Genomic DNA, 288,358 nt, shown 5'->3' with positions numbered 1-288,358 from the left:
TTCTTTTATGATGTACATTTTGAACTATTTCTAATCAATGTAAGCAATCAGAATGCCACACTCTTTTCTCACTGTGGTGACTAGTCTTTGCAAGTAATTGAATAGTAGCCTTAAAGGTGAGGTCATGAAGCTTATTTATCTGACACCGTGAATTCTATGCCTGTGTAAGAGGGAAAAAGGATGTTTTTTTGCCCTCAGGGTATTAGTCATGGTCCATAGGTTCGTGGGAAAAATGTAGGAAGTCTCAAAAGTTTGTTCCTATTATTTCAATTTTTCTTAGACTTCATTTGAATCCCAAAGTGAATTTTCTATTATTCCTTTGAAGGGTGCATAGGAGGGTACCAACAGGCTTTGAGGAGCAACACCTGCAGTTGCATTCAAAGGCATGACTTTTCCAAGCAGTTTCTGAGCTGCCTGGTATTGTCCCAAGAAGGATAAAGGCCTAGGTTTTTTACCTGACTGGCAGAACATTCCACCACCAATAGAACTCTAAACATTGTTTTAGAAGTAATGAGTCCTGCTGGTTTCATCCTGCAAGACCTTGAAATCCCACAGGGCAATGTGGTTAGAAATAAAACAGAAGGCTGAGGCTTTTAATGAGTTTCCTATCCACAGATGCCATCAAGCTTTTATACTATTCATTTTATTTCTACAGCTTCAACAAAGGAACCCAGAGTTGTGGGCAATACTCTGACAAGGGCAGTTCACAAACTTGGCAGAAATCTAGACTTTAGACAATAAAAGATCATTGAAAGAAGTAAAAGGAAAAGCAAAATAATAAAAAATGAACTTAAATATGGGATACTTTACTTACAAAAAGTGAACATAGTGCAATTCAGACAAGCTAAACTGCTTGGAGCATAGAATGAGAATATGACTGCAGGTTTCCATGATGTTACAGAGGTTATGACGACAAAGAAAAGTGAACTGAATAGGGCCAGAGAGAGGTTAGTGTGCATTTTGGGAATGTCCTTCAAGCAATACTAAAATGACCATTCTCAAACTCTTCACTGTGTGTGGATCTTAACTATTTGAAGTCTACTATAGAGTCAGAGAAAATGAAGAATGTTAATGAAGAAGCAGTTTCTCTCTTATGAGCAGATGAAGGTGAAAACACATGTGCCTACATACAGGGATGTAGAAAATGCATATGTGGGTTTGGGAGACACTTCATTTTATATTACTTTTTCCCCATTTCACCTCTTTCTCTTTCACCTCTTTCACCCCTTTCTGGGATTTCCTTGAAGGAAGATCCTGGAATAAATGTGGCCTAAAGAAATCCATGGTTGGTGGAGCTCCAGTCCGGATTGGATAATGTTGTGCTGATTGTCCTTGATTCATCTTATCTTCTCACCCCCTGTTCAAATACAAATGAAAATTCTCATTGAGAAGCACATAAATGTTTTCTTCTCAGTAGTTTCTTCCTGCAGTTGTGATGAACAAGTCCATGCTGAATGCTCTTGTGAGGATGGTCCAAATCAGTTCAAATGCCAGAAATTACTTTCACTGTAACTGCACTCCATTGTATGAAAAGAACTGTTTTTCTAAGATTTCCAGTACCGTTTTGCAGTCTTGGGATCTTTCACCAAAAGATATAGATCCACTGTAAACCCAATATCCATCAAGAACAGTTTTCCAGCTATTTTGAGTTGTGCACTTCACTGATTTTCAGATGGCAAAACTACTGATTACATATGAAAAATAAACATTTCTTAAACCAGTAACAGCATGGACTCCTCAGGTGCATGCAACACACAGTTGTTGTACTCTAAATTTTAAGATTTGTCTTTGTTTAGTTTTCATTGGTACAAGAGAATATGCAATCTGCAAAAAACCTTTACAGGCTGTGGAGAGCTAGCAGAACAGATTATAAGTAGTCAGAATCTTTTTCTGTTCAGCTTTAAATTCTGAAAATCGTATTTACTTCATATTTAGATTTATATGTCTGTAATTTTAGCTATGGACTGTAAACATTGAGTCAGTCTCAGCCTATTGACTTAGTCATGACCAAGCAGGTTGAAACGGAGAAGAGACGAGGTCAAATGCCTTAAACTTCTGTGTACTTTCATTCTAAGAATTTTCCAGGGCCCTCAGAAGCACTTACACAATCAGTATTTCCAACTCCACATTTTGGCACTTCTCAAATCAGAACATCTCTCATTCTGTCCTCTGTTAGTATCTTACACTAATTAGCTGTACAATGTTTAAGTTCTACTATTTAATATTGAAAGGAGACTGTCATTCCATCCTCATGCTGGCTTTGAAATTTCTCTCTCTTATTTTTTAAATATGTCTTGTATTATTTGTGATGCTGTCATAAAGACAGCATTTAGCAGTGGAAGAATTGGCTTTTAAATAGTATATGTGTACATATATGCTACATAATCATATATGCATGCATATACATACATACATAATCATATACATGATTACTATTATGAGACCTCATTTGTACAGAACAAAATAAGACAGGATTGTAATGTTTTACCTTTTAAATGAAAACTTTAAGCTGATTGTAAATTAAGTTAAGCAGTATCTAACGTATAATGCCGCCAGTAATGATTAACTAGACATCCACTGATAATTCCCAATATCTGTTACGTATTACAGTTTTTTAAGTATAATTAAAATTACTTAATAATCAAGTGACATGTTAAATGTATAGCCTGCAACTACACATTCTTACCACTTCTACCTAAATGCTTACTCGCATATTCCCCTTTGCAGAGCCCAATTCAACTTTTGCGATTAATTGGCAATTCTGCAATGAAATTTTGGCATTTCTCAAATTTGAACATCTCTCCTCTGTTAGCATTTTACTAACAATGAGCAAATCATGCTTATTGATCGTAGCATCTAGTTTTGTACCAAAGTCTAAAACTAGATTCCAGCTCTGTAACTGAGTCTATAGCAGCGTATGTGTCTACTCAGCACTCCAGTGACTTCAGCTAGGCTCTGGTTTGGTATGGGAAACTTGAGCACAACATTTGGTTTTGGCAGTTTGGTATTTGGGGCATGGACTAATTTTCTAAATGTGTCTATAGTACCTCCTATAATTTGGTAATATCCTGAAAAATCTACTTAATATTTATTTTAGAAGGAAAATGAATGTTAAAGGAATAACGGTGAATCAATGTTTTGCTCGGTTTAAGCTTATATAGCTGTTTATGGTAAAGCCACTAAAATTCTTTTTTTGTCTTTCAGTACAGTTTGCACTGAAAAAAAGAAAATAATTAAAATATTAAAGAAGGTAGAATGGATGATTTTTAAAAAATATGTTGCAAATTATGTTTTTTTCTAGTTGAGTGCAAGTTTAAGTGCTAACTAGTATTTTGAATACTTACCATGAGATATTAAACAACATGTGCTTTCTATTTATATTGGTTACCAATCTCAATATTCAGAGGAACAGCGTATAAAGTTAACAAGCAATTATTTGGCAAATTAGTACTCAACAACCCTGAGTAAATAGGAAGTTTGAAACCTATCTGTTATACAGCTACTTTAATTTGCATAGCACACTGGTGTGTTTGCTTTGCAAATACTTTGCAATGAATCATCATTTGTACTATACAGTCCAAAGAAAAGCAATCAAAATTCACAGCAAGACAATGAAATTAATTATAACTGTTGAATTCTGTGGTGGTAATTCCTCCTCATGCAGGAAGATTAATTGCATTGCACTTTCCTTGCACTCCACTAAATGATCTGATGAATGTATAATCATTTACAGATTTCTCAAATGCTGAAAATTGATTACCTTTGATTAGCTCTGATCTGCACAAAGAGCTCTGACAGAGTATCAGTGAAACATTACAACATTACAGACAAAGTAACAAATGATTTAATTACCAGTGTGCTTATTAATGTTAGATTCCCTGCAGTGATCCTGGCAAATCAGGGGCCTGTAATAGACCTGTGGGTTTCACTGAATTCCATTAGGGTTTAAATAATATTTCTCACTATTTCTCAAATCCTTCTTTTCATGGCTTCTTAATAACTCTAATTAATTCTAATTTGCACAAAAATCCATTGCATCTCCATAAACTTTTAATTAGATGTAAAGTAAGATAAGTCACTGCTTTCAGAGACTGGGGAAAATGCAAACTGCGGCTTTATATGCTTCCAAATAAGTTTTTCATTAACAAAAGATATTTCTCTATAAAGCTATTTAATGAAAGTTTAGAACTAATTTTGAATTAGGCATGTGGTCCAGCTATACACTTTTAGTTGCAAACATAATAATAGTTGCTTATACATGAAGAGAGTAAAAAGACAGGATGGTAAAATGTTTAGCTAACTAAATGGTAAACATAATTTTAATACTTTTTTATGTATTGCCAATATATACATTCACTCATTTTGTTAATTGTGGTAGATAAAACACTCTGATTAAGCAGCTACACTGTACACTGAAAGACTATTTGAAAATGAAATAGCAAGTGAACACTAGCCCAGTTACAGACCATGCTGAATGTTGTTGGCACAAACAAATCAGGCTTTTCTAAGCTTGTACTCGTGAACACTTAGATCAGTTCAGATTGGCAGCTTCTTTGGTTTTCCCTGGTTTTATGTCATTATATATGACATTAAATTATTATGAAGCAATGACAATGAAAACCCAGATGATCAGAGAAGTCAAACAGAGCTCAAATTAAGCTCTGTTTCTGCAAGTGTTTCTTAGAGAAAAAAATAAATGTAGGTAATTAAAAGCTTATTTAGCACTGAAGTAGTAATACATAGACAACTTATAATAATATTTTTGTATTTCAGTTGTGTAGGAAAGGAGTGACTGTAATACTGCAGGTGTTTGTCATTCGTAATGCACAAGACAGAAAACTTAAAAAATAGAAATATTCAGCCCCCAGTGTGGATGATTACATTTATTACATTCACTGCTGTCAGCAGCTGAAAAGCTATCCATCACACTGAAACAGCAATGAGAGTCAGAAGTCTCTTTTTGTGGAGAAATATTGAAGTCAGATTGTTGATGTCAAAAGTCAAACTCTAGTTCAACTATCTGTTTTATGAATCTGACTGAGACACATTGTGCCTGTGTCCAAACTGATATCTAGCAGAGCTCATTTTAGCAAATGTGTGATTTAAAAGTCAGAAAAACATTCGTACCAGCAAAATATTAAGAGAAAACTGGTAGGGCACTCAACTGCTTTTATATTTAAATATCGCATCATTCAATAATAATGTATCATTTATTTTTCACTCATGGTTAAAAACTTACTGTATATGATACAATGACATTATCATACTTGCATACAGCAGTCACAAAAATATTTTGTTAATGCACAAAAGCATTTGAAATATGACCGCTTTTACCACACTAACGTAGACTTTTCTGTTAGCATTGGAATATTTATTTTTCACTTTATTTTGGACACACATACACACACACACACACACACACACATATATATATGACGAATGATACATTCAGCTAGTTTCAAAAGGCAAGTAGAAGGTTTACATGGAGGTATACTGACATAAGGATGAAGCAGTGCACATACAATAGTTGAGTGAGAAAATCCAGTGTAGACATGATAAGAAAAAAAGAATGTTTTAAGCCCTGAAAGACTGATTACACATTCACCATTGGAATTATCTACCTTTACCGACTGCAGCTACCATTTGCTGTACTTCGACAGCGTAAGTAGGATTCTTAGAAAAGCAGTACCGAATAAAAATGTCTAACATAGTGTATTTTCAACTCCGCCTAATTCTTCAGGTCTGACTTCTGAAAAAGTAAAATAAATCAACTGCCTTTTTTCATTTCATTAGAATTTTTAAAACAGAATTTTACAAATAATTGGGAGGAAAACAGGTTCCAGATAATAAGTTGTACTTCACTGAAAAACGTTAAAAATAAATCAAGAAATCTACTCACAGCTTGGGGAGTACTACTTAATATGAGTATCTTCAATAGTTTACATTGAGTATTTTAAAAGCATTTCTTAAGGAAGGTGCTCTGTGGCTGAGAGAAAAACGTATGCACTACACGTTATTGAACTTGCTACCGTCACTGCAGATTTTGTTCTGTTTAACAAAAACAAGCACAGTTTGTGAATTCAAGTCAGGGAGTTCCTTTTATTTTTGCTAATTTCACCATCCTTTCTCTTTTTAAGCACAGCCCTCAGGGTACATGATGTAATGGTCACCATTATAGTACAGAACAGGAAAAAAGGGTATCATGAAATGCAGAATTGAATGGTATTCTTAGAAAAGAAAAATGTATGCCAGATTTTTTCCAAGGGAGCTCTACTCAAAAACAAACAAATATGCAGATAGTGTACAAAGATTCTTGAATCATCATTAGTGGTTAGAAAAAAAAAAATTGGCAGAAAGAAAGTGGACGGTTAAAAAAAAACAAAACAGCCAAAATGGAAGGACTAATTCAATGATACCAGATGTAACACATGACTGTGGGGATTGAAGGGTCATGAGTTTGAGTCAAAACTCAACTTCGAGTTAATTGGCTGGCAGTGAGGCTGCACAAATTGCAGAGATAGAGTACTTGTTTCCTAGTGCAGGAGGTCAGCCTTCTTATGCATTTGTACTCTTTGCATGGCATCCAAGAACTAACACTTGTATTTGCTAGAAAAGAGTTTGCTTGCTTGTCATCTTTTTAAGTAGAAGAGAAAGAACTGGCCGAGCATAAAACAGAATGACACATTTAAAATGATTCAAAAGCTGCTCTGTCTTGAACTACATGTATTGCCTTCCTCGATTTTTTGTCTCTACAAATAACCCAGAAAACAAATGGCATACAATAGTTTCAGGGAATATTTTAGCCCAGCGCTATGAATTCATTGATATGGAAACCATATATAAAATACATAATCTTAATATATTTTCCCTTTGAAAAGCCCAATATAGTTCTTTCCGCCTTATCCAAGTTGAAATGTTATTATGTTTAAAAGAGGAAAATAATTGTGGTTACCAATTTTGCTGGGGAAAAAAATATATAAATGTTCCTTAAAACATTTAAACGGGCAAGTGGGAAGAATTTTTTTTTAAAAAGCTTCTAGCTGTGTGCGTGGAAGCTCTGGCTATGTGCCCGAGACGTACAGCAAAAAACAACATATGGAACTCACCAGTTCCTAAAATCCCTTTCCACAAAATTCATGCCACTCCTCACCACAATAAAATGACTCACAGAGGGGTGTGTTCTATGCCTCCCAGGCAGAACTCCATAGTCCACAATTAGTCTATCTATTGAAAGGCCAAAATACCTTATTGTTTTACGTGCTGTATAATTATCTGTTATGATGAACTGTGATTCTAAGGACTATTGTCCCTGGGCTTGGATCTGTGTGTGGAGCAGTTCCCTGGCTAAGACCCAGGAGTGGACCTTCCATTTAGAATCCATGCCTGAGTGATTTCTCCAGTCTTTCCCCGCTGGCTGAAACAGGGACTGTTTCTGCATGATTTCTTGGGTTGATGAGAAGTAATTATGCCTTAAATGAAGTCATTCATGTCTGCCATTTTGTTTGCATATTTTTCAGCATTCACCTGTTATTAGACCTGTTTTTCAACTGTAAACTAGTTTCAAGTAGACTTTTGTGTCTAATGTGGATTGGTAATCAGAAAAAAATATATATCTAATGTTTTCTTCACAAATCATTCAAGCAGGAAATCTAATAGAGTGATTTAGAAGTAAAATAGCATTTAAGAATGTCCCAGGCATTTCATTTCTGAAGTCACAATGTATAAAGATAATAATCTTGAGATATTAACTAAGATTTTTAATGTGTATTCTTTAAATAGCCTCATCTGGAGGAAAAGATTGCCAAAACAGTTACTTTACACCATTTAAAGCCAGAATCCAGTAATACTGGTAGTGTAAACAAAATATTATTTTAATACTTAAGAATGTATTTGCATGTAAGACAAGGTATTGTGTGCCATTTTTCATAATTTCTTTTAGAATGTATAAACACTTTAAACAGCCAGATTTTGTCCAAAGGATTTACTTCTGATGGGTCTTAAATTATTACAAAAATTCCTTCACTATGTATAGAATCTTCTAAGTATTTATCAAATAATTTTCTACTTCTGTTCTCAGTGTCTAGTTGAGCTTTTCCACAAAGCAGTTTCCAAGGTGATGTTAGGTACAATGCTGATAAAAGGTAGCCATGTCACGAAAACAAATACTGTAGCAAGAGCTTTGTCAATTTGTATTAAGCTGGATATATGTTATGCTAATTTACCAAATCTTTTGTTGATTTGTCAGGCTTCTGAATGCTTTTTTTTTAATGAAGATGAGTGAATTTTGATAGGTGCAATTTATGTCTGAGAATCTCCTCCCAAGAAACAAATTACTTTGTCACATTTTCCCTCATGGTAAATACAAAAGACAAAAAAATATGTAGGCCTGACAGATCTTTATATAATTGTAAAGCTTAAAACACAAACCAATTTTCAGATATTTGAATGAATTATATGTGTAGATCACTGATTAAAACTGTAGATTTACTTTGAAAAAAAGCCTCTTTGCATACTGAATAATCACTATAGCTAAATATAATGAAATTAAACTGACAATATATTTCAGTTTTTAAAAAAATTATATAAAACATTGGAAGGAAGTTGTGAGTACTTTTGAAGTACATAATTTATCTGGGTAGAAAAGGGTTTTTATTGTTGTTGTGGGCTGTTTGTTTAGAAGAGACTTGTACTAAGGTGACCTCTACTGTTTAAAAAAAAGGCTTGCAAAAGCAGCCCTCTCTTAAATCATCCAACAATCCTAAATTGCCAAGACAGACATGGATACTGCTGTGCTTAAAACTATTTGCTTAATTCACTGCTGTTTGGATTACTACGAATGATTTTAAGGTTTCTTTCTCATGCATTGGAAAGTTCCCCTGCCATTTACTTCCTAGCCATTTGCGTGCAAATTCTGCCTGTACTGGGATCTCTGCCATTAAATTTTCTTCACACTGAAGGGTTTTCTCTGCTCCTGGCGGGGCAAAGTCATGACCCAGAAAAAAATTGATTCATGAATTCTCAGGGTGCAACTAAAGAAGAGAGGAAATATGCCTTGGCTGAGCTCCTACTAGTGACAATTTAAAACCTGTAATTAGTTTGGATTCAAGCTGCAAAAGGAATCTTAATTTAAAATGCATTAATTCGAACTGATATATTAACTTTAACAAAGTAGATCTCTTATTATGTAGAATCATCATTACAGTCTGTTTTGCTAACTGTTGGATTCCAGACTTTATTAACTTAAATTTTATTAGAAAATGCAAGTAATTGCTGGTGATCACTTTATCTATGTGCTGGTGCTCCTGGCGAAACAGAACTTTTTGTTGGGGTTAGTTAGCTTTAACACCTCAGTTATGGATTCTATTTTTGTAAATTCCCATCATCCACATGCTGCACAATGGCTGAGGCCACTTACCTCCCGCTGATATCAGGACCCCACATCCCCTTTAGCTAACTCCCTGACATTTCTATGAACTACACAGCTGAAATGTTATACAGTAATTAATGTTGATCCTAGCACACACACAGCCTCCAGTACAAATTAGGATAGAAAAGGTTATCATAATATTTTGCTAGTCTGTTTGGTAGACTTGAATTGCTCCCTGTGGGGGACAAACAAAAAAGGTATTTTTAAGATTTGCATGATGAAGGAGCATGCAGGTATTTTTATTCAAATAAAGTAAAAACTATTTTGAACTTTTTGTCTAGGAATAATTAGCCTTGCTATTTGCATGTTTTGATACCTGCAAGGTCATGGGTCCATTAGGGGTAGTTTGTTTGTGGTGTGTGTTTTTGCAGATGAAGCAATGTATGGTGACTGAAACTCTTAACTGAAGCTCTGTTATCTTGTGGAGTTCAAATCCAGGTACAACTAGCAGCTGGATCCTCTCGGACTGTCAGTGGTGTCTGAAAAACACCCAGAGACTAAATAATTTAGATTACACCATTCTGACCTGTATAATTGTTTAAATGAGTAATGCAGCCACTGAAAGAGGTCAACCATCTGTAGAGGAAACATAGAATTTGGTTTCATTTCCAAACAAACTTTTGAAGCGCAATAGTGTGGGAGGTAGGAAAAAGTCTGCTGACAGATCAACGACTTATCTGCTACACCAGGGTTAAAACTTCTATCACTTGCAGAAAGCAATGTTAATAGAAAATGCTCCTGAGAGAGGTTTATCACAAATAAGTTTGATCCACTCAATATGCCATTAATTGTCTTTTTTATTTTCTGTGGTTTGCCATGAATGTGCCTTAAACAGTTATGATTAGTATTGATGGTTTCTCATTTAGGAAGACCATAATCTTATTTAAATATTTTTTAAGAAATTAGATTCATCATGGAATTGCTGAAAATTGTATGGCTTGCAGTTTTCTTTTTAGGAAATAAAAAACCCTACAAAAATTGCTGCTCAGTTAAGAATTATAGTCCTACATCCCTTCTGAAATTGAGAAGAGAACAGGTTCCTCATCCTGAAGCAGGCATTTGTGCGTATGTGTCCTGAACTTTTTTTATTTAGCACATGTAAATACATAGTATTTGCTTTCCCACTTACATGTTAATATGCCCATTTTCGTAAGTAATGAAGGATTTTACATGAGTAAGTGTACTATTTTTTTCAATTTTAATCCCAAGGAATAATTCTTCTCACCAGTTTGTGCACAGTGAACCCAATGTGAAACAATATTCCCAACAATTAATGTCCTCTCAGTAATTTTGATAGCATATATAGCTATATCAAAGTTTTTCCTTGTCGTTTTCTGTCTTACTTTTTTTTTTAATTAGAGAATATATTTTATATGCAGACTGAACCTTGCTTAACACTGTGCTTAACACTGCACAAGATTGCAACTTGACAAACATATATTATTGAATGATGCCATTCATCACATTCAGAAACAGAAGTGAAGGCCAATTCTATTTAACAGACTGTGAGGACTGCTGCTGAATGCACAAATGGTGCTCTGTAAATGTTGCTCTACTCATTTATTAAGGTCCTCTTAAAAGAGAACTGTTCTTTGGAGATGGTAGACAAGAATCTAAGATTTTGTATTAAAATTTAAAAGAAACATTCTTTTCCCTGACAATGCGCTCGAACTCATATAAACTCATAGAAATCAATACAAACCAATGAGTAGGGGAACCATTGTGCTTTCTCACCCAGTGATGAAATTCAACTTCATGCTTGTACAGATACACTCCTTTGACTTAGGGAGCAGAATAAATTTGGGGATTATCCCAAAGCAGTGTTTACCAGTCTTCCTCCAAAATTCTTACATAGTAGGATGCTAGGATAATGTTCATACAAACCAATATAATAATGGCAGGAAAGAACAACGTCTGTGCATGAGAAAATATTCAGCCTTTTGAAATGAGGATTGAGTTCCCCAGACCCAGACTATTCTAGTAGAAAATCTTCATCACAGGTCTGTGAATTAATGCATCCCTTTGCTTATTTTATCTCTGAACTCTTTGCTGTTCAGGGTCCTAACCCGAAGAGGTAAGGAATAAATTATGTCCCACCTTTGTCACCAGATGCAGGTTTAAATACAGGTTTGGGAGAGCCCAGAACCTGTATTCTCTGGCTTCTGGTTAAATACACTAGCTGTTATAATGTAATGTATCAGAAACCTTTTGGCCTCCAGAGATATAGTGAGACAAACCAGAAAAGGATGATTTGAGAGTCAGTCAGGAATAAGAACATGAACTGTGAATCTCAGTCTTTCATAGGCAATTAAGTCAAGACTTTAGAGACTCTTGACAGGTGTATCACAAGGAGAGTTTATCACAAGGAGGTCATATGAGGGATTGACTGGGAATAGGTATATTCCAGAGATGGACATACACTCCATGTTTTTATAAAGGAATGATGTCTTGTTAATCACGACAATTTCAACTCAGAATTTTCCTAACAAAATTCAGTTCAAGCATTACAATATAATGTTGAGTCACTGATCCATAAATATTACCCTATCAATAACCCATATCTGATGTTTCAGAGAAAGGTGAAATTCCAGTCACATGCCATCAATTCATTTGTATGTCCTCCAGTACCACCCAGGACAGACACTAACATAATATTATCTTAGAAATATTCAATTTTTTTTTTAATAAAGCAGTTTTCTGAAAGGGTTTTATTAGGGTAGAAATGGATTATGGGATTTCAAAGACAGTTTCTATGAGAAAATTTGAAATAAATATTCTTTTTTGCCCTTACATAGACCAGATTTTTTTAGAATTATACTTTTGAATAAAAAAGTCTAAAATATTGATTTATTAGCAAAAACATGAAATTATTTTTACTACCATAAATATTCTGTATTACAACACAGATATTTAAAATTATGTCAATAATCAGATTCTGCTATTTACTTTGTCTTAAATTAGAGTCAGTTGAGATAGCTGGATTTTAAGTAGTGTGACTGAAAGAAGAATGTCTTCTGGAATAGAAAGCTTTTATAGGTAAGCAGGAATAGTCATCTGTTTAAAAGCCTAAGTGGGGGCTGAGCGCTTCAGGGAATTTGAAAAATTGCTGTCACAGAGTCTGAGCACCTGACAGCTTGAACCACCCAAGCAAATGAGGTCTAGGGAATGGATATCCAGCAAGTATAGAAAGGCAGCATGATCTTCAAAACAGGCCATGTCAGGGAAGCAAGGAGTGACAGATTATGACATTGAAGCAACAGATCTTCACTGCCAGTTCCTCAGCCTCTGTTAAATTACAATGTTTCAACAGAGTAGAAAGTTAGATTCATAGAGGTGCAAATTAGGATTGAAATTTACAGTCCTTATAACGACTTGTGTGACTATGAAGTCCTTAAAAGGAAAGAATTCCGAAAAAGGAATTTGGGTTTGGTGATTTGGTGTTCGCCAATTGCAGATAGATAAATGGTAGACTTTATGGTAATGGGGCTTTTTGTGTTTGTTTTTTGTTTGCTTGCTTGTTTTTCTTGGTAATGATGAATATAATAATGATACTAGTACCTAATCTAACTAGTAGCCACAAATCTGATGCACCAGAGTTCACTCTTAGAAAATGTATACGCTTTCTGGTGTAGGTATGGGTAATTCTTCTGTAAGCTCCAAACAGAAAGCAGACTATCTTAAAAAATACATGCATGTTTTAGTTTTAGTAGCAGAAGAACATGAGCAGATAAACAAAGTTTGTTCTTTTTCATGGTACATTAATCTCTGCTAGTTTACACACTCTCTGCCAGTTCTTGAATATCTGCATTCTTAAACTAAGGTTTATGAACATCATGAGGAACACATGCACTGCAGTTGATGTTTGTCATCTGATTTGTACATCATCAAAATCATGATGTAGGAGTGTCATGTTATGGTACTGTACTGTCACATTTAAAAGATGGATATTTTAAAAGATGTGTATTTTAGAATATTTTTAAAGATTTTATTAGAGTTCCTATCTCTTAAGTGATGAGTCCATTTTCCACATCCTGTTCAGAAGGAAAATTTCAGGCTATTGGTGTAACAGGAAAAACTCAGTTTCGCATCCCACCTAGTAGAACTCCTTCTTATTCTTATATTCTTACCTGTCAGGTAGCATTAGATGAAGAAACAGGAGATGCAGACTGGTTAGTTAGGGCATTTGCCACCTATTTTGTATCTTGAAAAGATAACTTTCTTTTAAAATGAGTTGCAGAAATGCAAATTAAAAAATACTCATATAGTTGTGATGACACTTTTTCCATTTTGTTACAGTCTTCGCAATATTTTGTATTTTTCTTTAAGCATAATTTTGGAGACATTTGAATATGAGAGACGCTAAACTGTCATTTTAAAAAAGTGTTTTGGTGAAGCGCTGGAAAGCCTAAGAGACTCAAGCGAGAGGAGGCAAATGAAGGGAACCAAAACTTTCTAGTTTCACACAATTTTTTTTTTATAATTTTAATTGAATGTAATTATAGTACTGGATTACTGACAGTGGTATGGGGGGTATGAAGTCCTGGAAAATGAAGATTGTACAATCTGCTGCATAGGTCACATTGGTAAGACACAATTTATTTTTACATAAGTTTATGCTGTAAAGATAAAAATGGGTAATGATCCAGAGATTCTATAAGAGAATACAATTTCTTTAAAATCAATACAACATAAAAATAGAAATAATATTTTATTTCTAATAGGAAGAAATGCTGTTTTATAATTGCAGTATACAGTTTCATTTATTACAGACAACATGCCTTCTCCTTTAAAGTGTTTTAAGAACTGTATAAGCCACTTTTAAGTTACCAAACCTGGGACCTCTTGTACAAAACTGTGCCATCACATCAGCATGTAAGTGCACTCTGCATAAAAAAGGATGGGGATTGATTTAGGCCGCACTACGGAGCCAACCCCAGGCTGAGAGTAGCTTTATTCTCTGCTTGTTTTCTCAGCTTTTTATTCATTTGCAATGAGGGAGTGTGGTGCTTTTTTGAAAATGACTCTCTTGATGAGGCCTCTGATTGTAAAGTACTTTCAAACTGGGAACTTCACCACCTTTGTTGCTGAGTGGATAACTTTTCCATTAAAAAATGTGAACCTGCTTTCCACCAGCCCCTTTCCTCCTCCTCGTTATTGTTCACGTGCACCGAAAGCGACTTTCCATACCAGACGGCTCACAGGAAGCTAGCAAAAAGGTACCCATGTTCCAGTGCAATTGCATGATAGCAACCAATATTTTCATTGCCAGATGGTACTAATAGCAGTTCTCTAAATGCAGCGTGAGTATTTATCTAATCCACTTTATCTCTGCAGATTTCCTGTAGGCATCCCATCCCCAATTTCCTCTTCTTACAGTACCAGTACACCAAGCATGTAGACACAAAACCATGCAATGAATTTTAGTCACAAAAGTGACTGACTTAATGACAGACTTTTAGTGAGAATTTATCCCTGGAAATACTTTCATTTCTGAGCTTTTTTCTTTTTCTAAAAATATGCATGAATACACTGTATCAGTACAGACTACTACTCACTACCCATGGTACTTCCACTTTTCTGATGCTTCTGCCCAGACTTAGCCCACATTGACTTACTCCCTTGCTCTCTCTCAGAAATAGAGCAGTTTCCTTCCTCATAAAAACTCAATATTTTTTTCTCATCATGATTTGGAATTTACCTCTTCTATACACTAACTGTTCTTCCTACTATACTATGGCTGTAGCTGTCAGATTTTCAAATCAATGGTAATTTACTAGTGAAAAAAAAGATAGATACTTAACATTTTAGCAAAAGTTTGGGCAATATTTAGCACTTGAGTGTTAAAGGAAGTGAGAATTCAAATTGTCAGCACTTAGCACTTTCATTCATATTCACTAATCTCAGGAAATTATGTCCTGAGAAACCAGTACATACTTAAAATTGAAACAGGCAGTTTAAAAAAGAGTCTGCACGGCATCATATTTGTCAGTATTCAAAGTAGAGATTTATTATTTTTCTTTTTCTTATTAGATTGGTGGCTATATCTCTTGATAATTTATTGCTGCTTTGTTCGCAGCATCCCAGGACAGAATCTCTCACAACCTATTATTGGAAGACATTACCAAACTCTGTCAAATTTGGATGTGAGATTATGTTATACATTATAAATTACAGCAGCAGATGTTCTTTAAAAAAGTTGTGCTTTCTTTAAATGATCTAGCTGATGCAACTCTTTGAGTTACTGTGGTGAGAGACAAAATTGATGACAGGCTGATTTAGTGGTGCACTTTTTAACCAACAGTTTGAAGAGATTAGGAAGTTGTCAGAAAGATATCAAGAGAGGTAAAGGGATTAATTTCAAAAGTCGTTTTAAATTAAAAACTAATGGGTAGCTTGCTTTGAAAACTCTTCTATAGTTGGGAGCAACTGAATAGAAAATCAGCCATAAAGAAATCTTTTCATTTAGTATTATTTTGCTTTTTTTTTCTTTGGCAGATGATTTCTGAATGCCCAGTAGCCTGCTAATTTGTCTCAGAAAAATGTAACGTGAACATTTCTTAGTGAACACATTAATCAGTTAAGTTTCTTAAATATTTCTTCATCCCTGAAAGGTTTAAACCTTAACAACAATAAAAGATGTCTATCAAGTCAATAGACAGGAATGTGTTTGGCTTGACAGATAAATATTTTAAATAAAATGTGTAATCGGCATTGAAGAAATAGCAATGAAGATTGAAAACTACAATTAAAACATTTTTTAAAAATCTATAACAAAGTAAGTTAATGTGCAGGAAATGTTAATTAAAATATGTTTATAATTACAAAAGTAAAAATTTTCTTATCAGAAAATGTTGGCATGGAAGATGGGATATAGATAGATCAAGAACATGTGATGCAAGACGGTGAAGTTTCCAATGTTGTAAACAAGCCATGCCTTGATAATAATATTGCAATTGTTAACCTGCAGGTCAAGTATTATTTTCTGCAAGGAGAAGCTCTACTCAAGCATAAAAAAAGAGGACTGGGAACTGCCTGAGGATTTTACTTCTGGGTGATTCCATGTAGTGGCTTAAACTGCATGACTCATTGTCCCAGGTAGCACCCCCAGAACTAAAGCTGTTCAATTCTTTCCAAGAACTGTTTTTTCAGCATGTTCTAGCTTTGCCAAAATTTAACAACCTTACCTGAACTCTACCCAAATTTCTGCCTGAAATTTGACATTTCAGTGTTTTGCTTCAAGCTAATTTTGCTTAATTATTTGTGTGTGCATACATGAATGTGTATATTTAAAAAAAAAGAAAAATGATGTAAAATAGAACTGCTGTTTCTAAAATCAGTAGAAGGAAGAAAAAAACCCCCTAACCTGTTCAGTTTATGTCCAAAAAATTGCTGTAGTTCATTTGTTCAGATGCTCTAGTGCAGAGCAGCTCATGGTCGTGTCAAGAGTAACAGGTAACGAACATTTGATGTACATGCTGAAATTTGCCTAAGATTAACATAGTTACAAGACTAGGAAAAAATCTGAGTTCATGAGCAATCACAGTTCTTGACTCTGTGCAGTCCACCTCCGATAAGGAAAGCAACCTTTGCAAACAGTCTTTGCTGCAACAGTGAAGGGAACTGAGGAGAGAACCTGGCTTTCCAGATCTCTGAGCATTGTCCCCTTTTGCCTCCCAGGCAATGTGGATGGAGGTGTGTATGACCTGACTCAGGTAAGCATTTGCACAGAATATACAGAAATATAGCCAAGAAGCAGAGGAAAGTAGCAGAAGCTTGAGCAACACATTTACAGAGGGGAAAACGATCAGTATGAAGATACTAGATAATTGTAAAGGTAGGGCTGAAGGGAGAAGTGGGATTTGGGGGGTGACCAGGAAAAAGCAAGGAGAAAGAGAGGAATGAGACACAAAAGCAGAGTGGTCTCATCATTATGTTCTAGAATTAGGGTTGAAAACAGGAGTCCAATGAGTCTCACTCTTCTGCAGTTAAAAAGCAGGTATGAAGTTATTAATTTCATATGTGGGCCAGGGTTGGTCCACATAAAAAGTCATTACTGTGTTGACTTCTGATACCAGAAACTCCATAGTTCTAGAAGTCATCTTCTAGACATGAAAGTCCTTCTTTTTTAAATTAGAAACTGTTCTAAACGTGAGGTGCTTGTTGTCACAGTTAATGAATCAAAATAACTAAAGATATTGTATTTCCTAAAACACTGCAATTAATACTTTGGATGCATTATGATACAGTCCTTCACTAGATGATCCTATTCTATTTCTTCCAGAGTAGGCACATCTTTTTCAGTTAAACCAATAATTTCTATATGCCCCAGGTTCTCACCCGCAGAGCGGGGAACACCATCTATCTTCACAGAACTTTGTGAAGATAAATTCACTAACTTTTTATAGCATTCAGATACTGTAGTAAGCATACCAAAATATTGAAGACGACATCTGTAATACTGTGGTGAATACTAAAAAAAAAGAGATTACACTTTGAATAACTAGTCAAATATTCAATAACTAATCATTCATTAAAGGAGGCAGAGACTGTACAAAAAAAGATAGGCTCAAGTAAAGAAACAGCATCATGATATGCATAAAGGGGCTGAATTAACATTGCTCAAACTATATTAGCTTTAGCATTAGGAAAGTTTGATTTCATATGTATAGTCTCTTTTTATAACCTCCAAGGTATTATTCTATAGCTCCGTCTCTGTATGAAGAATGTATATGACCCACTACAGTGGAGTAAATGTTTTGAAACCTTCCTTTTACTTAAATTCACGACATATTCCCTTGAGTTGGGAAAGGACTGTTTTTCTGATTTTACTTGTTGTAAGTTGCATATGAGTATTCTATAAAGCACAAAAATTAGTCTGGCCTCCGATTTCCAGCTTTTATTTTATCCATCAGATCACACTTCATTCTCTGTTTGTCCCTATTTTTAAGGAGTGAAATGAAGTAATGTGTAAAAGAAAATAAAGGGTTGAAAGGTAAAGTACTAATACTAAGTAAGGAACAGCCACATGGGAATTGTAAAGTATTCCCTGCACATTACATAGGAAGTGATGCAATGCATTGTCTTCTAGTCCATGTTCATGCCTGCATGTAGTGTATATAACAGCAAAGAAAAAGGGACAGTGAGCAGTAGGCTTATTTATCTGTATGCCTGTGCCCTGTGCTTAAACACAAAAGATGGTAAAGTGTACCATTAAAGTATGTTTGAAGTGATGCAGCTGGAAGCAGAGTAGTGCTCTTTCTAATAACATATCTGTATTCCTACGATTGCCATCTTCAGTCTACCCCTAATGCCATGCAGCAGCTACAGCAGCTCTTTGAAGTTTTCATTAATGCAGGATTTAGCAAACTTACTTGCTATAAATTCTACTGTCTTTTACTTTATTCTTCTATAATGCAACCTTTTTTGCATCCTGCCACAATCCACCACAAAGGGAATGTAAATGATTGCAGTGTGAAAGCAAGCATCATCTTTTAGTTTGCTAACCAATAGATTATTTAAATCTCAATATTCCTTAATCACATTCAGATTACAGTAGAGTAGAGTAATAAATAGGACTTTCAAATATTTTGGCAGGACACATGCTCTCCCATCTATTATACCTCCCAGAGTGCTCCCGTGTGGCTGTCCCCTGTGCTGTTAACCACACCAAAGCAGAGGTTGCACTACCTCCAGAAACATACTCAGAATCATGAGTTGACACAGGGCCCCCCAGCCTGTGCTGTGCCATCACCCCACCACCAATGACACTACTATCATTACCACTCACTGTTCTTGATACTTCCATATCACCTGACTTCCCATACTGCACAGTATATTTCAGCACTCATCATCCAAGTGCTGTAAAACCCACCATCCAAGTGCTTCAAATTATATATATAATATGCGTATATATATACTCCCACACTACCCACAAAGGAGTAGCAGAGCTGTAGGCAAGCAAAACTGAGACAGCTGAGACAGAGTGGCTGAGTGGAAGGCTGGGATGCAGGCTAAGAGTTCAGAACAGTTTTCTCAAAAGCAGAGATCAGACATAGCCATGGGCCAGAACCAGTCTGTGGTCAAAATATTCTTATTCCTGTACTTGCCAGAAATCTGTCCGGTATTGTTTAACAGGACTGAAACCTTCATTCCACGCCTGCCAATAAGACTTAGAAATAGCTCCCCTATTATCTTTGCTACTGATCGAATAACTTTAAAATTTCGAGGACTGTAGGTAGTCGTAAAACATGCATCAGGACTGTTACAAACTCCAGATTCTTGAAATACTGTCAGCAGTGACTCTGAAGACTGAGCTATAATGCAGTCATATTGGTCTCTTGGATATTTTGTGTAGAAATTTAATGTATTGTGTCCACTAATACACTAATACAGGTTGTTTAGTCTAAACCCTAATGGACATAAAATATAATTTGATAAATTTGTCCAGAATAGCTGGTATACAACCACCTTTTGGGGTGTAGAGGCACAAGGCGGTCAAGTGTGTACATGTATATAAGACCTAACACCCTAACACTTTAGACCTACCACAAAGGCCTACACATTAAAAGGCAGGACCTGCAAATCACAGAATCTACATTTAAATTAAGAGTGCTTCCTCAGGTATTCAGCTATAAGATCTATGGCAACTGGCATTTTCTAGGAACATTACATCACTCTGTTTCATAGGTGACATGCATGTATTTGATTAGGACCTTAGCAGACATACCCCACAAAAAAAGAGAAGAGAATAAAAAAATTAGTCTTTGCCTTCTTAATGTTACAGTGCTGGTTAAAGGATAACATGAACTGTTTTTTAAAATGGTATATGAGAGAAACAGATCCAAATGGAGTTTATTGTGGAATGTAGTGTTCCTTAAGGGTTCCCACAATTCAGGTATAGAGACCTTTTCCATTCTTTTAAAAATTAGTTGTGGGTAGGGGGGTTGTGGGTTTTTAATTTGTTTGTTATGCTCAGAATAGGTGCAAGAGAGAGAGCAACGAAAATTCTTGTATATTTGAGCATGTTCAGTGTAAACTTTTCCACAGAATTTTCAGTACTCTCAGATTAAGCTAAATCCTTATGTAATTAAGAAAATCTGACACGGTTTAACTTCTGAGTGGTCAGTAAGAATCATGGGTTCAACTCTGAAATCTTGGTAGCTACTTTTCTGTTGTCCCTACTACATCTTCTCTGCTGGCAATGTTATCCCATAATCAATATGTAAAGCACCAAGAGTAGGTGATGGCATTTGGGGATCTGTTTCTCTAATCGTAGACCCACTTGTGAAAAAATGTTTGTGGGAAAACCAAAGATATCGAGTCCAAGAGGACAAGAAATGAGGATCTGATCAGATTCTGCATCCAAAGGAAGGACTGTACCTTGAGCATCTTCTTAGCCTAGTTTTAGCAATCAGTTTCAAGTAATCAGCAACAGCAGTTCAGTAAGTCTACAGTAAAAAAGGATGCTATAGCATGTTTTCAGTTCAGAAACAGTAACTCTGCTTCAGTTGGGCTTTAAATGTCTTCCTAGTCCTGACATAATCCTAGCTGCAGGCTTTGTTGAACCAACTGGTGTTTATTTTGAAACTGACATCTTAATTCCAGTAATCTGACTGCTCCTTGTAGGTCATTATCTCACCAGCAACATACTGACCACTATACAAAGAGGTGGAAAGGGTAAAGAACCTTTAACTGATATGTTAAAAGTCATGCAGTTGTATCTGAATTACTGTGAAAGTTGTATTCATGTTTCTGTTTTCCACCCCACTCATCAGTTGTTTGTAACTATGCTAGAAAAGATTCTCTCCTGGCTGGAGCCCAGCAGATTGGTGCTCAGCTTGAGAGGAACAGTATTATTTAACTTTGAAAATATTTATTGATTCATGTTTTAATTAGCAGTAAAAAGCATTTTGTTTATTTTCAGAACATTTTCCCCCTCACATTTAAGGGCAAATTCTACTCGTTTTGTGTTTCACTTGCATAAAGGTGACATTTTCATAGATGCTTGCTTGGCACAAGGCGGAATCATGTACTTGGTATCCTGCCCTTGCTTTTTGGAAGATCTAGAATTGGCAGCTATGGTTACGCGTAGGGGGTTTTTGCTCTCTCTGTAATTTGCTACCCAGATCAAATATGGAAATTTTTAACCCATATTTTGTGGGTTTATTGCATTTTTGCATTTGTAGGTGTTTTTCCTGTAATACGCTTTGTTCTGACATTTAAACACAGAACAGATATGCTTTAAATGCTTATGCTTAAAATACCATTCATCATGTTTCTAAGTTTGTACAGTGCATTCCAATGAATAGTTAACATTTTGGGTCCCAAAATAGTCTCTACAAAGCACCATTTGATGGAGAAGCCAGGAAAAATGGTGGCAAGTAAATCCAGGTTTAAATGATACTGCATTCTGATCCAAACCCATGCATCTTGTCTGCCTCAGCAGCATTCAGATTAGGAACTTTTAACAATGTCACTAATGTTACTGGTACTTGCAATGAATATCAAGTACTAGTAGAAAGTATTAATTATTATCATTGCAGCCTTGAAAGTTGAAGTGATGTTATTTTATAACACAAATGTTTCAAGCATCCAACACTGCTTCTAAAACAGTAGAATTGGGCAAAATATTAATGAGGAAGGCATAATTTATTTGTTTTCAACAGCAACAAAAAATCTATTTTCTAATCTGCAATTGATTTAGAAGATAATGACATTTTCAAAGTAGTGAAATTTCATTATTCATGATGCAGTTATTTACAAAGACTTGAGCAACATGTCCTTTCATACCCATATTTTCACTTGTGAATTTAAAAAAAAAATTAATGAACTATATGAACAGTGGGAGCTAGGAAGTTTTTGCACATCAGAGTCGTTCTTATCAGTTAAATATTTTTAACCATTCTTTATGTATTGGGAGAACGATGCTCAGACAAGTGAAGGCATGTGCTCTGTATATCACAAGTCTGAGTGAGCACTTCCAAACAAGCTCTGATGTTTTGTGTTGTGTTGTTGCAGTCCACAGCTGACTATCTCATTTCTTTGCCGATTGTTTCCAATGCAGAAGAGAAAAAAGAAAAGTTAATAGGTATGCTCACTCCTCACTTTGCGCTCTCCAAACCACAACATACTGCATTAATTCATTGATGGTTATTTAAGAACATTTATTAGGATGTGACATGCAAGGCTCCATTTTGCTGACCAACCCCCCTGATGGGGTGTCAATCTCCAGCAGAGAAACAGAGCAGATAACTAGCGGTAATAATTTCTTACGTTGTCTTGCCATGAATTAGCAGAGCTTTTCTGGCAGAGCCGTGGGATCCCTCTCAGCTAACTTTAGTCACATGAAAATTAAACATCTGGTTTAAGGTAACTGTTTAGGCTCCCTCTGTTGTCATGGCAGACACCTTCACAAAGGGACTGATCCCTTTCACCTTGGAATAGGATGAAATAGCCCTTAGTGGTTTCTTCCTTTCTCCATTGCTATAAAAAGGAATACAGATGACAACACAAGGCTCACCTGGACAACTGTTTACAGAGCAAATGTTAGGCGAGTTGAACACCACACTCAAGGCATCTGCCAAGAAGTTCCAGCAACCCTGGGTGCCTGTTTAAGAAATTACTGTCCTCAAGCGTCCATTTACATGAGAGGATTACCTCAGTAGCAACCATGCTAGAATGGCCGGCATGTCTTCGGCACCATCACTGCAACTTGCTGCGAGTGAATCCAGAGCAAAAACCAGGGTGCTTGATGCCAGTCTTCAGAGCTCCTGCACTCATGAGGAGTGGTCTAATTGTCCAGTAGTACCTTTTAACTCATGCAATTAGTTGCAGTTTTTTAGCACTTTGGTGAAAAAGTTTGTGAGTTCGAGTTAATTCATGATTATACTAGTCTCATTTTGACCCACTGGGTGAGAATCCCTGTAAAACAAATCAGCCCACTCAAATTTCTTTAAATTCAATTTATATTTCTTTTTTATAGACAGTTTTTACACTTCAGAGAAAAAAGAAAAAAGAGTGTTGTTAGTTTCCTCACCAGCAGGACAATAACTCCTCTCAAGTTATCCTCATCTCCCCACTTCAACCTCAGATATTTCTAACATTCTGTCACTACCTTTGTCTAGCAGAGAGGTTCCAAAACTGCCATTCAAAGTGTTTCTCTCCCCACAGATGGGAGCAGATCTATTATCCATAGCATCACCAATCTTTGTCAGCCAATCTGTCAGCTATGAAGTCATAAATTATAGCATCCAAAATTCTTTCTGTTCATACTTTTTCACTATTATTTTAAAAAATATTTTAAAAATATTTATTTCAATCAATATAAATAAAAAACTGAATTTAGCACTTCTTCCAGTGAAATTCCTCTTATGCCACCATAAATCTCTAATGGTGGTGACGGAATGGCATAATCGTGGGGATTAGAGCACATCTTGCTAGAAACAAATACCATGACTTACAGTTTATAGTTTCCTCTAAGTGAAGAGTTTAGATGAGAGAAAGGGTTATTTTTTATCTTTGAAAGTGTTTTAGTCATGCTATGTAATGCCATGCAGTTGCACATCTAATAAACACAAAAAGGACAAGCGTTGTTAACCTGCAGGCCTATACAGGCACTGTTTCCGTTAGTGCCAGTTTACATTCTGTTACTGCTGTCTTTCCTGGTAAGGATCTTCAAGATCACTGAGCCCAGGATGCTGCCACCACACAGACAAGCATTATATGTGTGTACATTTATCAAGCTCTTAAAACCAGCTAAGCAGCTTGCCTGCACTGCAGGCAGGGTGTTCTTAATGTTCACACACGCTCCTGAATTGGATGGGACATCTATCTGAACTTCATCTTCATCTGTCTACACTAATCAAGGCAATCTCTATTAATCCTTCCCTGTAAGATCCACCCCAATCATCCCAGTAGTTGTCTTCACTGGTTTCAGTATGAGTTTATCTTCAGTGACTATGGATGATCAGAACTACATACAGTGGCAAAATAATCCTATCAGTTTCTTGTGCAATGGCATTAGCAGGCACATGGCTCTTCTGAAAATACCTTGATTAATCCAAAGTTAGTAAAGTAGAGGATCACATTTGCTTTTTTCTCTATCCCTTGGCAAAGAACAAGAATCAATTAAATCTAGCAAGTCCTTCTCTTCCTTTAATTTTTCCAGGTAATGATTTCTCACATACATTTCATCACATTTCTCTAATTTCACTCCTTAGTATCTTCATGTCTTTCTGTGGAACATTTTGATTATGACTCTCTTTTTTGTGTCATTGGCAAATTTCAAAACCAATTTTTTTTTTTGTGAGTGTTATTAATGAAAATGCTAAGTAACATCAGATCCCACACCATTCCCAGGGAAAACTGGTAATGTTAGTTTAACTATTTGTTTTCAGTTAAGCTCATTCTTTTCTCTCTTTTAGCAATCCTACATCTCTTACTCATTTTCCTGTTATCATGTCTCTCCAGTTAAGTTAATCACTAGTTAAGATAACCTCAGATGGTTTATATAACCTGCTACATTTCTACATGAAAATTAGTGTGATGATTGCTTTGTAGAAATGCAGTGGCTTGAAGAAAGCTTGCACTTGTGTCCTGTTGACCTTAATTGTTTCATAGAATCCTAGAAGCCCTTGATCCTTCATTTTTCTTCCTCTACATTCTCTTTTTCCATCCTCTTCTGTATCATTCTCACTTGACATCTTTCACTGTTCCAGAGTGCTAAATTCTGTCTTCTCAATCCCATTTTCCCAATCCTATCCACATTTCTCTTCCAAGCCGAACTCTAGTCTCTGCCTTTTCCTTCTGAAGTGCATAGACTGCCTTTCTTTGAACAAGTCCCTTGGTGTCGTTCTGTTCTTTCCATAGCTTCTCATCACTGACAGTTGTGAGGAGAAAGGAAGGAAGGAAGATAACAGAGCAAAAATAATGAATGTAAACAGACAGGTAGGAAAAATGTTGAAGTGCAAAAAAAAAAGCTTATTTATGTCACAGACTTTTATGTCACAGAGAAATAAATTTTTCACCAAGTTTCTTTTCTGACATTGGTGATACCTGAATTTTGTTTATGGGGTGATATATGTGAAGACTGCATGTATTCAAGGTCCTTTAAGAGTGTGACTAGCTCCTTGTGGCACAAGTATTCTAGGACTATGATAACTTTATCAATTTTAGGTCATTTGTAAAGAATCATAAATGTTATAAAAATTCTGAAAAAAAAATTTTCTGGCTATTTCTTAAGTCTGTGAATCTTTGGCCTCTTAGATTTACACAGTGAAGAAGGAAAAAATCCCAATTGCCAATTGTCTGCATATATATATATAGAGGCAATGCTTACATGTATAGACATGTATATATGCACATAAATATACATACATAGATATGTATATAAATCTATGATATTCCTAAACTAGTTACTCTGAAACAGTTAGTATGTATAATGCACATTCCCATGAGGTGTCACACAGCATTCAGAGCACTAGATAAGAGACTACTATATAATTCACAGCTCTGGAAGATTATGTGGCCAAAGAAAGAAAAGACCAACTCTATAGTGTCTTTTTAAATTTAATTTATTTATATATTGAATGTAGTTGCAGTATTAAAACCCCAGCCTCTGTAAGGATATTTTGAATAAGAGTACATTAAATATAGTTCAAGTAAAATCTCTATCAGTGAAATGTACGGTTATCAAGAAGACACTTCAGAAACTGTGTCTCTTTTCTGCTACCAGTAATGCACTTGTAACAGTCGGTGAACTAGGTTGGTTTATGCAATGCAGGAGGTATCATTTTACTGTGTAATTCAGGATTCTAGTTTAAATACAACACTGTAGATGATCTGGTCTGTAGTTATCTTGGAGGAAACCTCCAAGGTAGCCACTCCCCTCTCCTTTTGTTACTGAAACAACAGCTGGAATCACCTGAACCTTCAGGGTTAAATAGAAAAGCAGGGCATGGTCAGTGGTAACCCCTTATTCTGAAACATATTTCATGCAATGCTCTAACAAGAGGATTCTCCTGAACTTCAAGGCGTTAAATGTGTTAAGTCTAAACTTCTCAGAGACATACAGATGAAGACTGCTGCTGTAATTAGGAGAAGATTTCATGTATGTGATTTTGGTAATTTTGTATTTCTATTACACAGTCAATATATTTATTGAATATATATATATATTGAATTGGAAACATGTGATTAATACTATATAAGTCAAAATAATTTTAGCTAATGTAGAACATTTGGTGGAATATCTGTATTCACTCACAAGGGATGAAAGAGGGGATTAAAAACATCACGTGATGGCATGGGACTACTGTAGTGTGATTGTACCACAGAAGTGTGAAACAAATGGAAGGTATGGAAACGTTTTGAACTTCCACTGAACTACAATCTGAAAGCCTTGGCTTACAAATACATATGAAAATTCTGCTTTGCAATGAACAAAATATAACCTTTTCCAAAGGGAAAAAAATGTGGAAAAGAAAGAGCATGCAATATACCCATGTTACCAAAAAAGCATGGTTTGTTTGTTACTAAATAGAAGGTAATTCTTTCAACAAGGTTTCAGCCTTAAATTTATTATTACCAATGCCTGTGATCTCTGTGGAATAAAAGTTGGATGTTAAAGCTGGAACACCAATATGAAATTTAAAACTCACTTTTTCTAAAATGATATTCACTGAGTCCTACTTACTTTGGACTCAGGAGAGTGCAGATATCCACCCAAGGAGAATATTTGTATTTTAACTAATCTTCAGGTCTTTCCTCTTAATTTTGTTAATATTTTTCACCCTGCATTTTCTTTCCATTTAATTCCTCTACTAAAAACTAAAACTTATAATTGTCTAGTTTATAATCAAGCTACCACAGTATTTGGTTATTACAATCAAAGCCAGAATTTACTTTATAAGGTTTCCTGTCTAATGCATGGCTTTTCAGGATTTCTGTTGTATTTCATGCAGTTCATGCTGACAAGATCTCTGTTTTGGGGAGAACTGGGCCAAAAAGACATTCTTCTTGATAAAGAAGGCACTTCTAAAGATGTTATTTCATTCTGAAATATAGCCATACATGAAATACAGAATTTTGGATATTCACAGAAGTTGATGATCAAAATTGTTTAATTTTGATTTTGTAAGTATTTAAGTAAATTTATATTCTGGACCTACCCCTACGTTTGGAATTTCACATCAGCTTTTACTACCTGATCCCTAACCATTTCTTCAAAGTCTTTATTGTTTTATTAGAATATTTATTATTATGTTCATTGAAAGGCAGCTATTTAATAATATCAATTAGCATGTCTTCCAGCACAAAAGATGAAACCATCTTTAAAAAAAAACCCACCCTACTTTTATTCAGTTGCAGTAGTCTTAAAAAGAACTAGCTTCTTCCTCCAATATATTAAATATACATTTGTAAAACGCTGGAACAAAGAAAACAGTGTTTACTCTCTTCTTTTGTTTCTTTTTTCATGATTTTTTTTCCGAGGTGGTGTGAAAATTTATGCTATCTGACACACATAATACAGTCAATTAATTCTAGAGAAGCCAAAAATTATATTGGTCATCACTATTTCTTCCTTCTTTGTAAATAAAATCTCGTTTTAAATCAAAACTTCCAATTTTTTAAAAATAGTGATTCAGTTTTTATGTCAATATAGCATAATTCAGAATACATCCCAATGTTCCCACAGTGAATGCAGAAATATGTCTTGAGTTAGTCCATAAATGCCCTCTGGTGACTATCTGCAAAAATGCAAGCAATTTTTCCTTTGGTATTACTTTTTTCAATACCCTGTACAGTAGTTCAGCCAACTAATGTTAAAATCATAACAGAAAACAAGAAAACAGCAATTTCAGATATCAAACTCCTATGCTTAGTAGGCTTTCTTTAAGTTCTGTTTTGTTTCTCAAGCCTGAGGTTTTAAGGAAGCAATAGGAATACTAACCTGATCCAACTCTTAGTTCCCATGGTCTAAAAGTTCTGTTATAAGACATAGATAACTTTAATTTATTTAAAGAAAACCTAGAAAAATAGAGATGAGGCCAGCAGATCAAAGGGAAAGCAATGTTGAGAATTTAGAAATCAGAAAAATTGTCCCTAAAATAAACATAAGAACATTTTGGAACTATAAAAAGTTTTATATAAAGGTCAGACTGGTAAATTGAACTGTAACTAATTTCCTTAAAATTTTAGGTCAACTACAAAATTATTTGCACAGATTAGAGCCTATTCGTCCTTTCTCTAACTAATAAATTTCAGTATATATTATAAAACATTGTTCTTTAGGTTGTGACAAAATTACTGAATTTGCTGCCATTTCATCACCTGTGCACAGTGAACAGTTAAGTTATAGTTTGTTCATACGGCAGCGTTCAGACTTCACCTCCTGGATTTTATCAATCTAATATAAAGAATTGAAAATTTCATTTGAAAAGCCTGCAGAATCGATAGAAAACTCTCCAGCTTATAAATTTGCACTGCATGCTGTTTGATTTGCTCACATAATTGGAAATTTTCCTCAGAATGGTTCCTCTAGTTGACATCTTGTTCAAGTCTGTTCTAGAAACATTTCTGAGAAAAGGTCTGAAGATGCACAGAGTGAAGGCAATGGCTCAGAACTGTCAGTAGTTAAGAAAACAAAGAAGTTTAGAACTTGGAAAGGTAAGGGTAGAAAAATATGTCATTACCCACTGAAATGAACCTGATGGCCTAGTAACAAAAAATGTAATTTACTGTATCAGTTCCCACAAGTCAATGGAACCTTCAGTAGAATGTGTCAGGCCGGTAAATATATACATGTTTCATGCTCACATGAGAAACGTTCTAACCAAACACTGCATGCCCTAATGCAAAATTAAAAAATTCAGGTTACTTTATCGTCATTGAATATTTTTCCCTGGGAAACATAAAAGACTTTAAATTTACTGAGACTAAAATAAGATAGCCTGAGTGCATCCAGAAACATTCCAGCAATAAGTTCAGGGAATGATTTTGTAGCAGTTGGTTTGATCCAAAATTTCTGCATTGAAAGATAATCTCTAATTTATGTTAGTCTTAAACCCACTACAATAACACAAGCTACTGTGATAGAATAAATATATAAACAAAGAAAAATTCACAACTTGCATTTCAATTCTATTTGGGGAATCTGTCCAAGAGCAAAAAAGTATTGTTTTTCTGTGAGTTAAGAAAGAAACGCTCATCTTTTACAGTGCTCTGATAATAAACCTAGAGAGTAACACCATGCAACATTCACACTGAGTACTGATTTGATATGCTACATTATCTCAAATGCATCATTAGACAGTGAAAATCATGTCTTAATAAAGACATCCTAGCTGTGTCAACAACTTAATCTTATGAAAAAAGAGTTTGATTTGTGCTGTGCATGACAATATGCAAAATCATGAGGTTACATTACAAGCAGATTTATTATACTCAAAATGTTCATAAAACCAAATATGTCCAGGCAACTAATTTACTTCACCAGATGTAAACACTGTCATGAGAGAGCGCAAAAATGAGCCATTGGTTCCTACAACAAGACTCAAAAATAAATAATAATACTGTGCCTATACTACTCTAAGTACAAGTGGTAACATAGATGGTTTATGTTAACTTTCACTAGTGTAGAAGTTGGCTAAATTACCAGAAAGGTTCAACAAGCCTTAGTATTGATTGGAAAAAATAAAAAAACGGTGGTTTAAGTGCCCCATGACTGTTCCTTGGACTAAGAAATAAGATTTATTTGCTTTAGGAGTTTCTATGTTATCTAGTGTCAGGGGCTTGGGATGTTGGAATAGGTTCAGTGTTTGTGGGGGAGACAATTGTAATAGGCAAGTAGGTAGGTAGGTAGGTAGAGAGATGTCTAAATCTTCCAAATGCACATAAAAGTAGCTTCTGCAGCCATGAGTTTTACCACTGTCATCGTCTTCATCTTCCCCTAGTTTCTCACTTTTTAGCTAAATTCACAAGTTTTATCAATTTCTTTTCAAGAGGTTTGCAGTTTTTATCATTTCCTATGTTTTTATCACATATCTACCTTAGTGTGATGCTGATAAATAATACTGCTTATTAGATATTGCAGGTGGAATGAAAAAGTTCCATGTAGACTGTAGCCCCTGGAAATGGTCAATAGCTTTATTTTTACATTCAATGTATTTTTGGTGTTGCTGGTGGCATTGTTATAGACAAAGGAACCCTGCCCAGTATGAATACCATACTTTTATCAAGATGAATCTGGAATGCTTCCTAGGTTATACATCTGCTTGCTCCATCTAATTTACATATCAGAAGATATGCTGACCAGGGGATATGGAGAGTAATTATATGTATTACAAGTTGTTAGGCTACTATTTCTACAACTGCCAAAGACTCATCACCACCACCCCCTAAATCTAAATAAGCTTCTGGTTAGCTGGCTGTCAGAAGCAAGTTAGAATGCTTGTGTGCCAGATACAACTAGCTGTACTGTGTTTACGTGGTATCATGGACATATTGCAAGACTTGTCACAGGCTAAACATTTTGCCACTGACTAGAGGACAATAGCCTTTAAACATTCTAACATTACATGTTGCACTTAAGATTCTTTATTCTTTTTTAACAATTTCCTGTTTCTTCATTAATTGTTTTTCATAAGCTGTGTTCATCTGGTAAATGAGCTCTGGACAAAAGCAGTGGTAGACACAGATAGAAAATAAATGGGTTGCCTTTAAGGGACAGAGTCTCTTCGTACAGTAGCCTCTATAGTTGGTGCTCCTGTCTGGCCCAAACGTGCAGGGTCAGTGTCAAGACAGCAAAACATCACTGTGTTTGTTTGTATTGTGCTTCATAAGTGAAGTGGCATATTATAGTAAGGCCAACACTGGAGCAAGCCACCTAAGTTTTGCTACTGTGAAGGTGGCTTGATACACATCCAACAATGAAGAGTATAATAGGCTGTACCGTAGTTTTCAAGAATTTTGAATCATTTGTCTGAATTTCAGCTATCAATTGGTATCCACCAGTACTCAGGCCAATTACTAGAGAATGAGGTTTCAAATGTTTCCCCGGAGAATCCGATACAAAGTTTGGTTCTTTGTTCATCCTCCCCCATTAAGAATGATGAAACATTAGCCCAGGTCTTTTATACACACATGAAGTAAGTGTAGAATATGGTGTCAGATCCAGAATGTTTAAAAAAAGATTAGCAAGGAACATGTATTCTTAAGTAAGTGGATATATTGCTCAGCAGTGAATGCATTTAAGAGGCAGCCTGTCGTTGTGGAGAGAACACTACCACCTTGGTGCATCCAGTTAAATGTGCACCTGTGTATAAACCTTATGGTATCAATCTGAATTTGCACTGTACTCCATACTTGGTCAAAATTTTGCTTGCTGCTGACTAAATGAGGAATATAAAATTAAAATTATCTGACACAGATTTTCAGAAGTGTCCAGAGAGGGCTAGTCCAGTATTTTTTAATGGGGATGCACTGGATAATTTTAGCATCAGCAGCTCCGGGGAAGGCATTGCTCCATCCACTCACCCAGTCAGGTGCTGCATGCTGCCTTCAGAGCACTAGGACACTAAAATTGTCCATAACTGCCCTTTAAAGGACTGGCAAGAAATGTGGGATGTCCAGCAGAAATGCAGAGGACATTTTATGTCCGTGCTCTTGAAGAGATCAGGGCAAAGTTTACCCCACGTCTGGGTTCAGATAAGACTGTACCATCTGATTTGATGCAGCTATACTGAGATTTCTTTGCTTGTTAAAAGTGCATGCTCGAAAAAGCACGTTTCTGGAGAAAGGTTTCTTCAACGATGTGTTAATATAGGTACCTAAGCTCATGTTCTAAACTTCAGTAACCACTTTTGAAAAATAGTCTTTATCTTCAGAAACATTTGTGTAAATCTTTTAAGTTGGTAGCTTTGGTTTGTACAAAGTTAATTACATTAATAACAGTGACAAAACCCCATAACTATGATTTTGTATAAAACAGTAGCTAATATTCAAAACTTTGTTAGTAGTGATAAATTTTCATTCACGTGATTTAGACTATTGTCTGCCTCTACCTGAACATAATGACTTTTGCACAAAAAGCTTATGTTACTTGTTTAGTATTATATAATTTGTTTCAAATCATGCCTAATCATCTAGCTTCTCCATAACAGTTGTGAAACACGCACAGACACCTAAAGAGAAGACACAGCATTATGTCTGATAGTGAAAAATATTTTTGAAATGTAGGTCAAAAGAAAAGCAGGATAAATTAAAAAGTGAATTCATTTTATCAATTTTTTACTAACTTTAGCAGTCTCTCAGAAATCAATACAGAACTGTCAGACCCCAAGTTTTCCAAAAGGTCAGAGTCCTGATAACATTAGAAGGTAATTGAGATTGCACTATATGGTAGGTAAAGAACCCCTTGTTTATTCTGTAAGTCACCACTTTTTTCTTTTTCTTTTTTCTTATTTCATCCTTTCTGTATATACATGAAGAGATTATGGATCTGATCCTCCCGTCACTTATACTGGTGATGTGATATGACTGATTATGATGGGAAATAAAATTTCAGGACTCTACACAGTCTCTGGATCAAATGTAGCTATATAGCTCCCATAAAAATTCTGTAAACCTCAGATTCACAGGCTTCTCTTCTTGTTTTTCCCTATTAAATATGGTCTTTAAAAATAACAAGTGTTCAGTGTTCCCATGTGATCTTATATCAGTATGGCATCCAGCTTCCAGCATGGAATTTCATTTTAGAAGCTAAGAAAATATAAACTTTAATTTCCTCAGACAAAATATCTTTGAATTTGAGTTAACCGAATGTTGGATGTTAGCAGACATCTATAAATGTAAAAAGCTACCAGTAATGCAGAACTGTGCTTGTAGTATTGCATCTGACAAGAGGTTTTAGGTATTCTATTAGCTATTCCTGCTTATAGATGCTTTATTGGCTATAACGAGAGATTATTAAATGTAGCACCTACATTACTTGAGAACCATCCAATACAAGTAATTGTATTCATTAATCTTTGAATTGCACAATATTAAGCTAAAAAATTTTAACGTCTCAGTGTAGAAATGGAATTTGGTTTTACAGGTGACAAATATATTTTAATGGCTAAAGTGCCTACAGTTAAAAGAGGTCTTTTTTCAGACTTTACAAATTTGTTTTTATTCTTCAATAAATAAAATGAAATAAAATTCAAAAATTAAGTAGCTACAAGAATTACATAAAATATTTCAGTGTTATTTTCTGTGACCCTTTCTGTTCTGTGACTGTATTCCAGAGGCAGCTTACTATGAGCTGTCTTACCATAGTTTTTTCTCTTAATTTTTCTTAACAGCAGTCATTTTCAAGACTTAATAAGATTTAATGGAAATGATTCCTGAGTTTCATTAGAAAGTTCCATAAATCCTCTTTAAAAAAACCCCACAGCATTACAGATTTGTTAAGTATGGTCTTGGTACACTTTTAGAAAGATTTCTTCTTTATTTTTGATGGAGTAAATTGGCCCACTATCCATACTGTGATAAGAAATTGAATTGTACTGAACTTTTACAGGGTATGTGCATTAGTCCAAATAACTAAAGAGCTGTAAACTCTGCTGACGACTTATTAAGTGCTTGTTTGGCATGTGTGCAAAAGAGAGTTGTACTAGAAAATTTCTTTTTTCATGACAATGATATTTAGAATGTAATATTGTTTAGTTTAGTATAAAGTGATCCGCAAGCATTATAGATTTAAAATGTTTGTTGTTAAAAGCATGCATTTACAGGTGTACAATATCCTAAGAAGAGGAAGGGCTGAGACCATTCTGCAGGTGCAGACCGGGATAAGAGGAATTACCTTTCCTCCTTCTCCACTTCTTTTCCGTATCAAAACATTGCAGTATCTCAATTCTCTCAATTCATATTAGGTATCATTTCTGTCTAAAGCATATCATGCACTTTTATATATATAGATAGATAGATAGATAGATATGTACCTACTTCTTCAATGAATAAAACATAAGATATGATCACTTAAGAGAAAGGAATACTTTAATTCCAGTATTTTAGTGGTGTTAAAATACTAAGAAACATCTGGAAGAACAGATAAAAAGAGATAAATGTTTAGCTTTGCTATGAGTGACACGCTAACATATGATTAGGTTGTAATGGTTGTAACTTAACAAAACTGTTGCATGAAATATTTTGTTTAGCATTCATTAAAAACTGCTAATGTACTTGTGGTTTTTCATGGACTATATTTTTATGCATATTATTAGTGGAATACAAATATGCAAAAAAGCGAACAGTTTGGTGTTATAATGTGAAAAGAAATTTTACACCAATCTTATTTTTAATTTGTATGGAAACATTTTTACCACAAATTCCATATTTTAATAATACTATCCCAACTCTATTTTTTAAACTCTTTTTGTCACTGTTTTGTAACAGAAACACTGTAAATATTATAGATGTGGTAAACTATTATACTTGTTTTCTTATAAATGAAATGATCTGTGCCAACACTGACAAAATGAATTAATGTGTTACTAAGGCAACAGTCACATTATATGCTTTCTCTTTCACAGTATGCGGTAGAGCATATGGTTTACTCTTAATGGAACACTAGCTTCTCATTAACATACCAGTAGCAATGTCAGAACTTACAAACCAGCATAACAGGGAAATGGAAAAACTTATAAATTAGCCCCTTTCGGTATTATTGAGTAGGAAATGAATGACGTTGCAAGGTACAATATTTAGCTAATACAGTGCCCTTTTCTGCATCTTTCCGCTCTAAAAAGAAAAAACTTTTTCTTGTTATAAATACAAATATTGAGGTGCACTTCTTTTTCTACTTTAAAATGATTGACATTCTTAGCATTTTTAAAACCATGTTTCAGTATTTTTCTTTCTCATGCTGTGTTTTACATAAGCTTCCTTTTCTCTAGAACATATTACCACCAACAACATTATGTGGAAAATAAAAAGTGCTCACTTCTATAAATGGATTATCCCTTCAGTAAGTGCAGTGAAACAAATAGGAATTGTAAAATGAACCACATAGCTTCCTTGGCCATTCAGGATCACGCAAAAGAAATGGATACACCAGACCGCTGGGCCATCCCGTGGGGACAAAATAATGTATCAGACCTTCATGGGAGTTCTTTGGTGCTGTCTGCCATGTTAAAGCCAGTTTCCCTAACTGTAAAAGTTACAACTGGTTTATGCCCACTGAAGTATTTTATCTTTTTTACCTAATGTCTCCCAGTTTAGAGGCGTCTGTGGCAGGACAGCAGTATGTCATAAGTGTGTGCTGTAAGAAGGGATTATCTAAAAGTTTCTTATTTTCTGCTTTTACAAAGAAACTGAGTGTGAATTCTGAGTGTAAGTGAATATGGCAACAGCAGAATAAAAGCTATATGTGTGAGATTAGTATGTCCAGTTTAAAAATTCATAACAACTGTTCTTTCCCCCTGAAAGTAAAAACAATACTGTGATAATGAAAAAAATATGCAACTATGCTGCATTTCCTTCACTTCAGTACTCTTATCTTTACATCTCAACACAGCCCATATACAGTTGGATGACCTAGTTGTACGTGATTGTCTGCTCTCCAAGTCACTGCAGGGGTAAAACTCGAACTGTCTAAGACTGGGTCAGTCCAGAGTTTTGTGGGAACTGAAATCTGGAACTGAAATTCCAAACATTTGATGCCACAAACAGTTGAATGTTGCAAAACATACCAAGGAAAAGAAAGTGCCACATCTGAATGGATTCAGCATGACTGCAGTACTTTTACTGACAGTGAAAGTCTCATTTCAGAAGTAGCTCTATGTGATAGAGTGAAATTATATTAACACTACAGGGCTTAAGGAAGATCACCACAATCTTGTCCTTTATGTTATTTTACTTTAAAACACATATCTATAGGTGGTTTTAGAAATTTAAGATTGTTATACAGTACTCAGGGCATGAGAAAATCTTTATTAAAAATATCAATGTGTCATTGAACATTTACGGTAATAACAAGACAGAAAGTTTGCTCAGCTTAGTCTGCTGAAGATTTTCTTCTTATTAATTTTCAATTAATTTTTTATCCCCCCTTCCATTCTTATTCCTTCAATTTTTAATTTTTTTTTTTAATTCTACAACATGTTTTTCTGCTGTTTTCATCACAGTTAGTAAGGTTTCTACAACTACCAGTTAAGGACTCTGTATTAATAACTAATCTCCACCTCTGCTCCTTAGGGTTTTTAGCGAACAGTAATGATATCCAACACAGGCTGAGGGCAGTGAGCTAGCAGTGCTTACAGCAAAGGCTCCAAAGTCAAAAAGCAGGAACTGTTTACACCCAGGTGGCGGGGGGTGTGTGTCTGTGTGTGTAAATAAACACAGTAAGGCATACTTCATTTGCAGAATCCTATTCTTTCATTGAGGGGAAGTCATCAACAAAAAAGTGTAATTATCAGACTAGCTTAGCTTCTCTTTTTTCCAACTGTATTGTGTATCTGCACCTGAGTGAACCCTTATCTCACCTCATCAAGGATACCTAAGCCGAGTATCAGTTTAACTTCAGTAACACAAACTGTTACTGCAATTAGTTCTATACTAATTCAGCAGTGATGTTTGTCCTGTATATATTTTTACTAACTAGAGGTAGTACATCTATATCATCCATAGAACATAAACAGGGTAGGGAGGAGGAAGCTTCACAAACTCCTTTAACTTTATGAAACACAAAGATAATTGCCCTAAGCACAAATTGCTTGTTAACTCTCTATTCTTTCACAATCAACCTCTGCTACAGAAGCACTCATTTTTACCATTCACCTTTGCACCTCAGCGTTATAGGGTGCATATTGCCATTGAACAGCAGCACTGCTAACTCCTGCCACCTCAATAAAAATAAAAAGCAATGGGTTGTTTATAATTTCGATGCAGACTGTGTCATTACTTGATCAGGTTACTCCCTCATTGGACTATACGGCTTCTACAGGGAGAAATCAGTGTTTGTGAAGAAGTTCTACAGTCATCTGCAATTACTTTACAATACAGTAGATGGTAACAAATGTCTCTGAATGAAATTCCTGATTCAAAGAGATAATTAAAATGTATGTCTATCTGACCCCAGTTCCTGCCAGCTTTGTGTAGGCACTATGCTGCCAGTATCTTTGTTTTGTTTGGACAAAGAAACTCTATGTTGTATTGACAGTAACTTTTAAAACAATTGCTGAAATAAACATTTGGTCCAAACTGGAGAGTTACAACACTCTTCTAATTCTGGTGAGGCTCATGTACAACAATGGTTTCTTTTTTCCAGGAAAAGCATTATTTCATTGAATTTCCATTGGTGTTAAGGCTTTAAGACTTAGCCCAGGCATCATGCAATTCTAGATACCCTCTTCAAGAAAGAAAATTAATTAGAGAGCAAAGGAAGCCAGTATGCTTATCATTTGATCAGGTCATTGACATAAGTGCTTCACACTTTTTTAAAGCCAAAAGCTGTCTTGTACACCTGCTCAGAGATCTCATCAATTTTACCTGAGCAAAGCCAGTTCTTTTAAGCTTGTCCAGGGAAAAAGGTGGCAATTGTGACGGGGAGGGAAAAAGAGAGAAAGATGTGTTGCAAGCTCTTTATCTTGATCTGACTGTTTGTTTTTGCACTGATGTATGTAATGAAACAAAGAGGATTTAATCGTGGCAAATAGAAGCCTACCAGCACCCAGAGGGATCTCATTTTCTCTCTTACAAGTCTTTCGTTTCAGGTTGCAACATCTTCTTTTCAGCCTATCTACAAGGCTGAGTTTCTTACCTGGGGCTTAAACTTGTGAGGCGTGAAGCTCTTTTGTTTTGACAGGTGCTCTTTGCTACACATCAGCCTAGCATTGGTGTGGCTAATACACAGGACAAACTTCAGATATGTTAATGACTGTAGTTACCAAATTCTGTCTGTAATGAGTTTTATTAGCTTACTTCACTTTTAGTTCTTAGGATAAAGTGGTAAAAACACATTGTGCCAATAGAAGAGTGAGAAAGTTGGTTGCATGTTATGCATTACATGAATTTCTCCAGTTTCTGTAAAACCTCTGGTGTAATGGGAATATCATAAACTAGTATGTAAGAATCAGATTATAACCTCTTGCATAGTATAGCTGCATGTAAGATGTTTCAAACATAAAGAAAATGTACAGAGGAAACTTAAAATAGTCCTTTAATTAATAGCTTCCCAGCTCTTCCAGAAAGGGACTTCTTTTTCTTGTTGATCAGCTGCCCTGAGCCTAACATATTATTTGCATGTTTTGATCCTTAACTGGTAGCCTAGAAGGACATTATAATATCAGCAATAAATAATAACACATTTTTAAAGATGAAAAAGTGGACATTCAGGCCTTGAAGTTGTGAAGCAAGTTGTGAAGGCAATTGCCTTGCCTTGCCTTGCCTTCCCTTCTCTTCCCATCCCAGGACCCTCCATCACTGAGGTACCTCATAGGTACATCATAGGTACCATTTGGTGACTAAATTCTAAATGTCTGTTTTGTCAATTAAATAATGTGGAGGTGATGTACATGTTCTCTTCCAGTTTAGAAGGAACTTTAAGGGCTCCAACTGTGGTTTAAAAGCCTGAAGGAGCAAGGAATATTGGGTATGGACAAAAGGTAGGGAAAAAGAAAGAGAACTCACCAATATTCTGTAGTTAGCAGACAGAAATTAAATGCATGGTACAATGTAGCAAAATCATTACTAAACAATAATTCAATTACAATTTATTTCACTGTTCTAGTGATTTCAATCCAGTTTTAGAAGAACAGTTTTCCCAGTGGCTTGGATTTGTTTTCTATGCTTGTCTTCGTACTTTGAAAAAAGAGAAATCACAGCTGTGGAACCTTGTAAAAGCAAGAATATATCACTTCTCTGGAAGCTATTCAGATCTCACTGTATCTGAACCGTCTATGAGAGGTCAACAATTCTAGTAACTTGGACTTGATGGCATCAAAGGTTTTTATTTTTCTCACCTCTAATTTTACCCTATGGGTAGACTTCGGGAAAAGTAGACATTTCATTGTCCCACTAAGACACTGGATAGAAAGGTACATCCTGTCAACCCCATTTCAAATAGCTATAAAAGATACGCCTTAATCTCGTCGCTTTGAATAAACTGGCTTGCCTACTATGATTAAAGCAATCATACAAATTCTATGCCAACCAAAAACCAGAGTGCAGTACCGCTTGTCAGAAATTGTAGGTTTTTAAGCCTCAACTTTTTTTCTTGTAAAAGCAAACTGATTTGTTTATCTGTCTGAGAAAGCTAAGTGCATTAACCTCTGGGTTTTTTTTCTGGAAGGGACATGATACTTGAAAATGTAACTCTGCATACAAAACTTTTTGAATGGAAAATATTTGATCAGTTTTATTTACTGCTTCTAAGAGCTACATTCAAATGGAGACTCCTACAGGGAGAAGGAGTCTTTATTAAGACTGTGGAATTTGGAAGGAAAATTTTGCCCAGGACCACCAGCACAGTACTTACCTATGGCTGAAATTTTAGGTGATATTTTAATTTAGTGCTGGCAGGTGCTCATCTTTCAAGATTTCCTCCTGATGTCTCATGCTTACTTCCCTTAGGTACCAAGGAAGGCTGAAGACTTGAGCGAATCTTGCTGAGATTTGACCGGTGATTCCAGAGTCTAGATATTGCTGATCTAGTGCTTTTTAGTGTACTCATCAGCTTCTCTCGGTGAACTAGACAGGAAGGAGAGACGAAAGCCTTCCAACTTTACCCTAGTTTTGTTATTTTCAGGTGGCTCTATTTAAAGCCATAGGTTTTTGTAACCTTGTATGGGCAGACGGACCTGAAGCCTTGCAAATCCAGATGAAAATTTACATGAAAACATACACAAGGAGGAGCATTGATACGTGTGACAACTTCCTAAAAGTCAGTGGAGACAGACTGAGCTTACTAGGTTTGTTGGTAAATGTCTGGAGTACAGTGAAATGTGCCTCAAAGTGTGTCTCCATTAAGCTTGGGGTCACTGAAGTACCTTGACGACTTTCAGCTCCAACTTGTGCCACTGTTGGTGAACCTTTCCTGGATGTTAGGTTGGTGACTAAATCAGATTTTGGCCAGGACTACAAAGACTAGGAACTAACTGAAAAATAGTCCAATAAACAATTATTTAACCAATAAACAATTATTTATTAGTTAGCTAACCAATAAATATTTTGTTTGTTTGTTGGTTGGTGGGTTTTTTTTACAGCACTTAAGCTCTTGGATGCAAGTGCTGTCAGGTTGGGGGATATTTGGGGGCATAGCTGCATTTATTTGTAGGAACTAAGGATCAGGGTCAGCAGAACTGGAGCTTTATTCCACCATGTGGAAGGTTTCCTTTTTTTATTTCCTCCTCTAATCAACTCTGAAACAGGAACATAAGGACAGAAAAAGTATATCAGAAGGAAGTTAATACCTGAAGTTTGTGGAACAGAGTTGTTCTATAGGTCTTATACAAAATAGCTTCCCACCCCCCTGGCTGGCTTAGTAGGAAAAACTACTGTGACTGCTGACTTGACCCTGTGCTCTGCACAGTCTCCAAGAGTACGAGTTTTCTGACAGCAGGTCGTTCTTTAGCAAGACTTCCTGGCTGGAAACTGAAGCATCTTTTACTAGAAATAAGGTGCACATTTCAAATATTGAGATCTCTCAATTATTAAGGAAAATTTGCTAAAAAGTGACAAGGTGGACCCTTTACTATTCAGAATACTTAATGAAAGTTTTGAGTTCTTTCTACAATATTCTATCGAAAGTTCTAGGTCTTGATAGGGAAGATAACTAGGATGAGATTCTTCAGTCTATCCTGTGGAAGAAATTAGAGTGGCAATACATATGATTTCTCCTGCATTAAAAAACGAATTGTCTCTATAAGTATCATTCCTGTCCTTTGGTCTTGTTATTTTCTGGATTTGTAGCAATTGCATCAAAGAGAATCTACCACCCTGTCTTTGCGCTTCCTGCATACTACTTGCTTTCTGTTCCATCTTAACGCAGGCTAACACAGTGCTTTCCTTGAAGTCTCTCTGAAGTTTGTCCTAGCTGTTTCATAATCCTTCCAGCTTTTTTTAGTGTGCTACAAAATATTTAATTTGATTTGTCTAGTTATAATTATTTGCTACTTTGGGGGAGTGTTGGATTCAGCCCATATTCTCCTTGGAAAAACACAATCAACATGTGAATCTATCACATATTTTCTGGAGTGTGAACATTATAGTTACTCACATCAGATTGCAAAATCCACCTTGATTTCAAGTCTAGCCTATGTTTTCCTACTTTCACCCTTCAGCTTTTATTTCTAGGGACTGCTAGCATAAGACCTATAACTCTAAGTTATAATTGCTGTAAGCAGCGGAGAGCCACCTTGGTAGCAAAGTTTGCCTGCAAATTGTAGGAGCTGAAATGAGAGGCTTGCAGCTGATGAGGCATCATGCTGAAGGAAGGCATCTTCTTTCCTCATCTTCCTGAAGACAGATGAACTTTCAAAAATTTCACAAAAAGGGAAAGATACAGAGAAGGCATTACATTTAGGATATTTTTTCTTTTTCCTGACATTTGTAATCTCCTCCGTTTTATTAACTAAAAACCAACCCTAGCGTAAAAAAGAGAGGGCAAAACTTTTGCTACAAGGAAGATTGATCACATCACGGATTTGGCTCTTGAAGGGTTAAATTGTAAACCAGAGAGCTCACTTTTCAGGGTGATTCTAGGAGTTTAAGTGACAATGGGAGTTTGGACTTACTGCTGGGATAGGAAGTTGGACGGCAAGGTTCAGCTCTTATGGGGGAATCTAAGAGTAAGCCAAGAGGCCAGAAGGTTAAAGGGCAGTGCTCAGGCTTCCCATCAGCTCCAGAGACTCCAAACATTCAAGCATTCGGTGGCTGGATTCCCTCATGACAATCAGATGAATGGCCAGTAGGTACGGGGAACTAAAACTGATCCTGCTTTCACCTCAGTGTAACTTGTCACCCACCCTCATTCATTTAAATGGAGGTAATAATTGAAAAATAATTCTACTAAAAGTCATAGGCAAGAAGAATTAAAGGGAAAAACATAGTTTCTCAAATGTCTTTAAGCCTAATTCACTGTATTTTGAACTGCAAGCAGAAATGTAGTTAAAATCAGTGCATGGTCAGAGAGCTCCGACTCTATTGTATCTTTTGCCATGTACGTGTGCAGTAAGGTATGTTTTGCACTAAACATAGCTTTTTAGAGGACATAGCTTACTAGAGCTTCTTAGAGGACATAACTTAGAGGGCTTACTGAAGCTCAGAGCACAAGCTTTAGTAAGTTACAACAGTAAGACTGGAAGTTAGGAAAGATGAGGAGAGCTGTTGCAGCAATCATTCCGCAGTAGAAAGACTGATTAATACTATAACATTTATTAAAGAACCCAAGTAGCTAGGCAATATGTACAGTCCTGCGTGCTGCTTTTGGTCAGGATAAGAAAAGTATTCTGAGTTCTGGTTTGTTAGAAAGACCATGCACAATTTTTGATTTCCCTTCCCATTGTAGATAACAAGAAGGTGAGAACATCTTTGTTCACAATTCCATGTGTTTTTGCAGTTGTTGATTTTTTCCCCAGTTCTTTCCTTTTTGACAGCATTACGTTACTTTTACTTCATTCAGGTTGTTTCTATGATAAATAAAATACCACTGTATTGCAATTTTGCCTCCTGGTCTCCTGATGATCTCTACACTAGTTTGCTTTCAGTCCCTTGTGTTTGTTTTCAATCACTGGGCCCATGTATTTTACCTTCTGACTGGTTTTGCATGTTTCGAGCAATGGCTTCTATAATTTCTGTTTTCTGTTTTAATAGAGGAATGAAGGCTTCGTATCTAGATCCTACATGGACACTTGCATGCTTCAAGAAAATTGTACGCAGTCTTTCTTACAACAGCATTTTCATCACAGTTTTTAGTGCAGACTAATTGACTATCCCTTGCATGTTTTCATGTCCTGGCTTGTTCCAATAATACACATATACAGCTCCTGTCTTAACCCCACCAGAAAGTCAAAATCTGAGCTCTAGTTTTCTCTTCTTTATTTAGTCCTCTAAAGGACCACATTGAAACCAATGAACAAATGAAAAAATCTTAATCTAGATGTTTTAAACCATGCCTAGAGGGGTTTCTATGTTTTGCAAACAGCGTACTGCAATGCTTGTAAAAAATCTATTTTCGACTGTTTCTGGTTGCATTTGCAGAAGACAAAAGATTTATTCATAATCTCATATGCTGTGGCATATGAGAAATGCAAGTTTGACAACAGATATTGGTAACAAGGGATTTTTTTGTTCAATTGGTTTTTTGGCAGAAAGTGTCGGGGGAGACATTGAAAAAAACAGAAAAAAGCTATAAACACCAGATCTATATAATGAATCTTTTAAACCAAAATACAAGAAATTTCACTCCCTGGGTGCTGGAGCAATATATATGAGACTAGTTACTATGATTCGCAAAAAGCCATCTTGCCGTTTAAGTACACTTTCAGCTACAGCAGCTGTTTTGATTCATAATCTGTGCTATAGCAAGGTTTATTTTAAAATACCAAGCAGGGGACAGGGCATTCAAACATCAATTACTTAACCGAGAGGATTCAAAACCTGAAGTGCTTGAAACTGAAATGAAACACATGGCAAATATTTTGCTTCCTGTCACACAAGGGATCCGATCCTGCAAATGCTTGAGTGCAAAGCTCCAGCCCATCTGCAGCCAACAGGTGAAATTCTGACATTATTGTCATCAACCGAAACCTTTCCTTCACCCCTTCCATGGGACTGATTTGACCACAGGGATGTTCTCTGAGTAGGGTAGGGTAAGATCTCCGAGTCTTTAAGTTCTTGTCATTTTAAGTTGGATTCCCTGCAGGCTTATAAATATAAAATCGTTTAATGCTATTCTTCGGAGGTGTTGGAATAATGACAAAGAATGTCATACCTTCCATCTCCAGGCAGGAGTGTTTGAATATTTGTATTTAGGTCTTGCAACTGTAACTGGAGCCAGTCCACTTCACATCAGCACTTCTCCGAGAAGTTGCATTCAGTTCTTCATGCAACTTAGTTGCAGTTTATATATGGCAGAGTAAGATTAAAAAAAAAAAAATAAAATAATAGATTTATGGACCTATATATATCCCTGTATCTCCTCAATTCCTTTTCCAAAACAATATATACTTATCAGGGAGGAAAATACTGGCCAGTAACTATTACTCTCTTCCTGTATTTGGTAAGTCAGCACAAGTCCTGATCTACCAACCTGAGCAAATAAGTCACCAGTCATGCAGTGTGCAGGATCCTTTCGCCATGCCTTGAATCACTCACATGTCAGGACTGCTTGGATAAAAGATTTGCAGGATCGGGCTCAGTCAAGACCTGGAATTGTCAAAGCGTTCAGACATGCGGATGGTTGAGAGGAACTTGTATGTGGCACTCAAATTATTTTGTTAATGGTGCCATCTCCTGGTAGCAGTTTGCTAAGCTAATCTTTGCCCCCACAAACTTGTTAAATACTTACACTTTCTGTTTTAGAACTGTAACACTGAGGAGGTAAACAAAATAATTTAGATGGCTTTGTCTGCTAATTTTGTTTTTATCCTTTAATGAGGCATATTCAAATAGGAAACAAGCTCTTATTAAACAGTGGTGCATTTTAGAAGATAACTTGCAGGATATAGACTCAGTGCTTTTTGAAAAGATTGTATTTTTTTCCCATTCAAACTGCTTTTACCTATTTCTTTCATAAGTATCAAACAATATAAAACTGAGTTAAAGTAGGTGATACTCACAGAGGGTGATGGGTCTGCATACCAGTGCAAATCCTAAACCACCACATTTTGGGGAAGCAATAGTGCAGTTCAGAGTGGGTTCAAAAATGTTTGATAAACGAACAAAGGAACTGTACACTGGAAGAGACTGACGGTATGCCTGTCAGTAAGAAATATGTCTTCAAATTTTGAATGGGACTAGTAATGTCTGAATGCCATGTTCAGAGCCTTGCAAGGGTTCACTTTTCAGGAGATCTAAGAAATAAAGTGCTGTTCAATTTGGAAATACTAAGACATCACAGTGGAAGAAGTAAAATATCTAAGTAATGGATCTAGTTACCTGATATTACACTGAGGAAAAATATTTTCCTGAGCTTATCCAATAATTTCCTTCACTGATACAAAAGGATTAGTACCTTTGTATTGTGGCAAAGATTGTAAACTCATTTTCTGGAGCTCTATTTCTGCCTCTGTTCTGGTTCTGCCACAGACTTTGTTGTTACTGTGAAAAAACTGCTTCACTGAGATACGTCTCAATGCTTTTTATCAACAGAAAGAATTTGGGATAGGTGTGATGGTAGTCTGTCCTTCACAAGGCTTCTGTAAAGACCAATAATATAAAGTTTGCAAAGTGCTTGTATACTAGAAAGTTCAGAACCACACAGTAGCTAATCTAACTTGTAATATAATTCCTGTAAATAGGTGACTTCTTAGTGACGCTGAATTTGGCTTTTACTGTACTTAGATTTGATACATAAATTTCTGTAGGGTAACAGGGCAGCTACCTTTGCAAAAACATACAGAGTCTCCTGAATGTATGCATAAGCTTCACTTTCAAGCAGGAATGGACTTGCATTCTATGTAAGGACTTCGCTGATGCAGATTCCATTTTGATGCAATATTTGTTCTTCTTCACATTGTTATGCTTGGAAACCAGCACCAAATTTACTCTACTCTGCAGCTGAACATTGTTATCATACCCCAAAGTTTAATCAGCCAACACCTCTGTCTTTTCCCAAGTGTGCCTCTTTGACTAGAGGAAAGCAGTCTTGTATTTTCATTTGCCACCTATTTGCCCATATTTTTTCATGCTCATTCTGTTGCCATGTAGCATTTTCTCAATCTTCCCAGCTAAAGAGAAAAAGGAGATGCAAAATAATCCAGTACCAAACTGGCCACTTCAGAACTGCAGCTGGTTTGCCCTGACAAAAGTAGAGACCCTCTAGCAGAAAAGCTTGGTTGGAAATAAGTCTTATTCAATGAATGTATACAGGAGCCCAACCACTGCCAGTTTTGGGAGAGCTCACGCAAGAATCACACGGGAAAATATTCCAGGGGAAGGGCATTTCTACTCATATGTGATGCCTGATGTGCAGACAAGCTGAAATGGTAGGAAGGAAAATAGGGAAAATGTTACCACAAGTAGTGTGTGGGCTACAACACAACAATTTGCAAGGGAATGAAGGACTGAACTACACATCTACTGGGAAAGGTCAAATTATGTAAATGGCAGAATATTTACTTGGGGAACTCTCATGGTGGATAGATGTGAGCTACACACTAAATTGCTCAATAGAGTTGGGTATGTAGTTGTTTGTGAAAAAAACTTAGCTGAAGATAGACTGTAAAAACACAGAATTAGGAGGAGATTACAATCAAAACGGTGAATAACAAAGCAAACTGTCAAAGTTTTCAATATATGCTAGAGGCCAGATACTGAACAGTTTGAAAGCAAGAGAGTGGTGAGACCAAATGGGAGGAATACCAAGAAATATAAAGTAAGCAGGAAAAAGAAGTCTAAGAGCAACAATCAGCTCACATCAATTTTTAGGTGGTTTTATATCTTACCTTTCTTTTTGTATCCCCAAGTGTATCTCATTACAGTTTAGCTGTGGTTTTTAACGTGTTTTTCCATTGTGCTGCTGTATTTCAGTGAAAAATCACTAGATCTAGAGATAAAAACATTCCATCTGGCTTCTGCGGATGTAAGTAAACCAGATTAATTTTTATTCTTATGAGTACATATTTTCTTTGACCAACTGTTCTAAAGAACTTTCAGGATCTTATTTATATTCAAATCATTTGAAGATTTTTCATGCAAGCTAACCTTTTTACTTCATGGACACTCTTTGCACAGTATGTTAATTATCAGTTAAAGGGCTAATAATTTCAATGAATGTATTTGAGTTATATATTTTACTCTTGTCTTATTGACTAATGCTTTTGAAGTGAAAGCAGGGCATTCAGCCCTCTTTCTGCGCAGCATTATTTCAAAATTTAGCTGGAACTGGCTGCCTGTGAGCAGCTTGGCAGCACCGCGCTGTGAACTCTGCTGACTAGAGGCTGCCAGAAGTACTATATCGATTCCTGGCTGTTGGGCATCTGCTTCTGCATTTAAAAAGAAGTTATTGCTTTGTTATGGAAATTGAAGGCAGAGGGGGACCTTATTGTTCTAAAACACAGAGTAATTAGCAGTAGCTGTGGAAACTCTGAAACATGCTGGCATCAGAGAGGAGGAGACCTAGTACATGTCTTATAATGAAATATTGTATTTTCACGTTAAAAATGTTAGAGTAGGCCGGCGTATTACATACTTGGTATATGCCTAAGGGTTTGTAGAAACAGAGCGGTCGGTGATCCCTTTTGACGGTTACGCGTCCCAGTGAAGGAAGTCCCTTACGCACGCGGCGGGGGTGGCCGGAAGGTGGCGGGGTACGCAAACACACAACGCGCTTCTACGGCTGAAAGACTGCAAGTTGTATGAGCTGCTCAGCAGTAAGCCTGAAAGGACTCCAACAGCAAGAGTCCTATAGAATTTCAGCATTTTCAGTTTTCCATAAGGATGATTCCTTATGGAATATTACAGCTTAATAATAAAGTCTGCCCTGAGTTGAAAATAAGAAGTTGTTAACAAGTTATCTGCTACCAAAAAACCAAAAGTATGAAAAGATGTTGGGAATGGAGTGAAATCACACAGTCCCTTATTTCACCGTTGTCATGCAGATCAGACAACACAAGGTCTGCTTACTTGATGGCTCAGAAAATTGGTATTTTTGTCTTTGATCACTGGTTTGAGTTCAATCTAGGATGGTAATAGTTACCCACTTGGCTCAAAAGAGATATCTTGAGTGGTTTCAGGCAAATGCACGATTGTCCACATCATAAAATGAAGACAGCTACTTGGCAAAGCGATTTGGAAAGGGAGGCTAAGACTTGGTCTGAACGGTGAAGTTGTGCTGCTTATGTGTATTTAGTGAAAGTGATATTATTGTCTGGATCTAGGCATACTTGTATAACTATTTCTGTATAAGTAGGGATTTAACCTCTATAGCTATAAAAGACTTTTGTGCTCATATAAACATGTCTACTCTGGAGGCTGTGCCAATATAATTTTACTGGTAAAAAGCCCCAGCTTAGCCAACAAAAGAGTACAAATATTGAGAGGGGATTAGAGTAATAATTTAATAATTTCATCACCCTTAAGGCTATGAATACATGAATAATTCTGCGCAAAACAAATTAGACATAGAGTATGTGGACCATGATTCTAAATATCTGTGACAGCCGAGTTATTCAGCATGAAAAATACTGCAGTATTTACGATACTAGTCCTGCATCCTCTGCACTACCTAGCCTTCCCACTCTGTTGTCTCCTTCCCCAGAGCCAAGGAGGTATTATCTTCACAGGCTGTCTGCTATAACAGTGGAAGAACTGGTAGGCAGTCTTCTTCCTTCTGTCCAAAAGCTGCCTGAGCCTCCTTTCAAGCAAAAGCATCTAGCAGATCTACAGTAAATCTGGAAACAGTGGAGGTCTGTGAGATGCAAAAGGAACTGGGTGGAGGCAAGGACTTGTGCAAGGGCAAAGGGCCCCAAGGCTTTTAAAGGAAGGGCAGGGAGTGTCCCCTGCCCCAGGCACTGGAGCTTCTGCCACAAGATGCTTCTAGGGACAGGCAAGGCCAGCTTTGGCTGGAAGGCAGGGAAACAAGAAGAAGAAATGATAGTCCTAGTACACTCACTGACACCTCTATCCTCTTCATCAAGAACATAAATTATGTTATGCAACCACGCTTTTTTTTCATATAGCACTGTGAAGGATTTAAGTGCTATCACCCATCGGTGACACACTAGTCTATTTGTGTGTGCAATCTTTATTACACTGAGCTGCAAGATCGGTTTCTCAATATTAATCGACAGGTGCTCCACATTTTGCATAGGGATAGGAGATGCACAGGTGCCATTTAATCTAATGTACTATGAAACTATATCCTACTTTGTCATCTTACTTTGTCAGCAACGTGCTAAGAGATTTGTGCTGAACCATGTCGGAAACCCATGGATCTGCCATGGCTAGCTAGTGCCTGCTATGAGGACTTCAGGGGTTGTGCCTTTACTCAGCAGCTAGCGTGTGGACACTGTGAGCTCGGAGGCAACTGTGGCTGTAGTTGCAGGAAGTCTGTGTATTTACAAGTTCTTTAAATGTCTGACAAAAGATATTTCTTTGTAAACGGATTGCAATTCCCGCTTCATGCATACAGTATAGCCTTTGCCTCCCGCAGAACATCTCATCTAAGACTGCATATTCTTTGGGTGCATCCAAGTTGACCTAGAAAGGTGAGAAAACATCACCTGGTATGCCTGCCTTTTCTTGGCTTTGAGTTCCAGATTACTGCTCTCTGCTCCCAAGTCATTCATTTACTTTCTTTGTCAGTTTGCCATCTACAAATGGAGTTAAATATAGAAACGTAATGAGGGGCTGACTGAGAATATTGTACATTCCTGCATATTTTGAATGTTGTGTTTTCCAAGTGTCATTAATTCCATAAAAAAACTAAGATATAAGTCGGGATAATGTCTGGCTGTGAAGGTATTCTTGTTTTGAGACTGCTTTTGAGGCTGACTTTTTTTTAATGTGAGCTTGTTTTGAGCAAGCCAGTTCATGTATTTAAGCCTATGTTACCCCAGCTGTGAAGCATGAACAGTGGCATTTGCCTACTTTCTCACAGACAAGTGGCTAACAGTCATAAAGTTTTAGAAAATGTAAAAGTATTGCGCACCTCAATAGTTGCGAAAAGGGGAGCAGAATTCTGGATATCTAACAGTTCTGCTTTGTGCTCTTTCCAATTTCTAAGTATGGATTCATCATCCTAATCCTGCAACTTTCTCTGAATTTCCTGAAATGTTATGACCTTGAAAACCAATGGTCTGTGAAATTTTTCCTTCATGTTTTACTGAGTTCTGAGAATGAGAAGGGGTATTTCAATTTTAAATATATAATACTTTATGATGATGCTTTTCTTGTTTAATAGGAACTCTTCCAACTTTCCATTAATGTATATGCATATATATATACATACGCATTTTTTTTAGGCAGTTTTCAGGCTGGAGGCTGTTTTCAGGCCACAATGAATATGAAAAGGGCATTATCAGACGCAAAGCGGTTAATCTTGAACTGGCCCATTTTCTGGGTGGAACTTTGATGTACAAAACTTCCCATTAGAATTAAAGTAAAGTTGAGTTCAGCCCAGGAACATAAAAAGTGCTCCTTTTTAAGAGCTCCTTATTTCCCTATGAAAGACTACAGTCATTATGTTTCTACTAGTAGGTGTCATTTTGCCTATTAGAGGTTTTCCAGTCTGGGGCTGTAGGCCAAATACCTACTCTAACTTCTCACCGTTTTGCACCATGAATATTCTTGACTGTACATGCTTTTGAACATACTTCCTTCTGACAGATTAAAGAATAAGGCCTGCGGGTATATACATTTTACATGAGCATGGGTTTTTAACATCACCTTACCTATTGTTTTGATTAAGATTCCTATTCCTAACACCTGTAGTCATCATCTGTGGTGAGCAAATGTGGAGATACAATGCCATGAGCGAAAGTGGCAGGGTTGGAAACCTCAGCAGTCCTTAATTACTCACTGAGGACCTTAAATCCTATTTCAGAAGAAATCAGGAAGCCTGAGACACCTAGAAGTCCTCAGGGATTCAGGCTTGCAAGCTCATAATTCACTTTTGAGAAATGCAATTAAGGACTCTGACACATGACTTCTGGCAAACCTGGCTACAGTAGTGCAATACCCTCACTCTCCCTCCTGCCCCTTTTCCAAATGTCTCCCTGTGGCAGAGCTGGCAGAATGGAGCATCGCAGCTCTAATCCACAATCGGGCAAATTAACTTAAACATTAAGACAAAAATTGTGCTTAGATGCTTTTGACTGTCAACTAGAAAAGTTGAAATGTTCTATTTTCGCCCTGTTATAAGGCCAGTAATAAACAGCTGGGGGCTGAGACAATAACATCTTAAACTGCTGCAGCTTTTTACTTGGTAAATGTGAGCCAGGTCCCTCAAGTAAATTTTAATTTTTTCTTAGGAATATGTCAGTACACTTTCCACTGACTAAATTTAGTGACCTAACTGCTCAAAATTAACTTGTGGTTTTGTATGCCTAAGTCAACAGAGGAACCAGAATGAACTACTTGCTTTTCAAAGGGTAGTTATTAGGCTTGCTGAAAAATCAGTCTCCATTAAAAGTATAAGAGGTTGTCACCAATAAGTCACTATTCATTTTGGAAGTTATATTGGAAACTATTTAAGTTATAGTTGGCAAATGTATCACAAATTCATATTGGAAAATAGTTTGTCTGGCTAGTAATACTTCAACAGAATCTGCCAATTTTTGTCAAACTTTGGCAGCACACACGTGCTTCCAGATTTTGGCATTTGCCTTAAAGGCACATTTTCATTGTGCCTGTTTTCCTTGTAGCTCCCCTGGTTGGCACCCTGCCTCGGGCCCTCCAGGCTCACAGCAGACCTAGATGCCCCAGGGCGTACGACCTTAGCGCTTGGATGCCCAGGCAAAACCTTTCATTGCATGGGACCTTTCAAAACAGCAGCTTTTCAGTCTGAAACTTAAGTAGACTTTTCTTAAATTCTTATTTGTGAACAGCTGATGTTCAGGTTTGTAGACGTACTTAGTAAGGCAGCAAAATAGTTTACACTTCTTATAATGTGTGCTCCCTGTTCTTCCCCGAAGCAAAGCAAAGATTCACTAAGAAGCACAGACAATTATTAGCTCACCAGTACACCCTGATTTCAGCATTCATTTGCTCCAATTGCTAGGAGCGAGTTAAGCAAAAAGAAAGGCGAAACTCTGCATCCCATTCAGGTGTCAAATTTGTCATGACTGAAAAGTACCTGCTCTCCCACCGCTGGTGAGGTGAGATTCTGGAAAGGCTTTTCAGTGGTGAGCTGTAGAGGGGAAAGAGGGGGGAGGAGGAAGAAAAGGTGAAGGCAGAATATTCAACTAGTTTTGAAGAGATCCTACTAAGCTGAGAACAAGGAGGTCTGATGTAGTATCTGAGACAATGGGAGACAAGGCCCATTGGCAGGAATTCCCCTCCATCCTACGATGTGAAGGTGTGGATGAGCAGCTGCATGACAGTTGAGCTGTAGAAGTTGCACAAGTGCATGCTTTTTACTGCTCACCTTGTTTGCTGAGTTAGTTAAAACTGCCTGGACAAGGCACTGGGTAAAGAAAGTGTATCTGAATGAATGAAGAAGATGGTAAAAATGAAAATGGCAACATAACATAAATCAGAAGTTCTAGCTTCCGAGTACGTGTTGGCTACTTCTCTGCACTTCACAACTAAGCTTTGACACAATAAACATGTCTACAGCTGTATGATAATGTGTACACATGTGCTTGATATGCATATGATATGCAGTAGTGCAGCAGACAAGAAAATGCCATCAATAGATCCTCAGGGTGATATTTATGTGCAGCATAACCTTTGTTGCTTTTGCTTTTGTGATGCATGCGCAGGAACTGTTGGCCTAATGGAAAATGTGAAGGCCATGGAAACATTGCTACAGAGCAGCCTACCATTACTTTTTCCTGAGTAAAACGTGGAAAGGAAAATCGTGTAGGACAACACAATCCCAGATTTGCTTCAGTACACTTTGATGCTGATGTATTTGGAAGAGCAAGTTTCCATTTAGGCTTTGAGTTAGGAATCACTGAATTCATCTGTCTGGCTGAGCTGCAAACAGTTCAAATTTCACAGTGCAACATTTTTGAACGAAAGCAGGGAAAATTTTAATTTATTATATTGGCTAATGGCAGATTCTTTTTTGAAAAGCAATGAATATTTGCACAACAAGTTCCTTAAAGTGATGAAGCAAGCTTCAGCACTCAGGCATGGGAAGGAAAAAAAGTATGATACGCCCCTAGTAATTAAACAAGAGTTCCTTTGAAATCATGTTTAGTAGCTAGTCAGAAAGTTTCCCAGAGTAGTAATTTATTTATACTTTTGTCTCCGCTCTGTTGGCAAACAGTTTATCAAAAGTGCTCCATGAGAGTAAATATGTTTATCAACATAGATCTGTGTTTAGCAAACCCTTGTGTATGCTAAGCATTGTTATGGCAGAAATCAGCAGATGATGGAGTTTAGTATAAGTACTCAATGTCCTTCCTTATTAAACGTTGCACTGTTTTTAGCTTTGCCACCCAGCTTCTTTGAGATGCTGTTACAAGCTGCAAAGCAGTTTGCTTTCTCTTTTAATCTCCTGACTACTGTCCATGCTTGAGAACAAAATTCCAGTATGCTATTTGGTATTTTTGAGAATTTAACTGTTGTTGAAAATTACCTTTGCTCAAGAGTCGGTACACTAATTGTAAATAAAACCAAGCCACTAATAAAATCCTGACTCACCTATATTGATCAATATGAAAGCAGAGCTCTAAATCTCTGTTACTGGTTAACACAGAGGAATAAGACAACAAAATTAAGGCACTTCTGTGAGGTCATGGCTCCTTATAAACAGTCATGATATCAGCACCTGAACAAAGTCTGTATGATTCTGGTAATTCTCCTCAATTTCGTTTTAGAAAAGTTAGTTAATTTGGCTTTACTCCTGGAGCTGTTAAAGAACAGAACATAATCTTTATGTGAGTCCACCACTGCACCTTTTAGTGGACTTGCTTTTAAATATACACCCATGTATATGCTTTTACTGACAGAAATCTGATAACCAGCCTGAGTCTATGTTTATTTTACAGCTAATTTAAGATTAAGAATGAGGCTGAATGAAGAAGAAACAATGGCCAATGATTAGCCAAATTTAGCCTTGTAGGAAAGTCCTGACTGAAAATACAGACATTACAGATGGCAGAAAAGTCAACACATTCAAACTCTGCCCAACCAGAGTTGTTTCAGAACATGTTAGAAGGCCAGTGTTATCAGGGAGCTTCCTTCAGGGTCCAGCTGAAGTGGAAAAAGATTTATTTTTTGGCAGTGGGAGTTGAGGAAAAGAGGCGGGGAGGAGGAAGAAGAAATTTAGAAGTAATTTTTCACAATACTTATAAATTTTCTATAATTTTTTTTTTCTGTTTCAATAAAGGTGCATTTTCTTAATTTCTTCTACAGTACAAATGATCTGTCCAGTAGAGGTGCAAAATAATTAAAATTCCACTGGCTTTGGTCATGTTATGTACCTGGCATAAACTTCCTCTGGACAAAGCTCTTCTTCAAGGCAAGAATGGATTTATCTGATGAAAAGCTCATGATTATAACATAGAGCCAAGATTTGATTAGTAGAGGTTTATTGTATGTGGCTCTTATCATTGCACACCTCTGCCTCTCATCCTGTGTATCGTTTTTTTTAACCTCTTTCTTCAGTACCTGTATATCAACTGGTTTTTTTTCAGAGACAGCCTGTGACATAGAATGATTTTCAGCTTGTCACTGAATTCCTCTGGCATATGTTTTACAGTGCAGCCTAAACTTCTCCCACAGTTAAAGCTCAATGAGTTAGTGCTGGAACACTAAGTAATTGTTAGAAATGAAAATTAATATCTTTAAAGTTTTCATGAGAAGGAGGGCGGGAGGGATCCGTATTACCTTGTCAGTTCAGTGGAACTCAGTGGAAATGCAGAAGCAGCACATTTCTCTAAAAACTAAATTCCCATTAATTTCACTGGTACAAAATCAGTGTACTCAACTTCCCCACTCCCCCAGTCTGATTCAAAAGTGAACTTACGATATAAAATCAGTCCAAGTAGGTTCTTAGAAAGTGTGTTTTATAGGCATGCAGGTTAGCTGGCAGCGTTTTCCTACCTACCTCCACATGGGCTTCTTAATGATGAACTAATTTACACCACCTACTTCTGATGCCATTCCAGGGATATTTTAAACAGAAAGATTAATCAAATGAACCTATTTTAACAAGATTTTTATTGAAAACATACACAAAGTCAACAAGTTATTTCGCTTCTGAATGTACATATTAGAGAAGAATATTTTAAGAAAAGGGGAAACGCAACCGACATGCTGCAGTTTACATTACTAAGGCATTTAGGCTTAAGAGCAAGTTATAGTGTGTGTGTGTATCTATATACACAAACACATACACACAGGTTATCTGATTTGAGACTGTACAGTGCTATGCAATTCATTGTTTTTTGCTTTGTCTATTTCTTCAACACTAAATAAAGCTTTTATCCAAATGGTAGAAGTTGTTCACAGAACAGCAGTTATAATCTACTCTTCAAGAGTTTGCTTACAATTACAATACTAACGATGCACAAAAAACCCCCCAGATCTTCATGGGCAAGTTGTCTCTTACCAAAATGAGGCTCAAGTAAGAAAAACACTAGTTTGCAAAGGCACCGTGGAGACAGGTTTTAATGCATTAAATACAACATGAATCATTCACAATAACAAGTTTAGTGTTTCTGGGAACTTTTGTAAATACAACACAGTTGGTCACACAAAAATGTTTCTGTTGATTTGTCTTGGCAACTCAGATACATCAACAGTGTAACAGCATAACAGCTTTGTTCCCATCTGACAGAAAATAATGGCAGTTCTGCAAGGCAAACGTTAAACCTGACCCTATGTATTTATTAATTCCACAGTGTTTTGACAGATTATAGGGGATGCAACTTAAAGGATGCTGACACGCTCACTGAGGGCTTTCATTTCTGTTTCTTCTAGCTTGGTGTTTTCATTATGGTTAGCACTTGGACTAATAAGGTGTGCTGGATACTGCAATCCGTGTTCTCCTGAATATTGTTCCCATCGGGAGTCATCACTTTCATGGGTGATGTAACGTTCCCCCATTTTACATTCAAGTTCCCTTAAATCTAACCAGGTTTGATAGTCCTGAAATAAAATAACAGTATTAGTTTTAACATTCCTAAAACAAATTACATTCCCTTCTACTACCAATAATATGAAAAGTGCTGCTAACTCTGCAATCTAAAGGTCATGCATCCCTACTGTTCCAGAATGGAAAAATCTTATAATTAATAAATATGAAACCTGCCTATAAAGATAGTTTTCATTTCTAGAGGATTATTTGGTAAATTAATTTTATTAAACTCTGTCATAAGTACAGTATGGACATGTTACACGTTGTTTTGCAGAATGTCTACAGATTTCCATGACATCTAAATGAGGCATGGATGGTAAAACAATTCCTTGTACTAATCATAAGATGAATAAGGAAGAAGAAATATCTTTAAATTATATATGTACATCCTGGTGATCCGTATCAGCTAGTCCAGACAGTTGCTCCATCTCTCTGGGCTAGAAAAAATCTGCTTTTCCAAACTTAGGCAATTACTGGTGTGCTCAAAAAGATGTATACATCTAAATGTCAAGGTACTTTGGAACTCCAGGTTGACAGTCAACAGTAAGGCTAGAAACTAGTTCGGTTCTCACGCTATTTAGACCATCATGCTCTGCAGCCCCTGGTCTGCCTAAAGTATATCTCAAGTTTAATAATTTTTCTTATTCTCACCCAAAGCATATATGCAGCTGCAGTAATAAAGCCAGTCCTAGCCACATGCAAAGTAACCTCTGCTCATGATCCTGTACCCAGTTTTCTTTTTTCTCCTTCACCTTGTCTCAGCCTAAGACACAACCCTGGTCACCTAGCCAAAGCACCAGAAAGACCACACACTGTAAATGCATGAAAGCATTCATCCTTAGCATCTCACATCCTTTGACCCACTTCTTACACAGACATCCCCTCAGAAATCACCTCTAAGTCTCACTGCCCCACACCACTGTTATCTTTCCTTAACCCACAAGGTTGGGCTCTTCTGGAAAGAGGACTCATCTTGTCCATGGTGCTAGAGCTGCTGCTGTACTGCCTCATCTTAGTTCACTTCCACTCACTATTGCACAAGCAATAAAAGTGGATGTAGAGAGGTGAAGGACTCTGTTCCACCATGTGAGACAGCCAGCATCCTTGCTGCAGGCCTTAGCTCAGATCACCTCTCTGGTCCCCAAAGGCTCAGACAAATGCATTCTGCAACAGTTGCCAGGGAGAAGAGCAGTCTTGGAGGAAAAGACTGGAGAGTGACAGGAAATCTGGGAGGAAGAAAGCAAGCCCAGGAGAATTGCCCCTGGGGAAGGCGGGGTGCAGGGTGGGAGGTTGCAGCCCTTTTCCTCCTATACCAGCAAGTCACCCTCTACTTTGAGAAAACAGTTGCAAATATAAGGTCCTGGGTAGGAGCCAGTTCTCTGTTTGGACAAAGATTCCTTTGGGATTGTGGACTACACATCAGATCTGTGCCATACCTGTGCCATGGTTACTTTCCTACATGCAAATGTGGATCCCTTGGGAGATCCCACGAGAAATAACATATCAGGAACAGAAGACAGCAGCTGCTAGCATCTCAAAAATTCATAACATTTCAGTTTTCAGCTGAAGATTTCAATTGAAGGTGGCTAATGGAAAGCATACAACTTCACTAGTTCTTCTGATGACTATGAAGCAGCAGCCCATTGATTAGTTTTAATAAGAAGTGATTCAAGGTAGACTCCAGGCAATGAAAAAACCTAAGTCAAATGACTATAAAGGGTTTTTTTATATATATCTTGTTCTCAGTGGACAAACAAGATAAAATATTTTTGTAGTGTATTTTGAAAACACTTCAAAAATTAATTTGAATATATATGTAAATTGGTGAAGGAGTGTGAAGTTCTCAGGATCTGAAAACATCTTCAGGTGTGTAGACTTGCTCAGATTCTATTGGGCTTAAAGATGAAAACTTTTTATATACTTAGAGCCTAAATAGGTAGGAAAAAACATGGAATTCATAGCAGTACCTGTAACCACGGGTGGCTTAACGTTTTGTCCACACTGTAGCGCTTTCTCATTTTCACTTGCAACAAATTATTTATGAGATCAATAGCTGGAAAGTAATAATATTGGAAAACATCAGTTTAAATGTATTTATTTCAACAAGGACATACAAACAGATAGACAGACAGACAGGGTAGTTGTGAAAAGAGGACAGTTATCCCTCCTTACTCAGCTTTTTACAAACTGCAGTCAATGTTGATGTCCCTGAAGGTACCCATGCAACCCTTCCTAACTGGATTACAACTGTTCTACTAAACAGTTGCCTGCTACCTAGTATATTGTCTACCTCTGTGTGTTCATTTGCAGGCATGCAGCAAAATCTGAAGATAATTCTCACTCAGTTCCTGCTCAAGTGAAAAAAATCTCATGTGAGGACTACAGTATTCTGCAGGTACTACAGTAAACACACACACAAACACATATATATACATTTGTCTGAGACTCTCAGTATCGCTTTTAGATGATTGACAGCAGTACCCTCCCAGGCACTGTGTGGAAGAATCAGGTTTTGTAAGTCACTAAGGCTTGCAATACTACTCTTTTGAACTGAGCATTGCTTCTACCTGCTAGTCAGCACTCTGGTGTTTCATAAAGGCGAGAGGGCTTCTTTACAAATGCCTTAACTTCTGTGTTTTTGAAGGAGTTGATGATTCACTGAAGTTATAGGTATGTGTGCTGTGGTGCCTGAAGGGAAGAAGCTCATGAGTCAATGACCAGTGCATGGAACTGCACTGAGTGATCCCCATCTCTGGGATGAGATTGCTGAGCTTTGAATGCATCCAATAAAGCCATTAAAAACAAACAAAGAAACAAAAAAAGAGGGTACTGTGAAAGGTTAAATTCTGTTCTGAGTGGTGCTAAATGTTCAGCTTGTGTTCTGGGGCAAGCTGCTTCTTATAGAACAACTGACAGACCACAAGGAATTATAGTATCACTGCCACTTTCCTATTTCAACCCAGTATCCCTTGGCTTGTGCAAAATATGCCGGTTTACATCTTTCTTTCTTTGTTTATCTCTTGGTGACAGGGAAAGATGGTCTTGAAAGTAACACAGAAACATGGCATCACTGAGGCGAATTGTGTCTGAAACATGTCAGATGGACGTTGTTGCTAGCTAGATATTGAAAAAGCTGAATAACCATCTTGTCTGTTTTAAGAGCAGGAGATGGGACAGAATTCTTTAAACTAGTACATCTCTGAGGTTATATTTTGTGCAGTGATATGGACAAGCTTTTCTTTTTTAACAGAGGCTTCCTCTCAGGTGTATATGATCTTCAGAGATAATTTTTCATCATTCACTATGAATCGTAGTTTGGCAAACAGGTCAAGAACTTGATGAAAGAGTTGATTGTCCAGGGAACTAATTTCATTCAGCCAGCTGTTGAGACATAACTGCATGTTTCCCCAGATGTGGCTCTATAACTAAGAATATTCTTCTGCCCTGGAGTATTGATAATGTCTCTATTATGCATCTTTTGTCCAACTCACTGGAAGCAGGTATGACTGTAAGCCTTACAAGTGATGAAATGATACATAGTTATTCAGCCTCGCCCAAGTTACAACAGGATGAAGAACACTGCCCCCCCCCCCCTTTTTTTTTCCCCTTCAGGACAATGACATACAACATGTAATTACATTTTTCTTTGTATTCTTGGGGGAAATTGTCAATGGGTTGTTGAACAGATCAGAAAGGCATTGGTCTAGAAACAATCACAAGAGAAGGTACACGAAGATGAAAGTGAAAAGGCAACTTTACAGGATGGTTAGGATTATCAGTATTGAGCAATCACTTGTTCTTGAGAACAGTTTACACAGATAGCCTGCTTGTTTCACAGCTGGAATATTGCTGTCTCTCTGTAACAAGTTTTGGTGTTTGTTTTCAGTTCTTTATCTAGGATTCTTTTCATCAGGAAAGTTTTGAATACCACTTGCCTCTTAGCAACAAATAAGCACAAATGCAAATGTGACTGTTATGAGGAATTAGGGCCCAAACTATCTGATACAATTCCCTTTGCTTTAATACTCAAAGTTTTCAAATGTAGGTGAAGAATGAGATCAAACATGAGTTTCAACAGCAAAAAGAATTTGCTGTTTTTTACCAGGAAATCATGCCATCTAAGAAAAGCCACTTTTCAAATGTAGGAGTTCGGAGTATCACAAGTCAAGTTGCAGGCAATATATACTGGCAACAAAAGGACAGTGCTGTGTAAAGGAAAGCAGAAGCTAGTGAGTTCAATACGGACAGGCTGAGTGCTGCAACTGAAGGATTAAAGGATTTCTTTCGGGATCTGGAACAGTCTGTTAGTAAGAAAATTCTGAATTTAACTGGCGTTAAATAAATTGTAAAGGTTCAGACACTGATAAGTTCTGTGGGACTATTCAAAGGAAATGAGGAAAGATCGTGGTTATTCTCTCTCTTTCAGCTTACAAAAAAACATCCTGTCCTGACAGTGTCCTGACAGCCACTATCTAACATTATTTGGTCTGGCTACAGTTCATATAAGATGTACAAACAGTAAGACTCATGTTGACTCAATTAAAAAAGAAAGTGTATAATTAATAGTTTGATGATTACTTTTTGAGTTGTACTGCTTAAAAACACTGGACATAAAAATTTAGAAGGCACTAACATTTAGTTTAGACATATAACTCAAGTGTGATCCATGGGACCAAACTGGGGCACCAAATGTTAGGAAATTAAATTTTCTGTCTAGGAAGATAAAGCAATTTTGAGGAAAGGGGAGCAACTACCCTGTATTTTAAATTAAATTTTATGTATTTTCACTAGAGACTGATTATTTTTTTAAAAATCAGGTTTTAAAGTAATCCTTGTCAGACATTTTAGGAGCTTTATAAAATTTGACAATACTCCTCTGTAAAATCAATAATTCAATAAATGCAGAGAGTTAAGAAAGACCACCTATGGTCTGCACATCATCTACAGGAATCCAATAGGTTATCACCAAGGAAGCAACCTGTATGCAAGCTCTGAGATGATTATGGTACTGCTTTTCCTAACTCTTTTATGGGCCTCTGTTTACTTTCCGTGATTTAAGCTTAACGTAAGTAGCCAGCTGAGGGCTTATCAAGTTCCAGGAGCTGGAGACTTTGCTAAAGGACATAAACTAGCCAGCTGCTCCAGTAGCATGACTACTCGTCATTTAGATAGGTGATCATTCAGCAGAATCCCCAACGGGAAGGTTCAAATACAGCTTTAAAAAGCTGCATGTCCCCCTGGTTTTAGGAAAGATTGCTCTGTAGTTGCATTTTACTGGGAAGAATCTCCAGAGTCAGGAGGTTCATGTTTCTAAACTGCTTATGGCAGTTTATTAGTATGGCAGATAATTAATTGTAGTAAAGACACAGTAACAATTTTCACCCTAAGTATCAAATTAACACGTGATAATGACAGTTTTCATAAGAATGACTGCTTTAACTCAATTAGGATGTAGCCCACACATTAACACAGAAGTTTACGAAATGTCTGAAAACCCTATTATGAATGTACCATTCATTTAGTCCTACCATACAGATTTTAGTTTTTCACATAAGTTATGAAAAAGAAATCACCTTAAGAATATAAAGAAAAGCAGTGCCAAATCAACAATAAATTCATACTTGGTCCAGAATTTTTAAAGTATACCCATAATATTAGCTACCCTTACAGCCATCACTTGTAAAAATTTAAGCTGCTGCCATCAATGTAAAACTTAGGAATTCCTAGGCCCTGGATTCTTCTGAGTATACCTCTGTTGATTAGTGGTATAATTTTTTCATACACATAAACCCCTTCCCTATTGCTGGTCAATACACCTTTGTTGACAAATGCGCTAGTATACATGCAGTTATTTTGGCAAAAAATAATCTTCAGCTGGCAGAGCTTATTATTTTCAGGGACATGGATTCAAGAAACCCTTGGCAATTATAAGCTGCACCTCTACAAGAGAGGTTTTCTAATACTAATCTACCCTAGCAAACACGTGTTAAGTAGAGCCAAGACCTTAGTTTAAACAGCTAGTTAAAAAATTACTGAGGTAGAGAGCATCTTTGAGCTATAACATGCATTTGACCTCCTCGCACTTAATGCTCATTCATTTGACCTTCTCATTAACGTGTGAAACAGAGTTTCTATTCACATTATGCTGAAACAAGTCTATATAAATACTGGCTTGAAAGCAGCTGTGGTATTTACTTCTGACTCAAAAGCAGTGTAACAGGCACACCATGATCAAATTTAATGCACGGAAGAAATTGCATTGTTTCTTCCCAAATTATGAAGTAATGTGAAGCACCTAATCAACAGTGTGCACATCACATAGCTCATCAGGCTAGTAGTGATAGCTGTGTTCGTAGCCGATGAAAAAAAATTACGACCACAATGATTTATGAAAATCCCACAACAGACCGAAACACACGATGAATAAACCAAAGCTTGACACAGTACATTTTAGGACCATGCAGTTCAAAAGAACAGCCATCACAGTGAAGACACACTAGGTAAAATACACTAAAAGGCAGAAGGACAAAATCCTTCAGGGAGTAACCTGTAGCTAAGTCAAAATAAACCTTTTGAGATGATGCAAATTTGGTGGACTGGAAGATCAAAGTTGGAAATGGTCAGTAATACTGTTGAAATCAGCTCCATGTTTGACAGATGTGAAATTTAAAGCTATAAAATAGGATAGGATTCTGCAAGTAGATTCCCCTGTATTCATATCTAGCAAAATTCTACAATGAAGTCTGAATTAAGGTCAAATTATCATACAGCAATTTGGTGAATCTGGGAATGTAAGTTGGTTTGACAATCATTGAAGACAGAACAGAAATAGCAGATTGGGCAATGGAATGTTGAATGGCTGTGACAAAACCTGGGTTTATACAAGATACTCAAAGTTAACCGCAGAAACTATGTCTCTACAGTAACGTCTTACAATTCTATTCAGACATACAAACACAAACTCAGTTTTTGGGGAGTATTCTTTCAAAAGAGAGAAGCTATTGGAAAAAGGTGGGAAAATGTAGCTGCTTAGTGGGGATGGAATTCAGAATTCCCCATGGAGGAATCTGTGAGATTGTTGTGTATATATACACACATACAACCTCTGAAAAACCTTAAAATGTAAAGCAATTGGGTTTGGTGAAGTTGGAGAAGGGATTTTGTGCATGAGGGCTAAGCTTTGGGAAAAGATGCCTGCAGAAATGTTCTGAATGGATAATCAGTTGGGAAAAAAATACATTTCTGAGAGCTACAAAAATGGAAAGGTCTTAGTTTTTATAGGTTAAGTTTTACTGGGGGAAGAGGACAGACAAAGCATTACACAAAAAAGCTAGAATTTCTCAGCAGGAAGAGTTGATGAAATTAATCCAGATGTTATGACATCAGACAGACACATTATGGAGAGAAAAGAGTCATAGTCAATGACTAGACCACACTCCTGAGTGGCAGAGAAGACAGAACTGTTGATAGCAACTGAAAGACATTAGACACAAAAATATTATCCCTAAATGTATTCTGCCTTCTTTCTTGGCTGTGACTATAGATTCTTATTTTAAAAATTGCTAAAAACTCTATAGAAAAACTAATTCTCAAGAAAATAAACTAACACAGACCACACTATTGCATTCATGACACACTTTTCCTCCAAAATACAATTTCTTCCCATATGTTTTTACTCTGAACCTGCCAGACTTTATTTTCAGTGTATTTTTTATGTAATCATGCAGTTTAAACTGTTATGGGTCATGTGTTTTTACAAATCTATTGCCTCATTATTAGTGCAGTTTAGAATTTTAAAAGCCAATTGAATTTTACCTCGAGACCAATAATTAAATAAGGAACACAGAATGGGAACATTGAGATTACTTTACCACTGTTGTCACTTTTCCAGACACAATGTTTAGGTATGACCCATCTCTCTTTTTTTTTTTTTCCATTTTAAAGTTTTGCTACCCTCTGCATTCCAGCTCCCAAATTAACATGTTGTTGCTTGGCAATATCAGAAAAAGCATCTACTGAGCATTAAAATCAAAGTGGTGATAAACAGAGCACCATTCACTGTAATTTGTGCACGATCCATTAAATGCAAAGAATATGTGATTTCACTAAAAAGTAGAATATCTGCGCTTTTAATTCCTCTCTGATTACAATAAAAATAGAATTAAACATGGCGATAATGAAGTTTAGCTATTCTTAAACTTTTTACATAAGTAATGGTCTGAAAAGAGTGCTGAAATAACTACAGTTGCAAGAAGTTTTACATCCAGTTTGGCTCTCTGAGCCAAAGTAATAGTCTTAAGCAAGAAACAAAAGGTTTGAGTGCCATTCTGCTTTCCTCAGTGTCGATTTTTGCAATAGGCATGCAAAAATTCCTAACACTGCTTTCATTAGCCATTCTGCGACAAATTATATGCCCTTTAATAAAATTGTTGTTTCACAGACACTGTCAGTACACTTGGTTGATGATCACTTCCCTTAAACTAAACTGAAAATTGCATAACAAGGTAAAACACCCACAACTTTTGAAACATTTATGGTTCCACTAAAAGTACATACACAGAATTTCAAGCAAATGAGTTACTGTGGTTTAAGGAGCAGCCAGCTCAGGTCTATCAGCTGTGTATGTTTGTGATCCAAACCTGGTAACTCCCCCTCCCCCCCATCTATTGTTTTAGCGTGTCTGTCCTATCTGCCATCACTTGCTTTGGGCATCAAGCAGGATTGTTGATCTAGACAGCAATAGGTTTGAATAAACATTTATTTCTTTTTCTTTTCTTTTTTTTTTTTTTAGCTCAGCTTAGATCTAATTCCTTCTACTACTCTCACTGTTCTACAACAGTGTTTCTAGGATAATCATATTATAAACATTCATAGCAACCAGTACTGACATATTTCAGTAGTAAAAAAAGAAGAAAGTCACGCATGTTGCATTTAAACAATAAGAGAACCTGAGCATTTTTATTGGCATGCATAAATCAGAGTTAATATTAATTCTTTTATACGGTAGCCAAGCTCTTCTAAGTTCACTGAATTCTCAGTTTCTGACTGCTGTTACTGAGACATGTAATATAGTCTCTGGATGAAGTTATCACTTTTAAAATCTAGCTATAATGTACAATTCATAGAGTCCGCTGTTAAAGACTGCTTGGACCCAGCACTGTCTTTTGGACATATGAAAAGAATGCAGTAAGTAATAGAGAAAAAGAAGAATATTTAAATTAACTTTACTTATGGTAACCTTTGGACAAATGGCTCCTGTTTTTCAAATTTGCAGAGCATAACACTTTAAAAGGATCTTTCTTACCTCCATTAAAGATAATATTTATCTGCTACAATGATACTTGTCTAATCAATATTGGTTTCAACTATTTAATGCTATAGCAGTGCAGCACAATTTTGGTTGAAGGCTTCTGTGAAGACTGTGGTTGTTTATTATGTGTTAAAGTTCTCTTAAATATTTGCACAAGTTTTCAAATGTCTAAATAATTGGACTGGATCTTCAAAATTTTTTCTTTCTTACAAGTAAAAATATAACTTAAATAATTTTGTTTTAATTTTAAAACAAAGAATAATGCTTCTTGCAAGAAAATATCTGTGTAGATCCTTCAAGACAAACAGCAATTTCAATCATACCAGCTCGAAAGAGATAGGTTGATCAATTTTTATTTATAAAGAGTTTGCCGATTCTGTGGCAGCATCACATTCTATACTGCGATATAACTCCCTTACAAGCTTGAATGGAAGAACTAGGTGATGATTAATGTCCTCTTGGGAGAATTATTGCTATGATACAAATTCCAGGAAATAGTTAAACAAGAAATCTACTGTGACTTTAAAAGAAATCTATTATGGATCTTTTTATATGAAAATTTAAAAAATTAAAAAGTAATCATAGTTATGTATGTTAAAACTTTTGTTGAGAAATATTCAATGATTAAGAATAATTGGCAAAAAGAATAATGGAAAAGATATGTCAGGCAAATACCCAATTCATTAGCTGAATCTGTTTGGGAAGCTGGAAGAGCCCATGGCAAGCTAAAGGAAGATTTTCAAGCGCACAAATGTAACCTGTTGGGATTGAAACTAATTTTCTGTCTGAATTTTTTAGATTTATAGCACTTAGTGCAGAGAAATTCACGAGCCCAAGTGTATTTTAGCTTGAAATGAGCTTCATGTTATCATAGTTCACATTTAAATACACGTATCTTTTCAAATCATTTTTATTTGCAATGTAAGCAACTTTATAAAAATCTTTAAAATAATCTGTGTTTCCCCCCCAAATGCTTCAATGATTTATAGCATCAGTTATGATGGCACCGTTCAGAATTGTAATCCAGATTAGATGTGTTAGGACTCCGGGTACAGATCCGCATTTCAACCATGCTATATGGTCATAGGTGACAGAAACTGGATGGGGTCAGCAGGTGTACAGAGCCCATGCACTTGCCCTCCCTCTTGTGACCTGCGCAGGAGTGTGGGCCAGAGCAGCGGACATGTGAAAACTGTTCCTTTATGTCCCCTACCTAATCTGGAGTTTGAGTTCAATTTTGAGCTCTAAAAAAGTCAGCATTATCAACTAATACTCAGACAGAGATCTGGACTCCAACTCCCTGTATTAAACATAATGGATCGGTTCAGACATTTTTCAGGTTTTCGTTTAGCACAACAGAGTGGCTCATCAGCTAGGAATTCAAAATATGTAATAAAGTCACAATGTATAAGCAGATTTTAAGTTAGTCATTTGTTAAAGTGTGTTCTTTCCCAACCCTTCTGCATGCTTGCAGCCTGATATCCATTAACTGTTAATGAAGGCTGTGATTCTATGAAAGGAGAGATAACACCCCAGTAGGTGAGTTTTCTGTAGGTGTTCTACTGAATCTTCACCTCTGAATCTAGAAACTGATCTTCTGTCTACCACAGCAGAAACTTGTGGGAGACAATTTCTTGCAGCCTCTTCTGTGTTGATTGCTTTTTGCTTATCTCTAGCGCCAGATAAAGCATTGCTGCCAACAGATTCTGTCAGCTTACATCTCAGAAGTGTGTGGAGGTTCAGGAGGACTTCAGTGTGTAATTGTGCAGATTTATAGCTTTTTTTTTTTTTTTCCCCCAACAGACCTCATCAAACTTCATCTGCCACAGAGATAAAACAACAGACAATGCTCTCAAAGCATTCTGCAACTGAGAATCTCACATGGCTATAATATATATTATAGTAAGCAGTAGGCACACTTCTCTAAACTGCTATTAACATCTAAGTTAAACATGTCACCTGAAACTCAGAAAAACTGTTCTGTAAATAAGGGAAATTGTAAATTCTAATACTTTAGTTCAATTTGGTATGTATTATAATACAGAAAAAATATAATCTGATGTTTATAAAGTTTCCTTCGCTTTAAGACTTATGAAGCAACCTTGCAAAAAGTTAAGGATATAAAGACCATGATAAAATAAAATAAAAAAACCCCAACAAACCCCACAGCAAATCAAGTTGCCTGAAATTGTTTGTTTTGTACAAGAAATGTCGGTGAAACGTGAACTGATATTTTTTTCAAATACCCTACTTAGTTGTGTTTAGACACATCTTTAATAGAATTAATTTACCTTCCTTAAAGATGTTCATACTGAATTATTCACATAGTTCTTTTACTACCAAAAGTCTTTGATGCCATTGACCAGAACTCTAGTTTCAAAAGTGTCGTTGGCTATCTCCAAGCCTTCCCCCCCCACTGCAGAAAGTGTCTTCTACAACACTTTGTCACATTGTTCTTGAAACCTCATCTGCTTGGAATTGTTCAGTATCTTTTTTATCTTCTCCACAGAAAGACTATCAGGCTACAGCATCCTACTGAATGGAAACTAAATTACTGCCACAAGTAGAATGAGAAAAAGACTGCAGAGGCACTAGAGCTGAAAGAAGAGGTACAGAAGTAAATATAAGCAACACCAGTTCCAGCAGCTGAGGTTCCCCACAAGATTCTATAGCAACCCAATCTGTAGGCAGCTATATGCCTCCTTCAACACCTTGTGGAGAGATCCCACACTAGAGGATTATGCCATATGCAGTCTATACATGCTCTGCAGGAAATGTCTAAAGCAGCTGATAGCACAAAACAGAGACTTTACATTACGGTACATTATGGTAGCTCGAAATTTCAAGTCTTTTTTTTTTCACAGGTATGTACAAGGAAAAAAATATAAAAGCAAAATACAGCTATTCTTTTTTAGCATTTTATATAAAAAGAGCCACCAGCAGGTATTACCTTCATGAGAAATTTCCTTCCATGGATTAGGTGGATACATGAAAGCGGCATTCTGGATTTGGTCATGTATGTCTTCATCTTCATTGAATGGAAAGGTACCACTAAGGCTTACATAAATGATGACACCCACAGACCACATATCCAGAGATCTGTTATAGCCTTTGTTTCTCAGCACTTCTGGAGCAAGGTAGGCTGGTGTTCCTACAACTGAACGCCTGAATGATTTCTCTCCAATGATTCGGGCAAAGCCAAAATCACAAAGTTTTACCTGCTTAAAGAAAAACGCTATAGTAAGACAGACATTATTTTTATTATCAAATACATAGTTGAGGAAGTTTTATCATGGTTTAGTTGCAAGATGCATCTCTACTGTTCCTTCAGAGATACTTTTTTTAAACTCCTCTTTAAGAGGAACACCCTTATTCCACATTAGACCAGATTACCAGTTCATTGCATCTCCTCTATTCTTTCACTCCATGAATAAACCACAGTAAAAGCAGTAACACAGGACAACTTAGAATGAAAGAAATACAGCTTTGGATGGGCCCAACAGCTCAGGCTCCTGATGAAAGCAGTAATATAAAGTAATACTTATTGATTCATAACATAAAAACACGGCGAACAGAAGAATTGTTTTACCTATGGCTTTTTCCTAAAACAAGCAAGTTGACAAAGTTTAGTTCTTGAATTTCCACTTTTATTTTATCGTGGACCTAGTTACACCCTGCCTCTCTGCAAAATTCCCTGTCTGATTTCTTCAGAGGGACAGATTTAGCTGCTTAAAAATTCTCACTTAATGCTTCAGTATAGATCCTTCTTTTACAATTATTTATATTGGTATTATTTACAAATTATCAATACTGCTCCTTTTGAACGTGGGCAGTTGGAGGAGATTATAGATGAACTCTGCAGATCAAAGGTAACAGGAACTGATACAAATACCTTTTAATGAGAAATACAACAATGAGCCAGAAAATATATTTAAATATCCTGCAATCTACCTGGCATTTAAATTCATAAAATTAAAGAAGCAGCTCTTGTTCTTCATGAGGTCCACCCTAACTTTCAGAAAAATAACCGTCTTTCCAGTCACTGCTTGCAAATTGTCACTTATCTGGACCAAATCAACCAGGTAAGTAATTTGTGCTGTAATGGTGAGCAAATTAGAAACAACCGCATAAGTAGTTACGTCACACCTGAAGATCTAGTTGACTATTTTAGGCAAATGACAAAAGGCAAAGATTTTCAAACATGTCTTCTTTGGAAAGTTTTTTGAATAAGTCATCAGTTTTTCATATCTAAAAATTCTGTGTAGTTAGTAATAATCACTGCTAACACTTACTAATTTGAACAATTTATCTTAAGAAAGGGCATTTTCTACTTGCCTGTGGGAAAGGATCAGCTGATGCCAGTAACACATTTTCTGGTTTGAGGTCACAATGAACAATATTTTTGAAATGAAGATGTCTTAAAGCAACAAGGATCTGTGAAGAAACAAATCAGAAAGAAATTCAGTTTTAAATGTCATACTTTTTTTGTTTGTTTTATATAGTTCAGACAATATCAATGATCAGAGAAGCAAGGACTGGTGTAGAGAGAAACAATCCAATAAGAATGTACCTTTTACAAGAATGTCTACAATGGAAAAAAAAGGAAAAGCAAAAATGTCAGTTATTATTTGCTGTGCCTCAAGTTTTCTTGATGTTTCACTGCACGGAATAAGATTTTTCCCTCTTCAACGACTTTATATTCTAAACATTTTTTTAAAAACTGGGTTCTAACTACTTGTTTTCTTTTTTTTTGTGTGAAATCTTTTGATGCAGAAACATTTGCAAAATGACCTTCCAGATGTAAATTCACACAAAAAAATTTCACAGAAATATTATGTGATCCAATTTAAGCATTTTCTTGAGGAAAGAAAGCATAAGGAGCCTTGCATGTATTTTTATTCCACATAAGAACACGGCAACAGAGCGTTAAAGGTATCCATCCTATTCCTATGGTTTTAACTCCATTCCTTGTGTCTGGTCAGTGGCTGGCCGAATTTCCCACTATATTAGAGCAGGGAATGGTGAGGAGGCTGAATGAACCTGGGAACGCAAGAAATCAAATTGGGAAGCTGGTGGCAGTTTTGCCCATGAAAGCCTGAAAACCAGGGAACCTGCTACATTCTACCCCAAATAATAAACTTCCACTGTAACACTGTTGCTCCTGCTCCCTTCTTTTTCCTGACTGCTGAAACACAGGCTGCTCTGACTCTTGAGGTGGCTCATCATTCAACTGTGTACCATATTTAAACCAGTATTACGGGCAGCCAAAGAAGCAATATGATAATGTGACAACAGGAAGAACAAAGAAGAAGAACCCCAGATCACATTGTTAACAGAAGTCATACAGGAAACCAGATTCATTTAATCAGATGTACTGCTGAGATCCAATCTCAGCACAGAAAAGAGGCACAAAAGTGCATAGCACGAACTGCAATGGTTAGGCATGAGGAAGTTCAAGAGGCTCCATTTTCTTTATGCACGTCTTCAGTGGTTTGCTGTTAGTCCTTTGCATCCCCTTCTTGTGCTTAATGCTTCAACCATATGAGAAGATGTAGCTTAATGGCCCTTCCATCCAGCAGCCAGACAGCTGCACATGTATCTAGTTCTAGGTCCTCTTAATGCTTTACTACCTATCAGATAATGTACACAAAGCTGTCCTACCATCTCTGATATTACAATTCAGGCTTTCATAAATCAAAGCAGTGAATTATGCCAAAAGCAAAACATAAGAAACAGTGATAATAATTGACCTCAAATCTCTTTCTAGGTATATAATTAGTTTCTTACCTGAGTAATTAAAAACTTTGTTATTCCCTCTGGCAATCTGCCCTTTTCACTTGATAAGATCATCTCCAGCATGTCTCCATGGAGTTTTTCCATAACAACAAACACTCTTTCCGGCGTCTCAAACATACACTCCAGATTTACAACCCCAGGATGATGAAGATTCTATTAAAGATAAATACAGCACTAGATTTCCCAACATGATCAGTAGCTTTCATCGTAACACAGCCAGTCTTCAGACCCCCCCTAAACAAGACAACATTTCAGTATTTTATAATTTAAACTGTGTGCCTAATCTGCAGGGAAGCAGCATGAAATTGCTCGGGACAGTACAGGAGAATGGATGAACTTCAAATTAGTTTAACAAACATATTTTCCTTATTGTGCCTGGTGCTTAAAACTGCAGAAACTAATTCGTAACGTGACATTGCCAATACATTTGGTCTTGGCTGTTTATTCAGAGCAAGCAGCAAAAATACTAGTACTTTATAATACTAGTGATTATCAACTAAAATAATTATCGTATTATCTGGTATTTATAGAAATGTATAAATGGAGTTAATAGAGTAAAAAAGAATAGAAAAATACCTGTAAAATTGCAACTTCATTACGAAGTTGACTTTCCTGTTTAGTTGGAAACCTTAGTTTGTCAATTATTTTAATGGCAACATCTCTTCCTGTTTTGCGATGTTTTCCTGCATTAATAAAACAAAAGGCCTCTATCAATTAACATGATTAATTCTGAAAAATGTTCCACTTTCACTGGATTGTAAAATGACCACAACTAAGTAATTCTCAGAGCAGGTTTGCAGCAAATTAATCATGTAAGTCGTTAAAAGTTTTCTGTCATTTCCCTTCTTTCTACCCTTTAACAAGAGAACTTTTCTCATTATCGTCTGACAAAGCTGTTTAAACATGTAAGAAACATACACACATGAGAAAATCAGCTCTGCATTTCAAGAATATAGATGCAAAGTTAACTTTCTGATACATATATATGCTTGTTCATATACTTAAGCTGCAGTCTCTGCAATTGTCAGGCTGTAGGCTTAGTCCTTTGATAGTAGTTCCAGGCTAGCAAATAATGAAATAGGTGATCGCCTTTAGGCATGTGCGTGCATGTTGCAGGTTATCAGAGACCCACAGATACTCTTCAGTGAGAAATTTGTTGTTAGTTCTCACTTCACACTGTCTCAACCAACAGCTGTACCTAAACACCCCCCCCAAAAAACTGCTGAAAAAAAGGAGAAAAAGAGAGGAAAAATGGATAAGAAAATGAGAAAAAGAAACAACTCAAACAAACCACTGTAAAACAAAGGAAAAAAGCTCACAAAAGCATGCCAAGAAAAACAATAGGAAGAAATTACAATTTTTTTTTTTTCTTCTTCCATTATAGTTCTCAAAAAGAACAGTTTTCTGCACTGCAGGGTTTTCTTTACAGGAGCTTATAGAGAAAATAAAACTATTAATATACAGTGACCCATTACTGGGTAGAAAATTTCAAATTACAAAAAAGACTTTGTCAACCAAAACCAGTTTCATTGTTTAATGAATACTGCTTATATAAACCAATGGGCAGCTAATTTCTGCAACAAAATGTTTCAGAGTCCAAATACTTTCACCATTCAAGAAATTTTCTATCTTAAGCATAACTGTACAGCACACCAAAACCTTACCTCCATAAACAATTCCAAATTGTCCTGATCCCAACACCTCATCTGGGAAGATTTGGTATACTGTGCTAATATCCTGTTTATATAAACACAACAAATATTAAACCCTGAGATATGGAAACAGAATTTATATTTCATTTGCTTTTTCTAATGGGAAGTAGTACACATTTACTACAGTACATTTCAAAATATATTATCTGCCAGAAACACTCATGCGAGTTTTCTTAAAAGCCACATTAACTGCAATTGCTGTAAAAGCTGCTGCATCTTCAACAGGTTTCAGCCACTGCTACCTTCCAGGCAAGTAGTCCCCAGCACACAACATTAGACTTTTATCTTTGTGAAATTTGAATTCACAATGAATGTGAATTGAATTTGTGAATTCCATACATACGTATGGAAAGAAAGAGGGTCTTGTTAACAAAGTTCTACCCTGAAGTCCCAGGATCCCAGATCTAGGAATTACTGCTGGTTTTTATGAAAAGGGAGACATTACAAATTTAAAATTTTCTTGAAAAAGTTCCTATGTCATCTCATGTCAGCCATGGAAATGCAAGTGGTTTCTTAGCTTATAGAAAGCTTTGTGAGTATCAGCAGTTCTGGGCTTTGACAGTTTGTGTTTGTCCTCCGAGATGGTTAAAATATTCCATCCATGCCAGAGAGGGAGCCTCATGTCTCACTATTTCTTAGGGCCTAAACACAGGCTAAAGCACAAGCTGTTAGCAGATTCATTTGGGAGTCTCAAACAAACCTCAAATCTTGGAGCTCAGTTTCATTTTCCTGGTATTTAATCAGCAGCACATATGAAGAAGAGTAAAAGAACACTAAAGAGTTGATAATAAAGGCTGTCTCTTTTCCTTAGGAAACGAATGGACACATCCTTCCCTAGCAGGCAATTTTTTTCTGGCAAATACCAGAGCTGCCCCAAAGCTGTACTCAGCTGCAGGCAGTCCTGTTTATTTCCTCTGCCCATGAAACAGAAAACCAGCAGTGTGACTGTTTACCTTGACTGCATGCCCTGTGTCTAGCAGTCCTAGTGTAAAAGAAACCCAGAATTCTTTACGTATGTGTAACAACATACATAATTCTTCCTTCGCATAGAGCTTCATCTTCATACAACAGAGAATATCTGACCTCTCAGTGATGACAGGAAATGGTATATCTATCCAGCCTTGTGATTAGCTTTATGAAGTTCAGCCAACAAATTCCATGAACTAATAACTTCTACAGATCACTTTTCCTTTTGGTAATTAACATCCTGCAAGGTTCCATAGTTAATTCTGTGTTAAGTGAAATTACCCATAAGTAATTCTTGCGTCTCAAGAAAAGGTGCCATGGAGATGATTTTTCTCAGAAGTTAGGAAAGCTAATTGCTTGTTAATTTCTACAAAGTAAGCAAAAAAATGGCTGATGGGACCTCCTCTAACATTCCTCTTTGCAAAACAGATCAATGACTTTGGCAAGCTTAATCATAGCATGTCTAGCACCAGCATCCAGAGAACACTCACCACATTTTCTTGAACTTGGCAGTTTGACACAGAAATACTGATGGATATATCCCCTGGGGAAGAAAGTAAAATATACTTTAGATTGCTGTGCTTTTAGTTCAAACATGTAGTAATAGGAAATGACATTTACATTACATCAATATCTACTGACAGCTCTAGAAATTGGACCAATTAGATCAGCTTGTTCATCTACCAGCCAATATAAAATTACACCAGCCACAAATATGTGACTTGAACAACAGTTTTGCACTGTATGGAAAAGAACTGAATTATAAATTTCATTATTAATTTTTTAACAGTGGAATCTCATAATTCCCATTTATAAGCTTATTATTGCTTTTTTCGACTCTATGTTGGGGTTTTATGCCTCATGCAAGTTACCTAACTGCAACTAGGGTAAACTGTTTTTATTTAGTAGATTTAATCATCATTTTCAGCTTAGTGTCACCTACAATGTATTTGATGCTATTCAGATGAAGCCCAATATGAATTCAAATAGGTCTGCATACTGTTAAAAGTAATATACATTTCAACTGGCTTAAGAGACGTTATTGAAACACATAATGGGAACAAAAACTTGCACTTGTGCTTTAATACAACAAATATCAGATCCAACCTCTACAAATTCAGACCTTGGGATGTTGCCATAAGCATTTTGAGAACTGCAAACTTACTGAGGGGTTTAATAAAACTTCAGAATATGCCTATCACTAACTGTATTACACAAAGACATCATTCTGGGGAGGAAAGAATGGTTCTTTGGAGCATTGCCACCTCTGTCTCCTACCTCTGCCTAGAATGCTGTTCATGCTGACTTTTCATTTTCTTAGTAAGTATTTTAGCCTTACCGAAACTAGTGTGCTCTACTATAAAGCCAGTATTATACACTGAAGACACTCACTACTATCCATCAGCACCTCTCCTAGTTGCAGTAAGTAGCACGAGTAACTTCTGCCCCGTGTAACTTATTTCGTTGTACTTTCCTTAGTAACAGACTGTTTTTGGAATGGAATGTTTCAGTTACATACAGCCTTCTTTATCGTTGCCAATGTGTTTTCAAAACAAATTGTGCTGCTTTGTGTTTACATGAAAAAAAGCATGGACAAAAACATGCATCTTAAACTTTGAGTAGAAGACAGAAGGTTGCTATCATTCTTGCTCCCCACAAGAATTTGTTCTAAAGGTCTCAGATGACCTTAATTGTCGCACAAAAGCCCCAAAGATAACTACTAACTTGTAAAGAAAATCTTCAAACTTCCCAAGAGAGAGAGAGAGAAGATAGCTGTCATTTCCAGTCCAGTATTTTAGGTGATTTGTTTAGCTATGCTGGGCTCAAACCAGGGGCACTAGGCAACTAGCCTGATTGAAATGACATCCAGAATTTGACACTATTTTATGCAGGAACCCAGTCGAGAAAGCAAAGGACGGAGCTGATCTAATCTGATATGTGAGCTGTTATGCCTGAAGATGTAATGCCACAGCCTGTTGTTTTACTTGGTTTCTGAGGGCTTGTGGTCTCATTAGCATTTTGCACTGCATTAATAGCATCCAGATGTCAAGTGCTAAAGCGGGTGTATATTGCAACAAAACGTCTAATCCAAATTGTGTAGACATATCCAAATTTGCTTTACACTGACTAGGCTGAGTACAAGTAACAGAGCAACCCCAGCAGCACATGCCTAGTAGTGAGGAATTGTTTGCTCTGTGCTACTTTGCTATCAGTACCTGAGCTAGACTTAAACAAGTTTCATGTTTAGTTTACATAAGCTGTCACCTTTCCTAGAGGATTACCCAAAGGTATGTAAATTGGAGGCAAAGATACATTGAGTCCTTGTAGTCCTGAGGAACATCCATGCCTTGTTGTGCTTAGAACAGCTGTTCTTCACACTTGAGCTCATTTCATCTCAGCATGGGACAATGGTTGTGGCAGTTGCACAGCCAAATGTGATGAAAGGGAGTATATCATCTGTGATGCAGTGACCTAAAGAGTGAAGAGCTGCTTCTGCAGATAGCTAGAAACATAAATTACAATCACGATGGGAAAAATCTATCAATTCCCAACTGGAGTTCAGAAAACTTCTTGCGTCTGCACAAGGAGGCTATTACTCATGTGAGCAACACAAATGTGAATGAGGTGCGTTACTAACGTAATGACTACTTGCTCGCTGACAAATCTGCATCTTGTATATTAATACAGATGTCCTAGTATAAACTGGAAACACATGGATGAGAAACTGTGGTGTTTAAAATAATATCCAGACAGGTGATAAGCCATGACAGAATAGCCTTTACTAGCTGTGCAATGCTTCCTTTCAACATGTGCAGAAGATGGAGCAATGTAATTTGTGAAATGACTCTACTTATCTGAAATGGAGGAAATGAATAAACTTACTGTGCAGGCTGGGTCCTGACCCAGTTGATGCCCCTTTAGGGATGACGGGCATCAGGGCATGCTGTATTGCCATCTCCCACATTCGTGCCACATCAATGCCAATACCACTGGTGATAACACTGTTATTCAGTGGAACGCTTGAGAGGTTTTCTATGTTTTCTCCAACATAATAGACTATATTTGCTGTGCTTATTTCAAAACAATGAGGATTGGCTCCTTGAGGCAGTAAAGTGAAAGTTTTTGCAGGTTCCAGAGACAAAATTTCAGACAATGGGATTTCCTAAAATGAAAAAATGTTTTACTTTCTGTGTAAAGATTATCAACACATAAAAGTAATGCATGAACTTTATTTAACTAACTTATGATAATAGCTGTTGCTTTTAACTGCATGCTTCTTGTACAAACAAAAATGCTCTTGTAACCTGAAACTCCGTGACACAGAGGACTGTTGATGGTAAAACACTAAATGTTTCTTTCCAAGACCAAGTAGAACTTTAATTATTTAATTAAACTTATAAAAGAGAGCAGTGAGGTGCCATCAGAAAAGAGCAGGACCATCCATATATCAACAGAATTCCACTGGAAAATTAAACCCTATTGACTCCTTATTTAATAAAATTTATTTGCAATAAATTATTTGCAGAATAAAGCTATTCAACATTAAGATTCCAAATCCCCCTTTCACACAGGGGTAGACTTGATTGTTTCATCTTGAATAACATTTAAGGCACATTTCACTGACATATTTCCCTGAGAGGAAGCCATATGAAAAAAATACTTTCCATTATTAAAACTTATTGCAGTAATGCCTAAGGAGTTTAACTGCCTCAGGTAAAAGGATATGAGCATTAAAACAATCTTTTACAATCAAAATCACAACATAATGTCCAAAGGACAGAATTAAAATAATATATACTATACCTAATTGTTTGGAAAGAATTTGTGTTATGAATGACAGAACGTCAGATGAATTTCTTGGCAGAATTTATAGCTAGTTCTGAATTGCCTCTGTATAAAAACCTTCTATTTCTACATTTATTTTACAGGTCCTTGTTAGCTGACACCTTTCTGATCCGAGACTTGTTTGTGAAAGGCAAAACACACATATGCAGCTTATATAATAAAAACAAGCATTGATCAAAGTTATACTACTAGTGTACTCTTGCTAAGTATCTATTAATTCAGCAATTTAGTCATTATATTCTGCTGGTACAAAAAGAGATTGAAAAATATTCCTTACTTTGTAATATTTGCTTCCAGTATCATTTTGAAAAAGTGTAATGCATTTGCTGTCCAGTCTCCAGTAGTGTCGTTTCCTCTGCAATGAAAAACAAGGGAAAAATCTTTCTAGCATTTTCCAAGTAAATTAATGAAATGTTCATTTCTCAAAAGCATCACTTCCAAAATGTTTCGCTTAAGTTTGAAGAGATGAATTGTGAATGATAAAGATTCATTTGCTATTACAAGATTTTTATGAGGACTATTTAAGTTTAGGATTTATAGGGCCACCCTCTATTGTTTCGGTAACAACCTAGCTCTGTACAAATTGTCCAAGTTTTAAAAATTTAAAATGTCACTTCGATGTCTGCATTACATTCAGCACAATTTGCTACAGGTATGCTGCTAAACTAATTAAACTTTCTTTTTGTATCAGTTGTAACACCCCAGCTCACTTTAGAAGGCCACATACTGAAGTCTTTATCCCTGTTTTAGCAGGTTGGAATGAAAGTAACTTTTTACTATGCTAAACCTATTTTACAAAAGCCTCAATTCACCTAGCAGTAAGACAGGAGACTGCAGCTGGAAGGTAAAGCCACTTTCCAGAACCCGTAAGGTGTTAACATTCTCTTTTACTTCCTTCAGAATGTCTTCACATTTGGCTGCCTATGATAATGCAACTGACATATTCAGATTCTTTGTGGTGTTTTAGCTGTCTCCTGTTTCTTACAAGCAGTGCCAGTCCTCAGTTATGACAAGAGTCAGGACTTTAGGAATCACAAATACTGCAAAAAATGCCTTACATGAGTGACTGTAAATTATCAAAGTATTGTTAGGATTTCATTCTGTACTATCATACAGTATGTACAGTAAGACAGGTCTTCCTTAACATTTCTTACCAGCGTGTCCTTGCTTGTATAGTGAACCATCCAACCCTCCTTCATTACTGTGCTACTTCTCCTTTTTGTGTGCTTCACAGATTGTACCACTCTCATTAATGGAATATTGTTGCTGGTTGAAGGGCTTAAGAAGAAATCAATAAAAGCTTTTAAAAAGAAGGTAACTTTGGACAAAAAGAAAAAAATTCTTTTAAATCAGAATACGTATATACATATACATATATATGTATGTATGTATGTCTGACATCCACATTTATATTTATCATCATTATCAGACCTGGACTGGACACAATTTTGTTTTGTCATTCCAAGTATCTTGAGATTACAAAGAAAAAAAATTGTAATGCTACACCAGGAGAATGTCAGAGACCTTCTGAAGGCTTACACACTCACACTCTCTCTCTCCCGCTCCTCCCTGCCCGCGCCCGCCCCCCGCCCCCAAATATTCCTGAAGGTGAACTAAGATGATGGGCAAATGAGTAGGGCCTCAGCTGGGGTGTGGGAGTCATAGCTCAAGCCTGTGCTATGCATGATTCAGACCAGTACTTGATCTTGAATCTCTCATAACCTAAGTAAACATTGTCCATCAGATTACTGTCCTGTGATCTTTCTTGGGTTCAAACACACAATGAAGTGATGAGGCTTTAGAGAGTAGAAAACGTCTCAGCTGCCTAGCTGCGCATACCCGGGCAGGTCACAGCAGAGGATCTGCTGGAACCTCTCAGAGAGGTTTAAGCTAATACATTTTCTCCTCAAAGACCTAAAGTGAAGTTCCACTGCCTTGCACTCTGGGGTATGCATGCTGAAACTTTCCACGACTCAGCTAACACACAGTAAGTTGGGAAGGCATGGGAACTTGACAGTATGCCTGATAGCACCATCAGATAAAATCTGGAATATCTAGTTGGTGATGTGCAAGAAGTAACCAAGCCCATCTTCCCACTTTCCTCGCTGTTAGAGTTAACCCTTCCTAAAGCAGTTTCTGCATAATGGAATATGGACTCAAAATCTGCTTCAATCCTAAACATAAATGCTTAGTTATTTCTGGCAGAACTTTAAATGGAGATGCTGCATTGTATGTGAAAACACAGCACAGAGAGCTCATGTGTTCTGCCCTGCTGGCAAAGCTATTGGTGCAACAACTCCAACAAAAAAGGGCAGAAACCGCTCAGGAAAACAATAATATCTTAAGTTTCCACAGTTGTTGTGACTGTGGATGTCTGCAGATGGCCCTGCTTCACTGTAGTGCATCCCGGAAATAAGAAACATTTTATGAATTGGCAGTTTCCAATCAAAATGCAAAAAGTGTGCTGTCCTAAAGTTTCATTAAGGCTGTAACATACAGTTAACATCTCTTTTTTGCCTAAAAATTATCAAATGAGCTGCCAATCCTATTTAACTATTCTTGTCTGTACTGACAAGAGGTTTACTTTTTTATTTGCCTTTTATAGACCACTTAAAAATAATCCATGGATAGGGAGACTACCCTTAGAAATAGCTGAGGGAAGGTATTACTGGAAATACAGTGATGCCCCTCAACTAAGTAAAACATGTACCTTGGTTATCAATGTTTTTATTACTTATAATTGGGTATTTATATTTTGAAAACCTGCAATACTGTTCATTTAATACAACTTGGACATTAAAAATGTTATACGACACTGATTTTGTGATATAAGCACAGGCTTATATTCCAATGATACTAGGTGTCTATATATAGTGTCTATGCAGATGAATATGACAGTAGGAAAAACAGTTCACTGCTGCGGGAGGAAAACCTGCATATTGTTGAAATGGATTGCTTTCTATCAATGCAAGAGGTATATGTTAGTAACAGAGAGCTAAGGGGAACGTGTTACTGAAACACTCTTAGTAAGCAAAATAAAAGAGGAAACTGCAGGTCAAACTGGGACCTGTGAAAGAAAAATATTCTATAATTCTTCAACGTACAGATCCCTTGCATCAAGGAAATTATAGCTGAAAGGATCTTAATTCATTTCAGGTTCCCGGACAATGAATAATCCCTACTTTTTTTCCCTACTATTCTGTACAGTTCCAATAAGTGAATAATGTTTTCTTCTCTTCAGACATTTCTGAGGTAAGTTGCACAACTCAATTCCTATTTTCCTTCCTGATTAGTCATTTCAAACCACTAATCTATTTTGTAACTTGCTTCAAACTATTACTTCAAGTTTGTCAAACTTTCCTTCTTTCTAAAAATATGTTTGCATTTAAAAATGCAAACAGGTCATCTAGAGCTGATTATACCCCAGCCACTTACACCATTTTTTTTATTTTTATTTTTGTTCATTTAAATGACCAGGCATTGCACTATTAGTCAGGGAGAAAATGCTTGGGAAAATAAATAAGTAAAAAAAAAAAAAAAAAAAAAAAATTGTTCTCTATTGCTCATGAACAAATAGTTCCACAATCTAATTTTCATAAGAGAACAGACCTCTATACTTAAATTACTTGTGCATCAGTTTTCAGTTGCAACTTCAACTTGACAATAATTTTTAAGCTTCTCTTAAATTCCTAATGTATATATTCAATTGAGCAACCTCACTGCAATTTCAGAACCACCACATATCACTAGCTCTCTCCATTCTCAGTGAGTGAGAATAGGACCCATGCAGATTCCCCCTTGAGCCCTAGACATGATACTTACAAAGAAATACAAAAGAAGATGGAAGATAGACTCACTCCCCAGCTCACCTGATCATCCTGTTAGACTCATCGTGATCTGGATCAGCATCCTGCATTTCCCCGTTGTCACTATGGCATCCTGTCATTGACATGTCAGAATCGTGAGCTATAGATTCTTCCATGTCATCTATAAACCCACTGTTTCTTTCACTGTCATTATCGTCACTCCCTTCTTCCATGACCACATCAGACTCAGTCCCAGGACTAAGAAGATCTGGAATATAATTTCTGAAGTTATTATCTGAAAACATACAATACTCCAATCACAACATCCTAACACATCTTGAGCTTCAGAAAAACTCAGGTTCTCTTTGGAACTCTATTGTCTGGGTCTATCTCTACTCAGTACTATATGTGTACTGGTGAAGTATATTTTTTAACCAGTCATTTAGAAAATCACTACAGAAAACTAGAAATGCATCAAACCGAAATATTTTCAGAAATACAACTTTCTATTAAAAAATGCCAAAGTCAAAGCAGAATTTCTTATCCATGGACTTCTATCAAACGTTTTATACTCGTGAGCTTTATTTCTGAGATCTTCTGGCAGATTTTCTATACAGCTTGAATGTTGTGTATTGGCTTGATGGCTGTTGGCAGGCTACAGCTGCAAACTGATGCCAGAAGAGCAGTAATTTCAAAACTAGGAATTTTGTAATATGATGACATGACGATGAACTATTGAAATAACTCCCAAGACAATTACTTATAAGGTGAACTATATTTTTGGGGCAAAAAGGTATTTACTTTGCACCAGTGCTCTCTGTGAAGGCTGCACAATATGGCACAGTAATACATACTGTTGAAATAACACTCCCTGCCTTTAGAAAAGAAATATTAAACAAATATCAAAAAGTCCAATGTAAGATAGCATAGAAAAAAAATATGAAAACTTAGGATTTAACTTATTTGACTATGACATAGTAATAATAGTATCTTCCAGCCTATATTTAAATGATGTTAAACTTTTCAGTTTCAAGATTAGATAAGCCTAAGCAAGATCAAAGTAAGAAATAACTTTTTATTGCATTGCTGCTTGTGAATGGATTTATCTAGAAGACAGAAAGGAAGAGAAAACTTTGAACTTATTTACCTAAGGACTTACATTACAAAAACAAACAAACCAACCCAAAAAAAAAACCCACCAAAAAAAAGGCACTTTGTTGAAACTCAACCTGCTGCTATACAGGCTGTGATCTAACATGTCAAAATCATCAGTCCTGTCAGATAGTAAAGACAGCATTAGTTTTTCTGGGATGTCTGCAGTATTTCAGAAATTTGAAGTAAGGTTAAAATCACATGGAAGACACCAAAAATTCTCACCGAGAAACTTGCCTAATTGTGTGAAGGAAGGTTCTTGACAGTCAATGTAGATGATGCCCCAAAAGAAAAAAGCACACTGAACTAGCTGAGAGCAAAATGTTTTGAATTGATGGCATTTCACTCAAATTGGAAGTGCACAGCTGCAATGTTTCTTTCCATGTACAGTAGTCTTAAGATATTTGGATATAAGTTACTGATGTGTGATTAAAAGACACATTATATACTTAATCTCTAGCAGAAACAGTCATCCAGTCATGAATGACACTTTACAGTGCAAGGCTCTCTCTTTGCTATTCCTACAACACTTTTTTAATCTCTATTTTTAATAAACCCACAATCAGTTAAAAATAACCTCCCACATTTAGTATATAATGTGTTTATTAATGAGACCATACTTGGAATTTTATTGCTTCAGCTCTTCTTTCACTTACTATTTTGGGGAAGACATATCACACAGCAGATGGACAGAGTGACAGATACTGTATTTTATTTATTAAGTTTGAAAATAATGTGAACCAAATTACTGTAAAAATAGAAGTGAGATACCAGGATGAAATCACCTTTGGTAATCCTAAGGACGCTGTATCAGTCATTTAGGACACACAATTAAGAGTTCTACTTTGACACTACGGATACCATACTATGGATGTTATTTGGTGGAGAAAAGCCAAATTCTATAAATTTTAAGATGGAGAGCTTCAAGGAGTACACTTGGAGTAAGCTTGCAGTATGTGTTCTCACCCCAAATGGCTTTGCACAAGTTTTCCTCACTCAGCTCTTCCTCAGACAAACCATCACTTCCCATCAGCCTGGCATCAGTCATGTGTAGGAGGCAAGTCAACAAAAGTAGCATGTTGCTTGTGGGGCAAAGGCAGGGAGGGGACACAGAGAGTGTATTGGAAGGATGAAATACAGCTGCCTCAGATGGAAAGAAGGAACTTCAAGGAGTAATTCAGAAACAAATATAAATTTTGTTCATTTAGTCCAGCTGTCCGGAAACAAGGTTTGCCTTCCTGTCTTGTCTTAGCACTTTTAATCAATCCTGTTTTGCACTCCTGTCTAAAAACTGCACCTATGCAGGAAAATTTTATCATTTATAAGCAGATTTAGTTACTTTTTTTGACTGCAAATCTCAGGAAAAACTCTATACTGTTATCAGTGGAATTAACATATCATGGTGTATGTTTAGCTCTTGGATTTGAAAATCTAGCCATAAACTTGGTTAATGGTTAAGTGAGGTACAAATGGTGTAAAGATTAAAAAAAAATAAATAAAATAATAGTGACTCCAAGAGTGCAGTTTGAGCTGCATCAGAGAGGACATGCAGTAGGAGCCCAACATCAACCTTCCAGAAAATCATGCACCTTATCCCATTTCAAGTTGTATACTCAGCATCTGAAATATTTTTGCCTACACTAATTGCCATTAAACAGAAAAACTTTGTAGTAATACAGTCACACTACTATGAGAAATACTATGAAAAATATTCATTAACATTCCTAATTTTGGAAATTCTCGATATCTCTTCAATAAAGTAGATCATCGATTTAAAGTTTGAAAAAGGATGCCTCAGAAGCAGTTTAGGCTGACAACTTAACATGGTAATATGAATTAGAAACTGAACACTTCACCACATTTTTCATTCCCTTATCACATAGAAAAGTGACATTTTCAAGGCAATCAACAACTCATCTACAACCACCCTTTTTTTTCCAGTACCGTCTGTCAAGCCTACCCATACATTCCTATACTTGACACAAACCCGACAGCACATGTAGGGAAAATCAGCAGATATTCAAGCCTTTATTTCTGGCAATTGATACAATTAGTTTTATGCCAACAGTAAGCGGTGGAATTTTTTCCTGGAGGGCCTTCCCAGTTCTTCCAGGTATACTTTTCTTTCTCAGGAAAACAAACGCTTTTTTTTTCCCCCAGATTAAAAAGCATTTTGTGCTTGTATCTGACAGGTGAATGCCAACTTCTTATGCGTGTGGCTTTTTGCTGTACTTTGGCATTCTGCATTCAAAAGGCCATGATCACCCAGATGTTTTGCTGCTGACACCACCACTGCAGCACAGCTGAGCCTGTCTGTCAGTGCCACCTGTTTGGAAGACACACGCTCCGAGCTGATGGCGTACAAGCCACTCGCAGGGTTCCTCCCACACCCCAACTTCGACGTACAACAGAAATATTGCAGGGGAAAGGCCACTCCCAAGCAATGGAAAAACGTGTCTTTGTACACATCACAGTTTTACATTTCTCTATTATTTAACTGATGGTTTAAATAACGACAGAAACAATTGTTAAGGCAACTTACCTCCATTAATGGCAACTTCCCCCAGGCAGTTATTTGGCACTTTAGAAGCGCAGCGTTTGTGACAGTTGAACCTACAGTCTGTTAAGAAAAAAAGGGATACAGAAAAATTATTTCTCTTTTTCTATGACACAATTATATTTTTTCCTGCTATCCAGCCTATCAATGTCAGGCCTGACCATTTCACTAATACAAAGTTAACACGTCCAGAGAGCGTTTGTTAGCCTGGCTGCATGCCACCTGCCAGGGGAAGAGACAGGATGAAGATGCCAGAAGCGTGTTTACTCGAGCGGAAAGGAAAGCATTACCGAAGGCATTTGGGTGGAGGCACTAGCTGCAGCCGAAGCACTTGCTCAACTCATCTGGGGAGGCGATGGGGAGACTGGAGTGCTTGGCTGCAGCGCCAGAGCTGCTTTTCCAGTGAAAGAAGCAGATCAGGCTGCAGTATATCCACTGCAGCTTAAGAGATTGTCTACATATCAAATACTGATGACTGAAAATTGAAACAGCAGAACTGTAGCCAACAATTATAAGTGAGAAAATATTTGTTCTTTACATCTCAAAGCAACTTCTAGACAGCTTTCAGTGGAGGGTTCCTTCAATACCTTCCTTATTTTCCAGATATTTTTATTTCACTCTACCTTCACTTTTTTCACATGTGTAAGCAGCACTTTATTAGATGTCATCTTAACTGTTTTCTTTTGGCTTATGAACACATTTTACTTAAACTAAGAGCTGTAACTTATTAACACACCTGGAAAAGCAAAGAGTCAGGAAGGAAGAAATATGCTAAGGTTGTCTATATCCTCGCAATTATTTAACTTCAGATTGATCCAAAAACCAACTGAGGTACAGCAGTGCCAAACTGCAGTTAAATATTTTTTTAAAAAAATCAGGTTAATATTTGCTTATGTCACTGGGATTCAAAATGAACTGAAACAGGTGATGCCTTCACAGAGCTTTTACTTTAGTTAAATCACATCAGAATAACATCTTAAGTTAAATGAATGCAACTTTGAATTTTTGGAGGGTGTTAGTTCAAAGAAGCAACACAAATTATACTGAGATATAATTCTACCTTTGTATCTATAATATAATATATTCTAAGATACTTATTGTCTATTTTAATAGAAGGAAGGTGATTTTAAGTATCTGTTAGCCAACGTTATCTAACATCACAGCATGCACGATGCTTTGTGTTTATTGTATTTAACCCAGACTACAATCCAAGGAGCTTGATTCACTTTGGCACCTGCTAAGGTATAACACCATGAGACTTGAGGGCACATTACTCACATTGAAAAAATGTGGTTTTAAATTCTCATATAAGCTCATCTTATTTTATTTCCATTACAACTCCCCCAAAACCCTGAACTGCTGGAACTCAGGCACATGCTTCAATTCAAGCATAAGACTTTGTAGATTGAAAACAATGAAGATAAGAATACAGTCCTTTGTGTTAACTATTCTGCTGGAACTGCCTGTGACTGCACACACTCACCTAGTGCCAAATACAAGATAATTTACACCTGAACGAAAAAGATGTGAGCTACTGCAGATATACCGCAGGGTAAGAACGAACAGCCATGCAGCCAGCTCCTGCAGAACAGCAATTACTGTAATTTTGGCTCCAGCTTAATCTAATGTAATTGTACATGTGCCTACACCTAGGCAGTTTAGTGAGGAAATAATGAGTAAGACTACATAGTAACTACTCAAATGCTAATTTACTAATTTTATTATGCTTAGGTTTTATATTCCTAAAGGGCGTTTACTTACCTTTGCACTGCAAACCCTGTCTAAAAAGCCCTTTGAGAAGCTTCTTACAGTACTGGCAAACTGTTGGCCGTGTGTAAGAGTGGATCACAAAAGTATGAGGCACTTTAACCTTGGACAGTAAGATCTTGTCTAGCTGAATAGGTCGTCCAATGTAGGACTGTGAATTTGATCTCTTCTCTCGCCCACTGAATGATTCTGACGGTGTCTTTTGCTGTGAAATACATAAAAAGAACATTTGAAATAATCATGATGTATTCATTTTTGAAAGAATATCATATTCACATATTCACTCACCGCACGAACAGTAAGTCATATGTCAAAAAAAGTAATGTAAGTGCTTTTAAACACTAATAGAACATGCAACATACCCCTCTTGGACTGCTTTTGAAAAATTTGAATGGTATCAAACAATCTTTGCCAACACTACTATCATACATTTCACATTGTGACTGAAACAGTTTTTTATTTTAAAAAAATATTTTTAATCAAAATGAAAATATTCACTAAAAATCTATCAGAAAAGCATTTTGTGTTCTGATAAAAACACAAGCCATTTTTACCTTTCTTATTTTCTGTGCTATATCAAAGGTAACTTTGAAAGGCTGTATTTTCTGTATAAGCATTAAGAAAATTATTACCTCATTCCATGTAATGCAGGTTTTTGATAGAAAACAGATTAGTATTTTCCAAACCCTTTCTTTATAATTTTTGCTATTGCTAAACTTACCACATTTAGATTATGCACAATAGGTATTTAAATGCATATATAAAAATATGTATGAAGTGAGACACACAGTCTAAGGTATGGAATCAAAAAAATTCCTGAAAGAAACGAGTTACCTTATTTTCTCTACTAAATTAATTTAGATGTTTTCTGGGGTAATTACTGTATTTATGACTGACCCAGAAAACTGCCTTCTCCTAAGAATTGTTCTTGAGAAACAACCAAACTACACCCACAGTTAACATGGAAAGGAGAAAAAAAAAGTGACAAGATGCAGCTTGATCATTTAAAACTCAGCATCTTACCATCATCTGCAAATAATCTGATAACTGAAGGCTAGAAAACGAGTCATTCCCAGTGAGCCTGCACTGTTCAAAAAGTTGTAATAGCTGAAACTTGGGATTGGCCTAACTTGAAAAACTGTTTTGTTTCAAACTAATAATGTTATAGGAAATTCTTCATCTGAGAAGGCTGATTGATTATTATTTCCCGGTCACCAAAATATGAAAATACATTTCTGTATGCTTCTGACTGAGAATCTTGGAGTAAAGAGGAATTTGAAAGTCATTTTGATGGCAGAAGAACCTAAGGAGTTCCAGGCTTTCCCTTCACAGTGTATTTGCCATGGGGAAAAAATTTTCTTCCTTCCAAAGTTCAGCTAGGTTTCGTACTGTGAAGATCAATTCTTTTGGTTATACTGTAGAATTATCTGTCTTTCCACAGAAGGATATGCAATAGATTTGCTGAACATTAGAGCTACCATGCTGCTAATTGACAACAATGCCAACATCACATGCTTATCCACTGTATAAGTGCAGTCCTGTCAAGTGAAGAAAAATATGCAAAATACATTGTATGAGCCAGGTACAAACTAGATTGAAACAAGTATAAGAAAGCATCTGTCTTTTTTAATCACAAATAACAGTGGAACATGTACTTTGATATTATGTGTTTACTTCCTGAGTTTTAAATCTTCATGCTCTGTAAAGCACTTATGCATATGAAAAAAACCCCCAAACTAGTCTTAGTTTATGATTAAATTTATTTAATATTTGTTTGTTAGCAATATGGTTTGCCTAATATTTCCAAGGCAGATTGCATTAAGTCTTAGGAAGTCAACATGAACAGGGCTTTGAGAGGGAGGGCAGAAGCCCAGCAGGAAGGAAGAATGAGCCCACATATACAGCACAAACTGCATTGCTCAGCTTGTGCAAAGTACCTGTGCAAATGACAGCCCTCAGTACTTGTGGATAGGACAAAGCTCACAAGAGGAGCCAGAAACAGCGATGTGGTCCTCTCAGTCTTGTGTATAGAATAGGGACAGTTTTGGCCCAGACTGATGCTACTTCAGTCTTAGTGCAGTGCCGTACAAGTTACATCCTCAACCCTATGCTATGGTCAGATATCTAGCTCTGAATTTGCTCTTCAGTGCTCACAACAAGAACAGTTATACACGTGACATACTACATTTTAATGTAAGTATCTTCTTTTTGAATAAAGTAATTCTTTAATGGTTTGCCTTAATTCTAATCATTACCTGCAAGACACTTCGCTGTCTTTGTCTTGAATATGGACATTTGATGGACTTTTCACATGTAGGGACACTATTCTCTTAAAATGTACTTTAACTGAAAAGGAGTAAGAATTTCTCAGAAGAAAGAGTTCTATTGTTTGCTTTCATTATGTCACTGCAACAAACTAATATTTCAGTTTACTGTTCTTACCACTAGAGCTATTTCTTGACAACCTTACTTTTGTCTGAAGTATAAGTGATCCAAGTACCTCCTAACGTTATGATCTCTCTTACAACCCTGTCTAATATAATCTAAACTAAACCTTTCCATTATAATTCTTTGCCTTAATTTTCCAAATTATTGGCAAATCAAAAATTATTTTGGCAACTGAATACTGCTAAAAACGTTTTTAAAGTCCAAATTACTTCTACTTAGTTAACCTCATGCTCAAAGGGTTTTAGAAAGCTGGTTTGGCCCAATTTTTCTCACCAAATGCTTGCACGTTTTAGAAACTTCAGTAGTGTTGCTGAAATGTACTGAGACTAATCTTAGGCACTTACATGATTAACAGAGAGAGACAGGCTTCCCTAGAGCTTTGGCTCTGATGACTGAGATGTGCTGCCTAGATGATGTCTGATCAAGTCTCAGGTGTGGTACAGTATGAGTGTGGGACAAATTATTTGCTGTACTTTTTGCTTTTTCAGTTTGATGGCAAGTTTTTCAGTTTTAATGTCCTAGTATATGCTTCTGAATGGTTCTGAGAAAATGTCAGGTTGGACAAAATGTGAATTCTAGATGCTCTACATTGAGTCAATCCTTTCTGAAAGATAACTCTGCAACAGTCACTCATCACACCATTAGCTTTGATCAAATACCGAGTTACCATTGATAAAGCTTTTGTCCTGTTGTTTATTAAACTTGTTTCTCGAAATTTATATCAATCAATGCACAGTTATAATTTTTGAAGGATTTACTTCAAGTCTCATGTCACATGGCTGCCAAGTAATGTTAGAGAATAGGCGGTTAACTACATTTCTGCTAGTAATTTAGAAGTGTTCTCTGCAGTTCAAGCGGTAATGGATACTAAACAGAAGATAAAACATTGGAATAGCTACTTCAGGATGTCAGTCTTCAAGACTGGTCCCTACTTTTATTTTTTTATTTTGAATTATTGAATTTTAATAGTCAAACGGCTGCTTATATTTCTGTTAAAAATAATATACTGAGAATGCATAAAAAGCTCAAAAACAAACAAATATAACAATTTCACCACCTTCACCTCAAAACAAGTAAAACTAAATAGATAGGCCCAAACTCACTCTAACAAATTTTTTGTAGGCAATATCTGTCAACTTTTTCTATTTACAGTCCAATTTACAGAAAAAGTATTTCAGCTTTTCTTTGCCATTCCGCAAGCACTGGGCTGCTACGCAATAGCAGCGTAGCGCACTGCGTAACACACCAGCAAGTCTTAATTTAGTGTCTTCAGGTCAAGTAAGAGGTAAAGCTGAGTTTCACCTTCTCCCATACTAGAAGACATCAGTCATCCTGGATCTGGTCTCTCTCCTGCATGTCCAGGCCTAATATGATGGACTCACACTTCTTCCCTCTTCCAGCCTGAGGCAATGCGACCCTTGGCTCCTGCTCAGAAGTAGCAAGGGAAGGGAAGCTGGTGACACAGAACTCATGGCAGCAGCAGCCAGCGCATCACTCCGTACCCCTCTGATGACTGACTGATTAGGAGGAGTACCTCCTCCCTCTTGTCAGTGATGAGGTTCTCCTCCCAATATCTTCCAAAACTCCTGCCAATATCCCTCAACTTTAACTTCCAGCACTCCCAGCATCAGAGAGATGCCACAATTTAAAGCCCCTGAAAGAAAAGGAAACCAGGAACTACCCTATTTTTCACTGCAAAAGCAAGAATCTCTTCCACAAAGCACCTTCTTCAGCTGGTGTGCCTGGTTTGTTAGAAAGATTATTTTTTCCTGGTAGTCAGCCAGACTACTGACTCAGCAAATCTGGAAACTTCCCAGGAAATGGTTGCTTAACTGGATTACACCATGGAAACTATCAGCCTGTGCAGCTCCAAACACTAAACAGTCCTTTAGAACAATCATCCCAGCAAGGTAATCTGTACTTTAACAGCTCAGAATATGATATGCCAAGTGACAACAAACACGAAGAAACACGTGCAGATATTTAACTGTACGGATGTCCAACCAAGCCAGTGACACTGCTCACATCCAGAGACTTCAATTCAATTATGCCTTAAACGATGAGAATATCTAGTAGAATTCAGTGTTTGCTTAGTCTTTTATTTTGAAAAAAGGGTTTTTTTAATTCCAAGAAGGGAGAGGTGCCAAGCTTTTCCCCAACGTGGGGCATTCTGCATGACACTTATTAGCTGATGCCTTGCCCCTCCTTTTGTCAATTTCTTCAAATTTTTGGAACATACTGAAGCTACTCATGGTTCATCTGGTGAGCTTTGTTAAAAGCTATTCAAGGACACAAGTTTGTCTACAGTAGCCAGAAGCACAAAGTCATTGTGCAGAACCCTGTCATTGCAGGAAGGAGATTATCCTCCACAGAACTGCTACCCCATAGGTAAAAATCCCTCAGCAGGAGATCTCTCTGTCTGTGTTTTTACCTTGTCCAAATCCATTGCAAAATACAATTAAGAAACTGAAATAAATACTCATTCCCTGCCAATGGATTCAGCTGTTCTCATCTCCTGGGTGAGTTTGACTGTCTTCTAGCACCACTTCTATCCCTCCCAGGCACAGAAATCAAAGAAACTTTATGGAGATGCTGAAGACACTAATGGGAAGCAATAAAAGCTGACTGCCTGGATGCAGAGTTGGCCTCTTGGGAACAAAGACAAGGAACAGCCCTGCAATCCAGCTGCACAGGCTAGCCTAAAACATAAACCAGACTGCTGTTTGCCTGACTTCTTTTAAAAGGTTTCAACAGTCCCACTAAAAATGACTCAGGCATTCTGACAAAACTTTACTGAAGAGCTTCATGTTCTAGACGAGTCAGAAAAGAAATACTTCATTTTTGACATTTGATCATCTTATTTTAAATCATGCTTGCAGAAACACATTCAAGTCAGTAAACTTCACTCAGAAGAGAACAGGCTACACATCCTATACTCTCCTAAATATACAATTTTTCAACACTGTTCACAAAGAAGTGCTAACCTTTTGCAGGCTCAATATCTAAAAAGTATTGTGACATTATTCCTGTAGTTTACACTGAGATATTAAATCAAAAACAACACAGGCATTCCTACCTACATTGACTTTTTTTAAAATGTTTACCTTAACAAAAGAAGCAAACTATCATGAGCTACGTTTTTTTAATTACTTGGACAGCTGAAAAAAGTGATGTATATTTAAAAAACCAAACACCAATAACTGTCTGCATGAAGTTTCATTTTCAGTGTTGAAGCATACTTGTTGAAACATGCATTTCCTTCCTACACTGAAGGCAGAGGATAAAGCCTTAATATGTTCATATACAATTTCTTCACAGGAAGCTGCTGTCAAATGAGGTGCTAGATATCTATGTAACCACAGGAACTACTATGTTTTTAATGCAATGCAAATGTTGACTTTCTTTTAAAAATTAAACTATGTGACTGTAATTAAGTGAATTCAAGGAAACAAATCTTCAGTTAAATATACTGAAATACCACACTTGGAATGCAATCAACTGTGTTGTCTTTCAAGGCTTCTTGCACTCTTCTCTTTAAGTCAAGTGTATGATTTAATCCTACAAGCACCACAGTTAGATAGCTATGGTCTGAAAAACACTTGAGTGTAACATGTGTAAACACATCGAAGAACTGACTTCACTACAAGCTGTTAATATTAAACTATCCACAGATGGAAATTATTATGTACCCTGTTCCTCCACTCAGACATCAATACCAGCAAACAGTGGTTTGAATGCTCTGTCTGTAACCTGCATTATTTTGTAAAATAACAAGAGAAGATTACTGGGTTTCAGCAGTTGTTGTGTGACTACACTAACTTCTTAGAGTCAGGGATTTCCCAAAACAAAAGCCCTTTTCTGACAAAGGATTTGCTAGTGACAGCAGGCATAGTAGGGCTTATATAGCACAAAGGTTTTTTCCTGCATCTTACAGATGCAAGTTCCTTCAAAAATATTAGGTTTAGTTTGATCTTCTATTATGTGCTTCATAATTTTAAGTATAATAATTTTAAGTAATAAATTATTTTCACGTAAGTCTCTTGCACTACTAAAGTGCCCACATCACAAGCCAGACTCAGCAGCTCAGGCATGCCTACTGCATAGACCTACTAAGAAAAGGAAAGAAAAAAAAAAAAAAAAGCACATACCATGATACAAAGGTGGCATAGCCAAGTTATAGCTCAAGACTAAACCCTTCAGGGAATCTTTGTACAATTCTGGTTCACACTATCACATATGAATATTGCCTTCCTCCCCCCCGCCCCCCAATGCCTGTGTAAAAATGCATCGCATCTGACACTGCCTCCATATCATCCTTACCAAATCAGGGATAACCAGCAGGCCTTTGGGTTCAACCATAGCCACTGGTTTGGAAAAAGTTTTGGCATTGGACAGAGGAGGTCTAGAGAAACCAGCTTGGCAAGGCTTGTTTAAAGAGAGGAAGTTTGGGGGCAGTAGGAGGTTACCAATGCAGAAAAACAAGCTTATATATTAGAAGGGAAAGCACCTTTGAACATGGGCCAGGTAAGTGGAGATAAAAGGTTGCGCTGATTGCCTCTATTCCTCAAAATACAAATCGCACTTTGGGATCTTGTACCAGTTCAGAAGACCCAGCACTAACATGAATAGTGGTCAGCCGTGAATTGGTCAGGCAGTTGGACTAGATGATTGTTGTAGGTCCCTTCCAACTGAAATAGTCTATTCTATTCTAGTCTATTCTACTTACCTGTGCCCTGTAAGACAGAGCATTCCTATTTTAAATGGAAAGCTCAGCTAGGCTTTTTCTGAGAAATCAATGCCAATGTATCTAAAAAGTTACCTTAACACACCAACATTCATTGTTTCTAGAAGAATGAATAAAACTTACCAAAATAATGGAAAGGCATATAAAAATAAATAGAAATAAAATGTTGTTGTGTCACGTAAATATATTTTAAATTAAAAACATAGATGGTTAACATACTTTTTCTTTTTACAAAAGAAACACCTTTATCTTTTTTCATTACTAATTTTAATGACTATTAATATGTTTGTTATTATTTATCTTATTATAATTTATTTTATGTATTATGTATTATTATTTATATTATACTATAATATTATATTTTAGTTATATTAATATATTTTATTATAATAATAATTTAGGGTAATCCATCACCATCTGGATTGCTGGATTTACCATTTTTCAGATAGCACACACTTAGAATAAAATTACCTTGGATATTACAAAAATCTTATTCTATATACGCTTATTAGTATTGTTTTATGGATATTCTGTGGAGTTGTACTTCTGGGGCACACTATGATACTTAGGCACACTACAATAAGAATATATGTGTTCTAGGAAGAAATGAAGTTATTTCTTTCAAAGAGCTAGATGTTTGGCCATGATAATCTTCACTTCAGCATAACAAAACACTCCTCAGATTAACTATGTAGTATTTCTGAAAAGGAAAACATTTGCAAAGCCTGCTCTTCTCTGGCAGCATCTCAAATACATGCTGCAAGGGAAAGATGCCAAGATTTCATAGTTTCAAAACCTTTTGAAACTTTAAACATGAAACAAACTTCTTTGGAAAATCTGTATTAAAAGCCACAGAGGACAACCTTTGACATGAAGTACCCATTTAAAAAAAAAAAAAGTTTTCTCATTAAGATAGACTTGATACTCTTTTTATATATAGCTGTAACTTATTTGTACACTGTTCATCTTTATTTCCACAGAAATACTGAATTCTGACTGTTTTTTTTTAATGGAACCATATTCTGAAAAAAAGCTACTACACTGCATTATGGTATTAGAAGTTTATTGCTGGTGAGCACTTAAAGGTCAGGTTTGTTCAGCTTAAAATAAAATGTTTATTTTATACATTACTCCATCAAATTCCCAATGTTCTGAAAGTGAAGTTAAAATTTTGCTCCCATGTGTTACTACCAGTCAAAATAGGCTACAGTCCAACCAATGACCTCTGTTATACCTAAGAAATGAAAACGCCACTTTTGTATGAAAGTATTTTAATGTTAGCTAATTTTACTGTTTAATATAAGAATTATGACCTTCACTTTGGAATCCGAACTTCAGAGTTTTGCACCGGATATACTTTTTCTAAAACAAAAAGAAGTGCTCTTGAGTTCTAAAGATCATAAAATACTAATCTGATTAAATTCCTGCATTTCTGCACATTGACACCGATAATCTTAAGAGGATGTTCCTGATAGTATGATAGGAAGTAGAGCAAATTCAGTACATACCTCATAGCCAGGGCTGACAGGAGACTGAGACAGGAGGTTGGAAAGAATTAAAAACAGAACAAAGAAATAAGGGGGGGAAAAAGACAGAAAATAATGTTACTTTAGAAGCAAGCATGACTGCATGATTATTTTATACTTTCATTCTATGTTATAGAGTAGAATGCAAAAGAATTGCATTTGAGCTATGGCAGGTAAAAATCTGGGTTACATTGTATCCTCCTAGTTCTACGTGTTTTTAGCATTTCTGTTCGATGAATTTTACCCTACTAAGTTAAGAACCAAAAAAAAGGATATTGCCCACATTTTATTCTTTGGAGGTAGACTTTTAAAGCCCCCAGTCAATTTTCAGCTCAAATTAAATACTTTATTGGCAAATGAAAACATTTATACCCAAACAGAAACTGTGTCTGCATGTGGTGGTTACCTATGAAAGGATAATTAAAGTACCCTTTTCAGGATTTCACATTATCCTCCCTCAAAGATTTTTCAAATGCCACAATTTTGTAAGTTAGGGCATAACTTCTTCACAAGTGGCATTGTTTCAGAAGCCAGACTTACAAGCTAAATTTAACACTGCTGTGAGCTAAAGTTGGCTTCTTTCTGGTTCACACAACGTCGACAAAAAGGTTCTGAAATCATAACTTAGCTAATAATTCCATCTATGAAAGGTCTCCAGGAACTCCTCCTCTCTCAACTGCTCTGACTCTACATAGTAAATAGGGGTAAAAATAACATTTATTTTAGTCCTATTTAAAGAATTGACAGATATCTGATTGAATTCAGTGGTCCCAAACAAAAGTTATATTTTGTTACCAGTGATTCAAGTGCCACACAAATACTAATAACAAATGATATGATTTTGTGAACGAGGATGATATTTCTTAGTATAGTCACACAGCCTGTAGGAAAATGAAACACGTTCCAAAGTGCATGCTTTGATTTGTACCACAGTATAAACTGCCATAAAACTTATCTCACAAGTATTGCAGAAGAATGGAGTCCAAAGGACAGAACTGACACAGGAGTACTGACAAAGCTTATGTACACTTAAAAAAAAGGGAAAAAAAAATTGAAACACATTCAATGCAAAAAAACCCAAAACAAAACAAAAGACATATAGAAGCCATACGTGAGAGCACTTCTGAAAATCTGGTAAATGATACCATGATTTCCTGAAATAAAGGTGAAATCGGAAAGCTATTTCATTTCTCTAGGGTAATGCCCATCCCTGTACCTACTGTAAACATATTTCCTTTGTGCATGCATGTGTGTGCATGTATGATGTTCTGAATCATCAGTGTGGGTACAATGATGATTACAAGTTCTTAGAGAAGTACAGCCTGCAGTATATGTGAAACTTACTGTATTTCTTCACCGGCAATTTTAATATTTTCAACAGTTTAAAAATACGTAGCTTTGCAAAACAGGTATTTCATACCAGAATGTAATGGCAAACAACTAAAAGTGCTTTCAAAGTGAATTTTTTTTGCTATCTTGTAACTGTACAGTGCAGTAAATATTTATAGGGAGTATACCAGGATGCTCACTCATACAATTTTTTTAACCAAAATTCCAGAAACATTTCAGAATTAGGGCCAGCACTCCTCAAAAGGTTCTGTCTTGGTCTGAGTAAGTCAGCATTTCTGACACAACCTACTGAGAATTATGAATAATCTATAAAGATTTCTTGCTGCAGTTTTTGCAGAACTTAAGCACCTTACTTATTTATGCAGCTTTTCAATTAAAAATACAGACTCATAATGTTAACCTTAATTTCCAAGTAGCTTTAGGCTAATGATAATCAGTAGCATAAGTACATAATTATGGTACATAGATGGTACTGCATATAACACCAGGTCTACATCATTTGCAATAGTGTCCTTTTAGTATGTCAAGTTTAATAAGTTTAATATTCTAATTGAGAGGAAAACATGATAATTGTTGTGTGTACTTATAAATTCTTTCCTCTCTTTTAAACCTTAAGGTTTTCAAAACTTTCACCTAGGAGTGGATTCATTTACACACAGTGTAAATTCTTAACTATTCAAGTATATTATGACTATGAGTGTTAAAAAGAACAAATATGCCAAAGATAAAAAAATACATATAATTCTAATTTACTCCTGTCATTACATTTTGTTCTCAGAAGAGTTTTTTCATGATGGAAAACTACTGTATTAATGCATATACAAGTATATCTTATATTCATGTGTGCCTGTGTATATACTGTACATCTACACACATATATACAGATATATACATACATTCACCACAAAGATCTGTTTAAGAAAATCAAATGGAGATTTCTCCTACTTTCGTCTGAACACTGAGAAATACGCCACATACACAGGCTCCAACTAATTAACTATAGCTTTGACTGTTACAGATACTCAGTTTGATACAGAGGTGCTTGAGTCACAGTGTTCTCCTGAGGCAAATCTTTCCTATATCATAAACCAATGGATATAATGGTCTGATGCAGAACTTCTCGTTCCAGAGAAGACATCCTCCAAGAAGCAGCTAATCATATTAGTATGGGTGGCAGTTTTAGACCTTCAAAATAACCTAACTCTTGTCAAAGGGAGGAGACTACTGGGAGTATCAGAAGTGCCACATACCTTAAACCCACATAGCTTAAGCTGGTGACCTCCCTTTTACATCAAGATGCCTTTTCTCACCGCAATGCTCTATGACTTACATACCACCCTCCACTGTAGTCTGTAACAGGCAAAACCAGATCCTATAGCACTAAATGTCATTGTTTCTTAGCAGCAACACCCATGGCATCTATAGCTAGGGAATCCCATACCAGAAGGGCTTCATCCGGCACGCTGGGTGAGGGTTCTGCAGAAACTGTCCGAACGGTGCTGAGTCCTGTTAGGGAAACATTTGACAGGCGCCTTTTCCGCACACCACTACAGTTGTTAGGGATTTTAAATGCACATCTCTTATGGTAATTTAGACCACATCCTGAAAAAAGAAATTTAAAACCATCTGATTATGGTTTATTACTGGAAAAAGCAAAGACTTTTTTTTAAAAAAAAACAACAAGGGTTCAAAAACACCACCCTTATTTTCGATTAAACTTTTTTCCTCTACTCTGCTGGTTTAGTTCCCATATTCTACAAATTTTTAGAGAGACTATATTATGAGCTCTGAATAGTTATATCTATAACCAGTGTTTTTTCTTGGATTTTTCAAAAATCTATGGTCTCAAAGCGCAAGAAATTTCTGTGATCCGCATTTGGGAGGTAAGGAAGTCTTTCACTGGAAATGGTATATTCCATCGGATACAGTCTGCCAGGAGTCAAATAGTTGTGGCAAAATGAGAAAAGATAGCTATTACAACCTCATATGGACCGTCAGTAATTTCAGTTAAATGATCTGAATTAATGTGATACAGAATTAGATACAGGCTCAGGCTCATAAGGGAAGTGTAAGACACAGAAAACCTTTTCTTAAAAATACAGATGGACCAATTTTTTTGCACGTCAGGTTACAGAGCCTTATCTAGGAGGCCTCAGAGCAGTCAAAAGGATTAGATCCTTAATCAGTTAATTATTTTGATAGTTCTTACTGTCTCTACCTACTGTAATTTTTTTCCTGATGCTTAACCAATTTAAAAGCAGCATCAGAGACAACATACATAAGTGGAATGGATGGGTCTCTTCCTGAGACTGAAAATCACATCTCACTGCAGCTTACCTTCACATTTGAGTCCCTGACGCACCAGACCCCACAGCATTTCTCCACAATGGTCACAGAAGGCTGGTGCTCGATATGAATGAACAAAAAGAGCATGGGGCCGGATTTGAAAGTCTTCAAATGTAGCAGAAGCTGTAACAAGATGATCATTCCGAAAATGAGTAAAATTAGTAACATAACTACTATGCTTCATTAATGTGGTACTTCAGCACAGAATAAAGTAAAACACCTTTTGGTTACTATGATGATGAACTTTGAATTTTGTATTGGTTGTTATATTTTGAAGATAAAAAGACTGATGATATACCATCAACCAATAGTATATCATATATCATATCCAATGACCACTGGAAAAAGAATAAAGCTGCTTTTACAAACTTGTAGCAATAATTTCTCTGGTAATATTTTTCCAACATTCAGGATAATAGCATATCAAAATCAAACATTTATCAGAAATTGGCAGAGTTCAATCAAATGTTGGAAATTTTTCAACATACTCTTTTACAGACTGTAAAGGTCTACATACATAAGATAAACTGAATACATCCAATAAAGAAACATTTTCTTCTTTTTAGACAAGTAAAGGAAAATGTATCAAAAATGGGCCATTTCAGCTGACCAAATCAGAATGATTTGGTATATTTTATTCAGCAGCCTGTGTTGATATCAATAAACTGATCAATCAAGTTGAAAATATACATTACAGTTTAAAAAGAAAACATGTAATTATACACCCAATCATCAACAAAGACAAAAACCTTGCAGAGCAGTCTGGAAGACTGCTGTACATTTCCTGAAGTACCAATCCTTTCAAAACTGATGTGAGCTTGCAACTAATGTAACAGTTGCAAAAGTTACAGGGACTAAAGGCGCTAGTGTAAACTATAAAAATAAACAATGACAGTGTTTTAAGAGCTATTTAGTATACAGAGGCAACCAGTACCAAAATACTTTTAGAATATATACTTTAATGAAATATTTTCTTTTTCTTAATAATATGTTATACATAGATAGTCTAATGAAAAAAAAAATCTGTCAGATGTTGTTAAACGTTAAGCATGTATGCAAACATTTGATCTTATTCAGACTGTCCTTTAAACAGGTGATTTAAGTGTGTGCTTTTCACAGATATCAGTATGAATGAACCAGCTATGTAGCCACTTAATAAAAATACTCTGTCTCTCAACAGAAATACATTCCTGATTTGCAACTGTGAGGAAAAAAACTAACTTTTTTTTAATGATTCAGTTCAAATGAATTCCTGAAAGATCCAAATACCCTTAGTCCCTGGCTTGTACGTTGTGCAATAACAAAAAGAGGACTAAAAATCTGCATACCAGTCAAGAAAAGGTTTTTAACTAATTAGAGTGGAGTACCAATAAAGACTTATGCCCTGGACTCAGTGCCTTCTGTGCACAAATCTTCTACTCTTAGGAAAAACTTTTCCAAAAACGTCCACAGAAAAACATGTTTCTCATCTCAACCAATTTCTGTTCTAGGGATCTTTTAACAGAGGTATTTGGAATACCTATGTTGCAAAAGTAGGATCCAGTGACTCCAATTATATCAAACCTTTTTTTTATTTTTATTAAAACATTCCAAATCACCTAACAGTTTGTTTAATTCAGGATTTCATTTTCTTTTCCCAGAATTATTCTGTTCCTAGTTTTCATAATAAGCCATGTTAAAAAGCTTACTTAATTCAAATAATTAGGACCTAGTAAAACAGTCTGACGTGTTACAACATCTCGATTCTGAAATAAAATAGTTTTATATTTATTTAACAATGTTAGGCCAGCCATTTTTTTCAGCCTCAAGGGCTTCCAAACACATACGGATACTTTTTCAAGTATGTATTTTTCTATTTTTTTCCAAGCAACAGCAGTCAAGTTCACTACTGTTAAGGCAATGCTCACTCTGTAATGGTAATGCTGTCCTTGGTACACTACAAAACACAATTCATCAGAACGCATTTTAGGTGTTGAACAGAATTCTTCTGATTTTACTTTGTCTAGGACTTAAAGACAACCATCTTTTCTGGGCATATAGCCAGATGTTTTTCTGCAATTCCAACCAAATCCAAGAATACGTTGGAAGGCTGAAGCACTCAAACTTTAAAATATATTTTGATGTTATTTAAAATATAAAAATATGTATTTATTCTTCACTTGTACAAACAGAACAAAATACAGGCATATTAAGTTCCCTATTTAATTTCATATTGAAGATATATCATGGGAACTAGGACAACACCTCCCCAGTAGATAGTTAATTTGTGGAGTTTGAGAAGGATTCATTTTTCTGAGCCTCTATATCACCAGCACACAGCCACCAGGAGAAAAAGGTGCCACTGTCAGGCAACACACACCTCTATGGTCCTACCACATACGGATACCAATTGAGCTACTATAGCCCAGCAGCGGGATGAGATCAAATTATAGATGCAAATCATTATGAATCTACAGAAAAGTTGAACTGGAGAAGGAAGAGCAAGGAAAACACTTCAGGAGTTCACAGCCATGCTGTAACCTCTCTGCATATAAGATACACGCTAGCATCTGTGCTGGTCAGCCTACAAGTTAGGAGGTTGGATTCTCCACTGTTGTCTCATATAGAAGCAGCTGTCAGAGATATTTTCTGTCATCTGTTCTCCCAGAGTCTACCAAGGAGTAATTCACACCTTCCTCTCTTCTCCTCTTGTCTGGTCTACAAAATGGTGATATACATGTGAAGACACGGTCTTCAGCATTTTGGAAACTTCAGCCATACAGCATGCTACAAGATACCTCTTCAGCAATACAGACTACCATAAACACATCACTAACCCTTCAAATCTCTCTACTTGTTTCCCCTCAGAGTTTCAGTCTAAGTTCAGAGCCTCAGCCCTTCTGTTCAGGACTTTTGATTCTGGATTTTGCACAGCTTTATGAAGAATATTGCGATTAACATCTCCACTTCTTCACATACCAAAATAATCACAGAAAAGCTATACACGTATTTAGTTGCACATGTATTTAAATTCTACTTTGAGTAAATGATGTTTGCTAAATTGGAAAATTGGAGAGGAGTTTTACATGGATCTATGGGGTGGTTTTTCAAATAGTACGAACAGTGCAGTAAAATCACAACTAAGCTTAGAAGAAGCAGTAACTTCAATTTAGCTTAATAATTTAGATAATTGATTAAAAATATTTTAATATACCTTTATATTGAAATGTTAGTTATATTAAAATACTAGGTTTTGTGAAAAGTAAGTATCAGAGTCACTGTAGAAACAAATCAGAAATTAAAACCTCCCACAAGCAGTTTTGCCTTAGGCATGTGATAATTTGGCTGTCTTCCTGTGTCCTGAATTCAGTTCCATCTGAAGCTGTTAAGTCGATGGAAAGTATTTGGTTGTTGAGTGTCATTCTCTCAACTCCATTTTTGTTGTACTGGTCTCTTCCTGTCCACCCCCCCACCCCCCCACCCCCTTTCACAAGTGGTGAAGAAATAATTGATATCCTTTCCATTAAAGCTGTAACTGAACCTTCTGGCTTCCCTGCAAAATAATTAATGGGTTATCATGGCTCATGCTCTTGTAATAAAAAATGTTTCTATTCACAAGGCAAAAAAATTAATTTAGAAATTACTTTGTCCTATCTTTTGTTTAGTTCATGTTACAAGTATCATAGAATCATAGAATGTTTTGGGTTGGAAGGGACCTTGAAGATTGTCTGGTTTCAACCCCCCTGCCATAGGCAGGGACGCCTTCCACTAGACCAGCTTGCTCAAAGCCCCCTCCAACCTGGCCTTGAACACTTCCAGGGTTGGGGCATCCACAGCTTCTCTGGGCAACCTGTTCCAGTGCCTCACCACCCTCACGGTGAAGAATTTCTTCCTAATAGCTAATCTAAATCTACCCTCTTTCAGCTTAAAGCCATTACCCCTTGTCCTGTCACTACCTGCCCTTGTAAAAAGTCCCTCTCCAGGTTCCTTGCAGGCCTCCTTCAGGTACTGGAAGGCTGCTATAAGGTGTCCCCAGAGCCTTCTCTTCTCCAGGCTGAACAAACCCAACTCTCCCAGCCTGTCTTCGTAGGAGAGGTGCTCCAGCCTCCTATATATGTGATATTAAATAAGTACCACACGTAGCAGTAATAATGTTAATGAAATTTTAGGGAGGCAAAAATCAAATGTAAAGAAACCTCCCAAAGCACTGAACTTGAAGTTGTTGTACCAGTTACTATAAACACACATGCAGTATTACATATTTAGGTTTTTTTCATTTATATGTCCTTCAATTTGGATGTCCTTAAAATTTCTTGCACAGTACATGTTGCAAAAGAGAGCTTTTCAATTTTCAAAGAAATTGCCTTTCATTGGAAGCTTAAATTTTGCCTACGTGTTTAACTGATTACTGAATTAACGTTGGGATTTTTTTCCTTGACAGAAAAGTAAATTGCCTGTGCTGAATTACGGCTGATTTAAATAACTCTGCAGCATAACTCAACCTCTTGTATTTGCTACCACACTAAGTACGTATTGGAGTTAAAACTCAGCAGGGATGAGTTGACTGGCAAAACTGTTCACCTACCATGAACTGTGAGAACACCTGAACTGTATTTCTGTGTCAATAAGGGAGCAGGAGCTAGTAAGTAAGGGTCCACCTGAACTGAGGGGTCCTGAAAGTTTTGCTTAGAAACTCTAGAAAACAAAGACAAAGCACAGAAAGGCACGAAACAGTTTCAGGGAACAGTGAAGGATTGTTAGATCCTATCTTTGTACTGAGTTTTGGGGCAGGAATAGAAGAGAGCGTAGACCAGCATTCCAACAAATCACTACTAGAGGACCTTCTCCACAGCTTAAAGATACTCTTAGGCACCACCCAGAGAGAAGGTCAGCAAGAAATAGAACTTAGCAACAAACTACTAGATGAGGAACACCAATCTGTTTGTTGAAAAGGTAACACGTTCTGGGATGCTTCCAGCATTATCAAAAAAAAGATACCAATGGTAAAGATAAGCAGTGATAAATACCATTCTTATTCTACATTTCAACCCTCCTGGCTGAATAATTGGAACTTATAATATAATTTTATATAATGATATATTTAAAAAGCCATATAATTTTACACTGACATTATAAATATTCAAAAATAAAAGGCAGGGAGGAAAAATGCATTTTATTTTAAGAAAGCTTCAAATTTGGCAAACACTGCAGAACACAGTGATAAGAAGAATACAAAACATTGTTCTTTCTCCTTCTTCTGAAACTGTTTTGGCAATATTCCACTCTGTTGAAAGGCATGGAAGTGTTTTAGGTTTTAATTTTTAAGGTAAAAATAGTGTTTTTCTAGGCTTCAGATTTAGGTGTTCTCATTAGGCTCTGCAGACAGCCTTCTGTTTTCTTGTATCATGAAATGATGTTCTTTCAGAGCACTATTCACTGAAACTAGTGTGTCTTTATAACTTGATCTGGAAGAACTATGTTAACCAGGAAGTTACACAAATCTTTAATCTGTATAAACATAGATAATTCATAGTTCTTGTTCTGCCACCTGTATGGCATAGTTGACTTTCTATGGCTACACCTAGCACAGCTTAAGTTTTCAGACAGCATGCAATTCTAGAAGCAGTCATATATGACTTAGGTTTTTCTTTTAAACTTCTTCCCTAATCTTGTAACTCATTACTTTAAAATTACACCTCTAGAAAGGCTTTCACATAGACACTAACAATCACAGTTTTAACTTTCAGAATACCGTGTTATTGACTGAAAAAATAAAAGTCCTGGTTATGAAGAGCCAGATATGTATATTTTTTTCAAATTAAAAGGAGACCTTTCTTATTAACAAAAACCTTCTGTAATGTCAAGCTATTCTTTTGCTTTGACAGAGCACTGATGCTGTGAAGGCAACTTTACTGCACAATTTTATGTACACTCAGAAAAAAAGAAGAGGTTCCAAATATGTCTACAACCATATCCTGAAAAACTAAATACTCTGCAGAAAAGTTTGCAATATTATGTTCTTAATATGATACCGTTACACTGTTAAGTCTCAGGCTAACTTGTCATCAACTATTTAAGCATTCCTAGTATCACCAAAACATAGACATTGAAACTACAACAGTTTTGACAAGACTGTTTCATCAAGTCTGTTAATGACTTGGCTGTTAATGGCTAGTAGTCCTTTTTCTGGGCTCAGGAGCAGATCTATCATTCATCACTGCTGGAAATGAGAACAAGAAGCCATTGCAACTCACAGAGGCAAGGTCCTTCTTTCACAGAGAGGCAAATGATTTACTGATCATTTTGAGTTTCAAGTCCAAAAGGGCTTTGAACTATTATTAGCAGAGGTGAGATCCTGCTATTATGAGCAACAGAGCTTCATGTAATGGGTGCTGTCATCTTGCATCCCTGCCTCTCATAGCATAAGAAACCATCAACCACATCATCAGCAGTATCTGGCAGCTATGAAAAGCAGACATTCTCCTGCTACGCTCTCCCATTTGGAATGCCTTTAAGAGTAATGTATCCCCTTGACTTCACGCAGGCACTTGTAACTGAGTCCTTCCCTACAAGAACTGCTGGCATTCACCACTTAAAAAATAAATGTAAGATAACATTATACACTATTCCACGTGAAGCACTGATTAAACCATAACAATTAATGACTGTATATACAATTTCACTGGGCTAAGAGAAAGGAAAGCATTTTATTCTTTTAGCTATTCCATCCTGGCAATCAAAGACAGTCTGAGTTTTCAGAGTCCCATAAAAGTCAGCAGAGCTAGCGCAGTTCATACAAGACAAAGATTTGATCTCTGATCTCCATCTTGATATCCGATTTAAAAATTAAACTAAGATTACTGGGACCCTAATACACAATAGAAATTACAACTTACTAAAATCTAGACATGTACAGATTTCACTCTGTTTCTTTATTTGTTCTGCTCTGAAATAAGGAAACTTGGATATGGAAAATTTGGATTCAGCACTCTAAATTTCACATGCAGGCAAATCTTTCTAATCCAGTAAGTTTTGTTTTGTTTTACCTATTATTGCCTTATCCCAATGTTTTAGGTGAAAAATAGCTTAAATTATGAATGCTAACAGTTGGCAGGTAATTGGCTGTAGGAGGCAGGGATGGAGGGGCAGATAAATTTTCAGAATTGAATTTTGAACTCTCAAGCAGAAGCCTGCTACTTGCTAACTGCAACTGGTACAAGGCTAGTTGCAATTTTTTATAACACCAGACTAAATAAAAGTGGCATGCCCTCAATCCTCCAGTGACAGAGAGACAGGAAACTTAACAACCAACTACAAAGCTGATCACACGATGTGCTTCTGCACATGGACTATTTACATTGGAAACACCATGAGCCTGAGGGTCTAGAGAGAAGAGGAGGTGGAAAAGAAAGGTCCCCAAGAAGCAGCAGTCACCTCAGAAAGAAGGGGGGTTGCAAAGACGAAGGTGAAGATCCTGCTTGGAGGTAACATGCTGGAAGTGGGGGAAGATCCCAGAGATCAGGGAGATGGAGTCCAGGGGACGTCCATGCGTTTTGGTCGATGACGCCCAAGACTGATAGCTGCAAGCAGTGGCACAGCAAGAATGAACACGACTTTGTGCCCGGCCTTCCCTGGCCAGCAGCTACCTCCTTACTGGGAGGGGCTGTGGGGAGCTAGTGAATGTAAGGCTGGGAAGGTAACAAATGAGCCAGCGTGGGAGGCATTAAAGCAAGGTAAAAGCTCTGATCTCCTTGGTTCTTAAATAAACCCCAGTATCCAGATTCACTATGGGTTGTTGTTTACATTGTCTCACCCATGACACGAGATTTAAGCAATAAACCGTAGGAGATAATAAACCATTTGCAGTCATCTGTCCAGTGCTAGCTCAGACTTCTATGGAGAATTTTAATAAAAGATTAACATTTATGAGTCAAAATGCTTGATTCATCTGTACATTCTGAATATTTAAAGTTCAATTTTAATGTACTTCTATTCATTTGAGAATGATTCCACAGTTTCAAACCTACAAACTATATAGCACAGTAGGTTTTATATTCATTTGAAATCCCAGCACAGAATTCTTTCTTCATGAGTTTACCCATTTTTCACCCAAGTGGAAAAAACAGCAATACCTTAGTTCACAGATTCAGGCCCTGTTAATCATAAAATTACACTGCAGAGGTATTAATTTAGCATAGGAAAACAAAATTAAATACTCTGCAAGTTTACTAAAGCTATTGATGCAGTGTTCAAAATTAACTCTGACTACTGGCAATAAGGAGCAGCTCCAAATTAAAAATAAAGCCTCTTACTCCTTTTCTGTGCTCATACTGATCAAAATTAATATCATAAAGTAAACACCATGAGTCTTTTACATCTTTATTTCCTCTGACTTTTTTTTGTAAGTTCTTTGGAGTTCTTTTCCAAGGCTTCTGAAAAAAATCAAGTGATGGATTACATGGTCACTGTCAGAATTATGTATCTTGAAAAGAAGAGATGCTGAAAAAGAATTAGTAGCACTTGTAAAACTTACCTAATTCCTTCAAGTTTCTTTCATAAAAGTTTAAGAAAATGGTTTGTTAGATGGTAAATAAATGCTAATGGCTAAAAGTATAATGGAATTAAAATACAATCTTATGCTGAACTCACTAAGGAACCTTTGTATTCATTAAACTATTTTTAACACTCTTTAATGTGAATTATCTGCAAAAGTTTAGATATCTCTTAAAATCACCCTAAGAATTCATAAATATATATTATATACAGAATATACACATGTGGGGGTCTTCTTATATGGTATCATTGGATGTCCATGGACCCTAATGGGATGCACCCAGAAGTGCTGAGGGATCTGGCTGATGTCATTGCGAGGCCACTCTCAACAATCTTTGAACAATCATGGCAATTGAGAGAAATGCCCAAAGACTAGAGGAAGGCAAATGTCACTTCTACTTTCAACAAGGGTAAGAAGGAGGACCCAGGGAACTACAGGCCAGTCAGCTTCACCTCAGGCCCTGGGAAGTTGATGAAACAACTAATCCTGGAAATATACAACTGATTCTGGGACATGCTTTAGTGTCTGCCTGACTAATAATGCTTTCTTCAGGTCTCAGATCTTTCATATGGGACCATTAGAGACAAGGAACAGAAGCATGACTGTATATAACCATTGTGTTTTCTCATCCCCACTTTAATCTTTCTAGGAGAAGACTAGAAAAGGGAGAAGGGAACCTAACAATGCTTAGTAAATGGACAATTTGCACATGAAATGCCCAAGATGACATAACCTGGAAGACATAAATGAACTGTGGTTAGTTTTTTTAAATGGATTACAACAATTCAAGAATGACTCATCATGGAAACATCTCCAGTGCCTGGCCAGGTAGATCTGAAGGTCAAAAAGATAAGCAAAATGTTTAGAGAATATATTGTTGCTCCACTGAAGATAACAAAAGTGTTCTACTGACTTAAAAGGTTTACTCAGGATTTCACCCATGCACATAGATAAATGGGATTGAAATTAACATTGGGAAATGGTGATACTAATATTCCTCATTTGACCCTGTGTTCAGTTTCTGTGAGATCAAACCAAAAAGAAGCCTGGTAAGAGGGAAGAACTGACAGATGAGAAAAACCACTGGAGGCATGGAAGAGACTTCCACATAAGGAGAGATTAAAAGACTGGAATTGTTTCATTTGGAGAGGAAATGAGTAAGAGTTTACCAGATTCAAAAAGAGGAGGAAGCCAAAAAAAAAAAAAAAAAAAAAAAAAAAAAAATCAAACCAGGAAACAAACATAACCCCTGTAGTATAACCTTCTGCAGCAACAAATTAGAGGGATAGGAGTCGTCTTCTTTTTGGCAACAAGTTACACCTTAACTAGGTTAACAGAAACACTCTTGGGGCCTCTTTAATAGCCGGAGTGAGCCAGATTTCAGTCAGAATGACAATGTCTCCAGGCTTCAGTCACACTACCTTCCAGCTATAAAAACCAGCAGATTGCAACCTGTGGCAATTCTTGAGTGTCTTCCTCCTTAGTTTCCATTTCAAATTGTTATATTCCCCAAGGGAAGGAGGTTTGCTTGTTTGTGCTCAGATCTGCTTTAGCTACAAACCTCAAGCACTTCCTAAAAGAAGATGTGTATCTTACCACAAAAGGTTGCAAACATCAGTTACTGGAAATAATCATGAGACTATGTATTGCTATTTGCTCTTTCAAAATACCAAAGCTGGCAGTCAGCCAATGAAAGTGAATTTGATGAGTTTAATAATGATATTGAAAGATATATATTTTTACATAGGTCATATTTAATTTGAAACCTACTGGAGCATTGAGTTATTGAGACCATGAATTTAGAGAGACTGAAAAAACAGAGATTCTCCAAACAGATTTTTTTCCTGACATATATCCAAGCAGTGTAGAACACACTGTTGACAGGTTAACAACACAACTCATCTGATGGGGAAGTTATTCCAAGTGGGTTACCTTTTATTTTTCATTATGCTCCTCTCTGAATCATTTACAGCTACTCTCCATTCAAGACTCACTACTATCAGTTAACAAATACACTGATAAAAATGTTTGGTCAAGCATGTATTGGTCAAATAAACTGTCAAACAAATATATTAAATAAAAAATTATATGACAAATCAGAGTTTTCTGCTTAGGCTAGGCAAGGCTTGTTCCCCATTACATGTTGTAGCTAGTGAAAAAGAAGTGGGAGAGGTAGTTATTTGATGGAAGGGAATGGAGTCTGGTGAGGAAAAGAGAAATTTTCAAGTTTTGGCAGTTTTATGATTAGCATCTGTGTTAGTAGCAACAACAGCTGAAAGAATATGAACTGAGGAGTAGGAAAATGTATTTGAAGTTTTCTTACATACTCAGAAAAGACGATTTAAATTTTTTAGAGGTGAAGAACTTTTTTTCTAATATACAACCTCAAGTGAACCTACAGAAGTTGTCTCCAAAGCGGTGTGCACCCACCCAGGGGTGTGCACAAGACAATCCATTAGGGTGCAGGAAGAAAAATACTAGAACTTCAGCAACACATGTAAGTTATAAATAAATAAATATACATATATTGGGGGTGTATGCTCAAAAGTTTTTAGTGGTGGGATGCACAATAAAAAAATTTGGAGACCGCTGATCTACAGGACTTTTTGCCACTCTACCTTTAAGAAAAGCTCAAGTGCTATCAAAGACACAGCCTGTGAAATAATTTATAGCCATCTCCAAGTTTCACATACCATAGAGTAAGGAAAGACTAAATGGCTTAAATAAATTTGTAGAACAGTAAACAGAGTTGATTCATCCTTTGATGGAAATATGTTTTGTATTAACATGCACTTTTGTTTTATCCATCAATGCCTTTTTAATTATAAGCATTTCATATTGATTCAGAATGCTAATCAGCTGATACCATCACATTAAAAGTTCAAATGAGCATAGAAATATCCATTAAAATATAGGACAATGTACCACAGACTCCAGGTTTCATCCATCACCTCAAGCCTTTTGAGAAAGGATCAGCTGAAGTGGGGGCTGCTGAAGTATAATACTTGAATAATCTATTGAGCTACTGTTACTAAATGGGTTGTGTTAGACTCAGTCAAAATGATAATATCTAAAATCTTTTAAAGAAGGGTAAATGTGATGTGTATCATATTAAGAAAACTGAGTAAAAATTAATAAGAAAAGAAAAAAATTGACTCAGCCAAGTGAGAACATATTCTCCTATTTTAAGGAGAATATGTTTTTCAAGTTCAGAGATTTTAACATATATACCTACTATATAACATAACATTAACATCAAGAATTAATTAGATCTACTTTAGAAGTCGACAGGCATTTTTTTAACATGCATTAATTGCAGTGAATGTAACTAATGAACTGTAAACAACTTAAATCCCACCTTTCTTGGAAAGCTGGCTATACAACTTATTGATGCATAATAATTAAAAATCATGTAATTACTTATTCTACCTTAATAATAACAACACAGAAAATTTGCAGGCATTGAGGCTCCCCCTGTTAAACTGATCTAAATTGAAAAATATTTCTTTTCAGTGAAATCTTGTGATAAAACTACAAAAGCATAAGACAGACTGCATCAACCAAAATCTACTAAGCCTGGAATCCTGCCTTTCAGTCAGGAGTTCCCAAAGCAGCATCAGCATCTGGTGGTATTTCCCCAGACCACCACCTCAGATGCCAATGCTCTGCAACAAAAGCATTCTCTGAAGCAGAGATGAGGTCACAAAGACAGATGACACAAGGACAGTGACATTATAAGCATTTTCTGGTTTGTCTCTATTCCTTTCCTAAGAATTCCAAGACTTGTATTTGCTTTTCTTGACTGGTACTGAGCACTAAGGTGACATTTTCATATTATAACTTGAACTTCTCAGTTTTTAGTAGTATCAGCTAACTCCAAGCTCCCTGTTACATAGACAAAACCCAAGAAATTCCCGTGACACTTTATATTGATCTATACTAAATTTCAATGGGGTGACACTGACACTTTACTAGTCATGCTTTCCAGATCATGTATGAATGTATTTAACAGCACAGACCTAAGAACCTCTGCTAGTGACCTGCTTCCACTGTGAAAACGGTATATATTTCTACCCTTTGTTTCCCAAGTCATAAATAGCTATTTATCCATTTGAGCATCTATCCTCTTCTTTCATGAAAGCAGTTTCTTTATGAGCCTTTGGAAAAGAAAGTGTTTGACTTCTGGAAAACCAAGTATGCTATCTCAACTAAACAGAAAACTTGATATTTTCATTAAACAGCACACAAATAAAATGAAAATTTATTATCTCCAAAAATTGGACAATTAAAGGTGTACAATGTAGGATGTCTGATCTATTAGCTTGCAGTGGAACACTGACCTCTCCTAAAAACGTCTTGTCCTCACAGAAGGGTTTGTGTAACTTCTCTCAAGGAAAATTCATCTGCCCTACGAATAGTATTTTTTCCAACATTTAGTTTAATTTTTTATAAATACAAAACAACATCGTTTATGATTACCAACCAATCAAGCTTTAAAAATTTCAACTAAAATATTGACATGAGTGAGAAATTATTAGAATTCAAAAAGCTTACTTAAAAACATAAAGGTAATTTTTTTCCTATTAAGAAATACACTGCTTACTTTCTTGTAATCCATGTTCACAAAATCTTGCAATTATTTCAGATTTTCTGCTGCTGAAATAATCATTAAATACTAATAACGTATAGAAAGACCCAAGGAAGCATAAATAGCACGGCCTGTATTTCTGTAAGAGCACTAGAAGCAAAGCTGACACATTAACTGCTTCCCTACTAACATTTGTCTGTCCCACATCATTTTACTCAAGTGCGTACTGTTGATGATGCAGCCAGAGAGTATAAGGAAATGATGTTGATAGGGTATCTATTTTTTCATCCTATTTTTACCTACTCCCTCCTGCAGCAGAAAGAAAAGAATAGTAAGGCAAGACAGGAGGGGACAGAATCTTCAGAAAGATTCTGCTGATGCAGAAAAAACACGAATCTTGAAGTCTGTATCCAGAAGGTAACAATTATAACACTTATGAGCTGAAGAAAAGACAATGAGACAAAACATAAACAAAGAAGGAAAGAATCTTTTAGTCCTAAGAACTTCAAACACAAAGTCATCTCTCTGAAATTCCTATCCAAGAACGATGTAGGCTAATGAACAGTGAGGGATACAAAATCAATCCACTTTAACCTAATCGATAATGAGCCTTACCTCTACACAAGTAAGAAAAAAGATGACAGCTAGAGACAATTAAAAAGACATAGAGGAAGAATAATTGTAAAAGATACCATCTTAGACAGGATAGAGAAAATATAGTTGTATTTCTCAAAGACACCAGAAAAAGAGCGAGTTAACATAGCCATGAAGACACCAAGAGAAGGATGCTTTTCAATCACAATGAAGCAAAATCACAAACTGTGACCAACTATATAAGTACTATAAAATGATGTTCAAAGATATAACATTGTGATGTTTATCTCAAGGAGCTGGCAGTCAAACTAACATTACAATCCAGTTATATGTTGATATATGGCATTTACTATAATGGTATAGTTATCCACAGCTTTTATTCAGTTCAATTTATTTTATCATATAGAAGGCAGTATAAACTGTATTGAATCCAAATAAAATGTCCACATCTAATGATCAGGTGGTGTACCATCTATGTGATATTAAACCAGAAACAACTTCTTAACAAAAGCAGTGGATCAATTCCTGCCTTCAGCTCAGCAAGGGAACGTAAAATAGCTGCTATTTGACTTTCTTGCTTCAGGAATCCTGCCAAGTTGAGCACAACTGCTCAAAGCAAGCAGATGAAGTATATTGCACTAATTCACACAAGATGCTAATATTTCATCGTCTGCCTTCCAGCAGCGGGCAGAAATCTCTTACATCCCAATGTAATTTTGCCCCAGTAAAAACAGATAGAATTTTTATAAGCAAACTCCTATTAATACTGTAAATATATAGAGCAAAAAACAAATTTATAACATTAAAAGACATGGCAAATTTACACAGCAGTTTTCAATAAACATTCATGAACAAGGTATAGTGTAGGACATAAACTTTGCTGGCAAAAACATAAGCCTGAAGGCATCTAAAGTAATTGTTTCCTTGAAGTCCTTGAAAAACAGAACTCAAAAAGAGTCAGAGTATAGGAGTACAGAGCCATAGCAACTCTCATTTGTCAGCTTGTTCTATAGAGTCTGTGCTTCCATTTAAGGGAAGAACGGCAAATATAGTTCATCCAAAAAGGGTCACAAATACACAGATGAAGTTTTGGTGGTTGCATCTACAGACAGTTTGAAATAACAACTTCAACACATCCTTCGTTTTAGAAAGAGGCTAACTCATCTACAATCCAGATCTCACATTATAACTTAATGTAAAAACTTCTTAACTATTTAACTTCTCCAGAAAGAAAGGGTATGAAGGACTGTACCTCTCGAACATTGGTATCACAAATGGCAGTTGAAATAAATAATTTTTATAGACTAGTCAAAAGAATAACAAACAGCTTCAAAAACTAGGAGTTAAGCTTAAAGAAGCGAGTTTATCATCAGAGCAAGCATATTCCATTCTGTTCAAATCTACTGTGAATTTTACATTATGTTATTTTGGTGATTCGCATTTGCATCCTTTATTTCATGAGTGGAACATGAAAGTTACCTTTTCATAGGTCCAGCTGAAGCTTGTCGCAAATACTACTTAATCACATCAAGACTGAAGAACACTTTTCAACTTAAGTTCACCTCACATAAATTTACTTCCTTTTTTTAGCAAACAGCAAGACTGCATTTTAGAGAGAGAGAGACCTACAAAGATGCAACTTTTGGTTTCTCTTCCTTCCAGTGTTTATGAATGACTGACTACTCATTTACAGACATCTTTGATTAAAACTGACTGCAACTTCTGTACCTTGCTTCCCGGTTTGGGCTGCCTCCTAATTTTTGCAGGTATTGTAAACAAAAGGAAACCTTCCTACAAATATAACTTAATAAAATCCTTTCTCCAAAGATTCAGATCCTTTTTCAGTCTGAAATGCCATTTAACAAAGTAAATGTCGGATTCAATGAACACAGTAGGGGAGAGTTCCACAGCACTAGTAAAGGACTTTCCTCTTTTGTGCATCAGGAGAACAGATGAGCTTTTGTAACATTTTGAAAAAGAAATTAAATAGAAAATGCACAGCTAAGAAAACAGCAACATGGCAAGCAATACGTTACTGACAGAATGGTATTAGTGATACTGTTCAATGAATGCCCAGGAGTGTAGCCTAATGAACCAGCTGGGTTCAACATACAAATTTGTGGGTTTAATACATTTCTAAAGTGTCCCTACATCTCCTATACAAACACTATCAGAATCCCATGTAGTCAACTGAAACAAAAGTATTAAAACAGATTAATATTTTAAAAATACATAAAATAAAAAGAAGAAAATTATGTAAGAGGTAAAAACCCCTGTATTTATGAGGGCTACTAATGTTCGTAATGGAAGTTCCCTTTTCCTCTTTCAATGTGCAGTTGACTGAATCTGTAACTCAACATACCCTTTTGCTTCCACTCTCATAATAATCCTCGACCTTTCACTTCCAAAATGCCAGAATCTATATTGACACTGAATGACAATTCATCTGGCTGACTGCAACAGCCGGTGCTTATCTCCTCTGGACCAGTCAGCAGACAGACACACATTTGTTCAGTGAGTTAACGCGATTCTTACACTCCATTAAAATCCTACTGCATAACGCACCAATGCAAAACAGAAGTAATAATGTTCATTATGAATATAAAAGCACAGCAGGTGCTGCATTCTGAGCTGATTAATTTCTTGTGTTTCACCAGAAACCGCTAGCTCTACCACAAACTGTTTCAGTTATATTGTATGACATCTGCAGGTACAATTTTTTTCCCTAAAATGTACTAAAGTGCTTCAGCTACAATGAGCAACTCCTCTCAACTATATATTTTTCTAGATAAATTTTCATATCTTTCAAGAACCTGTAATATAAACTCTAAAGCAGAAGATCATCATATTTATTATTCCTTAAACTGCTAAGAACGTAAGTACATTAAGAAAAAAAAAAAGAATAAATCACAGGTTGTTCAGCCTTTATAAAAAACCTTGTAATTAAGTAAACAATGAAAATCAGAAAATGCATAGTATCAGGATATGAACTGATTGTATAACCCCACAGTACTAGGACTGACAGTTCAGCTTTCTCTACCCTGACCAGTATCGACATGTGCAATAAAAAAATGAATGCAGTAGATCAGTATAGCTTTTGACATCAGATATCAGTGCCTCAGGGGATGTTTACCCACAGCACACTATGTTCTACTGACTCTTTCAGACATGCCATTCAAAAATAATTGCCATAATATACCTTGAATTTACTGAACTTTAGAATGTATATTCTGTTTAGATATTTGTAATGTAGGCTAGAAATAGAACACTTCAACCAGTTCAACATAAGCATCTGAACATATATTGCATTTCTTTTGTCCATCCCACTGCTGAAGTGCTCAATATCATCCACTGTAATGCTCAGGGACAATCTCTCCTGTTTTCAGAGGGGTTTTTCCTCCCTTCAAAATAAATTTTCAAGGCACATCCAAATTATCAAGTATCACGAAAAAAATTCTTATGGCCCTGTATTTAGGTAGACTTTTTTTTTTTTAAATTAAAAAAGGAGAAATAACCCATCTTCAGCTAATTTGTGATGCACTATTGCCAAAATCTATAATAATTTGAATGTCTGAATATATTTCAACAAAAAACTGCCCGCATTAGTTTGAATACTTCCCCAAACATTACAGACTGTTTATATAGTTCTTTATTCCCAGTTCTGCAAGACCAGAGAAGAGAGTTTCCTCCCCTCCATGACACAGGAATTTTAACATTGAAAAAATGAATTGCTGCATTTAGTTAAGGCTCATCTGTGGGAGGAAACTGATGCTCTTGAGTGTTTATGGAGGCAGTGTATTTAATTTCTTGTATAGCTTGAGATATCTGACTGAAGGCTTTCATTTGTAATAATGTAATTATCAGTCAGGCCATGACATATTACAAGTTTCATTTGCTGTCCTTTGCATTTAGAGAGAAAGAAAGTCTTCTGAGCACTGTGTTGTCTAGTAAAAAACATTGAACTGTTAGCAGATGAGTCTAAATCCAGCGATTTCTGCAATGTTAAAGTTCATGTGCAACTGGGGGAGGAAATCATTCCCAGTTCTACAGTATTAGAACAGTTACTGCCTGGCTGATCTTTTACTTACTCTTGCTGTAGCGTTTAGGAGCTGGTGTTACAGCATGTCAATATAGAAAACATGTCTTAGCAATTACTCTTCACAGGAAACTCCTGCAGTAGGACAGGAGGAAGATTGAAAGCAGACCCAAGTTGATGAAAGCTGGGATTCCAGCTTCAGGAAATCACACTGAGGAATCTGGCATGACAATGCAACTGGAAAGGTGCAAACAATTAAACCACCCCTTTTCTTGGGTTTCAGCTGTTAAACTCCTTGAAGTATCACCAACTGATGACTCAGTGGTCTCCACTCCTCCTCTGGCAAACGCCATGTCGTTGTCAAGGTTTCATAATAAGATCTCTTTACATAGCTAGGTGGGTAACAACTGTTTTTGTTTGTTGGTTGTTTTTTTTAAAGCCAATTTCAGTGTTTTATTAAAAAATCACAACCGTTGTTCTAAGAAGCAGCTTGCATCGATTAACTACATCACTTTAAAACCTCATACTGTACTAGCAGAAAGGCATTTATGTGTGTGTAATGTACAAAGACAAGTTTCATGAAGAGGTATGAGAAATGAAATGGTATTTCTTGCTGAACTCATACCACTGTAATTGGGGAGGGAAAAAAAGTCCTCAACTCCAGAACTACATGAACTAGATACTTAACCAGTTCTCCATGAAGCCCCATATAATCTTTGGATTATCAAAGTAGTACCAGATGAAAACACTTGTCATTTTTGGAGAAAAAGAGGGAAGAAGATTTCTAAATAAAGTATATTAGTCTATTAGAGGAGTTCTGACATCTCACATTTTCTTTTCCAGTACCTTAGTAAAGTAATAAGCAATAGAACTGTTTGCCTTCAAAGCTCAAATTTGGATAATCTTTTAACATATTCATCGCTTGAAATAACAAAATCATAAAACTCCTACAATTTTCTTTGGGGTTTTGTTGGTATTATATAAAAACCTTACAATCTTACATGACAGAAAAGACAGTGTATCTGAAACTAAACAACTATCTAGATTTACAGAATAGCGTTCAAAAATGCATTATGCTTTTCTTGAGGATCTAAAGGTCAGAAAGTAAGAGAAAAACTTTTCTGATTGCACGTACTATTCCAATAATTTCTTACACCCATTATCAGTATTTAAGGTGCATATATTTTAAATGAAAACATTTCCTCTTAGATTGATAGAACTGCTATTAAATACTTATTTAATCTGAGACTAAAATATTAAAATAGTTTTGGGGCAAGAAAATGAAATAATTTAAATATTGTTTCCTGACTGCTTTAGTCCATTCTATTTGAACAGTCTTTCTAATGTTTATAAATTGCTACCTGCTGTAAAATCCTTGGCATCTGTTTAGGTCATGTGCAAGAAATGTCATTTTTATGCAAAGTTCTAATAACTTGTAGAAGATTTTACATAGCTATGTTCTGAAATTCCTGAAGGATCACTGGCATAAGTGGCAGGCATTAAGTTAAAGAATCTAAAAAGTGGTACAAAAAAAACTTCAAGAAAACCCCACAGCTCTTCTTTGTCAAGAAGTGTTTTTATTTGTAACAAAAAGACTGGAACATTAAGTCACTTGTAGCCAGAGGACCTAGAGGTATATTTTGGTGATCTGTGGTGATACGATGGCTTGATAAAGATTAACTGAAATCATCCTTACAAAAACAATTTTTGGAATGAAAATGCTGAAGAACTGTTGTTAAAGGATATTAATTCTCTTTCTCAGTTTTGTTTCTTAAAACATAAGAGGAGCAGAAGACGTAACTAATACCTTACATAAATCAGCTTTCTTAGTCATGTGGGCATGCCTACCACAGCAGAATAGTTCAAGAGCAGAGCACTGACTCATACAAGAACTCAGGCAACAGGAGAGAAAAGAGAAGGTGAAGAACAATGAAAAAGGAGAACTAATATTTATACGTGTTATAACACAGACCTACTTAAAGCATCTGAAGTGCATGCTTGTAATCTCTTTTCAGTCCTATTTCACCATGTTGTGCTACGATGATTTCCACAAGATTAAGAGAGAATACCATTTGATTAAATATGAAGGAACAGTAACCTTCACCTTCTTAACTAAAGCAGCAAAAGGAAGATGAGGGAAAATGTGGTCCTGTTGCTGAATGGGACAGGCAACCTGGTGACAAAGGTTAGGGAAAAGGCAAAGGTACTCAGTGCTTTCTTTCCCTCAGTCTTTACTGACCAGCTTTCAGGAATCCCTGAAAGGGGGAAGGCAGGGGACAGGACACAAAAACCAAAAACCAAACAAAACAAAGAGACAGAAACTAATTCTATTACTAACTGCTAATAGGATGATAAAACTCAAACAAGAACTATTCTTAGGGATTAGAACTACTAATTGCTTTCAGTGAAAACAAGTTAACGAAATCAAGAATTAAAGACTCGGAAACACTCTGACTATGCAGGTACATTCACACCCTATTTCCTGTAAAACTATGAAACAGTAGGCAAAAAATAATAACGTACTTAGTTATACATCATAATCTTATACGTGTTTTTTGCAGTGTAAATTTATTCAAGATACAACAATTTTCTTAGTCTATGAATTTTCTCCATTACAATGACCTTCTATAAGATTTGGATCCCCTAAATTCTCTATTTTCTTTTTCTTTTTTCTTTTTTTAACCCATCATGACACACTGCTACAGTTGCACAACTGTTGATACAGTTGATATAGCCCGTGAATTGCAAAAGGGAAATAGTTCATTACAGAAGTTACATAAATCAATAACAAGATGGTAATAAAAAAAGATAAATTTCTTTCATGAGTTCATCATAAATAAAACCAGATAAAACGATACAGGTGATCAACACTGTCAACAACTGTGTAACAGAATTACTAGGAAATGTATAATAGTGCTCTTTTGGGGATTTACCTTTAGCTAAAATTTGGTTATTAGAACACAGTACAACAGTACTTCGTTTGATATTAAAAATTCCAGGCCTTCAGTCAGCAATGCATACTCTAAACTGGAGGGTGAGAGGAAAAAATATACAGATCCTGGGCAACTGTAGGTACCACCCACACTTTCACACAGTGCTGGTTTAATAGCCTTCCTCTAAATATTGCAGAGTTGCTTATGCTTGACCACTTTTGTGGAAAGACGCTTCACCTAAAAAATAAAGCCATAAATCCCCTAATGCTCTTAAACAGCGTAGTTCTCCTTTATCACTTGCAAGTACTGCGTAAAGTGCTGCTCTTGAAGATTTAAACAGCTATTTGCCTAGTTTTGTCGAACTGGAAGATATATGGTCTCCATTTCAAAAGCATATAAACAATCCATCAAATAAAGCACTAAAATCCTTGCTGATTTTTTTCCACTGCATCTGATTTACTGATCTGGAGTGATTATCTTCTGTGGGAAATATGAAATAGAGATTACTGGTATCTTTTCAAAAGGGAAAAATTTGTTTCCTGATAGGGAAAGGATGAATGATGACTTAGAGGAATGACTTGCATTATTTCTTCTTCCTACTCTAATCAAAGAGTAGGGAATAGGGTCCTATACAAGAAAACTATATGTAAAAGCTCAGTTGGATTAGATTATGTGACCTAACTCTTACCTCCATTCTTTTCAGCATCCATTAGGACTTTGGCTTTCTCTTCACTAATCCTACACTCTTCTATAGATTCAATTTCTACTTTTATATGACATACATGTCTATTTTTAAGTGTCTTTCCAGATGCTCCAACTGCATGTTCCAACTGACAAAATAAAATGCTTCAGCCATCTTCTAAGTTTTATTTATCAAATACCACCTTTACATCTTTACAATTCCAGCATTCACTCTGCTGCATACCCTTGTAAACTGTGCACCATTCTTAGTCACATACCTCATCCCTTCTTACATCTAAGCTTTTGACAAGTCCTATTGACAGTCCCCAGACTTCCTCTACACTCCAGTCACATAATTTGTGCTTATTTCCTACTTCACTTAGAGTAATCCACCCTTTACTACCACTCTGCTGGCCAAACATGCTCCTTAAATCCATTTGTCATTTCATTACTTCCAAAATTTGGCCTTTCACCTCATGATTCACTTATACTACATCTCTTACATCTCTTCACCTGCTAGTCACCTTCAGACTGTAACTTTCATTCTCTGGCTTTGCATGGACTTACATTATCAACTTGTCTCCTCTAACTTTTGTATTTCCTCGTCCCTAAATAGTTATTTTCTTTGTTCCAACTTTTCACCTTCCATACCATTACTTATACCTGTCACACAATCGATAGTCCTGTACAAGAAGCATTCAGCAGTCCTCTTGGACAGCCATCCATAAATAATACATATTTCTATAATTTTATTTGCTGCCCCACCTAGAATTTAAATATTCCTCTTCCCTTCCTTTCATAATTTAAAAAATTGCAAATGTAAGGAGTCAGAGCAGCCCTGGCAGGCATTGTTATGTAGGGCTTTGAAAAAGCAGTTACTCTATTTCCAGTGGACATTTTCATGGCACTTCATACAAGGTAAAAGCTAAAAATCCTTACTTTCAAAGAAGTCAGGTCACTGTTAGCAAGAACAGCCTTAACAATTCTTCCGCGGGTAATTATGAACTGATTGCATCAACTAATAGAAAAAATGCATACTCTATCCAATTAAATATTAAACTGTTGATACTTCATGCAAGATATGCGAAGACCAATTCCAATTTTCAAGCTACTCTGTTAATTAAGTAAATGCTAAAATATCTATTGTATTTTGTTGTTACTTGTTAATTTTTGTTTCTACTGTGCTTCTTTGAAAAGGGTTGTGCTGCCACACAGGATGATTTTTACCTCTAACAATGTAGAATATGAGTATTTCAAATTGCTTATTAAAATTAACCTGTTGCCTAACTAGCAATATGGACAAAATAAAGCTGTTAAAAAGTATACAGTGCAACAGGAAAAAAGAAAGAATTAATGGACATAATATGTCTATATACCACTGAGAAAGATTTTGGCACAGCGTAGGTCAAAGTCCATACAAACAATATTTCCTTTTTCTTGAATCCTAACTGGGACAAAAATACTGTAGATGTTCTTGGTTGCAAAAGCATGACAGTAATTTTCATTGTTTTTTAGTTACCTGACAAGACAACTTCAACTAGGTCTCCTTCTTGGATATCTGCAGCTGATTTGACCAACTGGAGAATGTTTTCAGAGGTAGGGTCATGGCGGAAAAGCAGAATTTTGTCGTACATTCCGTAGAAACCACATTCGGGAAACTGCAAATACAAACCCACGAGAATTTACTACATTGTAAAATACAAGTAATATAATTAAATTTTGAGGGCAGACTAGATCATTCCTCAGACTAGGTCCAAACAGAATACATATTTTTTTCATAGATGACAATATTTATCACTATGTTCTGAAAATGGCTTTTCCCCCAAGCAACTAAGCTCATTTGCCTTTCTCTTCCTCTGTGAGCAACGTGGTATCCACTAGGAAATGAAAGAGAAGTAAGTGCATCCCTTAGCCACTTCTGACAGCTTTTTCAAGGACAAGTTCCTGAGCAAGTTGATCTAATTAGACTCTCCTGGAGCAGGTGTTTGGACCAGATGACCTATGGAGCTCCCTTCCAGCCTATATTCTTGGTTGGGCAGATTACCTGCCTGAAAAATAAAAGTTGCTGTATATAGTTATTCATATGGGTTTTATGCTGAACAAAAACAATTTCCAGATTCTGAAACATAAAATATTCTCACAGAATATCTGCAAAATTCTGCTGTAATGCATGTGTTTAAAGATGCAGAATTTTTGTTCATGTGCACTGTGCACCACATTAAAAATCCTAGATAGATCACTTACCTATATCGTATGAGATACTATTTCAAGGCCATTTCCTTGAGCACATTTATCCTCTACTAATTATGAACTGAAAGAGTTGGCAATCTATTGCCAAACTTTGAGAAGGCTGGCATCAACATCAAACACATGTACATCTAAACAGGCATTACAATTACATATACGAGAGATACGTATTTGTAGAACTTTCCTTGTAATCAGTTAACCATTCATATTCATAATCTCAGTTGAATTAATAGTTTCAGTAACAGCAAGGTGTACTTTACCATGTTCGTAACGCTGAAAATGGCTTACTATGTCATGTTCAATTCACATATTTCTCACTGATGATTACCATCTCGATGTGGACCAAAAACTTGCTGTCTACAAGTTTGGTCTGTTGCCTTCTAAAAACATTATGCATGGTTTTATTCTTGTTAAGAGGAGCAAAAATGGTATTTTCTATTTTCATATTCCTCTGTAAAATAATGAACACTGAATAATCTAGTTCTGTAAAAAGATATGCATTACCACATTTAAATCTTACAAAAGCAAAGCGAGGTGGAATAAAATTAGTAAAGATGGATACTGAATTTTTGTTTATTTAAAATAAAGTTGTCATATAGGCCACACTTCTAATGGAGTTGTTAGCCAGCCAAAAGTCATATTTTTTCATGAAATAACCAGTAAAGTAATGAAATGCTGCCATATTTGGATGATTCCACTGTGTAGGCACCTTCTACTTGCTTCATACTCTCCTTAGAAAAGTGCCTTTTCCTGGGAAGCCAGGAACCATTCTTGACTGTACACAGGCATTATTATTGGTGTCTATACATCAAAAACATTCAATTTTTATTCAATTACCAAAAGAGATGTAAAATTAAGGAACCATATTAACTTCAATTTTAAAAGTTTACCAAGAAGGTAAAACAGCAGTGTTTTGGAAAGAGAATGTAGACAAAATCAATTTTCATTACACAAGAATGTGAATCTGTGCATCTTTGTGTCTTCGTGTTACTCTATAGCTATATTTTAATTCTAAAGTAATACCCTCTATCATCTTAACTAAAGAAGGGACAGAAGAGACTTAAGTTCCAGTATAATTGAAATAAACTCCTAAATATAGTAACAACAGTAATTTTCACCTAAGGGAGGAATTTCTGAGAAAATTCTGAGAAAAAGTTCTCTTACATGAAATATTCTTAATCCTGCATAAAGACAGCATAACCTAGATGACATTTTCTCCCACAGTCCCAAATGTGAAGATGAAATATTTCAAGTATCACATACTTAAGATGCAGTAAATATTAAGGATTAAAACTGTAAGAATAAGCCAAATAATGCTGAAGGACCTTAATTCTCAAAGTATCATTTCCAAATCTCATTAAAATAATAAATTATTCAACCTAGTTCCAAAAGCATTTTTCTATTTCAAGAACAAACTAAATTAATGGCTTAGATGTTAAATAGTTACTCTAGCTTTTAAAGAAATTTGCTTTACATTAAGCGTAAGTGGGAGTGAATCAAAGCTTTCGAAAGGAGATGTAATCTGAACTGCAATTACTCTCTTCATGCATACAGGTGCTAGTGTAGCCTAGGTAATAGAAAAGTAGATTACGCAGGCACTAAGAGACACCTGAGTGTTTTATAGAGCCATTCAACATCTGACGTAGCAGTGCTGAGCTGAACCTAAAAGCCTGCTGAAGCCACTCAGATGCTTGTGTCATGGTGCTCCATGGCTGGAGAAGCTCTTCTTCCCTCACTCCAGCACTTGAGCTGGCAGCGGGCAAATTCACTCCTCCCCTTAAACATTTTAAATTTACAACATGCATGAGAAAGTCATTCCAGGATTATAATTTTAATTAAACAGTTTCCTACCTTGCTACAGTATACAAGCCTGATGGCATGTCATAAGAGTGAGAATTTTCTTTTACAGATGCAGTGAAAAATTAAAAAAAAAATTCTTTCAAAATGGGCATGGCTGATCTTTTTCAAACACTGAAAGAATTTTCTCATTTCACTCAGAGACAGTACAGTCATTTCTCTCTAAACTTATTATGACTTAAATTGTTTGTTCTCTCTTTATATTCCCATTCCATTTGCTCTTTTCAAATTAGCTCTATTTTTTCTACCTATAAAAGTATTTGCTATATTACATCTATTATATATGAATATGTATAAATACGTGTACTTTGAGGTATCATTTATTATATTCTGTAGAGAAAAATAAATTCAATCACAACATTTTTTGTAAATTATATACAAGAATTATCTTCTGGGTTCGAGTTAGTTTTCCTCAGATAAACTACTCTCATGCCAAGAAAGCCATTTTGATGGTACGAGTCTCCAAATAAAACATTGTGTAAGGACCAACTGTTGCAACAGTGACAAAAATGTTCCCTCAGCTAAGCTTATTCCTGCCAACAATAATGTTGATATGCACAAACAAAAGTAAACAAAAAGCAGCCACATTGCTTGGTACTACAACACTGTAAATAGCATTTATTTTTGCCAAATACAGGGCAAAATAGGAAATGCATATATGTCAAGCTACCTAAAAGCTAACTAAAGCTAAGCTAACTAAAAACTAACTAAAACCGATAGTACTGAGTCTAAATTCCCAACACTAATAGAAGCCCTTGTTTCAGTGTAATAGCTGCTTAAAATGGAATTACCAGGAGTAAGATGGTCATTGTAATTTCTATAACGAGGAAATATGATATTTCTGTAAGAATCAGGAGAGTGGAAAATTGCTTACATGGGGTTCAGGAAAAGGATCTATTTCTGGATACTTCACAAGTCATCAGTAGTCATTAAGACATCATAACTGTCCATGTACATGTTGATTGCCTACTCCAAGTGTGAAATAAAATGCATCTTCTTAAACTGCTTTCAGTGTGGCTTAATCTAAGGTGCATTAGTTTACAACTGAAACAGGATAAATGACCTTTACAGCATAATAACCTGTTGAACTGCCACAGTCTAGTTGTGTATTTCAAGTGCCCGCCCCTTTCTTAATAGAAAGAAAGATCAGCTCCCTAACATGATTTCACAGAATCACTAAGGTTGGAAAAGACCTGTAAGATCATCAAGTCCAACCAAAAAAAAAAAAAAAACCACCAAAAAAACCAAAAAAACCCCCACCTACCCACAAACTACAAAACACACCACAACCCACACCAAAACAACCCACCCACACCACACAGCACCATGCCCATCAAGCCACATCCCACAATGCCACATCCACACGCTCCTTGAATACCTCCAGTGATGGTGACTCCACCACCTCCCTGGGCAGCCTGTTCCAGTGTTTCACCACTCTCTCAGTAAAGAACTTTTTCCTAATATCCAGCCTGAACCTCCCCTGGTGCAACTTGAGGCCATTTCCTCTTGTCCTGTCACTAGTCACTTGGGAGAAGAGACCAACACCCACCTCTCTGCAACCTCCTTTCAGGTACTTGTAGAGAGCGATAAGGTCTCCCCTCAGCCTCCTCTTCTGCAGACTGAACAACCCCAGCTCCCTCAGCCGCTCCGCATAAGACTTGTGCTCCAGACCCCTCACCAGCTTCATTGCCCTTCTCTGGACACGCTCCAGCACCTCAATGTCCTCCTTGTAGTGAGGGGCCCAAAACTGAACACAGGATTCGAGGTGCGGCCTCACCATCGCCGAGTACAGGGGCACAATCACCTCCCTACTGCTGCTGGCCACACTATTTCTGATACAGGCCAGGATGCCGTTGGCCTTCTTGGCCACCTGGGCACACTGCTGCCTCATATTCAGCCGGCTGTCAACAATCACCTCCAGGTCCTTTTCCACCAGGCAGCTTTCCAGCCACTCGTCCCCAAGCCTGTAGCGTTGCCTGGGGTTGTTGTGGCCAAAGTGCAGGACCCGGCACTTGGCCTTATTGAACTTCATCCAATTGGCCTGGGCCCATCGATCCAGCCTGTCCAGATCCCTCTGCAGAGCCTTCCTACCCTCAAGCAGATCAACACTCCCACCCAACTTGGTGTCGTCTGCAAACTTGATGAGGGAGCACTCAATCCCCTCATCCAGATCATCGATAAAGATATTAAACAAGACCGGCGTCTTCTTTACTTACAAACAAATTGGGTTCCAGATTTGCAATTTACCAAAATTTCTGTATTAATATAAGTCTATCCCCAGCAATGATGTTGTTATTTATTACATATTTTCCAGTGTGAGTAGAAGAAATACTGGACAACATGCTTCTAAGACACTTAAAACTACAAAACGTATTCAGTCTAAGAATGAAAGGTTCAGCGCACCTGAAGATAAGTTGAAAAATTGGTTTGCCATAGACACTGAAGTTCTGGAAAAGCTGAGAGTATTTTTTAATTAAAGCACTTTAAAAAACCAAAACAAAATACAAATAAGAAGGATTGCAATTACTATTGAAGAGACTATCCAATGTGCAATGTGAATCCTTTAAAAAGCCTTATTTCTATTTTCCAAACTTGTACTTTCAACTTTGCTTTAAAGGCCAATTTATGAGAGATGTGTAAGACCATTAGGAAGCTACAACGTATTAGATATATCCTCCATAAAAAGGAAGGTTCTTTAGCCTAGCCACATGCAGTCCCTGTCTGGGATCGAGGCATAAGTGATTACGGTCTTCAAATACATAAAAGACTGGTGCTAACAGGAAGGGAATAATCTGTTTCTCCTCTTCATGGAACATTAAGGATTAACAAATCTAAAACACAGGGAGAGATATAATACAGGGAATTAGAATGGAGACAAGGAAAGCTTTGCAAGGATAAGAATTTTTTAAAAATTAATCTTATTGTTTGCCTAAGAAAGAGAATCTCTATTACTGCAGGGTTTTTTAACAGAACAAATCAAACAAATGTCAGGAATCTGACTGCTGATCTTTCTATGTTGGGATAGAAGGATAAAGTAGATAACCTCCTATGACCTAACAATCATGATGATGAAAAATTTAGTATCTAGAATGGGGACAAAATAAATGTGTATTATTAATTTTTATATTATTTATTTACTTATTTATTTATTAAGTACAACTCTCCCTGCCCACAAGCAATGTTAAATCTTGCTTATGCCTATCCACAGTGATATTAGGTAAAAAAAATGCTAACCTTAGCATGACCGTTCTGAATAAAACTGTCATTATCATACGGAGGAAACTCTGTATTGTACATCCACAGGTTTTGTTCATTAATTTACTAAATCAAAGGTAACTTACTGCTAGAAAAACTTTTGAAAAATTAAAATATAAACTATCCTAAGAAGATGCACAAGTATTAGCTTTGCTATAAGAGCAGTTAATGTTGTCCAGCCTTGCGATGTAGATGCTGTTCATTATTATGTTTATATCAGCGCAATAGACTTAGAGTGGAAGCACTGTATCGTTCCCTCATTCTGTATTACTGGGTAAGCAACCTGTAAGGTACCAGAGGGATATCCTAGTACACTAGAGGAAAACTACTGTAAATGTTATATCACATATAAACAACTACTACTCTCAAAGCAAACTAATCTATAACATACTCTTCTGCAAGAAAGGAAATACAATATACTTTTTTTTTATCATACTGACAATGACATTTTAAAAAAAATTAATCACTCCCATGAAGAAACAAAATTCTGGCAGTAAATAAACTGACTGTTTACCAGGCTTAAAACTTCAAGGAAGATCTGGATTCTGTGCCCTTTACAGGGTTGCACTGAATTGACTTACAATTTGACTATTACTGATCAGTGTAACTATTTATAAAGCACACACATGTAAGTTTGCAGGACAAAAGGTTTCAGTCATTAGTGTAAAACAGCATTAAATAGACCAACAATTATGTCACAGTAAAGTCAAATTGATTTCAGACAGCTTGATGAGAAAAACTTGCAATTTAGAGATCATCTCTGTTTAAAAATCAGCTTTCATGGATGGCAGAGAGGGACTGTTTGAAGTTTTAGTATGACAATGTTTCTGGATCAAGCTGCAAGTTATTTCTTACTTGTCCCCTTTAAAAAGGAAAATGAAATATTCTATTAACAAGATAATGCTCATTACTGTTGCTTGTAGTGATTACAAATGTATTACAATTCCGAATACAATGCATTTATTGTTGGATAATAGTGATTTAAATTTGTTAGTTTATTAGCTTTTAAACTATTAATATTTACTGAATGTAGAGATGCAGTGATCATTCACAGACTGTGAATACTACTTTAGTACTACTTTAATCAATTACATCTCCACAAGAAATAAAATGCATATACATACCTCTTAAGGTGTGATTACCCTAAGGTTTACTTCCAAAAATTTCAACAAGAAAGACTTCAATTTCAGTTTTCAGCATTCCCACTCTTGCCTTTTCAACAATGTTTGTCTCATATTATGCCAACAGTTTCTCCTTACATGTACTGTAATGTTACCACAATGAAAGTATATTACCTGGGAAAAGCATAACAGACTTCTATTTGAAACATTGAGCCTTAAAAACCTGCTGTCTAAACATTCATATAAAACATGTTTTATATGATATTGTAGCAGCTTTTATGGTAAAAAACAGGAAACACTGCTAGCATTTGAAGTCACCCGTAAGCAGACTGAAGTTATGTGCTTCTTTCATTTCCTGAAAATATCACATAACTGTTATCTGCCCATAAGATTGAAAAAGTGATTTTTTAAAATTTTTTTTTTTTTAAGGTGAAAAAACCTGCTGGTCAGGATCTCAAGTAATAATTTGGTATTGCCCAGCTTGTGGGTACAATGGCAGCAGATTATCCATAAAACACAAGGCAAAAGGAGGCTCAGCACTAACCGTTCCTCAGCAGATACCAAAGCGGAAGCAATCATTGAAGTGTTTTCACCCGTAGCAACTGTAAACATCTCAAGAAAATCCACCAAAATATTTCACCAATAACTGTGTAGAAGCCAAATGATTATGCAAATTCTGGCTTTTCATTTAAAAAGACTTCAGGTGATACTACAAAAAAACCTGCAGATTCATATTACATTTCAATAACTAGAAACTAAGTATTCAGTAATTCATTTAATCCATTATCCATTGTATCAGTCAACAATTTCAATGGCTTATGTCCATCCACACGCAGACACAAACTGAACTACGTACATCCATAACTGTGCTGTCTTATTAACGGTTGTTCTCAATACAAGGATCAAAGACAAACTGCTGAAAAAAACCTGGTGATATTTAAAAGTCTATGAAATTACTGTGACAATCAAATGGTTTTATTATTACCGAAACAGAACTTTAGAAGACCTAATATATTTAAATGTTAATGTATTTCCAATATGAATTGGAAAACTTTCAATAATTAATAATAATTAAACATATACATGGTTATTTGAATGCAGAATGTATTCAGCCTTCCTCTTTCTGTAGTAAAGCACAATTTCTAACAGAAATTAACTACAAGGAAAGGTGAGACTAAGGTGATCTAAGGCGAGACAACTCTCTCACCAGTTTGGTTTAATAATTATGTATTTGGAACATAAGCACAGTAGATACCTCAAATGAAAAACTGATAAGAAATAAATTTCTTTCACATAAAGAACTTTATCTGACTGAGCTGGAAAACTCATACTCTAAACATTGATGCTGGTTTCAGTGTAATTACTAATCTAATCCAATGGTCGGAAAAGGGTGTTGCAGTAATCATTATACTTCTTTCAACATACTAAAATTGTCATGTTTATGTAACAGAACAGGTAGTGCTAAAGGTGCAAAAGAAAAAAAAAAGTCCTCTTCTTGTTTTTGTCTTTTTTGTATGTTACTACAATTTTGCACATTTCCTGTAAGGGACAGCTTCAGTTGCTTTATTCTAGGAAGTATGAGAGTTGTCATTTTAGTTCTTTCAGTCCTCATTGACCTTTTTCTCTAAGTTGAACTGTGTCCTTTTTAGTGATAACTATTTTTTCCTTCTAAAAATTAGCTATTTTTTCCTTCTAAATTAGTTAGATTTTTGCAAACCTTCCTCTTAGAGAAGTCCTTAGTGATTACGGTAACAGCAACAAGAACCTTGATAAAACCTGGAAGTCTTTCACAGCACAAAGATAATAACCCAGCACACATAAGGACTGTGGGCTAAACAATCTCTTCATAGCATGTGGAGAAGTTGAGTCACGCTGAGTGTTTGTTGACCTAACCTAATTTGCTAAAACACAAGTTAGGTTGACAAACCTAAACAAGGTTGTTGAACTAACCCTAACTTGTTTAAAAATAATTAAATAGTCTTACATTGATACAACTGTTTAAAGATATAAATGTACAGAATTTTTGAAACGACCATATGAACCAAACTGAAATGTTCTTCTTTTACATTCTTAAAATAAGAATGCATTTTATTTTTAGAAGTCAGGATTTCCTTTCTTTACAGAGGTTACAACACAGCAAATTCACAATACTGAAAAGCAGAGAATTTTTGGCCAATTGGACTGCCTAAATTCTCATTTAATTGTGGCAGTCACTATTAACTCACTTGCAAAACTCAAGAGATTTTTGAAAGGCTCTATTTACCAAGCGCAAACCTATCATGAAAATAGTATTCTTTCCTTCATGCAGAAAGAAAATGCCACGAGACTTCATGGTTTTGTTGTAAAACATACCACTTAGCATTCAGACTTTCTTCATACAACACTACAGTTACTACAAACTAACACAAACTCTGGAGTTTAAATAGAAGTTCACACTATGGCTATACAGAATACATGTAGCAACACCTGAGTAAGAAAGGAGCTGGTGCTTGCTCCAGCAGCAGTGGCATCTTCACCTCATTCCAGCATGTTTCATGATGTGCTTAAGACATCTCAGAAACGGTGACTCTCTCTAGACCTTCCAGTGATTGCCTTTGTACTTGCCAGGCAGCCAAACAGCAAGGCTAGGCAAAACTGCCTATTTCCTTTCCTTTTTTCCCTTCTTTCTTGTTTCTTTTCCCCGGCAATCAGCTTTCAGTTGTACAGGAAAGAAAAGTAAGTATCAGAAATATAAGTAGTACTAACCAACTTGCATTGCAGTACTACCCAAGACAGGCTTAGGTCAAGCCCGTTTGTCACAGGTACAGAAAGGAAGACAAATGATCAATGAACAAAGACCTTGCACTGGAAAGGTAAAGAAGCAACAGAAGAAAAGGACAGCTCCTGAGGTCTTGTGAGCCTTGAGGATAGCAGCAAGGAGCCAGGTTTACAAGGGTTAAAGCAGTGATTTGCTGCACAACTCAGATCCCTTCATCTCTCTCAGATCAGGAACAGAGTACTTTGCCTACACACCCTGACTTGGACTGGCACCAAACTACAACTTTTTCTGCAGCTGCTGTCTATGGAAAAATTGTGACCACAGAGGAAAAATACAGCTGAGCTCCCTCACAGAAATATCCGTGAAACAGATTAAACACGGCCATGGTGAAACATAGGAGCATGGCTATTTTGGAGAGAGCCTGACCTCTGAGCAACCTTTTTGTCAGCCTCTTTCAGTACAGGTTGTTCCCTGTGGCCATTGTTGCTTCCTTTGCAACATATCTTTAAACAAACATGTTCTCTTGCTACCTATGCCTCCTGTCACCACATGTCGGCTTGCCTTCTGCCACTCAAATTGCTCACTGCCAAAAATATTGAGTATACACCATATTACTCAAGCTACTTGTATGCAGACTTTAAAAACTCACAGTTTAGGGAAAGCAGCAAGAGATATAGGCAGAGAATCAAAATAAAAGCATCTTAACAATGCTACACGGCATTTTTTTAAAATCTAGAATATTTTTCCCAACAGCAAACAGAAAGCAAAGTTGACACATCAGAAACATGGCTCAAAAAGGTTGTTAAATTTGAAGACTGGGGGGCAGGGGCGGGAGGGGAGTTTTCTCTCATTGGTCCTGAACTGAGTCTGACAAGTGGCTGCTAGCTGGGGTCAACCCACCACAGCTCAATGCAATTAAACAGGAAAAATCTTAAATAAGAACACTTCTCTCAAACAAAGAGAGCTTTAGCATAACTACTGCAACTCTATTTGTGCTATCACAAGACACTAATATAACTTTCTCCATTTCCATGAAAAAGATTGGATTTATTTTTCATCGAGGCTTCTGCGGAAGTACTTCATTCTGAATTATTGCATGTAATGGGTTACCAAAAATATATGTTGATTATGTCCTGGAAATTGATTTTGACTAATACCATGTAAAGACTACATTAATTTTAAATAACCTCTGACTCTTAAATATAATTTATATTCTACAAGAGTTAGCTTTTTTAGTGTTACTTCCTCAGCATTTTGTGAATATTCTATTACAGCTTCTAGTGCAATGAAGATGACGCAGAGGCAAGCAGATGTAAAGAAAGAATAAAGTCCAATAACGCAGACATTGAGAACACACTCAAATAATTTTGTCACATAAAAATTCTAAAAGTTCATGTACCACGCAAATCAAATCACACCTGTGTAGCTGACTTCTCTATCATGTAGATTAAGAAGTTAATTCAATAGAAGTATTTAGAAAAGTAATAATGATAAACACAACAATGAGACTCAAAAGAGAAACTGGTCTTCACATCCTGTTGAAGCCGAAAGTATTATCTGCATACGCTGCATAATTTCCCTGAAAACTTTCACCAGCAGTAGCACTGAGGGACAGCACTAACAGTTTGTATCTTCTCTGTTATTTCATACTGAGAGTTTGGGAGCACTGTTCCACTAACACCGATGCATTAAGGCCACATTTCTCTAAGGCAATACGGGGACCTCAGCAGAAAGGCTCCCACAGTTCCTGTATACTTTCTCTGTGCAGCCCAACACTGTCCACCACAGCACAGAATTATGGAGCTTCCTGCAAAACGTTTAGGAGAAGAATGTGACAACAGCAGTGTCAGATTGTTGACAGGCATCATCCATTTATGTAGATGCTTCACCAACAGATTGCAGTTCTCACCAAGGAGGTTGAGAACTGGAGCAGAAACTTTCATGCCCTTCAGAGAACAGGGAGAAAAATGATGATGAATCACTAACAAAATCAAGTATTTTTTCTAGTTTCTTTAATAAAAAAAACATTTAAGACAGTGACTAGAGTCCCTTGCTCATAAGCATTCACTGTTTCTGAAGCTGCAGTGTTACTAATTCTATGCCATATACTACACCTGGGAAAACAAACTCCTAACTTAAGAAAGATGAAGAGAAACCAATTGAAGAGCCAATTCTACACATTTTTTTAAAAACAAACAGACAACACCCCCCCCCCCAAAAAAAAACACCCCACAAACCCAACATATCTGTGAGAGTCTACCGCAGTGTTTTAGCTACCTCTGAGCAAATACTGCATCAATTCAGGAGACTCAGTCACGTACATAACTTAATAGACTACACAGACATAGAACAAGTGTCTTTGATCTTTTTACAGATTGCAGAACATGTAAACTACTTACATGCAGTCAAAGTTTCTGCGTATGAGGTAAGAGATCTAGACAGATCTAATAAAGGTAAGAGATCTAGAGATCATTCTCACTTGTTTATACCTCTACTCTGCTTCCAAAATACACTTAATTTCCTTCAAGATAGATGTCAGTTTAGGTAGTTGTTTAAAGATAAATTTAAAACTTTTTTTTGCAAAGAAACAGAAAACAAAACAGCTCTGATTGAGACTACTGTTTTAATTAAAGCATTCCCAAATATGTGGTTTCCTCCTGAAAAAGCAAAACTCCCTTACATTTTGAGTAAAGTGTTAAGAGAGATTTTAAAAACTACTTACTCTTTCATCCACTCGCAACATTAATTCTATATTCCAGGAAATACAGTAAGAGCCATTTGAAAGATACCTGTAAAGGGCTCTCTTCTACTGAATCTGATAGATATGTGACTGGCTTAAGTATAAGCATCATCTTGGTTCAACTTTTAGTACTAATAACTAGTTTGCTCCTTGGTCAGTTGTCTATTTTACTTCCATTTATTAATAACTAGGATCCTTATTAACAAAGGATAAAGAGACAACACCAAATAACAGGATTATTGGGCTCCCTAATCCTATAATGAATATAATCAGGAGGAAATTATAGCAGGAGAAAAGGCTGAACGTGCTTATGTTGGACACCAGTTCAGCATGAGCACACATACCTAGAACCAGGTCTGCACAGGGAGTCAGATTACTAACTTATAAATAAGAACTCATAATACCATGTTATGCACGTTAATTCCCCATTCAAAATGTGTCTAAGAAAAGCCAAAATACTAAGAGGAAACTGTTCAAAACAGCCAGTAAAGAACATTAGGACAGAAATGTCTGTAAACTGTTGTTTTATGCAAATTTAATATCTCTTCGCAGATCTAAGGCATGTCATGGGAGGTTTGGGATTCATTGTCCACAACACGCAAAAGGATCTTTCTTGCCAAACAGCTGTTTGGGGATAGGAAAACAGCATGATGTTTGTTTTTTTTTTTTTTTTTAAACATGACAAAAAAAATGGCAGCTTTTATATAATAATACTAGAGATATATAGAGACTTCTAGATAGTGAGTCACTCAGAAAGAGGCCATTTGGGTTTTTAGGCCTTCCTACCTGTAAGTTTCAAAGCTGGACTGTACAACTTCTCAAACACAGTGCTAATCAGTAGGCTAGGACAAGCACTAAAGCAACAGAAACCACTGAAATATGCAAAGGATCACAAACAGATCACAACAAATCTGTCTCCGTAACAGGCACTCAACAGAAACTGGACAGTTAAGAGATTAAAAATAAAAAATCCTCCTGAGAGCAAAGACCTAACTAAGATTACCCTCCCCAAACATCTTGTCAGCAATATTGTTTCTTAACAAAAGTGCTTGCAGCTACTGTGTTTCCATTTGCATCTAGTATGTCCTTTAATAACACATATGCACTGAAGGAAAATCTCTCAGCACACTCAGGCATAAAGATTAAACATATGTTTAAGTCTCCTGTGAATCTAGGAACACTTTGACAGAACTAGGAAAATCATTTGAAGAGAAGCCCATGAATAAACCTTAAGGTGAATTTTTCTTAATTGATTTGAAAAAAATAAATGCACTAAACACAGAACTTGCCAGGTTGCAAAAGGAGCTTTAAAGTGTATGTCTCATACATAGAGAAATATAATGTTCAAAACAGAAAGCTGATAGCAACAGATATAAATAGAAACTTAAGAGTTGTAGAAAACCCCGAAGGAAATCCAGAAATATGCATGAAGCATTACTCAGCATACTTAGGGCATGTTAAAAGTTTTGCTAATACTTTAGGAACAAAAAGAACAATAACAATTCTACTATCCATAAATATTTATCAATCACATTCCTCCCCCCTCCCCCCCCCCCCCCCCCCCCCTTTTGAGAAAAGGCAGTATTGGGTATTAATGATGAAACACTTTCTATTCTAACACCAGTTGATACAGATGTTGCAGAGGACTCACTGAAGCTGCACACTTACATTGGCAAGTCCAAAAAACTTGCAAAATTGAAAAATTCAGCAAAATTGAAAGAGCTGTAAAGTCAATGGTTGGGTTCTGGAGCAATCGACAGGAGGAAAACTAATGTGCTGCTTTTTAAAAAGGGTAACAGAGCTACCTGCATAAATGTAGACTTCTTAAAATAATGGAACAAAAGATACACAGTTCAACAAATGAAAACATGAAGGACAGCACTACTATTTAACTACCACCTTGGCTTATGGAAAAACTAGATAACTTAGTAGTGTAATGAGGAGACTGCACAAGCATAACCTAACAGTGACACAAAGTCATACTTTGCAGATATTATGTCAAGCCCCTGCAAACAAGGAATGCAAGCTGCCCTGATGTAAAAGGGAGTCTATTCTGAAAAGCAGTGATGAGATTTAGCTAATGTAGTGGGTAATTAGATAAACATGCACGCAGTGAATTGCTTTTGCAATTTTGGGGAATATCAAAGAAGCATATGGATTTATTACCTCTGCTTTTGGCACTGATGCAACTGCAACTGGAAGTCTGTACTCATACCTAGCATTTAAAATTCAAAAAACTAGGACACCAGAGAAAGGACTCAGGGAAGAATGATAGCATAATTAAGGAACTGAAAGACATGCTCTCCTGTACATGGCAGCAGGGGATTAAACTCTTTAATTTCTGAAGGAAGGTCAGGATGTGATTTGATCATTTTTGATAAGCAGCAGTACGAGAAAGTGAAATCTGATTATCTATTGATTCATCTGCCTTGCAGACAAAGAAACAGCAAGTTCCAATTTCTGACAGCTGAGGCTATGTACAATTAGACTACACAACAATTATTTTGCTGGTCCAATTTTTTTTTTTTTTTCCGTATTTTAAGTAGCTAAAACAAGTGCTCACTGAAAAACAAATATGGTAGTGCTATTTCCACATTACTGGATTTTCATTTCTAAAAGAGATGCTCTGTTTGAAAGGGAATTAATTCAGACAACTCCTATGGCCTTTCTTATACAAAAAAATATATTCGAACAAATTACCATAATGTCATACTCTCTTAATCAGTGACAACACTCACAGTCAGGAACAGCTTTCTTGGGACTCTTCTCAGAGCATTTTTTCTTTTTGTCTTAGGATGACAAAACAGGTATCTAATACATCAGGAATCTGACATTATCCTGCCACTCAATTTTGGCATTGATAAGATCTCTAATGTAACACTCTGTCTAGTTCTGGGTGCCCAGAGACAGTCCAAGGACAGCACCAAAATAAAAAGGAGTTCTGTGAAATGTGATAGAAAAGGAAGGATTTAAAGAGCTAAGCAATGATTAGGGGAAAGAAGATTGATCAAAGTCTTTGACAGTCTTTAGTTCTGTTAGTTAGGCAGTAAGGAGTTTATACAAAGGGGATTTAAGTTAAATATTAATTACGGACAGTTTAAAAACTGGCAATGACTTTTTGGGGAGGCTGTGGCAACTCTGGGGAGGCTGTGGCAACTCTGTCACTGGAGGTTCTCAGAACAGGTTAGACAGACAAGAAGGGTACGGACAGAGCTGATCTGGACTTGGAGAGGAGGAAGGCCTTTTGGGTCTTTCTATCCCTGTATTTATGATTTGTGTCTTCTGAAAGACACAAGAAAAAATTACTTGCGGTTTAGAGTAAGAAAAATAAACGATATATGGCACATTCCTACAGTTTAATGTTCCTTTCTGTAAGTCACATTCCTGTGACTTCCCTGATTATCTAAAATTCCCATTGTAAGTTCAACTGGAGAAATACTTCCCCATTTTTTACCCTGAACTGTTGTGTAGAGCTCCTCTGCAACATTACATAGCTGCCACGTTTCACAAGGGAATTTTTTGCATCTCAGTGTGGGTGAATACATGTCCACCCCCATGCAACTAGTACTGACAGATTATTTGACAGTTTAATTTCAGTCAGACCTATCTGCCTCAAGAATATTTTTAAACATCAAGAAAAAAGTTGCCTTAGAGTTTAATATGTCTGGGATGTGCATCTTGGAAATCATATTTCTAACAGATGAAATAAACACACTGTCAACCCTAAATTCCTGCATGGGTTTGCCTGTCTGCAGCTATCCACTCTCATCTTCCAATACTTAAGAGTTTAATTTTTCCAGTACAGAATTTCACACTCACTAAATCTCATTTCTTCTCATACAATGGGATCGATATTCAACAGTATTGTTCTCAGGGTGAACAAGTGACTGAAACTTTTCCCATGGCTCTGCCCCTCTGGCGTTGGACTTTACATAAAACCCCTATTGTTTTTGATGGGATTGAAGCTCTCCTGGTGCTAAAAAAATCGTAAATGCTTTCGTGAATACATACTGACTTAATCATGTCTCTGAGTATTTAATTTCAAGTGTTGGCTCCTGCCTTCTTGCAAAAACAGTATCGCTCATTTTTTTAAAAAAATCTTTTTTAATGTACTTTTTATTCATTGCGCAGTGCTACAATTTTCAGTTGCAGAACTGTGTTCCGCAACTGATGCTGCAATTTTAAGACAACATGGTTTTTTTCAGAGTCAACTTCTGAACAATGACTTAAACAAGACCATAAAATAAAGGTATAAGATTATGATGGTTTTTTCCATTTAAAGTCAGAACTGTTAAATTATAAATGCTGCAGAAAAGAAATTTGCACTGAGAACAAAAAGGTAAATCAGCTCCTTGAAGCTACTGGTTCACAGGGTAATTTCATATAGAATACCATATTAAAACTATATTGCTTACAGCAAAGAAATTATGGCTTCCTGTCTTTTACAGAGAAACTTAGGTCTTTGGCACGAACCACAATAATTTGAAGAGCACTACAAGTAAAGTCAAAATTCTGTTCCTGCCAGGGGAAAGGCAGCTGTCACATTAAAGTAAGAAAACTTTTCAGACCTTCATCTAACATGTAAAGAAACCCTTATAAGTTTAATAACAAACGAGTCACTGTAAAATAATCTCATTTGCTTGAAGTCTCAGCCATTTGGCACCCAGTCAGCTGGAGATGAAGAGCCAGACACTTAATACATGAAGTTCCTAGCAACTAGAAGTCTGCAGGGAGCAGGAGATTGTATTACCAGCAGCTGAGTGAACAAGATCTCAGATATTACAGAGGAATACACAGAACTCAGTTTTTGTGGGCCTGCTTAAGTCTTTTGCAATAGATGAGAAGCAGGAAGATGGACAGTAAGGTTCATAACCAAAGGGAGCAGAAACCTGTATGTCATGCAAACTGCATGACCCTACAAATGGGGAGTAGGAATGTTAGCTGATAAAAAAGAAAACAGAGCAAATAACATGGACAGCCTCATTCATCACCATTTCAAAACCCAATAACTCAGTTAAGCTGTTTGAATTTCCCACTCCTAGCTAAGACAGTCATCTTTTCTAGCAAGACAAAAAAAACTTTTGAGTTTTGCTGGCTGAACTTTCAAAGCCTCTTTCCCCACCCCTCATCTCTTCTTACGCAGCAAAAGAAAGAGGCAAGTGACATGTAATTAAAAAGAGTAATTCCATTTTTTCATTCAGAAATGGTGGTGGTTAATCCACTTAGCTCTGATCGCATTCATTTTTCTTGAGTGCTGCAGCAAGCCATGAATTCTCAGTGGGCACCACAAGGAACAGACTCCTGGCCAGTGCAGGATTCAGAGAATATGCCAGAGTCCAAACCAAGGCAGACCAGCTGCAGCTGGGTGCTTCTGCTCTACATCCTTTATGTGTGATACTTACCCAGCATTTCCCATGCCCAGTATTGAACACGCAAAGTGCTCCACATAGAAACATCTACTGCCACATGCTCACTACCCACATGCAACATAACACCCTTTGCTCCACCCAGCTCCCAACATTTTTACCTGCTCCTCAAGCACTGAAGGGGTCACTGTGATCATAAAAACATTTAATGATCATTTAGAAACATAAATCTAAGTATTTTCCCATGATATGTTCAACTGTTTTGATTCTCTACAAGTGGCAGCGTTCTTACTATGCATCACTAAGTCATGAAATAATGGATGGATGTGTTACTAAGATTATGATGAACACATCCCTTCCATTGTATCAGATCCTCTGTAACTGCAAAGAGGAAATTTGGGGTTTTTTTCCTTGCAATGTTTATGAAAGTACTTTAGAGATAATATTTGCTTCTTGAACGGCTTCTCTTTTTTCCTCACAGCAATGAATACTTTTACTCAACAAATTATGTATTATCAGCAGGTAATTCCACCTCAATTATTTCTTGCCTGTAAAACCGGTGAGTGCACAACTGTGTGAGAACAAAGCTATAAACATTTCAAATAAGCACCCATCTGAGTACAGTGATGCAGCATGCTATCTTGAACTCCCAACAGGTATGGCTTCAACAACATCAAATGACATTTCAGAAGCCTAAAGCAATCACTGAAGAATGCTTCATGGGTTATGACACCTTTGATTCACTTTACGCAATGTACCATTAGAAGCATACGTTGATTATTAATTGCTATGCTCCAACAAGGTAAATAGGCACTTGAAACTGGATACGATGCACTGACAGATCAATCTGACTTTTTGGAATTTTCAACAGGGTAAAATGACCAAGGCCATGATTTAAAAGCATCTGGTAATTGCTCTTATGCATGGTAAGTTAAAATTGACTTTTAAGAACTAGATTCTCTTGGTTCACTTTCATTTCTTATTGTTGTGCTGGCCATTTGTAACCTGTACCAGAGTAAAACGTACAACGTAATAAGAAAGCTAAAAAAAGTCAAATGGAAAGAATGAAATATAGAACTGTCTGTTAAGAGGATGCACGCAAGCAGAAGTTCTGTTCTGTACAATCAATTACATTTCCCTCACCAAATGATTCACCAGCAACATCATTTCCACTATTGTGTCACCTATGCACATTATTCAGAAATAAACCTGAAATCCAGTAAAATGAGAACCAAAAAAAGAAAAATCAACAAGTAGCAAATAGAAACCTTAATGAAGTATAAGCAAAATGTCTGTATTATTATGGAGAGTCAAATCTGAATATGGATCAAATTACTGGGGCCAGAAACAATTCGACATGCACAGATGTGGATTTCATATCCACAGACAGGTGCACATTCAAATTATGTGCAAGTTTACATTCTGCTTATTGGTTTCTGACCATTCCCTCCTTTCTACCCACTGGTCCTTCTTTGGACCTATCTGATTAGAGACTGCAGATCATCTTCGCCCACAACCACAAGCCTGGTTGTAGCAAGAATCTCTGTTTACAACCTACAGAAGTCTGTGAAAATAATCTCCTTCAGAAAGCCAAAAAATTCACTACTCAGAAAATGTTACATTCCAGAAAAGCCATAACAACTGCTCATTTCTCACAATACAGCACAAAATACAGATATGGAAGGTCAGGCTTCTAACTTCAATGACTTAAAAGATAATTAACTAAGGAGTAGTCTAGAAATCTTCTTTACAGCCGTTGATTTTTATTTTCTTGTAAAGGAAAGATGACAAAATGTTTAATGCTCTTTAGTGCAATGATAATACATCTATCATTCCTCAACATCACTCAGAATCATTCCAACTTTCAAACTTGCCTATATTTTGTTAAATCTAATCTTAAATACAGGCCAGTTGCTTTTTTGCTCTAAAGTTTTTACAACCACAAAAGTGGAGGCAAATGACCACTCTGCAGTTGTTGCCTCAGAAAAAAATATCTGGGCGAGGACAAATCACCAGTAGCCTGGTCTGTCTCCTGGGTACAAGAACCAAAGAGCCCATGCCAACTTCCCCACATCACAGCAGCCTCTTTCTCCCTTTCCCCTGAACTACAGCTGTCTTTGAGAGAAAAGCACTTGATTTCACCCAAAAGCCCACACAACCAAAACAATGGAATCATCTGATCCTGAATGAAACCGGTTGTATTTATGAAGAAGCTGAAAGGAAAAAAGAAAAAGAGAAAGAAAAAGAACAAACTATGCCGTTAAGAGGAATTTTAAACAGAAAGAGAAGCCTTCACACTGGTATTTAAAAAAGTAAAAAATAATTCTGCCAATGATTACTTCTGCCAAACTGAAAGAAGATCCTTCTGGTTAAAATGAAATACGCATAAATATACAGGAGTGACAAAAGACTATTTTTTTGCTTTCAGAGCACTATAATTTTACTTAAATGGTAGGTGTTCTTTCTAAACAGAATGGCATTTCAAAGAGACATCCAATCCTGTATTTCAAATGCAGCAGTCATCTCTGAAACGGGGTCTTTTAAGAAAATTTCAAAATAGCAAGAAGCAAATTAGTGAAAAAAACCCAACCCATCTTATCAACTGCATTTTGAATAAAAAAATAATCATCAGGAAACAAATGCACCTCTACCTACCCCGCTTCTCATTCCTCCAAAGCCTGTGCCTGCACAAAGATATAAGAAGCCACTAAACCACAGAGTCCCACGCCTGCCAACCGCAATGGCTAAATAACTCACCATGTATCAGTGTCATTTTAAATGAATGTCTTCCCTTGAGATTTGGAAATAAATAAAAATGTATATATCAAAGTGATCACTGAAATTAAATGAGAACATTTTAAAATCTAGATCTTTTAACAAGGAATTATTCTTTACTGAAATAGGTGAGTTTATGTCTTCATACTAGCATACAATGCATCTCTTTACAGTGGCTTAAGTAGATCATAAGGTCAGAAGGCTTTTTTCCCCTAATGACAAAAACAGCAAACTTGCTACATAGATTATTTTTACCATTTGATTCTAATTGTTTACCCTTCACAACTATGATTACAGGGAGAAGAATAAGGAGAGAATATGGAAGATTAATTTAAATAACAAGAACAGTAAGTTTGGCCAATACCAGTGAATGAGTGTCATGAGAGGGAGAACAGGGCACAAAATTCCTCGAACATTGATTCCAGAATTACAATGAAAGAGGATCTGGGTCTCATACCCAACAACTACTTCAATCTCTCCTACCCCTAAAGAAGAGCAGGAAGGAGCTTTTTATACTCTGTCTCCCAACCAGGGTTCTTTGTGAGGCCTGAGATTGAAAAAGGGCATATACTTCACATTTATTTCCACAATTACACTATATCAAAGGCCGCTGACAGCAGTTCAAATTCAAACGCTGCTTAGGTTGTTACTTTTATTTACTTGTTTCATACATGTCATGCTTACTTTTTTAAAATATCAGTGACTTCCTTTATGCATTGCTACCTAGTATAACAGATAATATATGCCTTCAGCACTAAAAGACAAAAAAAATCTTTTTTTTTTTAATATACTGATAAAATCCTAGCACACCAGACCTGGATAGGTAATATCTTTTATATTAATTTTAGCAACTACAAGGTGCTGCATACATCCTAGGAATGGACGAGACAGAAAAGTGGAAGACAATCTAGTAGTGTTACAGACTGCTCAAAGGTAAAGAAAATGATAGGCTAGAAAAGAGGACAGACACACATATGGACTAAATCCAAAGACTTCCAGCACCTGCACCTCGATGTCTGATACAAGCCATCTACAACTTTTCTTTCTACCACTAAGATTTTTTAATTTTTATATTTTTTTTTTCTTATGAAATGCAGTGGAAAACTAGCTTTCACTAGATTCTTGCTGTCATCTCCTATACTTCACATGAGTTACCAGTAGAATCCAGAGACACTCCTGCCCCCTCTGTAAGGTCAAACAACTGATTTTTCTCAGTTGTCAGTTTAAGAGGAGCATTTCATGTCAAGCAACCTCTTTCACCCTCTTTTGAACTCACCATAAACTCCTTCAGAAACAACTCTTGTGTTCACAATTACTTACTAAATTAGACATCAACACTCTGCCTCATCATACCCGGTGGAAACATACTGTTACATTGTTAAACAATGGCTGGCTGACCTCACATTCAACAGAAACTGGATCATAAAAGAATGTTTTGACCTAGATTTTAGAAGTTAATTAACAAAGTCAATTAACAAAGATGATTTCTACTGAAATCAAAAGATTTGTGCTAATTTATGGCAAAGCAGAGCCCAGACAGAAATGCCTTTTTAAAGACATGTTATATGAGGAAAAAAGGTCTGATGTTAACTTTGATATTATAACTTTACAGACTTTTACCAAGAAGTACAGTGTTGTATTTAATCTTAATCACTTATAAAACATAAGTACGAAAATGGAGGTGTGCCTGAAAAAAAAAAAAATCTGTACCTTAGGTTCTTCTAGGCATATTCAATAGGGAATTCACTATGTTCCTGCCATAGTGAAAAGCTCTGGTAAGGCTTCAGTGTGGGTATGATGCATAATCTCTACACTCCACTGTCAATAAATAAATAAATAAATAATCAATCAAATTGATTATTTGGAAAGAAGATAAAACCAATATGATGAAGGAAACGGGTAGTGTATCTTATGGGATGAGAGTAAGTTTTATTTGGTTAATCTGTCTCAATGAACCTGAAAGAAAAAAAAAGTAGTAGGTTGCACATATATCAAGATCTAGAACAGAAGGAAAAGAACAAGGAAAACCAAGATACAGCCTAACAGAAGTGAATATCAGGTGACTAGGAAGACCATTAGGCTGCATATTTAAAGAAAAGTTCCTTAGATTCAAAGAAATTTATCTTTTGGATAGATTTTCCAACTAAAGCACCAGGGGCAGAAAGCCAAATCTTCTTGAAAGTTGACAATTTCATGACACAAGTTAAGTGATATGATTGTCTGCAAGAGCAGATGATAACACAGGAGATCCTTCTCAGTACTAAAAATCCTATTTTAATGTAAAAGAAAAAACATGTCCATGTTGCTACTGATCTTACCAAAATACTAAGTTATTACTAATCTGTTAATCAGTTTTATCCTCTTAGAAGTGGGCATAATGAATAAGCGGCTGAGGCAACACAAAATCTTTTGAACCACGTCGATATTAAAGCTTAAATCTGCTGAAATCTCCCAGAGATAAATTTTCACAGTGTTTTATACTATCTTGTGGTAAAGAAATAGTGAAGAAAGCATTAACTTTTACTAATGTGCAAATATCTTAATACATATGATAAGTAAGATAATTCAAATAATGCAAGTTTACCTCCAGAAAGTTCTTAAAGATTAACAGAAATATGAAACCAAACTCATTAATTCTATTTTCATCAGCCCAGAAATTTTTTCCTATTGACCTGAGAAATTTTTGTAACCTTTTCCTATATAATGTACCTATCTGTGTTACTATAATGTCTCTCTATTGTTCTAATATCTACAAACACTATGAAAATTCCATTTAGGTATTTTTATTACAAGCTACTTCTGTTAATGGTAAATGTCCAAGCGAGTTTTTCGTACACAGAAGATTTATTTCTGAGGTGCTGTCTCACAGGTACACTGGAATTACAATCTAGACTGACCTATCAGTGCTGGCAAATGAGCTCCTGGCAAAAAGAAGGAAAAAAAAATAAAGTACTGCTGCAGCTGTGATGATGGAATTCAAACAAACCTCAGCACTGCACAAGCAATAATCACCTGTCTTTCTCACGGAGGCTACCAAACATATCACCACTCCCTTTGCTAGTATCTCTCTCCGTTCACAAGTTCCAACCTCCTTTTCAATGAAACTGTAACACAGATTAACATAACTAAGAAAAGTTCAGAATAACTGTTCTCAGCTGTACTTAGTTGTAGAGCCACTGCTTCTGTTTTAGCCCTAATTGAAGGGCTGGCATGATTTTTCCAAACATATCACTTAACACGAAAAAATGTTACCTCTTCCTACCACAGAAGTCAAAGACCACAGTTTGAAATGTCTTCCACAGTTTTAAATGTTTTCTGTCTTGTTTTTGAATTTTATAATGAAACAATATAAATCTTTCTTCGTGCTTTGGAAAGACTTCAGCCACCCCTACAACAGAGGCTACCTTCATCAGGCTTAAGTGTTTCTTTCCAGTAAAGCTTCATTGCTACCACTGGCATCCATACCTTCTGTGGTGTTTCAAATATCATTCCAATTGTCATTATCTCCTGCTTTAAGCTTCATACTCTTCTAGTTTGACAGTACTTTAGTCTTACGGCTTTTTTAATGGGCTGGATATTGCAATTTCTCATTCCTATATAGGCAATCGCTACAACACTTTTTCTGATTAATGCTCTCTTCATTCTTCTGCATTCTTCATATGTGAGTGATTTAATCTGTTTATACCATTTTAATTATTTTAATGTTTTTATTTCTGATTTTAATAATTTGTTATTTTATAATTTACATTTATTTATTCTTTTAAAAATAATTTAATCCTATGTAATTATTTTCATAACCATGTATCTTGCATCTCCAGCAAGTCTTCGGACAACTCCCCCCACATGCTTACCAACTTTAATCTAAAAAGGTTAAGACCTGATTCTGCAAATACATATGACCAAATGTGGTGATGCAGCTCCCTCAACCCTCAGTACCAATGAAATTGCTTTATATTAATTTACTTTGAGTCTTTTTAGGTGCTCCATCCCTCTGATCATTTCTGTGGCCCTCCTCTGGTCCCACTCCAACATGTCCACGTCTTTCCTGTACTGAGGACTCCAGAGCTGGATGCAGTACTCCAGGTGGGGTCTCACCAGAGTAGAGTAGAGGGGCAGAATCACCTCCCTCGACCTGATGGCCATGCTTCTTTTGATGCAGCCCAAAATACGGTTGGCCTTCTGGGCTGCGAGCACAAATTGCCAGCTCATGTCCAGCTTTTCATCCATCAGTACTCCCAAGTCCTTCTCCACAGGACTGCTCCCAGTCCCTTCATCCCCCAGCCTCTATTGATACCAGGGGTTGCCCCAACCCAGGTGCAGGACCTTACATTTGTCCTTGTTGAACCTCATGAGGTTCACACGGGCCCACTTCTCAAGCTTGTCCAGGTCCCTCTGGCATCCTGTCCCTGAGGCGTGTCAACTGCAACACTCAGCTTGGTGTCGTCTGCAAACTTGCTGAGGGTGTACTTGATCCCACTGTCTATGTCATTGATGAAGATATTAAACAGTACTGGTCCCAATACAGACCCCTGAGAGACAGCACTTGCCACTAATCTCCATCTGGATGTTGAGCCATTGACCACTACCCTCTGGATGCAACCATCCAACCAATTCCTCATCCACCGAACAGTCCATCCATCAAATCCATATCTCTCCAATTTAGAGAGAAGGGTGTTGTGGGGGACCATGTCAAAGGCCTTACAGAAGTCCAGATAGATGACATCCATAGCTCTTCCCTTGTCCACTGATGTAGTCACTCCATCATAGAAGGCCACGAGGTTGGTCAGGCAGGACTTGCCTTTGGTGAAGCCATGCTGGCTGTCCCAAACGACCTCCCTGTCCTCCATGTGCCTTAGCACAGTTTCTAGGAGGATCTGTTCCATGATCTTCCCAGGCAAAGAGGTGAGGCTGACAGGTCCATAGTTCCCAGGGTCCTCCTTTCTACCTTTTTTAAAAATGGGTGCAATGTTTCCCTTTTCCCAGTCATCAGGGACTTCACCTGACTGCCGTGACTTTTCAAATGTTATGGACAGGGGCTTAGCAACTACATCAGCCAATACCCTCAGGATTCTGGGATGCACCTTGTCAGGTCCCATAGACTTATGTATGCTCAGGTTCCTCAGGTGGTCATGAACCTGATCTTCTCTTACAGTGGGAGGGACTTTGCTCCCCCAGTCCCTATCTTGCGGTCCATCCACTCGAGAGGTATGGGAAGAGAGGTTGCCGGTGAAGACTGAGGCAAAAATGTTTTTGAGTACCTCAGCCTTCTCCTCATCCATTGTTACCAGTATGCCAGTCTTGCTCATCAGAGGGGGTACACTTTCTTTGACCTTCCTTTTCTGACTGACATACCTGTAGATGCCCTTCTTATTGTTCTTTGCATCCCTTGCCAAGTTCAGCTCCAGCCACACCTTCGCCTTCCTGACCCCATCCCTACACAACCAGGCAGCATCCCTATACTCTTCCCAGGATACCTGTCCCTGCTTCTGCGGCCTGTGCATTTCCTTCTTGGCCTTTAGTTTGACCAGCAAGTCTCGACTCAGCCATGCCAATCTCTTGCCTTCCTTGCCTGACTTCTTACACCTTGAGGGGATTGAGAGCTCTTGCACTCTATGGAAAGTGTCCTTAAAGATCTGTCAGCTCTGTTCTGCTCCCTTGTCCCCTGAGGGCAGTTTCCCCAGGGGGGTCCTGTTGACTAATTCCTTGAACAGCTGGAATTTTGCTTTCCTAAAATTCAGGGTCCTGACTTTACTCTTCGCCTGATCCATGTACCTCAGGACTGCAAACCCCACCAGTGCATGATCACTGCAGCCCAGGCTGCCTCCAAGCTTAACATCACTGATTAGCTCATTTGCATTGGTGACCATCAGGTCAAGTATTGCATCCCCTCTGGTAGGGGTATTACCTGGCTTAAGAAGTTATCCTCACTGCTTTCCAGGAATCTCCTGGATTGCCTACAGCTCACCATGCTACTTTTCCAGCAGACATCGGGGCGGCTGAAGTCCCCCAGCAGGACAAGATCCTGAGAGTGCGATGCCTCCTGTAGCTGGAGTAAGAAGGCTTTGTCAATAGGCTCCCCTCTGTCAGGCGGCCTGTGGCAGACACTATCCACAAGGTTCCCTTTGTGGCCTCGGTCTCTAATTCTTACCCATAAGCTTTCAACCTGCTCATAGCTATTCTTCAGGTACAGCTCTTCATACTCTATCCATTTCTTGATGTAGACTGCAACCCCTCCACCCCTCCTTCCTTGCCTGTCCCTTCTGAACGGCTTATAGCCATCGATAGCCGCACTCCAGTCATGGGATTTGTCCCACCAAGTTTCACTAATGGCAACTAGGTCATAACTTTCTAGCAGCACAGTAGCTTCCAACTCCTCCTGTTTGTTGGCCATGCTGTGTGCATTGGTGTAGAGGCATTTCAGCTGGGCAATTGGCCATGTCACCTTCTTAAAGGAACACCCCTTAATTCCTTTGAGGTATTTCACTGGTGTTTCCCTGTTGGCTCCTATTACCTCAGGAGACCCTGGCTCATCTCTGTAAGACTTCAAGTGTGCTCCACTGTAGCCAGCAACAGGCTGAGGACCCTCACTAGCACCCTGTCCCTCTAACCTTGACATGTCATCCCACCGTTTGTCACAGGCAAGCCTGATATTATCCCCTTAACATTCGCCTAGTCACTATCTTCGAAAACAGTCAAACCAAACTTATAGAAAGAGGTTACAATAGCACTAACATCCTGCATTTACACCACAATGAATGCAAATGTAAGTGTTTAGCAATACCAATGCATAGAAGAAAGCAGCATTTTGTCACAACCTGAGAAGCAACAATAAGGGGTATCAATCTTTGGGGTTTTTAAGTCTCTTTTTGTAAATTCAGTTAATACTTTGTTTTTTAAGCACCTCAAGAGGTTACAGTAACATTACATACCTTTTGATCACCTTCTGATTGAACAGTGTATTTGCCTGCTAAATCTACCTGACACAATACCTAATCACTTGTTGCCAGAAATTTCTCCCCATGGGAACATCAGTCTTTAAGCAAGCAAAAGGCAAAAGTAGTGTTGCATTTAAGTCTAAGAAATTGAAAACCAAAATCGAGAGCTTGAATTTCCAGAAAGTTAAATTTCCCATTTCTATTTTAAATTAATGTGATGTCTAGGACATCAGTGGTGCAGTTTAAGGAATGTTCATTTTGTGATGGCATTGGTACCTAGTCAGCATCACCAGGAAACTGGAAACCACTGCTATGCAAAGTCCTCCCTGTTGTCTCCTGTTCCTCAGAACCGGGTTACCACAGCAACAAGTGAACGTCTACACAGCAGTTAATGCGATCAATGCATGCCATTGCAGAATGGAGTCCACTGACACTATATCTAGTAATTTAAATATCAGCAGACACGAAGAGTTTTAGGAAAAGTTAAAACAATTTAATCAGAACTTTAGCTCAGTGATTGCATGCTTTTGCTTCACAGAGCTAAATACCCAGTGGCTGTACTGCCCACAGTCAGTCTTGACTTTATTCCGCAGCAAATATACCCAGCAGAATATCTGCAGTAAATTTCAACATCACTCTCTTCAGACCTCTCTTGTGGCTGAAAAAAGGTAAACGTGTGGGTTTTTTTATATGTATACACACAATATATTTATGTATGCATGTATGCACACAATAAAAATAAACTAATGCTTAATATTTGTAAGCAGAGTGAGGGATGAGTTACAGTATCACAGGACTAATATTTTCCTTTGGTAAACCATGTCTTATGAAAAATGTTAATACATTACTGCACCTGAAATGTGCAGTAATGTGAAGAAGAAATTACATCTGCTATCCCAATGAGGACAACTGCAAGTGATATACAAACATTTTTCCACATTAAAAAATGTATTGACAAACTGTCTTTATTAATAATCCATTCCAGCTGTGGTTGGAACCACTATGCTGACAGGAAAATGGTCTATTTAGAAGCTTTGAAGACCCTAGTAAACATGAAATTATTTCAATATATGCACCTGATTGACCAGTAGTACTAAAATACTGCCTGAAAATACTTTTCTTTGTTTCACAGACAGCTGCAGCAATACAGGAGGCTAAATAATGACTGCATGCATCAGTTTGCTGGGTAGTTATGTTACAATCTGTAACCAAATAGATATTCAACTTTTTATCTTTAAATTAACAAAAATAGCAATGTAAAGTGTAAATATTCACCATATATTCCCAGTTTCATCCATTTACTTCCCCTGAGCCCCATATTAACTATACCTTCTATCAAATATATGTATTTCCATCATTTCTCTGCCTAATTACATCAGAGAACACTTCTAAACTTTATTCACATGACAAACATACTTAGTTTATAAAGATTTATATAAAAGTACAAGAAGACAAGAATGAGCAGAAACAGAGTTCAGTTAGTCAGTACTCTGGCAAACAAAATTTTTACTGAATTTTACATCAAACTTTAATACTGAAATTGAATTAATATTCTTAGCTTGTAATTAATGGAATTTTCTCTTTCTGTAGATTTGAAAAATTCAAATAAGAAAAACAAGTATTGTCATCTTCTTACCAGGCAGCTCAAAAAACCCCTGTCCATCAGGTTAACCTGATCACAAATGCATGAATAACATGCTCCAATGAACACTAATATCCTGAGTTTAGAGACAGCATTACCTCTACTAGACTGTGTCAAAAGCCTTCCCAAAGTCCACACAACAGCAAGCAGTTTCCATTTTGCAGTCCTGGGATGCAGAGGCCAGTCTTTGAGCAGGCAGCACGGAGTCTTCTAACCAGAACTATCGTTGGAGAACACGTGTGTCACCTGGAATTAGTGTCACAAAACCTAGAATACGATGTACCGTGTCAAGTGGGCCGGCCCAGTCCAACCTCCCTGAGACACCTGCATCTTCAGCCCCAATTTTGCAATCTGGTATGACAATGCTTAGGTCTGTTACTTCACACAACAACATAAAAACTTACATTGAATAGGAATATAAATGTCAAGAAGTTTGAGCCAGAAGTTGCCATAAGAGCAGAAGGAGGGAGTAGTAGCAGGGTCCTGCCTAGGAGACCTGGGCAGCTCTACTGCAACCTGCAGCTTAAGACTTGAGAAGAAGAAAAAGAGGATAAGGGACCTTCAGCCCCAGGAAACTGGAGAAAAGGACCAACTCCTGTCGGTCTGTCTCTGCTGTGTAAAAGCACCATGCTAATGGCATTTCTTGTTGACTCACCACATATTTAACCAAGCCAGATGCGATATCCCCTCCATTGTACAGCCCACAGCTCTCACACCATATCAATAATCAGGGGAAAGAAGAAAGGTAAAGTTTGTGAGAAAGCATTTGGGTCATCAGTAAAATACTGTGCCCAGATAACACATCTACCAGCTGCCTGAGACTCCACAATATCAGTCAATATACATCCTGGAAGTCCAGTCCTCTCTCACCCGTCCCACCCACAAAAGCAAGTGCCCATATAAAGACACTCATTGAAGCTATGCTTCCACACAATACTAAATACTTGCAGAGCTAGATCACCATTATTTCATACTATTACATCAAAGAAATTCTTTCAAATCTAAAGCCATACAAGAGTACATGGTCCAAGCCTATAGTGTGCACAGACCTACAACATATGCTTCTACAATATACCTAAATTTCCACAGGGATTTATGCTGCTTGGCAGTTATCAGCCATTTAACAGCATGACTGAGATATCACAAGAGAACACGAAGCTGTGAGGCTTGCTGGGACCCCTTTGGAAGGCTGGACTATTCCAAGTGCATCTGATATAGGCAGGATCATGTCCATGCTGTATCTAGAGGTAAAATCCTACCTATTGAACTCTATTCTCCATTGGCCTTCCCAAGGGAACTACTTACAACACATAGATTAACAATCAGTGAGAGGATGATGGCATGAAGCGTGGAACACACCAACACAGAATCATTCAGGTTGGAAGAGACCTTTGGAGCTCATCTAGTTCAACCTCCTGCTCCAAGCATGATGGTATTGACGTACCCTCAGAATTACCTTGTTGGAGCATCTAGTCCAAAACCAATGGAGTAAAACCACATATTACCTTACATTCAGAGAAATTTTAAATAAAAATCTAACACCTTTTAAACATACATTTTGTTAAGACAAGACAATGACTTATTTGCAAAATATTAGATTTCACTCTAAGTCACTGTTCCTTTATAACATTTCTGTTTGCATTGGTAGCTAGGGAATGCATTTCTTATACCCTTTTTTGTGTCAGTGATATAGATTATACACCTCAGCAGCAAAAAAGATTTTGAGTCTCGTAACAGTATGAAATAGCTTGGAAGAATAAAGTCGGTTCTATTAGCCAAGAGCAGAAAAACATGGACTTTCAAAACTCAAGCTTTTAAAGCTGAACCCACGGGCAAAACCATGTAAATACTTTGTACTCTGGACAGAAAAAAAATATATAAATTCTGATTTCCTTCACTTACCAAAGTCCCCTCTCAATGGTCTGACAAATGATAAAAGTGTTTTTTGTTTTTAAAAGCGCAGCCCACGACAAATTATGCATTACATTGACTAACTCCCCTGTAATCTTTCCCACTGTATTCTTTACTTACAGATTTTAACCTAGTATTCTAACAAAATCAAATCATTGAAAAATATCAGAAAGATCTTTATTCCAAAGTGATGGACACAGATTAAAATATATCTTTTCTCTGTAGCAGTCTTGAAAAAAACCTGCACTATCTTTATAAGTATATTACACTACCAAATCTAGAACTTGCCCAAATTTTCAGGAGGTTTATTAAATTTAAGGTGGCCATGTACTAAACAGGAATGTTTCACCATCAGTCACCCCACTCCTTAGATACCTGTTACGGAAAAATCAGAATCAATTTCTGAGTATTTTCACGCAAAGACAGAGTACACCTGAAGAATGTACACTCATAATCCCCATGAGCAATGCAGATGTCATTAAATGTCTCTTGTAATGAAAAGTATGTCAAATTGAGAGGTTAAATACTGCTAACTTGGAAGTGTGAATAAATGACATATTATCTAGCCATATATCAAAAAACACAGATGTTTTCAAGGTCCATGGTCTGACATTAGAGGCTTCTGAGAAAAAAAAAAAAAACAACCAAAAAACCACCAACCAAGAATCTACTCCAAAAACTTACATATGTAATCTATAAATCTTAAAAAACCCCAAAAACACCCCAAACCACCCACACTGTTTTCTCTGGGGCCCACAGTTTAAAGTTCTTGCGCAAACAATCTTAGTATCATAACAAGAATCTTATCTTGCATTTCTACTCTAAAACTGATAAGAGAAAAACAAATTGCTAAAAGACATTAATAAAGAAGCACTGTGTAAAACGTTAAGTAACTTGAAAAGTTTTAATAAATATTCATGTTGGACTATCCCCTGCCACAACAAAACCCAAAAAAGACATAAATATGTTTTCAGCATAAAACAATCATTAATTTCAAGTGGTACTTAATTAGTGAGTCTGGAACAAATTTACATAAATGTGCTTTATATTGTAATGAGAATTTATTTCAACCTTTAAGTAAAGCTAACTGTGGGTAAATTAAGGGTTTGACCATCCTGTGTCAGCATAGTGGTTAATGCTTTATCTCCTGTTTTCCAAAGTTGCAGTTTCCTGACACTGTACCTTCTGCAAAGACTCACAATCCTATCTAGCAAAAGCAGCTATAATTAAACACCTTCTAACAGAAACAGTAATTTTAGCACCTAATTATGATTTTGTTAGGTGCAGTTTTCACAAAGTTTGCATTTAAAAAGCTGACGTGATGCTATGTAGTTCTCACCTGTTACTCCCTCATCCAGGATAACTTACCACAATGGATTTAGATTTATGGCCCCACAGTGCAACATCCAGTTTACACTTGCTAATGTTACCAGATGGAGGATTCACAGACGTGCTCTGTATTCTAATATTTGAAGCATTTTATTGCACAGAATTCACAATAATTTTAAGTATGTGAGAGGAAACCTGTCTCTCATCTTCCATTTTCTGGCCTGCAACATCAGACCACTACTTCCACCTTCCCCAATGTCTTCCTTCTTATTAGTCCCTTACCAATTCATTAACAAGTCAAAGCTTGGAAGAAAAACAGGGTCCACCATGAAAAAATATACCAAGCCTCTGAAAGAGAATGACAATTTAGCAAATTGTTATAGGCAGTCATTAATAACAATTCACTGTAAGCTTTCAACGTGTGAGTGCCTAGCTTACTGCCTGTACTTTGTCCTATAATAAACTGACACAAAATTTTGTCATTTGTTTCCTCAAAGTTTTCCATTTCTCATCTGGCACCAAGGACAGCCCAAAATTTGATAGACTGTTTTGCCAGATTTTGTACACAAAAACCCATCTTCACTGACATAGGTTTATATCGACTTATTTTCACCTCCTGTACAGCTATGCAGATTCTGCTATAAATGTAAATGTATCTTGTGACAGTTTTACACTTTGGCAGATTGCAAATGCTGACAGATTAGACTTGGTGTCTTTAATAAAGTAAATAAGTTACATGGAATCACTGCAGGAAAGGGCAGTGAGGATGAATGCCCACATTAGTACTTGATGCTGAAGCTCTCAGCAGCTAAACATTCATGCCTGAAGGATAGGTGTTGCTGCTTACCATATTAAAACTCTGGTTTACATAAAGCAGTGACATATTTGACTTTTGCTTTTATCACTTTTTTAATCCCTGTACAAAGGCTCCAGTAGTTCCCCGTCAGGTATATAAAATAGAGAAGAAAAAAACGCAACCCACAGTATAAAAACATCCACGCACGCAAGGGCAGGAAGTGGTACTAGGATCATAAGCAAGCTATTCTGGCTGTCGTCCTTCTTTCTTTTAATAGCAAACTCATTGTTAGCCCATAGCTGAAGCTGAGAATACTCTTGCAAACTGGCAAATCTTGTATTACTTCAGATTGTCATTATGATTATGACAGAAATATTTGTAGCAACAGAGAGAAAATAATGCAACCTCCTGTGACAGCCCTAAGTATTAACTCTTCAGTGCGTTAAAGGCAATAAAAATACAACGAGAACAAATATATATGTGTGCGTATATATAAAAACACTAAACATCTTTGGTGACAGTTTTCTGTTTAATTTCAGGCGAAGTTGTATTTAACAACTTCAAGTTGGTGCTTAAAGGTGGGTGCTATGAACATGTTCCATGCACTTACCACCGATACACTCTTAACATTTACCTTCAGCAAATGCTGAGGAAATCCCCTAAAACCCACCGGGAGTAAGCAAATCTCCAGACTTAAAATATAGACAGATGGATGAATCTATTCAGAAATTAGTTTCCTACACTTTCTAATTCCAGAAATGGTTGTACTGGCACACAGCAGTGCCTGAAGGGAGATCTACATATAAACAACTTTGGACTAGCAATTATCCAAGGCGGCCAAATTAGGAAAAAAAAGAGTTGTGAGTATGTGGAGTATGGAAGGAAAGGGGGGACAAGTCAGTATTTCCAAATGGTTTGCCTTCATGCCTCTTATCCCCCTCTACTTCTGTTTCTCCCACCCCAATACCTAATATGGCTTGTTTCCCAGACAAAAATAAAACATTTATTTTCAAAGTTCTTCACTTGTTTGTACTTCGTGTATTTGTACACTAGCTTAATATTTCTTACCATCTTGTTCTCATCTTACACAACTCTCTTCCTTTCTGCTTCTACTTCTCTCAGATTTCTTTCAAATGGTTGCCCTCCCTGACCCGGTTCCTATCATTTTACCTCACTGAGTGTCTCTTGAGATCAATTTTCTTCTGTTCTCCACGAAAAGACTATGACATGTGGAACCGCCAAGCTCCAGATGCAGGTAGGTCCTCATACTATCACTAGGCTCTTTAAGCCTATCACCATTTCACCAAAGAGAGCTGCAGCACCACCACAGCTTCCACAGCCAACATAGCTTCCTACATTTCCACTAACCAATCTTTAGAAGGAAGCCTTGCTCATAGTTAGATAGAAGATGCTACAAGTCAGCCAAGCAAATTCTTCTCCTAAGAGGATCCTGTTGTAACTAACACAAGAAAAGCATCTAAAGAAATATTATGGTATTGCAGAAACATTGTTCTACTGCTTATGTTATCCTCTTATCCAGCAACAGTTAAGGCACGAGTCAGAAGGTCTATTAGTCTATCCAAGGAGCACAACAGAAGTCACAAAACTTAACATAATATAATTGCAAATGGTGCAGGTTTTATACAGTTCCCCAAATAACAACATACTCCACTGAAACACAACAATTTTAATAACAGGGCCAGACTACTTTAACATACACCTTCCTGTTAACTGCAGATCCTTTCTATATCACAAACATCTAGCTACTGCTGTTCTCAAGCAAGGAACTGTAACCTGTTGATTTTCAATCATGAAAATCTAATTTAGTTTAAAAATATACGGTTTAATGTTCTGAGAAACATCAGGTGGAAATTATATCAAATTAGAGAGAAATCTATGCCTGGACCAAACACTAGTCTTGAAGTTGCACACCTAAGGAAAACCAGACATGACCTGTATGAAAACAAGAACTTTCTAAGAACACATTAATTTTAATGCCACTGTTCAGGCAGAGCTATAATTACCATCAACATTAATTCACTCCAAGCAAACGACTGGACAGGAGGGAAGAACTGGGTGAAGTCACTTTAACAGCAGACTTTGTCACTGCTCTAGCCAAATGAGTTCTCCAATGAAGCTAGAAAGAAATCAGTTTTCACTCTATCCAGCTTTATGACTTTTCAAATATTCTCTCTCTCTGCAGCAGAATAAACCTCAGATCCTACAGAGTTTTACAGAAAGAAAAATACATTTCACACCAAAACAGCCAACAGCTACTCCTCAGTACACTTTCAGGGGGTTTGAGAGCCCATGTTTTGGCCCCAGTGCTCCCCAACTCAAATAAAAAAATTTCAATTTGTTACCATATTCCCACAGTTTTTCTACAGTGCAATTCCTCCTTGTTAAGCACCATTAATTCCTGGCTGTTTTCACTTAAAAAAAAAAAAACAAAAAACAACCACCACCAAAAAACCCCCACAACCCACAACACAACTCTGTATAAATCAGTGTAAAAATATCCTTAAAAACAGATATTAGAGTGAAAAACCATCTGTCAATTATGGCACAATAACAGTTTGTATTGATAACTGCAAATAACAGTTCTGCTTTTGGGTCATTTTTCACACATTTTGATGGCTTCTATCACACACACTGTCAGGCTCAAAAGTTGAAAGGTATGATAGCGAAGCTTTCGTGAAATCAGACCCATCTTTCATTCTGCAGTTTTAGGCCTACTAGAAACAATAGTAAGTGCCGATCTCCTCCAGTAAGTTCATCTACTAATCAGGAAACTGCAAGCAATTTTACTGAAGACCTACTAGTCTCAAACTAATTTTTAGGTACAGGATTTTTCAGCCATTGTGAAGATGATAGGAGAGGTTTGGAGTTTTCTTCCCATTAGTAACTTCATTTGCAATCTAATTTCCTTAAGAGCTAATACAGTTGAACTATACTGCCAGCCATTTGCTAGCAGGAAGGTTGGCAAAACAGTTCTTGAATTGAATATAAACACTAATTTTATTTATCTTCAATGTTAAATACATGTATAAGTAAAAATGGTCATGGAATAGTTACCAGATTTTAGATTGTAAGTTTACTATTCATTCAGTAATAACATTGAGAACTTTATTTAAATGAAAAAAAAGGAAAAAAAAAAAAAAATCAAACCCAGCGTTGGTGAGAAATCTTTCACATTTTAAAATGTGTACTTTAGCCAACAGCTAGATTTTCTTAAAGAAAAAAGCCTATTCAGCTCACATAGAATTTCTCTTTGCAGTGTAAAATTTGAAATATGTATGTACTATAAAAAGTAAGAAGCCAGAAAATTCTGAACGGGAAGCAAACCACATCTATAAACATAAAGGAACATACTGTAGAATAAAGAACTACTCTTAGTTTTCTCCACCCACAACTCACACCAATTTAGTGTCATAATCCATATTTGTACAAAATGTCCACATCTATAATCAGTAACTGTGAACCAGTGCTGAAAAACAACTCCATGAATCCGATTCTTTGTACATTTAAGGACTGATAATTCCCTGACTCTACAACTACCAGCATCTAGCTCACGGATTATACTCACGGTCACTTTTCTCCCATCAGCACAGAAAGCGATGTAGTTTTCTGGATGAAAGATTTGAATAAATAATGCAGGGTTGTTTAACGCAAAGTATTCATTACACTCAAGATGAAGAGCTCAGTCAGCAGCAGATCAAATTTAGCTACTTCGACAACTAACACAGTGGCTTTATTAATACCGTCTTTTTAGCCCTGTAAGCTTAAGAATGTGATCTGGTATCATTGATTGACAGTCATCCATCCAACTTAAATACCAGCCACATAGTTTACACCTTGAAGGAAAATATGATAATCTACAACAGGATTCCTTCTGTAATTTCCAATTTCATTGTAATAATTAATTTTTAAAATAACTAATGTTCCTCCTTTAGAAACTGCTGTCATGTTGATAATCCTTCAGTAAACAAATGAGTGCAAATAAAATCATTCCCGTTAAAAAAACAAAGATACAAAAATCTTACAAAAAATTACCCTCAGTAGGCAGAACCAAGAAATATTTAGCCACGACAATAGGATTCAGTAAACTGTCTAGTTTGTGTTAGTTATATAGCTAGTGTTTAGACAGAAAGTATACGGAAATTGAACATCTGTACTATTACCTACGCAGTAATGCCAGGTTTTTCCTTTTTCTTCAAAAGCCCATTCGCACCTGAGAACATTAAGCACATTTTTTTCCATTACAATTTTTGTTACACAATTAGTATTGAGCGGTGCAATACCAAATGTCTGCCTGTTCTCCACGAGTGAGCTTCCCAGCGTACACTGCAAGCAGCAATCAGAACATGCACAGTTGGAAGTCAGCGCTCAAGGCACTTCCGTAGTTTAATCAATCCATGTGCATTTTAAATGACTTATCTGCAACAAGAATGGTGGTATATTCCCAGCAGTGGTTACAGTGTTATTCTAAGCAAACAATAGAGAACAAAAAAATGTTTTCATATTAGGGAAATGTGAGGTATGGAAAAAAATAGCACAATCAATTTTTATTTTTTTTTTTAAATATTCTTCAGGTGGATATCAGTGGTCCACTGACACTTAATTGCCTCCAATTCCTCTATGCATTTAACTCATGGTATGTGCTGGATGTGAAGTTTTAGCTACCAGAAGCCTGTAACTACTACAGGTTATTAAGACACTTGGTTTATAGGTTGACAATACAAATCTGATACATCTGTATCATCGGTTCCAATAACTGCAGCCATGAAAATGATGGACTGCTCAAAGATCAGTGAAGCTTAGTTTTCAGGATGCTAATATTACATAATCTTAAATTGGAAGCAGTGTGAAAAATGTCTTGGTCACTTTTTTTTGTTTGGAGATTTTAATTATTTTTTTTTAAATATTTTGCAGTGTTCCAGATACTTAGTTGAAAACTCTCCAAACTAATACAGGCAAAAATGTTAACAGTACTAACAAATTCATGCTCATATACAAGTACTCGCCAGTACTTAAAGGGTGCTCCAGTATTTAAAGGGTAGCTACAAAGAGGAGAGAGGCTCCCTCTTCACAGTGAGCCATGTGGAGAAGACAAGGGGCAACAGGTACAACTTGTATGGGGAGAGGTTCCACCTCAATATAAGTTCTGTCTACAACAAGAGCAATCAATCACTGGAACAAACTCTGCAGGGATGTGGTAGAGTCCCCATCACCAGAGGGTTTCGAGATGCAATTGGACAGGGTGCTAGATAATCTCATCTAGGCTCTTATTCCCCCAGATGATCTTTCAAGGTCTCTTCCAACCTGGGCTGTTCTATGATTCCATGACAAAAATCTGGCCACCAGAAAAAGAAAACAAAAGAACACACACAAAATATTGTCAGTACTGCTAACAAACAACCAGTAATGATTTTGAAATCGCATGATCAGTTAAATCAACTGAACAAATAAAGCAATTTTTCATGTTTTGTCACTAGAGAAGGATAAAATTTTAATATAACAACGTTACTTGACTCTTTTGGGTGTACACTGGTTCTTTTCTGCCTGCAAGTTGGCTCTGTAGCTGTCCTCCACCAATATGAAATGTATTGGAACCACCATGTTCTGCAGGAACCCACTCAGTCTACTTGTATTCAGCAAGGCTGTAATAATGTAATAACATATGCAGACTCTTTTGACCATGTATGATGGAGGAGAGGTTCGCTGAGATACGATTTTCATTAAGCCAAACTAAGTTGGAAAATTAAACCATTACTGAATGACCTGCCATTCTTCATTTTAAAAAATATTTTGTAACATACTCAACTGCAGTACAGATAGCTCCTACAATGAAAGTAAGGTCTATATCACTTTGGACTGTTAGCAACGTGTACATCAGCCATTAAAAAGCTGGTTTGGGTTAGCTTTAACCTGTGTATAGAATTTATTAGAACTCCTTATTGATTTCTCATTACAGTATCTGTGCAACTTGCTTTCCTGGTTGGAGGCAAATGCCTTTCATTAGAAAAGCCATTTAATAAACTTAAGTATTTCTTCAACCTAAACATTTGAAGAAAAGCACACAGCTTTGAACTTGGCTTGCTTTAAGTTAGCTAAATCAGGTAACGCAACAAGACATAGATCCAATAAGTACTATTTGTTAATAAGATAAACATTTAAAGGCAATTATTTGAAATTAAAACAAACATATTTTATCCTTATTTTTAAAGACTAACAATTACATGTTACAAATTATTCAATAAAAAAGATATTTTTGTAAGAGTTACAATTACTAAATCAAAGCAAATTAAAAATACTGTTCCAACTGGCAGTGAAGCAACCTATCTGCCAAAACTGTAAAATTTTGAGTATCTAAACAAACAGAAAGAAGTTCTACTTAAAATCTAACTACGTTCATTACTGTCCAAAATTTGCTAATCAGTCCTTGGTGATAACAACTTGTACTGCCCTCCTAGTGAAATAAACAAACAAAAAAGACCTCTGATTTAGATACTCTTTGTTGTTGACAGAATTCACATAAAGCTTTTATTTATAGACACACACATATGTATATAAAATATTAATGAAGTAACAGTGTTACATACAGACATTGCCTACTTTGTCTCTTTCACTTGTAAATACATTTTAAATGAGCTAATTGATACAACACATTTGCAACTGCTGTTGCTTCTTCTCCAGCTTTTATTCACTATTCAAATCTTAAAATAGCTAATCTACAGCATTCTGGGGATAATCTATGGATACTGTACTTAAAGTGCATTGTTTGAGCATCTGGAAAGCTAAAAATCTACTAAATAGCCAATCCCCTAAACATATGATTAGAGAATAAAAATCTGTCTTAGATCTGTTCATAGAAATAGCTTGAAACAGTATATATCGCAAACTGTACTTATTTCTGCTGAATATGTTTTTTTAAAAAGTATTGATTTTATTTAGTCTTAATTGAAATCTGGCCTGGAAAAGGACATTCACCTCATCAAATTAACTTACTGAAAATTTAAACTATTCCTGTTAAGAAACTATTTAGGAAATGCGATTTTTAAATATTAATTTAGCTCAAAGAGATCCTATGATGTCACTCTGTCTTGGTAATGTCTTTGTGCAACATTTGAATTCGATGCCATTTGAGGTGTACGAAAATATTAATTTCCAGACATTAGCCTATAGTCAAGGTTCAACTAGTTTTAAGCACTTTTACTATTGTAATAATAACAACACGTTATGGGTAGATTGTTTTAAGGTTGTTGGGCTTTTTCAAGAAAAAAATATAAAATTTAATGTTTTATTCATTATAAGCAACAATGTTATTGAAATGACTATGAAGAATTGGGTTAACACTGAAATACAGCTGAAGAGAAAAATATCTTCATGGAGTTCATAATGACAAGATGACATGCATTTTATTTAAATTTTGCTCACTAGGACAGCCTCATGAGATGCATATCTCATTTAAATGAGGACATTTGGATGACAATTGTAAAATTTGACTATGAAATGTAATGACTAAGGTCTAAACTGCATGAACTTACAGACATAATTATTCAGCATGTACCATACAGTATAAGAAAATGAAGTGAGAAGACATATTAATCAAGTTTAAATACAGTGATAGAGTGGTACAAATGACATCCAGCAAGTGCTATAAATAATATTCTGCAAGCAGTACAAACTAAACTCCTCTATGATCTAATATTTATTGAAAAATTTCTCAAGATCTTTAAAAGAGTTCCTAGTCATTAGATACGACTCAGCCCCACCACTACCACCAGCCCAGGAAGGTGACTACTTTAGAGTTCATACAGGCCATTACAGCAAATCCTAACTTAGGTACTCTAAATTGCATTGTTCTTAAACTTACTTCCCCCCATCACTATGCAGAAGAGCCTAGATTATTTTAGCTATCTCTCCTGGGTATCCCCCCAACCTTACAGCTGACCCGCTTACAGTGCTACATTTCTACTCCAGTGGGATAGAAAACCTGTTAATTGTACTAGCATTTGTATGTATTTTAGCTTATTGCAACTTGACATTACAATATGAACTCTGCAGACATGGAAGGAATTAACTTCACACTAAGAAAAAAATCAAAGTAGCCCCAGAAGAGCAGCTATAGTTTTGAAAGTCTCAGGAACACCTTTTTAGTTTTTCCTATGTATTTTGATTCTAAAACAGTGGTTCTTGGCTTTCGTCACACTAACTCCATGTTACAAGAGACGAAAGCATTGAAGTCCTTATCCATCTATTCATAACAGAAGATAAAGAGGCTACCTATATATAATATGTGTACACATTTTTAAATAACATCTACAAAAAGATTGGAAGACCTGCTGACTGACTTGCTGGTTGAATGTTTGCTTGACTGTTTACCTAAACCAGGGTTAAAAGGCAGAGAGATCAACCAATCCAAAACACCAGTCTCTTAATTTATGGGTTAACCAACTTCAATGGCAGCTGGTTATATTCCCTCTGGAGATGAGGCCCCTGAAACAGACATGATTTTCAGGATGACCTGTAGTATAATTTTATGAACCAATACTGCAGTTTACCTCATTTATTTTTAAACATACAAATATCCTCATGATTAAGGTATCTGCTAAGAAGCTGTGAAATTAGCATATTTAGTTGCCATTGAAAACATTAATATGCAAATTGATGAATATCAAACAAGGAAAATAATGGAGTTCACCTTTGTGTAATCAAACATTCTGGGAAAGACATTTTTTTCTCCTCAAAAATGGAAAAAAGGAAAGGCAACATAGGAATAAGGCTACCATCAGTCTGCCAATTTAAATAGAAAAAGAAAATGAAATAGATTTACTACTGATTACCTTTAGCTATATGTTATTTGCAAATGATATCAAACATATACAAAATTTGAGTTCTGCAAAATGCCTTTAATTTTCATGCTAAAATCTGAGAAAACAGTTCAGATTTTGAATAACAGATTTAAAATGCAGTATTTTTACAAGGCAACCTATCAGTAAACAGTATACTCAATTGCTCCTAGTCCAAATCCAGCAGGACAAGCAATGATGGCTCATATCCTGAATTTCTCAAACTATTCCTTCTAGAAAAGTAGAAAAGACAAGACAAAGTATCCACAACACACCACCACACAAAAACCTGGCAAAACGTAAGCAGGATTTCAGAAGTCCCCACATCATAAAACAAAAAAAACCCAGTGAAACATTTTGAGAAATCTTTTCGTAGAGAGGAAAGTTTGCACTGTACAAGTAAAACTACTATTGAAAAACAGAGCCTACTGTCGGAAAAATAAAACTGAAATTGATAAAATATCTTTGAATATAGATACACACCTCCTTCCTGAGTTTTGGCATTAGTGGTAGTTCAGACAAGAAAATGTGCCTTTTACTTCCATGTTTCCACACAAACTCAGTTGACTATTGCGGTTCTCTTCAAGGTTTGGTGTGCCCATTAATGTATGTCCCCAAAATAGACCTGTTATTCCTATACCTTCACTGAACTAAGAAAATCCATGTGGACCAAACATAAAAATGACCTTGCATATTTATTTCAGGTATTTAAGATTAACGAAGTCAACAGACAAGTTCCTGTATTGACACAGTAATTCCTTTCCTTAAATTCATTAAGGGACTAGGACTCCAGGACTCTAAGGAACTTGGTCCCTTATCCTATTCATATTTCTCCCCAGAATTTACACCAGAATTTGGCTTGCTGTTTATGAATGTAAAAAAGTCAGACACTCTATGAACTCCAGTTGTAGGAAAACCTGTCTCTGTCTTTCTGTCTCTCTCTCTGTATATACATTTGTATAATGTTCTATCACTGTACTTTTACACTTCAGGAATGTAGATAGCACAATGACAGGTCTTCAGCAATATCTGAAATGGATACTCAGATCTATAATTTACCCATACCTTGTATAGGTACAATATAATAGGTGTGTACAGGAGAAAAACAGTATTCCAGAACTATTTTCCAAGGTGAATATGGCCCTGGAGGTGTAAAAAAAACCAAAAAACTTATGAATCACTGCTTCCAAAAGGAAAAAAAAAAAAAAACCACGTTTGCAAGAAAAAAGAAATTGCTGTGAATGTCATCAATATTTAAGTAATGAAACTGAAGAACATCCAAAATCCTCACTACTTGCTGCATCTTCCATCGTTCATAGGCTATGAACTAAAAATACTGTTTTGCCTGACAAGCTAATACTCACCTTTCAAACTTGTGTCACTTTTTAGGGAAGAGGGGGGCTGGAGGGGGACAGGAAAGAGATAAAATGAAAGCAAACACTGTCGTTCGTACATGTTGCTTAGCAATACACCGTATGAAACTAGCAGAAACGGTGACATTGGCCCCCAGTTGAATTTACATAAATACTAAACGTGCGTCACTGAAAGAGGTGTGAATGCAAAGTGTCAGGTATATAACCTATAATGACAATAGAGACACAGTAGCACACAGATATGTGTTAGCATTCTAAAATCTAAACAGAAATGTCACTTCTTTATAGTATAGAAATGTTTAAAGCAGCAGTCTTTTATGATTCGGGAACTGATATGAACTAAAACTCAAAATTTTTTTTTACTGATAAGCACCGTAATAAAAGAAACTAATTGTATTCCTATAACAATGATTAAATACATCTTTAAAACACGCATTTCCCACAAACAAGCTTTGCCCTCATGGCACTAGTATTAAACACCTATTTTTATTCTGAATAGAAATCAAGTTTTAAAATAGTTATATACTACTACTACTACTAGTAACAATTCTCTAAGCATTACCCACTGATCTCAAAGCACACAACTGCAGAAAGACTGAAATATACTTGTCCTTTTTAATGGTGAAAATAATAAGGAATGGAGTGATGTAATGACTCAATCACTTTCATGTAAGTGTCAAAAAGTAAAACTTTCACAACTGAGACAAAATATTGAAAGTAATAGTAAATTAATGTCAGCACTTTCATACCTCATTTTACACCGCAGTCCATATATAAGGTCAGTTCTATCTACAGCAATATGTCAAAACACAGATCAAAGACCTAGGGGAGAATGGCTTATGTTTTAAAGCTTTTTTTACAGACACACTTTTAAACACATTATCCACACGCATAGAACAGGTGTGTGTATATTCCCTTCTTCATTAAAATGAAATCTTTAGAGAACAGCTGAGGAAATTTCCTAAGCAGTTTCCTACAGCATAGTATATAAAAAAACCATTTTTTTCCAAAGCAGAGAAAAAATATCAGGAACCAAAACATTTTTAAATAGTCAATATAAAATAGTATATATTTTTATCCCAATAATCTGCAACAGTCGAAAGAGATAACAAAGGATACAATAACATATTATAATGCCTTATTGCTACATAGCTAAACTTATTCTAAAAGCAATTATTTTTCAAGCAAACAGTGATTCAAAAGTTGAAAGGTCATCATATGACACTAATTCTACATTAAATATATTAAATAAGAATGTAATCTACACAATGAAAAAACAAATACCACTATCTGTAGATAAAGCCATTCTTTTTTTTTTTTTTAAAGCAGGGTTTGAGTAGGGGTTTGTATTTCATGGTAATGAAAATTTGTATGATCTATTTCTATTTCCACTTACTGGTTTTCACATACAGAGCAATTAGTTAAACAGCTGAAAACCAAAAAAACCTGCCAGATTGTCTTTTTCAGCTGTAGATCCATATTTGTAAAGCATATGTCACTGCATATTCAGTCTGACAAGACAGATGCAATGATTATCCGTGGTCTTTTTGGGGGCGGGGACAAAGAAATGCAGAAAAATCCTCTTCCTAACAGCCTGTCCAGGCTTGAGTGAAGTACTCCACAGGGACAGTCATCCTACCACCTTGTGAGCAGACAGCATCCTCACTGGCCTTCAGAAGGCAAATCCCTACCTTACTGCAGAGTAGACATTCCCTTTATTTCCTCATCTGAAACAGCTGCAATTCTCCACGTCACTGTCTTTTTTTTGATAGCTGACCAACTGAGTTGGAAAAATGATGCAAACTTGAAATATAGTAAGATACAAAAAATGCTGCAAATTGTTGTTGCATACTGAAACTTTTCTTCCTGAACAATTTAGTCTCTATTCTTTATATATACTAATAAACATAACTTTAAAGCAAGAATGTTTGGTAGCGTTTATGTTCAGGTGTACCTATTTCTTCCTTTTCTTCTGAATTAGGATGGCTCAAGAGACACATAATAAAACTCCAAAACTTAGAGAAACACTTCATTTTCTATTAATCAGCCAGACGAAATACAAAGTGAAAGTAAGAACATATTACTGAGTTCAATATATTAAAATAATCCCAGAAAAAAGTCTTTACACATAGTGAATTGGAAACTGTTGTTTTCCTGTATGACAGATACTCCCAGTTAGCCAAAAATGTAAGGAGGCCTTTCATATTCTGTTCAGAAGCAACAATTACAGTAAATATACAGGAGGCTTTTATGTACATTAACACAGTGAGACATTCCAAGTATTGTGTTTTTCAAGCTTCCCGAAAAAACCTCTGAAAAATATATTATTCTTGCAATAGTCAATTTGGGCCCAAAGAACCCAAGTCATGATGAATTTTCATTGATGGATAACAAAATGATCAGTGTTTACATTATGGCTTAAACAACAGGTTTTACTTTGCAATTGGGATGGACTAAAAATACACCAAAGGATCAGTTACAGCATCAAATGTGACTGAGATGATTTAACCATGCTTCATTATCTGTCCACGCTCCAGCTAGCTCATACTAAATCAACCTCAGCAGACTTAAAGTAAGCAGTATCTAATACTCAGATACATATGACTGTCATCTTACCCTACTGGTAGCGTCCATCATGAGGCAAAGGATGATTGCGTTTTTCCCCACATGAAAACTGTACATGTGGCTGTTCAATAGCTGCAACCATCTCATGAAAGAGGGTGCAAGGCAGAGTTACAATGTACCGGAACAAATTATTTGGCTGCATTCACCACTCACTTTATTCAGGCCCATAGTTCCAAAACCTTTTGGGGTATTCCCAGAATACTGTATAAAAGACTCAAGATGACCACAAGATATGAGAAAACTATCCCTGATGACAGAACGACATTTACACACACAGTTCTTAGCGTGCTCCAACTGACAAGTATAGACAACCCTTCCCATGTAACTGGAAGTAGCAATCCAGCTAAAGAAATGCCTCAGGTTCCTTAGGCACAGAGTATACAGACTTACAGAATATTTGTAAGCTCTTTTTTATATAGCATATAGGGATCTTGTGGAATCAGAAGCATCAACAGGATCAAAAAGGCATTAGACAAATAAATGAACCACAGGTCCAAAACAGATCCTAAAATAAGAGTGATTGTGCCCTCTAAAATCCCTAATCAATGATTTGGAGTTGGGGGGTGGCATGGGAAATAAGCTCATAGGAGGGGCCAGGCTTGAGCTGCCTCCTTAAACAGCTTCTCCTAACTACTACTGCTGGCTAGAAAAACAACTGGTCTGGCTTGTGAGATTTTTGATGTGCTGAAGTCCTTATGCCCAAGACACAGATTGGTGCAGTACGGAGACCAGAAGAAAAAAATCAGGCGTCATTTTATAAAATTTAAAAAAACATCACAAACCTTTTAATTGTTCACCACTAGGGCTACAAATGCTATAGCCATTTCAATCCATTTCCTACATTCCTCCCTTAAGTAAAATCAAGTGATGGCAACTGAGAAAGGAAATAGAATTTCTACTACAGGTGTTTTATTTTAAGTAGAAGAATGTCCGTAATGGCATGCACATTTTATGTTTTTCATGAGGCAGGTGATTTTTCAAACTTTCTGCCTTGTACAGGAAGTACTTGCCTGAGGGGATCCAAATAAAAGAAACGTCCAAGTCCTGCCCATATCTGCAGAAGGGACAACACATTTTGTTGCCTAGAAGTAAAGTTAATTGCACCACGAAGTTCCAGATCATCGGAGTGGAAGAGTGATGAATGGATTTGATGTGCGATTATGGGGTTGAATTCAATTTACTTGCCTGCTCATTAGCACTAGTTACCATATATAAAATGCATTCATTTAAGATATTAGTGCTCTTAAACCTAATGCATACAATATATTTTAAATTAGAGGATCTGAGTACAAATTAGAACCATTTATGAATATGAATCTGATTAATGTAAAAAGAGTATGACTTAATAGCAAAGTCTTTGTCCTGGCAGTGATTTTCTTCTGCTATACTGTTCAACAAATGAGCCAGGAAGACAGAAACTTTGATCACCTGAACTACTTACCCAAAACCAGTTTGGCAAAAATATTTAATAATAGCACTATCTGAGAACTTTTCTAAATGCGCAGTGTTAATAGGTATTTTGTAAACATACAATATTTCATCACTGAATGTTATGACATGACAAGCTGCAGGATGAAAACAGAAACATTAAAAATATTTGTCTAGTTTATTAGGTCAATTGGGAAAACTGTAAGAAGGGTTTAAGGTTTCCAAGCCTAATGATAAAGCACACAGACATCAGTACAAATAATTTCCATCCCCTTTGTGTGTTTTTGAACTAGTACATTATAAATCTGAATGTACACAAAAAGATTTTTAAGTTTGCAAAGCCAGACATTTTGAACTTCAGAAGTGCCAAAATTAAGGCTGCCTGTGAAAGCTTCATCTGCTTTGCAGGACCATAACACCGGTAGTCGTTTCATTTGTAATCATACTACTTTTGACTGCTCCATCACTCCCTGCTTGCGACTAAATGCTTTGTTTTTTCCTTGCTGTTCAGATTTTTTTTTAATAATGTTTGAATAAATTTTCTCAATTACTTATGTATGATACTCATTGCTATAGTATGTTAATCTTTCCAAAAATATTACTGTGACAACAGTCATGTGAAATAAGAAATATGATTAGGTCTGTTTGAATTATCAGGCACTTAGTCAAAGGAAGAGTAAGCAGAAAGTAGTTGTCTGTGCCCAGTTTGATCTTACATGCATCTATCTGGGTGGATTTTTTTCCAAAGCACTTCCCATTACATGTGGCTGATACATACAGTGCAAACCCAGAAATGAAGATGGCATATCCTCTGTGTGGCAAAAATATAAAGGGCCGTGACTGGAACCATGGCAGAACAGCGGGAGAAAAGGCTTGTCACAGCACTGCAAGTTATAAGTGATGAAGGGTAATTGAGAAGATAAAGGCACAATAGTTTCCTCCCTTTTCCTGCTTCCTTACACCCAAAATAAATCTGTATTTGCTAACACGGTGTTCAGTTCATTCAGCATTTCGTGTAGTTGCAGCTGCAAGCTCCTATACTTCTGCAAGCCACGTCTCATGGTTTGAGATTGGACACAGAGAAAGTGATGGTGCACTATTAGTGAAAAGTTACTTGACTTGGTCCACAAAGGAATTTAGCAGGGGGTATGGGGATGAATACAATCCCCCAAAGTGGCATTATAAACTATTCCATTATCGCTTCTCTTTTTCCACTTTTTTTCCTGCCTCATTCACCACATACACCTCAAAATTTGCAACAAATGAAGATGATTCCATGTTGGCAACAGCTTCCTTCAGTATTCAGTCCCATTTCAACCCCAGAGCTATAGCCCAATAGTTCAAACACATATGTACTCCTCTGGGTGCATTCCGAGTTTTGGTTTAGTTTAGTACGGAGATATGCAATATTCCTCCTCTTCTGGAGACACTTCTGCTCATCTTCTATTCATTAGAAAAAAAAAGAACTGGGAAATGCTTTCTTTACCAGTGGAACAGCTGGCATGGACCTATCGCTTTAGATCTACTGTATCTTCACTACTTCAAGGTATTTGCGCAGTGAGCTGTACAAACATGATTTCCTGCTCCACTATTGCAAATAAATTAGGACATAGCATCTAAGTGGTTCCAGATACAGAGGTTGCATAGAGAACCAGATGTCGACAGTTTTACAGCTCCACCCTAATTGTGTTTTCTACTTTTGTAAAGGTCAGTCTCAGTTTGTATATTTTATAGAACACCTCATCCTCAGGTTAAAAAAAATTAAATTGATATTTTTATAAACATTTAGAAAAGAAGGAAGAAAAATAAAAGGGTTGCCTACACTTCTACATGCTTCATTTCAGTCAATAAATTCCACTATGTTCTTGTTCCCTAGGTTTCCCTCAAAAAATCCTAGTCGCTCATCAAATGCTGGGGAGAGGTGAGGTTTCACTAGCAACAGAGCCAAGCTGTCTGGAAATTTGTTTCTTCCAATGGTTGTCTCTTGCAGGTACACTAGCACATGCACTGACTAGTTAAAGTTTACTCTCATGTTACTTGTGTCTCCTGAAACTGTTTGTCTTAAGTATTTCTACAGCTCTGAAAGAGCTGTTGGGCTTCCTTGAAAAGAATCCTAAAAGTAAAAGAAGCAAAACCACCAGGTTCCCCAGGAAACAGATTCCTTTTGTGGATACACAATCTGAAGTGCCCTCAAGTGCTGGCTGACATTCAGGGAGTGATACAAGAAGCATGCATGTGCAAACAGCATACAGTTGATGGAAAAACAAACACAAAATAGCCTAACGTTGGAAGTGTGTGGCAAATTAAAAAGTTCACAGACAACTATTTCTCCAGGCTTGGAGATCAGATCTAAATGACCACTTCCATCCGGTCTCAAGTATTTATTTTATTGTTGCTCAACTTATTTTAAGGAATGCAGGAGACTCTCCTCATCCTGACAGAAATGTAGGAAACCTGTGCCAGTTACAAAGAGCATTAAGGAAGTTAGTTAGCTTGTTTATAATCAGTAAAAGAATGGTTCTAAAAATAATTATATTCTTAAGACTTACAGTCAAACCACAGAAAAGTTTTTTAGCTTCAAACTCCAACCAAGGTAGAAGTGCAGCATTTCCTAAAGGAGCTTAAACAAAATTTGTTCTCTGGAAAAATGCAGTCAAGATTAAAACACAACATACATTCTGAACTAAAACTGTGCAGCATTTTCTTGCACATTTTTTAGCATACTATCTCTGAGCTTAATTATATCTTGTACATTCCATGAAACTTATTATTTACACTTGTCTATGGGAGTAAATTACATCCTCATCAAAAAGAGTTGTAAATAAAAATGTAACTGATATTCTTTTTTTTAGGCTCCTCAAGTTTTAAAGGTTTCTTGACCTAAACTAATTTAATGAGTTGAATCTTTAATTTTGTTGCAGAATTTTTCTTCTACAGTCCCTTCTTCATAAAGACTACAATGTAGACAAACCGATATGCTCCAAAACTCTACATCTAAACTAGACCTGTATTTCTGTAGTTTAAAAAATCGCCCATGTTCTCAGTTGTAAAAATAAATATTCCCAAAACATAAATACATCCCCAGCTATTCTTCCCTCATCCAGCTCCTTACCTTTTCCTCTAAGTTACCTATTCCAATTGTATCGGTCACTGCTTACTCAACTGACCAATTTCTCCTTTCGTGACAACACAGCTTCTGCTTCACTATTACCCCAAGAAGGTCACGCAAATTGTAATTCTTTTTCTAATTGGAGAGAGAAAAAAAATGGGTGTAATCAGAAATGATTAGAACCCTAGTTCAGATTCCCTCCACATTTCAGAAGACAAAGACACATGAAATTAGGTTTAGTGTATGATGAGCAAAAGCACACCCCTTCAGCTGCAGCTCTTTTTCACAGGCATTCATGCATACTAATATTGTAAAAACAAAATGCTAGAGTTGAAGACAACTTCAACGTATCTGCTTTTTGTTCAAAAGATTTACCATTATAAGCACAAAGAACGTGACAAAGAGTCTTAAATTTACATTCTACTGCTATATCGTAAGGTGTCCAATATACTGAAACACAGACCAATTTGTCCTATTAAAGCATGGCAATTTTCAACACATTTTTAAACATGCCCATCAATTTAGATCAGAAGATACTGGAAAACCATTCCACCTTGTTGCTGTCAACCAGAAGGATTTTCCAACCTTTGAACAAGCAACCTCACAAATACTGAAAATTTAATTCTTCATTTCCAACTGAAATACAGTATCTCTTCCAATGTGCAATATCTCTGTGCCTGCTGCTTTACTGCTAAACCTAACCCAACAAGCCTTATTCATCTTGGAGACTTCATAAATAGTTAAGCAAAAATCATGGCTGCATTTTCTGAATCTTGTCTGAAAGGAAAAAGGAGACCGCTTAGAATCACCAAGAAACATGGTCGTGGTTTAACCCCAGCCGGCAACTAAGCACCACACAGCTACTCACTCACTCCCCCCCCGCCCCAGTGGGATGGGGTAGAGAATCGGAAGAGTAAAAGTGAGAAAGCTCGTGGGTTGAGATAAGAACAGTTTAATAAATGAAATGAAATAATAATAATGATAATAAAAATTGTAATGAGAAGGAAAATAACAACAACAACAAAAAAGATAAATAAAACCCAAGAAAGACAAATGATGCAAATGAAAACAATTGCTCACCACCCTCTGACTGATGCCCAGCCTGTTCCCAAGCAGTGGTCTCCTGGCCAGCTTTCCCCCTAGTTTATATACTGAGCATGACATCATACGGTATGGGATATCCCTTTGGTCAGTTGGGGTCAGCTGTCCCAACTCCATCCCCTCCCAGCTCCTCATGCACCCCCAGCCTACTCGCTGGTGGGGTGATGGGAGAAGCAGAAAAGTCCTTGACTCTGTGTAAGCACTGCTCACCAGTAACTGAAACATCCCTGTGTTATCAACACTGTTTCCAGCACAAATCCAAAACACAGCCCCACACTAGCTACTATGAAGAAAATTAACTCTATCCCAGCCAAAACCAGCACAAACACATTTGACATGTCAAGCTGCCTGAGTAGGCATTATTCCACAATCATCCTGTTTACTTCACAGTTCCTACAGAGAATGTTATTGATGGATTAAAAGTTGTCACTCAAATGTCTTCATATGGTCCTTAAATTGACAGGTTTGTAAAATTGATTTACACTTGATTTTGGGGAGGAAGGATCACATTTTAATTTTTCTATGTATGTATGTATTTCTGTTGGTAAGTCCCAGTTACATTCATCTATTAAAAAAGACCTCTTTATAGAGTTTGTACAAATTACCATTGCAAAAATAGCATATTTTCATGTTTGGTAATATACAAAAAACTCTGCCAAAGCTTAGTGAAAAAACTCTGTAAGGTACAGACATCCTTCAGGGAAACTACAACTGATTTCCACATAATCCAGACAAGACAATCTACTGTTTCAGATGATCCGTAACTTCACTTAAGTCCATAATGTAAAACCAAGTAGTGGAAACTCATGTGGATAAATAGAAAATTCATCATCAACTTTTCTTGATTTTTTTTTTAGGCTCTTTTCTTGGTCAGCTAGGATTGAAATACAGTTTAATTTTTCTTAAGAAAAGAGGTCAGCAAGGCCATCGTGACAGTTTAAAAAATTGTAACATGTATTTAGTAGTAAAAACAATGCAAGATAAACTACTCATTTATTTCCTACCAGTAGAAAGCTGCTGCTTGCTGGTAAGAAAGGAAAAGATATATGTAATTTTCAGATCTTTAAGTGGGACCAAGAAAAGTGGAAAATGCGAAAATTTCATTTTGAAAGTCATGATGCTACATAACTTTATAAAGACTTTGAAATTCATTATTTGAATTTAAAGACATTTTTGAATACTCTAACATAACTACACCCAAGATGCCTTCAGATTTATGAGTCACATTTGATTCCCTTGTAGCAATCCATTTTAAAAATGGGTCAGAGAATGAATTGACTGTAGGAGCTGTAGGAACTTTTAACAAAATATAGCAGCATACACATTTCTAAGCCTTATGCTTTTTTACATACTATGAATTTACACGTTTGAATATTTTTCTCCTCTCTGGGTAAAGTGATTACATGCAGATCACCCTTTCATTCCCCCAGAAACAGTCTGATTAATATTTAAAGAACCATTTTGTCATTAGTTATTGATTTGACTGAAGCAAAGACAGCTGAGGCACATTAATGTAGTTTCAGAAAGCAGTGGGTGGAAGATAAACAGAGTCTGAAACTCTAGGACATAAGTAAGTCTGCACACAAGGCAACAGAAATGTGACAATAAATACAGGTAAAGCGGTGGAAAGAGAAATTCACTTTTTTACTTTTTTCCCTGGCAGAAGAGAACAAATATCCACAAAGACAAATAACCCCTTCCAAATCATGTTCTTGTTACTACAGCTTCTAGCTGAAATTAGTCTTTGTAGCAATAGCGGCTCACTTACCTGGCTGTACTACAAACTGGCACATAATTGAAGACACAGAGCAAATATATATATTCCATGAAGAACAAGTGTGTGACACTTTTTTTTTTAAACAAAAAATTCAACCAAGAAATCCAAAAGCCTTCCCCCCCCCCCCCCCCAAGATTTACTTCCATAAATGCATTCATGGCTTTTTATTTCCTTCTTGTATTTAACAAACATTATTAGTTGATCTTTACCTAAAAACATGGACAACGGTTGCCAATATGCTGTTCACTTTTAGCAACAGAGCTAGTCAGGGAAGTCTTCAATGATCATTTGTTTTCCTCCTTTCAACTGCTGCCCAGAGCCTTCCTGGGCTGAATGCACCAGATCTCATTCGCGCTTGGAAGCCCTGGACCTGGCTAGTACTTGAACACCACTCACGAATCCTTGACATCACAAGTAATCCCAAATAATCAAAACCTAGTGAACATCAGGCTACAGATATCAAATACACTAGCAGGGAAAAAAAAAGTCTAAAAGTAAGACTGTAACAACTGAGAATGTTGCCTAAAATATTTACACAAAGACAATAGACCAGAGAAGGAATGTTAGTTGAGGAACAGAACTTGAAGTCCTTTTTCATTTTTCAGGAAATGGACACCTACTTTTCTGCGACCTTAACTTGGACTAAATTCAAAGAAATGACACAACTTTAACTGTAGAACAGAATGCTTTCTTTAATGTTGATAGAACTCCACATGCACAAGTAGATTGTTTATATTTTATAAGTGACATTTAATGGGTTTTGTGCCTCTCTGTTATTCCTCCTTGCATATTAGATCTTCAGTGAATCACTAAATTAGGTCTTTAGTAAATCATTTCCCCAGATAGGTATCTGAAACACTGTTAATAAAATTCAAAATTGTTTCTGCAAACATATATAAGTAAAAATCAGTTTTCTGATAGAAAGTAGAACTTTCCTGATATAACCATTAAAAACACTTACAAATGTTTACTGAAGTACAACCACAGGTAGAAGAAAAGGCATTGCCTTCAGCTACATTTATTTTGGTGAACTGGTAAAGTTATTGAGAGTCAGGACTACATGCTGAATATTTACTGTATTAGTTTATTTTTAGGTGGTTTATTAATTTGATAAACTATTCTTTCTATACCTCCAATTGGTATAAATTAATTTCAGAATTATACATGCAATATTTGAAAGAATCAAAAGAGAGCTCAAAAACTCTATTGAAAGCTGCAAGAAGTTATTTTTCATCTATGTATCAGTGTACTACAGAGCCAGTCCGACAAGCTAACTAAATATGCAGTGCTGGGTACAATAGCAGCATGGTCCCTCAGTGGTGTGGCCCAGAATTCTCTTTTGGACAATTCTCTTTGACAGGATTTAGCAAAAGGGTGTAAACTTCGCATAAATCATAGTATGAGCAGACAAGCAAGTGCCAGTCCAAACATTTCTGATCCCATGATAATAAATCAAATTAGTCTATTAAATTTGTGGATACCTGCCAAAAATCACTCACTGAAACACTCCAAAAATTCTCAGGACAGGAGTCCAGGCAAAATGGTTAAATTTTCAGGAGTCTGACTGTACTTCAACAGTTGACACAGTCCACAAGGATGGCAGAAGCCACAGTTTCCTATTCCTGTTCGTTACCTTATTTCACAGAATCACAGAATGGTTGAGGTTGGAAGGTCCTCTGGAGGTCACCTGGTCCAAGCCCCCTGCTCAAGCAGGGCCGCCTATAACCAGCTGCCTAGGATCACGTCCAGACAGCTTTTGAGTATCTCCAAGGAGGAAGACTCCACGTCTATGGGCAACCTGTGCCAGTGCTCGGTCTCCCTCACAATAAAAAAAGTGTTTCCTGATGTTCAGATGGCACCTCCTGTGTTTCATTTTGTGCCCACTGCCTCTGCTCCTGGCACTGGGCACCACTGAAAAGAGTCTGGCTCCATCTTCTTTATACCCTCCCTTCAGGTATTTATATACTTGGATAAGATACCCCTGAGCTTTCTTTTCTGCAGGCTGAACAGTCCCAGCTCTCTCAGCCTTTCCTCATAGGAGATATGCTCCAGTCCCTTAATGATCCCAGTGGCTCTTCACTGGACTGTCTAGTACCTCCATGTCTCTCTTGCACTGGGGAACCCAGAACAGCAGACAGTACTCCAGGTGCGGCCTCACCAGTATGAGTACAGAGGAAGGATCACCTCCCTTGACCTGCTGGCAATGCTTTGTCTAATGCAGCTCAGGATACCATTCACCTTCTTTGTGGCAGGAGCACACTGCTGGCTCATTTTTGTTTATAAAAAAAATAAATGAGGAAGTAGTGACTAAACTCCACAGTAAAGATTAAACACAGAAACATGGACAAAACATGCTTTGTTGAACCAGTGGAACCAAAGTTGAAGTTGTGCACAGGAGCACAGCACATGCAAGGCAGACAAAAGGTACCTACTCTACAGAGAGAAAGCGTATCTTCTCAAAGCTCCACTAGCGGTATGCTCCCTGTGCATGTACACAAATCTGTAGAGAAGTCTGCTTTGCATCAATCTCAGACATGTGGTACACACCTAGGACCAACATCTGGTGCAGATTTCCCACAGGTGATAAATACACAATGTGAACATATGCTCCTAGACCTGTAACAGACTGCACAAATAAAATCCTGGATCCTTTCTCTTTGCATTTTACTAGTCACTAAGGCACCAGATTGTCCCTCAAGTTCTTGGAAGGCACTGATAAACATTATTGGAAGGTGAAGAAAGTAGTAAAAGGCTCTTCAAATTCTGCATACGACAAATACTAAGGAAATGACTGAGAATGAGAAGGTGAAAAGCACTTTGGCACAGAGCAACTATAGCATGAGAGTTCACATTCCTCAGAGAAGATAGGAATGAGAAAAATAAAATGAAAGCAATGGCCTTGCAGTCCTCAATAATCTCAGCCTTGAGAAAAGTCTAAGGAGGAACCCAAATCTGCAGTTCCATTAAAAAATTAAACAGGCTGAAGAAAAAATAGCAAGTGTACTAGAAGACTGAACTAGGAAAATCATGTGCTTTTGATTGACCTGAAACATAAAAAGAAGACATTGAGAAAGTGGAAACTTAGTTTTAAACTATGAAGGTTGAGCACAACACACTATAAACATTTAAGGCCAGACCAAAAAAAAGGCGCAAGAGACTGCATTAGTAAAAAGCATCAGCAATAGGAAATAATAATTGATTACAGTTGTATAGTCTTAGACATATAACGAAAGTTTGCCTCCTACTCTGTGGAGAGATCAGTGATATCAAAAAGGCTAAATTTTCAAATGTTTTTCTTCATCAAGCTTCATTAAAACATTGCCAGAATAAAGATGACTAACCCAGGCTGGAGAAAAAGAAATCAGAGTACTCACACAAAGTAGATGTTTTCAAAAAAGGACTACTCTGAAGAACTTCATCCAGCATTTTTATAAAACAATTCAAAGCAATTTTAGCACCCTTGGCAATTGCATTTGAAAACTCATAGATGAATGCGGCAAGGTAGGACTAAATGAAAAACCATTAGATAAAAGAATCGGGGAAAAGAGAGGAATCGAGGAATTACAGACTGGTCAGCTAAACTTTCATCCTAAAAGTACTGGCTCTTAATTATCAGATCGCTGATATGAACCAAGAAGACAGATAGCAGTTAGATGGCAAGCAATCTAAATATAGCAAGAACAAATTATCGCAAAACAAATCTAACTTCTCTGATAGGATAGTGTGAGCTGTAGAGTTAAAAGGGAAGCAGCAGAAGCCATGTATTTTAACTTTGACACGTCTTCAAATTTGACATTATTTATCTGAAATAGTCTTAAAATGGAGACAAAACTGATTGGGTAACTAGACCCAAATGGAGTACTTAGCACACTGTCAGAAAGCGAGGACATGCTGAAGAAGGCTAGGTTCCGAAGTGGAATCTGGTCTTGGTCCAGTTCTTTACACTGATTTCATTGACTGTCTGGATGATGGGTCAGAGAAAATTCTTGTGAAATTTTCATACTATATGAAACTGAGATGGACAGCAAGCACATTAACAGACAGGATTAGAATTCAAAAACATCTCAAAAAAATGGAGAAATGAGGATGATGTTTTACAGGGATGTGTTACTGGAGAAACAGTTTGAGAAAAGTAAGCGTGGAGAACAACTGGTTAACTAGCACTTCTTCAGAAAAGGATTCAGGGGTTACATGCCAAAGATGAACAGACACGTAAATTTTGAAAATATCAAGAATAATGGTAGGAAAACCGATACTGCTTCTCTAAAAAACATTTATTGACATCTCACTCCACCTCTAAAAAAATCATTCAAGAGATAGATGCAGGCTCATGTCTGAAGGGCAACTATTATGATAGCTTATTCACATAGGCTTGTTTAACAAAGATCTTAATCCCGTACTCAACAGCAGACTGGCAAAACCAAATTACACATATGAAGACTTTACACGGAAACAGGTACCTTTTGAATCTATTAACTTCCTCTTAGCAGCTGACAGCATTATAAAAGTCAGTTGATTTCATCTGAGTTTTGGCCTTTGTTTCATTTACCTGCCAAGTATGCAGAGTTATTTGGTTAGTTTGTGGATTGGGACTTTGGGGGCCAAGGAGGGTATCACCAACTCCGTAAAAATATTTGAATCAGTCAATATATAGGCCAATTACACCTACTTAGATTTTGCATCATCACAACTATTCCATCATATACAAAAAGTTCAATTTTAAACAGCACTGTAAATCTCTCCCTCTCTCACCCTAGAAGAACAGTTCCATCTGACAGTCACTACAGTGCAAAATCAGTATATAGGTAGACAAAAGTATAGTCATGTTGTTTAAAATGGTATTTTTGTGAGCTCAAATATAACACATCACTAACCAAACCCTCTTCTTTTCAGAGACATATTCCCCTGTGAATGTCCAAGTATTAGGAACAAATTATTCCCAGAGGTCAAGTGCTATGTTGTTTGTTGTCTTTTTTAAAAAAAAAAAAAAAAAAAAACCAAACCACAGAGGCCCCCATGAAAATTCTGTTTTCATGTATTCTATCAATTGTTTAAGCCCACATCTTACAAGACATTTTCTTGGTGTCTAGCTTATCATCTGTTACTCATGAAAGAGCAGATGTAATCCATTTGGCAAGTGTCTTCAACTAGCAATAGCAAAAATCTTGTATCAAAAGAAGGTATGTCAGCTAAAAAAATTTGTGTCCAACCTCAATGATTCTGTGATACCTGCTTAAAATAAAGTATACAAGAAAATAAAGAAAAGTATTTTTCTTAAAACTTTAAAAAAAACCAGCTATCTTTGGCATTAACACAAGTGAAACTGTACTATTAAAAACACATAAGCCAAGCAACTAGGTGGAATTGCTACCTGCAACTAGGTTTAGTTGCAGCTCTCTCATTAGGCTAAAATTATTTGTGGTGTAAACAAACTTGTAAAAACGTAAAAGTAAAATATATGTCCCTACTTGAAACTCTATTTTTACAAACATTCATGAGCAACAAAAAACCCAAGCAGTTTCTAGAAAGGACTTTTAAATGACTTCTTTGACCATAAAAAATTGATTCTGCTAGATCTTCTATATTATTATGGATGTTACAGTGAAAATTTCAAAAAGTGAAACGTGCACTGCAAAAGACAGCAAAGCAGCTTCATTTTTCGTGCTCTTCAAGCAAGATACCCAAAATTCATTGTCTCAGTGGTATCAGTCACTGTTTCACTGAGCTACATCAGTGTATGTAACAGATATTGTGTTCAATATATATTGTTGGGCAGGTGTGCTCCAAGGTGCACAAGGGACCTCTTGGAGCACAGCCTGTACACCCAGGTCTCCAAAAATGCGGCCATAGCACCCACCTGCATCTGAAGCTGGGAATGATTCCCAGTCTAGCACGGCAGAAACCCATGTTAATGTAGCTTTTACCATGCACAAATAACATCAGTCATAAGTTATGTGCTTTCAAAATATTCCAAAATGTTTTCCACACACATTTTAACTACATTCTGTCCTTTGTTCTAACAACCTGCAGTCTACATAAAGCAATATTATGCAATGAAAATTTAGGAGAATAGTGGGAAGTCATTGACAATTTCTTTTAGCAATCATGAGTAAATACATTACATTAATACATCTTTATTTATGCAGTATTTTTTACCTGCATCTTTAAGAACCCAAATTTTCATGTTTCATTAACGATATACGTAGTTTATATTATTTTATATTAATGACGATTCAGGCAAAATAATGTGTCCAGCATATGTTTCAGGCCATGTTTTTGCTATTATAAGGATTCCAAACAAAAATATATGTGCACAGATAACATATAGCTGTTTTTCATTAGGTGCCCTTCATTTACTGTGCAGCTTTCCCAACCCAAGTCACTGCATGACAGCCTTCAGTACTTACTTTCTAGAGGAACATTCACTTGCAGAATTTTTCCTTCACCTATTCATTGTATCTGCCTACATTCCCATTACTGAAATCCTCATTTTCCAAGCAATAAGAGAAAATTAATTCCAGAATGGAACTTGGCAAAAAAATCCTAGTTTAAAAATTCTATTATTTCAAAAGCAGTTCCATTAATTTCTTGGAAAAAATATGGAAGAATCCATCTAGTTAACATTTACAAATCTGATAGTTTTCCTATAAATTTCAGCATACTTAGGGGTTGGGGGTTTTTTGCAAAATATCCACAACAGTCCAAATGTATAATGCAACCACATCAATATTTGTACAGAGTTGTCCTCATATATAAGCAATACTGCACAAAATATAAAGCTATCACTTTACTACACAAAATAAAAGAATTCAAAATTAAAAGTAGGAGTACTCTATTCTTGTGTAACTAAGCTACACACACACAATATATTCTAAAATTAACAAAGCATTAATTACAATCACTATAATTTACCAAAATTATAATATTAAAAAACTTCTATTAGAAAAGTGTACAGACATATTTTCAAATAAGTTGTAATCCAATCTAACCATAGTTTTCCGGAGCAGGTGAGGTTGTGTACATATATGCCGAAGAAAATAATTATTATAAAGTGTCTTTAAAGTGTCACTATTTAAAAAAAAAAAAACCTCTTGTTTGGATGCACATCTATCCTTTGTATGATATCTTCATTCAAATTTGCCATTATTAATCTCAAAGACAACAATACTTTGCAGCAGAATTTAAAGGGGGTTTGTTCTTTTGAGGTTTTGTTGTTTTGGGGTGGCTTTTTTTTAAAAAAGAAAAAAAAAAAAAGAAGAAGAAAAAAACCACAAATTGTATTCTGTCTAAAACTGCATATTGGAACAATACAAAACGATGCCAACACATCAGTCTGTCATGAGAAGGGACAAGAAAAGTAATCTTGCTCATGTAAGAAAGATGCTAGCTAGTCTAGTCAGGATCTGCCTGTAAGAGTCATAGCCCAGATCCTGAGATGCTAAGAGACAGTGAGATGAAAGACATTTAAAATAAATAACTAATTTAAGAAAGCCCATTAATATTCTATCAATATTTAAGAATTTACATGTAACTAGGGAACCTAGAAACAGATCCTTCAATTTTGTCTGCTGAGGCAAATCAGAAAGCAAAAGAGAATCTAAGGATGCACAATGATTTGCATCCATTCAACCCAGTAATAATAAAGCTTGATTTCCAATGGATTTGTCTTATGATTGTTTGTAAATTCTGATGAAAAATTTTCTATTTTTAAGCCAGTTGAAATGTCTGTCTCCCATATGACTTCTCTGCAACCTAATAAGCCTTAGCTCCAGGGCAGCCTACCTTCAGTCAGGTTACTTGGCTCCTTGTTCTACCCAGATGTTGGTCTCTCTGAAAAAATAGAAGAACTAAATTCTCTTTGGTATTTCTAGTCTTCCATGAAATGTAGCTGAACCCAGCCAATAGGAAAAAACAAGAAGGGGGTGGGGGGGGGGGTGGGGGGGTGGGCAGAGATGACAGAAAGGGGAAGATGACAGACCATTGAACACGTAGTCTTAGAAATAGAAAACCGAGATCTAGTTTCTTTTGGTAGTGTCCACTCCACCTGCCTGTCATTTGCCCCCATTCCCTCCACTGACCTTTCAGATCAGCTAAGCAGTAAACTGGATCAGATAACTGCTAGACAAAAAGCTAAATGCATGCTTAAGTGCTACATACATAGTAGTTCGACAGAAAGTGTGTTCTGAAAACCCAAACATTTACATACTGAGCACTTATTCTAATCACTATTATATGGCATAATGGAAGACCTGAATTATGTTTGAATCAGATTAAAAGACTGTCCAGATTAAATATCTCCATATATAGTATATACAGTTAAACAGAAGCTCTGACTTACTGAACTGAAAAGCCTCTGCTGTCGAATTCTTAAATACCAAGAAAAATTGTAAGCAGTAGAGAACACTAAAGTAACCTCAGCGTATGGAATTACCTTTACAAATAACAGAAGATTATAATTTCTCTTTGTTAATGTTTTTTCCTCCTTATCTATCTTTATAGGAAACCCAAGCATGAAGATACAAATTAACTTATTTAACAACAATTTTATTTCTAGCATTTCCCTGGAGTTTTAAAAGATAATTTAAAAAAAAAAAATCCATAAATTCTTTTAAAAATATAAATCTGTAAAATACTATGGAAAAATAGTATTTTACTTCCAAAAGAAAAAGAAAGATCAAATGGCATAATAAAGCATACGAGGGAAACTGCAACTGTTTGCAACTTGATGGAAATTCAATATAAAATAGATAAAGCAGATTCCATTATGAATCTGCAAGCTGTGGTCCCCAATATCACCAGCTAAGAAATTGCAAAGAAGGAGTAAATTTAGAATATTTTATTGCACAAAACTACAGACTGCTACACAGGAAATGTAGATTTTACTTAATAATGGAAAAAGCTTTTTTTCCATTTTTATCCCTTGAAACTGCAGAATCATTCAGGTTGGAAGAGACCTTGGGAGGTCATCTAGTCCAATTGGCTGCTTAAAGCAGAGTCAACACTGAATTCAGATGAATTAGAAAGCTCTAAATTAGAAAACTAAAGGTGCACAGCTCCAAAGAGCTGAATCAACTGCAACATTAAGACTGTACTGCAGCATCTTTCTGATGACTATGACAACTGCATGCCCCTCTTCTGATAATAATGGACTGCTAAAAAAAAAATTTGCAGTGAGGTTTCACCTGCCATATGTACTTCCTCACTTACACATCATCTGAAGTCACAAGAAATGTGAACCTGCAACAAAAAGGGTTTGGCCACTTTTTCTTGTTTCACTGGCAATGTGATAGCATTGCAAATCATCATTTCTACTCTTCTTTTCCCATCCTGCTTACTTGGGGGAAGACATGGCAAACTCCTCCTTTCAATGAACAAAACAACCTCTGTGATATAAAGTCTTCAATAAAATATTTCGTCATACGCTTCAAAACAGAATGTTTCACGGAACAAAGATCAAAAAGAAGAGAGGTCACCTACCCTTATTATGCTGACATTTCTGCATTTTTCAATACAAAAACTTCAGTGACATTTTTCTCTGATAATATGAGAGCTATTTCTGGCTCCTTTAAAATCAGAAAACTACAGAAATTTCCAGGGCACCAACAGCTGAAGACGACTAAAAAAAAATGTTTCAAATATGTTTCAAAAAAATCCAAACCAAAAAATAGTTACATGAAAGCACCTTGATTTTTCTCAGCATGAAAATATGTCACTTTTCAGGAAACATCTGAAACACAAATTTGTATATCCATATTCTGATATAACCACAAGAAGAAAGAAAAAAGGTTTCAAAAACATGCAGTAATAGTGTCACTTCAAAGGCTCTATACATAAAGGATTTTATCAATAAAAGAAATTATTAATTTTTTCTTTTCTTGAAAGGGGTAAGATATACTTTGTTGACATTTGCTTTCCATTGACATTTTAGTTACATTTTTCTATTTTACAAGAAAATGCATAGGAAAACTAGTCCCTTCCACAGTACATCTCTGTGGAAATTACTGAAAAATAGTAAGAAATTACAAATCAGAAAAATTTAACAATATACTTGAACAAAGGACAATTGAAGCAACAACTGTAGAACTAGCACACAAAATATTAGTATTTGAACCAAGAATTCATTCACAAAATTCTAACAAGACTTTCATGGTCAGAAAGATATCTAGAAGCGTATTTTACACTCCATAAAAATTTCTCATACAATTTAAAACCAATTCTCAACACACATTGTAGTTAATACTACTATAATTCACTGTAATCCTTTTAAATTGTTATTAGCAAGTATCTATATATTAACAATCATCATATCCTAACATTTTAGAAACATTGTAAGGATATATTACGTAAATATATATCAATATTTCTGGTTGTATACACACATCTTTGTACTGTAAATTCTAAGATCTATGAAAAGTCACTTATTTATAAACTTCTACATATGATATTCTTAGATATTTTACACAGCGTAAACAGTTCTATTAAGATTACCCATAGTCAAAATCCTGCTTTATTCATATTCAGTCCTCCTCAGTATCAATATGCCATTCAGAAAGGGAAACTAATGTTAGGGAAGGAAGTGACTTGTTCAGTGGCATCCATGAGCAGCAGGAGTCAGAAAAAGGATCAAATACACATTTCCCAGATTCAGTATTTTCTGTATCCTTTTACACCAAAATTTGTAAAGCCAGCACACCAATACACTTCAATATACCTGAAGATGCAAACTTCAAAACTTTAATACTATAGTGTTTATGTTTATAATTCTAACACAAAGGAATATTTCCTCAATACAGACAAATAATGTGCATGTAGAGGAAGCAAAAGTTCCCTCATAATGCTACATTCACATACATAAGCAATTCTTTATACGTCTAGAGAAAGAATAAAATACAGATTATTCTAATTTACAGCTTCATGTATTTTCAAATTGTTGCAGAGCTGGTTGATCATCTAATTCATGAGGATCTGAATGCAAACTTTGGAATCAAATAATAGCATTTGTCTTGGATTAAAACAAATTGAATAGTTATTAATCTTTATAAATGTATTCACAATTATCATGAATTTCAGTCTCAATTTTTTTATAAACTCGTCCTACTATTTATTTGTACTCATATAAGCATGATATCAACATGGCAAGTGACGTTCAACACTCATTTTTGATTGAAACATGTTGGAAAAAGAAGGGGGTAACAATCAAGCCACACTAGTTAAAGATTTTTATGCAATCCTATTCAAAAGATGGAAATTAAGCTGTGATTTGCCTGTTGTGAAGCCTCTCTCTTGTTATATAATTATTTTTGTTGTTTTCAGAACCTCCCTCTTGTACTGCTAAATAGAGGAAAAAAATGGTGACATTGTTACTCAAAAATTGATTTCTTAACAGAAAAAAAAAAAAGCTTCCTAAATTAAAGGTAAACAATGCAGCTTCACTCATCAGCAATGGATGAGATACACACAGTATTTTAGTGAGATCCATGAAGGAGTTTTTTCCTTCAGATCTTTTCCTGAGGCATCTCCAAATATATTCTAACAAGTTAAGGAACGAGTGGACGAGGCATTGTGGGACATGGTTTAATGGGCATGGTGGTGTTAGTTGATGGTCGGACTTGATGATCTTACAGGTCTTTTCCAACCTTAGTGATTCTGTGATTGTGATTCTGTGAAGTTTTTACATATTGATTATTTACCTCTTAAATAAGGAAGCAGACATTTACTGACCTTTTAAACTGACCATATGAAGTTTTTTGTTCTTAGGCCACCTTTGAACAAACAGATCTGATTTTCAGTCGCTTTGAAAGTTTAGAAATTTTTGTTTTGCACTTCAGTCTTCAAAGGGGATTTCGTCCTTATTCTCCTATCTAGGTTATACCCAAAAAAAGTGAAACTTGCCAAACTGTCAGTAAAACTGCCACAAATTTCCCCCCCGCCCCTCTTGTAACAACATAAAGCACTTTACTTCTGGGTAAACCAAGGTATTTAACAAAATTATATGACCACAGTATGAAACAATATGCAAGCTATACAGTACTTTGAATGTTACCAAAATGTTAACATTCTTAAATTTAAGCATACAATTGCATATACAATTATGCACAATCTGTGCATGCACAGCATGTCAAGATATGTTGAAAAATCAGCAGCCAAATTTTAGCTTAGACTGTATGCCCTTAGTTTACTCAATGGCCGTCTATCAGCACAGGAGATTAACTTTAGATGCCTAAATTACATAGTGTGACCATTTGATAAGAGCCTGTTAAGAAGCATAGGAAAAATAAGCAAAGGGGTGGGGTGAGGGAAAACAAGAAGTAATACAACAAACACTAACTTCAGCTTTGCCTAAATCTTGGCCTTCCCCCTAAGCCCTAACAGCCAGCTGGGGTCTAAATAATGCATCATTTTTCCTGTAGAACCTCTCTAACATGCACATGTCCTCACTGTGAAGACAGATAAATTGAGCGTGTCCTCATCAGTTCACTTCAAGCAGATATATGATCTTCCTTCCTTGAAAAAGTACACATTGTTCCACTTAAAACAATCTTTGCAGCAGATGGGTATATTATTTCATTTTATCATTCCTTCCTTTCATCTCTGCACAGACCGAACCTTCACCATTCCACGAGGATAGATAACTCAGCAGACCCATCCCCTATAAAACAATTTTTTATTTCTAATCCATAAGATTTTAGGTCTTTATTTCCTATTGAAAGGGCTGGTGGTTTTTACTAATAATTTTTGCTAACCACAGGTTTCCATGAGGAACTTTTGTGCTTTTGCCCACAACCTAAGATGGATTTCTCATAGGGTTTTCTTCAAAGATACTGCTGATAAACTGCTGGTTTTAATGCTGATATATCATTCCACGTGGTTTAAGATACGGTGCAATAACCAGCTGCCCAGCACACCTTGACTGCAAAGTATTGAAAGCAGGGACTTCTTGCCTGTATATGACATAGCGTATAATAAGGCTCTATCACGACACAGGCTACTTAAAATCTATTAGGCATTAATGCAACAAATGTACACACATAAGCATAAGAATTTAAAAACACTGTTAGGAATAGTTTTTCCAGCTGTTTTCTACCTCCTCTTTTGCAGGTATATTTAACTACCAGATGTAACTTCTCTTTTTGCTCTACGGTCCCCTCTTTAAATACACGAGGTGATCTCATACAAAGCATCATGGTGACTACTTCAATGAGCCACCTTAATAGCTATATTCTCAAAGATACAGTTAATGCCTTTTACAAGCATACTACTATCAAGATTTATTATTTTAATTTTTTTTCCAATCAGAGACAAACAAGAGGCTACAGATACAACACAAAGCATGAAGAGAAAAACATGGATTGATTAAAGGTATATATAGGTTGTGTCAACTCCTGAACTAATTTTACCTGTGTCTTTTAGGTGAATGTCACTACTTTAACTTAAATATTAGTTTAATTATTAATCATGCCGACCTGCATATTTTGAGAATCACAGAAACATCAAACCTCTGGAAGTCCAAATTTCCACTTGCAGCCCGCCTATCTCCCACACAAGGTTTTGTTTACCCAAGTCCAAAAACAAAGGATGACGTTTCCACCACATTTCTGAGTACCTGTTCCAGTACTGCACTACTCTCCTAGCAAAGAATTTTTTCCTGATGTCCAATCTGAATCTCTTTCAAACCATAATTTGCAGTTATTGCTCTTTGTTTCACCCTCCATCACCAGCTAGAAGAGTTTAGCTCTGTCACTTTTGTAACTCCCCTTAAAGAACTTATTCGCATCAAGAACGAATTCAGCACCAGAATACAGCTCAGAACCTTCTCAGTTCTGTGACAGTTGCCAAATAAAAGAAATCAAATGGAATTAAGAAAGAGGAGGTTTACACTGGATGATCATTTAGCCTAGATTAAGAACTGAAAGTGTAAACATTGGCATTAGTGTGTAGGTCCGAAAATGTGTCATTCTCCAGGTCAAGTATAGATGGCATGAAAACAAAAAGCATGACCATAAACACAGACTGAAGTAAGGCTAGAGATGTTTCTAGATGTAAAGCACAAACATTTATTTTCCAAATTGTTTGATTTTACCATATTTTCTGCCTAATAATCTGTTAGAGTTCATGTAACCAGCTTTCTGCTACAATGACTTATCAAACCTCTTGTGACAAAACAGGCCAGCAGACATACTGTCGTATGAGAAGGATAACGTAGAGACAGCAAAGTTTAATTTCCCCTGGGAAATGAGGATAAAAACACGAGTCTAGAGTTAAGAGATCCTCTCCCTTAATCTAATCCCCACACCCCCACACAAACACACATACAGACTCTTACCAGATTGTTTCAATTTTCACTCCACTTTATTTTTTTTCCTAAATTTTTTGTGTAGGACAGCCAATTCTTTGGGAAAAAACACAGTGAAAACTATGTGGGTTTGGAACTGGACAGACTCCTACTCATATTCTACATATTTTGCTGCATCCCTTCTTTTTAGAGGTAGGTATAATAAATGTACAAGAATAAGTTCACATATATTGCAAGTATCTGAAAGGTTGCATTTTATGATTTTAGCGTACAATGTTCCCATTTTCCTCGATGCAGTTGATTTTGGGTGGCAACATGAAAACCTCAGACAGATAAGATCAACACTTACAACATTAGCACACCTAGAGTCACGTCATGTAAACAGACAGCAAACCTGTAATGCAACCCTTTAAAGCTGATGCAGAGGGGGACTGAACTCCAGAGCAAAATGTGAAAGTTACCACAGCTAGACTGAAAACAGTGTTGATAACTCATACGGTCACCCCATCCCACAGATCAAACCCACAATTTAAAAAGTGTAAATCACATTAACAATCCTTTGTGGCCCAAGGATCTATGGGGCTTTCAGGACTGTTTCAGACCCTAGCATCCATATGTTACATAAGGACACACGTGACATAATTTACGGTGCTGCAAAGAGGGAGCCCATGGTATACTTTACCATTATGGTCCACGTACATTAGTAATTTCTATTTTTATGTAAAAGGATTTCTCAGGTGGTAGGAAAAAGATAAGGCAATATGAAAGTTGCTGGTTTTAAGGACAAGCATCTTTTAGGCAAACTGCTTCCTAGCCAGAACGTTGCCCCCAGTCCCAGCTATGCCTTGTCTGCGCTTTTGCAACTGACAAGATGCTAACAAAAACTATTTCTAACACTTGGGAAAAAATAAAAAAATCTCAGGGTTGACTTTTTTTTTTTTAATAACTTGAAGACAGAAGAAACAGAACATGGTTTCAGACTGCACAGGACACGTTCAGATATGGTTCTTTTAAAGTGTGCAAGATAGAGGTTTAGAGCTGGCAACTGTGGTCATGGTTTGCAGCTTCTCTTCATATAACTTGTGCTTAAAATTACATTGGAAAGACCTTTTTATGCCAACCACTAATAAAAGCCTCTAAATACCTCTTTTCCTCTCTTAAGAAACAGCCAAGATCCTGATTAGATGAAGTACGTTAATATTTCTTACTTTTTTAAAAAAGAATGAAATTTTATATTTCATAAATCTTGACCAAAATAACCAACTACGTTCTAGCTTTAATGTCATAAGACTGTTTCTAAGCTGATTCTGACTGCAGAAGAGGCACACACAGCAGACTATGGCTATCTAAGAGACAGTCACAATACCATTTTACATTTTGCATAGTGGGAGAAGTGAAAGCTTACCTCTTGACCAAGTTTTCCCCAGCTGAAGAAGAAAACAGAATTACAAGGAACAAGCAAAAGGAACCCATAAATACATGTAGGAAGAGAAAGTAAAAGACAGTGATACACACTGAGATTTATGTCTAACTTTATATCTACGCATAATATGTCCACACTATTACCTCTACATTATAGCGTGATACACTACACTACCTTTCTAACCTTCACATGTTGTTCCAGCAGATAAAACTGGAAGAGGATTTAGAAAGCAAAAATCTGCTTCATGAAGTAGCTGACTTGAAGTGCATACTTCGAGGTTTTATACTTTAAAAGTTCAAAGACAGATATGTACAAGTTATTTTAATCTTAAACACAGTTTTTGAGTGACATCAAGTCTGTCATCATCTTAGACTGTTACATGGCTAGAAATATTTAAAAGGAAAGAAAAGTCCCAAAAAGCAAAAGATCATTTGGCAGTACTAAAAGTCTTGTATGAGGAAGAAGAAGAAAGTTGAAAGCCTGTGAAAGAAATCTGGTTTGACCTGCAAAATCCCGGACATTCACAGGGACGCCACAAGCCAACAAATTCACTGTCAAAGATGGGGTAAGAGATATTTCAATGAAATGGGGGTTTATTTTTTATTATTCTCATATAACCCACATTCTTTTGGAGTTAAGGAGACGTAAAATAATTCAGGTAGCCTTTCTAGCAGAACCTCTACAATCAGCCCTGTGTAAGAGACACTGAAAAACTAAACAAGTATTTTACTGGAACACACCCTAAAGCAGATTTCAAATCTATCCCAAAACTGACAACTTGACATTATGCAAGAAGCATACAGTAGCTTCAGAAGACAATCTGAAAGAGAAGTCCTCCTCCAAGCAGCAAGAGCCAAACACAAATCAATTGCTAGCACTGACTAAAGATGCATATACAGCAACACTGTTGTTATGGGGAGAATTAATTAAATATTTCTAGAGAATAGATCAACCTGTAGCACATGCTTCTGAATATAGAGGCAGAAGCAAAACATTTCCCAACAGGTGCAAAGAATTTAGAAATCTGCAGTGGGTAGCTAAAATGAATTCACCTACACTTTGGGTAAAGACTTGGGAAAGAGATTTAACTTACATACTTAGTTGCATCTGTATAACTGCAGCCATATTACATAATGTCAACATAAACCTCCCTGATGTCAACCAGGGGGCAAAGTCAAGAAGTTAGTGATGGCCTACAGCATTATACAAAAGTAATTTAAAAAACCTACAAACAATACATGTGGTTATCACAGGTTGAGATAGACAACATTCATTCTCACTGTATTTAATTTGTCTTTATCATTTGTAATTTTTAATTTCACATAGCCAAATCTTAAAGATTCCACAGATGTCCTTAAAATAATTGGTAGCATAATCACTAAAAAAAAAAACCAACCCAAACATACATTTGGCAAAAGTTTTAAATCAAAATAGTTTCACATACACAATACAGTAAAAATAAGAAACCAAAGTAACAATACACAGACTTCAAGAAGTGTGCTCGTTTCCTTGCAGGTAACCACAGTATAACACACATGGTAACCATACAGCCAGATTTCTCCAAACACATTAAAAAACAAATCTAGATAAGAAGAGCAAATACTTTTGGATGTTTGTGAGGGATTTCCAGATATCATGGCAAAATACCATCCTTTCTCTGGCAATAGAGCTTCATCTCATCGCAATGAGAGATGCATCTCATATGCTTATTCATCTTCCATTTTTTTTAAATCATTATGGAAACTATATATTTCCTGGGGGAACCATCAGTAGGACTAACACAAGACTCCTTTTATAATTCCTTTAAAAACTAAAATGTCAACTGCTTTGGTTACAAGCCTGTCCTCTACCCAAAGCTCCATCATATTTCTTATTCTGTGAGAATTCATCTGATAGCTTTTAATCTTTGGCAAAGAATTTCTCAAATGCTCTAGATAAGTTTGTGGCATTAGACCAATTTTCCTTGTCTGGATCACTGAGAGGATAGATAACAAAGTTAGCATTTCTTAAAAACCCCACAGTGTCTTTGGACAAATTCAGACTGACTCCCTTTCACCGAAGTTATGCTTTTCCTAGTGTTTCCTCACACATGCTCCAAAAGTAATTTTAACTAACCTACAAACTACTGTTACATATGCTGACTTACAGTTTCCAGGGTGGAGAATAATAAATATAAAGTCAATAAAAGATTAGACGGTAAACACTGAAAGTCTCACTTGAGTTTATAAGAGCAAGATTATTAGAAAATTGCTTTCACTTTGGAATATGTTTATATGCATTATGACAAGGCAACTTGCATCCCTCAAATGAAATTTAACAACTTGGTGTTTTCACAACACAGGCAGAAGGGAGTATTCCATGCAGAAAAAGACTCACTTCAGGGAAGAAAGTTTAACATTTTGTTACCAGTGTGTACCAGTTAAAGACTCCATGAAAACGTAACTTTAACAGATAAATAGCGCATCTGTACTAACTTTTCCAGAACACATGAAGACTGTGAGTACAGCCATGAATGTAGTGAACATATGAAATGCCTACATCCATGTGTTTGATTGAAGGTATATGAGTTTTGGTCAGCATGGTAAAAACCTGTTACAGTTTCTCTGTTTATCTTGAGGCTAAAAATCTTTCTTTCTAGTATACTATTTATCCTGAATCCCTATCCCACTCCAAAGGAAATGACTTCATTACCACCAGGCTCTTGTTTATTTTAGTAGAGTTTGTAGATGGGGGGGGGGGGGGGAGGAAATACATCATCCATATAAACAAACCCCATATGTTTTCCGTGGCTGCTTGAAACCCTTGCAGAAAAGGTTAAGCGTATTTTCCTGTCAACCTTTAGAAAAGCTCCTTTATTCGCTCAGACCACAGGTTTAGAGATTGCAGTCTGAGCAAACAAAACTAAGCTTATTTTTGCTTTCCTATTTTATTATATTTTAGTTAGATTTCCCATACCAAGGACAACCAGAAGCACAAGTGGATGCATACCTGTTCCTAAGCATGTTTGGATCGATTCTCATGGATGGATTAGGTACAAGAATATTTTTAAAAGGCTCTTGGTTTGATTTGTGACAATTTTCCTAATTTAACACTGAATACCTTACATAAAGATGAATATGGGCACAGTATTCCAGCTGCAGTATGCCACTTGAACCACCTTTCTATTACTTTTCTTTTTGTACTTTTCCCTCCCTGAAATGGCCTACCCTCTATTTATTACCTTTTTTTTCCTACTGTGAAATTTCAGATTTATGCAAACCAGTGAACCATCTACAACACTACTTTTATAAATCAGTCTGAACTACACACGGCCTATGCAGATCAAATTTTGTTTCTTATATTTGTTGTCTGTGTTTCCTATTCCTTGCAACTTCTCTGCCTTCAAATGCTGAAGGGCTAGCCAACATCCGATCTTAACAGCTGACCTAAGGGCTATTTTATAAAACCCACATTCTCAAGTCAAATAACGTTGCATCATATGTTTACTTGAGAATTCAAAGTTTTCAAAACTTGTCAATGCCACTACCGTAGCCCAACACATCATATGTGAGGTGTAACAATGACAAAGAATTTCAACAAACAGAAAATATAAATAGCTAGTTTCCCCTTTGTATTATAATTCTATGAATTTGACAAAAAATTGTGTAAAGATTCATTCCTTTGTCTTTTACTAGTAAAAAGAAAAAGTCTTTGGTAACGCGATCATTCCAGACAATTAGAAATATGCCACATTCCTGCTTAGTGTGCTTCGCATTACACTTTTGCCCTAGAGAAGTGGTTCTATTGTGTGCAGCTAACCCAAAAAGGGCAATAATTTAAACTATTTATCTTCAGAAAACAAAGATTGTATTTCACAATATACTCCCACTGTTCTTGTGGGGGAGTCAGCCTAGAAGTCAAACACTGACACACATTTTGCTGTTGATCCTCATTTCTTGTCAACCACTTCATCGTTTAAATGATAAAATTCCATTTCAACTGAAGAAAAAATAACCCCACATGAACAAGTCTCAAGGTTTTCACGTCACTGGTTCTAAGAAAGACAAACAAAACACAAACTCAAAGGAGTCAAATTTTGTCGTCTTTAGAGCAGTTCTTAACAGATTTATATGTCTTTGAATTTATGCCTGAAACTGGTAAGTACCATTTTGTCTTCACATTTGTTAAGAAAATTTCCATACAACTATCTCAGGATGAAATTCCTGAAAGAATGCCTCTCATGGACAATGGAGAAAAAGACACACTTTGCTCTTCCATTTTTCACATCATATACATTAGATTATTAATGCAATTATATTCTCTATCAAAATTAGAAAACCTAACCTTTGCACTTCAGATGGTGTTTAAAGTCCACTAATGTAAATATATGCAAATACATTTTTATATTGAAATATAAGCTTCTAAATTATACATAGCAATAACAGTTTTATGTATGTGCATGCATTTGTATATTATATATTATTTATGTACAAACCCACCATATAAAGATATAGGGATATGGTGGGTTTATACATATATACACACATGCATACATAAATACATACACATAAACACATTCCCTCTACATTAATATCCTATTCATGCCCATATACACTCCACTGCACACTTTGAGAAGCTTAGTTCAATTTAACATAAATTTTGAGCAGCACTAAATTAAGTCGGTGTATAAATCTGTGCAGAATAAGGGTCATAAATATCTTGACTCAGGTATACCCACATTACCATGGAAGAGGCTCTCTATAAACACATCATCTGACACCGATACTGAAAAGAATTTGGCACAATCCTAAAAATAAAGTTGTACACAAAAGGACTGCTGAAATATTTAACATCACACCACAGACACAGAGTTGATTTTAGCAGTCTAACATGACAGCCAAAGAGAAAAACAAAATCACATTTTTTCATCCTTATATACTGCTTAAACAATCCAGACCAAACAGAGATTTTTGGGACAAAATTGTTACTTTACAGACCCAAAGAAACTTGAAACGAGTGTGAGATTTCAATAAAATATTCTTTACAGTATAGTCTCCTGCTTGATTGTGATAAGCAAATACATCTTTCTCATAAAATCAAGAGTAAGCAATGCTTCAAATCATTTTGGGAAAGAGAAAATCATGAATCTACAACACACAAGAAGTTACCTCATAACAGTTCTACATACCATGTAGGTTTTTTTGAAAAGGGGGTTACCGCCAGTATGCTGAGTAACTTTGTATATGCAAACCATCTTGTCACATTTAGTGAAACAATGTGTGTTAGTGAAGTCATGTATACAGACATGCAGGTTTAAGCTTAGAACAGAGATTCTGAGAACTAAATAACATATCAATTGATCTGCAGAGTGGAGAAGGTAGAGGCCACCACCTGAAAAGAAAAAAAACCACAAACACAAAGCCTATCTTTCTTCCAGTTTTCCCTTTCTTTGAGCCACTTCCTTCTCATCAGCCTTGGAAAAGCAGACATTTGGGCTCTGAGAAACTGTGACTAGAATAAAGTTCCTCGTTCAAGTGTGCTCTATAGAGAAGCAGCTAAATGATTCTCTCTTTTTATGTAGCCAGGAAACTGCAACAAATTAAAGTGTTCAAAATTTTTATGTCGGTACTTACTCAAGTCTGACTCTTTGAGCACAAGCCAATGCATTTAGTTTTCTTTAGACAAGGGTACATTGTTAGGAAATTAGGATTACACTGAAGTTTATAGTAAACCTGTGAAATTAATAAACTACTCAAGTGCAAAAATGTAAATAATGCATGAAACAATCTTAACATTTCCATTATTGCTAGCACAGTAACTTATGAATGGTGAAATATTAAAAGTACTTGTTTCTGATGTATACGTGACCAAGTAACAAGTTTTGGCCTAGCTTTGAAAGCAAGTATGGTAATGTTAAACAAAAGGGTATGCAGTTCTTCAGAACTGAATTTAATAAAGCAGGTAACCATTTTTTAAACTAGGAAAAATACAAAGTTTAGAAATGGAGATGCATATTTCATACTTTTTTTGAAAACACTTCATTAGTTGCTCTTCAAAAAAAAGGAAATTTTGCTATTTAGTGAAGTTCAGATTGATGGGGTCTACAAACAGACATAAGGCAAAGCTATCAACTTTAAAAAAAAAAAAAAAAAATCCCTGCCTGAAATTACTTTACCTCAGTACAAACAAGGGGGGGAAAAGCCCAACTTTTTTGCATTATAACCATCCTGAATATTTAGTCTTTTTTTTTATCCTTTGCAATCACTATGATACTTTTATGTGGGTCTTTCACGCAACAAACACTGATAAAGTAAAACTTTAATTTTAGTATACAACATAATTGCTAAAACACAAAAATGGGAAAAGGCAAGGGACAGCGGTGGTTCAGATGCAAGCGAGGTGGATTTTAGCGTGTTGCGCGAATTTTAACAGACGCCTGGTGCACTGTGCCTAGCGATGCTATCGTTTCAGAGGGGCAGCGGTGAGTGTCACTCCGCAGGCGGTGCCACCTTTGCTCCCCGGGGCCACCGCAGCTGCCGACCGGCGCTCCCCACCCTCCCGCCGAGCGACCCACCGCCGCCCGCAGCAGCTGCCAGCGAGGGCTGACTCAGTCCACTCCTGCGCCGCAGCCACCTGCCAGCTCCCGGGCTGGCACCCAGCGCCAGCCTGCACCGCAGACCCCTCTCCCACCGGCGCAGCGCCCACCGCCGCGGCCCGGCCGCGTCCCACGGGCAGGCAGGACCGGGGGCGTTGCGGTGACCCCGGCCCCGGCTCACGGCTCCGCCGCGCTGCCCGGCGCGGGGGAAGGCGTGCGAAGCGCTGCGCGCCGCTTTGAATCCTGGGCTCTCGGGCTTGGTTTTTCCTTGTTGCTGTTTGCTTTTTTTTTTAGTGGAAAGTTTCCTCTCCCAGCAGAGGCCGGGACGACGCGCAAACTGCCCCAGGGCGCTGCGCTGCCATCACAGCTGACAGGTTTCTGCCTCCCCCCCGCCTTCCGCAGCATTAAAAAAGCAAGCAGATAGATCCGGCTGGGGTTTGTTTGTAATAACAGCTATTAGTACAGCTAATTGCATCCATTGCCAACAAAATAAAAGTCAAGCTCGCATGCGAGCATCCCGCACGGAGCCTCCTCGGCACCGAGGCCGGGGAGGCGGCAGAGGAAGAGCGGGGGGCCGGGGTGAGGGAAGCGGGGCCGGCGGCAGAGCAGGGGAGGCGCAGGAAAGTTGTGGTCGGTCTCGTTAGCCCCGCAGCCGGGAGGCCGGGGAGAGGAAAGTTCACAGCCACCAGCAGCGCCCGCAGGCAGCGGGTCCGGGAGCGGGCTCGGTTGGGGGGGGCTTCTTCTTACCTTCTGGTCGACGATGGAGCAAGCCATTTCCCGGACGTGGGCGAGGCTGAAGTCCCCCGAGGAGTCCTGCAGCAGCAGTACCGGCTCCCGGCTCAGCCCGATCTGGAGGTGGAAGGCGACGCCGCCGCCGGCAACAGCCCCCGGCGGCGGCAGCGGGCTGGGCGGCCGGATCAGCGGAGGGGCGCTCATCGAAAACTTCCCGCCGGAGCTGCCGCCGAGGCCCAGGGGTCAGGGACGGAGGGGGGGAGGCGGGGGCCGCGGCGAAAAGTTTGCGGCCGGCCCAGAGTGAGTTCCCCCGCGAAGTTTCAGCGAAGTCCCGCCGAGCTCCTCCCGGCTGAAAATGGCGGGGGGCGGGGGGGGCGGAGGACCGGGGAGGATGCAGACAGGAAAAGGCGGCGAGAGAAACGCGCAGGGCGAGGAGGGAGCCCGACCCAGCGCCGCCGAGGTGGTGCCGCCACCGCTCCGGCTGTTGGCGCTGTACGGGGGCGGGACGGGCCGCGCCCTCCGCCGGGACGGGCCCGCCGCCCAGCTGGGCCGGGCTGGGCCGCGCCGCGCCGCGCCGCTCCGCCACCAAACGGCGACCGCGTCCCACCGGCGGCAGGGGCTGAGCTCGGCGCCGCGTCCCCCGGGCCGCCCAGCCCACGCGGGGCCGGCTGGTCCCCCCGCGGCGGGGCTTCGCCTCAGCCGTCTCTGGTCTCCCCACCCGGCTCAGTGAGTGGCCTGCGGTGCCGGGGAGGGGAGAGCCTCCCCTTCCCCCGGTCACCCCCGTTGGGCAGTACCTCACAGCCGCCTTCATCCCGCCTCGCCTGGTCCTCTGCGCTCTCCTGGGCCGCAGGTGGTGGCAGAGCCTGAGGAGAGTCGGGGTTTTCCTTCGCTGGCAGGCAGCACGGTGGCCTCTCCCGGGCAGGGTGGCGACAGCAGCCCCTGAGGACGGAAAGAAGTGCCGGGGAAGCGGGAGCTGCGGCCTGTCCCCGGCTCTTCTGCCTGGCCTCGGCTGGCCGCGCCAGTTAGCACCGTGCCGCTGCCTCCTCTAGCAGCCCGCGTAGGTTTTGGGGAAGACACAAGGGACAGATAGCACCCGTCTCCTCTAAACCAGCTTCCAGTTTCAGGTACAGTCAGTGCTGAGGAGGAGCTCCCTGCCGCCTAAAACCAGGATGAGTTACTCTTCCCAGCTCTCAGGATCAGTGCAAGCCCCATCCCTTTGCGCAAGCAGCACCCATGGCAGGAAACGTTTAGTCTAAAAAGTCCATTCCTGATCTCCACTTGGAAATCTGTGAAGGCAATGGAAACATGAACTGTAAATATTTTCTGTACCGACAGAAAAACTCTGAAGCTATATATATGGCACCTGTAAAAATGGCAGTACTCAATGTATGTTTGTAAGTACAGTGGTTGATCACATTTACAGCCTGTTTCTTTACAAACTGCTGTTGGACCAAATGTACAGCTGCAGCATTGTTTCATTTTGATCAGCTGTCTTATTAGGACCTATTTTACTATTGTCAGCTTGTTTCCCACCTGGGATTTGCACACACGCAGCACCTTACTGTCTATATAATTTTTTAATCCATTTATTCTTTGGTGAATTTTCTTTTGAAATTGTTGCATTTTAATCTGCATCTTCTACAGACTACCAAATCTGCTGAAAATGTTAGCACTCTAGAATTAGATGATTACTGGTCCCCCTTAGTAGACTTTTTCTTATCACATGAGGAGTAATAATCATCTTCAACCATACTCTTTGGCTTTGCTGTTGAAAATCATACTTAATTTTGCTGTTGTCTGCAGTATTTCCTTCTGTACTGAAATAGATTCACTCCGCACTGTAACCTGGCTATGCTGGTTAGTGTTGTGATAGGCTGTTTCCTAACAGCTCCCCGTATACTAGACATTTTGGTGCTTGGATATTTTGGAGCATGTACGTTTATACTCCCAGGTCAAAGCCTGCTGAGGCATTGTAACTACTGCAAGCTTCCCATGATCCCGTGGCCCAGCCGCTGTTCTTATACAGGAGTCAGCACAAGAGGACTGCGAGGTCCGTGTGTGAATCTGTCCCAGGAAGGGCATGTGAGGTCCAGATGCCATCTCTGAATGGCTGTCATAAGTTTAAATGCAAATGCAAGGCCAGATGGTGGTGGGTTTTTTCTCAGCACTGTAGCTCCTACTTCTCCCCTGTTGAAAGCAGCATACTAGAAGATCCTGAAGCCTTGCTTCATTGTTCAGGTGATCCTTGAAGGCAGTAAAGTGTCATAAGTGTCATCAACTACTCTCAGAGTGCCTCTTCCTTACAGCTTACTGTGGCAAAAGTAGATGTGGCTCTGATGGCAATAGGGGTGGTGAGTTGTCCCCCTCTTTCCTGCCCTTGCCATATTTAATTATAGGGTCACATAATTGAGCATTTCACAACATGAGTCACCTGATGGCATTTGCTTTCAAGGGAAAAAGTGGGAAAATGACAGCTCTATATGACCTTAGCTACTGTACACTGTGTTAAAGCTCTTCTGCAAAGCTTAAAATAACCAAAGAGGAGAAGTAGCAGTAGCAATGCTGAGAATTCTATATCCTTGGTTTTCTCATCTATGTGAAATCTAGTGATACAGTTCATAGGTTATGACTCACCCACAGATCCACATCCCCTGTGCTGACATGGGCACAAGTTTTTCTTCAAAAGAAAGATTACAGTATTTTTTAAAAGTTGTAGCTTGCTGAGTTGTTGATTAGTGTATCGGCCATGTTGAATACACCTTTATAATCGGAATAGATGACAGGACTTCTTCAACACTGTGTCAGCCAGTCATATACAAATGCTATTTATAAAGGGATTCAGTGAAATCACATGATGTGATCCTGAGTACAACCTGGCCTGTTGTACTGACTGAAATGTCATCTATGTCATGATCCTTCCAGATGGGAGAATTATTGCACTGATGCCAGGGAGGGGAAAAGACCACCCACAGCAGTCTGTTCTCTTCCCTGTGACCTGATACAGTGTGCATGCCTGGTTGAGCCAATCTGTACATGCACAGCTGGAAAAACCTCTGGAAGCTTAGGTTTCACTGCACCTGTACAGATCAATTAAGCAGTACCTGAACTGCCACATGAACTCGCAGGGAAAAAGATGAGTTTGCCACACACAGCTACGCAGTTTACGCATCCAGCTATGTACAGGAAGAGGGCAGTTAGCAGAGGATGTCACTGTAACACCACATTATGCAAACCTTTCCCAGCTGTGCCCAAGGTATAGTTGCTGTAATGTTACTTCTAAGGATGAATATAGTAGTCTGTGTATGTTCTTATGTACTGTATACTTGATCCTCCACTGAAACTGTTGTCTTTCTTTTCTTTCAGCTTACTACATTGTATAGATGGAATTCTGTTCTATTCGCTGGGAATAAGAATCATCCCGTTCATGAAGTTTTTATTGCTTTCTGCTTTTCTCCATCTGTGATGTAACTGGTCCTTTTTGAATAGCCACCTATTCATTTATCTTTCCGCTCTTTAACACAAGCTATTATATGGTGCATATGCTTTAATTTTAAAAATGTAAAATCAAACACCTAGGAAAGAACAATGCAGGATATGCCTAAACAATGAAGAATACACTATAAGGCAGTTTCTTTGACATAAATGTTGTTAGTTTTTAGGCCAAAGTTGTTGGCCTAAAATTTAGTTCTGATACATTTACGTAGAGAGTAGAACACAGGTGATTATGATGAGATGATTACTACTGGTTTTGTGAGACAGTGGAGTATCATATCCAGTTCTGGGATCAATATTTTGAAAAATAAGTTGCTTGGCAGTATACTGAATCGTATGGTGTATCTTGGCAAGGAGAAAATAATAGGACTAAAGCAGAGAAACAAGTAAGAAGTTGCAATCTCTGGAAGCTGGATAGAAAGTGAGGCTGGAAATAAAGCTCAAGTTTTAACCATAAGAATGATTAGTCATTAGAATGAATAAGCAAAGAAAGTGACAGATAACCTTCTTTAATGTTTTCAAATTCAGACTCAGAGTTTACTCACACACAAGCTTTTGGACTCAGTACAGTGGTAACTTCTTTGTTTCCCAAGGTCAGAGTGGAAGATAATGGACTTTGTTGGTTATATTCTTAATGGCATCCAAAAAAGGCAGGCAGATTTTGTTTGTGACAGCACACACAAATTCAAGGATGTAAAGATAGTCATCTTTCTTTCTCCCTTGAAAGAAGTGTATCTTTTCTACCTCAGAAGGAAGGCATCATCTGTCCAGGAAGAAAGTGATTTGGCATAAACCCTTTGTTCCTTACGTCACTTCCACTTATTCACCTCTGCTAGAGTCCATAGGTTGTTCCATGCAGAGCAGGAGCCTGTGGAAGAGGGTCTTCTCCAAGCCACTGCTGAAGACAACTGTGGTGGGTTGACCCTGGCTGGATGCCAGGTGCCCACCAAAGCCTCTCTATCACTCCCCTTCCTCAGCTGGACAAGGGAGAGAAAATATAGTGAAAGACTCATGGGTCGAGATAAGGACAGGGAGATAGATCACTTACCAGTTACCATCACAGGCAAAAAAGACTCTGTTTGGGGAAATTAGTTTAAATTATTACCAATCAAAATCAGAGTAGGATAATGCGAAATTAAACCAAACCTTAAAAACACCTTCCCCCCACCCCTCCCTTCTTCCTGGGCTCAACTTCACTCCCAATTTTCTCTACCTACTCCCCCCCGAGCAGCACAGGGGGACGGGGAATGGGGGTTGCGGTCAGTTTATCACATGTCATTTCTGCAGCTCCTTTCTCCTGACACTCTTACCCTGCTCCAGCGTGGGGTCCCTCCCACGGGAGACAGTTCTCCACGAACTTCTCCAATGTGGGTCCTTCCCACAGGCTGCAGTTCTTCACAAACTGCTCCAGCATGGGTCCTCTCCACAGGGTGCAGTCCTTCAGGAACAGACTGCTCCAGTGCAAGTCCCCCACGGGGTCACAAGTCCTGCCAGCAAACCTGCTTCAGCATAGGCTCCTCTCTCCATGGGTCCACAGGTCCTGCCAGGAGCTTGCTCCAGTGAGGGCTTCCCACAGGGTCACAGCCTCCTTCAGGCATCCACCTGCTCCGGCATGGGGTCCTCCACAGGCTGCAGGAGAATATCTGCTCCACCGTGGACCTCCATGGGCTGCAGGGGCACAGCCTGCCTCACCATGGTCTGCACCACGGGCTGCAGGGGAATCTCTGCTCCGGTGCCTGGAGTGCCTCCACCCCCTCCATCTTCACTGACCTTGGTGTCTGCAGAGTTGTTTCTCTCACATATTCTCACTCCTCTCTCTGGCTGCAATTGCTGTTGCACAGCATCTTTTCCCCTGTTCTTAAATACATTATCACAGAGGCGCTACTACCGTCACTGATGGGCTCGGCCTTGACCAGTGGTGGGTCCGTCTTGGAGCCGGGTGGCATTGGCTCTATCAAACACAGGGGAAGCTTGCAGCAGCTTCTCACAGAAGCCACCCCTGTACCCTCCTGCTACCAAAACCTTGTCACGCAAACCCAATACAACGACAACAACTTTCCGTCCTTGAAAATTTAACTCTTCAACCTGCAACAACAGATCAAATGTAAAAGTAGGCAAAGACACTGTTTGTTGCTGAAGCTGGTCGATATACGTTTTTGCATTCTACCACTAAAATTTTTCTGTTTCCCTTGTCTCACACATTCCTGAACTACACACACCTGCAGGCTTACTGCTTTGATCAGGCATCCCAACACCACAACAGTCCAGCTTCTTGGTGTGTTGACTTGCATCCAGAGCATGGTCCATTATAAGCTCCAGATCTCTTCCTGCTGAGTAATTAGTTTGTTCCTATTTCTGTGTATCTGAATTCCTTTGGAATTCCATCAAACCCATAGTCTTTGGGTGTTTTTACCCAACTAGTTTTGTGTTGACTTTATAATATTTTCTTCCCAGCCTATTTGCTCTGTTTGCTCAGAGGAATGTGTCAAAATACTCATCAGTCAAAATACATCATATTGATTGCTTATGCTCTGTAATAGGAGGAAATTGGATTAGTTTGGCATGATTTGTCTTTTACAGCAAATCAGTGCTGGTCTGATATTGATTTCACTGTTGTCTTCCGGTGTTTACATTTTTTTATTGTTCTAGACTACTTTCACACATCAGTAATGCCCTAAATACTTCTTTTCTACTCTGTATCTTCCAGTATCACACCCATCCACTAATTTTCAAAGGTAAGTATTTATCATTTTGTGATTGCTTCAGTGAGATGTTTAAATAGCCTGATATTCTAGGTTTATCAGTCACTATTTGAAAAATTATCTAAATACTCCATCTGTTTACATTAATAATATGTGAACTTTTCCTGTTTCTACAGTTGAATACAGGCATATGTGCATTCTTACTAAGCAGCAAAACATACTTTAATAGAGACAGGTCTACAAGAGTGAAACCATTTTTCCTTTCTGCTGTTTTCAGATGCTGAAATGATGTTTAAAGTGGATGGCATGCTCTCGTAGCTTCTCTCCTGAAGCAGACACCGTTGGGGAGGGAGTCCTTTGGTTCAAAAGCAGAGCATTGAAAAAAACAAAAACAAGGAAGAAAGGGAAAAACAGACTGGTAAATACAATGGAATGAAATCTGGGAAGAAATGTGGAGACTGTGATGGAAAGTAAAGGGACACTAGAGTTGGAAATGCAAATGTCACTGGATCTGGCATCAGTATTGTGTTAGGGCTGAACTGGTAAGTTAAATGGAGCTGGTATCTGAGATACTGGCAAAATAGTTTTACAGATAAGCTCCTGGGTATTTATTTTGAGAGAAGCAGCACGTGTTAGCTGTATAACTGTTAGGGATTTTCTGATGAGCTACTTATTTCTGTGAGAAAATTATAACATTTTAAGATCTAAATGGTTGATGTGAATATTGTCAGTGAATCTCCCAAATTGTTTTGTTTGTTGTTTTGTTTTTGTTGGGGTTGTTTTAAAAATGTTTCCAATTGTTGAAATTGCTTCAGCATTTCTAAAAGGAAAGTTTTGGAGTATTATTTTCCGTGACTTTCTGCTAAATATTTTAGATAATCAGGACAAAACATTTAAAAACATTACACTTAAAAATTCAAAACTCAAGTCTAAAAATCTGGGACAACTCAATGTAGTATTTTTTATAAATGGTTCACAAAAAATCAGATTTTTTTATTTTTTAGTATCTTGGGAATGGAAGTTAAAACCTGGTTTAGGCTGGCAAAACTGTTTTCTGCCTATATAAGCCTATCTCTGGGCAAACTGACCATGGACGTACAAGGTAGATTAATGTTAAAATAGGATCTGAAAGATTGCAGGATAAAGCTTTCTTATGTCAAATGTCTGCATACTCTGTTTCTTTTCTTTGAGCAAAAAGTGTGCTGGTTTGGGAGGGAAGAGTTTTTTTGGTTTTTTTTTCTCTGTGCTCCAAACTGACCTCACCATCCTTGAAAAATTCTGGGATAGGACAGGCTCCATTTATCCCAAAGTATGCTTTGAGGATATTTGTTATGGCTTGATGATAGAATAACTGATGCATTCAGATAAGCATGAGTATCTTGGCATTGCTTTTGCATATTTGTGCAAATGGTCCTCACTAGCTCTCTGGTTCTTAGGAGTACAGTACTTCTGGAACAAGGTGGTTGTTGCTGCTTAAAACTGCTGTCTGAGAGACATGCTTCCCATTCTGAGGATACTGGAAACGAAGTAGTCATTGTACCTTAAAGGAAGACACAGCACAGGTTTTATTCAGAAATTTCTTAATGCTACTTCTTAGATGATTTCTGAACAGTGTATTCTGTGTGAAGGACACTTTTTTATCCCTTACATAGCATCATTTCACTAAACAGTCTCATGAATGTCACTGTCATAGAATTCTACAGAATTCTGGCTGCAGTGACCTGAAATTTCTAGGTCTGAGAGTCAGACTTTGTAATAGTATATAACAGCTGTTTCCTCTTCAGAAATGATTACATGATTTTCACGATTTAGCTGGGGATAATTTTCAACAAGCAGCTAGTGTGTTTGCTATATTTTGGTAATTTTCTTGAAACTAGATTGATAGTCCAGTTAGTAAAATATGTATGCTACTGAAAACCAGTTATACTGTATTTTAGTTAAATTTGTTTTTTATTATAGCAAAGTTCTTGAAGTACTGTTCACTTATTAATACATACAGGCATAACCGTTTTACAAGCTTTGTTCTTTTACACATTAGGAACCTGTTACATTGTTACTTAACACTAATCTTTTTGTGGTTGCTGTCCAGGCCTCCATGTCATCTTCACTGAAATTCTTTGGCAGTTCTAAAAATAATCCAGGTCCTGGGAATGAAAGTACTGCCCCTGCAGAATCAGATATATATGTTGTAATTTATTCATGATTTTGACCTGTAGGAATGGGTGCCGTACTATTTCTGTGAGCGGATACAGCCCCTAAAGAAAGAGGTACAAGTTGTTAGCTATCCATGAACAGTTGTCTCCAAAGCTTATGGGACAGGTCAAAGTAGAGAACATTCAGAATGGCCAGGGGTAAGAAAGGATGGCAGAGTCTTATTTGTGATCTAAGCTATGTCTGATAGTATGGAAAGGATACAGGGTTACAGGCAGTTTTAAAATTGAGCTAGAAATTTATCTAGGAGCTAGATATTTCTAAAATGACTACTGGCTTTCTGCTCTGGTATTTAAAAAGACGCTAACTGAGCTTGTCAGACTGATTAGTTCCACTATGACTAGTTTTACCATACTTTTATGTGGCTTGATATTTTTATCCATAAAATTTGGTGTACAACATAATTTGAATAAATTAAATTATGGGTAACCTAAATTATTTAATGATTGCTGCATGAATACTAAGACCACATACAAGCCCAGGTAATACTTAGGATTATTGAGACAATAGATATAAGAAAATCGATAAACACCACTCCTCTATTTTTTTGTGTGAGTTTCCTTACTTGTAATGATTTAATGAGTTAAGAGAGACTGCCCATAGGAACAGGGAATCAATAGATTTCTTGCCTAAATTGTCATTGATTTTCTAATGTTTATTGGAGTTAGTTACTGCTGCTGCTTTGGTTTCACTGCATGAAACTGAAAAGCCAGAGCTAAGAATAACATCATGGCGGAACCTAGTATTTTACATAGGAGGGGAGAGGATGAAGGAATGGAATGGTGCAGGGCATCCCAAGGAACCTGCAGGAAAGAGAAAGGTAAAAATGGAAAAAGGGAAGATTCACAGGGAAGAAATTTATTACAGGGAGTCCTACAATTGCGCATCACAGTTTGTTACTTGAAAACGTTTGGATTTAAAAATATAACCTTAACAATTCAGCAGGCTGGGTTTTAAGATAATTAGACCTACATTTTCATTTCATTTACAGTCACTGTCTTGCAATCTTAACTTCATCTTATCATAGCTTTTCAGTTTGGAATTCAAATTAGGAAATATTTAATTTCATTTTCATACGCAACAAATAAAAGACTAGTAAACCATGTAAGTACATACTACATATTATGTGAACACTAAAAGTGTTCATACAAGCCTTGTAAATAACTTAATGAAAGTTTGGTCTTACAGCAATTGCATCAGCTGTTTATTTAGGATAACCTTGTAGAACTGAATACACACAGGAAACAAAACCTCTGTTCCTGTGCCTCACTCCAAGATAGGAAAAATAGCTGCACATAAAAAAGACTTAATTGCTGAATGCTTCCTTAAGTAATAAAAGAAAATGCCCTTTCATTTAAACCACAATTTAGGCTTAGTCACTGGGGGAAAAAAGTGTATCTTTTCCTTGTCATAGTAGACAAATATCTCAACATGAAGCTCTACACAATGCTGCAGCATTGTCATCCTGGGTTATATAAACAAGGAAATCATAAGATAGAGTAGGAAGACATTTGTAACAGATTAACTGTGTTTGATTATGCTTAAATTTAATGGATCTCGACAGAATGAAGCATGTGAAGACAGTCTTAAAAATAACTTGATTAGAATAATATCTTTCAGGGGTATAAGAGAATACAACAATGTGAAATTAGGTAGAAATATAGATAGACAAACCGGAGAATATAAAAATAAATATAAGTAATCTGTTCGTGATCATGCTAAATATTATCAAGAATAAAAGATTTTTTTAGAAAAAAACATGAGATTAAAAAAAACGCTGAAAGTTGAAATCAAACTTACAGAAATAAGGCACAATTTTTCATCTTTCCCTTTGGAGTCTCTCAAAGAAAGTGGAGAAATTCATACATGGATATCTTCCAAACATGAGTGGATGGTTTTCTAAAAGATGTACATTTTGTACTACACATTGTTAGGTTCAACAAGAAAGTATCAGGCTAACATTCTGGGTCTATGTTGTAAAGACACGATAATACATTTGTCTCTCAAATCTCTCTTCTAGAGGTCTAAGGCAGATTTGTTTCTCATTTTTCAAGAACTTGTTATCAACAATTTTCTGCTAACTCCAGAACTAGGAGAGAAAAATAGACAACTTAAGATGGTCCTCTTCGTGGGTATCAAGCCCTTGGACATGTGTATCTTTCTAACCACCTATAACCCATTTTGTCTTTTAAATACAAAAAACAAACATTTTTATATTCTAAGTATAGAACCCAGTCCTCTAAATGATTTTACATAGGTAGTAAGACTAGCAAAGAGCTTCCACTGGATTTTTTGTGAGCACAAAGATCCAGTTGTAGACTTGAAAATACTTTGAGGATCACACCTCCTAGAGAAGGAAGCATAAAAAGGAGGCTGTAGAGCCTAGAGAATTTTCCATGCAATCTTAAACTGAGACAGAGTAAAGAACTTAATTTGAATTTATGATTCTGAGAGGTGCCTTTTAGTTGTCACCTAAAGCAAGAACAACCTACATTTCAAGAAGTAGTTTAAGATGGCTACACCTTTTCCAGACAGAGATAGTGCTGGAATAGCAACCAGTATCATCAGATACTGAGATGACATTGACTAGCTGCAGCGTGTATTGATGACAAGCATCATGCACAGCTATGTACCTGATGTCATCATGTCCCTCAAACCTCTGGTGTTCATCAGTGACCAGTTCTGGCTGTGCATTCACACCCCTACATTCCTTTCCTTCATTTTTCCCTAATAGCTGTACCATTTGTGAGTGGGTAATAGGACTATCTGCAGCTCTGCACCATGGAGACAGAGACAAAAGCAGAATAAGACTGGCTGTTACTAGGATATAAAATATGTTCTGAGCTACAGAGATGCCATTGCCTGCACAGACCCCCATGTGTCCGTTTGGTTTTGACATAGGTACTTGGGCTTAAAGATAAACTTATATGGAATCTGTTCCTTCTGTCTAGAATGAATCAAGTCAAAAATACCATTTTGAGTATAGTGTTTATCCTCAAGGGGAGATTTGCTCTATATTGTTCTCTGTACGACAGTTACTAGAGCAACTCCAATCTTCACCTGGAGGCTCAGCCGATAAAGCAAAGAATCTTTGGTGAGATTCTGCGGGGTACCAGGGCAGGTACAGGAAGAACAATGACAAAGCGTTAGCTCCTTCTCTAGCTCTACTTCTTCTCTTAGTAGGCATACCCCCGAGTCAGGCAGTTTCCTTTCTGTAGGTTATAGGAGCTGGAAGTTGGTGTGTGAATGTCTATGGACAATCACAAAATCTGGTCTTCAGGGTACCTACCAGTGTCACTATACCTTGATAGTTTCAGCACAGCTGTGTAGTAAGACATCAGAGGTGAAGAAAAGGTTGCTAAATATTTCACCTTAGGATCTCACATTTCTTTCTGTTCAATCTTTAACCTGATTCTGAATAACTTTTGTTTAAAAAAATTCTTCTTAGTCGCTTAAAAATGGAAAAAACCTGTTAAAATCTGATAATGCACATGAATCAACAAGTGTATATCTGTAAATATATAACCCTAATATCAAAAACATAATGATGGAATGCTCCACTTGCAGAGAAAAGATGCTATAGTGCATAGGGGTCAGTTGCACTGGCACAAGAAATATTGTTTATTTGTTAAAGATTATTTATTTCAATGAACAAACTATAGCCAACTTTGTGGCATACAGCACAAAGAAGGATTTAGCTTTTTCCTGTATTACTGATCACGACTAACAAGAGTCTTCAGTAACCTTTGTGATGTTAGGGTTAGGTTTCATGCATTATGAAAGCAAAACACAATGCAGCTTCAGGAAGCTGTTCCAAAACTTCTAAAGAAAAGCCACTTCCTATTTTGGTTTAATTCAGCAACTGTTGAAGTATTTGAATTGTACAGCTGGAAGAGGATTTTTGCTTTCAGAAGGACTGTAAGTGGGACAATCTGAATATACGGATTCAAGCTTTTTTGGGATATGGGCAGATAACATACCTTTGTGATTTAATCCGGCCTATGTGCTATACATTTTTTTAAATACTGTTTGTCCCTTTGCAACCACATTATTTTCATACTGTAGTTATGGTTCAGGGTAAAGACTCATTTTTAATATTTCTAAAAGTAAGAAAAAATAACCTTTTTCTTCATGTTCTTCAGACCTACTTTGAAGACAAATCTTTGCTAAGGACACAAATCAGTGGACTTCCATTGGCTACCTTGCAAGTATTGGAGTAGCAATATATTTTGGAATTTTTTTAAGTGTTCACCCCATACTATTTGAATACCTCACTGTTTCTGAAGCATATTTTTACAGCAGCTTTGCAAAACAGAACAGAACGATTATTCCCGTATTAAGAGTCATGGAATGAATCACATTTGTAATTCATGATACATTGTGAAAACAAAGATATGCAGTCTTGCTTTAAACTAGTATACTTATAAGCTTTATACTTTGCAGTTAGCCAGCTACAGGGACACAAGTTAGTTTATTTAAAGCTTAATTTCATACCAGTGCACTGTGCTTTACAGATGAGACAGTGTCTCATAAATTATGGACCACATTGGTCTGTGATAGAGCAGGGGATTGAATTTAGGTGTCACCAATATCAAACTAGCTCAATAACCACTTGCCCCCACCTGCCTCCTGCCAAGAAAGAAAGAAAGAACAAATATGGTCTCCTCTGAGGAGGAAACTGTGCATGCATGTATGTATGTTGATGTAAAACTCCAGCTGCTTCTTTCACTTCAGACTTGAGCACACAGCATTGTGGAGAGCATTTTATAAATAACCAGATAAATGTGTTACAAATTTTTAATAAATCTGATTTATTTGAAGAAACTTGATTAAATAATAGCTTTAGGTAGCTTTATATCTTCTTTCTTTAAGACACTGAGATGTGAAAGTCCTCACAGATGTAGCAAAGAGCAGGCATTTGTCTAAAGCTTGACTCATTAAAATCCTAGGTGGTCCTGTTTGGCTGGTCCATATTAATTGCAACAATGACAGTTGGGGTCAGGGGATCATGGAACAGCCGTTCTGTATTACTTTGACCTAATCTCAGGTGATATGGTCTAGGAAATAGTTAATTATATTTATCAGCACTCCAGTGACTCACATCTTTAATATTAGGGTGATTGATCTTTATGCTTTGTAGACCCTTGCAGCTGTTCCTCATCATAAGCTTCCTTCTCTATTCACCAGAATTGTCAAATACATTCAGTTAAGTTTCATAAATTATGTGAGTCTTCAACCAGCGGTGCAGTATCTCAAACTAAGCAAATACAAATAGTACTGGTACAAAGCTGTACTGAAAACCCTTCAGGGACTGTGGAGGAAAAAGAGAGGAGCAAATGATCAAAAAACATTTTTTTCCCATTTCAACCAGTCCCCTCTCCCCCAGGGGTTTCAGTTAAAGTTTCAAATAGATTACTTTTTTAGGCATTTTGCAATAGGCAAAACATACAAATCATGAAATTAAAATATCAGCTATTAATATATTTAAAGATTTGAAGTACATTTAAAATACAGCACTTCATTAAACTGAGTCAGTAGTTGGCGGATTACATATCTGCTTTCCAATGAAAAATCATCTGTTTTTCCAAAAGCCAAAACAATTCAGCATGGAATGCCAAATATTATATTCATTACAAATATTTATGTTAATTCAAGAGGATGTGAACAGTGTGCAGAAGTCGGGAAATTGAAATTTATGTTTTTCACAGCAACTGTCACTTAACTGTATTGTAGCCACAATGGCATATACCCACAGCGTCATTCTAATAAAATTTTACATCTCTACAAAGGGGCTCAAGGCCAGCGGCTGTGGGAACCTGCATTTTGAATTTCCCGAGTCTGGCATATTTAAATTTTCATCTATAACACTAGATTAAATTAAATCTTTATGTTGAATATATGGTAAGAAGCTGGATTAAGCTCTGAATTCTCTAGTTAACACTCACAAAGTGCTTCTTGAAATAAGATCTCTTGGATCATTTATCCTGTATACCATTCATGAAGATCGATGTTCAACATTTCCGCCAGAACTCTTTGTCAAAAGTTTATTCTGCCTGGGATAAAGTTCAGCTGTTGTAACTGAAGTGTTTCATGGCAAAGGTCTGAGCCTGCTTCCCTTGTTCCTTTGGAGAATACAATAACACAGGAGGGATAGGAATCCCATGATGTTCATGAACGTTATCCTACAGATTGCTATTTGCAGAAGAGAGACAGGGTTTTATGAACATTTTGAAAATGTATTTTCAAAGTATTAGCTGGGTCTATAGAATTATTTTTTCTTTTTGCATTCAATGACTCTGTTTTTAAGTCTCGCTTCATTTTATTAAAACTTTGAAAGCTCTACATAAATATTTGACAGGGATTTAAAAAATGTTTCTTAAATACCTTTTAAACTTTAAATAAACAAATTTTCATTCATATGCATACATATTCTGTTCTTTTTCCACAGTACTACATATTTTTAATGACAAAAATGTTCACAGAAAATCAATAAACTTCAACAATCACAGTCACAGGTACATGTAATATAAATTACAATAAATTCATCCAATTAGGGTTTATCTTAGATATCACACTTAAGCAAGAAGTTTGGATAGCAAATTTTAATATCTGTTCATGAAAAACAGTAGTTTAAACAGTGTTTGGAAAGAATCATTAGGTGATCTTGGCTAAAGAATGGATCGGACTTAACTGTAATCTGCTTAAAGACATTTCCACAGACAGAAAGCTTTCTGCAAAAGAAAAAATGGAATAATTTCATAAATTTTAGCAATGCTTCTGAATGCAACTTAACTAAGGGCTTTGAGATCTTGTAAATATTCTACATTTGAAAACAGTGGCTTTTATACCTATGTGATTCTTCTCTAATGAGTTTCTGGTATTTGTGAACATTGTATGGTTTTCACTTTAAAAACTTCTAAAACACTCTTTCTGGATGCAATTGACTTTTTTCTAACTTTAATTCTAATACATATTGCAAAGATCTGCCTACTCAGGGTAGCATTAGTCTGGCAATTTGTCGTCCTTTAAATTCGCTGCTTAATTTGCAGTGAATTAAACATCGGAGAAATAGAATAAAAGGAAGATCCACCATGTGTCCTGATCAAAGTTTGATGCATGTGTTGTTTTGCATCAAAAATCTTCATAATATTGGTACAGTTCTGCCTTGGGGAAAATGGAGGTTAGGAATAAGAAGACATGATAATGAAGGCTGATCAGCCATCTGTTTAAGAACAGGTCATTGCCACACAAAGCTCTGTATTACATGCAGGTCTTAATTAACAGACCAGGGACTTTTTTGTTCTTTCTGACTACAACCTGGCCAAAACAGAAGATACGAATTGTGATCTGGCCCAGTTCTGAAACCTAATCACAAATATCAGCATTGAAGTATATGGTCTGACAAATCATTGTATTAGAAGTATTCAACTATGTCACATCCCAGTCTCTAACACTTAAGATTCTATAATAGACACAGGAGAATTTGTTAGCATGCTTTGCTCCAAGAATTGCCTTAATGTAAGACAAGGCATGGCAGCTGCTATAGCTATCCTGGAAAAATTGGGAATTAAATTAGCCACATGAGGTGAAGACAAATTTAATAGGTTAGTTTATGTGCAAAACCTGCAGATTCCAGGTTTATGTCAGACTACTGTGACCTACATAGGATTTATTGGGTTCTAATGTAAGAAGAGAAATAGTTTCACTTACTTTATTTTACAAGCAATTAATTCAAAATTAAAACTATTATTTTCTCTTTCTTCTTCTCCAGACCTTCTTACCAGGATCACCTCCCTAGTTAGAGTACTTTTACTCAGTACTGAAGAGACATTTAAGCCAATGTATGTTCCATAACAGTAATGGATCCATGGTGATGTGACGATTAAGGCAAGTAGGCTTTCCATTCTCAAAAGAATAAATGCATGGCCAAGATCATCTTTGGTGATTGTAACATCATCACTTCGAATGCACACTCCTTTCTTCATACTGTTATCTTTCTTTCATATGAAAAAAACATTGAAACCTCTCAACAGGACTGAGAATATTTGTTCTCATTGGATGCTCACATTTAAAATTCCAGTCTTTGTAATATCAAGAAAATTATTCTTTTTCTTTTCTCCCTTTTAAGGAGATTGATAGTGACTTCAAGAACAATTGGATTACTAAGATCCCAGATATCTAAATCCATGCACATTAAACTAGTTTGTCTTTTGTTTTTTGCTTCAGTGTTCCTTCTGTGTTCCAGTGGTATTGAAAAGTCATCCAAAATGCTGTATCTGGTCCACACTAATGCTGAATGACTTTATATCCTGCCCCCTGAACTTTTGAACTCATGAAACTAGAGATCCTCCTGTCCTTTAGTCCAGACGATTCCCATGTTTCTTAAAGCACTTAGCAGAGGTTCCTGTAAATGAATTATTTGAAGTTCCTTAGATAGTCAATGGTGACAGATATGCACCTCTGTGTGTTTTAGGAACAATTCACCCTCTGGCTCTGCTTGTCTCTCTCCATTATGGTCTGTACAGGCATGCTGAAGTAAACGTATTCTCCAGTCCTATATTCAGCTATAATTATTTGGGGAATGTGCCAGCATTCATGCTTTTAAAAAGCTTTGATAGTGTTTTCAAAATGGTCGTGTTAGTCCAGTCGCACTCTCAATTTCATAGAGAGCTAGCTGCCGTATTTCAAATAATGATTTTGAAAATTCCAGTAAATGTCTACTTCAAATTTTTTTCCCTCATAGTTCAATGACTTAATTTCCTAAGACTAATGGCTCCCACTTCCATGCACGTGTTCATGATTAGATTTTTGGCCTAAGCCTCTAGAGAACAGGAAACTTGCTTTTGACATCTACAAGTAAACAAGAAGCCCTGGGCTGCTTTAGAGTTCTGGCTGGGCAGTGCCTCCAGAGGTGGTGATACTCTCAGCTGCATTTGTCACTGAGCAAGGAGGAAAACTGATTAGGCCAGGCCTTGTTTCCACTACATGTGTGTAGCAGCTTGGAGCATTTCAGTTAAAGCAGATCTTGTTTGGAGGGGAAAAAAAAAAGTTGTTATTACTATCCTCTGCTTACAGAACAGGTGACAAAAGAATGAACTGAATGTGCCAGAGGAAAGAAGTTAGTACAGTTTGTGCAGCTTTTCAGTAAAATGACTTAAAATACTGACAACCATGATTTGTGGGGGATTTTGGTTTTGGCTTTAGGATCTGCTTTTTGGGGTTTTGTTGTTGCTTGGGTTTTTTTTCCTAGACTGCTAGTAATACAGGCCAGTTTCTCAATGCAGATTATTGAAACTACACAAACAAGGTAATTTCTGGTTTTTTGTGGTTTTTTTTTTTTTCAATTTTCAGGACCTTTGTATTACTAGAACAATATTTAAATAATTTAATCTGATAATCTTTACTGATAATTCCACATAGCAGGATATTTACATTGAATTTGAAGTACACAGGATATTTAATAAATTAATTTGAATTCAGATATCCCTGTTCATCTCTTTTGTGTTAATCTTTGTCCTGTATTACTATGTATCTTTTGGGGGGCTTGCTGCTTTATATACTGGCAGCATGTTGAAGATTTGCATTATAGGAAAATCCTTCTGCAATTTTCTATGTTGTGGTCCTGCTGAGTGGTAATGTAAAAAAGAATAAAAACAGTATTCCTCAGGAATACTCCATAGTTGATTGTGGCAAACAAAGGAAGAGCATTCAGGATACATTCACTGCTACCATGCTGCAAGAGAAGTGTAAAAAAAAGTTATTGGTGTATAGTGTTATCCCTAAATACACATTCAGAGCTTTAGTTCTAGATCTGTTTGACATATTTGGAGCATGTGACAAGATCTTCAAAAATTTTCCACTTTCTCAACTAGCCTTCAACACTTGTGAAATAAACTGATTACAGAGCGCCATGTTAAAACTCCATTCTCTCTTCCTTGTCTTTTTTTAACAGCAGTTTGTTCACAGGGAATAGATTCAAGACTCTGGACTGGATCAGGCTGACAGAGTCTTGCAATATTATTAAGTAGTGAATGTTGTTTGTTTTGGCCTACTTCCTGAATTCTTTTATGCTTTTATTGCTTACCTTTTTTCTATATTCTCAGGGAAAGATTATTTTTCCCGTGCGAAAAGAAGTGACCAAAAATATGGAATATGGCTGAGGTTAATAGTGCTACTCAGTTCTAATGAAAAATCCTGTTTTTTCATCAGCATTGACCATCTTTATTATCCAAAAAGATAATTGTTCTTTTCACATTTGTATGGTAAGTGTAATTTTGTTATCTTGTATAGCATGTATGTTTGTAACATGTAGATGCAGTAAGCCATTTAAATGAAAACTGATTAGCTAGAATTTTTAATGATTTGTGCAATCTTAATTTTTTAATCTAAAGAAGTTGCACTTTTAAAAAGCCTAAATATTAGTGACACATTTCTTGTAAAAGTGGCTACTGGCTGAAGACTTAAACAGTTCAGGCTGATCTTTAATTAGTTTTTATATTTTTATTATGTTTATAATTAGAGGAAACCTCTTGATATTTTTTAAAAAATGCATCTGAAGATGGGTGAATGAAGAATAATTGCATATTATATCTATGTGTGTGAGAGAGGAGCAGCAAAAAGTACCACAAAGAATGAAATGCTACAGAATTCCAAAGAAATGCTGGGAGCCTGATCCTCAAAAAAAAAAAAAAAAGCTTGGGAGCAGCTTTTTGTTCTGATTGCTAACTGAGGTATGGCAGCATACACAAAGATAATATCTCGTATTTTATTCCTTCTGTGTACAAAAAAGAGATTTTTATATTTTTGATAAATAAATAAGATTACATTAAAGACATAGTTGGGTTCACTAAAAATTCCTCTTTTACTCAAACCAAACCAACTCTTGTGATCCAAACCATGACCTCAGTGCAATGACCAAAGTGGGAAATAGGCGGAGTGCAGATGAAACACTTGGAAAGTTATGGGAAGTGCTTTTTTCTGTATGGCTATTGCTACCACATGTGCTTTGTATGCACACATATTAGATGCAGAGCTGGTGTCATCACTTGTTGTTTAAGTTTCATGCTTTTTATTAAGGTTACTCTTCTATTATCTGTTGCATTTAACTTTATTTAATTTATCCATTTTGCTGAAATCTTTCATGTTTGGCACCTGCATGAGAATTCATTTTGTTTTATTTTTTAATTCAGCCAAAACTAATTGCATGGTTTCCAAGAATGAAGCTGAGGGAAATAAATTAGCATGTAAAAAACTGTCTTGCACTTTTCCTTGAAAAACTCTATAATTCACATATTTATAAGCAGAAAAGGAGATCTGGCAGCATTTTTATTCATGTGAAAGTCTTCCCGTTTTCTTAAAACACCAACATTTGTTCGGGTAACAGGCCTTTATAGAGCGCCAGTTTGTACATGCTCAGTAGATGCTTCATAATGTTGAGTGTTGATTCCATCATCGCTTGCATCTCTCACGCCTCTTATTACTGACAAGATTGGACTTTTGCCATCCTCAGAGTGGGACTGAGAAGTCAAACTTTAGAGTATGTGACAAAAGCCAGGTTTCCTTGCATGAGCTTCTGCATTTAGGGAGAGAGTCAATATTAGGCACTGGACTGAAGAACGTAATAGATGTTGATGTATTCATGATAATCTGTTATTGGTTTTTTTCATGATATGACGTTACACCTTGTTTTGTGATTTCCAGACAACAGAAAAAAGGAAAGCATCTCATTCAAGGCTGGCGTCTTAGAACTGGGGTGAAGAGACTCATAGCATCTGAGTCTAGGAGAAATAATGAAAGGGAGTCAGGTGTCTAAACTGGGAAGCATTGAAGGTGGGCAATGAATTGCTGTTAAAACAAAACCAAAACCGATTGCCTAGGAAGATTGCAACAAGATACCAGTGTATTCTTTTCAGGGAAAGTTGGAGGAGGGATAGGAACTACAGAGGAAGATTTGACCTGACTTGGAATGTGGAGGAAGGAGTGAAATAGTCTGGCAGATATATGGACATGAGAAGCCAGGGAGAAGGTTGGATGGAAAGAAAATAAGAAGGAAAACCAGTGAATGCCAATATCGGTTAGAGGACAAAAGGGTTAACTAAAGACAAAGATAAACCATCTGGAATTTAATGAGAGGTGGTTGGGGGATATGAGCTGCAAGACAGGAAATAAGTGGAATAATTAATATTCATATAGTGAGTTTGAGCAGAGAAACCAAGAACAGTAAACACGTTTGTGGGATGACTCCACCCCCTTCTTTCAGTGCGGTCTGACCAAACAGCAGATGTCTAGGGAAACCAACTATAAAGTAGGTGCTATTCTGTTTTATGCAGAGGCTGTAATAAGGCATGGAATGGAAAGAACACACGAAATAATTTCATGATGAAGATGGGGAAACCTGCCTAGAAAATTGTATTTAGATGGTGATTTTAATGGCAGTTTGTGTGTGATCTTAGTCTTTTCCTTTAAACCATCCATCTCAGAAATTGTCATTAAGTGTGCAGTTGTCATTTTTTGCATTTGACTTGCACTCATGACAGAAATGAAAATTAATAAAAATTTGTTTTAACAAATTTAACAAAAATTTGTTTGTAATGCTATAACACTTGCACATGCACACACACCCCCCCCCCCCCCCCAAACATCGGACAATTCAATGAACATTTGCAAATACATTTGACCTTAATCTCAAAGCATCTCAGTTTTCCCCTTTCTAAAACAGAGATGATACCAGAAAGTCAACTAACCAGAACTTGGTCAAGATAAAGTGGCATTCATGACATTATGAAACTGGTGAGCACATAAAAAAGCACTTACAGAAATTAATAAGATAGGCTTCAGAGTAGTTTGAAGTTGTGGCAGTGTGCAGTGAACAAGGCATGGGGTCACATACTGAACAATGGAAAGAAAATAAAAGGTTTTGTCCCTAATCTGTAACTGAATGTTAGCTATCCTGTGTTCCGAGAGAGGGGGGACTCCTCTGCTGCAAGTAGGATTTTATTACTCAATCTTGCAGTAAAAAAAAAAGTCATCATTTCTTGTGTATGCTGATCTTGGTTTAGTTGACAATCTTACTGCTGGAATCTCTGAATTTGTAAATGCTTGACTGTCGTTTCATGGTTCTTAATTTTTCAGTGATACATAACAGAAAATTGAAAGTTCCTTTATGGAAAAAATTATATCCATGGCCTTAATAAGAGGCAGATTTATGAAAAAGAGAAATAAATACTAAGTTTCTTATTTCAAATTCCTATTTTAAGATTGCCAGTTGTGGTTTTTTATTTTATTGTGAATATTATTCTGAATATTCCAATTCTCTGTGAGTGTTGTTCAGTGTGTTCTTTCTATTTCTATTACTTTATAATTTGCTTTTAGTCTTTAATATGTTTGTATTAAACATTCCTTTCCTTCTTGGTATATCTTCCATAAGGATATTAAATGTAAAATACATGTATATGGAAAGACTGTTGTGTTATAAACAAAATTTCATAGCTAATGGTATCTTACTCTTTCAAAAAATTAAGAAAAGAGTTTGTTGAGTTCTTAAAAGTTTGAAGTACTATACCTGCCATCTACTGGAAATACAAGGACGATGCATTTAAGTTGTATTATGTTAACTGTTTAGCCAATAACTTTTATCATCCTACTATTTTATTATTTTACTCTTTCTGGTTAAAAAAAAAAGGAATTAACTTTAACCTGCATTATTTCGTTTATTACTTTATTAAAAAATGGCAGTCTTAAAATTTAACTCAAGTTTTCAGCTCCTCAACTTTCATAGATTTTTAATTAACCCACAGTAAAATCTAAACAAGTATTAAGAATGAAGTGTAAGAAATATATTTGCCTTGTTCTTCTGCCCCATTCTACATGACCATTCATTTTTATAAATTTGTACAACTTGCAGTTGGAGTGGGGGTGAACTACATCTGGAAAAATATGTTTTCAGATACTTGTTTATGTATTACTTTGGAAAAGAATAGTTACAGATTTTAAAATAACAGCTTACATAAACAAGTGGTTTTGTTGTTAAAGTTTTTTTTCTTTTTAATGTGGGGCACATTTTTAAGGGACTAGTAAATTACATTAGGTCCATTTTCATCTCTAGTTGACTCTTAGTTCTGGTCCTATAAACAACAGTAATTTCATTCCAGCATGGTTACTTGGGCTGATTAAAAAACAGACAGTCGTATAAAGATGAAGAAATCCGTTAGTCTTATGTTGCCACTGGATTTGGGACAGTTTGACTTAAATATCATTTGATTTAGTTTCGTAACCCGAAAGTACTTGGCAACAGAAAGAAAAAAATATTAATGATTAGGTATGGCTGCCATGTGATATAAATTCCCAAGGTTCCATACAATCCAATAGAATCCATTTTGATACGAGAAACAGTATTTTGTCTGTATATTAATAGTAAAGGCTAGTGTAGATTCTTTGATAAGCTACGTTTCCTTCAGATCAAACTGTGAAAAGGAAGAGAAATAATTAAATGTATATTTACCTTTTTAAAATCTACTGTTAACCAAACCAAGATAGGCCTAAAGGGAAAACAAAAAGTCACCAGTTGTCATCAAGAAAGTATTGCTGAATTCCTAAGAGATTATTGTGGAAATAAACCTTTTCAGCCCTGGAAAGGTTATTTTACAAGACTATAGTACTGGCTACCATTTACTTTTGGGTACTACTCAGCATCATTTTTATTGTCCATTATGAGACACTCTCAGAGTATTACATTCTGAGTAATTTATGGCTAAAATTGTTATCTTTTTCTAGAATGGTTGCTAAGCAAGAAATTATATATTTATTCTTCTCTGTTTACTTTCTTGTAGTTTATTAAGTCTATTAGTATGTATTTTATCATTTTACTAGAGAAAGAATGATTAGGCAGTTGAATTCATTTTCACTCTCTTTAAAATTGAATTTCTTGTTTCTCAGACTGGGCTAGAAATCATACAAAACCTGTATGCCAAAACCAGACAACCTTGCACAGTAGTTACTTTCAGTGGAAAATATAAATTCTTTAGGCAAAGAAGATCTTGAACTTTTGCCTTCTGTTTGAACCATATATATGCTAGCTTAATTATGGAAGAGTACACAGTGTCTGGATTCTATAATATTTAATTTAAAATTTATTTACTATGGTAGGTATATTGTGTTAGCGTTTCCCCATCTTTCTAGCTAATCAAATGTCAAGTCTAAAACCATGAAATTTCTGGAATCTTTTGAAAGCAGGATAAAAAAAGAGAATTCCTTTTTTCCCCAAAATGGAATTTTATTGAAAACTTTAAATGTAGGAATAGTTATTTGCTTATTAAAATAAGCTCACACATTATGAATGATAAATATATTTTATTAGTGACATTTATTAATAAAATATGTAAACCCACTTTTGAATAGTGGCAATTTCACTTAATATAAGAGATGGAGTTAGGCTCCATGCTGAGGCTGGGATTCCTCTGCACAAAGCTAACCATATACACCTAAACAGCTGAAAAACCCTAGGCTTTAAAGATACCTTTTTCATAAGTGCTTTGTGTATGCTCCCCTGACAACCTCTAGCTCAACTTCAAACTCTGTTGTAACGTATTCCTGTTTTCCAGACATTTTAATACAGGTAACCCTAAGGCTGCTAGGCTTTTCAGTGTGAGCTATAAAGTTTTTACCTTCTTTCTCTGCACATTCTGGGAAGAAGTTAATGCACATAATCAATCTTCATATTTTCCAAAATTATTTTTTCTCTCTGTCTTTGACTTTAGAGAAGAAAGAATTGAAGGGCGGTAGAGGACTTTTGTTTGTGCATTTTTTTTCCCAGATCTGCATAGCTCTAGGCCAGACATGGTTAACTATTAACAGTTTAAATTAAATACTTCACATGCATAATGGAAAACAGGTCTCTTTTGTGTTGCTGCTGAAGCAGAACGGCTGTTTTTATTCAATATGTGCTTTGATAGTATTCCAGATTCACCTTTCTGCATTTAGATAAAGTGGTGCCTGAAGGACAATTCGCAAATTATTACAGTGTAGCAGATAGTCCACAGCAAAAAAGGAAATATTAAAAGATGTTCTTCATTTTTAAGGAAAATGTCATCCAAAGTTTAATATCCATGTGGAGCAGACATACGCTCATTCTATATTTCCCCATCAGAACTGCTCTTTTACTTTATGTCAGGCAAACTTCTGCGTCTTTCCTATCGCTATTGGCTTCCCCACAGATGTTCTTATACTGCCACCTGATAGAAAAAATCTCACCGCTACCTACCCAATTGATTCCCCCCAAATGTTACTTTAAGGTTCTGTAATCTCTTTGTCCTATAAATCTCTGAAATTAGTTTTTCATCATGGAGATCTACTGTGTGAGATGTTCCCAAGCCTGCAAGAGTCTTACCAGTCAGATTTTTTAAAATCAAAAGAGAAGCAAAACAAAATGCTTCCATTAACTTAGTGCATGCAAATTTTTGTTTCTTCTGAACAAAACTAAACTAAACTAAACTAAACTAAGTTAGACTGTAGAAGCCTCTTTTCATTGAATGTATGGTTTCTTTTCTTTCCTTTCAGTATTGCAGGTTCTCTTCAGTAACTTTGGATTTGGATCCTAGAAAAAAAAACAATAAGAAAATGCACAGTTTTGCTTTTATACTGCCTCCCTTTAACACTGTAATCAATGGGGTTTGCTGAGTTACTTTACCTTTGAGTTTGAAAAGAAGTATGATTTCTTGAGGTTGCTTTTATCATAGATGAACTTTTTTCTTACATTTCTTTTTATTTTGGATAGTTGTCTAACAGCACTTACTAAATTAATGTTGTGCTTACTTAATGTAACTATCAACACAGCACAGAGGTTTTCAATGCTAGACCTGTTTTATTGGAGAAAGAATTTGGGGCAGTGTAACAGGACTTTCCCTTAACCATTTCAATTAGTGAAAATCCACCCCTAATTTTTTTTCACAGATTTTCTTCATTAAGTCTTTGCAGGAAAGAAAAGGAAGAAATTATTTCATTAATGTGTTTTTTAATAGAGGAAGTTAAAATTGAAATTTTATTTATTCATCAAGGTTTTCTACTAGAAGGAACTATGTATTTGCTGGAATTATTTTTATTTTTATAAACTATTTTTATAAACTATTTTTATAAACTGGAATGCTTGGAGAAGCCTTAAGAGCACACTGCTGAGATCTCTGCTACCTGCACTGCGTGATTCCTTTCCTCATCCTTGACTGAAGACTTTTCTAAAAATTAAGAAAATACAAAAAGATGCTTAAAACTAAGATTGGACAATTAAAAAAAATTGGAAATGCTATTTTTAATGTATTGCCTAAAGAGTTGGGTAAGCATTCAAAAAATCATAAATCGGTGAGAAACTTGTATGTAACAGAAGTAAGAAATAGATTAAAGGAATCTGTAATATCTTAAATCAGACTTTGGCCTTTTAGTTATGCCTGTAGAATAAGCAGTCTGTACTGACTCTACAGAAAAGATTTTTTCCTGAGATCCCAGTAGAACATGAGCAGCCTTTTCTTTGATAAAGATAGTATTATTTCCCCTGTTGAAGCCGTTCAGAACCAGATGCTGAGGACTGCACTTCTTTCTGGTATGTGCCATCTATAAGATGATAAAAAGGGTAAAATCATATTAATTCCATGTACACATTTCGACAACTTGAATGGGTGATAAAGGATCTATGAAAATGAATGACATGCTAAATGATTTTTGGAACTAGCAATGGCATGCTGGAACAGCTGCATTTACCTGGTTAATAAAAGAGCATGAGAAGTGGGAAGAAGGCAGATGGTTGTGTTTTGATTACAGCATGAAGCCTATATGCCCAAACTGAATTTCCAGGTCTCCCACACTTGTATGACTTTGAGCATGTCAGTTAATCTTTCATATGCTCCAGCTTTGTACCATCAGTGACAACAATATTTTTCCTATCTCACTAGAGTTCCTGGGGAAACTTTGTGGTGAGAAGTTCTATCTAGCAATGACAAATCAAGAAAAAAATTTCTTTTTGCCTTTAGCCAAATAAGAAGTAGTGCACTTTTATCATATACATTTCATTTCAGTCTAAAGCATTTTTAAAAGATTAGGCATAAAAATACCACCTGGATAATCTTGTTTTGAATACACCATTTATTTGTGTATACTCTTATTAATCACCACTTTAATTGCTAGTCAAAATTTCTGTATCATTTAAGTTGATTATTCATTTAAGGTATCTAGTAATGTGGGTCACTTACTAAAAGAAATTATAAAAAAGGAACCTAATATTTTTCTCCAAGTTGTATCTGGTCTTCTAGAAAACCATTTCCTTCTTTAGAACAGCTTTCATACAGAAATAAGATTTCTTTCAGCATTAGTGTATCTAGGATAAATGACACTTTCCACCTCTGTGTTTTGTTGGGTGCCTAGGAATAATGTAGGCAGCCAGCATCTCTGCTACACATGAGCTCTTACAGAGAATCTCCCAAACAGAGCGAAAAGATCATTAACAACCCAGATTTCAATCTTCTTTATGCAGCTCTGGTATCAAATGAGTAATTTGCTGTCCATAGCTTTGAGAAGCTCAAATATAAAAGCTACAAGAGACAGGATAATGGTATCTCAGTGATTACACTGTTTTTCTAACTACTTCCAAGGCTTTTGCTTTCAGTTCTGCCTTAACAAAAAGATAAGCCTGAAAACGAGCCAGGTCCTTATTAAAAGCATAGCATATGTCTAGGAAAAAAAAGGTCTTGCTGTTCAGGTTTATGTCTTTGGCAGATTTATAAGGTGTTTATGTGTAGTAGATTTGATCCCATGGACAAGTGGGACATTGCTTAATTTCATGTTTAGAAATTCTGATTGAAAGAAGTTCTTGATAGTAAGTTTTAATTCTTAGTAACGATACTTTTCAGGACCAAAGAAGGTGGTGCTTTTACCTGATTACAATACGCATGTTCCATGCCCACAGTTGGAAGGGCCAACCAGATCTGCTCCATAATCTTCCCCAGCACCAAGGTCAGGCTGACAGGCCTGTAGTTCCTAGGATCCTCCTTCTGGCCCTTCTTGAAGATGGGCGTCACATTTGCTAACCTCCAGTCCTCTGGGACCTCCCAGGTTAGCCAGGACTGCTGGTAGATGAGGGAAAGTGGTTTGGTGAGCGCTTCTGCCAGCTCTCTCAGTACCAGTCTCTGCCAAAATGTTTTTAGGTCATAGTAATTAAACCAGAATCAACTATAAATATTTCTTCCAGATACCTTTAGCTAAGAAGAAAAATACTTCAGGGACTATGTAAGTGTACATAATCTGGATATCAGAAAGTATATGCATGTTTAAAAGAAGTATTTCAGAAAAGGAGAGCATGTAAAATGTATGAATCCTGTGATGTACTGCTTTTGCTTGTTTGCCATAGCAAACTGTTTTACTAGTATCTTTGGTAAAGGTTGTGGAAACATAGGCTTAATCACATGGTTAAATGTTTGCTTGTGACAAAGGATACTCAAAAATTACTTGTTAAAAAGGATATAATTTATCTTGCCCTGAAGGTTTGCTACAGCTCTAAATTGCAGGTTTAATATTTTTCAGGAAATCAGAGACTGTTTTGTAGATTACTTTTTATTCTGTAAAGACCAAAGAAAAAATGCTTTTAGATATTACTGTTCTCACATTGCTACCCAAGTCACTACTTTTTGTTCATTTGGTAAACTTGCAGATGGATTATAGTGCTGCAAATAATGGGGATGTTCAAAATGAAATGTAGAATCCTCCCTGGAATACCTAATTATTTTTAAAAGGTCATATATGAATCTGAGTTTTCAGATATGGATTTTCTTCTGCTGTATTTGTTACAGTATTTCCTTCCTCTTATTGTTCTCTATATGTCTACAAATAATGGTGTAAACCTTGAACATCTTCAGTATGCAATTTTTCAATCTTAATAGTTCTAGCACAACTTAGAAAAAGAATATGTGGAAAAAAGCATTCAAATGCCTTTTGTTGTAAGACAGTTTCAGTATTTCAAATACCATTCATGGAGAAATGCATAACAGAGGTGGCCAGTAAGGCAAAATAATTCACCACAATGTTATTCCATTATATTTTTGTCAAAAGCTAGTATTCTGTATCAAGCAACTGGAGAAACTAATCAAGACCCTTTTCCTGTATATGTTTTTAGAACATTTAAATATTTAATAATTAATAATTTAATATTTAATAATTTAAATATTTAAAGCATTTATTTTTCAGTTTTCTTTCATCAATAAAGAACAAATAACTACATGAGGAAGGGATGACAGAAAGGTGCTGGGTAACATTCATTTTTAAGACCGGGAAAATGCTAGCTTCATAAGCCTTCCTTTTAGAGTTTTTATTGAGCAAACCCTATGATACCAGCAAGTTATATCTAAACCAGTGTAAACTGTTCTGTATTTCTCCCTCCCCCTGCTAACCCTAAACTACTCTCTATATTTAGTCCACATGGTTGGTAGAACGGCACTCCTCTCTCAGACACCTTTCCTTGTCATTCATCACCAATTTATGCACTCTGTTGGTAACAGTTTCAGCTTACAAGTCTGTGCTCCACTGTGATAGGAATCTGCAGAAAGCCCAAAGTCTTGCTAACAAAAGCCATGTAATCTCTCAGCTTAATCTAGTGCTCCATATATGATTTCCCTGCTGTGATGCTGTGGACGTCTCTACCGGTTTCTCAGCAAAGCAGGTTTTCATTCAGAAGCAACTGAAAATGTGCTCTGTTGAGAGAAGTAGATATCCCTCTGCTATTCTAAGCAATGTTACCAGGGCTTTTTAAAAAAATTTCTCTGTTTATGGTTCTCTAAATGTTGTCTCTAGACTGTTAATTGTGTGGAGAAGTGGGAGGAGAACACTAATCCTGATCTCAGTGAGGTGAATGGGAGTTTGGAGGTTTTGCAGAAATGCAGATTATTATGTTTAGCAAAAAGGGTACTTTTATGGAGGGAAGAACATTGATAGTTGCTTAGTGACAAACTATGGGCCTGAGAAGGCAAAGCTACAGCCAAGATAATAAAGCTGTGTAGTTAATTAAAAGTGTACTCAGCAATCATAAATCACAGTCCTACTTTCACAGGTGCTACTACCTGTATCAGAAATCAGCTATAAGAAATGAAAAATAAGGAAAAGGATGAACTAGAGAGACAGACATCAAAAAAGCTGCTAACTGCTCTTCCTGTGTTTTAAATGTGAAGGGCATGTAACACAAACAGATGAGTGTTCTAGCTCTTTCTCCTAAGGGGAAGTATTCTACCCAAAAAAAAAGCTAAGTGAAGCGTCATGTTTCTAATAGATATCTGTAGTACATACTTATTTCTGCACTGCATTTTGCAAAATTATGTGAAAGGTTGATAGCTTTAAAAAAGAAAATAACAAATATTTTAATTTGGTAGGGCCCTAATTTAATATGAAATAAACTTACATATAGCAATAAAATTACTATGATTGACTACAGAGTTTTCTGAAGAATTTTAAAACTCTTGAAAAATCTGATGTTTTAGAGGTAGCACATTTCTTCTTATTACCTGCATCATCTGATTAACTTTAAAATCTTTGTGATCTTTTCTAAATTGATATAATTCTAAAGATTTTTGTACTTGTAGGTTACACTTACAAAGCTTAAGAAATGACGAGGCTCATAATAAACCCAGACTTCAAAACTAAGGTGATGGATCTAGAGACTTTCACCATAAATTCAGTCAGACTGGGAATTTTACTTGGGTCCAAGAATTGAATACTCGTCAGTAGTTTTCTTATAAACTATACTGAGTAACAGATGAGCAAAACTTCAGGGACTAAACTGAGTTAACTTCAGCTGTGTTGTTGATGGTACCAGTAACAACATTTATTAAGACAATTGATGATTAATTATAAAAATACTCAGCAAAATTCATAAGACTAATATGTCACAGTGCCTAATATTGTAAAACTTACTAATAATTGTACAGTCATACTGAAATTTAATCCTAGTCTTTAAGTATCTGTAAATATTTTGTCATAAACACTTCATGTTTCAGCCAAAGCAATGTGCTATTTCTTTTTTAAGCAGTGCAAGTCACAAAATTTACTGTGCATGTTCAATGTTGAGTGCAAACAATTGGATTCACAATGAGAAATACACACTGGAGTTTGCAAATGAACTCCCTGAGATGTGAAGTCTTTGATATGTGGTGAACTAGGTTGCAACCTCTGGGTCAAATGTCGCTGTGAATTATAATAATTGCAATTTAGGGTAAAGACTAGAGTAAGGTTTGAAACCTGTCAGTACATATCACAAAGTAGAAAGAAATTACAGCTTGTCATAAATGACAGATTTCTGTTAGGTGCTTTCTTTCACTTTGACTGCATCAGACCTTTATCCACCCAGCAATTAACTTTATTCACATTAATATTCAGCAGTGTTGACAAGACTGACACAGTAAAACTCAGTTTGTGTAAAAGTAAAGACAGTTTGATGTAGAGTTATTATATTGTCTCATAATTCACTGTTGAGAGGTAGATCTTGATAAATGAAGAACAAAGCTATTGACTCTGGTGTTGACTTACTGTGCCAAAAAGGACTCTGATTTTCTGTTTTTCAAGGTAGACAATTTTTTGTTTGGAAATAAACAGTAATTTTATCTAAAGCATTACTAAAAGTAATATTAATACACTGGTATTATTCTGTTTATTATTTCCATATATTCATTGTTTCCCCAGATCTTTTTTGAATATTTAGAATAATTATGATTACATATAATTTTAAATAAGGCTAGTCATATATTTAAAGCATGGGTTTAACTTCTCTGGGAAAGAAAATTTTGTGTACTACTGCTACCCCTGCTAAGGCTGTGGGCACACAAGAGGAAAAAATAACTTTTCAACTAAAGTGGAAAGGAAAAAACTACTGAAAACAAAAAAGTCCCTGACAGTTGGTGTATCCGTCCTATATAACATTACCCAACGAGAAGTGAAGTTAATCATGAGAGAGAGCAGGTTTCCCAATGTTTAAAATAAGTGTTACAGATGTTGTCAAGAGATTTAACAGCTGCTCTTTTTAGGTTTATAACATTTACTCAAACTGCATTTACAAAAATTGCTGATGCACAGTTAAAGTCATTACGCAGACACAAACTTTAAATTAAAGTACAGATACGGGCTTTCTTCTGGTACCATTCTACTTTCATGATGTCTTTTATGGAAGAATCAGAAAGCCCTTAATTAACCAAGCCTTATCTCAGGCACAGTGTTTGAGTTAGATAAATAAGATATCACATTACAGTAGCTGACAAAGAGACTTCTGTATAGCTTCTCGCTGAATGTGGCAATTCTACAGCACCTTTCTCAATACGGTCTCTGAATGGGATGGAAACAATAATAATTCATACCAACATTGCCTATAAATTTAGTCTCTTTTCTTCCCTGTTCTTTCCCATTGAATCTGTAGATTTAGGTAAAGAAAGTTTACATAAAAGAAGTCTGAGTCTCTGTTGCATGACAGCCTTCTATTGCTACTTCAATATAATGAGACTGCAATACAGGTAAAACAACAAGATGTTGGAGAGAACTCATGGATCCTCCACGATGTATTTTACTGTGTACTAAACAAAAAGGAGGTAAAAGTCATGATGGAATGACTAAAACCTGGCTTACTGTATTTTTCTTGGTGTCAAGGGTTTCCCGCAGCCAGGCCAGCTGAGAGCAAATTGAAGCTGCTCCTAAGCTGTGGTAATGTACACCAACAGTTTTCTGTCCTAATAATAAAAGAAGAATTAAGCTTGCTTAAAAACTACATTGTTCCTCTATTCTATTTCTCATTGTAGGCTTATTAAACAAAGAACTGAGTTTACCTTCTGTACCTTTTAAGAGACCTAAGTAAGGCTTGTCATCCCTTCAGAGTTAACTTGGCCGCTGAATCTAGGAGTTGCCAGTTGTGCTACTCCTGTCCAAACATGCAGTCCTCTTTCTTACCCAAATGTGGTGGTGCTTTTAAGCCTGGACCACCCACCCTAGATAAAGGCATAAAGAGGAATTTGATACTGAGGGGAGAGGGCTGATGATGTCATTCTTACCTCCAGGACCCCAGGATGAACATGAATTCTTTGCTTAAAGGAAATTTGTCCCTTTGTTTACCACATATCAGGCTGTTAGACAAAAGAAATATATCATCGCTCCTCATCAGTCTTACGAGTCTAAGGTGAAATTTTATTTTGGCTAGTCTGTTTGACAAATTTATAAATATTTTTATGATGAATTATATGAGTGAATGAATGAATTTATGATTAATTATCTTTTTCAGCTAAGCCCTGTACCACAAATGCTCACCAATCTGTATTATAAATTCTTCCTGAGGCTGCTGTGATTTCATTTAGTAGACAGAAATAATTTTCTTGCTATTTTTTAATCTCTCATGTCTTTGGCATTATATCGCATTTACTTATCCTCATTTCTCCTGTTGAGTTTCATCATAATTTTCACCAGTGTTGAACACCTTCAGAACCCACTAGAACTCGTTTGGAGATGTAGGCTGTGAAAATGAGACTTACAGTTACAGTGGTGAAGGACATACATAGGCAATTGCAGCCTTTAGCTCTCAATCAAGTTCAGCATACAAGGAATTTATGCAGTATGTAGTTGAACCAGATTCACAAGGCCGAGCGAGCCAACTGGGGCTTTATCTTGGCTACTTTGGGATATTATGAGCCACACTGGATCTAGATATTTATCGCTATATGAGTTCCAATCTGGTGTGAGGTGATTAGATTTGATCAATCCTTTTTTAAATGAGGAAAGACGAACTGCAATGTTATATTACTACCAATGATGCATTCAGGGGTAGACAACTTATTTTTAAATCTCCATTCTGCCTGCTTTGGAGGAATACTTTGAATACAGGTGTCTGGAACATGAACCAGTGTTGAGGCTTCTGGGCACTCCTAGCTGAAGCTCTCTCAGTCATTCGCTTTTTCTCTTTTTTCCTTCAGTATGGATATATGTTCACATCTGACTTTCCATGGCACTGTGAACACTTCTGATCACTAGATGATAGACTTAACCTTCTGATTTTCTCTTCCTGGTCCAACAATCACAAAACTATTGATCCACAATGGAATTTTCCCCCAGAATGCCTTACAATCTCTGTGTGTGATCTCGATGGGCACTGAATAACAGATATAAGAGCGGGGTGGTTAGATGCAGGGCTGATCGCACAGGTCTCTGTCTGCTAAATGAAAGTCCCAACCACATACTGAACAAAGTAGGACAACCTCATTACCTACACAAATCTTGTCTTTAGGCTTGAAGATTCCCTTGGGTGTCTGCATTTTACAAATGTCCTTAATTGTCACTTTAACTGTCTAGTTCCAACTTTGGATCCAACATTTGTGTGTCTTTCTCAGACTAACAGGAACAGGAAGGAAGAAATATTAAGCACTGGACAAATGCAGAACTACAGAAAAAACAGGAGATGTGATGACTGGACTAAAGTACTTTTAAATTCTTTATAATGTATTGGCTATTAGAGCAATCCTTTTAAAATTCACATAGCCTATGCTGTAATTCATATTATAATTTTCAAGACTAGTGAAAGAAGAGCACTTCCATTTGGATTTTTCTCTATTAGCAAAGTTATAATGATTAAGTTTCTCTGAGTATAATCCCTACACTTTCTGATTGTTTTCCAGCTATTATGCCAACAGTGTTGCCCATATTATAATCTGACAAGTGTTGTTGGTATTCTGTAACAGTGTAAACATTAGAGTACACAGTATGTTTCTTCAAGAGTATCATCAGGAGTCATTCAGTTTTCCCTAACTTCATGAACATTAAACTTTCTTTTACATATTTGTATCCCTGTTGATTCTAATACACTAAGACTCTCTTACTTTTTTTCAGGTTTCCAGCACCAACATAATACCTTCTTGTCTTTCAGGATTTGAATGATTTGCCATAGCTTTCTAAATCTGTTTATTCCCTTAACTCCAGGACAAGCCTTATAGAATACTTGCATTGTCTGCCTTGCTGTTTTCTTTTCCACATTGAGATAAGTGAATCATCAGCAAGACAGACCTCTTTGTGACTTTTTGTGCCTGCAGGTTGACATTATGCAACTCTCTGTTCACCTAAGGAATGGCAGAGTTGTTCTTTTTGTGATTCCCTACTGTCAATGGCTGGGTATGGCTGTTACAAAAAACCATCACTAAGATCTTCTTATCCATTCCTCATGCTTCTCCTTTATCATCAGGATATTTTTGGCTAGAATTTGTTTTTTAGTGGCAAAGTGATTAAGCTGTAGCTTAGTCAAATTTTGTAAACCACAAACTGGCTGCAAGCCTGGAAACACTGAAACTTTTGCCTAATTGGAATCAATTGCTTCTCTATTTATACAGGATTACAATGTTATTGGCTCAATTTAGTTTGTGGGAAATAAATTATTGACAGTTTGGCTGAGCAGCTGTAACAATGAAAAACTGGAAAAAAAAAAAAAAGTGAAGATAACAGGCACAGCCTGTTTAGCATTGCTAAAGCAATTGACATTATCATGGAGAAATGGCTTCAAGCCAAGAGAAGCTCGTTTGGACAAGAAGAACTTGGAAGAGAAGAACTGTGGAATGTTACTGAACGTTGCAGACTCAAAAGATATGTTTATACTGTCACATTGGCACACTCCCTGTTTAATGCCAGGGTCCTAATCCACTGTTGTTCATGCTGCATAGGTTTTAATATGCACACAAGCTCCATTCTGGGAGGCACTAAATATTTCTCTTGAGGGGAAATCCTACCCATGTGATCTCTGTAGCCATAAAGGATAGAGTATGCTGGTTTCTCAACCCCGCAATCTGCACTAAGACCATAAGACATGCCAGCTACCTTTAAAGGACCTCTTCTTATGACTTTGGAGAGATCTTAGGATCTTTCAAAGAGTATTAAACCCAGGTACCCATTCCCTGTATAATGTTATAAAAATAAAAAACTCCAGCAGCTCCAGCAAGGAAGAACTTTTAGGAGCTTGCTAATGGAGGCAGGTTGGCTTCTTCTTTCCCTCTTCATCTCATCAGTACTCACTAGAACTCTTTTCCTGCAGTCCAGCAGAGCTCTGCAGAAAAATGAGCACTGATCTCAAGGCCCTGCCTTCTAACTTAAGTCTGTGCACACTTGCCAGTAGCTGCTATGTCATCTTGGACCTCTTTAGTAATTCTTCTCAAAGGCTGCAAAGGAATAGCTCTACCTGGGCCTCAGCAGCCACTTAGACATTTGTGAGGTTTACTCTGGGTTGGGTATGGGACGTCTGTTGCATGTCGCACACATTGCTTTCTGAACAGCAGTGCTAACGGGTGTATCACGTGTCACCAAACACTGCCAAGAGTTGGTATATGTGTTTAACTCCACTTACTAACAGTGGAGAGACTTGAGATCTGAATGTTTTAAGACTAACGTTTTTATAGTAAAATGCAGGATTTTGTATTAGTAGGCTGCTCACTGTAAGACCTGATGACGGAACAAGCGAAGAGCAAGAGAAATCTTTCTCATCCAGGCTAGGAAGGACTGGGGCAACAGAGACAGGTGTGGAGAGACATCTACAGAAAGTGCAGAAAAAAGAAGTTACCTATGTGAAGGTGGTCTGGAAGGCAATGTGATTCTGCATCTACACACGGTATAAAAGCTTTCTTGAGGCCTGATGCAAGTTGTGGAGAGCACAGCAGGCCAAGCAATATGGCTGACTTTGAGCACACCAGTGCCAAAGCCAACCCTGAGGACCGGCCTTCCTTCGGTCAGGCAGCTAGTCTCACACCTGACCCTAGAAATTCCAGATTAAGTATCTTAAGGGAGTGCAGGCCTGCCTTTGATGGAAAATGCCAGCATTTCGGAAAAATAGGAGTGGTTTATATCTGACATGAATGTGATAAACCAAGGATTCTGGACTATTACTGACTGTGAAAAAAAACCCTAACCTACATCTCTGGCTTGAGCTTTCAGCTGAGAAAAATCAGAAACCCATCCTACAAGACATACATGCTTCTTTGCTCTGCTTCAATATTGACGCAATGGTATATTCAGATTTCATAGGTTTTAACCTTAACCTTAAAAAGAAACCCAAGCTGTTGAGGTTCTTTCAAAACAAAACATAAAGTAATGTAAACTGTGTTTGCAGACAGACTGAAACCATGACTGCAATGTATGAGCATTTCCCATCTGTCATTAATCTCATTGTGATATTTAGCTCTAAAGCCTGATGATGTTCTGTTAGCAACCATATTCACTGTCTTAGGAGTGATTATTTTAGTGTACATACAGCAGAAGGAAAGGAGGTGAAACTGTTGGGAGATATTAAGACTTTTTCATTGAATAAAATATAGAGGGGAGGACTGAATTAGGACAGAAACAAACATGAAAGAATTGAGAAAAGATAATGGCACGAAAAGGAAAAATAGAGAAAACTAACTTAAAAGGAACCCTCTTCTCACAGGGATCTTGCATGTGACATAAAGGCACTGAAAGAAGGTAACAACAAAAACTCAAAGTCTGATATCTTCCTTAATCACTAGGTTTGTCACTGATATCAGAAAGCGTTTCACAAAGAATTGAGAGCAAACCTGAATTCACCCCCAACTGACAGGAAACTCAACTATCCCCTTAGAAAAAGTTTAACAGTATTGTCCTACTCTATCTGAAACAATAGCACTGCAAGGTCTTACATTTCCTCCATACAAATCAATGTGGTGTTCTTTGAACTCTGATTATGATTACTTAAATGCTAATACTATCAATTGCTTCTATGCTGAAACATGCAGCAGATGTATTTATCAAATGCTTTTACCCTGTGCATCTGGACAGACCTGTCACTTCTTGGCATTCCACTCACCTGAGAGAAACACACAGACACCTTATTTAAACAACACTGAAGGAAGCTTAAAAAGTGAGGGGGAAGTGCCTCCTTTTTATTTTTAGTTTTCTGCTCTTTTCTTTTTTCTGAGACATTCCCTATTTTCTCTCTAAATGACTGTTAGAATTCCTAAATCCAACTTCAGGCATAGCACTGAAATGAATACAACTATATCAGTTTAGCCAGATAAGAACATAAATATGGATATCCATCCATTTTCAAGTGTATTAGCTTCAAGCGTGACCATTTACACACAGTGGTTCAATAACACAGTGGTTAAATGATCAATTTTCAGTGTACTTTTTTATTGGGCAAAGTTTTACAAAAGATGGGGAAGGCTTTTAATTTTATTGAGTAGCATTACAGCTTCTTTTTACAGTGCATGTTATGCAAGAAAAGAAACTTTGGAGAAGTGGAACGATAATAAAGGCGTGATCAACAAATCTGAGTCTTTACTTCAAATTTCAATTTGAACACTTTTTGTTTCCAAACTCTAATGAATTTGTTGCCATCCTGAAGATGCCACCTCCAAAAGTACTGCAGGAAAAAGAGTACACAATCAGGTAAATTACATACCTTTTTCTAGCACCTTCTCACTAAACTGATTTAACTTACTATAATTGAAAACTTTTTTTAGTAACTTGTATTGAGATGTACTTTATGCATTGGTTCTAGTGCCTGTGCATTTTAATAGCTAACTGATAAGCCTCTAAAGAGACATAGTCACACTAATGATGAGACTGGTGTCGCATGAGCCAGATTATCTGTTGCTGCTAGGTCAATCTGAAATGTAAAAATCTAAAGTACTTCACCATTAAGAATTGCTCACTACCGCAGCCCGTTAGCTGGGAAGATGTGGGGCTGTCTTTCATAAAAAGAGAGGAAGAGAAGTTACCATGTTAATTTTCAACTCCCAGCAGCCTTCACATCTGCCTATATTTACCAATTCAGAACCTGTTAAAATCAGGAATAGCTTTTCCTTGGTCTTGGCAAGTTTTGGATTACCCAGTTTTATCATGAGAGGAGTTTTTAAGTGTAAATAATTTGTATGTTTTTTCAGATTTCAGTAAATAATAGTCATAGATGAAATAGCATTTTTCTTCCCCTGTGAACATAACTGCTTTGTTTTTTTCAAAAATTGTAAATTAAAAACTCCACCATATTTTATATTAATTCTTTACACATTTTTATGCAATAGCCCTGCTCATTCTTGTGTGTGTGTAGTGGCTGAGTCCCACAGTTTCTCAGGTAGGAGCATGAGTTTTTTTCCACCTAACGAAGACTAGGTCTGTGTGGTTCATTGATTCTTGTCTTCAAGAAGGAGGCTCTCTTGGAAAGCAGAGCAATTGCAACTTTAGCAAAGAACTCATAGAGTAAAGACTTAACTGTCACAGAAGAGAAAATATAATAGGAGGACAGCAAAGAACAAAATCCTTTCTCAGGCTGGCATTTGTAAGGACACCTGCTAGCTTGCAGGACAAGAATTACGAGTAACATTCCCACTAATATTATTTTTTTTTCCCTGCAGAATGAAGACTAATAATGTCCAAGCTCCTTTATCCTTCCTGTCCAGTTTGACTTCTTTCCTTATTCCAGTTTCCCCTTGCTGTCCTTTCCTTTATTTACAGCTATTCCTCAAAATCTTAATCTACCAGTTGAGCCAAGATCTAGAAGCTTTTGAGTTTGTCTGAGGTATTTCTTTCCTGCCAAAGCATGACTCTCCCTTAAGCCAGCTGAGAGACAGTGCTCCATTAAAACAGCCCCAGTTGCTCAGCTTGACCCTGGATGGGAGCACTAAATATCGGGTGCTGGCTCACGAAGTCATTTAAAGGGGTGCAAGCAGTAAAATAAGCCTTTGTAACTTTTGGCCATTAGGCAAAATGGATGACAACTCACCGTCTGCCTGTTATGTTGTCTTTTAGTATTTCATATGTATTACAGAAGAGTAATTACAGTAGATTTTCAGAAAAGGGTGTAAAGAGTGGTACAAAGTCTTGCTACATAATTGGAATGTTCTGATTTGTGTTGAAAGTATCTGATGTGTCTGTGAATAAGAAGACTCAAGTTCTAGTAAATCATGTTCACTCTGCAACCAACCTCTACAGGTTTTTATTTTGTGCTTGCTTTATTGAAAAGATTTTCTAAGTAAAAATCTCCACAAAGCAGTAAAAAATATAATTCTGGTACATTGCATTCTTAAATTTAAGAAAAAGAGAAAGTCTTAGGGTGTTTGATTTTTTTGTAGCAAAAAGTTATCATGCTGCAGTTAGAGTTTGCTGGTGGGAATTTTTTTTTTTTTTTTTTTTTTTGAGTGCTATTCTGTAACCATGCACCAAACACAATAAAATTACTTCTATTCAGTTGAATATTTGCTCTTGTCAAAGGTTAATAGAGTAGGTTAAAATTCAATCAGTGTAAGAGGCTATAGCTTTGATGGGTTTCAAGGATACTTTCAGCTTGCCAATGGAAAAGCATGAACTCACTTGGGCCTTGAAGTAACATTAGGAATTTTTTGTTCAAACTTTTGTACTTAATAAAGTTCTTTGTACTCAAAATGTCACATCTTGACATCTGTCATTTTCTTTTTGTGCCACCTACTTTTTCTCCTCTGCAAGGCATACACAATGGGAAGAACAGTTGGAATGTCAGAAAATTTGAGCTAGGATTTCAAAATTATGAGACCAAAGTGCATCCGTCAAAACAAAAGCTTTGAGAACAAACTAAACACCTTGCAAGCTTGATAATGAGTACATGCTGTTATGAATAACCACTGGGAATTCTCTGAAGCTGTATAGACTAGGTGTTTCATGTTTGCTACTGTTATGAGTCATGGATTGTCCTCCGTATCACAGCCAATATGAACCCGGCATGATCATGCATAGTTGTGTGCAGTAATATGCCATATTTGCATTTGAATCCTGCACAGACATTTTTGAATCTTTCTTTAACAGATTAAATATTGTTTGTCTTTGTGTTTTCAGAGTATGAGTATGAGAATTGTTTATTTGAGTGACCATCTATAGCTGAACTTCTTTAGAGATTTTTTGGCTAGATTCAATCCATTTAAACTTAATTTACACTTCTGAATCACAAAGCCTTCTTTTTAACAGGGCTTTAAAGGAGATAAAAAATAGAGCAAATGGGGTTGAAATGGAAATGCGTCAGAGCATAAATAATCTGCTTTTCTGTGTAAACTGAGCAATGGGAATTTTTCTGCATCAGTTTATGTAGGAAGATATTTATTTATGTGAAAAGAACAAAACAAAACACAAAACGTTGCAAAGTTGGTAATAGATTAATTAACTGTAAAGAAACAGCATTGAAAAGAATAAAAGGAATAAAAGTTCAAGTGCTTAACTGAGCTCTGAAGCAACTGTAAGCACTCAGGAAAAGCTTGGGTAGCATGACAGACATTGCAGTGAAAATCTTTTCTTGTATAATGCTCTTGTTTCATGTATAAATGGTCAAAAAAGAAAAACGCTAGAAACAACATTTGGAAGGTAAGTTCAGACTTAGTCTTATGGGCAGAAATCTAATTTGCTGTTTCCCAAACTTCACCTCAACTTCTCCCTTTATTTTGAGATGATACTGGAGAAGATTTTACCTATCACTAGAAAGACCTTTGAAAAAAGACCATCAAAATAATGGTATATGTAACTCTAAACAATATTTTTTTTTATGCTGTGTTTCCCACTCGTGACACATCTGCCTTTCTGTGGGTGGATCTCTTGGCAGAGCTGACTTTACATGGCTATAAATCTTATCTCAGTTTAGCTGTCCTTTCATGGATCAGTAATCTGATGATTTCTAGGAGGAGCTTTTAGCTTCTCCAAATACCTAGGGGCATACCTTTAGAAGAATCTTTTAGAGTCATGCTGAATGAGGACACCAAATGTGGTAAGAACTGGAATTTATGGTGTGCATGTAGATAAAGGATGATTAAGTTCTCAGCTGTAGAAGACAGAGGGAAGAAAATGAACCTCCAGTAAGGATGCCTTACTATCCAGCAGTCACAGACCTGAAGACACTGTACCTAGAGTGGATAACTTCACTCAGTGTTTATGATCCAGTAACTGCAGAGTGCTTTGTTAACTCTGTGCGTTGTGTTTTGACGCAAATGCCAAGAGAACTCTAAATATCTGAATTACCACTATTAACACAGGATATTTTAAAGCTGTGACACTTTCTGTCAGAATAGTATCTTGCAGAATTGAAAATAGGATACTACAGAATCTCAGTCTTTTGTCCTTTAGGCTTCCTACTGTCTTTCTAAATCTACAGAAGTATGAAAAATTGGATACGTGCAAATAAATAAAGCATTTTTTAAGCATTTACTTGGGTTCAGTAGGGAGATTCCCCTATTATTGCAAAAGTGCAGACTTTTTTCTTGGTTTCTTTTTTTACTTTACTAATACACAAAAGGTCAAAATTGATCCATGTGAAACAGGTTGATGTGAATATCAACATTATTTTATTTTATAGATTCCAGAAGATTGTAATAAGATCATGAGGATGGCCTCATTTTCTTATTTGGTGATGTAGACTGTATTTAAGGTTTATTTTATCTATTAGCTGAAATATAAAAGCAAGTAAGTACAGGAAATACTGGCAAGCAAGCTTAGAGAAGGGCATATGTGCTAGAGAGGCTTGAAATCACTGGTGAATAGTCCTCTGCATGCAATCTGCTACATTTCTATTAATTGTAATTTCTAATAACTGTAGAATGGTTTCAGATAATCGTAAAACTTTTTCCAGACATAATTCTTACCTGATCCTAATCTATAAATCAAAGAATTTAATTTACTATGAAAGATACCCTCTTGCAAAACTTCTAAAATGGCATGCTGTTTATCAGTTTAATTCTTCTTTCATACGATATAATTTCATTTTATCCTACCCTAGAACTTACTGATAAAAGTTGCAACCTAAGATTACAGATCTTTGATTTTTGCTGGCTTTTTTAAAAAGCTAGGACTTTTTTATCATAAATAAAAGTTCACTAGACTAGTTGTGGATAAAATCTGACTCAAAAAACATTGATGTTTGAATAACTCAAAGAAAACAAACACAGACATACAAAATCAGAGAGTTTTTTAATACCTGAACCATTATTTTATATATCACAATCAACTACATCTCAAACCTATCAGAAGGCAAGGTTAGATTCCAGAAAATTAAGTACATATGTAATCATTTCACCAGTTTCATAAAGAAGTGTAACTGGAATCTAAAACCAGCAAGGGACAAAAGATCAGTTTATTAGAGGTTCACTAACTGAAAAAGGCAGATAAAAATCTTTTGTCTGATACAGATGTACCTCCCAAGCACTATCAGTGAACAACAGGCAACATGCTAATCACAAGGAAGAGGTGTTTGCATTATTAGACTTACAATGCATGACTGTGGTCACCACAAGCTTTGAAGGCAGAGATCATCAATTATTGCACTAATTGTTTGTTCCGTTTGTGTCTGAGGCTAAAAGGAAAGAGTCACTGAAGCAAAAATGAGACAGAATTGCTACCTCAGTGACAGTTCAGTTTCAGCATCTCATTATTCATTATTTGTTTTGTTGTGCATATGTAACTTTGTGCTCATGTATACTCCAAGATGCATACTGTGAAACACTTGTGAAACCATTATGCACATTATTCTGCAACTCTAGGCATGAAAGCTGCTTCTTAAAGTTCTGCCAGCTTCTTTCTTAGTTTTTGTTTCCAACCCAAGTAAGAAATACCAAAGCCACTCATGTTAGGGTTCGGATATCTCTAGATTTGAAATCCAGGTGTTTTAGCAAGAACATCTCTAGGAGGAAAATATCTCTATCTGAAAAACTGCACCTTTTGACACATCTTAGAAAATAGATTTCTTTTAAGCTTTTTTTTTTTTTAAGCTTTAACTCATTCATCCCTATATTTCTCTTCTGAAAAAGACCCAGCTGCGAGATTCTAACAGCAGTATTGTCCAGGTGATAAAATAGTGATCTAAGAAAGTTCAAAAAGGACATACCATAGATAGTAGAAACTTCCTTGATTATGACTACTTCTCAGAATGAACCAAGAAAGATAGCATGCAGACATGGAATTTAACAGTCTTATAATATATTTAATCTTTTTTCTAGAGTTATAAAAATTATCTTTCACAATATAATGTATTATAAACATTATAATATATACTAAATATATAACAAAGCAGTAACAGTACTTTGGTAGCAGACATATCTGCTTTGCTATCTTATAGCTAGAGAACTATGGTCTTTCACTAGCAGCACATCATGCTGTCTCTTAGCTTGTATCATTTTCTTTAAAGTTATGCTTGACTTTGAATCCTACAACTTTTTTTTCTTTCTAAAGAATGGGTCAAATAGATTAAGCCTGTAGAAGGTATACATACCTAACTCTAATATATACTTTCAAGCATATGTGGTAGAAAGACCAAGGAGATTATGGGAACTCATGTGCGAGAGACCCTCCTCCCTCTCAAAAAGTACATTTTTTAAAAAGTAGGGACTCTTCTTGCCTACTTTTATTAAAAGCATGAATGTCTGATTTGAAGAATAGGTAGCAATAGATCTGTGTATAGAATCTTTTTAATTGTCCCGTTCCAGCACTAACAATCCTTGCCTGAAGAACATCTGAAAAATACAATTCCTATCATATTCAAATTGTATCCAGGCTCCAAAGTCTGAAGAAAATATCTTCTTGCCTCTAAGTTCCTGTTGTTTCCTTGCAGAAATGTCTTTATAATGAATTTGTAATTTAAAGAAAAGTTATAGTGTTGCTAATTTAAAGAAGAGTGTTGCAAGCATGCAAAAGTGTTACATTCATTTGGTTTTCATTTTGTATTCAGCAACTATATCAAAGTTTTAAATGTTTAATTCTTTGAAATTTTGTGTTCAATATTTGTAATTAAATTCTCATTGTACAACTCCAACTATGGATTACATAAATCTTTTTATTTATAATTTACTTTAAAATATTCCAAATACTGCAAACATACTGATGATCTACATCTATGTAGTTAAATAGAGATAAGTATTACATTCAATAATAGTCTTACATTTTATTATATATAATGGTTTTATAATATCAAAGATATTACACATATCACCTAAATGTTCAGAAAGAATTCACACTTTGAAGATGTATCAAAATTAGCTGATATTTTATATGACAGTAAGCTAAACTTTTTTTCCAATGTACTTACATTTCAGTGGTGAATTGGAAGACAATCCTACAATTATTTGAAAGACTCTTTACTATTCTAAAATATACCTTTAAAAATTACCTCCTAATATGAATGAAAACGCTATGTGAAATGTGAATCTTCTTACTGATCAGATTGCCTTCTACTTCCTCCCGTTTGAAATATACACCCAGATGTATTAGGTGACTATTTTTTATCCCCCATACGCTTTTTGAGACAGTAGGTAGAATATTTTTTTTTAAATGCTGGATTCCATGCACAGAACTAATTGACACAGTTCAAAACAATATTGAAAGTCTGGTCATACTGATTCAGATCAAAGTTTCAAATCCTGTTTACCTGCTTCTGACTGGACCTGCACAGCAGCTGGGGTTTCAGGCAGAGCCAGCCTGCTGCTGAGTCCAGGCCAGACTGGTAGATCTCAGTCACTTATCAAAAGCTGTGACCAGTCAATATCAACCATTAGAAGAAGACTGAACTGTGGGCTGTTCCTCCAGGAGCAGGGTAAGAGTCTTTAGACCCAGGGTCACCTGTCCTGCGCTAGTACCGGCTCACTGAACTGAAGGGGAAAAAAGGACTGGTTATAAATGGATGTCTGGGAAAAAAAAAAGAACAGGACAAGCATATATACTCATAGTTCCCTGCCTATACTCTCCCAGGCTGCAAATCCTTTCAGCTTAGGGGATTTCCTGAGCATTATGCAGTTTGTCACTGTGGTGTGGTTTATCATTTATAGAAGTGCGAACTTACCGAGAACAGAAAGTTTGTAGAGATGACTGTGACAGTGTAACTGGACCAAAGAACCCTGCAAAACAGAGAGCAATGCATAAAGCGGAAACTTATCTTCATGTTTTTAAAATTGGAAGTTCCAGGGAAAACCACTTCATTTGTAATGGATCACACTTTATTTTGAAGTCATTCTACTCCTGTAGGTTTGGAGTAACAATAAAATATCATGCATATTCCTTAAATGTGATTATACAGTGTAATTTAGACTTTCCTCTGGGTAGAACTAAGTTTAAATGTTCACCTACTATATGCATATCAGACTAGTCGTAATTCAAGGCACAGTTTATCAGAATTAACTTAAAGCCTTTTTCTTTTTAATAATTGTGTATTTGGAAAAAATGAGCATACAATAGTAGTATAGGATGTAGAGGTGATAGTGTTTACTTTTCTAATGAAATCCTGGATTTTAATTTTTTTTCTAAATTTGCCAAACAGTGACTCTGGGTAAGGTTTGAAAAAACAACATTTAGAGAAGATGTTTTTGTTCATCTCTCAAACATAATTTTCTGAGAAATTCTAACTCCTCATAGTTTTGCTATATGTACTTGCAGTTTTGTGGTGAGAGTCAGTGTGGTGAAAGACACGTGACTTTCACAATCCATATATAAATGTACTCAAATGCAGGCAGTGGCTAAATCTGTGAAAAATCTCAGCCATAGAAATTCAGCAGAGAAAAGTTCTTAAAGTTTTTCTGTACAAGAACTTTTGTATTCACTTTCTAAATGGACAGTTTCATGACACTCCTGAAGATAAATTAAAAGCCGTGACAGGAAAAGAAAAATTGACAAAACAAACCCAGAAAAGATCTAGGGGGTTTGCCGGTAAACAGGAAGGTGCCTTTGTGCAGCTTTCATACAAAATTACTCTTCTTCCTTGTTTACCTTTAAGCACATAATCAATGCATCTGGGTACACTAGGCCAGACATGAGAGACTAGTCACGCTCTGTAGCCAAAATCTTCAGTAGTGTTTGGGACTGAGATGGTTGTTTCCAGCAGCTAAAAGTGAGGTTTCTGATTGTGACAGCCTTTTTCGTTATACAGTCACAAAGGGACCCAAGTTTCCAAATAGGAATGGGAAATAATTGTGCAGAGGAAGACAATATGCTGTTCCTCATTTTAAAAGACACAAAATGAGAAAGAAACCATGGTGGTGAGGGTCTATAGGCAAGAAAATGAGACCGGTGCAAGATCAAAAAATATTTAAAAGCAGGAGTCGTCCCTGTGGTCCTATGGATAGCTATTTCATTAGCCTATGGATAGCTATTTCACTAGCCGAAGTATTTAACTTCTCTGCATTAAATAGTTGTGAAATTTCCTGAAAACTCTTTCCAGCTAGAAATGGGCAAGTACAATGATCTGGAGCAGATTTGTAATAGCACTGATAATGGCTCCCTACTCTGAGTGAACCTTGTGGATATCATTACTTCCTATGTATCATTTTGCTGAAGAGTTGCTGCTGAAGCATTTTAATGCCATTTTATCATGCTTCAGAATTCACCTCCAGCATACAATACAATGAAAACATGAAAGAAGTAGTGAAAAAGAGTGGGTAGGAAGTGTAAAGAACAAAATCAGAATATATTGATTTTCTTTCAATATTTAGGATTCTACACTAGTCAATTTGGCTTAGTCTATTTTGTGCATTGTCTTATGTAGCTAGTTGTCTTATAATTGTCCAGCCAGCAAGATGACAAATAAAACATTATGTGTCAAAGCTTTATAAATAAATACTTGTTCTTGGTTTGCAACAAAATCAAAAAAGCCCCATATATTTAACCACAGAATCACAGAATGGCTGAGGTTGGAAGACACCTCTGAAGGTCATCTTGTCCAACCTCCCCCATTCAAGCAGAAGTCTGGAAGAAGTATATTCTGCTCTCCCCTCATAAAGGTATTCAAACCCATTTTACTAACTTACTAGAACAGTACTGTAAGTAGCTAGATTTGACTTAGGGGTACTACCAGTGTCTCTTATGGACTGGGTGGTCTTTTCATCACTTTTAAAATTTTTTGAGCTATTGAGCATAATTCATTAAGGCAGCCAACCTGGTATGTTCCTAGTATGTCAAATGTCTTCATTTGAATTCCCTTTCACAAACTCATTAAATAATTAAGTAGCACCTGCAAGATAGAGCAAATAGGTCAGCATGAGCAAATGAGAAAAACGTGTCCTTACAGTACAATATCGTGGATAGAACATATTGATGAAGACTTGGAAACCCCCATGAAGGGCCTGACTTTTTCCATGTTACATGTAAGAGATCTAATCATTGGACGGTTAAAGAAATGACAAACTACCATTAATAAAATAAAAATATCATGTAGTATTTATTACGCTATAAAAATGAAATGTTTAGAAAGTTCTTTTGCTTGTGTTTCAAATTTAAGTGCTGTGTGACTTCTGTTTCCTCTGAACTTGACCAGTAAACTTGAATTGAATTTGCTGAGTAACTTCATTGCCTTGATTGTGTTTTGAAGCAGAAGTATATTTTATTCAGAAGCTATGTTCTTCTCTAATGAAAAAGTTTATTAATGTATTTGAAAAATTATGTGCTTCATAATTATGTTATCTTCATAATGTATTGTTATTTCCCAACTGCATTATTTTTTGGTTACTCTTAGAGGTATGATTCCAAGTGTACAGAGCTAAACTAAAGGAAAACCTCTGCTATGGTTTTACTAGGCCTGAGTAGTTTCACAGGTTCAGTAATATTATATTGTTATCCTTCAAGAACAACAGTATCACTCACAGTGATAAAAATAATAGCGCAGATAGAATTCTAGAAACTTGAGATCAGTCTCAGTTCTGGTTAAGTTCTATAAAACTGCGACACTGAGCTGGACATTTCATAAGAACATTTAATATTTCTGCATAGATTTAGTAAATATCACTTTGGTATAGTTGGCTAACATTTCTATTTGCAGTCTTGGCTATAAGCAGTCTATAAAGAAGTATAAGGTGAGGAAAGCAAGAGAATTAAACCTTTCTTAAAAATATCCATTTGTTCATTTAGGTGTCTGTGAATATCAGTATTGCACTGATGTGAAATTTGATCAAGTGCTCTTTTGCAAACATTTTACTTCCCCATTGTGCTGTCTCTTCTTTAGCCCATATGAAAGTCTGAATTCTAAGTCAGATTTCTATGATTTACCTCATCAGAGAACGGTCTTTATTCTGCCAGTAGGGCAAGAATTATATTTGTTTTTTAATTTATTTCTGCAACAACAGAAATGAAAGAAAATACATCAACTGGCAAAATAGGTTCTGATAGTCTAGGATGCAGGCTAAGAGAGAGCACACACAAATCTTCAGTCTTGTATTTCTGTTAGGTTTACATGGATTCTGAGGTTGTTATAAATCAATCTTAAGGCTTATTAGCAAGTAAAACACTGTATCCTCGGGTCATCATATGGGCACAACTTCACAGATAACACAAGCTTTTCAGTAAATATACTGACTTTTGCAAACTGTAAATCATCTGTGAGCCACTACTGTTCTACTAATTACAGTAAGAAGCTGTGCTCATTAACTGTTCTCATCTGGTTCACTGCACGAGCTAAATAGTCCGTAAATGAGCCAGCAATTATTGCTGTATTACAGCTACCAGCTCTGTTCATATCAAAATATCTTCACCAAATGTTGTGCTTCTTGGTATTATTGTGTTAGGAATTTCACAATTTCATCTTGAAGCAGTTAATTGGGAGATTGTTCTTGGAAGATGGAGGAGCTTCTAAAATGTCTATGAATGACTGGCTCTCATAAATATCTTCAGCCCATTTATGACAAACTCTTAAACCAGGCAACTACATGAATACATAAATATTGTACTTAATGAACCAAGAAAGAAAATACATACATTGCTATTCATCCTCAGTTCTTCTTCTAATAGTAAACTTTAGTTAGGTACTAGATTTAAACATTTAATTATGAAGGGGAAGCTTTATGGATTTGGTAACATTCATAGGCAGTGTGATAAATTAGTCATATAAGAGTTGTTAGTAGTCTATATACTATATTAGTAAAAGAGGAAATACGAACTTACTGTTGTATTCCCACCAGCACTTTCTACAGCAAGGTTTTTCAGGCAGTAACCTGTGTGCTAAATACAGCCTGTAGGTCCCATCAAAATGTCCTGCAGATGAGTTTTCAGACAGGGAAGAGTGCTTTAGAGTCAGAGGGATAAGTAGAGGATATGAGCTTCCCTTTTCTTACCTCCAGCCTCACACATATACTAAGCTGTAAACACTTGTCTGCTGTTGGTTTGGGTACATCTTCCTCTGTTTTCTGACTTGATCTCATTTAAAAAATTCTGAAGTTCCTTGCTGTAGAATTTATGCTGATTCTGCTTATGTTGATCAAAAGACCACCCATTTGCTCTCCCCATTTTTTATCAATGAAGTTAAGACTTTGCTCTTTTTACTGCCTGTGTTGTTCAGGTGAGTTTTGCCACAATACATAACTAGAACCGTTTTTCACATGGGGCACTTTCTGATGCTGCTGAGAGAGAAAGCATTCAAAGAGGAAATAAATATTGATCTTAAAGATATCTCTTGTCTCTCAGAAATTCATGCAGAAATTCTCTCAGAAAAGGCATGCACTAGAGAAGCAATTTCTAAACTACAGCATATTTCATGAACTTTGTAAACTTGATGATTTAAATAACGTGATAGTAGCAGGATAAAAACAGTAGTTAAAATTTCCAAAATGTTTCTATAAGAACATATGAAGTTGTGAAAGTATCTGGCCTTTAAAATGTGAGAATTGCTCTATACAACTTCGTACAACACAAGCACTGTTAATTCAGCTCATTTGGCACAAACAAATATCTCTTGCTTCTTAGTACTGGGCTTAATCTTGCTGGATCAAGGTTTAGGAAGCTAGGAGCATTAATTAACACAATAAAACAGAGACTACCATGGTGGTGTTGGGTTAATGGTTGGACTTGATGGTCTTATAGGTCTTTTCCAACCTTAATGATTCTGTGATTCTGTTATATGAGCAAGTGGATAATTATAGTTGCGTATTTTCAAAACTAGCTCCAGGACTGTGGTGTGCTTCCCTGAGGTGCCTTTATAGTATTTAATCAGTGACACCTTTCCCTACCTGGAAAGTAGGGACTGCCTAGCAGTGGCTACTATCTTTCCGTGGCTGCTTCTCAGTAGGGGATGTTAAGCATCAGGAATACTTCAAGTCTGGGATGAGACAGGATTCTTTCAAAGGACCCTATGGTGAGTGAAGAGGAACTGGGACAAGAGCATCAGGAAGTGCTCATTTGGAAAAGGAAGTAGGGAGGAAGTATTTTGAAATAAAGTGGTGGAAATACGCAGAATACTGAGGTTTCCAGGATTCCCAGTCTATTAGAATATTTATTCTCTTCTTTACATGTTGGCAGCTAGCAGCCAAGTAAACCGAAGGAAGATTATGTTTGTGGTAACTGCACTACTCTTAGGCATCATTTTAATTCAGGATTAACAGAGTGAAAAACCCCAACATTCTACATATGTTCCTAATATGATTATCCTACACTTTCCATTGAATTATATGCTATGCATATTCTGAAGCTACAGAGTCCCATTACAAATAGGAGAATAGGTCAAAACCGTTCTCTTGGATAGCATTTAAGTGTACCCTGCATCCAATAGTGGTTATATTACCCTAGTCCCCAAACTCTCTGCTCTTATTCCCATCAAAATACAGCTGGACTTACAGACTGCAAATCAACAGTTGCCATCATTTCTTTCTGTGGTGATCATTGTCCACATTAGTTTCTTGGCAGTTTCTGTAAAACTGTTTTAAATCAGGACCTGTCAGAAAATCAAACTTCTATCTTTCAGATACTTTTGAGGCTTGTAAAACTGTTTTCATCCTTCATTAGAATGAAAGCAAACCCTTCCAGAAATAGCATGAAAAATGTAATGTGAGAGGAAGAGGTGTAATGCAAAGGAAACAGAAGCCCAGAATTTAGGGCACCTGTCTGGATATGGGAGTCCTTATGGAAAATCTCATATTTAACTCTCTCGGGGAAATTATGTATTTATGAAATCATTTACACTATATTGAAGATCATATTTTTTAAATTTAAAGCTTTGTTTTCAATGAAACACAGTTTTCTGGTGATAAACATGTTGCCAAAAGATTCCAAACCAGCTCCAATTAGGACTTCTTCATATCAGGTGATTGTTCTGGACTTGTTAGACGTTATTACGCCTGAAAAGTAAACTATCACAAACTACTAGCATCTTAAACTAAGTAGTCTGATTTTTCTTTTAAGAGGGAGTTGTTGGCATGAAGGGATTTAAAGATAGCTTTGAAATAATTTATCCTTCTCAGATGAAAAAAGCCAGATGCAAAGTAGTACTCACATTGACATCTTTTCAAAAAAGTTAATCAGAAAAGCAGTCATGGTGAATGTATTATGTAGATGTTGTTCTTTGAGAACGTAGGAACCCCATTTTATACAATGAGGAGTTTTTTAAAAGTACATTACACTTTTAACTAACTGCTGTTCAGCAGAAAAACTAAAGCACAACTGGTGCATGTCAATGTAAACGACATCTTCAGCCAATAAGCAGTCACCTATTTTGATAAAAGGCCCTTTGGAGTTAGCAGCCTTTACACTCATTCTTCATTTTAATGAAGATAGTTCATTTTAATGGAGAAGAATCTAGTGTGGATGGTGCTTCCTTTTGTTTTTGTTACATGCAGCAACAAACAAATCAAGGGAAGAGGGTTACAAAAACAGGGCTGCAGTGAAGCAAAAGGTCATATGCTGACGTTTCATGTTGATTCTGGAGAATTATTAGCTGCACAGTGACTGGCACACTTAGCAGTAACTTCATGATTCATTTGCCAGTCACTCTGCAATTATTCCAGGTGCTGCTGGGGAAATGACTCTCAAGTTTTATAGGAGTAATCAGCATATAAATGTTAGCAGGATAAAACCTCCAACACAGGCTTCAGGTGCAGCACTCAATGCAGATGGAAACACTTCAATTGGTTCTTAAAAGGGGTGGTTATATCTTGGCTGAAAAAAAAATTGTTCTGGTGGAACCTTGGTTTTTATCCTAGTCTTATCTGAAAAACGGAACAGAAAGTAGAGCTTAAGAAACTTTTCAGTGTTCAAAAATAAAGAACTGATTTTTTCTAAAATAAGTCCTTTGTGTAAGGAGCAAATAAGAAATCTGAACAAAGGATGTTGGGGTTCAGGAGTGTGTGTATTTTTTTTATTTTTATTTAAAAGAGTGCCCTGTCTTATCTTTCTAGTTCCCTTTCTTCAGTAAAATAATCAGTGATGCTAATGTGGCTCAGGTCAAGGGAATACAGACAGCACCCTGTTGTTTAAATCTTGGCATTTCTGAAAGGTTCTAATTCTCTTCCAAAAGGGTTTGTGTCAGTTTTAAAAGACAACAGAATAAATACAATACAGTCAGCCAGCCTACTTTACAAATGTCATTGACATAAAAATATAACAACTTCAAAGCAAGGTGTTTTCTGCGACTTAATGATAAAAAAGCGGGATGAAGGAGTTAATTAGTAAAGTTGTCAAAAACGTTTTGTTGAAAATATTCCTCTTGAACTGTTAGAAAGAAAGCACAGTTTGACCTAAATGAAATTTTACACCTGGAAAGTACTTCTTCCACAAGATTTTTAATGAAAATTCCTGATACCCAAAACATTGGAAATGTGGAAAAATTGTGTTTTGATTCTGTATGCTTCTTTCACATTCAGTGAAAGCTCCAATACATTGTCTCATGACTCCATTTTTCTTTATGATATAGATTAACCAGATGAATCTGAGTTGGATCCACTGAGATACACATTGCTTCATTTCAGAGTATGGAATGTCTTAGAAGAGATGACCAGCACCTAAAAGTAACTTAGAAATTAAATCCTTTTTGCTTTCATTTTTTCTCCAAAAATCAATGATTGTGCAATCGTCTCTAAAAATTATTTATACAAATTAACTTAATTCAATTCTGTAACTCCAGGAAATAATATAATGTCACTTTTCCTTAAATAAGATTTTGAGGTAGTTATAGATCAAAGAATCATTGGTTTGTTTTGCTAAACTGTGATTAATTCATGCATATTCTTTTCAGTCAGTGAATCTTAGGTTTATTTTGGAAATTAACTTCCATTTTCTTTTTAAAAAGCATCTGAATGAGTATATCTTTAAGTGTATTTTATTGTGTCCTTGGATCATCTTTCTTGTATCAAGGTGAGAGGATGCATCTGCTGGGTTCCCATCCCTGTATTGAATAGGCACTAGGAACTATATGTAACAGAATAGCATTGCCCTGCTACTAGTAGAAACCACAAGGCACACAGTTATCAGAGAAAGAACTTTAGAGGAAAGTATTTACTGACAAATGAAAAATTGAACCGAAAAGAATAGCATGAGTAAAAGAGAGAACAATTCTAAAATCTCTCTGTGGCATAGGTGGCCTGGTCCAGGAGGCTTGAGGTCTACTCTTCCCTACTTGCGCAAGCACTGAAAAATAATTAGGGTTTTGTGTCTTTCTAAAGCTTTGTATTACTCATTTGTTATCTGCGTGATGCTAACTACTTCACCAATCATAAAATAATATAACCTAGAGTTCTGCAATGCAGAGATTCTGTGAGGGAGCATATTTAAGCTCCTAGACAGTTTTGAGGTTTACACTGTTTCCTGCACCAGTATTGGTTTTGTAGCTGTGGCAGTATTTGATAGGACAGACATAAATTCAGTGTCTCGAGTGCTGCTCGGGCTCACTAGTCTTAGAAGCACAAGGGATCCACAAATTGGATCAGCAACATAGCGACTGTCCACACAACAGCATTCAGGAAGACCGTAAACATATACATTGATGTTTTTTAAAACACAGAATAGTGATGTCAGAGGAATGCATTTTGCATTTGCCTTAAAGACTTCAAAGGAGATGGCTATTCCAATTTATTTTTTAAAAATAACCTGAGTTGCAAATTTATTACCAAACCCACCTCACTGTCAAGGCACAACTGTCAACACTGTGACTGGCAGTTCTGTGGAGTGCAGCTGTCATAAGATTAAAAACCATAAGATTTCTTGGGCATAACCTGGACAAACCTTGCTTCAACAGACCTTCATTTCCCATACTATTCTGTATTCTCTATCGGTCACTTGAGAAAACCCTTCATTTTTCTATGAAAAAATTATGAATATTTTTACATTTTCAGTTCTGAAGATGAGCACTCTGAAAGCTTTTCATGTGGCAGCTTACACAACTCTGAAATTATAAAAGGCAGGATAGCCTGTCTACTTGGATACAATCATCTAAACACATCAATATGTCACAGCAATAAGAACCTGTTAGAAGGCAGTTACATTCTCACAGTTGTGCTTCTGTGCAGAGTTAAAGGACACGCAGGAACTTTGCAGTTACAATGCAAAGTGTAAATAAGAAAAAAATGTGAACCACAGTGTAAGTCCATTATAAATTTAATACATGAGGACTTTGAGACAAGGCATTTGTGTGACTTTTCATGACACACAAATCCTACAAATTATAGTGCTTCTGAAACTGAATGGATTTACACTACTGCTGGAAGCCTCTACAATTATAAGCTCTAAGAATTTGTCAACAATAACAAAAACTGCTAATCATTCATTCTCGTTTTCATTACAGGTCCCAGTGGGAGAAAAAAGTTCAGTTGGAGAAGGATTAAGAACCTAGAGTATCATTTCAAAATGCTTGGAAAGGTTGTGGAAGTAGAACATGAAGCTAGTGTTGATGAGGAGACACTATGAGACTGCTTGTTAGCGTATGATGAAAACTGCCTTCTATGTTCAAAGTTCACATCATTAATTAATACACAGTTTAAGTGCCAGAACAGATGAAGCCAAGTCAGCTTCAAGTTTTCTACACTCTGAAGGCCGATCAGATTACTGTAGGTTGAATTAAACATGTCAAAACAACCGCTTTTTAAAATGAAATTACATTACCTTGTCATCTTGATTTGCTCATGCAGTAGCTGAACTTAGTCATTTGGATCAAACTCATATGGTCTTTTTTCCTCTAATGCGTTTCAGGCATGGAATACTACTAATGTCTTTGAATCCACTTGTCATTTCACAGAGATCTTTAGGGACATTAAGGGTATGGCGCTAACTCGAACTATTTGTAAGTTTTTTGAACTACTTATCTAATATGAAACCTCATAAGTGTTCTAGAAAAGATTCAGCCCATTGTGTTTGCCTGTGTATGTGTAACATTCAGTGATGTTCTCTCTTCTAGTTGTAGCAGCTACAGGGCAGTTGCTTCCATGACCTCCCCAAGACCCAGGGACTAGAAAGAAAATATTTTCATTAAGATGGTCTTCTATGAAATCTCCTTAGGAAACTTTGGAAAACTTCTTTTGCATTTACTAAATTTGTAAAGAAATCACTGAAGTATAATAGATTACCAGATAGTTTCCCAATTAAGATAATGATTTACTACTAATATGGCATTTTAGATAGATAAGTAAATGGTCTTTTTATATTTAAAGTACAACCTTTTCTAGATATGTAGTAATGAATCTTCCAGAGTACTAAATGAAGACTGCACTAGGTATAAATTATTTTCAAATAAATTTATTAAAAGGAGCCTGTGATATTTCTAAACATTTTGTAATAAACAAATATTTTCTACAATTCACTCTACAACTATAAATATTTCCTTAAAATTAAGGAGACACTTTACAGCAGAGCTTTATAACTTTTTTGTGTACAGGAGCCACCATCAGCAGTTGTAGTCACTAACATCCCTGGCCATGACCAGCTCTTACTTCTGTATTGGGAAAAATGGCTTGTGTATTACGTACCATACTTTGGCAGCTGCTGCTACAGAGATTTTATAGAAGCAGCAAATTCACTATCAATACTTTTAGTCTTGATAGGATATTTTACTCCTGAGAGGACTGAATAGTCTAGATAGGACTAATTAGTTTTTCATCTTGGTAGGATATTTGTCCTTTAAATAAACAACTAATGGGACAAGGAATGATATAAATTGGGCCTACCTTCACGTCAAAACACTACCTATGGTTTCATTTGAACTTTATGGAGGAAAACATTTCCATGAAAACCTTGAAAGTGAGGCACTTATTTTTAAAACAGTATAGAGCATAGCCTCTTGATGACATTCAGCTGTGAAACAACTCCTTTAGAAGAGAATGGGACTATAAGGCATTTTCAGAGTAACATCCATGAAGTGCTGCAACGGCATTTTAATTTTTAAAAGTTTAATCATCATCTTTAAAATCATAAGTTCTGATACAATTTCGATTTTTCATTTGGAAGCGATAAATGCGGTGAATACAGAAAGGAAGCCTCTCCTAAACTAAATGGTATGATACACTGTGAAGTCTAAGAGGGAGGGGAAATAGGCATTTGCATTTACATTAACGTCCAACAGAAAATTTGTGCACTATAACGATAGTGCACTAGAATATATATAATGTATACACATATACACAAAATTTCTACTCTTGATCTTCTGAAAGAAATAAAAACAGTATAGAATAACAAAGCCACTTCCTAGCAATAGCAATATTGCTGGGGAATGGGAAAAATGTTGGTTAGCTGAGAAAATCAGGTATTTATTTCTGCTCACATGAAATATAGGTAGGTCAGTTTAGGTAGATGATTCAAACGGGATGAACACCGTCTTCTGTTTTGGAGGGCTGAAAGAATCTGGCATGCCATGAGCAAGGAAACATCTAATTAACTTTGACTGTTCATCCTCTGACTGACCAAAACTGAAAATGAAATTTAAATAGCAAGAGTATGGGGGTTGGCTACTGTTCAAAACTGCTTCTGTGGCACAAAAACAGCATCCCAAAGTGTGCCAGTGAAAAAAAGAATTATTGGATGTGTTTAGGGACTCCTGGCTCTCAGAGATATCACTTTAGTATTCATTTCTGGCAAGGATGTGTTTTTTCAGTCTACGCGAAGAATTCTCCGTGAGCTGTTAACCTCACGTTAGGTCAGCGTAAGTTGTTAAGTAAGTGTTTAACTGTAAAATGACAAGGTGGACTGCAGATTTTCAAGGAATTTTAAAAAAATGTGTTTCTGATGCATAATTAATTTACGTGCTGAAGAGTGCTTACTATTGAACATGACAATACTGAAGCTGTTGACCAACGGTCAGTTGTCCACATATGACTGACAAGTGTCCTTGCTAACTAGACTTCAAACAGAGCCTAAGAGAGTGTTTATCAAGGTGACAGTAATTAAATAAGAGACTAAGATATGCCTTTAATGTTAAATCAGGAAGGTTGAAGATCTTTCTAGACAGCATAATGAACAAAAACCAGAGGTACTTTAAAATACACAGTCCAAAGGATAATGGATTTTGCCACTGTAAGTGGGAGTAGTAGCCTGTCAGATACTGAAATTGGCATATTCTGCTTTTTTCAGAGTGCTTATAAACCAGCATCTAAGCCTGAAACATAATTAAGGTCGGAGAGCAAAGATATTGAGCTGTTCTTTATAAATACTTGACATTTACTAGTGTATAGCTTGTCTCCTCAGGATTGCTTTCCTCAAAATGTTTGCAAGCTGTACAGGAGCAGAAACACTGAAATGCACCAACATCTAAGTGGCAGGAGCCAACTAACTTAAGGAGCCACAACATGAGCACTTTAAGACAGAAGCACAAAGTACAAGCAACTTTTTTAATATCCATAAAAATATATATAGAAATTTGTGCAAAGAGGGATGCAAAAGATACGTTAGGAAGATCAATTTCATTGAATTCAAATTTTCAAGGGGATGTATTACATCTGATGAAATTCAGATCTGTGTGTCCCTGTCACTTTTCCCAAGCAAGAGCATTGTTTACTTCATCTCAGAGCTTCAGCAGGAGAGCAGGAGGGATGGATCCTAACTGAGAAGAGAACTCCTTTGTTAAATCTCATGACTTGTCAAAAGGATGGGCAGGTCTGTCACATGATCCAGCTTGGACCACAAGTCTTATGACCTGCTGTTTACAAACAGAGAAGGACTGGTGGGAGAAGTGATGGTCGGAGGCCATCTTTGGCTTAGCGACCATGAAATGATAGAATTCTCAATTCTTGGCCAAGTAAGGAGGGGGGTCAGCAAAACCACTATGATGGACTTCCGGAGGGCAGACTTTGGCCTGTTCAGGACACTGGTTGAGAGGGTCCCTTGGGAGACAGTCCTGAAGGGCAAAGGGATCCAGGAAGGCTGGATGTTCTTCAAGAAGGAAATCTTAAAGGCGCAGGAGCAGGCAGTCCCCATGTGCCCTAAGAAGAGTCGGCGGGAAAGATGACCGGGGAGCTTTTGCTGGCACTCCACTGTTGTGTTACACTCTTTTCATGTGTGTCATATAAAATGCTGATGGCTCAATATGTGTATGCTGTGCAAATTTATGGGTAACAGTTCCATCAGGGACTGGAAGCATGAAATGTGATAAAAATTCTTATTCCCTGAGAGCAGAAAAAAGTTCCAAATGTGACAAATAGGAGAAGCAGAAAGAGTTAATTGTCAGGACACCAAACCCACCTATAATGATCGTTTTTCTTCAGCAGGATTTTGCAACTGTAGTATAAAAATAGTCAGATGAAGCTTTAATTAAGGCTGTACTGTTTTGTTACTGTAGAAGCAACAAGAACTGTTTTTGTCTGTCAATGTGTGTGAAGTGCTACAAATATTTTCTTAACATCTTTACACAATGCTGTTCAAGCGTCTTAGGTGTGTCAGTAGTGTAGACAGTCTTAAGCAAATTCAGATTATTTTTTTCCTGATCATGCTCACACTTGAAAACACTAAACTAGCATAGATGCCGATTTATAATTAAATATGTTGTTTATCTGATGTGCTGGAAAGGTAAAGTAGATGCAGCATTAAGTCTTCTTTGGACAAGAGTGAAAATGGTATGTTACCATTTAGGGTGACACGGGAAAAGTCTATATACATGGTACATGATTTTATGGCACATGTTACTCACCTTTCTGCTATGTAAATCAAGGTACCAGAAATAGTAATCTGACGTGAACATCATATTATTAGTATGTTTTTGATGTTACTAGTATGCTTTTCGTATGTAAATAGTTCAATAAACTCACAACTCATTTGATATGAGTCACACTGTCATGGTTTAACCCCAGCCGGCAACTAAGCACCACACAGCCACTCGGTCACTCCCCCGCGGTGGGATGGGGGAGAGAATCAGAAGAGTAAAAGTGAGAAAACTCATGGGTTGAGACAAAGACAGTTCAATAGGTAAAGCAAAAGCCATGCATGCAAGCAAAGCAAAACAAGGAATTCATTCACTACTTCCCATTGGCAGGCAGGTGTTCAGCCATCTCCAGGAAAGCAGGGCTCCATCACGCATAATGGTTACTTAGGAAGACAAACATCATCACTCTGAACATCCCCCCCTTCCTTCTTCTTTCCCCAGCTTTACATGCTGAGCATGACATCACATGGTATGGAACATCCCTTGGGTCAGTTGGGGTCAGCTGTCCCGGCTGTGTCCCCTCCCAACTTTCTGTGCACCCCCAGCCTACTCGCTGGTGGGGTGGGGTGGGAAGCAGAAAAGGCCTTGACGCTGTGTAAGCACTGCTCAGCAGTAACGGAAACATCCCTGTATTATCAACACTGTTTTCAGCACAAATCCAAAACATAGCCTCATACTACCTGCTTTGAAGAAAATTAACTCTATCCCAGCTAAAACCAGCACACACACAATTGTCTAAATCAACAACATTATGCTATGTTGCAGTTGGAGTAGATCATTGTAGGTCCCTTCCCACTGAACTCAACTCCTCCTCTCCTCTCCTCTCCTCTCCTCTCCTCTCCTCTCCTCTCCTCTCCTCTCCTCTCCTCTCCTCTCCTCTCCTCTCCTCTCCTCTCCTCTCCTCTCCTCTCCTCTCCTCTCCTCTCCTCTCCTCTCCTCTCCTCTCCTCTCCTCTCCTCCCCTCCCCTCTCCTCTCCTCCTCCTCCTCCTCCTCCTCCTCCTCCTCCTCCTCCTCCTCCTCCTCCTCCTCCTCCTCCTCCTCCTCTCTTCTTGTGGTTTTAAGACTGTTATTCGGCATAACAACACAGGCTATAACAAATAACATAAATTTAGTGGATTATCAGACAACACACAGCAGGACACGACAGAATGTGAACCTCCTGGAATTATTTTTTTCTGTACCTGCTGATAGTTATTAATTACCACTGCTTAGAAGCTTTCCCTCAGAGGTAGTTTTCTCACATGATTTTGCACAAACACCCAGGAATAGGAAGGATCTTCATTTTTCCAGGTGGAATTGCTTCTACCTAAAGCATTTCCCTTTGAAAAGTAGATGGGAGAATGAAAAGAAATTGAGAGTGTAGCTAGGCCAGAAAGGTATGTTATTCTCCAAACAGAACTCCAGGCCCTGCCATAATAAACACTTTATAATTTTTTGTGAAATAAAATACCAAATGTTTTGCTTTATTCACCTAGCTGGGTCCACCCTCTCATAACACTTGTCAAGCACTGTGGCAGGTGAATAATGACCATGAAAGAATCTTTTGCATTCAGTAGGAAATGTCGCTGTTCTATGATCTCTAAGTCCTTCATGTGTTGAGAGAGTTTGGGTACAAATAAAAAAATAATAGACTAGGATGCTGAACGTACCTAGGGAACCCAGTAAGTACCCGCTGAACTAAACTGCCCAGTTGTCTCACTGGCTGAGGTATTGATGCTTTGGATGCACCAGTTGTTCTTAGGAAAGATCACATCAAATTACATGTGAATTACTCTACATTACAACCAATATTTCTCATGTCTCAGTTTAAGCTTTATATAGACAATTTACTTTAAGGCTGCATCACTTACATGCCACCACCACCACCTGTCAGTAGAAAGATTGCATTGCATAGACTGTGAGAAAATCTTGGTAAACTCTTACTATTTAGTTCCCTGCAAAGGCTACAGTCCATGTGAAATATCCTGAGATCCTCAAGAAAATTTGTGTAGAACCAAGTAAGGAATAAATAGGCCACCTAGAGAAGTTTGACTGGGAAACTGATTACACTTAATCTCTTCAGCAGTTAAATTTAAGAGCATTTTAACTGCAACTGACTCGAAGTCTAACTGGTAATGGACCATCCATTAGGAGTATAAGTAAACCCCTCCAGTTGTTCAACATGCACTTACAGGATCTGGAATAGCTCTGATTTGAGTGCCTCTTGTACCTGTGCCTCTGGCCTCCTGTCACTTCATCCTCAGTTCCCACTCAGCTTCTGACCAAGGGTCCTCTTGACAGGTATATTCTTGACTTATTCCTTTCTTGATCATAGGCTAATCCTTACTGCAACTTTTACTTCCTTTTTTTAGTCCTTTCTGGAAGCCTAATTCCATGTTACTACACTATATACAGTTCATGAAATAGTGCTTTAGTATATTGTGCATCTTTAAAGAGAAAGGCTATAATAATAAAAGACACAGAACATGAATGCCTCTGTCTTTAAGATTTCCTTCTGATATCATGTTTTGTACCACTCCATGTTTTGCAGGTCTTTCACTTAAATGACATAGGGCCAGTCAGCAGAGAGTATAGACTGTGTTATTTGAGCATTATATCAGTATTATTTAAGCATAGAAGTTAGTTTTCCAAGGAAGCAAAATAATCAAAAGACAGACATTCAGCAACTGCTGACTGCAGATGGTTGACATGGATATTTGCTGATTTCTCTAAAAGTCAGCAAAAAGTAACTGGTGTTAGACAGGAAATAATCACTATGCAAAATAGATGATAACACACTCCCACAGTGTTTCTCCTGGCATTTGACTGAAATTTCTTTAAACATTCTTATGCTAACCAAGGTTTTATGAGAAAGTGGGTTCATACTTACTTAAACAATTACATGGTTGAGCCAATAGAATAATATGTTTTTCAAATTAGTTTAAGTGTAGCTCATATTAAACTATAATATAAAGTATATTTCCATGCTGTTTGTGAGCAATCAAACACATCTTTCCTGGATAATAACATACTTCAGGTCACCAACACTTGATAAAAGGTGGATAATACTGTAACATGGACACAGTGTCCTGACAGTGATGAAAGAAACTTATTCTAAGCTTATGCTGCTGCCAAAGTAAATAAGAATTGTAGCTCTTCTATATAACATAGTATAATGTGATGCAAAAACTTATAGACTATTTAATATATAGGTTTGGTTGAAACTTGGACGTTGTGGAAGAAGTGATGATGGAGAAAGTCAGTCAATCATCTTACTAGATGAGATTCTTTTTCTTAACTGGAAATATAAATCTGCTTTATTTGCTTACTGACAAGTTTGATAATGTTTTGCTTGGTTCCTTATTATGAGGGTTTACATTACACTGGCCTTCTGAGAGGCTTTTGTTAGAACAACATCACCAATGTAAATAACATCTTGCTATAGTAAAGCCAGGAGAACAGATGATGTATTACTGCTTAAATCAATACAGCATATATAGGTTCTGTTTTTCGAAAACTCGACTGCTCAGATCTATTGACTCAAACTCAAATAATTTAATATACTCGCACATCCCTCTTTTTCTTAGGCCGACAGAAGGCGAAGCACAATAGTAAAAAAGACAGCCTATGTCCTTTGCCAAAACATATTTTTTTACTTTTTGGAATTTCTTTACTTAGCAGTTGTGAAATACCCATGTTTTCTCTCTTGTTAGGCTTTGCTGGCAAAGGTGCTGTACCTGCATTGCAAAAAGTAGAGCATACAGGCATCATGTATTCCTTTCCACAAATAATATCACCTGTCAGGTCTCTGATATCGAGTATTATTAAATTGAGTAGTTGTTCAAGGGTATCTTTTAGAGAACAAGTAAAATGCTACAGGAAGTTTTTCTTGTGTTTGATTAAACAGCTTTTTTCCTAAGTGAGCTCTGTACCATTTTGTCAGTTTTTAAACACGCCTTCATCCTTTGTACTTAGAAGGGATAAGTATGCTCTTAAATTCTTGAAGTAACTTTAAAATTCTCCCGTGTTATTAAGTTGTTTTGATTTCTGAGGAGAGAAATAAAATTTTAAGTCACAGCAACTTGTATTACTTACAAAGTCTAACATTGTTAATTAGGCTCTGTCTACAGAAGGGAAAAAATTCTGGCATACCCATACAGAATATTAATATAGTAACTTTCTCATTGATTTAAGCCCTCAGTTATGGTAATTACATATTGGTCTCCCAGGGAACGTTGCTCACACTCTTTTTAACCGGACCTAACATTGGGAATACTTGTGCTTGTAAAGCTAGGTGGAATTCAACAAACTCCAGAGATATCTCTAATTCCAGCCTCTCTAACACAGTGTTAGAAAGAAGACATTATATTTACTATTATTTCTTGTAATACTGCAAGGTGTCATTTTAAAGGTAAATGACAGGTAAAATGAAAAATGTGAGCCTTGCACATATGCTCAGCTGTTAGGAAGTACGAAATAGTTTGGGATATAAGCAAAACAACACCTTGGCGCAATTTCTCCAGCTTCCTAAAGCCTCCCTGAGAGACTCTACCTATGTCCTTTATTTCAAGGCCTCTCACCTCTAACTCCACTGATCCACTCCTACTTTTGCTTTCTGCTTCTGTAATGAAGTACGCATAGCAACCTAGTCTCACTCGCAACTGCAAAAAGCAGAGAACAAGCAAAGAAGTGTCCACAGGTTCTGATACCTCAGATTTTTCTCTGTATTTGTTGGGAATTTCAATATTCCAGCATGCAGCGTTGACAGAGGAGGGCGATCTGTTCAGCAGTACTGCCTGAAGCAATCACATTATTCTGCCAGCCTTCCACATTCATAGATTCAAGAAGGCTCTGCTTCCATCTGCAGCATGCAACGTTTCATTCACCTGGAGATTTGTAATTATAAATGCTAGTAATAAAATAGAAAGGAATTATATAAATTGCCATATGTGTTCTCTAGTCACATGTGTTTGTAGTCTTCATTTTCTTTCTTATAACAGAACTGAGGAACAGTTCGTTGAATGTAGCCTACAGGATGACTCCGTCTGACTGCTACCTTTGATTCTGAGATATTAAGAAACAGCTAAAATGGTGAATGAACACTAACAGCCTAATACTTCCTGCATTGACCAGGCATGGCCACGCACTTAGAGGCAGAAATAGTTATACTGAAACCGCTTAGTCCATGAGAAAATGCCATACTGGAACTCAGACTTCTTTGCAGGGAAGATGGATTGCCTTGTTTTGTGAGATGAAGTGATTTGTTCTTTATGGTTGGTAGGGTTTTTTTTTAACGTATTTCTGTTTCCTCTACTCTCTTTTCACATTATATTGGAACTTAGGGATTTCAGTTTACTTTGGACCACATTTTGGTATAAATAATTTCATTCTAATTGGAAACTATCAGCTAGTACAGCTGCAGGAATCTGAACAACGGCAGCTCATCTCTGAGAGTCAATGTTATTTATCATAATTCTGAGGCTCGTTTTCTTTACTAAATGAAAATGGGCAGTTCACATCTCACAGCTATCGTTTCACCTCTCTGCTAACTTAGAAGGGCATTGTTTTGTGATTTATACTGAGGCACACTTTATCAGTTTCCTTCACAACAGTTTTGTCTAAAGACTTGTTAAAATAGAAAGCTTGGATGCCAAGTAACCTATTGGCTTGTCCATATACCCACCATGTCATCTTGCCTTCCAAAGGTTGTTCACAATCCTTTAGCTGGAGAACAGCTCCCATTATGGGAGGTCCTATTCCACTGAAACTTTGCATCACATACATAGCATGTTTAGCCACTGCTAAATGTAAACAGTATGCACTTTTTAGAGGTACTGGAAACATGCCCATGTCTCCCCTAGGGCTCACTGTTACAATTTTTTTTCAATACATTAGCTTCAGCATGACTCCACATTCCTCCATGATGTACTGTTCCAGCTGCTAGAAAACCTTAGTAAAGACAACTGAAATTACTCCTTTAGTTTGGGGTAGTTAATTAAATAGTAATTTAAATCTAAAATGTAGTCTGCTGACTTTCCACTATAGCTGACAATATAATCTGCTAGACCCACAGTGTATACATATGTTCTTCTCTCTGTTTAGAGAATTCCTGTAAGAAGCCAAGTTAAATGCTTTAAATACTAGTTATTTTGTTTCTTTTCAGTATGCATGTGCAGCTCCTATTAATTGTAATGGGTGCTATGTGCAGTTATCATGGGTAGAATATTAGACAACTAATATTGTTTAACAACACCCCTAACGCCCCCTCATTAGCATTTGCTTACATTTACACACATGGACATATAATCTTGGATTCTTATAGGCAATCATTTTAATGTTATTTAGGTTGGCATTGTCTCTAAAGTGATTTCTGGTAAAAATTAATATAATGGGGGAGGGGACAAAGTGATGGCAGTTACCAGTGAATAAGACATGACATGGCATATCACCAAATATCTGCTACTTATCTCCAAAACAAGTCCAACTTGATAATACTTAAATTTGGTTAAATCTTATGGCTTTCCATTAAAATAAATACCTAGAAAAAGTCATATTAAAGAAATTGCACTCTCTTGATTGAAAGCTTCATATTACTATGATGCAATCCCAAGCACAAGACCACACTGACACACTAGTAATTGGAATCAATATTGTTTTTAAAATAATTTTGCATAGCAATAGGAAATCCACTTACTATATTTTCAATACACAGAAATCCATCCATCATACTAGATCTTAAATGCTATTTTTGGTCGAAGAACTCAAACCATGGGTAACATTTTCAGCCATGAAAAGCTGACGTGCACAGAGATATGTGGCTTGTCCTGGCTGACACAGCAGAACAGTGCCAGGAACAATCATAAATTTTTTGAGTCTTTGGTTTCCTTACAGAAGAATATAAATTACTATCAAATTGTTACATGAATTTCTACATAATTTAACCTCTGTAACAGACCTTCATTACCTCAAAGATCCCTCTCTGTCTTCCACATACATAAGCAACATTATGTAGGAACCTGATTTTTGTATACTCTACAATTAATTCCTGAACATATACAGCTATGTCTCACACACTTACGAACTGTAATTCATCTGTGTGTCTCTTTGCATCTTAAAAAGAACTAAATTCAACCAGCCTCTTATGTTTGAACCCTCAGTAAGTTTCCAGATGACACCAAGTTGGGAGGGAGTGTTGATCTGCTTGAGGGTAGGAAGGCTCTGCAGAGGGATCTGGACAGGCTGGATCGATGGGCCAAGGCAAATTGGATGAAGTTCAATAAGGCCAAGTGCCGGGTCCTGCACTTTGGCCACAACAACCCCAGGCAACGCTACAGGCTTGGGGATGAGTGGCTGGAAAGCTGCCCCGCAGAAAAGGACCTGGGGGTGTTGGTTGACAGCCGGCTGAAGATGAGCCAGCAGTGTGCCCAGGTGGCCAAGAAGGCCAACGGCATCCTGGCCTGTATCAGAAACAGTGTGGCCAGCAGCAATAGGGAAGTGATCGTCCCCTGTACTATTCAATAGCGTTCAACACTATTCAATAAATGTTGTATATGTCATAAAAATGCAGAGTGTTACCCAAATAATTATTTAAATAACTTCTGAAAGAACATTACAGCTGGTTAAATAACAAATGTATATATTAATGAACAACATATGAATACAAACCTATTTTGATCTTATTTCCAGACCACTGAGACAAATTGCGCCATTTGAATGTCCAGTTTGGAAGCTTGAATACCACATGCAAAATAAAGTACTTTTGAATATTCATAGTTCTCCATTTATTAATTTCTGATTAAATTAATCTTAAAATGTGAGACTGCTTCATAGAGCAAAAAAATCATATTTCCTCTGCCACTGGCTCACACACCTGCTGATATTTCAGCTAACAATTTGTGTGAACTTTTATCATGTTTAGTATTTGCAAATTATGCATCTGCTACTTCTAAATAAAAGGGTATCTAGATGCCTATGCTGTAATAAATATTGTGGTGCATGGCCTGATGCTCTGAAAGATAAACAAGTTACTTCTAGGTAGTGCACATTTTTCTCACCTGGCACTGTATTTGTTAATAACCTCATTCTTTAAGTTTAACTTATTGTTACATTTTTTTAAATGTGCAAACAGTTACAGTAGTTTTATACACAAAGCCACAGGTATCATTTCTAGCTGTCAAAATTCCAGCGGCCTGCGGCGGCGTGGAGCTGAACTGAGGTCCTGTGGTGACATCTAGTGGGAGCTGCAAATCACAGTCCTCGCTGGTTTAAGGAATCGCAGCCTTGGCTTCCAAAATGATGAAGCTGTGAACACCAAAAATTGATATTTGGGATATTTTTCTCCCCCCCCGCCCAAAAAAGGGTTTACATACATTCTCCAAAATGTCTGTCTTAAGCAGATGTGTCAGTGGATAAAGTTTATACTTGCTATCCTTGAGGTCTTAGGTGTCACCATAGAAAAATAACAAAAAGGTTATTTAGGCCAGGTTTAATAGACAGATGGTCACTCACCTCTTCTTTGAGATGTTTCTTTTCTCCATCACTTCCCCTGTTTTCTTTACTTAATAGTATCTCTAAAAATAATCCTTAAAAATAAAACATTTTTACTGTTATATTTTTGCAATTATTTTAATAAGTTATTTATATAAATCACTTTTACTTTATACGAACATTGTTTAGGTCTAACTCTATCAGTAAATATGACATCAAATTGCTATCTAAATTACTTAAATCAGGTTTAAGTAATTTTTATTGTTAACCAGCAGCCCAAACTAGTTTGGCCATGTTTGGTACTCTGTTCATAAAGTATGACTCTGGATTTGGGTCCCATACTTTGCTACCCCCCAGCAGAAGATGTAAAATGAAAAGGCTTTTAAAATCCAACAAGGTAAACACAATTCCACCTCTCACTAAGCAGATTATTCATGTGGGGAAGAGCCTTTATTTTGCTCCATTTTCCTTCCACCCTCTCTCCACTCTTAACACAGTAAGCCAATTCCTTGGAGAAAATCTCTTTAAAACACACAAGCTACTGTAATGCAGAACAGGCTCATAGGAACATGAACACATAAGCCTTTTCTTTGCTTAACAAAAGAAAGCCTGTTAGTGTCAGGTATCATCATGTCTGTAAAAAGTATTGTAGCCAGTTACCTACATAGCAATTTTCTAAAAATACATGTCTCAGCCTCCTCTCAAATGTATTCCTGAGTTTTGTACTTGGCTCTCCAGAGATTTGTTTGTTATTCAGCCTACTTGTAAAACAGTGTCTGTTAAATATGAAGAAACTGCCATTTTGCTTCTGTAATATTGCATTGCAAAATGAAGAGGTTTTAATTTTTATGTACAGTTCTGTAACAGATATTTTTCTGTGACAGACATGCTGTTGAGACTGCATCAGAGAAATCTAAGAAATAGAAATGTACTCAGCACATTTCTTTTGCATAGGATACATACAGGATTTTTCCTGAAGCACATTTCTTTTTGTCAAGTTCAGTATAAAATTCTCTTTTGATGACATTTCCATCATTTCCCTCAGGAAATCACTCCTCTGGAGAGGGTATCATTTTGTCAGGGAACTTTTCATATGATCAACCTAAATATTTTCTTCCTTCCTTCGTCTGATTAGCTTTAGCTGCCTTTCCATGGATTTTATCACTCAGCTAGCAGTACTGTGGCCTACATACTATGGTTGTTTAAGTTAATATATTTCTGTTGACTAAACACCATGCAAGTGTCAGCTCAATGAGAAGGATCAGAGGCAGGAAACCCCTTTGTATCATCTACTTACAGCGGTTAGAACTTTTGAGAGGTACAAACGTCTTAATTTTTGTGTTTCTCAGTAGTAAGGTGCCATACTCTGTATTTGGAGCACCTGCCCCACCTGCTTAACAGAACACTGTCTGAAGGGTCTAGGATGAAACTGGGGAGAACACTGTTTTCCACATAGTCAGTTTTGCTGCTGTATGGTGCTACAACCTCTCTCCAAGTTTCCATATTGTGAATGTAATGTTTGGGAGGTGCTATATCAGGCATAGAGGGCCTCAAATTACAACGAAGCTGTGATGCTGCTTGTGTTTGTGGCATGGCATCACTCACGGAGGCCAAAGGCTGAAGGCATGACTCTAGATGTGCCAAGTCTTAGAGTTGACAGAGATCGAAGGGAAGAAAGGACAGAGGGAACCTTGATTCTTCTGTGCAGGAATTCAGTGGTGCCCCAGAGAACATACTGAAGAGATAGGGCATACCTGGATTACCACTGGGTGACAATGCTGTGTTCCTACTCAGGGCTGTGGTACCAGACTGCTCAAACTATTAGTCTGTTCTCCAAAATTAGTGGATCCAAGATTATTAGCTCTGGAGGCATATATATGCACATATGCAAACTTGCTGTGTAAATGCATGGCATGTTTGAGGCATCCTGGGAAAAATTTGGCACAAACATAGGTGAACTTATTGTGTATGTGCGTAGATCTGATCTATTCAGGATATATTCGACTCACTGTGGAAACAGTATGGCCTTTATGCATATATGCACTGGCCATTCATTATATACCTGGAAATCCAGTAGATCACCATCGAAATGGGTAAAGTGAAAGGTTAAAAGCAGAAGTTTATTGCCAAAGTTGGTATGACCGGCAGATTTTTTCCTTCTTTTGTATTTACTCTTCATGGACCTGATTGGTTTTGCACGCTTCTTCTCTTGCCAAAGATTCATCTGTGCATATTAGTTCTGTGAAATGGCTCTTAACATGAGCTTTCTCACCTGGATGGATGATTTCAGCTCCAGCTTTAAGCTGTGTCTTACTGAATCATGAACCATAATTTTACTAGTAGTTATTTATCCTGCTATGTCTCCCATAGCAAAGTGATATGTTCTATATTTAAAAGTGGTACAAATGACTCAGGTGTTTTAAATATATTTTAGATAAAGTTTATTGGCTTTACTGTTTAGCATAGCATCCCTTTCATAACTGTTTGGAAAGATGCAATGGAATATTTCATGAAGCAACCTTTGATAAAGAAGACATTTTTTACATAGCAAGGCTAGAGATTAGCTATATGAATTGACGATTAGCGTTTATGACTTCCACAGATTAAATAAAAATATAAATGTCTTTTAAGATCTAAGCAATCATTTAGAAGTCTTAATAAAATGTGTCATCAGGCTCAAATTAGATTACATATAACGGGAAGCTATAGTTATGATATTTTCCGTATATATCCAAAGAAGACATGAACAGAAGTGAAACAACTGGAGAGGAAAATGAAATGTGTATTTTCTCTCAAGTGAAGGAATATATAACAGGTTTCCTTTTGTCTATCTGTCTATCTATCATATAGCAATATTAGTGCCTCCAGAGATAAAGGTGAAGCTTCTTTCCTGGGAGAAAAGAATATATTTTCAACCTCATAGATAGAATTTCCTTAGAAAGATATGAAAACATTCACCATAGTTAATTTTTTTAAAAGTATGTAAAGAACTTGGAATATAAGATCCCATCTTCAGTAGACTTAAGACCGTAAGAAACACAGTAATATGGGTTTGGAACATTTTGAGAACAAAGGCAGAACTAATTAAGGCAGAAAAAGGAAATTTGCTTAGGTGCTTTTATTTCACATGTATAGTTCAATCTATTAATTTTGCCAATTCAGCAAAATGCTTACAATAAACATCTGAATAATCCTATTATAATCAGTTAAACTATTCATGTGCTTTAAATTAAGCATATACCAATAAGTCATGGATCTTGACCTACAATCAAATGTATCCCCAAACATTTTAAAAATGCAGCATCCATAGAAGACCATCCATTCTGATGTTCTTTTTCAGTTCATTTTCTATAGCATCTATGGCCACGGACAATTCAGTATTTTTTTTTATTTAGGAGACATGAAAATACAGCAGTACTATATTAAGAAGCAATATTTTGATCTTAATGTGTATTTTAAAACAATGATAAATTTGTAGCAATAACAATTTCACTGTTAAGAGCATCACAACAGTAATTTCTGCTGTGAGAGAGAGAGAGAGAGTGTGTGTGTGTGTGTGTGTGTGTATGTGTGTGTCTTCTCTCTCGTTTCTGTTAGGGTTCTGCTATGGTGTTACAATTGTTTGGTTTGTTCTTTTCTGCACAGTTGCAGTGAGACAACCTTTCTTCTCAGTACCTAAGGAAAGAAAAATGGCATCCACAGATTTCATAAGTCTTACATGATATCTTTTGTTAAATTATTGCATGTTTTCCCTGTCAAAATAACAAGGCAGGAATAGTCTACTTAGTTCAATTTATTTTAAAAAGTAAGCAAACAAAATAAATTACTTGAAAGACGTAAAATAAGTCAATCACAAAGTAGCATACAGTTAACAAATTTATGATGACTATACAGATAAATGTTACCAGATTGGTGCACAAGATTGTTCTTGTCTGTCTCAAATGTTGCACACAGTCATTGAGGGAGCACATACCAACTTTGCATTAGACACATTAAGGTATCCTACTCTCTCAGAAATCAACCAGAAATAAAATTAAAATGCATATCTTAGTTGCCTTCACCATCTTTTAATGAGGGCAAATTCCAGAAAGTGTCTTGAAAATACAAATGCACAAAGCCACATCTCCTATCAGTGTACTATGCCAGTAATTTGCCAAGAATTAAAAGCAAAGAATTTAAGGCCTAAAGATTTCTTCATGTTAAGAAGGCCTGAAATGTTTATCATGCATGTTCTGGTTTTTAAAATCATCCTTGCTTTTTCAGTTGATGAATGTGAAGTCTACTGTATCTTTTTATAGATTATATTACCTGTAGGGCCATGGAGGTTACAGAGTTGGGTTTTAAAGACCAACTGTTGCTACTGCAAACTGTAACTCAACCTGCAGTTATACCTGCATGAAATTGAGTATGTAAGTAGTAACATTGATACCAGCATGGCTACTTTTTGTTTAAATTATTGCATCGAATAAGGAAGAGACTAGAGCATTCTCCCAATAGAGACAAATTATCATCCCTACTTTCAGGATCAGGGAATGTGAAGAATGCAACAAATAAAGGTTTTTCTTTCAACTGCTTGTTAGACATTTATGATAAATGCTAACAAAGTTGAATTAAATAGTAAGGGTCTTTAAAAAGTCTACCGACACATTCCCTTACTCAGTTTGACAGCTTCAACTAAAAATGTTTGCTTTATTGTCCTGGCACCTGTCCTAAATTCCTGTTCATCCCAGCCAAAGCGTAGGGGGGCTAACCAGCTCAACAAGATGAATGCAGCCATTCCCCTGAGGTGTGTGACATGGCATGCCTTCCCTAAGAGTGGAGAGATCTACCTGTACCACATTCTGGGACACCCAAAGGTCAGACTTACATACCTTTAACATCTTTGGCACAAATGCTTATTCCCCTTCATTAACTCTCATTAACTCTTACCTCTCTATGTGGGGGTCTTCACTGCCTGTGTGAGAATTTACTGAATCTGTCATCCTCTAAGTGGCACAGAGTTCCTGCTGTGCTGTCATGCCACCCGAGAAAAGAATGTGTAAGATAAGACAGTGTACCACAAAAGCTCTAGTTGACTGGAGAACCAACAAGGTTGTCTGACTGTTGTCACACACAAAATTGAATCTGGCTCTTAGTAAACTTTCCTTCTCAGTAATGTCCATGCTTGCTACTGTCTTCGGCATCTCTGAACACACTGCTATACTTGGAAATGCTTATAGATGAAAAATACCCTTTCTGATGTATCTGAGAGCACTTCCTGGTTTTTCTTCTTACTTAAACCTAAATGCCAAAGTAAAACCCCATTAAAGTAACACAGGAAGGAGAGCTAATGGTCATGTCTGACCAATCTGATAGCCTTCTACAATGGCATGATCGGATGGATAAATGAGGGGAGGGCAGTAGATGTTGTCTACCTTGATTTCAGCAAGGCTTTCCACACCATCTCCCACATCATCCTCATAGACAACCTTAGGAAGTGTGGGGTAGCTGAATGGGCAGTGGGGTGGATTGAAAACTGGCTGATAGATAGAGCTCAGAGGGTTGTGATTAGTGGCACAGAGTCTGTTTGGAGGTCTGTAACAAGTGGTGTTCCCCAGATGTCAGTACTGGGTCCAGTCCTGTTCAATATATTCGTCAATGACCTGGGTGAAGGGATAGAGCGTGCCCTCAGCAAGTTTGCTGATGACACAAAACTGGGAGGAGTGGCGGACACACCGGAAGGCTGCGCTGCCATTCAGCGTGACCTGGACAGGCTGGAGAGTTGGGCAGAGAGGACCCTTATGAAATGCAACAAAGGCAAGTGTAGGGTACTGCACCTGGGGCGGAACAACCCCCTGCAGCAGTACAGGTTAGGGGCTGACCTGCTGGAGAGCAGCTCTGTGGAAAGGGATCTGGGCGTCCTGGGGGACAACAGGATGGCCACGAGCCAGCAACGTGTCCTTGTGGCCAAGAAGGCCAATGGCATCCTGGGGTGCATCAAGAAGAGTGTGGCTAGCAGGTCGAGGGAGGTTATCCTCCCCCTCTACTCTGCCTTGATGAGGCCGCATCTGGAGTACTGTGTCCAGTTCTGGGCTCCCCGGTTCAAGAAGGACAGGGAACTGCTGGAGAGGGTACAGCAAAGGGCTACAAAGATGATTAAGGGACTGGAACATCTTTCTTATGAGAAAAGGCTGAGGGACTTGGGCCTTTTTAGTCTGGAGAAGAGAAGACTGAGGGGGGATCTTATTAATACTTATAAATACTTAAGGGGTGGGTGCCAGGAGGATGGGGCCAGTCTTTTTTCAGTGGTGCCCAGTGACAGGACAAGAGGTAACGGGCACAAACTTGGTCATAGGAAGTTCCATCTAAACATGAGGAGGAACTTCTTTACTTTGAGGGTGGCAGAGTACTGGAACAAGCTGCCCAGAGAGGTTCTGGAGTCTCCTTCTCTGGGGATATTCAAAACTCGCCTGGACGCATTCCTGTGCAATCTGCTCTAGGTCAACCTGCTCTGGCAGGGGGGTTGGACTAGATGATCTCCAGAGGTCCCTTCCAACCCCTATCATTCTGTGATTCTGTGTAATGTTCAGACTCATCCTCATCACCTTCATCATTCTGACATAGTAAAGGCATCTTTCAAAAACAATGGTCACCAATAATCTGTCACAAAATGCCATAGCAGGTGCCATTGCCAAGTACAAGGTTACAGAAGAACCATTAAACACCCAGTTAATATATTTCTATCCAATTCTGCTCTCAAGGTCATGGCTGTAAGATTATATCTTATTCTATCAGAGACAGGATTCACTCAAGTTAGTCTCTGATTTCAAATACACAAACTTGGGTACCAGGATTTTAGTTTTTTCCTTCTTCTCAAAGAAGATGAAAACCCCTCCTTTTCCTAATGCACCTCTGATAACCAGAAATACAGCTGAAACTATCATATTTGCTAGTCTCAAGCTTGCCTGCAAACAGTTAGCTGTCAAGATCATGATTTACCTGTGACTCCCAGCTTGCTAGACTCACCCTCTTTCAGCACTGTGCTATGCCACTGAAACATTGAAATGAAAATGGGGAAGAATAACCTGATCATAAAAGCATTGACCCATAAACCTGTAACTTAACATACTGAAATTGAAGGAATGAGCTGGCAGGAACAGGACTAATTATGACACTTTGTAAGACACATCCCAGATCTTGGTCATGACCAAATCAAATGAATAAGGTACCACAGCTGTGCACCACATATTACGTTTACCGAATAGTAAATTACTGGGGCAACAAAAATGATAAATGAGCCTACATCCATCTGGCCCTTTTTAACCATCAAACCAATAGAGAAGACTCCTGAATCTTGGGTTGGTAACTTGTGAACACACCAAAAACCTTCCTGTGGTCCTAATCTAGAACGGGAGAGAGCTTTATAATATGGATTGAAGGTCCTGTCTGGTAGGACATTGCTTCCTACACAACCTGCTAGGCACACAAACAGCCACCTTTTAGCAAGTGCACAGTAGACTGTGATAAGGTTAACCACACAGGTTCATGTGTTTAATTTGCATTCTGGGTCTGAATTCCATGCATCTCAGACCTAGAGTTTTCTCTCAATATATCTTGAAAAAGATCACATCATTTTGTCTGTTTTCTAACTAAATACATCATATGAATTAAAAAACCACCAATAACCATTAAACGACTGATAAAGACTGATAACTGTTTTTTGGGAGGAGCTGGTCCCTACGTGCCCTGGGTTCTGCCTGATTCTTACTCCTTTCCTTTCTTCTCTAACACAATTGATAACTTTCCTTTTAACAATGTACTGGAGATGCTAAACCAGAGCTGGTTTAGGTATTTAAGATTTGCCTAGAACACCATGTTGGCTCAAGTAACAGGTTTCAGACTCTGCTTCTTTGGCAAAAGTAGCAAAACAACCTATTAATCTCTGCCTTCTACCTGCACATTCAGATAACATCAACATGGCTCTTCCTCAGGCCCTGAAGCTGAAGTAATCATCAAACCCAAACATCTCTCCTAGTCCTTTAATAGTAGAAAGAGAAATCACTGCTATCTATGTCTCTCATCCTATCTCACAGCCTCATATGTATAGTTTTATCTTTAGCATTAGGGAACTAAAATCAGTTAACACTGCTGAGAAGTCTTGAGCTGGCTCTGAATCACTCCTTCCAACCTCTCTGAATTCTGTTCAGCAAGTCCCCACTGACAGTAAGCCTATTTTTTTTAGAAGCATTACAGACCCCAGAGTAGGAAGATGAAACTGCAGTGATGATGTGATGCATTTAAAATAAACTTCCTTTGCTCCTCCAGTCTTTTTGCTTCCTTCCTAACTCGAATTCAGAAAGTTTCTTCCCAAATTTTCCTTTGATCAGAGAGGCAAGAGGAAATGCCTGGAACTTTGAATTGCTCATCAGCACTGCCTCCAGTACCTGGGCTGCAGAAATGCTGCTGTTGGATTACAGCTGCTCCTAACTACAGTAAACAAACCAGGGAATATGAAGAACTCAGTCCTCATCTCAAGGGACTAGTAGAAAACTCGCATTCTGGGTTGGTGCCGCATCATGCAATGCTGGGTGACTGGCAAGTGAGTTCCTGCATCCCGTGAGAAAGCCACATGCCAGGTCTGCAGTTTCTATAAGGAGTTACCTAGCTCTTTCAGCATGTCACCTGATCCATTCCCAGCCTCCCTAGGGGGGTCCTGCTCCTACCCCAGCTGCTGTGTTGAGTCAGCTGAGGACCCTTCCTATGTGGTGACCTCCCATTTAGTTACATACCTTAATACCTGTCTTCTTGTTGGCATGATCACACCTACCAGATCTAAATCTGAACTGAATTCTGGCTCATAAAATTTGCTGTTGACTTCTCTGAGACAAAAAAAGGCCAAAGGTTCTCAAGGAGGTAGAGTTGAGGTAATACATCTAGGACATTTTAACCTTTATGACTTTGCTCGGGTCCAGCCAAATCCTGTAACTAACTACAAAGGGAGGTGCAAATTATCCACCAGTCATAAAGCTTTCAGGGAAAGGAGAAGAGGCAACTTCATAGTTTTTGCATAAAATATAGTTAAAAAAAAGCTAGGAGAATAAAAAAGAAAAAAAAAAATATTCCTCAGGTTTTCTTTATATCATATACAGAAAAGTCAAAACAAATAAAAGTGTGCAAATTTTTTTTTCCTTTAACTGGTCACCTATAAACTACAATTTTATTTTTAATCCTCTTCTGTTTAAACAGCAGACCTATTTTTATGTAGTACTTCTGTTGGCAATTTTCCTCCAAGTGCTTTGAATGTGTTCATAATAAGAGTGTTAGTTTAGTGATTGCTGCACTAATGTGATGTAAGGAATGAAAAGAATGATTCATTTCTTATTCTAAAGCTTTAAATACAAATTAACACAAAAAAAGCCCCACTAATCTTCTTTTGGGGGGATTTAGATGTTACAGTATTACACAGACTACTTAAAAGCAATAAAAGAAATAACCTTAGAAAATTAAGCAAAGTGAATTTTCAATTAGTTTCAGAAACCACGACAAATGCATTTTGAAAGGAAAGAGTAAAACGCAACTTTGTTCAGTATAAATTGAAATTGCCTTTTGTGCTTAATATAGTTCACTTATAATTAGCTGAAGATTTTGTTCTGGTTTGAAACAAAGTTCCATCTTGAGATTACTATGTAGTGTGTACACAGAACTTTTATCAAGAAAGGCTGGTGCTGCAGGGTTTGCTTTGACAGCCTTTATCATAGCTTTATAGAAATGAAAAGTGAAAGAACACAGCTGGTTTTAACAATGGGGCATGTTCAACATTAGACCAAAACACATTAGATATTGCAAAATATTGCACATTGTATTTATAGCTACATGCAAGTTTTTGAAATTCATGCTGATGCTGCTTTAATCCAGCTTCTTAGAACAATCTGTCCCCTAATGATGGAATTAGATTTCACTTTGAGAAAGCGCTTTTTAAACCAGCGGCAGGGGAGTCAGTTTCAGAGCCCTGATAGCAAAATAATTAATTTAAGCATATGCTAAAAACACTTTGTGGTGCAATTTGAAGGTCTCTCTCAAACTCTGAAACTATGTTTTCAGTGCTCTGTTTGTCATTATGCCTTATTGTTTTTGAAAATGCCATTATAAGAACTTCTTGGCACCGAGCCGTGAGGTCCTTTGAATTATGCTTATAGTAAAAACATTTAGGATGAGATTTCCCAAATATATTTAAACAGCAGGTCCAACACTTAAACACCACTGAAAGCTTCAGAAACCCCACTCATTGCTTCATCATGCTTGAATAATCTACATTTCATAAATTCTGCTGAACATACTCAAGGTCACTTAAATCTTGAGGTCACCAATCAGTGTAACACCTAAGCATTTGCAAATAGCTTAATCAACCAGGCATTTTTGTTTTGTTTTGGGACATGGGGCCTTTTTTTAGCTACTCAGAGCACACCACACAAAAGACAGCAGAAAAGAAATGGCATTCTTCTTTTCTGGCAGGCTGCTGTTTGCAGCCTTCACCAAATGCATGAGAAATCGAGAATCCAATTTCACCTCTCCCAGTTTAGGAGACATTTTCAACACCAATCTACCTTCTGTGGAACCATTCTTAATATAATAAAAAACCAAGAATGGCTCACAGAAGAAAGCAGCTGTATGGCATTAAATGAGAAGCTTTGAAGTAGATCAGTGCAAGTACTGGTTTAAGCAGTAGTCCGTAAATCACTAAAGTCAGTGAAAGACTCAAATTTAAGATTCTGATCTTTATTTTTATAAACTCTTCTGGTTTATGTATTTATAAGACTGTAAGGCTGAAGTAAAAATGAAGGACTACACCCTTGACAGTGAGAAGGGGCATTTCCATTTTAGTATGATTTTGTCTCCTAAGCACTCTTGGAAAACGGAAAAATGGAAATGGCAGATCTAGAAGATATTACAGCTTCAGAGAATAATACCATTTTCTTTCTGTCCTCTGCCCTTCCCTCCTTTTTCCAGAACTTTCACAAAGCTATTAACTCTAGTGTTTTGGGACTGTATTAGACATGTGACAAGGAATTGCCACTTTCATAAGACTGATAGCAGTCTCAAAGGTTGGCATACCCCAGTAGAAAAACTATCCTCAGGCCGCTGGAGGAAATTGGAAATTATAAGGAAGGGGCTCTGAGCTGGTCAGTCTTTTTACACATAAAATAATGGAAGAGAAAAATGCTATATTGTACTACCTTATCTGCAGATGTGTAGCATTCAGTACTGGAAAATCACAGATAAAGTTTAAGAGAAGCAGCCTAGCAACATTTTATTTCATATGTTCTGGATGAGGTAACTGTATGAAACATTAAAAAGGTTCAGTTAGAAATGCCTCTCTTCTTGAAGGTGTGGTTCAGTTTGATCATATCTGCCAGTAATGATTGTCCATCATCTTTAGTGGCAAGATGCAAGTGTGGCTAATGCCTGCAGAGCTAGTGAAACTCTCCTTCTCCCACTGCACAATAAGGGCTGATCCTTTCTGCTGCCCCTACAGAAGTCTCCTGAGAACAGTTCCCAGCCTGTCCCATCCCATGGACCATGCCTGCTCTTGGCAAGGAGAATGCCAGCTGACCCAGGCCAAAAATATGCCAAACAGTTAAACAATGTGGATCACACATCAGTGTGAGAACTCAGGCCCTGAATGGTTTAGTTAATTAGTATAGATTTAGCCACCGCTTACATAAGCAATTATAGATAGGACTGCTCCTGACTTACTATAGAAGTAAAAGAATATTGATACCTAATGAACAGGTTGCTTTTTATGTTTGGAAGAGATTGTCATCTGCTGCTGCAAAGTCAAAGTCATTCCGGATTGAATCTTTTGATCTCATTGTATGTGATCAAAACATTCAGTGAAAATAATTTTCAGTGAAAAATTGAGATAATACTCCTGTTTTTCAGTATTTTTGCTTATATTTGTAGTCATGCTTTGAATCCATTATTGTAAGCTTGACAATAAACAACAGCCGAGACTGAAATAACAAGATTATTATTTATAAATGCTATCAAATATCTCTGTCTACCCAGTGGTATACTGAATGTAATTTCAATATCAGAAGGCAATCATATGTCATCAAGAATAAAATTATGAATATTTTCCATATGTAATGAATACATTCCATTGCTGAGCTGTGGAATGCAATCTTCATGTGCTCAAGTTTGATTGTACTGATATTGGCAACTCAGATGACCTGGCAGGCAGTCTGATGATCCACTGTGAAAGTTCAGTCGTTTTACAAGCATGAGTACCAGAATTCTGCTGATCTAATTGGCTTGACAAAGGATTTTTAATAATGTATTATTATATAAATATTTTAACCTATTTAACATTAACACCAGTACTGGTACTCAAGAAGTACAAATGCTGGGTGTAAAGTTATTTGGTAGACTGTGAAGGCGTAAATAATGGATATTTAAAACACTTTGGGTTTCAAATCAGAAATTGCCGCTCTTAAGATAGTCAGGATATACCTTTGGTTACATGAAATCACTAAGCATGGCTTTTTTTTTTTTTAATTCCATGTTAGTGGAGTTACTGCACTAATGGTGGCATATGAAACCTTGAAAAAAGTGTAAATCTTACCTTTTTCATCACCATAATTACTAGATCAATTTTGTAAATGAAGGGTAAGAGTATGATTTCGGTGTTTGCTTAACTCAGCTGTGGGAAGTCGGGTGTCAATAATAAAAAATACTAAATATGAGAAAGCATGAAAGCTGGATACTAAGTGTAGCCAAGCTCCCTAGTTCATATCTACAATTGGTTCCCTTTCTACAGTTTGTGGCTGACATGTATGTTTCAAGAACTGCTTGGTAAAAATGGTAATTTGCTTATTCCATACACTGTGTGGAGTTTGTTTACTTTGTTACATAAGTTACACAGAGTAATGTCTAGCTATGTGAATGATATGATATGCATCTTTAACTGCATTATTTCATCATGTGTTATTAAAGTTCAGAAGAAGAATATGTGATTTCACTTCTATTGGTTTTCATTTTCTAAAGACCAGTTTTGTCTTGGCAGAGACATTAGGCTGAACTGTGTCTAATGGTAATATTTCATATAGGTGTAGTACTTCACATTTATGGATGCAAAATCAGAGTCTTACACATCTTCAGGACTGACTTGGCAGCAAAAATGTTGTTCTCCATAAAAAGGAGCATCACTTACTCACTGATTGTGGAAACAAAATAATTTATTTTCCCTGGGTTTTGTTAGGGTTTTTTAGTCTTAATTTGCTGAACAAAACATAATGAGTAATAAATTAGGGTGATGATAAAATTCTAAATGCATGTATGTTGCAAATGAATTATTATATGGCCATTTTATATCTTAGTCATATACATCCTTTTAGAGTTTGGTTATAGATAAAACATTACATTGGCTAGTCACATCCTGTAACTATTTTTTCTGGCTTAAGTGTTTATGAAGACCAAAGCAAACAGTTAATGACCCTAATATCAAGGATCTACTTAACAGAATACAAGAAATATAGATGCAACACATTGTTTGATATGGACAGGTGTAAATCTGATGAAGGCAAATGTGGCATGATTATAATAATATTGATTGGGTTGGGGTTTTACCCAAAGTCCTCTCTCCCTACTTTGGAGATAATAGTACATCTGAAATGTTTGGTGTCTGCATAATGACGTTCTATCCTAATCAAGAAAAAAAAAATTTTGAGGTGTAACTGGTAGAATAGAGTGGAAGAGTAACAGCAAGTAAAAAGATTAACATACAGAGAAGTTGCAGCAACCTTTATCGTACATCAGAAAGCATTCCTAGAAGATTCTTGTCACAGAAAATGAGGGGTATATGTGTTCTTCTGGTTTCCTAACAACTGTGTGTACAAGTGTGGCTCATGATTGTGAATGTGAAGACACGCCCACCAGCAAAGGTTGCAAAACATTGTTTCAATTGAGTGTAGTTTTCAGGTTTATGATAATGTCATCATTTAATGATACAAGAGCATAAGAACTTGTAAGTCTGAAACATCAAACAGTCATGAGTATACACAAAAGATCTGAACTGTTACCATATACATAACCTAACTAACTCTGAAGATGGCATTAATCTTTATGTAAAGTGTTTCATTATATAATTCATATGGAAAAAATACGTGATATATCAATTTATTGCAAATATAAACACAAAAGCATTGGGATAGTACAAGTTTATGATCTAACTTTTTTTTTCAAATCAAAGTTACAAAAGAAACAAGAGATTTAAGAAGCTGACCTCTGAATAATACTTCTTTATATTAAAATGTTAGGCACACTAACAACAAAACTATTGTTACATTTTGCTGGAGATTTTTGAAACATGAAATATTTATATTAATCGAAATGCACGTATTGTTTGACAGTTACGGGTATATAGAAGTTACCGCTATGAGACGATGACATTGATCAGTTTGCTGAAAGAACTGAATTATCATTTATATTACTGAATAGTCAAGAGTATAAACAAAGTAAATAATGCATTACAAATGCATAACTGAATCCAATAAGCCTATGACATTCTCGCTAATGTTCAATCTGTCTTAGCCAAACTTGAATAAATAAATAAATAAATGGTCTTTGAAGTGGGCCTTGTAAGCCAAGACAGGAGGCCTACAATTTGTTAAGATACACACCCAAGACATACCCTGCTGGGGGTAAATTTGGCCATCCAGAGTAGTATTCTGTCTCCAATGACAGCAATAGGAGATGATAGTTACTGAAAGCAAGTGAACCTTTCCACTTCCTGCTCCCCAGCATCCACAGTTTTTTCAGGGGGTGCGAGCGGGTACATCCCTGCCTGTTTTCATTAGTATTTGTTTATGGACCTTTGTCTGTGAATTTACTTAATTCTTTTTTGGATTGGATTTTTGTACTTAGGAATGATCCAAGTTATCCTCATTGAGCCACTTCACGTTTACACTAAGTTGCTCAGCTGATCTTAATTTCTGCCAGTAGAAAGAACAAAGAGAAAAGCAGTCACCTAACATAGCCAAGTCAAGACCAATTATTGAGTAACTTAGCAAATAAATTATTAGATTGTACATGAAAACAAATAGAAAACCAGTGCACTTAACACATCAGCAAAGATGTATGGTACTACATTACTATGCAAAAAATGTGTAACGATCCAGAACTGTGAGAGGGAGCTGTACTGTTACACTTTGCAGTCAACAAAGGAAGTTATAGGAGTATACAGACACTGAGGATTATATACAACCTTATATTAAATACTCATGGAAAAATACTTGAGTGTTGATGTACAGAAATTAAAAAAACCCAAACTATTATCTCCTTCTTAGGTGAATTTACTGAATGTGGAATTCAGTTTGATGAAAAATATTGGTATAGATGACAAAGTATGATTCAAGGTAGGTCAAAAATGCAAGAAGCTCAGTTTATTTCACATCTCACAGTTTCAGTTTTGAAAATTGTGCTGCTTAGTAAAACAAACTGGCATAATGAATAAATACCTTCCAGTTAGCTGTAGGAAAGTGCTGACGAATGTAGGGGTTGTTTAAATATGGTTTTATTTTCCCTGGGATACCTATCAGATATGACTTTAAGCAAGAGCATATGTGTACAAATGAGGCTAAGATCCTTTTCTGCTGTTGGAACAGACCTGGTTTTACCATAATTTTGTGTCAACTGTTTTCAGGAAAGGAAAACTGTTGAATTAACTCAAAATAGCAGAATTAATGTAGATTCTGCCATCAGCAGTTGATGTAGAATTAGCTAATTTCCAATTTTGGGTACGCTGGTATGTCTGTAATGCTAAGAGTTTTGAAGGTGGGAAGTAGTCTTGTTTTTGTCAACATTGCGTAAGTTGATGTCTTTGTTAATTATATATATTATCTGTATATTTATATAATTATACATGTTATTTTATTACCGTGTGTACTATATATTTATATATTGATAATACTACAACAAGACTTACTGAAGAGGATAAGGAAAATGGTTCCTACTTTTACAATCTTTCCGTAAAACATATGAAGTGGAAAAACATGTTCAATGAATGAATCAGGCGTCCAGAGGGGCAATTTTGTGTAAGGGGTTTGGTGAAACTGAGACACTTGCCATTTCACCATCAGAATACCAAATACAGTAAAGACTATTAGAACAGTAAATGATAAGAAACGTTGTGATCCTAGTTCATAATTTTTTTCTGTTCCTTTGTTTCTGTAAAAGATTAATCTTACAGCAGCTTTGTGTGATAGGAAGACAATGAACTACAGGCAATAAATTAGTATGAACATATACTGTAAATGTACATGTGGATATGATGTAGGACAAGGCTAGGTTCAGAAATTAAAACTCATTATGACTTTAGACAAAAATTATTGGGTACTTCCATAGAATATTTCATCCCATTACTTGAAAAGGACTGCTTCATCATCTTTAAAATATTCTGAGCCATTCATTTTCAGAGAACTTATTAAGAAAAAAATTATTTTTTACCTTTTGTGCTTATGTTTATTATACTCCTTCTAGAAACTATAGTCTTGCAGTCTTGCATTTTCTGTTCCTGTGATTTCTTGTGATTGTGATTCAGCACAATCTCTATATAGACAAAACCTCCCTGAAGTCTATATTAAATTAGTCAATTAGTAATTACAGAATGAGTTTGATGGTATTTAAAATATTCAGTTCTCTTCTGTTTAATTCTGTGAAGCTCATTGGTAAAACACACATAATAAAAACACTTTGTAACGAATTGTATGACATTTTTCTTCATTTCTTCCTCTTTTGCCTTTTTTCACTTGCATTCTAGTTTGCTCATAAAAATAACAGATTCCAAGTTTGCAAATTGTAATAGCTTGTTTGCCAAACATAAGACATTCCTACCAGTGCTAATGTGTCTTGTACTATTTGTGAAAGCATCAGATTGATGGCCTTGAAATCTGACCTTTTCCACCACCAAAGGATGGGGGGTGGTGGGAAGAAGGGAATTTTAAATTCTCCACATTCTCTATAAAAGTCTTGAACCACAATGCATTGGCAAACAGTGCTTTAAAGGACAAGCTCACAGCCTTTAATTCTTGGCAATCTGTTGTTTAGAAGACTGTTGAATTTTCCTTAAAGCCATGAAAAATGAAATAGAGAAATTGAGCAAAGTATTACATAACAGAGTCTTGGTTAAGTAGTACTGCCCATATGTGCCTGAAAGTTCAGGACCTGTGGAAAATATAATGGAAGGAAACTGTACAGGTTATTTCAGTCCTTGGCTTTTCCATTAAAAATGTCTTTGATCTGTATTTCCAAACTTTCATAGTTCATTAATGGTAATTAGGGCACATACAGAATTGGAAATGTTTTTTCTATTAAATATCAGCAAGCCTTTCCTGCAAACAACAGCACATCTGTTATTAGCTGTCCTTTGTACCATTGAAATTTGTTGTATGAAAGGTTTAATCACTATTTATGCCCTTGGTTTGACTTCCTACAGTAGATTTTCAGACTAAAACAGATTTACTGTAACACAGAGTCCTACTGCAAAAAGAACTAAGTCTGTCTTCCTACATATTCCTCCAGCCCTACAGAACAGGATCAGTCACTGTACGGAAAGGCTGGGATGTACTATTTTTCTATAGGCTAGAAGTTGTACAGGCCATTTTTATTAGATACTGTTAATAATAAGGCATTAGCCTAATGGAAAGATACTTAATCTTCAAAAGTTCTCAAACTTTTTAAAGTCAGTTGAGAAAATTTCTCATTCAGGTATTTTGTTGTCTGTAGACAACTTTGTTCCTAACATCACAAAGGTTATACAATATCACTAATCTTGTCTGTAGGGTTAATGGTGTTTATGGAGATATTTTTACAAAACCCAAAGCAGTAAGTAGAGATAGTGACTGCCATGTCTGTGAATATTTTGGATTAAGGAGAGTTGGGTAAATTGTCCTCATGTCTCATCCCAGTTTTTTGTAATGTTTTTTTTCTAATGCCTAGGTTCTTCTTCTAGTGTATGTACACTAAAGATAGGGTCGGGTGGGGGAGACTTTGGGGGAGGGAGTAATCCTCTGTATAATCCTTGTTATTATACCTAAAGTGATAGTTGAGGGCTAGGAGCTGAAACAATATTTTATGAAAGTATCATGTTGAAGTTTTTGCAGGTTTCAAAATATTTAAATATGTAAATGTCAGTGAAGAGACTTCAGATTTTTTGATAGCCTAATGATTTTAAGCATCTCATTTCTAGTCAAACACTGACAAAAGATGTTCAGATTGCAGTGTGAGATGGTTTCTATGGTTACACTTGTTTCCTAGCATTTTAGTGACATCTTTTGTGAGCATTGGCTGCTTCACTTATTTGTCACTAATGTATGTGTAGAGCTATAGTTAATAGCCTTGGGCGGACAATTTTTTTTTCTCTGAATGGTGGTATTGTTTTTTAGCAGCATTTTTCAATAAGGTGACAATGCACTAGAATACTAATGGTATGTATGGTATTTTAAGATGTCAAGTTTTCAATAAAATGGTAATGAAAATTTTGCATTTCATTTAATAGCTAAATATTCATGACTTTTTCACAGCGTGATCAAGTGAGCAAAAAAATAAAGAAACTGTATAATGTGCAATACTAAACATCATAAATTTAACTTCTTTTCATAGAATCTATTCAAGACTTTTTAATAAGTAGCTCTTCATAGATTTAAACGAGCTGTAATAAAGGTATGTAAAACTGAAACTTTAAATTAATTTTAAATATTTTGATATATCTTGTTTATATTATAGTGTGAATGAAACATACATTATGAATAATATCCTATATGTGCAGAAAAACTGTTATGAACAAAGTTTGGGCACTTATGTATGAGGGTAAACAATTATATATTCAGATGCAAAGACCACTCTAAGTCAGAGACTACTTTGTTAAAAATATTTGGATTTATTTGAATTTATTTAATCACAGCGTTAAAGTGTAAATTATGATCAGCTAACAAGAAATGGGTGCAGCATTATAATTTGTAGAGCATAGTGCTATCAATTCCTCAGCATATTAAGAGTTCAATTCTGTTTCTATGTTAGACAGTAGGAGATTTGCTGTTATCTCTAACAGCAGCAGAATTAGGTTATCAGGTGAGTTAATTCCCTATATATTGCCAGTGCCAGTAACCATATGTGCAGTGATTTATGACATGATTTCCCCCTTTAGCCTGTACTTACAAAGCTCTTTTTTGCTGAAAGGTAGCCACCCTATGCTGGGCATTTTGTCAGCCAAGTCAGTATTTTAAATGTATATGTTTAAAATGCAAGTATATAACACATTATTCAGCAGCAACACAGTAAAGGAACACTGGGCTAAGGGTTGTTTCTCCTCTACGTATGAGGGAGCTTCCTATGAATACAATTCCAGATCATAAGAACTTGTACCATCAACTCCATCACTGTTGCTTGATTGCAGGGAATATTTTTCCTTACCTCTAATTTCTTTTTTTTAAAGGTTGGTGTGTTATTTCAAGTTATTCATTCTACATATCTTTCCCTACAAAAATAGTACAAATAAATATTTCCCAAAAGACATGCTTAGAATACAGACATGCTCTAGAGCAATGGAATGTATAGTCAGTTTGCTCCTGCCGGTTGGGCTGAATTCAAGACCTACATGAAATAAATGGCTGGAACAACTTAGGCAAAATAAAAGCAAGGGACAGGAAAATCAACTATATATGCACGTATATGATTGAGTAATGTGCATTCTCTGCATAGGGAAGCACTAATGCCATGAAGAAGTCAACCATCCCTGTATAGGTTATCCATTCTCATTTCCATTACATAGTCAAGACAGCTAAAGGGCCACAAAAAGCCAAAAGCCTCTGGTTACTTGGTGATTGCCTCTGACCAAACTGTTTACTCTAAGCTAGCCTCCAGACTCATTACATGCAGCTGAACTGAATTTTTTATGCAGATATGGCCTGTGACCACAATGAAAAAATCATCATGTTATGTTAACATGATTTTATTTTGGTTTTAATATGCCTGAATAAAGACAAAAAAGTAGAAAAATCAAACCTTTAATTTAGATCCTGGCTTCCTTCCTGACCTTTGAGAAATTGTTAAATTTTTCATCTTACAGGGGTTTTTTGCATATTTGTTTAGTCTCTTTTTCCTGTCTCTTTTTAGGGAACTGTTATTTACTAAGATGGCTAATTGACTGAGACTTTGATTTGAGTGGTAGAATTATCTAAAGGTCTCTTGCTAATTTGCTCCTAATAGCAGCTGTTTCAGGTTTAGCAGTAAAACAATTAGATCATGTTCCTATCAAATATGTCTACTCGAGTGACTGAGAAATTCTAAACAGAGGAATCAAATTCAGTACTTGGCAATATACAAATCTTCTTCCTTATAATCTATGCATTAGAAAGTCAGCTTAAGCCATAGCAGTGGCTTTTGCCAATTTAAAATGAGGGCTAATGTATTGGAGTTTTTTTATGTAATCCTCACCTGATAACTACACCTTCTAATTTCTAACAAAAGTGACGTAAGAATACTCTCAATGATGATACCTGCAAGAGAAGAAAGCCTACTTCCTACATGCTGCAAAAAGCCGTATCTTCATGAGTTACACTCTAATACTACATGTACGCATGTAATTTTGATTTCCTGTTTTGCATACCGAAGGAATTGACTAAACGTCATAGAATAAATACCCAAAACAAACTGTACTTCACAGGATTATTGGCTGAGTGATTTTGGATTTGGCATACATTCCTCATTAACCTCTTCATTCAAAGATCCTCTTGTTTTATAATAAGCTCTCTTCACAAGTTTTATCTTGGGCTAGAAGTGTAATGCTCCATTATTGTTAAAACAGTCTAGTTCACTTTTAACTACTCAATAACTTGGATAATGAGAGGCATGGGAAGAAACTTAAAATCTAGTAGTAAATGCAATGTAACTGGGACGCAAGTGCATTGTACTTGCATATAAGATACGCACACTTTCATTGGTAGAAGCTTAACTATAATCTGTTAACTATGTCACTAAAGTTACTTTAAAAGAAAAAGGGTTGGTTTTTAAGAGTGCTTTAAGAAGTGTACAAACCTAAAATAAAAAATGCACTTTCCAGCAGAGGCAGCATTCAGGTTTTTTTTCATATATAACATAGCAAGTGCTGTAATGAGATGTGAGTTTCTATCTGCAGTTCAAAGCATCTCAGAAAACAAAAGATAATGTCGCATTATTGTATTGAGCATACTGCATTGTATCACTGAGCACAAAAGTAATATCAGGTTTTTAACTGAGTAATCCTTTGGCAAGAGGCATGTTGTCAAAATGTCCCTGCAAGGATTTCCTCTGTAGAAGGATATGCATATTGATGAAGTGTATGCTGGCAGTATATTATTTGTGGACCTGTGAATAAATTTAAACAACTGTGTAACCTTTTCTTTTCTACAGTGCTGGAAATTATCTTAGTCCTTTGCTCCTGATTGTACTGAGTGCTGTACTTATGATATCTGTTGCTGCAGTAGTTGATAGGATGTCCAGGTTGCCACTCTCAACTTACAAAATGTTGAATAGAGGCAAAGGT

At 36.7% G+C, this 288,358-nt stretch overlaps 1 protein-coding gene across 2 annotated transcripts; it reads right to left on the bottom strand.

The window, feature by feature from the left end:
- Positions 1-55,445: 55,445 nt before the first annotated feature.
- PRKD1 (protein kinase D1) lies at positions 55,446-199,173 on the bottom strand. Of its 2 annotated transcripts, XM_059819251.1 has the most exons (19): positions 199,107-199,173; positions 122,592-122,730; positions 99,699-99,830; positions 98,803-98,963; positions 95,994-96,017; positions 87,288-87,498; positions 85,512-85,589; positions 81,881-82,085; positions 79,166-79,289; positions 78,289-78,366; positions 77,049-77,328; positions 74,657-74,709; positions 73,152-73,224; positions 72,064-72,170; positions 71,479-71,640; positions 70,027-70,125; positions 68,642-68,909; positions 58,349-58,434; positions 55,446-56,392 (listed from the first exon to the last, which is right to left on the bottom strand). In XM_059819251.1, exons 1-19 carry the CDS (start codon positions 199,131-199,133, stop codon positions 56,174-56,176), a joined length of 2,526 nt encoding a protein of 841 aa, XP_059675234.1. In that variant the 5' UTR covers positions 199,134-199,173; the 3' UTR covers positions 55,446-56,173. The 2 variants fall into 2 exon arrangements, with proteins under 2 accessions (XP_059675234.1, XP_059675235.1); XM_059819252.1 differs by lacking the exon at positions 95,994-96,017.
- Between the last annotated feature and the right edge of the window lie 89,185 nt (positions 199,174-288,358).

The sequence above is a fragment of the Gavia stellata genome, chromosome 7 (genome assembly GCF_030936135.1).
Source record: "Gavia stellata isolate bGavSte3 chromosome 7, bGavSte3.hap2, whole genome shotgun sequence".
Lineage (NCBI taxonomy): Eukaryota > Metazoa > Chordata > Aves > Gaviiformes > Gaviidae > Gavia > Gavia stellata.
Note: the sequence above shows the minus strand (reverse complement) of the source record. Positions and strands in the feature narration are given on the sequence as shown.

Bases quoted from the DNA above. Each gene is read 5' to 3' on its own strand.
- PRKD1 (XM_059819251.1), bottom strand. From the start codon at position 199,133: ATGGCTTGCTCCATCGTCGACCAGAAG. The intron at 122,731-199,106 runs GTAAGAAGAAGC...TTGTATTTGCAG, and splicing joins GCTCCATCGTCGACCAGAAG to TTTCCCGAATGTGGTTTCTA. The intron at 74,710-77,048 runs GTAAGTTTATTC...TTTCTTCCCCAG, and splicing joins GTCAGGACCCAGCCTGCACA to GGGATATATCCATCAGTATT.